At 39.7% G+C, this 288358-nt stretch overlaps 8 protein-coding genes across 19 annotated transcripts in view; 4 read left to right on the top strand and 4 right to left on the bottom strand.

Moving 5' to 3' along the window:
* pparg (peroxisome proliferator-activated receptor gamma) overlaps positions 1-25419 on the top strand; it is a 31473-nt gene extending 6054 nt beyond the window's left edge. Inside the window, exons 2-9 of the mRNA XM_061727404.1 lie at positions 9128-9421; positions 10258-10424; positions 12834-12972; positions 18422-18621; positions 20676-20790; positions 21837-22036; positions 22253-22496; positions 24187-25419. Of these exons, the coding sequence (XP_061583388.1) occupies positions 9128-9421; positions 10258-10424; positions 12834-12972; positions 18422-18621; positions 20676-20790; positions 21837-22036; positions 22253-22496; positions 24187-24434 (1607 nt within the window). The 3' untranslated portion in view covers positions 24435-25419. The remainder of the gene's footprint in view (positions 1-9127; positions 9422-10257; positions 10425-12833; positions 12973-18421; positions 18622-20675; positions 20791-21836; positions 22037-22252; positions 22497-24186) is intronic.
* A 24863-nt stretch (positions 25420-50282) lies between these two features.
* Positions 50283-61140, top strand: terf2ip (telomeric repeat binding factor 2, interacting protein). Of its 2 annotated transcripts, XM_061727400.1 has the most exons (9): positions 50283-50379; positions 51666-51903; positions 52776-52924; positions 55967-56202; positions 58575-58670; positions 58810-59419; positions 59504-59604; positions 60070-60510; positions 60635-61140. In XM_061727400.1, the coding sequence occupies exons 2-9, from the start codon at positions 51677-51679 to the stop codon at positions 60851-60853; spliced, it is 2079 nt and encodes a 692-aa protein (XP_061583384.1). In that variant the 5' UTR covers positions 50283-50379; positions 51666-51676; the 3' UTR covers positions 60854-61140. The 2 variants fall into 2 exon arrangements, with proteins under 2 accessions (XP_061583384.1, XP_061583385.1); XM_061727401.1 differs by lacking the exons at positions 50283-50379; positions 51666-51903 and adding an exon at positions 55563-55636 and having other exon boundaries at positions 52891-52924.
* Positions 61141-61968: 828 nt separating this feature from the next.
* On the bottom strand, positions 61969-91914 carry iffo2b (intermediate filament family orphan 2b). 3 transcript variants are annotated; one of them, XM_061727397.1, is made up of 8 exons: positions 90961-91914; positions 72924-72984; positions 70579-70674; positions 68046-68216; positions 67018-67166; positions 66332-66557; positions 66132-66230; positions 61969-65162 (listed from the first exon to the last, which is right to left on the bottom strand). In XM_061727397.1, exons 1-8 carry the CDS (start codon positions 91401-91403, stop codon positions 64929-64931), a joined length of 1479 nt encoding a protein of 492 aa, XP_061583381.1. In that variant the 5' UTR covers positions 91404-91914; the 3' UTR covers positions 61969-64928. The 3 variants fall into 3 exon arrangements, with proteins under 3 accessions (XP_061583381.1, XP_061583382.1, XP_061583383.1); XM_061727398.1 differs by having other exon boundaries at positions 66356-66557; XM_061727399.1 differs by having other exon boundaries at positions 66332-66527.
* A 4018-nt stretch (positions 91915-95932) lies between these two features.
* mrto4 (MRT4 homolog, ribosome maturation factor) lies at positions 95933-101590 on the top strand. The gene is made up of 8 exons (XM_061727396.1): positions 95933-96018; positions 96234-96292; positions 96389-96492; positions 98651-98732; positions 98820-98887; positions 98979-99130; positions 100129-100205; positions 100292-101590. The coding sequence occupies exons 1-8, from the start codon at positions 95991-95993 to the stop codon at positions 100439-100441; spliced, it is 720 nt and encodes a 239-aa protein (XP_061583380.1). The 5' UTR covers positions 95933-95990; the 3' UTR covers positions 100442-101590.
* akr7a3 (aldo-keto reductase family 7, member A3 (aflatoxin aldehyde reductase)) lies at positions 100746-107290 on the bottom strand. The gene is made up of 7 exons (XM_061727395.1): positions 106924-107290; positions 104470-104657; positions 104219-104323; positions 103574-103670; positions 102040-102139; positions 101813-101942; positions 100746-101158 (listed from the first exon to the last, which is right to left on the bottom strand). Exons 1-7 carry the CDS (start codon positions 107204-107206, stop codon positions 100997-100999), a joined length of 1065 nt encoding a protein of 354 aa, XP_061583379.1. The 5' UTR covers positions 107207-107290; the 3' UTR covers positions 100746-100996.
* A 2541-nt stretch (positions 107291-109831) lies between these two features.
* Positions 109832-172482, top strand: megf6b (multiple EGF-like-domains 6b). Of its 4 annotated transcripts, none has more exons than XM_061727391.1 (38): positions 109832-110177; positions 111183-111317; positions 112203-112312; positions 121105-121209; positions 137231-137353; positions 145292-145414; positions 150392-150517; positions 151220-151342; positions 152113-152235; positions 152352-152489; positions 154449-154571; positions 154722-154844; positions 157146-157316; positions 157714-157845; positions 157928-158056; positions 158164-158292; positions 159281-159415; positions 160895-161029; positions 161105-161230; positions 161321-161452; positions 161641-161769; positions 161895-162026; positions 162841-162969; positions 163047-163175; positions 163400-163528; positions 163617-163745; positions 164812-164940; positions 165074-165202; positions 165387-165515; positions 166794-166925; positions 167010-167138; positions 167225-167353; positions 168014-168142; positions 168271-168399; positions 169426-169554; positions 169668-169796; positions 171100-171228; positions 171570-172482. In XM_061727391.1, the coding sequence occupies exons 1-38, from the start codon at positions 110080-110082 to the stop codon at positions 171632-171634; spliced, it is 4803 nt and encodes a 1600-aa protein (XP_061583375.1). In that variant the 5' UTR covers positions 109832-110079; the 3' UTR covers positions 171635-172482. The 4 variants fall into 4 exon arrangements, with proteins under 4 accessions (XP_061583375.1, XP_061583374.1, XP_061583376.1 ...); XM_061727390.1 differs by having other exon boundaries at positions 163599-163745; XM_061727392.1 differs by lacking the exon at positions 109832-110177 and adding an exon at positions 110686-110757 and having other exon boundaries at positions 163599-163745.
* Positions 172483-173135: 653 nt separating this feature from the next.
* kcnab2a (potassium voltage-gated channel subfamily A regulatory beta subunit 2a) lies at positions 173136-276598 on the bottom strand. Of its 6 annotated transcripts, none has more exons than XM_061727388.1 (16): positions 276540-276598; positions 225111-225268; positions 223252-223293; positions 189544-189587; positions 189243-189280; positions 188942-189021; positions 183075-183119; positions 182522-182566; positions 182199-182242; positions 181865-181951; positions 180354-180439; positions 180061-180181; positions 179618-179712; positions 178492-178612; positions 176840-176928; positions 173136-175739 (listed from the first exon to the last, which is right to left on the bottom strand). In XM_061727388.1, the coding sequence occupies exons 2-16, from the start codon at positions 225185-225187 to the stop codon at positions 175650-175652; spliced, it is 1104 nt and encodes a 367-aa protein (XP_061583372.1). In that variant the 5' UTR covers positions 225188-225268; positions 276540-276598; the 3' UTR covers positions 173136-175649. The 6 variants fall into 6 exon arrangements, with proteins under 6 accessions (XP_061583372.1, XP_061583371.1, XP_061583373.1 ...); XM_061727387.1 differs by lacking the exon at positions 276540-276598 and adding an exon at positions 261876-262168; XM_061727389.1 differs by lacking the exons at positions 223252-223293; positions 276540-276598 and adding an exon at positions 261876-262168.
* A 1006-nt stretch (positions 276599-277604) lies between these two features.
* On the bottom strand, positions 277605-283787 carry park7 (parkinson protein 7). The gene is made up of 6 exons (XM_061728557.1): positions 283607-283787; positions 282504-282605; positions 281549-281608; positions 280244-280313; positions 278407-278493; positions 277605-278080 (listed from the first exon to the last, which is right to left on the bottom strand). The coding sequence occupies exons 1-6, from the start codon at positions 283694-283696 to the stop codon at positions 277920-277922; spliced, it is 570 nt and encodes a 189-aa protein (XP_061584541.1). The 5' UTR covers positions 283697-283787; the 3' UTR covers positions 277605-277919.
* Between the last annotated feature and the right edge of the window lie 4571 nt (positions 283788-288358).

The following is a 288358-nucleotide window of genomic DNA, read 5'->3' as shown; positions in this document are numbered from 1 at the left end:
TCAAATAGCCGGCAAAATAGTTTTATAAGTGTGTAGAGAAAAAAATCTTTCCTTACTTCATTGCAGTGAAAAGTTAAGTTTATGTGTAATGCACTTGTCATTTTCATTATTTTATTTCAAAAAGACTGATACTTTACAATGTTAAAATGACTTCATGGTTGTCGTGATTTCTATTCGTAGACTTGGACAGGTTAGGTGTTACTCTGTTTCCACTCCTTTGTAAGTTGACTGAAAGTTCCATCCCTGTCTGATATTCTCATACCATTCTCAGAAAATGTGCCTTTTCCTAAATGTTGAACTCTTGACCGTCTTCCTTTTGCTTTAACTTTTCATGATAATTCACATCTACTCCCGCTCGACAGCCAGACCCTTCCCAGGCTTGTGCTAGTCCATCTTTGCTGGCCCACCAAACAGCATGATGCAACACCTTTGGCTGAACGTGCAATCAGCTCGTACAGAGCCGCTGTACTGGGTTTGAGTCTAAAAGCAAAGCAGGATTGCTGTGTCCTGGGTGGAAAAAGCCATGTGCAAAAATATGTATTAATTTGTATTTTTATGATAGCTGTTAAATGTTTACTTACAGACCCCAACATAGCATGTATGTAGTATTGAATTTACACATACAGGGAGATTTCATGGGGATTTGCCTTTGCTTGGCTGTTAAATTTCCCTTTTGAAGATGTTTGCTCTTGAGTCAGCAACGTTACAACAGGTTTGTTGCTATAAGGGGTGGGCAACGGACTGCAAACCAGTTAATGCACACACTTCAGAGTGATAAGCATTAAATTGATACTCCAGAAGGTTTGTTGCACAAAACAAATCTGGAAAGGCCTTCACAGAAAGCATTCGGAGAAGAGCAGCCGCTTTCAGAGGATATTTAGCAAGTGTTTGGATGAGGTATCGGTCTTGTCATCATTCAGTCAGATGTTGTTTGGTCTAAACTTTTTTGTTTTGGCCCCAGCTCGGAGCCTTGCAAGATGGATTTTTTTGCGATCGTGATTTTGCCAGTCTTGAACAAATCAAATTGACTCAGAAGGTAAAACTGTACAGACGGATATCACAAATTCCTTATGTCCATATGTAAAGAGCCATAAATATATATGAAAAGTGGAATTTTGTGTTTTGATTCACTTTGATCTGGTGTAGAACGTTTCTTGGCATTGAACACTGATCCTCTCTGCCTGAGGTTGGTTTCTTATGCTGCACATGTTTAAAACCAAAGCCATGGATAAGACATGTAAGACAAAAAACCTGTAAAATGAAAAAGCAACTGCATGATGGTTTGATGAGTCACTCGTGAGACTTCTCAAACACAGTTTCAGCTTGTATTTGTGTGCCTTAACACCCACACTACAGTATTCTTCTCAAATTGAGGAACGCAGTGGTAAATCTTTCACCGTGTCAGAGCTGTTGCTTTTGTATTATTGTAGCTGTAATAAAACTCAAGAAGACATCTTTGTAAAAATATGACCATATATAAATCTAACACTTTCAGTCACCTTTCTTTGCTTTAATCTTTCAAAGACCTGACGATTCTCCGCCCGAGGAAACATTCAGCACTGAATTCTCAGCAGTTGGTGTTGTGTTACTTGAAAGACTGATTGTTGTGCGAGTGCACGTTTGGTTTGTGAGGGAAGTATGCAAGCCTCTTGTCAAACTAGCTGTCAAAGCTTAAACCTTTCTTACCAAGTCAACATCAGTTTGAGTGAATGTTTGATGGGCCCAGATAAGCGGTGACTCTGTCTCTATAGTGCTTTTGGAGTGTCTCGTTCTCTTGATGATACTTTTTTCTTATGGAGAACCCTTTTCGACAGTGTAACTGTTTTTATAGTTACTTACAACCTATGTTGTACATCACCTCGTTGCCATATTTATTATTTAGAAATGCAGATGGAGACGGATTTAAAATTACCAGGGTGAGCCGATGATTTTGACTGTTTTAACAAAAGATGTAGATTTATATTATAGCAATACCAAGAGGATATGTTCAATGATCTGCAATGTTACAACCATAAACAGTGTCAAGTTTTAATTTTATAATTCTATGATACACAATGATTAGCGTCACTTCAAATATGTCAGAGATAAAAGGCAAGTTTTGTCAATTTATGTCATAGAAGTGAGATTTTTCTTTCCTTATTTTAGTTGGCTCTTGGAAATAAAAGCAAAGTCTACCTCATTTATGAAGTACCAGCAAAAGTCGTCTCACTAAACAAGTCCAATTTAAGTCATTATAATAAATTATAACCCATCCATCTGTGTTGTATGTCACGGTGGCGTGTGGGAGAGGGAACCTATCACAGTCACAGAGAGACAAATCCATGTACACTCACACTCTCTCTTGCAGAAAATGTAATATTATTAATTATCAATGCATGTCTTTGGATGATGGGGGAACCCAACATACCCAGCAAATACAAGTCCACACACACTGAAAGGGCTTCAGCTGAGATTCAAACCAGAAACCTTTTTGCTTTGAGATGGCAATACTAACCACCCAAAATCCAGCTCAGTGCAGTGGGATCATTTACAGTGAATTGAATAGTACTTAGTTCAGTATATGTCTGTGGAGATTCATTTATCCAGGTAGAAAGTTCTTCTAAAAAGGATTTTATTTTTAAAAAACACTGGACTTAAAACATACTTAAAAACACAAGACGTTTCGGTGATGAAGGTGTTTAGATGAACACCGAAACGTCTTGTGTTTTTAAGTATGTTTTAAGTCCAGTGTTTTTTAAAAATAAAATCCTTTTTAGAAAAATTAGTTCAGTATACTAGTATTTATAAAATTCCAGTCGATATAAAGTTGTCTAGGAAAGGAAGCCAATGAAGGACGCTGAATTTGACTTCATGTTCGACATTGAAACATCAGCACGTAAGTCCTTGACTAATTGTGGTTTGAACTGAAAAAAGATCAGCGTGACATTTATGTTGAAATCTGCTTAGACTAAATCAGAACAATATGGGGCAATCTGAGTGTCTGTTTACAAAATTGAACAGCTGGGAAGCTGATATTCATAAACAACTTTTATGGTTTAGTAAATTTGATTTGAACAAGTTGCGGTGTTAGCGTTAGAAACGGCATGAGGAGAAGTGAGTGTGTCACCAGTGTCACATCAACTGTGAGCGGCTGAAAGGGGGAGAGAAGTGCAACCAAAAAGGCATGATGAGGGTGCCTGTCAAAGTGAAGCAACAGGAAATCATCTGCATCTGATGTCTACCACCTCACACACATGCGCACACACTCATCAGTTAAACACACACACACAGACAGAAGAAGGAGTCTTTACAAGAATATACAATGAACACGTGAACACACACAAGTATATACGGTATGGTAATGCTGTTATGTGCACATACCAAGAAATGAGAATGAAAAACGTCTTTACGCACACACACACGCACACGCACGCACACGCATGCACACAAAAACACATGATGGTTCGCTGTCTGAACTTCTGCTGAGCCCAGACTCTGTCACAGAGAGAAAATGTGTTTGTAGTTCCCTTTCAATTGGTCATCACTTCCTGAGGAAAAGCATGACCACACACACATAAACTCTCTCTCACACACACACACACACACACACACACATATCAGCCCCCTATCTAGATACTACCACTGTCTCTTAAACGCTTGCCAGCGAACTAAAACGATTGAACACTCGCTGAATTCAAACAGGAGAGAGGGTGAGTGAGCGATCCAGTACCTTGTGTGTGTGTGTGTGTGTTTCTGTCAGTCAGTTTGTCTTGCTGCTTCAAAATGATAAACAACTTTGAGCTCCATAGACCTAACTCCATATTCCTAAGGTGTTTTCTGTCTTTCTCAGCTCATGTTCTTGTGTTTTGTAATCTTAATCCCCATCCCTGGTTTAAAAAGTGAGAGAGTTGGGCCTATTTTGCTGTGGCTGTTAACCACCATCCACATGACCCACAGCATTGATTTAAATTTACGTCAGCTTTCTTTGAAAATTGAAGGGAGAGACCTGTTTTGGGTTTTTTTGTTTGGTTTTTGTTCTTTGATTCAGGCGAGGTGAGGCAAAACATCATAGTTTCCACCAATGGTTTGTCAAGTCTAGTAGATATGACCTCGAGGTGATCTGATGTAATAAAAGGAACATTTGCAGACACAGACACACAAATAGAGATGCAAAAAAAAAGAAATCTGATTGAAATCAGAGAAAAGTTGTCTGGGTGCATTTTTACTCAGAAGTGCGCCAAACAAAGATTGTGGTTTAAACCCTCCAGCTATGCCAAGCTTTGAAGATTTCTCGTGAGTGAATTCAGTACCAGCCCAACAAGTGGGTTTCACGAAGCAGAGTCTCGTTTCAGTCAAGAGGGCAGTCCAAACCTCCACTTGACACTTTGACTGGCTCCGTTTTCCACAAGTCTCACGCTTGATCATTCAGACGCTGCGGGGGAAGACCCTTTCAGGTAAATGTATCTCCTCTGGCTTCACATCAGCACGAAAATGGTAAAATCTGCCACTTTCCTGAAGATTGAATGAAGATATTGTCTTACTTCACGACATAAGTTATTCTTGTTACTCAAATAAACCACAGCAAATTTAAAAGGTGTGATGTTTCCACTTTTTTTTTTTTTTTTGTGAGCAGAACGAACATGGCAAAAAAATCAAGAACACCTATCTTTTCAAAGAAGTTGTGGGGACTGTGAGGCAGACGTGCAGGCGGGCATATCTTTGTTTTAGTCACTCACGGTGAACCACATGCTGTTTTACATGAAGAGGTCAGGAAGTCACAGAGCGCCGTCGATGCCTGACTTTCTCTCTTTCTCTCCTCGTCACACACAAACACATCTACAAAAGAACTGTTAAAAATGATGTACTGGGTAATTAGAAAAAAATAAAAAACCATGCCCCCAATGAGAGGGGAAATACTCTGCAATGTGTCACCTTGTCTTTTTAACCAACTTTTAGACTACTACACTGAGCTACTATACGCTTATAAGCGAGGCACGTATTCACATTTACTCATTTCCTGCTTGTTTTAATAGCCATGACATGACATTTTTAGATGTTTTCAAACCATATTAAAAAATACATGTTGAATATATTATACTCAAATTGTAAAATTGTCGTTAAGAAGCCAAATTAATTAAAAAAAAGGTTTAAATGAATATATCAAAATACAGATATCTAAGCAATAGTGGCCTTGAGTGATAGATTGTCCTGCTTGATAGTAATGTTTCAGTCCTCACCCTAAAACAAGGTGCATATTTGTTATTCAAACAAAGAAGATAAGAGTGTTAAGGCCTTGAATGCAGCAGGGCAGGTTCTCCCTTTGTTTGCCACATAACTAAATGTACCAAACTGCCTTCTGTGTTGATTTTTTGTGTGTTCTTAACTCCTCTTTAATCACCCATCATGCATTTTCTTTTTTTCCCCCTGTTAAATGACTTGGTGCATACAGTAGGTGTTGGCCTCTTAAAACGTCAGAAAACATAGATTGTTTATTACTGCAGAAGTCTTGCTGGTGAGCATTTGCAGTTATTGTTTTAAATAAACAAAAGATTGATGTATACAAAGTAAAATAAAGCTCATTCAGCCACTTTTTGTACAATGATCAAATCTTTTTCATTTTCTTCAGTTTCCTTTGGACAGAGCTGTAGCTGTTGTGAAGAAATATGGATGTCAAAAACATTACATTTGTTTTGCAACTCTGTCCCTAAAGGAAAGATTTCACATCTCCCACTTTGAACTTTTGGTTTTACCTCCTTTTCTACAGCTGTTTCATTCAGGCTATGGGAACAGCCCTTCGGTTGCGTTTACTTACAAATACAAGGGTTGTGTCTCTTGCTTTAATTATTTTATTATTTTTTTTGTTACTTGTGGCACGCACGTGCAGCTTCACAGCAACAAACAGACACGTACGCCGACACGCACGCACACCTGAGTGTCAGTCTTACTTGAGCAGGTAGAGCAGTTTCCAGATGTTCCTGCCAGTTTGCTTGTGGTGCTAGTGCTTCATAATTGTCTCCTGGTGAGGCAATCAATAAAGGAAAGAACTCCTACAACCTGCACTCTGCTGTTAACTAGAAGTCAAGTTGTGACATGTGGAAATCTGAGAACTGACTGGAGACACCGGCATAACGGCCACACACACGCTGACGTGCACACACCTTAAAAGATAAACCGCATGTCACTTATTAATCATATGTCACCTTTTATAATTCATGACAACTTGTTTTCCCACATAACACTTGTAGATACTGATTGAATAGATTTTCTCCCAGTTTTTTTTTCCATGAACAAGATCAGAAGAAAAGTCTCAGCCCCAACTTGTTTTCACCCTCAGTTACGACATGATTTGCGCACCTTGGCTCAACTGCCAGCCTTCCCTTTTTTTTTTCTTCGCCTACTTCTTTCAATGTGGTGTTGAGTACAGGGCACATTTATTTAAATGGCAAGATTTTTGTTAAATTTTTTTCTTAAAGTCTCCAGGGTTTAGCGCAAGAGGTCAAGGGACAAGCAGCCTTTTACACCTCTTGCTTTATCTCAGTTACCCATCTCCTCTGGAGAGCTCTCTCTTTCCCACTACATCTTTTTCTCTGTGTGACGATGATGCCAAGCAGAGTAGAAGTTACTTCAACAGCTGCCTATTTTAGCTTTGGACCAGTTGGAAACTTGCCAGAAGTATATTTGACCAAAAAAAAAATAGGTAACCAGGTCCCCACAGTTATTAATAGTCATAAAATTCCACGGCAGTGGAAGTCACGTGTACATACACTCGGTGCGGAACAATGCCACTGTCAATGCTAATTTTAAGTGGACACTGCTGATTTTTTTCACTGCCACATTCCAAACATGTAAAAAGGAAACGATATGTAGTTGGAAGAAGAGGATGTTTGTTCCACAGGGATGTTGTGCCAAGCAATTTGGAGCCATTTCAATTCATATGCACACCTGGTCCAACTGTGCCATCTGAGCAGAACAGGGTTACTTTTGTCCTGTTGCATAATTCGTTGGATTTTTTTTCTTTAAAAAAAAGTTTATAAATCAGGAACTGGCGCTTAATTAGTAATGGTCTATTTTGAGATTCAATGTTGGTTATAAAGGTTACTTGTCAGGTCAGGGGTTGCAGTTCACATTGGATTATTTATAAATATCAGTTATCTTCTTTTTATAGTTCACTTAGTTAAGATAAAGGTTAGATTTAAAAAAAAAAGAAGTTGACAAAATTAAAAAGTGTATAAAACAATCGACAAAGCATTATTTCACGTGACCCATTGGTCTTTGGAGACCAGTTTTAAAGCAGCTTTTTCTTCGTTCTGAGTTGGGAGGCCAACTGGAACATGCCCACCATATGTCAATCAAAGTAAGCTTTGGCTACCAGCTCCTTCAGTGGATCCCCCCCTAATATCCCGTTTCATCTGTTGACTCAATGGCAAAATAAAAAAATACTGCCTGGTGTTAGTACAAACTGCTGATTGCGTTGCAGAATGTGGTAGCTAATGATTACAGATGAGGAAGTGATGGTCACTTGCCATTGGCTGAGCCCACTGTCAACCAGTAATCTTAGAAGTCAACGGAGATGGACATGCTTTTGGAGACACCTTCTATAGTGACCAGTCGATAAACCGTAACAAATCTTGGTTCCGCATGGACCTCAACTCGGAAGTGAGATGGTTGGCGCTTCGTACTGATATTGTAGGGAGGTATAATAATAATAATGAGCAACATGGGTGTATGAAGAAAAATGGGCTTCAAAACCACTCTTCAGAAAACTATGGGTGACATGATTTAATGCTTCTTCCACTGCTGTACAGTCTATGGTCATAACGATCAAATTCCACATGATCTACAAAGTTCTTAACAATCAATTATCGATAGTCTATGAATAATGCCCACCCTCTGTAGGAATACTAGAAAGCTTCATGAAGAGATATTTAAAAACACATTATCTAACTGATTTTATCTTTGAAAATCGAATTGCGAAATAAAAACTAGCTAGATAGAATGTTAATCAATTACCAGGAACATTTAATTAACTGCTCAGCGTATGTGTTTGGGAAGTTCCGGATGCCAATATCGAAATTTTTTAAGCAAAATTGTTTTAAACTGCTTTATCTTGCTCCAATCGAAATACGGTTGCCGAAATATTCTATTAATCTTTGCTTTCCATCACAACCTTGTGCAAACTTACCCTGTGCTTTCTATCTGGTGTAGTTTCATGTGGACGGTAGTAACCTGTGATGTGTAGACTTTGATCTACTGAGCTGACTTTTTCTCCTCCAATGTCTACCCTTTTTGGAGTGAATGAAGACCCTTCATTCAGTTGTTCCTACCAAAACATAATAAGTAATTACTTACAGAGAACTTTAAAAGCAGAATCTATTTTCAGTACTTTTATTTTTACTTTTACTTTCAATAAAATGTATTCTCGGATACATAAAAACGTGAGAAAAACACCAAAGTCAAACAAGAACTGATGCCGTCATTGTAGTCACATTGTGATAAACCTTGATTATCTGCGCCAGAGCTTAAATAGAAAAATGTTCTTAAGCATTCAATGGTAAATTTTTGTTTTTTTGCACTGAAGAATTGCAGAATTTTTTTCCAGCCAAATGCTAGTCCTGCAGGACATCCTTGGCCTGGTTTCTGTGTCCTTTGGTTGGGCAATCACACAGTTAGCCACCCAAACAGCATTAGAGGAAGACAGTGTTTTGAGCTGAAGAGATGTTCCTTAGTGCCAGAGTTCGTCTTGTCCTCCCTGTGACACAATCTGCCTCCCTGTTTGCTTGATAACAGACAGGAATGAGGCAGGAGGGCCGCGGGTTCTCCTCGTGGTGTTTGTATGATAATGTTTGTGTATGCCCTAATGTTTTGAACTCCTCTGAACTCACATGTAATGATTAACACTCGATGGAATGGTGCATGGTGGACTGCAAATGTATTTGCATTGTCGTAACACAACCTCTCTAACTTCCTCTGTCTTTAAACTCTTTTCATCTTATTCCCCCTCTTCTCTCCATCCGTCTCTTCAGCTTTTTCACTTGCCATGGTTTTTGCACTTCTGTTTTCTTTAATCAAGGCCAAGTAAGGTCAGCACCTGATATAATATCATATTGCATCAGCTAATGCTTCAGTGCTTCTTCTCTCTGTTTTGTAGGCATGGTGGACACCCAGCAGCTCTTAGCTTGGCCTGTGGGCTTCAGTCTGAACACAGTGGACCTGCCAGAGTTCGATGACAGCCCCCACTGTCTCGACATGAAACATATATCCACGTCCGACTTTGGCTCCATTTCCTCCTCCTCCATCCCTTCCTCGCTGTCTCCCCCATTTGTGTCCTCCATCTCATCCGTTGGTGTGAGCTACGACCTTAGTCCACCGCAGAGTGAGGAACATCTGACCAACATGGACTACACCAACATGCACAGCTATAGATCAGAGCCAGACACACACAGTAAGTACAGTCTGTTTATCAAACGTAAAACATGTTATCTTGTTTTTTCAATTATAGCTTAGTTCAGTTCCTCAGATATGACTAGATTAATTTTAAAATGTTTTACATTTGCCAGAGTGAGGAGTTGTTCTGATGCCAATAACTGTGTGGGAAATACTCGCCTACGCTGCTAAAAATCTAAGTCTATGCAATGTCTTATTCCATGTCATTTATTAATAAAAAGACGCTTCAAAAATGATAGAAAGTCCTCAAAGAAAGCCAGGGACACAGAGCAACGATATATCTCAAAGTGTAGAAACTGTACACCACCTATTGGTCATTGACAATGTTTGATTTCCCCATGAATGTCTGGAGCCATGGTACTAGTTCCCAGGTCGGAAATCCCCCCAAAATTACTCTCTCTGAACAAATGAGTCTAACTGCGATGGCCAAAATGCAAAAGCTCCTGTCTTCCAAATGATCAAAGGAATGGAGGGTAAATCTTCTAATCTCCCCTTTGCAACACGTTAATACCTAGTGTATCTCCTTAACACATCTTATAGTAATCTTGTCCAAAAACAGTGAAAAATTGTTTGAGAAAACAGATTATTTTTTTCTCTCAGAGCATTTTTTGGATAGGAGGTTTTGCGTTTCAGCCATCCATAATATTCCGTGTTATTTAACATACTTACGGCTGCACTCAGTATTATCCCGTCCCCAAAGCTTGTGTATATGTTGGCTCAGAAAATCTCCACTTTGAGAGACTGCATTTTATCAAGAGTATCAACCCTTCATGTGAAGGGTTTAGTTTTTCTTGCTTTGTGCCTTGATTTTCTTGCTGTTTTGTGATCTTTCAGATAGCATCAAATTGGAGCCACAATCACCTCCACAGTTCTCTGACAGCCCCGTGTTCTCCAAGCTGCCAGATGAAACGTCATCATCAGCGTTAAACATTGAGTGCCGCGTGTGTGGAGACAAAGCCTCAGGGTTCCACTATGGCGTCCATGCCTGTGAGGGCTGTAAGGTAGGCCTCAAAGACCACACCATATACATACATTTGAAAGAGAAGGTGTGTCCAAACTTGTGGTCTGTACTGTATGTATTTATATATATACACATGTACATACACATACACACAGTCTTAGTGAGTATTGGTGATTATGTTACAAAGAAACACAACTCTAGTAATTTATTTAGGGTTAGGGTGAGCTGTGCTTTGAAAATTAATGTGTATAAATGTATTAATTGATTATTTCTCTTAGAGAGTTATGCCCAGTGTTTAAAAAAAAAAGAAAAGAAAATGTCAACCCACCCCGGAGTGTTAGGAAACAGCAACAGATGAGAATTGCTGAGTTTTGTTTCTCTGCCACCCTTCCTTTTTCTGTCAGTTTTGGTAAAAAAGGTTGGTGGAATAAATGTATGAGCAATGCTTGGAGACAAGTGTGTTTGTGCATGTGTGTGTGTGTAAGACAGAGAGGGAGTATGGGTGTGTTTCTTTTATTGATGTCTATCACTCTAACCACAAGCCCCATGAATTTTCCACCCTGTGTCATGGCTCTGAACATAAGTGTGTGGCATTGCAGATATTCAACATGCACCGTAAACTCTGTCAGTATGTCTGTCTGTGCTGTCTGCATGGTGTATAAATAACTAATAGAGTGTGTGGGGGAAGTTTCAGACACCTTTTCATTTTCTTTGAAATATCGAGACGTTATAGGAAGATAAAGCCTAAATTGTGATATTGTGTTCCAAACACAAATGAGAGGGAATTTCATTTTCAGCATTACTGCTGTCTGTCATCTTCTGGTTTGGTTGCAAGAAGTTTTACAGGTATATGTATATATACTTTGACAACTTACGGTCCTACGTCATCGCTCTGACCCCATAGCTATAGTACTCTTTAAGAGTCTTAGCACCCCCAGTCTTATTACATCTATTTTTACTTTCCACTTGTTCATACTGTATCTTCCTGTATTTCAGGAAAATACAGAAACCTGGCTCTTTTAAACCTCAACAAAACATAATCCTATTTATTGTCACTACAGTCTCCTAAAAAATAAAAAAAATAAAACACACACACTTTACCTTGGGTTGAGATAGATATGAGTTTTTCTGTGACAAATGCAGAATATTAATAAATGGTCAATAATTGGTTAACCCCTGAACTGGCCAACTGATTAATAAGTCTATCTCAAAGCTTGTCTTGTTTAGTTGACTAATTTGATACATGTTGTGGCTTTAGATTGTGATTGTGCTGTTGCACTGCATTAAATTCAGAGACCTTTTTTTATTTTTTTTTTTTAATTTTCGCAACATTCTGGAGAAGAAGCACGTAACAACCACCCGCTACAGCCTCAACCACAACCACAAAGTTGGAATAGCACCTTTTTTTCATACTGTTAAGACTGTTGTGGTACAAGAGGTTTATGTTTTTCTCTCCCCTGAGTCATACTGTAGTTTATGGGCCTAAATGAAGGAAGGTAAGGTACAGTGTTATTGTTCTCTTCGGGTCTCAGGGGAGAGTCACCAGGAGAGGGGGGTCAGCCAAGCAGGCAATCCCTTAATTGTTTAAAGCATTCTTTATTTAGGAGGAGTCTTGACTCCTTTTAACTTCCTCCTTCTTTAAATAACCTGTGATTTAAAAAAAAAAAAAAAAGGGGAACATCTGTGAATGTTAGCGGAGACCAAATACACAAGATTTCACATGACATAGCAGAGCCTCAGAGTTTGTTTGTACGTGAAATTGTCCTTATAAAAACCATTAGCTTTTTTTCTAATTTCATTGCCTATTCTTCCCTTTTCAATTAATACATCTATTAGTTTCCATTATCTGTCCCGAAAGATACTGCAGTCATCAAATGTGTGTAACTAGGTGTGTGTATTAGGGGTTTGACCATAGCTGCAATGTTATTAGCTGAGATAAGTAAAGGTGTTATGGGCTCTTTGGTCCTAAGGTTAAGCATATAAAGGCACAAATACCTAAAACCCAATCTCCTTTTAGATACACTTTTGAAGGCGGCTTTGAAGGCATGATTTACTCAGTCTCTGATTGATAATTAATACACAATTTCAATGACACGTGATTCTTGTGGTTTGAGGGGAAAAAAACTGTATTTGTAGCTGCCAATTATGGCCCTGTAATGCTTCATTTATGCTCTGTTTATGCTATGTTTATGCTCCAACTTCGGTCTCAGTGTAATCCAGACAGGGTTCTTCGTATTTACAGGCACATACAGCACTTGCAGTCTCATTTACCCATTAGTCCTACACAAATGTTTCTTTCAAAAGGGAAAACTGGTGGTAACGGTCTCTAAAAACATTACTAGAATTACCAGAAGGAAGCCACAATGAAAAAGTATATAAATGATAATCATTAGAGTCAAACATTTGGAATGATAATATGTGTAGTAACCTTCTTTTTTTCTTCTTGTAGGGTTTCTTCAGGCGCACAATCAGGTTAAAACTGGTGTACGATCACTGCAATCTTCACTGTCGCATTCACAAGAAATCCCGCAACAAATGCCAATACTGTCGCTTCCAGAAGTGCCTGAATGTTGGCATGTCACACAACGGTAAGGTGGCGATGCTGTCGTACACAAATGTAATAGCAAGTAATGTGCAATTAGCATATTTTTGTGAATCAAAACACTAGCATGTGGAAGTAAAGGAGTTAAAATAGTTCTACAAGAGTCGAGGCTTCTTTGCACACAGGTTTTAATTTTCACACCTTTTCTGCAACCTTCCATGAAACCTTCCATTCAAGCTCATAAAGAAAAAAAAAGGTTGTCAAGGTACAAATATTCTACTTTGAAGCTGTGGTTGAATAAACATGTCTTCACAGTACAATTTATCTGCTTCTGATGGCTTCTGAGAACCAGACACACACTACTGACCACACTCGTCCAAATTTAGTCTTTGAGGTGTTGTGGCAGTGTATGTAGCAATCTGCCCCACTGCCTTATGTGCAAGCTTCTTCTTCTATGGTCTTTGATCTTTTTTTACAGCTTTTGAGGTACGTTTCCTTTCTCATCACTAGTTCAGTGTACAACAACCTTTAGGCATGATTTAATGGCGAGATTGTGGTTCATGACTAACTTTAACCCCCCCAAAACACCTCATTTGTCCCTGCATTTGTACTTAACCCTAATGTGGAAAACGTAGCAGGCTTCCTTGGTAGACCATGGTCACTCTCTGTACATGTTTGGTCTAACAAGTATACCTCTGTGCTACTTCAGCTGCCAGAGCAAGCCACTGATTTGAATGAATAGATTATCAGTTCTACCGACCAGACAAACCCTCATGTGGCATCATCCATAAGTTGCAGAAAAGTGGTTTTGAAGTCCAATGGTGTGGGATGTGTTTGTTGCCATTTTGGTACAAGTAGACTCTGGCCAACTCCAGTTAATCCAAAAGTGGGCAAATAGGCAGAAAAAAGAGTTGGTGGGACATGTTCACGTTCCCTCAGTTATCATAATCCAGCTGTTTTAACCTTTGGTACTGATTGATATTCTGATCGAAACCTGTCCATCTGATTACATCGGAAATGAGGACAGCAGGAGCTGAAAGAACACCACAGGCTGGACGGGCTCTGGCTGCAGCCAGCAACATGCTCCGGCCAATATTCAGCGTGAGCCACCTTCACCCCTGAACCCTTCCAGTGTGGAGCCAGTAGCAGCGGTCTGTTACTACAAGTAACAGCATTAAAAGCCATATTATCTTTAAAATAAGAAGGACTATGTCATTTTAGGTATGAATTCACTATTTAGAAGTCAAGTTTACCAAAAGTGCTAAATTCCTGTTGTGACACTGCAGACAGCTGTCACTGAAAAGAAAAACTAATGATACATGCATTTGTGGTTTTAATATGTCATTTCTAGTGATGAGGAACAGAGAAATTCAGCCCACATACAGTGGTTAAGCATGTGAAGCTCGGCTGTGGAGAGCAAAATAATTTTTTGTAAGAGCAATTAGCATTATTTGTGCTGTACATTTGTACATTTTAACAACAGGGGTCAATGAAAATTGAGCCATCTTGAGCTGGTTCTGGACCTCTAGAGGTAATTCGGGGAACTGCAGCTCTGCATTAGTTTTAAAAACAAAAGAACTGGGGAAATAATTGCTGGTACAGGTTACAGCCCCCCCAAACAGGGTCAATCAGTGGTAGAGAAGCTATGATTAGAGTATTTGGAAAGTATACATATAGCAGTGTTAATATCAAACATTACTTTGCTTTTGAATGTACATACATGTATATTGTATAGATTTTGTATTTGGGTTGGACTCACTTTAGTTTTTAATGAAGTTATTTGAACATCTCAATCAATTCTGTCAAAGATGTCACTTTTCTTTTGTAACCTTTACAGTACATGCACATTTTAACTGTAGATTGATGTACAATCCAAGATCCCACAAAAAACTTGAATGCTGACCTGCAGTCATAAACATTTGAAGTGGATCAAAACATTTCATCAAAGTTGTCCTAAACAGCTATTGTTCCAAATTCTGGTATAACGTGTTAGTGTGTTTTTGATCCACTTCAAATGTTGACTACTATACAAGAGACTATAATATACCGACACTATCAGATAGGCACACTAGGCAGACTCTGCCAAAAGGAAAGAAAGTGGAAATAGTGTCTCCTTCACAGTAAAGTCTTTCCCCTCGCCTACAACTGTTTAGCTATTGAATGGGTTGTTTTTTGTGAGCCATTGTTGGTCACTGGAGCCTGACTCACTCCACCTCCTCAGGTGTGTTCCAGCATTCAGCCTGTGACTATATGAGCGCACACGTTGCGCTCGATTGTCATCTGACTGACTCTCCTGTTAGTTTTGTCACACCTGTTTGGGTGGAAAAACACCAGTTGACCCTGGGTGCTCTCTGATTTGTCTCAGCAGCTCCTAGTTCCATTAGCAAATGGTCAAGCAAATTATCTTAGCAAATAATTGTCTTCCACCTTGAAAAATGCATCATAATTGTCACTGACAAAGCACATTATGTCACATGTCTTATCCAAAGCATAAATCGTCACCATGAGTCAGCACTTGTTAGACTGCCAAAGTAATAACTGATACAGGTAATTATAACAGAGATTAGTTCGAGGTGAGTGTAGGCTTTGATCACGCTAGGTTTTGATCGCGGATGCAAGAGTTTTTTAGAACATGCAGGAACATAAGAAAAGTTGTAAATTATGCATTTCATCTGATATCCTTCATCTCCTATGATTGCCATTGCATTCACCATAAAGAGGGGAGTGCTTGAACGTCATTATGCTTCCTTTTCTTAATTAATCTGATTTTCCAGAGAGCGAAATGAAGCCAACTATAGCTGGAAATCAAACTTGCAGAAGTTTGGAGAATTTAGTGATGATTTTTTTATTTTTTTTTCTGTTATTAGAAACTCAAATAAGACCCCTTTTCATTCCTTTGGCATCTTATGGGTAGATTTAAGTTGTACTGGCTGTCAGAAATGGCAGTTTCTAAAGTATATTTTGTAGATACTCCTTCATCGTTATTTATATTGGCAGAATTTCCCTAAAGTTTTCACACTTCTTCTATGTGGCTTTAGTGATAGTCAGAGTTTGTGGATCAGCTCATTGTTGATCTGATTGAATTACGTTAAGTTATTTTGCATGTATTGCAGGATATATATTTCTAATTGTTGACAAAAACAGCAGATCTCAAATTTTTTCTAGTTGGAGATTCAAGTATAAAATCAATACTCATTTTCAGTGTTGGCATCGGTTACAAATGGTCTGTTTTTCTTCTAATGTTATTTATTTAGCCGTCTCACCGCCTGTCTCCATATTCCGTGATATATTTTTGGTGGTACTTGTTGAGGTTGTAGTTGATGATGTAAAAAAGGTGACTTGTGTGGGTTTTTATTTATCAATGATTGATGTCTCAGAGCACGTAGAGCTTAACTGATTTCTCCAGTTTGCCGTGTCATGGCTACAGGCTCATTGCCCAAGTGGGAGGGTAACTTTTTTTCTTTTTTTGTATTAATTTGCTTAAGGTGTGCATTCATGCCGTTACACAACACACTGTGTAAAAGAAGTTTTAAGATTCCAATGGAAGTGAGGTATAATTATGGACTTCCACCCTCGTAAAATAGCCTGACGATGTCAAAGTTCAACAGAAAATCAAATTCTATTCTCATCAATCAAAAGATGATCTAAAGTCCAATTTAAACTTAAACAAGTAAAAAAATAACCTTTGAATTGGAAATTACTTGAACGTTGTATTATGTCTATTTTTTATCAATGGTGATAGTCTTGTTGAACTTTATTTTTGTAGTTAAAGTCAGAAGGCAAAGAGGATGTGATGCAAAACTAAAATGCAAAGTAAGTTTCATGACTCTAATAATGAAAATGATTTAAAAATACATTTTTTTATATAAAGTAAATTTAGAAGAAGAAGAAGTTAAACAATGTGTACTTGTAGTTATATTAAACTAAAGTCAAATTATAAAGCAGAATTTCAATACATCAATACATTAGGCTGATCCCACATGGATCGCAAATGAGCTTGTCAATATATGTAAATAAATAAAAACTTTCTCTCTTTCTCACTCTCACTCACACATACACACGTGCACTTTCATTAGAAATGGAAATCAATCCTTCCTCCTTTGTTTGGTTTCTGCAGTTGTAAAAGCTTACTGTGATGTCACCTGCAGAAACTGAACAGAAGAGGAGAAAAAACAGTAGACAATGTAGAGATTACCAGTGAGCTGGGAAAACATTATTTTTCTTCATCAATGTGAATAAAATGTTAAAATACCTCATGAGTCACACCTTGTTAAAGCAAAAAAAAAAAAAAAAGGAACGGGATCATTTGTCACGTGTGTTGTGTTGTTGACAGCGGATTTCTTATTGAACAGCTTTGACTGTTTGACAAATGATCTGTTTGTAGAAATGATCCAGGTATTGACTTCATGCCTCTACTCACATGTATCAGAGCACAACCCCCTCACCGTGGGATGTCTTAGACTTCTCTGAGCAACATGGAACTAGTGGTTCTATTAATGTGATAGCATCATGCTTGTCAACTGAATACTGACTGTTTTTGAGTAACAGCTAATAGAAGCATATGGACCACATTGACATTTCAGTGACATTTGGTTTGTTGGCTTTAGATAGTAGGTTATTTTGTAGACATTAGCTGTTCCATCAGATTCATTGATCACTGTGTAAATATGGATGTGATTTTTTGTTTTTTAATTGAACAATCAAGTAGTCAAGTGGTAAATTTAAAATTGTAATGGAAATTGTCTCATCTCTTTGGTCTGGCTTTTATGTAGCATCACATTTTATAGTTTTAGTTTTATTCCGTTTAAAAAATTTTAAAGGTATCTGTTTTATTTATTTATCTATCTCTTATAATGTTTTTATTATTTTTATTGTTGTGGACTGATTTTTTTTTTTTAGCCTTAATCCTTGAACTTTTATCTTTTTATAAATTTTATATATTTTATATTGTATGTCAGAGTGCATTGGTCTCCCAGTTTTTTTTTTTTTTTTTTTTGGTCTCCCAGTTTTTATTTGTTTATTATGCTTATTTTTCAATCAAAATGTCAAAGCACCTTGTATTTCATGTACCTGGACGAAAGGTGCTATATAAATAAAATTTGATTGATTGATTGATTGTTTAGAGATTCAGATTGAACAGTAAGTAATATTGTGTATATATCAATTTTAGGCTTGGTTTTACAAATGTTCTGCATAACAACTTGGTACAAATGTTTTCCGTCTGAATACAGGGGGAGGATCAGTGTGTGGGGGCCGATGTATTTGTCATGTTCTGTTGCAATCTCATGCTAAATGGTGTGTATCTGTCTCTACCACTCTCAAGAGAAAAATAGTTGTAGGTTACTGTTAAGTACAATTTTAATTGTTGGTTTTTGGTTTTGTTTCATTTTGTTTCATTATGTCTTAAGATTTCGTGGGGCAGTAAGCTTTATTTGTTGTGAAAATGTCAGGAATGCCTGCAGTGCTTTAATGTACATATCTGTTTCCTTTCCCAGCCATTCGTTTTGGCCGAATGCCTCAGGCGGAGAAGGAGAAACTGCTGGCTGAGTTCTCATCTGACATGGAGCACATGCACCCGGAGGCTGCAGATCTGAGAGCTCTGGCTCGGCATCTGTATGAGGCCTATCTGAAATACTTCCCCCTCACCAAGGCCAAGGCCAGGGCCATCCTCTCCGGGAAGTCCGGAGACAACGTGGTAGGAAGCACTGCCTGACTTCTACTTTTCTGTTCGTTTTCTGTCTTCTTTTTTTGTGTATAGATTAAGGGATTGGGCTTGGGTGGTCAATGGATGGGGAGGGTGTTATTGTACATGTAACACATTTTAGACTGAGACTATTTGACTTTGGCCACCTCCACATTTATCTATATTTAGTCCACTTTCTGACTGCACTGATCTGGGCAGCTGACCAGTTGCACTTCCCTGTCAGTTTTCTCTTCTCTATTATTGAGATGTGTGATAAGATTTCACTTATTCTTTTTCATGATTTCCATTCTGGGAAATATCACAAGCGTATATGAGATACAGAAGTTTCTTGACTTTGCCAATTGAAAAATAAAGATATTCTTCAAACATTATGTCAAATGTTTTGATTATGTTCATCATAAGAGATTAAAGTTGGATGAAGTAAAAAAAAACAACAATTTGGTGTATAAGATCACATTTTTCTAAAATTAAGGCTTTTCAGATTATTATTGCTGAGGTGGATTGACTAATTTCTTTGTATTATGGATGTTAGTTTCTCCAACTACAATAATTTGCTATGGAAACCGGATGAGACAGGCTCTTTGAAATGTTTTATCATTTTTGGAAACTTAAGGTGTAATTTGAGGTGTAATCTATTTCTGTGTATCTCTGTAAAGAATGACTCAGAAGTAGCAAATAAAAGAAAACTGAGATTTGTTTTTTGATGCCTTTATCCTCATCTACAGTATGTGGCTTCTCATAGACACATTTATGGCAGAAATGGATCCTGACACTCATTTTTATATTTTATTCTGTGTAGAATTGTGTAAAGATTATAAGAATTGTTGTGTTTGCATGAACCATTTATTTCCAAAGATACAATGACTTGCCCCCCTCAACATTTTACTGCATTGTAGTCACTTTCACCAGCTCCTTTCACCGGCTAATTAGCATGTCCATGAAGTAAAGTCATGGAGTCGCTTTAGTTATAACCCAAGCATAGCTTTTCAGTGGCAATTATTACTTACAAAATGAATCAAAACTGTCTGAAACTGCTATGGAAGCAACATTTGAGATTTTTTTCTTTTGGTTAAGTCTGCTGAAGTCAAGGTTGTTCTGCATCTTGTCGCTCTGTTTGTTATGACTGTTCACAACAGTGATAGGAGCCAAATGACACTGAATCATCTCGTTGTTTTAGGCACTCCCAGGTTATTTACTAAACCACAGCAAACCTCCTAAAACAGATTGGGAGTCAATGATTTTAGTCTTTTGTAGAATATTTACATTTTTTAGCATGCAAGACCTAGATACGAGTTGATGTTTAATCAGTGTTGAACTCCACAGAGGAAGAGAAAGTTATCCACTAAATTCGTCTGTAGACGGGGCTGGGGGATGTTATTTTACTGTTTAAATGATTAAAATGATAGATTTTGATTTTCACTTTACTCCTTACAGAAAAACAAGTCCAAGTTGTCTCGTCATAAGCAGACAACATGTGGACAAATATCACAGCACTGCAAAGTTTTTCTACTAAATTGATTAATGTGCTGCAGTACAACTCCTGTAAAAATGACAAAAGCATTTATAAAGACATTTCCTACACAAACTTTAGGATCTCACACAGTTTCACTGTAAACATACACGTTTCATTCATACATGCACAAAATAATTGTTTGAATCCTTCTATAGAATTTCTTGCCATAATTCCCTGTTGGACTTAACCCAATTAATTTACCTGTAAAGAGACAGAAGATTTAGGTGCATGAATAGTAAACTTTTTCTTTCAAGCCAGTGCATGTCTTTGCTTTGTTTTACTCCGTTAAGCTTCATTTGCGTAGAAGTAGTGTTCTGTTCTGCCCGGGCCTGCAGAAAAGGCATTCTTATTTTTCCCATCATACATATGTGTGACGTTAGCTCCTTCAAGCCTGATGAATGAGCCATGACCAGAAGTATTGGCAGTATACGTGATTACATGTAAATCTGCTTTTCTCTTCTTTTCTATTCTTCTTCTGTCTCTTCATTTTCTGCATTAACTGTTGTACTCTCAATATCTTGTCCACCTGCAGCCTTTTGTCATCCACGACATGAAATCTCTAATGGAAGGAGAGCAGTTTATCAACTGCAGGCAGATACCCCTCCCGGAGCAGCAGCAGACCTCCGCCCTTACAGCTGGACAAGGAGGTTAGCAATGAAAAATCACTCTATTATGGCTCTCGTTAACGCCGTATTATGAATACTTCATGTTGTAATGTGTCTAGGTCTGTGACATTCTTGCTGCTTCTTTCATGCATTTTTATTTACCAAAAGCTAAGATGAAAACAAAATAAAATGTTTCATATCTGTAGACATGATTTGTGAGTTCCTAGTTTTCTTGCGTATCAGAAGTACCAAGAAATGCTTTGTTTTTACAGATAGCAAGCAAAATGTATTTTTAACAGTTTAATATAATTTATTGTATGTTTTTTATTTTGTTTTGTTTTATGTCATGGATGTTTATGTCACAGAACAAACGGGCTCCAAATGTTTGGCTGTTCTTTGCACTGAGAGTACCTACAAGGCGCCAGATGCAGAAACAATAAATAACTGCAGCTGTGTGTAGCAGTTGTGTGTAAGGATTTCTGCGCTAGCACATCAGTAAACTTGAAAGAAAAAAAACATGTATTAAGAGATTGTTTTAGTTTGGGTTTTTTTGTTAGCACAAGGTAGTCGTTGGCTCATGATGCATTAGGTTTCCTTGGCCTGGTAATCTTGAGGGTTCACAGTTGCCATGATACTCTCTTTGTTTGAGGTCATGTTATTTGGTCTCTTCCAGGGGCTGTATACTCTGAATTTGTAGGGCTGAGTGCCGCTTTTTTTTTTGTTGTTGTTTCTCAGCAGTTTATTTTCTGTTTGTGATTCCAGAATTCCCAAACAAAACAGATTTCCTTTTCCCCTTGTTTGCCAAACTGTGTGTCTGGATTTTAAATTCAGTAAAATTGTTCTTCTTTGCTGTTGCTTTTTTTGTAATGTCTATCTAGCTGTGGTGCAAAAGGTGAATTATTTATGCAAATTATTAATAGGTGGCCTGTCTGCATACATGTATGGCTTAGGATGTTAGTTTAACCTAGACCAGTTTATGTGTAGCCGTGAAAGGTTTGGAGGTCGTGCCCCTGGTGCGGTATTTCTTGTGACTGTTCAACTAAACTTCACCATCAAAGTGCCAAGTTTTTAATCCACCTCTTTGACAGTTTCAGGGATCACAGCAGCCCACTCAGGGTCAGATTATGGTGTTCTGGGAATGACGAGCATCAGTGGACAGGGACCATTTGACGCAGCAGAGCTGCGTTTCTTCCAGAGCTGTCAGTCACGCTCAGCAGAAGGAGTGAGAGAGGTGACGGAGTTTGCCAAGAGTATCCCGGGATTCGTCGATCTGGATCTCAATGATCAAGTGAGATGTCAGCAGTTCATTCTTTCTGTGTCACTTTGAACTTGTACAAATGAACAGTCACTCCTATACGTGTGGATGATTTTATGCTAGCTGAAACAAATTTAATGATTATGAATCAGCGCTTCTACAGACCAGTTTTCATTCTAGGTTCTATGTTTTGATACTGATACACGACCTCTTCAGGTTCTTTCCATTTACCATGTAATCTTTTTCCAGGTAACTCTACTGAAGTATGGAGTGATTGAGGTCTTGATCATCATGATGTCCCCGCTGATGAACAAAGATGGCACACTGATATCTTATGGACAAATTTTTATGACAAGGGAATTCCTCAAGAGCCTCAGGAAACCTTTCTGTCAAATGATGGAACCAAAGTTTGACTTCTCTGTCAAGTTTAACACATTGGAGCTGGATGATAGCGACATGGCGCTGTTTCTGGCTGTTATCATCCTCAGTGGGGGTGAGAGCTCTTTTTCATTAGTGTGTTGTGATCACGTGAGGCACGTTTGAGTTCAGATCCACACGTGGCAGCTTAAGGGCAGTAAGCCCCGAGCTGGCTTGCATTTCCACTGCTATACCTACAGCAGCTACATCACCATGCTTGACCTCTACTGACAATATAATAAAGGAGAGGGCAACAATGAAGAACATTCGGCACTTGGCGTGTGACCGTGTATTACCAGATTTCAATCTTTAGTTGGGAAATAGTTTTCCAAAAAGAGGGACAGTATGGATAGGATGGTATCCTTCCAAACTTTTGACAGTGGAAATGGAAAAAAACTTCCTCTACATCGATCTGAACGACTCTACGGGTCAAAATAGGACATAGATCAGTCTGTTAGTTTCAGAAAATGCACTGATCATTAATGCACAACATCTTTTTTTCCAACAGTTTAGATGATTCATACAATTGAAGTTTAAGCTTGCTGGATCTTTTTTTTTTAAGGATTCTTTTGAACCAAACCTCAGAAGTAATGTCTGATTTTCATTAGTCAGTGTTCAGTAAATTATTTGTCAATTTCAAATAATTATGTATAGAATAATAGTTATGTCAGTGACAATGTGGCTAATACTTCCTTTAATGGTACCAACACGTTTGTCCATGTGTGCAGAATTATTGGTAACTGCTATTTCATCCCTGTCAGCATCTCATAGAGATAATTAATAGAATCTGTCACAGATTTCCCCCAATCTGTAAAGTCTTAAAAGTTCATCAAATTTATAACATTTTAAATAACATAATTGTGGGCATTCAGATTTTTAAAGGCATTTCGTAATCTCTACAGTGAATCAAGTAATTCAAGCAATTCCAGTTTTGGGTCCTTTGTCCTTCCTGTCATCTTTCTCTGCCCAGCTTTCTCTGTACTTCCTATGAAGGCCATTAGAGCTACCGCATATATATCTGTACAGACATAAGGTGGCTTTAGTTTACAATCTAAGTTATCAACTCTGCATTATAGGTGCTATCTATGAACAACCTTGACCCATTTATCAGTTTTCTGAGAGACTTGGGCTGTCACGTTAGCACTGACAGTCATTGAACCTGTTGCACATAAGAGTAATAAGCAGTTACAGCATCATGCGTTAGTAACAGATTGTAATGTGTCCTTGACCAAAATTTGGCTCATTGCAACAGGAAGGCAGGCAGAGTGCAGCTTAACTGTTCTTTATGCATGTTTCTGCACTACCAAAGAAACCAAGTGGGAAGTGTGAAAGTTTTTGTGGTCTAATTGCTTCATTGTGAAAAATTGTGTTAAATTCAGACTTTTATGCTTCAGCATTAACAAACCCTATGACCTATCTCAACAAAAGCCAATGAGATGCGTTTGTTTTGGTTATTAGAATCTGAATGCTTGATAAAAACCTGACTTTGAACATTATGAGGATTAAAACTCAACATTTACATCAATCATTAACTGAAATGACTGTGATTAAAGCTTGAAATGAAGATAAGCAGTGTCTTGTAAGAGGCAATAATACAGCTCAGTCAGGCTAGTGAGTGAGAGTTAAATTGAAGGATTTTCTGTCGGTTCTTCAAATTAAGATCCTTTTACGTCCTTTACTGTGACTTTTCTTTTTAATACAACTCACAAATGTTCGGATTGGGAGGCATCACTGATGCTTTCTCTCTGTCTTTGTGACCCGTCCAGACCGACCTGGCCTGCTGAACGTCAAACCCATCGAGCAGCTTCAGGAGACGGTGCTTCATTCGCTGGAGCTGCAGCTGAAGCTAAACCACCCGGACTCTCTGCAGCTGTTCGCCAAGCTGCTCCAGAAGATGACGGACTTGCGTCAGATAGTGACAGATCACGTCCACCTCATGCAGCTTCTGAAGAAGACCGAGGCGGACATGTGCTTACACCCGTTGCTGCAGGAGATCATGAAGGACTTGTATTAGAATTCAGGACAGGACATGTGAAGAAAGATTTTTTTTAAAAGCCATAACGTTAACAACATACAAGAGGAATGATTGTGTGCTTAAAAATAAATAAAAATAAAAAATATCCAAGCAGACTCACCATATGACCCATCTGATTTTGAGACAGAGATGGAGAAGAACAGGAAAACAGAAATCAACAAATACAGAATGTGATATGTCTTGTCTGGGAAGTCTGCATGCCATTAACTTAACACAATCATTCAACCACCAATGAACGCAAACATTTTTTGAATGCAAAACAACCATCCATTGCACCGATTAAGATTGTCGACAACAAAGTGAAAGAGAGAGGACTTCCGTATCGCCAAGCTCAGTGTAAAATCATGAAAGTTTCAATGCAACCAGCTTTACTTGCCTTAATGAGAAATTTGTTTTATACTATGTCTCATACATTATAATACGTGTTGTTCATCTGCATTTTATCAGCATGTATGTTACAACCATCAGAAGCAGCAGCAGCGTGTACGTGCATTAATACCTCTGCAAACGCACACAAATGCATGAATGGTCACACGCTAAACTATGCACAACTGTTTTTTGTGAAGGTGCTATCTCATGTTAGTCATCTATATCCAGAAACAGAAATCAGATTAGTGCCTTGAACATATTTTAGTACCGCACACCTAGAAGAAACTGTGACAAAAGATACATGACAATGATAATGTTAGCGCTCCGCTGACAAAAGAAACCGTATTTGCCATATTGTGCCTGTGTTTTCAAAGCTTTATGAACATATAAACTGTACGATATATGGTTACTTTTTTAGTTTTCGTTTGTATGAAATTACCACATAGAATTTGCTTATGAGCCTTATTTTATCGCAAACGTTTCTAATTGGTTGAGTTTTAATTTTGACTGTGAAATTATTTTTTATCTGACGGGGACTGTACAGACAAAAGTACTGGATCAATACCACTGTGGGGGAAAAGATGAAGAAATTAGCTGTAAATAAAATATTTTCTAACTTTTTACTTGATGTCTGTTTTTTTCATTGAATGCTCTCAACATGTTAAATGCAGTGCTAAAAACCATTTTGAAGTTATGTCTCCATTGAATTTCAGTCACTCAGACTCCTGGAAATCTAGTTTTACAGTCATGACATCAGCGGTCCTCTGTGTCTCTTAGCACACACTCTCACACACACCCTGCTAGAGGTGATTGCAACATCTGAACTCTGCTGAACTTCGCCGGAAGACCAGAGTCTGTGGATACGAATTTGATCAGCAGGCAGGGAAGTAGATCTTTTTTTTTCTTCTTTTTTTTTTGGTGTTGAGGTGGGGGGCTGTGTTTATTAGATGTACTACCCTTTTTTTCTTCTTGGTGAGGGGATGACCTTCTGTAACAAGGTCAGACTTGCATTCAGACTCGGGGCATTAAACTTGAACCCGCAGCTTTCTCAATGGTCTTGTTCTCTTTACATGCCATTTTCCTATATTTACAGTCAATGCTTCCTTTTATGTAAAAAAAAAAGTAAAAATCCGCCAGATGGATCAATTTCTACAAATGCCATCATGCCACATTGCCGACAGTTCAATAATATATTAGATCTAATGGTGTATTTTGACCTCAAGGTGCAACGGATGGATGATGCAACCATCCATAATATATATTAATGAAACATTGGTGTTTCACAAGTATTGGATTCACACATCCAATACTTTTCATATACATTTGAGGAAGCTCAATCTTCATTTTGTGGCATCATGTGGTAATAAAAAAAAACGAAATAGCCATCACTTTTCCACATCCTGCCTTTTACATCATACAGATTAAATGTTGCACCACATGGACATTAATAGACCCAAAGTTTTTGTTATGCTCGATGACTGCTGAGGAAAAAGAAAAAAAATTAATTTGTTCAACATTCTGGGAATTACATCTCTGTCACATTACATGTAATCATTTTTCCCTCTGGTAATGGAATAAAAAAATCTGCTCTGAACTGTCACTCAAAACAATATTGCTGAACGTGTTGGGAAAATGAAACGTCACAATGATTTTCCATTGCTTCACAACAATGTGGCGCAATACTGTAGGTGTGAACACTGGGACGATGAAACAAGTACATTTTCACAACTGGTCTAGTCACACCAAGCATGACTATTAATTGCCTTAAATTCTAGGGTTTTCGATATAGTTTCTCTATTCTTAGGTATTGGTTGCTTATAGAATATAAAATGTGTTTTTCTAGCTCAGAGACATCATTGATCCTGATGAGCAGTGATCACATGTGGCTGACCACCCAGGACCACCCCAAGTTACTCCACTAGCACTCTCTGAATCAATGGCTCTGCTCCTCTGTGTTTCAGTCAGTTCGGGATTTTGCAGACTTCATTTTGTGGTCTTTATATAAGCTTGAGTCACAAAAAGAGTATGATAAGGCCCTGGGTATTTCAACTCATTTGGCTCCAGTTCTGTTTTCTGTTGCAAGTCAGAGAAGAGTTTAAATGAGGGGAATAAGGCTTCCATCTATCAGACACTTTCCTAGGCGAATGAGCACATTTGTGTCATGTTTAAAGGTTATAGTATAAATTATCCAAATGCTTTGGTCCCGACTGTCCCTTTTACTCATGTTATAAATAATGGGAACACAGGTCCATTCTGGAGCAGTTTGAGCGGGCCATAAGATGGGAAAGCCCAGCACAAGTGCTGAGAGAAGAGCCCTCAGGACGTGAGAAACCAGCAGAGTGAAGGAGAAGTTTGGCTGCTAAAAATAAGTTTTTGAATCGGCAGATGATTGTGGGGCTTTTCTGGCTCGGGGTCGGGTGGTCGTCCTGCCTGCTTGATGTCGATGGTGATTAAACATGGGTTTTTTTGTGCCGAGTCAGCATATCCTCACTTTGTTGGAGCTGGTCTCCACTGACCGAACGCTGCCAAGATTCCTGAGCTAATCTGCCAAATAATTTTCAGGGTATATTTCTGCCGTTGTCTGTCCACACAGTTCCAAGTCCAAAGATAGCTTCTGTGATTTATACAAGGAAGCTTTGTTTTTGTTCGAGCTCCTTAAAAAGCAGCAGCCTTGTTTTTTTCCCCTTTTGTTTTAGTATTAGAGAGGAATTCTACTCCCACCAGTGTGTGATACCTGATATGTGTGTGTGTCCTTGTACGAGCCTCATTTCTGAGCAACTACATATGCCTTTTTTTGTGCATTAATACGGCTTTCAACACTATGTTTTGTTCCATCTCCTATTTGCATAGAAAACACTTCAGGAATTCATGTTAACATGCTAAAGTCATTTAGTACATCTCTTGAAATGTACTTTAGGTCAATGTTCAAACATAATCTTTTTCTAAGATCTGATTTGTTAGTAGAATGGAATATTGGTATAAATTAAGCTACTTATGAAACGTGCTTTCTTTTATAAAGATACATGATGTTATGCCTCTTTGTTTTTTTGTATTGTTTAATCAGCCTTGTGCATCGCCTTGCAACATTTGTCAAGATAATTCATACTTATCAGAAAATGTTCATTGTATTGTTTGAGCAAAATATAAATAAATAACAAATATAAATATCAAAATTTCAATTGGCCGGAAATTGTAGAGGTCATAAATAAAGATCTCTGTTCAAGATACATATGAAATATATGAAATTCCTCTGTCCATTATTGTCATTGATTATCAGTAAAAAGAAAAAAACTTTGACCTGGGAATTTATATTATTATAGTGTAGTCCTGAGTAGAAAGTAAATCATTGAATACATACATACTTAAAAATCATTTGAAAAACTGCTGGAAGTGTATACGTTTGGAAAAGAGAGAGAGATAAGAGAGTCAAATTCTTCAGAGACTGCCATAAATGCACTGGGTTGTTGTATTTCTAACTTAGCTGAGTTGACGACATCACACACAGTGTTGGTGGTAACACACTCTAGGTGAGGTTTCGGGTGGACAACTAGGACAGAAACACACAGCACAACAGGCGGGAGCCATTGACGCTCACTCACACTAACATGCATAGTGCGAAACTTACTACGCCCTTTTCTGAAGCTATGCTTTTCTTTTCTTTCTGTTTTTTTGTTTCATCTGACCATAGTGTGTCATAGAGAGAGAAAGTGTGTGTGTCATTTTAACATTTCGAAATGTTGAATCTAATTTTAAAAGCTTTGCTATCCACTGAATTTCAAAAGAGTGATGTCAACTGTTGCCACAGTGAGTTTTCTGGAAGAGGCATTTCTTCCATCAAAAGTGGGCGAATGGTCAGCTTTTCATGCCTCGATGTGGCTGTCGGCCAGTCAAATTGCAGCTACACAGCTTGTTTTAAGCAGTGAAATTATGTTCGGGGAATGATTGTTTCAAAGCACACGGCTAACTCGAGGAGTGAACGGAAAGAAATGTGATTGGTTGTTCATCAGTATGACAAAGCCACCTCAGAAACACCCACAGTTGAGCGTTGCTTTAGCACTCCTGTGTGTAGGGGGTGTCACAATTTACTGGCCTGGGGGATTCAGATGTTTCTTAACACAACTTCAAGAGAAAATAGAAAAAAACAATCATCATAGAGAAGCAACTGCCACTGCACACCAATCAGAAAAAGGTTATTTTTCTGATTGGTCTGTGGGGAGTGGTCTCCCCACAGACCATGCAATGCCCAGGGGGAACAAAGAAAAGAAAAAAATCAAATTAAAACCCAAGATCAACATCTCATCTAAAAGAAGCAATCGGCTCTGTAAATACATCCCTTGAGACGTCACTGAGCATGTCAAATGGTCAAGACAAGGGGTACCAGAAGGAAGCTTCATCTTTGTTAAATAAATAGTCGTGAAGGAAAAGAAAGGATGTTCTTGTGTTGTCTAAGGTTGTAGTTTTCCAATGTTAAGATCCAGTACAATCGTATGCTTTTTATTTGTTTCATCACACACAAAAAGGACCAAATGATGAGCTAATTATTCATTACTTTTGCAGATGACTATTCATCACAATATTAAGCTTCTTAATCAGCCTACAGCCTGCCTTCCAGTTGCATTGTGTCCTAGATGTCATCCAACATCACAACATCTATTAAATCATATTTACTAAGCAGAGGCTTAGTAAACCTCAGTAAGAGGTGATGCAAGTTCAAAATCAGCAGCAATAAGCAAAACAGCACATCAGAAAATTACAGGATCTCTCCTCAGGCTTTCCTCCATGCAGCAAGTTGTCTGTTAAATTCTTCTTCAGATCCTTAATTCTCTTCTAAAACCTGTTTTTACTTTTGCACACCATTGTTTGCAAGTTTCTGTCTTGCTCTCTTCTGTTGTCACGCAAAAATGTTGTCACGCAATTTTAGGCAAGTTTGTAATTACCATGACTCAGCATTCCACACAGACACGTTTTCTGAATATCAAAACATGAATTAATCATCATTACAATGTATTTCATCATCTCAATGTATGTGTTTATTAATGAATGATGTCTGGATATACTAGATTGTTATATTTATATGGATCTGTAAGTGTAGTATATTATTGCATTATCTCATCTGTCTCACTAAACACAGAGAAAAATGCTAGAAGGCAATTTATTCTTGGTCAAATGCATGAATATCACATTAACTCAATATTGTTTGGGGTTTTTTTTAGGTCTTTTGTTTTCTTTTGCAATTTTACCAATCATCTTTTCATCTGCTTTCATGAAATCCAGCAGATGCACCAGGGATACCATCTATGTGATGTATGATGGGTTTTTTTTTTTTTTCAAGAGATGCACTCGTTCACCTTGAAGTTCAGAACCATTTATTGATGTGTCATTCTCAATATATCTGATCTGTGTCTGATATGCGTTCAGATACAGCAGCTGTAACACTGAAACAAAACAAAAGCTGTCTTAGTTTTAGGACAGGGGGGGAAGAAAACTTAGCCTGGCAGTAAAAACGTTCTTTTCTTTTGGTGTAAATTCAATAGGAGCGTGTTAGTTAGTAACCTTACACCTGCACATGTGAAAGTGGCATTAATTCTCTGTGCGAACTGTCAGTGTTCATAGAAGGACAGTCGTCCGTACAAAAAAAAACTAGACTGAGGCTTTAGACGATTTTTTACTAGAGTTGCAATGTGACACCAAGGAGTCAAATAGTTTCCCATAAGGCTCAGCAACTGGTAGTAACCTTATTGTATTCGGTTTGATGTGTCTATGTCTGAATATCTTCCTTCCGTTCTTCCAAGGGAAATCAATTTCAGTTTTTTTCCCCGGCATATCAACTCCTTTATATTTGAAAAATACAGAGAAACCTTGAATTTGATCCCAACAAAACACTTCAAAACAGCTGTGAGAGAGACACGCTTATCTCTGGGTCATATCATCATTCCTTGTAATTACACTCTTAAGGCCTTTGATAACTGAAGATAATAATGTTTGCTGGTTAACAGGAAAAACGTCTGTCTCTTTTAGATTTGGGCTGCTCGATACACAATGTATTGTCTAATTCACTCGTCATAATCTGCCATACATTTTCATTGGTCGACACATCTGGATTGCAATCAGGTCAGTCGAGCAGACACTCACTTTGTATGTAAAGCAGCGCTGTTGTAAAGTTCTGCAGAGTGAAGTCTGGCATAAGGAAATCCCAGGAAATAAAGTTGCACTGATAGTGGCATACTGTATGTTTATCTGGAAAAATTCAAATGCACTCCTATATGTTAATGGCACCTTCATACATATGCAAATCATCAATACCATGATTAGGGTTGCCACCTTTCAGAAATAGAAATAAGGGACGCCCTGATTTCAGCAGCGCAGGAGCTAAAAGAAAAAAGCCCCCAAACTTCTAAACTGAATAAAAATGTGTTTGTTTTTATATAAAATTTTTATATAAAAAAACAAAATGCTTTGATTTCAAGTTTAAAGTGCTTTAATAGCATTGAACTTGCATGACTGTACAGACAGACAACCATACTAGCAACTGAAATATCCTCCTATGCTCTGTATGTCCACATCAGCCCAAACGTATAATATAGCCTACAGGTGAAGAATATGGTGTAAAAGTTAATTTATTTCAATAATTCAACTAGAATATGGTGTAAAAGTTAATTTATTTCAATAATTCAACTAGAATATGGTGTAAAAGTTAACTTATTTCAATAATTCAACTAGACTATGGTGTAAAAGTTAATTTATTTCAATAATTCAACTAGAATATGGTGTAAAAGTTAATTTATTTCAATAATTCAACTAGAATATGGTGTAAAGGTTAATTTATTTCAATAATTCAACTAGAATATGGTGTAAAAGTTAACTTATTTCAATAATTCAACTAGACTATGGTGTAAAAGTTAATTTATTTCAATAATTCAACTAGAATATGGTGTAAAAGTTAATTTATTTCAATAATTCAACTAGAATATGGTGTAAAGGTTAATTTATTTCAATAATTCAACTAGAATATGGTGTAAAAGTTAATGAAAATACGGTACAAATCGCGTCCCGTATTAGTTCAATACGGGACGCAACATTTTTTTCTCAAATAAAGGACAATTCCGTATTTTACGGGACGGGTGGCAAGACATTTATATCATCACGAACCTTGCTTTTCTGTTAATAATGGTCTTCCTCATCTTTGGGACAAAGAGCCGGACATCTGTGTTTCCCAAAAGTAAGATGAAACATTGACTCATCATACCAAAGGGCATGTGTCCACTGTCTTTCTCTTTGTCTTAGAGGAGTTTGTGTGGAGAATTTTGGACTGTTTATGCAAAGAGGTGGCACATGGCGGTCTCCTTGTTCGATACATTGTGGTTTCAAGTTGCATTTCTGCATGCAGCAGTAGATTGTTTTCAATGAGAGTAGTTTTTCAAGGTATTCAAGGGTATCATGTGACTTCCCTGATCACAGAGCCACAATGATTTTCCATGCAGCGCTGCCTGAAGGTGTGAAGGTCAAGGACATCAAACATTGATTTCTGGCCTTGGGCTTTATCCACTGACATTTAACCCAATAAATCCCAATAAAACACGCCGGAGATGTTGAACGACTTCTTCTTCAGAAGGAAACATATATCTTTTTAACTGTCACAGCCTGTGGCGCTGGCCTTATACCCGATCCTGATCCCCGTGCCTGTCACCAATGAATCTGCTGATTTGTAGAATCTTCTAGAAGATGGTTGATTGTTGTGGCTGCATGTGTGGCTTCTGCTCAGCTGCAGGAGGAGATGTGAGGCAGTGGTGAGACAGTTTGGCACAGCTGCAACTTGTTAGTAATCAGCCTCTCTGTATTTATCTTCAGCAGTGTGCTGAGCCCTGGATCGCTCCATGCCTTGAGCAACAATAAGAAAAAAAGGATGGTACTGTCAAAATTTAGCAAACTCTTGAGGAAACTAGAATAAAATATGATTATAAGCAACCCTGTATGTGAGTCAGCTGTGCAGGGCTGGGAAGGGAAACTAGATATTGCTGCATATGTGTGTTCTGTAAACTTTTCTAGTGTTTTCTTTTTTAATCTAACTTTTTCTTTATTTTTTTAGCACATTGCTAGCATAAATTATTGATCTGTATACGTTTTCTAACTACGATGAAGATGGTCATTAAAGACACTGAAAATCATGTCATTTGTACTACTGCCTGTTAAGTAAAGGTTTAGCCAAACTATAACTTTTTATATGTCTTTAAAGAATTTCTTCTGAGAGCCTGCATAATATTTAGCATATACAAACAACATGGCTGCTCGTTTACTATTAAAAAGGGAACAAAACTACATCTATGCCTGGGATTATATTGATAAACACACTGCAATCACAAAGACCTTACAATGATTGTACCACAACGATATTGTCTGGACTCAAAGGGACACAGCTTTATTTTGTCGTCTTTATAATTGTGTCTGGCCATTAGGTCATTTGTGAAACTCTAAAATATTTTTTTTATTTCTTCATTGTGGAGAATTGTGTATAACTTGTTGAGGGACAAAAATTAAATGAATACATTTTGAGGTGGAAATAAATTTTAACCTCTTGTTTAGTGTCGTAAATTTGCCACAAACTACTTCTGGTCTCAATCCAGTCGAGGTGGCGTCCGCTCTACAGAAAAAATACAATTAAGACATATATATATATATATATATATACAGTATATATATATATATACAGTATATATATTATTCGTGAATAATATTTAGACAGTGAAAGGGAAATTTGTCAGTACTTAACAATATTTGATGCGGTTATAATTTTATCCCCATGCAGCTATAACATTAGTTTTGCCTTCAGTTTTGTGCTTAATTTTTTGTGTTGATATTGTCAGTTACTGCAATATTCACTGTTCCCATAATTTCCTGCCCGCTTTGTAAGGGATTTTAGAAGTGTTCATATGTGTGGATCATGTATTATTAAGCTAAAAGGCTTCTTTTTTTTCATCTTGAATCCTTGTACATTTTTGTTCCTGACAGAAAACGTCCAGATCCCAACTGAAATACCTGGTAAACAAATTCACCTCTGCTCTGTTCAGCAGTGAGGGCTGCTTATTTTTCCTACGTATGTGTGTCACAATGGAAGTTAAAATGTAAATAAACTGTGGTTACATAAATGGTCTCTATTGCTTTTGTTAAATAGTTGTAACATGAAAAAATTTTTATAAAACATTCATTTTTGATATTTTCTTTCAAGAAGTACAAAACTGAATGACATAGAATATACATCTAAGCACTACTACAATTTGAAAATACTCAACAACCTCCAATAAAGGTGATCTGCTGAAGAAGGTGCTATTTTGTCTAGATGTGGACTCTAAGCCTTCACTCCAGTTTACCAGATGTGCCTAGAGGAGGGGAAACAACGAAGGGCATGAGGAAGTGCAAGAGTGGTGCAAAACTGAGCGAGCAGATGCTAAAAGTAAAGCCTAACCAGCTTCCTTCCTGGTCATACTGCTTTACAACAATCACTTGCTAAGAGTTGCAGCCATTGTTGTGTTTACTGCTTTTATTCACTGAGTGGTCGGGTTTAGTTATTATAGAAAGGGAAATGATGCATTCCATTTACCTTGGAAGCTAGAACTGGGAATTTTGTGACAAACACATTGATGATGATCCAGGGGGAAACCCGATGAAAAAACGGATGCTTGTTCCAAGGGCTTATTGATTATGGAGAAAAATTATAAGCATTATTCTCAATATTGAAATCACACTTGTTTGAGATTATTATCCACACAACTTTTGAAGCATGATGCATTTACTGTATTTAACAAAACTATTGAACAGTACACTTACATTTTTAACTCAATAAAATTTCAGGATAAGAAAAAACTAAAACACTGGTAGAGCTGCTCAAATAATTCCTCAAAACTCTTTTTCTCCATCTTTTCTTTTGTTTGTTTTTCTGTTTTTCTGCCAGCAACACCAGTGAGACCTTGATATTACTTAAATAAATAACGTTATGCTACACACAAGAAGGAGGAAGGAATCAATCATCTCCGGACCAACGGAGTCTGAGACAAACAAACACAGGACAGAATATGGAGCAAAAAAGAAAATCTCAATCACACTGATTTTGCAATAGATGGGAGCAGTGGCGTAACATCATGGTGATAGGCCCCGGTGCAAATGTCTTTTTTGTGCCCCAACCCCTGCCCTAAAAGCACACACACACACACATGCATAGCCACTCTAGAAAACTGCTATTATCGCCATGATAGCTAACGCTGTGAGTGACCACGGCCACACCCACCCACCTTGGCACCCCTGGTTGTCAGGTCAATGCTGTTTCATTTATGGAGGTAGCTGGCAAGCTATCCTTCAGCGTGGAGCCGGCTTTTTCCTCGGAGGCCATAAAAAACGTATCTAATTATGTCATTTTTGCTTTAGCGTCATCCTTGCTCTTTTTTTCTATTCTCTTTTGTGCGTCACTTTTTTGTTTGGGCCTGCTAAACATGATGCTATGCTATTTTAGTCATCTATTTTCTTTTGTTTAATTATTTTTTTTGCTAAAAACTCACGTCAAATCATTGCGTCATCATGCACTTAACATGACTGACAGGTAGCCTATTAAGGCAATTGGACTATTCCATTCACAAAAACTTTTTCTTTTTCTCCCTCCTTCATGGGCCCCCTGACGGCTTCTGGGCCCCGGTGCAGCTGCACCGGTTGCACCGCCAATATTTCTGCCTGTGGATGGGAGCCAATTGAAAGGCTATTAAAATTTGATTAATTGCACAGCCATTCTTGAAAATGGTGAAATTCTCCAAACATCGGACAATGCTAGTCATTGTTAGCAATACTACTTCATATTAACACTATACACAATATTTAGCACGTACAAACAACATGGCTGCACGTTTACAATTAAAAAAGGGACATATGTCTATGCCTGGCATTATATTGATAAAATAAGATGGAGCTGTTGTGAAAAATTGCCTGAGTTCACTTTCATGGTCCATGATGGATTCTGGATTTTTTTTTTTTTTAAATCCTCTCAGACTGAATATTTTGATCAATAGTAGCTCAAGGATCAGTCTGTATAAAAGCATTAATAAACATAATGTCCGGTTGCATCATAGTATTGCAACAGCTTAGAAATTAATTTGTCATTTGTCATGCTATGTTTCCATTCACCAGCATCACCTTTGTCAGGTACATACTTTCCGTGTAAGCACTCTCTAGTGACTCATTCCTGAGTTGTCTGAGTGAAAGGACTGATAATAGGCTCTCATTACTTTTTACTTTTGTTTAAGTAAACAATGTTCTCCCTGTCTACGTATCTGTAGTCACTGTCAGACACTTTGTGATGAAAGTGACGGATTAAAATTACACAGAGGCTGGGTGCCTTCAGGGTGTTTTTTTTTGGCATCGACAAGGCAAAACAACACTGACACGAGAGCCACAATCTGTCTTCTGGAGATTCTCCACGGCTTACTGTTTCAACAAAGGCCAAAGTGATTCATTAAGGGAGATTTCTTTAAGAAGAATTTATGCCTAAAGAAAATAGGCTTTCATCTGGTGGGAGGTTTATTCTGTCAACTAAAGCTGTATACAGATAATTATATAAGTAAATGCTCTCACCTGGAGAGTCAAGCATGGCAGATTTATAAAGAAAAAAAAAAAAAAAAAAAATTACTTGGTTGGCAATCTTGCTGTTCAGTAAAATGGTGCAACGTCTCCCTCTGTTGACTGATTCCCCAAGCCTCCCAACTATCAGATTTTTATCAGCTTCATCAATCCAATATTTTTGAGCTGTGTTGGCCTTGAAGCACATCCTCTACAAAGATGCTGTTTCGAGGGGAAATAAACATTCTCTAGTATCAGTGTAGCAGATCATTGTTATAACAGTATGGGGAATGGGCTAATTATTTCAGGGCAGAACTTCAGGTCGAGCATGGTCTAAAATCAGCTTGAAGGAGCAAATATCTTCACATCTATGTAATTATTAGAGATTCTAAACACCCATTAATTTGGAGGAGCTGTGGCACCTCAGTGGCTGTTGTATTGTTTCAGCTGGTTGAGCTAAACAGGGAGAGGAACAGCAGAGGCCAATAACAATAATGTGGCTGTCAGGACTGTGAGGGAGGCGAGGTCGGTGAGGTGATACAGTAAACAGACCAACCCAACTCCAACATTTGGCCTGCTGGTTTCACTTAATGAAGAGTTAGTAAAGTTAAAGTTTATATTGTATTTTAGCAAAGTCCATTATTAGCCTGATGGAACACTGGTAAGAAATGTTGGGTCGGTTTTTATGACTTGACAGGATCAGCGTTTGACAGCATCAAAATGAGACAACGCTGCAAGTTATTTTGCCATTTCCCATATTGACCTTACCATTTGGAATTTATCTGCCTCATGATGTCTTTTTTCAGTTGTCACAAGTCTCTACTTCTCTCTGTCAGTTCACTTCCACTTTCTTGTCTGTCACCCAAACCGCTGACACCTCGTCTCTGACTTCAGTAACAGCTGAGTGAATACCATTATTAAAAGGGTTAAAATGCGTACAAGACTTTGATCTCTGTGTATCGATAGACATGTCTACTCATTAAATTTTAAACCCAACTAATCAGTAAATAGATGTACCCTCTTTCTTTATCTTTGTCAATATTTCACAAAGTTACATGAATCAGGATCTGTGGTAAAAGACAGAGAAATGCACACGATATTGTTAAACTTGATGTCAAGTTTTCCATGACACTGCGGAAAAAAAAAGCGTATGCATGTCATCAGACTTGTTACAGTTTTAGTTTTTTACCGAGCATTACTCATATCCTCACAACAAGAGCACTGGCGAGAGTTAATCACATGAGACTCCATGAAAAGAGAACGTTGTTTGTATTTTGGACATCAGGTTCAGTTTTACGCAACAGCTATGTGTTTATAATGAGGTGATGAAAATAGTGTAGCAAATAGTGTAGAAAATAATGTAGCAGTAATCCATCTCACTTTTCAGCACATGCCTCAGGGGTACACTGAGCCGATCAGAAGTGACATCCCCCGCTGAAACCAACTGAGTTTATGGGTTTTATTCCAGGGGTATAATTTCTTTCAGATCAAGCAGCTCTCAGTTCAATTGGTTTATTCATCACCTATTTGGTAAACATATTCACCAAAACTCTGATTGTATGGATTTGTTTTATTTTGTTTTACTTACTCCCACTCAGACAGAAAGAAAAAGTAATCTTTTTTCTGATAGTATAATGAACTTTAACAGTTTTCTTTATTTGTCACTTTTCAGGCCACTTCTTCAATTAATCGGAAAAAGGACCGTCATTCTCTGTCATAAAGGTAATAGTCTTTTTAAGTATCTTCAATATGTAAAAGAAATGATATCATAATATAAGTTTGTGTCAAAAAAAAAAAAAAAAATAAATAAATAAAATATATATATATATATATATATATATATATATATATATATATATATATATATATATATATATATATATATATATATATATAGTAGATAACAAGTACGAAAAACAATACAAAAAAACAAAACAAATAAAAACTGAAGATAATATGATGAAATACAATGAAAAAAAGAAAATTAATTTTCCTAAATGAAAAAAACGAAAATGAAAAAAACAAAGACATTTCATTGAGATGTCAGGGAATTTTGTCCGTTTGTTTTGAATAAACATAATAACGAGTCTCCTTTAAAACACCTCACACTTGGACAATGTAAAAGCAGTCACAGTTGTGACCTAGACTCATATCTGTTTAATACATACATTACTAGAAAGTTGGTGCTATAAACTTTTCATTTTCACAATGTATATTTTTTCCCCCATAATCTATACCCACTTATTCATATTCAGGGTTAATGGGGATCTGCTGGAGTTTATCCAAGCTTGTTTCAGTCAAAATGCAAGAGTACCGTACACCCTGGACTGAGGTAACAGTGCCATCAAGCCATCATGCTGCCCACATTTTTCATCCCATTTGTAAATCCATCCAGCCATTATCTATACCTGCTTTATCCTTTGCAGGGTCACGGGGGTCTGCTGGAGCCCATCCCAGCTCATTCCAGGTGAGAGGCAGGGGAACAACCTGGACAGGTCTCCAGTCTGTCGCAGGGCCATATATACATACAAACAACCAGACACACTCACACCTACAGGCAATTAGAATAATCAATTAACCTACTACGCATGTTTTTGGACTGTGGGAGGAAGCACGGGGAGAACATGCAAACTCCACACAGAAAGACCCTGCTGGGCCAGGGAGTCGAACCAGGGACCTTCTTACTGTGAGGCAACAGTGCTAACCACCAAGCCACCGTGCTGCCCCTCCATTTGTAAATATATGGGCTATATTAAAAATGAAATATGCAATGTGAAAAACCGGGGACTGTGTGGCTAACAACAATGGATGTGTCATATTAATGTGTGTACTAAGCAGCCCCAGGCGGCACAGGGTCTGGGCAGTTTCAACGTGCTGACATCAGCGGCTGATTTTTTGTTTTTGTTTTTATTTTGTGTTTCGTTGAAACTTTTTAACGTTTGCGAGAGCAGCATTTGCAGCACCTCCAGCTATGAACCTCCTCCTCTGTGTCATCGCTGGTAGCCTGCTAAGCGGCTAACGTCAGTGTGTAGCGTGAAACCGAACCGTTGGTCCGGTTCGGCCCAGAGGGTTGCGGTTCTGCAGGGCTGGACGACTAAGCTGGACCGGTGGGACCAGTTCTGTCCATGCTGGAAGCCGCTTTCTCTGCTTTAGAGATCCAGGATGGTAAACTTAGTTTCTGATTCACCACTTTAAAGAGATGTTCCGCAGTTTTTTTACTCTATTAAAACACAGACCAAAGTCCAGTTAAAATAAAAACACAATATTAAACTGGCCTGTACGAGTGATACAGAGGATCACGGTGTTTAAGTGTGTGTGTGTGATGGGGGCGGTTCCCACGGGAGTAGGCGTGCGTGCAAGCGTAAAGGTGCGCTCTCACCAGGTGGTCGAGATGAGATGAGAGAGAGTCAAGGTTGGCAGCCGTAATTTTTGTTGACCGCTTTTGTCATTTTTATTCACTCATTCATCACCCTTTTGTTATCAGTTAAATTCACTGGTTTCTGTTCATATACCACTTTTTTGCGCTGTGATAGCCTGATGTTTTTTAAACAATAAATGCACCAAAAGACATTATGGATCTCAGCGTCATGTGTCACCATGACTTATAGCGTGTCATACAAATATGAATAAGGATCCAACCTCACACTCTCTGGCGGCTAAGGAAAATGTTGGTAGCCGCAACATTTTGTCAACAAAAAAGGCGTTTAATGAAAATCATCAAGCCGCACCAGAAAGAACTAAGTCACCACGCACCGACTAGCCCGAGAACGAAGGAACCACATAAGTGTCACACCACGCCATCCACTCACCTGGGAACAGGTAGGACTGAACCTGTAAATGTTTGTTGATTAAGGAATCCGCCTCGATTGGAATGCATTGTGCCAAATGAAGACGATGTATTGGATGTTGCTGGCTGGATTGGCGAATTGAGGGTGGTGCAGATTTCTCCGTGCTTTATTGGATTCTGATGTCGGGACTTTGTGGCATAAATAAGTGGCGGCTGATGCTGTCTGAAGGCCTATTGCTTGTTGAAATGTTTGGATCAATTTGCTCTGTCAATGAGTCAAATGCAATGTGGATGGACTTTGAATGTGTTGATCTTTAATGAAATGTGATTGTTTTGCTTCGTACAAAATACAATCTAAAGGAAATGAGTCAAATAAACGCTGTTGTTGAATGTTCAAACATGGAAAAGCAAAAAAGGCAAGTCAAAGTGACGGCCAAAGCTCTGGAAAATAAAATTGAACGATTGCAACATGAGCGCAAAAGTGTCTTTAATAAAGTCAAAGCACTTATTCCGCAAATAAAAACGCACATGAAATCAAAGGGATACATTAATGAAATTCCCTCACCACTGTACAACTTGAATGCACTGTGTAAAACGGCCACTGACTTACACAATGAATTAATGCCACTGCTTCCTGATGATGAAGAGAAAAACCAAAACGAGTGGTTTTCTAGCATTATGGATTACAGTGATGCGTTCAAGGAACAAGTGGAAAAATGGATAAATGAAAATCCGCATAAATCACCACTTCAGACAAATACCTCTGAGCAACCACCAAAGGAAATGAACCATGTGGAACAAGTAACTGATGGAAAGGGAAAAGATTTGTCTGTTGCTCATCCTCCAGTACCTGTTCCCACTAAAGATCCTCAGGATGAACTAAAGCCCTGTGACAGTGTCTCAAACACAACCAACATATCATGCTCACATTATTCCTCATCCTTAGCCTCACGTTGTTCTGATCGTTTAAAAACAGAAGCGAACCTTGCACCTTTGGTAGCAAAACAAAAGACATTAAAGGAAAAGCATGCATTGGATGAAGAGGAGTTAAAATTACGTAAAAGAAGAGAACAGCTTTTACTGGAAAATAAAATCGCTGAGGAAATGGCAAAACTAAGTGTTATGAAATCAAAAGGCAGCGTTGGCAGTAAATCAAGGTCAAAGATTTCAGATGGGATGAACTCATATTGTGAAAAGAAGTGTTCAAAACAACAACTTGATGCCAACGCCACAGAATTTGTTCCATCAATGCCAGTTAAACCAAAATCCAAAGCAATTGAAACCACACAGACAGCTGTGAAGCCAAAGATCACCCATTCACCTGATAAAGGACATCTCCCAGGTCCATCTTACAGGCTCCAACGTTATTTAATAGCTCCTGGAGATCCAGTGACCAATGTTACACAAACTGACTCATCACAAAATGACAGTGTGCGAGACATAATGAGAAAACAAAACGAAAATACAACAACAATGCCTCTCAGCACTCCCAAAAAGGGAAATTCCCATTTTCGATGGCAATCCACTAAAATATCATTCTTTTATTAAAGATTTTGAAAATGGAGTTGAGCAAAACACCCACAACAACTGTGACAGACTCTACTTCCTTGAACAGTACACCAAAGGGCATGCAAAGGAGCTGGTGAGGAGCTGCCAGCACATTGAGTTGGACAGAGGATATCTGAGGGCCAAGGTTCTATTAAAAGAGCATTATGGTAATGAGCAGAAGGTGGCAGCAGCATACATGGAGAGAGCTTTGGTATGGCCCACTATCAAAACGGAGGATGTGAAGGCCCTGCAGGAGTACAGCCTCTTTCTGCGTGGATGCTGCAATGCCATGGAGGATGTGCAGTATTTAAATGATCTGGACACACCCACAAACATGGTGGAAATCATCAAAAAACTGCCATACAAACTCCGTGACCGCTGGAGGTGTCACGCATGTGACCTACAGGAAATGTACAATAGGAGAGCACGGTTTGTGGACATTGTCAACTTTGTCGAAAAACAAGTGAAAATCTTGACAGACCCTGTGTTTGGAAACATCCAGGACACTGTTGTATCAACCAAACAAATCAAACACAAACCTCATCCTCACTCCAGCGTCAGGGGAACCAGCTTCGCTACCACAGTAAATCATGTGGAGAAAACAGCTCAATCTGTAAATAAAGCCATGGACACAAAACCTTCAGCCAAAAAGATCTGTCCCTGCTGCACTGGAGGACACACATTGGATGTGTGTGCGCGGTTGGAAAAAATGGCACACAAAGACAAAATTGACTTCCTGAAGGAGAATGGTGCATGTTTTCGCTGCCTGTGCATAGGGCACATCAGCAAGAATTGCCAAAAGAAGATTTCCTGCTCAAAGTGTGGCCAAAGACACCCGACTGTGCTCCATAAGGATAGTGTGGCAACTGAAGAACCGGCTGAGAGAAGCGTCCAGGTTAAAGTGGACGGTACTTTGGTTTCCAGTGGGCTTACAGGGGCTGGTGAGATGGACTGCGAGCTTCCTATTGTGCCGATCCAAGTGAAAGCGAAGAAGGGCAATAAAATCATTTTCACGTATGCCTTTTTGGACCAGGGAAGCACTGACGTTTTCTGCACTGAGAGTCTGAAGCAGAAGCTTAATTTGTCTGGAAAGAGAGCCAACATTCTTCTCAGGACCATGGGGCAGGAGAAGGTGGTCAGTAGTTACATCGTGCCAGAGTTGGAGGTAGCAGCACTTGAAGATGACTGTTTCATCGAGTTGCCAAAAGCGTACACTCAGTTGTCAATGCCGGTACACAAAGCAAACATACCCACAAATAAGGATCTGACAAGGTGTCCATATTTAAAACACATCTCCTTACCACAGATTGAGGCTGGAATTGAGTTGCTGATAGGAACAAATGTCCCACGAGCCATGGAACCGCTTGAAGTCATCCGCAGTGAGCATAATGGACCTTACGCTATAAGGACGGCACTGGGCTGGACGATAAATGGACCGCTAACAGGAAATAGTGGAGAGGCCAATTATTGTGAGCAGACAGTGAACGTGAATCGTGTGTCCATTGAAAAATTTGGATGAACTGTGGCAACAGCAATTTAAGATGGATTTTCCAGAATCTGCTGTTGAGGAACAAGTGGGTCCGTCCGGAGAAGACCTGAGGTTCATGGACATGGTCACAAAGTCAGCTAAACACATCAATGGTCATTACCAAGTCGCCCTGCCTTTGAAAAGGTCAACTGTCAGCATGCCAAATAACAGGAAAGTAGTGGAGCAGCGTCAAAGCCATCTAAAAAAGGAGGCTCCAGAGGGATCCAATGTTTTACAAGGAGTACATCACCTTTATTAATGATCTGCTGGACAAAGGCTACGCTGAAAGAGTTCCTGATGCAGAGCTGGAAAGAAGTGATGGCAGGGTCTGGTACATACCGCACCATGGGGTTTACCACCCAACAAAGAAGAAACTCAGAGTTGTGTTTGATTGTGGTGCCAGTTACAAAGGACAATCTCTGAATGAAGAGTTGTTACAAGGGCCCGATCTAACCAGCTCACTAATTGGGGTTGTGACCAGGTTCAGGAGGGAACCTGTGGTCATCATGGCTGATATAGAAGCTATGTTTCATCAAATGCATGTGCCCCCAGATGATGCTGACCTGCTGCGATTCCTCTGGTGGCCACAAGGAGACTTTACCCAGGAACTACATGAATATAAGATGAAGGTACATCTTTTCGGAGCTACATCTTCCCCTAGCTGCGCCAATTTTGCCCTCCGTAAATGTGCAGAGGACTTTGGTCATGAGCATAAGAAGGAGACAGGGGACAAGCTGCAGCACTGCTTTTATGTGGATGATTGTTTGGTGGCTGTGGCAACAGAAGAGGAAGCACTGACCCTCTGTCATGAGCTCATGTCTCTGTGCGCTAAAGGGGGATTCTGTTTGACTAAATGGTACAGTAACAGAACTGAAGTGCTCAATGCCATTCCAGAGTCCCGCAGAGCTAAAAGTGTGAAGCAATTGAACCTGGACCAGGAGCTTGTGCCCATGGAAAGAGTGCTGGGTGTAGAGTGGTGTATCAAGTCGGACACCTTCAAGTTCAAAATTCTATGGCAGGATACACCCTTCAACCGCAGGGGCATCCTCTCTACTGTGAGTTCTATTGACCCTCTTGGCATGTTAAGTCCCCTTGTTTCGACGGCAAAAAGATTCTTGAGGGATTTGTGCAGAAGAGGAATCGGCTCAGATGCTGCCCACCGCCTCATCACGGCTGCGGCTGCTCCGGCTGTTGTCGTCCATCACTTTAATCCTACTTTTTCCAGCCAACAACGCCAAGACGGACCTGAAGAGCGCCTGTACCACCTGCCAGCAAATCACCGACAACTTCCAAAAGGGCTTTGACAGGACAGCAAAGCAGAACTTAGGAGGAGGCAGCATGAGGACGTTTCTGACCTCTATAAGGATTTTGTGTTTTCCAGACTTAGCTGGACTCTGCCTTATCGGTCATGGAGATGACCAGAAGAAGGAATACTTTTGGACTTGCACAATTTTTTTGGACATTTTTTGCATTTGATGAAATTGATATGATGATGTATTATGTCTCTTATTGTATGTGGAAATGTGAATTATTATGTGGGACCTAATAATAGGGGCTGGTGTGTAAGAGACATACAGAGGATCACGGTGTTTAAGTGTGTGTGTATGTGATGGGGGCGGTTCCCACGGGAGTAGGCATGTGTGCGTGCGTAAAGGTGCGCTCTCACCAGGTGGTCGAGATGATATGAGAGAGAGTCAGGGTTGGCAGCCGTAATTTTTGTTGACCGCTTTTGTCATTTTTATTCACTCATTCATCACCCTTTTGTTATCAGTTAAATCCACTGGTTTCTGTTCCTACCATATACCACTTTTTTGTGCTGTGATAGCCTGATGTTTTTTAAACAATAAATGCATCAAAAGGCATTATGGATCTCAGCGTCATGTGTCACCATGACTTATAGCGCGTCATACGAATATGAATAAGGATCCAACTTCAGGCGGCTAAGGAAAATGTTGGTAGCCGCAACACTGGCCTTAGACTAAAATGACGGCATCTGATGAGTAAAAGCCTCATTGTGTTTGTGAGATACATTTCTTCTTTAGTTGTCAAAGCGGAAGCAGACTTCGTGGTTGTGTGAAACTGCCGGACTAACCCCACATTAAACATCAGCAGATTATATCTGACACCGAGTCAGAATCACCTGCTCAGGTGGGTTCTGGCATCACTCACGCAGTAGTAGTGCTGTATGTGAGGGTCCCGTGGGAGGAACCTGTCTTTACCTGTTGCAGGTAACAGAGAATGGTGGACAGTAAATTATGATCAGAATAGTTATCAGATGATGAAGAAGGAATCAATCACGAGATAGATTGATTGACAGAAATGCTTTTACCCTTTAATTGAACATTTGGAGCTGCAGGACAGATTTTCAGGTCAGAAACACATGTGAAACGGATCTGTCCAAGTGATTTAGTAGATATTCTTTATTCAATGTTGATTAAAACGATTACTGTTTATTTTTTTCATATAAAATAACACTGGTATTGAATCAGTACTCAGTATTTGGCAAAACCCAAAGTCCAGGTGTCAGAACCTGAAAGGAAAAACTGCAGAACAAGTGAATTTGAAATGATTTCTTTGTTCATTTATTGAAGCAACAACAACAAACAGCAGACAGAATGTGACATAGTCTTATATTACTGAAACACATGAATGAATGTGGTGGAGAATCAGTTTCAGTGCTTGATGCTGCATTTTTATCAAATATTTTAATTGGGGGGGCAATTTACATTTTCCAGTTAACCTAAATAGGTTAACGGAGAAAACCCAATATTTGGCGATCACGGAGTCAGCTGCACATATAGAGACATTGCTGCCCAGAAAGGAAGAAGAAAGGTTTAAAGAGGAGAGGAAGAGCTGTTGTTCTGCGGGTTTTTGGTTATTCTACACTCTTTTCTTCTCCGTCGTTCTTCTTCTGCAGTTCAGAGCCGGATTAACGCAAAGGCAAACTAGGCATGTGCCTACCGATTGACAGGGGGGGGCCCAGACAGAGGGACAATTTTTTTTTTTTTTTTTTTTGTCTGCACACATATTAATGGTTGATAACATGCCGGTAAAAACCTAAGGCATATATATATGTACATTATATTTAGTATACATACATATATATATACGCATACATACGCACAGGGCCGCCGCAAGGGATGTGCGAACCGTGCAACCACACGGGGCCTCGCGCCCCACGGGGCCTGGTGCTATGGGGCGTTTTTTTTTTTTCCCTAATTTTTTTTTTTTTTCGTTTTTTTTTCCTTTTTTCCCTTATAAATATCAACAGTCACGTTCCATTACAGACCTAAATGTGTACTAGTCTGTGCATATCAATAAATATATGTGCAATGATGCGCGTGTCTGTTGTTCAATACAACTGCGTCAGACCAAGCGCATTGACACAAGGTGCTCTGATCCTGATGGGTGGAGTTGGAACAAACTGTCACACAATGTCGAGAGAACGAGACAGATTCAGGAAATTTCCATCAGGGGATGAAAAAAGAAAAAAACGAAAGAAAATGGAAGAGTTTAATGCCTCTCTGAAAGGCTCGTTTGATAAATTTGTTACAAAAATCACCGATCCGCCCGGGTCTCAAGCAGCCGTGGGGCCCCTCGTCGAGGCAAGCCCAGATGATGATGAGGCAGGGGAAGGTATCCAGTATTTTGCTAATTGGAGAGTTAAAATTCTGCATATAGACACCCGATCCCAAAAATTTCGCGCGCGCTCGCTATGCTACGCTCACGAGGGAGGAGCCCCCCTGGCCATTTCACACAGGGCCTCGCAAATCTCCCAAACGGCTCTGCATACGCATACACATACATACTTATACACATACAGACATACATACTACAGCACACTTTGTCTTACTGCAAATTTTATTGGTCTTTGTAGATTTGACTTCTTATTTAACTATTCAATTTAATCAACACATTTAATTAAGATTTTCTGCAAAATGCTCACAATCGATAAGATAAGGATAATTTAATAGCATTTAATAGAGCGTTGTAATAATGTATAAATAATAAAAATCTAAAAATAGTCTGATAGACTGTTTAATATACAACACATGACTTATTTTGGACTACAAAGTACCAACTTGACTATGACTATGCTATGTAAAATGTGAATTAAGTTTTATTAGTAACTTTGGTAAGTTTAAGATTTCAATTCATAAATAACATCGATGGAGGGGGGCCCAAAAATCACAGCCTAGTGTAGTCCATTTATTTAATCCGGCTCTGAGTTCAACCATCTCTTTTCAAGTTGGATCCTCGAATCTCCCATTTTCATTTTCTGCTCTTCTGCGTTTGAGAACTCCAGCTGCAACTTTTTCTTGGTTTTTTGGATCTTTTTCTTGGCGTCTTGCATGATTACCTTGGACTGACCCATGATAGTTTTCTTTACTTTCAAGGTTCTCTTTTCATCTTCTAGTTGTTTCCTGTTTGCCTCCAAGTTCTCCTGCTGCCGTTGCAGTTTCCTCCTCTCTTTCAGGACTCTTTTCCAGTGTATGTCCGGTTGCATCGTGGATCCATCCATTTCCATGGTTCCCCTAACCTCTTCCAGGTGTCTCTTGTTGTCCCCTAACTTTGTGAACTCCTGCTGCAGTTTCATCTTCTGCATCTCAAGTTATTTGTGTTCTCGCTCCATTTTTCTTTTGATGTTCCGGGTTTGTGTTTTTTCCCGTTTCAGGTTTTTCCAACCCTCTTCCAGTTGTTTCTGATTGTCCTGCAACATGTTGACCTCCCACTGCAGTTTCCTGCTCTCCATCTGTAGTTCTTGACTGTTTTCTTCCATCCTCTTCTTGATTTTCTCCATCTCAGTTCTCTCCACATCCAGGTTTCTCTGTTTTGATTCCAGGAGTTTTACTCTCTAAGTATTTCTATTTCTTTCTGATGTTCTTGCTTTTTCTCCAACAGTTCGTTTTTCTCCATTTTCAGTTTTTCTTTCTGCTCCACCAAGTCAATCTTCTCCTTCTCACTTTCTCGTTTGACTTCTTCAATTTCTCTTTTAGTCTCTTCCAGGATCTTATTCATCTGATCTGCTAGGTGTTCCTTCTCTTTCTGGAGCTCTCTGTTCTTGTCTTCAACTTTTCTCTGCTCGTCTTTCAACTCTCTCTCTTTCTGCTCCAACATTTCCTTCAGGTTGTGCAGCTTGGTCGTCACCTCCTGCAGCGATGACCACGTCAGCCCCTGTGACGGCTTCTTCTCCAACGTCCCCCTCTCCAGGTCCATCTCTCCCTGAATGCCGTTTTGTCCTTTTCCGTACTTCAGCAGCATGAGTTCGTCCCACAGTAGGTTCAGTTTGGGTATATCTGGAATCTCTGAGGGCGTGCGTTGGTTGGCCAACTGGAGCCTCCGAACTTCTGCCTGAAGCTCTGAAACTTGACTTCTCAGACTGCTGTTGTTTTGGTTCAGTAAAGCATTCTGTCTTTTACAGTTGTCCAGATCTTTTTTGAGTTGCTTGAAATCATCCAGGATGAGTCCCATACTCTGTGTTAGATTTCTGGAGGTCATTACCGATAAACGTCGTACTGTTAGATTACTCTTCTGATTTGATTGAATTAGGCGACAGAGCCTTCTCCATCGCTGACCCCCCTCTGGAACTCTCTCCCCACTCACATCTGCAAATCCACAGACTTACCCACCTTCCAATCGCATCTCAAAACTCACCTCTTCAGAACAGCTTTTAATGTGTGATTTGTTTTTTATCCTTTATCTTATCTTTTATCTCTTATCTTTTTATCCTGTAGTTTTTAATTTTTAATTTTTGTTGATCTCAATGTTTTATCTTTGTGTCTGTGAAGCGTGTTTGAGATTTTTTAAAAGCGCTTTATAAATAAAATTGATTTGTCCTTCAGGTGAATTATATAAAAAAAAAAAAAAACTCAAAAGTATCAAACTATAATAACCTGAATCAAATCAAACGGTCACTGAGACACCTAGGGAGTGAATTTACGCAGGATACAACAAAGTCCATTGTCCAGGCAAAAAATAAAGTTTCTTGATGTTTATTTCCATTGGCAAATGATCAAACAAAGAACAATGACCCTCTGCCGCCTCTCTTGACCTGGTAAAAAACCATCTGCCCTCCCAGGTGCCTGCCTCACCTGTGTCTGCCAATCCCTATACTCACCTGGTGCGCTCCAGCTACTCAGTATCTTCAAAATAAACGCATGGTTAAGTACCAAAATAAACTTAATCAATACTAAATATCATAAACAAACTAAAGGTGTGCTCCCAAAACTAAACCACAAAAACTAACTAAATAATAAACGATTAAATAATGCAAAAGTGACAAATAGCTCAACAACCTCCAAGGACATAAGTTTCAAGGCGGATGAAATGAGAGTAACTCGTGATGAGAAAAGGGGTGAAGGTGTGTTCAGCATCAGACACAGTGCACTGTTTCAAGTTGAACCACAGCAGGGCTGAGAAAATATATGGTACGGGCTGCTGCCACAGAAGATAAGCAAATTGTGCTTTGCTGAAATCACAAACCTGCTGCCATGTTCTTTAAGATCTTTAAGCAGTGCTAAAAGAAGTTGTCTGGAGTTTTCACAGTACTTATGCAGTACAGTACTTATATAAAATAATATATTAAATAATGGTCCTTAGAATCTTTATCTTTAAACTTCATGTGTTTATTTACATTGTTTAGTAAAATACATTTCAGTGGGGACTACTACAAAGTATCTTATATAGAAATATAAGTCATTTTTTTCATGAGTAGATACAAGCAAACAGTAGAGGTGGTATTGCAAAAGAAATGCTACAAGAAAAAGTCAGAGAGGCAGGACGTGAGTGGAATTTGAGGGGGATACTGGGAACAGAGGGAAGGGGGGTTGAAATCACGAGAAAGGCACTAGTTCATTTCTTAAAAGACACTAGGCTGATAAATAGAATTTAAAAAACAGGCTAAATGAAATGATGTTACACACTCTTGTACAGTAGGTGGGGGTATGCTGTTTGCGATCCGCCAAATAAAACAGAGAAGAAGAAGAAGAAGGTGCAACTGGAAGAAAATAGCCGAAGAAGAAAATGACCCGGAAATAGGTTTTTTTTTTTTTTGGTTTTTAGCAGTCGGCGCGGGAAACGAGTTAGTGGTTTACAGGGTAATTTTACCGACAAAGTGTTAACCTAATAAATGCATTCGTGTGTTTTCAACTAAACCCTTACAGGCCGTCGACTCTCTGCAGCTTATGTCAATCAGACGTCACTGTCACTGTGGAAACTTGTCTCATGCTGCTCACGTTAAGGCTGATTTATGGTTCCGCGTTACACCAACGCAGAGGTGTGCGCGTCGTCGCAGTCCCTACGGCGTAGGTTCTGCGTCGATGTAACGCGGAACCATAAATCAGGCTTAATCCTTCAAAAGAAGACGGACAACTCCGCTTTCTGTTTATCCTCTCTAACGGAGCTTAAAACGACTTAAAATGTACTTTTGTGTTTATATGATATGAATGAGATCAGTTTGATTTCTCTTTGAGAGGCAGAAAACGCTAAGGTTCCCTTGACTGAAATACAGAAACACACCGTGCAGATGGTTTTTAAACCATCCTCTACTTCAGAATCAGAATCAGGTTTATTAGCCAAGACAGGGAATTTGACTGGTTATTTTCGCTCACTGTACAGTAAATAGACAAATGACAGTTTTTATTAACTTATACAGTATACAACTTTTTTTTTAAGTGAAAGGTGCAGCAGTATGAGGTAGACAAGGCAAGTTTATTTATATAGCACAATTCAACAAAAGGTAATTCAAAGTGCTTTACATCAACATTCAAAGCAGCAAGACACAATTAAACAGTAAATGACAAATACAATGATAAGAACAGAGGTAAAATAATAAAAAGCACAAGTTGTTAAAAAGTAAGGGCAGTAGAGTACAGCAGGTATTTAATTTAGGAGTACTCTTCAGTAAACAGTAATGTTTTTAGTCCTGATTTAAAGGATCTACAGTTGGAGCAGACCTCAGGTCTACAGGAAGTTTGTTCCACCGGTGAGGAGCAGAATAACTGAACGCTGCCTCACCTTGCTTGGTTCTGGTTCTTGGGAACCACAACAAACCAGATCCAGATGAACCTCAGGGGTCTGGGAGCTTCATAGGAACTAACAGATCAAGCATGTATTTTGGTCCAAGACCATTCAGGTCTTTGTAGACCAGCAGTAAGATTTTAAACTCTATCCTTTGACTCACTGGAAGCCAGTGTAGTGATTTCATGTGTAATATGGTCCAGTTTCCTGGTGTTTGTAAGGACTCTGTCAGGTAGACATGGTTATTGAAACGTGCATTGTTACAGCATAAGATTGTGGTTATTATTATTATTGCACAGTCATTGATTACTCTGAGACTCTGAGACTTTGCTTGTTAATGTAGGTGCTGAATATCTTCCAACAGGTATCACGGCCATGGCACCCACACAGCAACATGCGACCAAGTCCATCTCCCGAGTCCTCTTTCTGACTGTGGATGGTGAGCCCATGTGTTTTTTCCTGCGACCAGGTCCCGTCAAACGCCAGCTCCACCCGGTCATCACAGCTGGAGGAGGCCTGCTGTGCAGCGTTCAGCAGCCAGGGGCCATCCTGCTGATTGATCCGGAGGAACGAGGCTCTGTTCCTACATCTGCAGCTCACTGGTAGGTGCTGGACTTGAAGGCTTTTGGCCAGTGTCAACATTAAAATGAGTATTGCTTTATATTTATATATATATATATATATATATATATATATATATATATATATATATATATATATATATATATATAGTTTTAAATGTTGTGCTTTTAATGGAGCAGATTTAAATACTTTTTGAAAGGGATTTTTTGTCTTTTTCAATTTTTTGGAATAAACATTTTGAAAGTGGAAATGACATCAGCACAGTTGAGCAGTTGGATGATCTGAACTTCTTTGCTTAGCTATTTTTATCACATGCACCTTTATGTTTTTAATATATAGAATAGAATAGAGCTTTATTGGCCAAGTATGAACATGCCAGACAGGGAATTTTTTTTTTGCTCACTGAACCCAGATTTAAATAGTTACAAACAGTAATAGACAAATGGCTCTTATTAACATATATACAATTTAAAAGTGAAAGGTGCAGCAGTATGAGGTAGTCATGGTTATTGAAAGGTGCATTGTTACAGTATATGATTGTGGTTATTATTATTATTGCACAGTGATTGATTACTTTGAGACTCTATGAGTGATGAGAGTTCATCAGAGCAACAGCTTGGGGGAAGAAACTGTCTCTTAGTCTGGAGGTTTTAGCGTACAGTGCTCTGTAGCGCCGTCCAGAGGGGAGGAGTTCAAACAGACTGTGTCCTGGGTGTGAGGAGTCTGCAGAGATGCTGCAGGAACAGAAAAGCAAGTGTGTTTAATCTTATCTCAGTCCACGTGTGTTCCTCTCATTTCAGTGAACTTTGGGATACAGTATCTGTTCATAGGGGAGTCTTTTTTATTTTTATGGCCTCGTGCAGGTTGTCACTATTTATGTTGTATTTTTCAGGTATGTATCCACCCAATATATTCATGACTGCATTGAGAAGGAAGAACAGCTGAATTTAGAGGACTACAGGTTAAATCCCGAAGAGGTCCAGAAACATTCAACATCACCACCGAAGAGAGGCAAAGAAGGCTCCGCTCTGTTCTCGGGAGGTATGATGTTAACAACGCCTAACTTTGCACTTTTATGGGTCAAAGACGTATAAGGCCTCATTTGGGGCGACCGTAATTTATCTCAAAAGTAATAGATTTCCATAACAAAATTTATATTTTAATAAGTATCAGTAATTAAATTAACTGTTCAAGAAAGATAGACACATGTTTCCTTTCATTTTTTGAAAACCATTTTTAAATACATTCTATCCATAATGGGAGTGTCACCCTCTTACTTACTCTAAAATTCATAAAACTGATTTAAAATGTGTACAAGGTGTATCCACTTATGCATGCTATACCAATAATTTATATTTGAACCAAAACTGATAGACATTCAATTTTGAATTTGATACAGAATTGCCATTTGTTGGTTACCCCACATGACAGGTGGTCACCCCACATGATGCTTTCAAGTTTAATCAAATATAACAGGCTAACAGTTAGCTATATGATCTAAGCTAGCTACTTCTCACCACATATCACTAACAAATTTACCTTCAAAATATAGATTTGCAAATAAAACAAATTATTTACAGTTTTAGGGTGGTCACCCCACATGATATCAAAATGTGACGTATACACGGCAGCAGTTAGAAAGAGGATTTATTTGTAAAGGAGAGAGAGACTACTGACCTGCAGGTTGTCTCTCTGGGACATGGATGTATTATATAACTGGATACCGGATCGAAAATGGCCGCCCATTCATTTCAATGGAGTTTGCTCACCCAGCGCATCCGCCGAAAAAATTTCTGACTTCCTGGTTTACTTCCTGGTACACGGGCCCATAGAGCATGCGCAGTTGAGTCACCTCCCATGATGCTCTGGGGCCTCCCATCATGCCCCGGGGCAATGTGAACGAGCGCTGCGCGCTCTGGACAAGCGCTGCGCGCTCATGAGTCCTTCAGACCGGTAATGATAGATGTACACAATGGAATTAGGGATTTATAGGGCAAATCAACCGATGCTGTTCTCAAAGTCATGGTTATAGACTATACATGGTTCATTTGTGTGTTTTTTTTAATTAAAGATAAAACGAGTCATTTTTATTTAAGATGAGACACCCCAGGTTAATAGGCTAAAATAGGGTAAAAATGTAAATAGCAGGTATCACCATGAAACTTCCCAAGTTTATTACTTACATTAAGACAAATATTTTTTGTATTACAAGTTTTGTCAAGTATTATGTTTAAATATGTCAAATATTATGTTTAAATGTGGTTAATTTGTGGAGTTTAATTTTTTTGAGTAAGGATAAAACGAGTCATCTTTATAAAAACAAACAAACAAAAAAACACATGGGATTCCCCACAATAACACAAGCTGTCATATGCTATTTATCTATATACCTTTGGGTAAATCTTTTTGTCTATTAATGATCGTGCAGTCCGAATGTTAGGCGTAATTAACTTAGCATTTTCTCTGATTCTTTTACAGCTTCTGGGCTCACATTAAGTGTTATTCCTGCCTGATATCTTATTTTCACAAACCATACACCGTTGGCTAAAACGGAAATGTTTAAGTACAAGAATGACAAACCATTATTATTCTTGCTATTAAACATTTCCGTCTGTGATCCCCCTGGTCAGGGCGTTTAGACCGAGTGTGACCTGAGCGTCCCACCTGAGCTCTGTGCCATAGCGCGCAGCTCCAGCTCAATGAATGACAGAGGGTCTCCTGCTCAGCTGCTGCTCAACACTGATCAGAGCAGCTCCCCCTCGTTTACTGAGGTTTTATTATAAACCCAATGTCTTTTGTCATGGAAAAGAAAATGAAGAGACCACAAAAACACACCTTTGAGCCGTGTTTTCCACTTTTCTGAGTGATTATTCCGCTGAACGGCTTAGTTTCAGCCATGCTCGTTCCCGAGACACACACGACCGCGCTTTGCGAGTGCACGGACAAAGCCGTGACGTCACGCCCAGAAAGAGACTTTTCTTTGACTTTTCTGGCCGTTATAAAACATTTTTGACGGATATAAAGTCCATGACTTAAAAATATAGAATACAAAGATTAGTAATTGCCGGTGATTACAGCTGGAGGTGTCCTGTGAACAGTTTTAGAGGCTTCTCTTTTACTATTGCGGTCTATGGGAAAAAAGCTTTCTGGGCCCCATGGGATTTTTTGTTGCAGTACCGCGGCTGGCCACTGGAAAAAATCGGCGTGCCTGCTGAGCGCGAGACTGGGGGCCTGCTCTGGGACCCTCATGGAGTAACTGGCTGATGCAACATCCTCTTTGAGATGATTGTCAATATAAAAGTCCCTCAATTGTATTTTTTTCATGGTCACCCCAGATGATAATTCAGACAATGAACATATTCGGACAAGATTAGTTTGTGTATTATGATTGAAATGTGTGTACAAATGTTCCATAACTTTGTCAATAAATCTAAAACAAGTTTGAAAGTATGCCCAATAGGGCAAGCATTATTTTTAAATTGTTTTAATGTGATTTAAAACCAGTTGTCCAAACAGAAGTCAAGGCCGGACGGTCACCCCACATGATGTTTTCACACTTCAGATGGCAGAAAATGACCAATAACCAACATGTTTAAATAAAATAAGAGTGGGCACATGTAGAAGGAACGTATTAGACATACATGTTATATTTTTTATTCATTTTTATGTTTATTATTAGGTAAAAAGTTCCATCGGACAGAAAAAGTAAGCGTCACGTCTTTGACCCTTATACTACCACCGTTGCTATGTACGGTATGTGTTGCAACTAGTTCCTGTATGTTACATACTGCATCATTTTCAGTATTTCCTGATTGATAGGAAAGGGCAATCTCTGATCTGCAACCAAATGCTGAATAATGTATTAAACGTTTTGATGAAGATTTTGAAGTGTATAAAATTTGAAGGATTATTCTTGTATTTTTGTCTACTGCGATGGCATAGAGTAAAGCATTAGCCAAGGCTATCTTGATTGGTTCAAAGAATCACAATGTTTTCATCTGAATTGATTAAATGTGTTTGAAACAGGTCAGTATTTTAGTTTACTAATGTATTCACATTTAGTCTGTCTTTCATTGTAATTAGGAAGGAATGCCTACACCTCTGAAGATGATGCTGCAATTTTGAATTATGTCAGCACACGGAGGGCAGAGACGGGAGGGAACCAACTTTGGCAGGAAATGGAGAAACAACATGTGACCAGTCACACCTGGCAGTCAATGAAATTCAGATACAAAAAACAACTCGCCAAGAAACAGCAAGGGGTGTTGGAAGTGAAAACAACAGGAAAAGACAACGTGGCAGCAAAGGAAAAGACTGGGGTAATTGTTGTTATCATATTATTAACAATAATATTACATTATTATTATTTTATATTACTTTTATTTTTTTATCAGAAAACTCATCAAAGTTAAAGATCTCTTACACAAGCATGTTGACAAAGAAAGCAGCAGCAACAAAGTTCGAACACAACCATACTTGTAGATATCCATCCATCCATCAACTTACGTTACGTTGTAGGGGCAGCAGCTGAAACGGAGAGTTCCAGACCTCCCTCTCCACAGCCACCTCCCCCAGCTCGCACTGACAAATAACAAGGTGTTTTTGCACCAGCTGAGACACATAATCTCTCCAATGTGCCCTGCTTTAGACTCCTCCTAGTTGGACATGCCCAAATCACCTCCTGAGGGATGTATTCCCTAAGGAAGAATCCAGCCACCCAAATCTCATCTCCGCCGTTTGTACCTGGAAACCTATTCTTTTAGTTACTACTCTGAGTCTGTGATTAGAGGTGAGGGTAGGAACAACTGATGAACAAAAAAACTTGCCTTTTTGCTCAGCTTCCTCTTGCCGTACCAATGCACCTGTCAATGTCCTGTTCCATTGTTCCCTTTCTCGTAAACCAGACCCTGATATACTTGAGCTCCTTGAATGGAGGCAGCACCTCACTCACAACCCGGAGAGGATATTCCACCCTTTTCCAAGTGATGGTGTCGGATGTGGAGGATCCGATCCTGATACCCACGCTTCAGACTTAGCTGTGAACTGTTCCTGTGAGAACGGAAGAACACAGCTTGATGAAGCCAAGATGACTTCATCATCTGCAGAAATTAAAGATGGAGTCATTTGTTGACTCAGCTGGAGTGCTCCTTTAGATCTTGCGTAATTGTTGACACGGTTCCACCTGGAACGAATCTGACTTACTACTGATAATGCAGACCAAACTTTTGCTCCGATTGTATCGGGACTGAATATCCTGTAGCAACGGATCCAGTACCTCATACTCTTGGAGCATCCTCCAAAAAGTACCGGAACTTGCACAGAATTCCAACAAAAGAACACCACTCAGGTTCAGGTCGGCAATGCTATTCCTCTCAATCACACCACTCCAGGTAATATTGCCATTAAACACATGAGCATTGAAGTCCCCAGGTAGGACAGTGGAGACCCCTTCAGGAGCATTTTCCAGCACACTTTCCAGAGACTCCATGAAGGCTGGATTTTCTAAACTGCTGTTTGGTGCACAAGCTCAAACAGCTAGAACCTGCTCCCCAAACCTAAGACACAGGGACTTTACTCCCTGGTTCACTGGGGAAAACTCTAATATATAGGCTCCAAGTCGGGGGGCTATGAATAAACCGACTCCAGCCCAGCACCTCTCACCTTGGGCAACTCCAGGGTGGAACAGCGTCCAGCCGCTATCTGAAGAAGATTGGTTTTGGAGCCCATGCTGTGCCTTGGGGTGAGCCTGACTATATCGAGCTGCTACATCTCAACCTCACACACAAGTTCAGGCTCCTTCCCCTACGGACAGGTGACACTCCACGTCCCAAGAACAAGTTTTTGAAGCCAAGTACCAGCATGCCAAGGTTGTTGCCCATAACACACACAATACGCCTGGCCCACATGGCTCCTCGTACAAGTCTTGAGCTCAAAGGATGGAGATATTTACCCAATAGTTAAACAAACTAAGTAGGACTAGAAATACAAAACTAACATCACGGGTTATCAGCATCAGTTGTGCTGAAAACCTGCATCCTAAAAATGTTCCTTGAACTTAATATTACTTTGGATTTGTTTAGTAAGATCATCTTAAATTAACTGTTTTGTTCAAAACTGTTTAAAAACACACACATGCACACATACACAAATAAAACAGGAATTAACTGCTTTTAAACAAAAGTAAAGGATCATGACATATATTTGTTTGTATTGTATGTTGAGGCTCAATTCAAGTATGAGAGGTCAGTGTAAGTGTACGTCCAGTTTACTTTGTCCACATCTAATTTCTGTGTCAGAATTTTGAAGCTTGACTAAGAATATGTCAGTCCATTACCTGTTTTATCTAGTGGGGCCAAATTTTAGAATCAACTCAGCAAACAAGCATGTCCTCGTTACATAAATCTTGTTACATTTTAAGTACAATATATCACATGTGGATTGCTTGATTGTGTTTGTTGCTTTTCCAGGTGTTATACAGTTTCGGAAAATAACACATACTGTATAACACCTTACAGCTGTTGTGGAGGGGACTGTTACCACTAGGTGGTGCAAATGGAAACAAAATATACTCTAGCTACTGAAAGTATATGAATATACTGCAAGACATCTTACCATGTACTTGATGCAGATGTGCAAATTCAGCTCTGGAGCATCTCCACACTTCTAACAGTTTCTTATATTTTGCTTTTAGGTGGAAGGAAAACAGTTAATTGAAGTTCAAAAAGCTTCTGGCAAAGCAGATGTTGCTCCTCCTCATACACATCCAGAGGAATCAGACTCAACACAGGTACTGTATGGCAGTATCCATAACTCTGAGTTCGTATTCTGTATGTTTGGTATTACAGGTTATGATCTGAAGATGTTATGTTTGTTTGGGATTTCATAATTAAAGAAAACTTCACAGAACTGGTTCGCTGTTCTCACAGATCGATGTCCAGTCCATACCAACTGATGTACCACTTGAAGATGTAGACTGTGAAACATCCATCTCTCTTGAAGAGGAAGCTCAACATATCAATGGGCAGACAGATGGACAGCAAGGTGGAAGAACACATTTAAAAACTGTTGAATCTGAAACGCCTCACATAGAGCTACAGATGGATATTGAGCCCAGTTCAGCTGAGAGCAGCGAAGCAGAAAGACCTCAAATAACCATCTCTCCACAAAAACAAGGTTTCCCAGAGAACTACCCTCCAGCTGAGCCTGAGTCCTCCCCCAAAACTACAACTTCTTCAAAAAAACTAAAAGACAAGCAGACGGCGTCCCCTGTGCTGGCAAAACCATCCCGTCCGATAACACGCAGTCAGTTTGACCTTGAGGCTTATGGAAAAAAACTCAGATCCCACCCAGGCGGCGCCAATCAACCCACATCATCTACCCGGTCGTCAAAAAAAACCAAATCAGCAGTGAAATCTGCTCTTGTGAAAGACGCCTTGGCAGACCAGCCACCTTCCAAGAGAATCAGAGCAACAAGTATGGCAGAGAGCCAACCGGAGACGAGCGGACACAATGGCAGCTCTAACACGGAACGAGACGGTTGGTCACACATTTTTCTTCTGCTAGACCTCAAATAAATACTCAGTCATGCTTGATTATAGATGTTCTCTTCTGCTTTTCAAGATGAATGCCATTCAGTGGTCCAGGAAGCAGCAAAGAAAAAAGAAAAGAGACAACTGGGAATTCTTGAAATGGCAACCAAAGAGTTTGAAGATGAATCGGAGGTAGGAGTTTTTGAAATGTTTCATCACGATCGGTCGCTTCTTATAATATAAATGTGCCACACTGAACAGCTACAGTAGTTTTTTTTTTTTTTTGTTATATGAGAACTTTGTATTGTGCAAAAAAGTAAAGTACATGTTTGAAAGTATTTATATTTTACTATACTCTTGTCGTCAAAAGCCAGTGTCGCCCCCTCTAGCAGATATAACTTCTTTTAGTTGCTTTTTATAATTGTTCACCAATCTCTGGCATCAGCTCTATGAGATACTTGTCCATGCATTGATGGTAACTCCTTGTGCTGCATTAGGTTTTATGATATTCGCTGCCAGTTTCAATTTCTACTGGCCTTATTGGCTTCATATTTGTTTTACTGTTTAAATAACCATTTATTGGCTAAATCACTAATACTAGGGCAGTAAAGAAGCGCATTAAGATGAAAATTAACTCTCCATACTTTTCTGCCGTAGTGTAATGAAAGGGAATCTCAAGAGCTCCATAATCAAGCGAAGACAGCAGCTACATCTGCAGAGCTCCTCCCGTCGACTTCAGACGCCCCTGCGGATCCTGCCCCCGCAGAGCTCAACCCTGAAAGAGGACCCGGCTTTAATGAGGCCGTGCAGGAGACTCGGGCCTCGAGCGAGCCCTGCGTGCCAGACGCCGGCCTCCCTGACGCCGGGGCGGCTGGGCCAGCTGCGCCCGAGGCAGGCGCTGCAGTCTCTCAGGCTCACCTGTTCATATTCGACAGTGAATCCCAGGAAGATGACTTCAAGTCTGTTTACGGTGATGGTTTAGCAGCCCCCTCCGACCCACAACCCACACAGAAGAAGGACACGGCACTTTCTCTGACTCAGGTGCAGTTAGAGGAGGACCAGCAGCGGCTCAAGGAGCTCATGAACCAGACACACCAGGTCTGTGACTGCAATTTTGTCTTCACTGTGGAACTTTTCTAGCAGCATGCTGATGTTTATTACAGTCTACATTTGTTTATTTACGATCTAAACAATAATGGTTAATTTACTGTTCTTCTTTCAGGACGTGATTAGTGTAACCAAAGCGTTGTTGAAGACCAGTGGAGACTTCTCTGCCGCCCTGAACCTCCTTTTGAATCCCTCTGTTTCTGCACCACTTTGGAATCGCCATGACGACGGTCTTTTGCTCTCAGCTGATCCAGCAGTCCGCAAGCAGTTGCAGGAGAAATACGGTGAGGAGAATCTGGCCAAGAGAATAGTCTTCCTTGAGGTGGAGGGATGAAAATGAAAGAGGGCACAGGCAGAAGGAGGGAGCCTGGATGTGAGCACGCCTCTTCTACTCCACACCAACTTGGCGCGACAAACAAACTGCTGTTGCTCCATCACAACTCTCTTCCATGAAAGCTAAATATCCAAATGCTTCGTTCTTTATTGTTGCTCTTATTGAATAATTTTGATCAGAATTAAGCTTATTGTGGTTTCAAAATGATTGGATCCTTTTTCAGTTTTGTTTTGGGGAACAAATCTTTTATGAGTTTTTAAAATATGAAATTTTATGTATTTTTTATAGTATGTTGTGTTTTTTCTTCAATAAATTGTTTAATAAATATCTTAATACAATCTATGAATGTGTTTTTACTTATTAAAAGACAATTCAGTCATGTGACAACATCCATGTTATGTGAGTTTTTAGATTATAATTATATTTGAATTTCTTTTTTTAAATGGCTTAATTGTTGTCATTAAGCCTTAAAGACAATTTAAGGATATGGATATACCTTTGGAAAAAAAATTGGATTTAAAATGGTTTTAAAAAGATTAGTTAGAGGTTAAGATATTGCGACATAGCTACAAATACTTGTTCACATGTTCAGTAGCCAAAGTAACCCAGGACAACTCCAGAGACTTGGGAAGAATCTGTGGCAATCTGCTGCTTTTTAAGTCAGCTGAGGAGAAAACGCCGGAGTTGAAGGGGGATGTCACACCAGGCTTTTTTTGATGTCGACATACAGTTATGAGTGCGAGCAAAATGCACATCTTTTATCACTCTGTGTCTATTGGATCACCGATGATGATAAGTGTGTTAGCTTCTCTTGAGGTCAGCGCTTTTAATGCTCCTCTCAGGCAGCTGTTTCAGACCTCTGGAGCATCCAAATTAAATTGATCTTTATTATCCATCACTCAATTTTCTACCTTAATGTATTAATTTCTTTATTTTTTTGGGGGGGGTGTGAACCATTAACCAACATCCAACCCCCCTCCCCTCCTGAAAAACAATATCACACCACAATAAAAGACTGCACATTGTTTCCCATCAACACATGACTGACAAGCCATTCTTTAGATCAGAGGAGGTTGTATAAAAAGGGAAGATATATTTTTAAATAAAGAGTCCAATTTTATTTTGGAAAAAAAATCCACTTTATTTCATTTCACCCCAATATCAATTGAGTACATTCATAAAGTTGAAACTAATTCTGTCCTACACCCACATGGATACATTTTATGAATAGCTTAAACCAAAAATAATAAAACTTACAAACCTAACGACAAGAGAAAGAATTTAAATAAAGGCAGATAAATCAGCCACTCGAAGTGAACAGGAACCTGCGAGGCAGTTTAAATGCCAAAACCAGTTTCTGATGTGACTCAGCAGCTTTTAACTAAATATTGCTGCAGCTTTTGCCTCCCTGTAAAGTTTCTGAAATGAAGAGTGACGGTGATGTTGACAGCAGACGTGGAAAACAGTTTAACTCAACCATATGATACCAATGTGTTACAGATAAAAAAGAAAGAAGAGAAAAGCTTGTATAAAACCATTTTTTTTGTATGAAACATTCACATCCAACAGGACTTGGTTTACATACGTGTATATCGCAGACTGTTAAGTGGTCAGAGTGAGAACTATTTTCTTTTTTAAAGTAAAGCAAAACACACCAAGGTCAGCAGGCCACAGCGCACCATGTATCCCTGGGTTTTTAACAGCGACGTGTTTTTGCTCAGCTTTCACGTGTTAAGTGTTTAGAGGATGCCTCCAGTCGAGCTACATTCCACAAACTGAGCTGCTGCAGCATTTTCAACAGACATCGATGAAACCTGCTTCGTGACGTGGGAGACTACAGATGATACACTTGAAGAGTTAATTATGGATACTGGGAAGGTATGCATTCCTATAAATGAAGAAAAGAAGTTGCACAGAGACTGCACAGATGTCTCCAGAGTTAGTAGGTTTCATAGCTGGAATTACACCTGTGTCCCATCGCTGTGCACATTTGCTTTGGTCGGCTGGTTAGTGTGATGGTCGGAGAGGTGTGAGCGACAGCAGACCCCCTGCTCCGGGATGATGCAGCCATAAAGTCGTTAAATAACATGTGATGTCACCGCCGCAGAGTTCAGTACCCATAAAAGTATGGCTCTTTGATACCTATCTGGCTGGTTTTATATCAACTCAAAGATAAAAAGTTAAACATGAATTCCTGCTGCTCCTCACTCTTGTCTGATAATTATAATTGGTTCTATTGAAGCAGGCGATCAGTAAATGGACAGAAAAAAATGTAGCCCCTCCCGCTGGATTAATACAAGCCGACAGTTTTTGGTTAACACCGAGTGGTTGAAAACTGGGAAGAAGGAAAAAAACACTTTCTGCCTCAAGTGCAAATATGTAGTGATTAGGTTAGACACAGTTTTGATTAAAAACGTAGCGCACAGTCTGTATTGTAGCTTTTTAGTTGAAAATATAGTGCCATAAAAAGAACTGTTATCTTTTCATCCTCCCACCTGCATGCTTTAACAGAAGGCCTTTATTTTAATGCTCTGCTCTCTGACAGAAGCAGCACTTAGTCTTTGATCCAGCAAACTGTACATACAGTTATAATACAAAGAGGTGATAAAAAGATCACTCACACTCCCTTTCCCCTGCCTCAATAGGTTCTTGGACTGTCGCAAAATATAAACACAAGGCCTCTGGGGTATATACGATCACATGCTTACAGCCCTCTATGTACAGTCTGACATCTTTAACCCAGTTTGGAAGAAAATAAAAATGGAGAGGTGCCTGTCCTAAAAACACAGTCCCCCTGCAGGACAGCAGAAAATGGTCTACAATCATAAATATAACAATCTATACTGAGACTATGCATCACAAAAAAAGTTTTACTCAAAGTAAAATGTACAAAAATGATTATATAATGATTAATGATTAAAGAGAAGCTTTTTAAAATGTGTCCTTTGGTTTTGCTTAAATGGTTGAAGGGAGTTGTTTGGCTTTGAGTTAAATTTGTCATTCATTTGATTAAGGTTCTTCTTTAAGTACAACTCCTCAACGTGGTCCATTTCAAACGATTTGAGCTGATGTGCACAAATAAACTGCAAAGCATGAGAGATTTCCTCACTGATATTACAGCTGAATCAGGACAAACACTTAGATTATTGCCATAAATTAACAGAATTGAGTGGGCCACTGTTCCACTTCATGTTCAATTAAAAAGAGAAAAAACATCTCCTGACAAAGATTATCATAAGACTATGAAATGAACATTTAAAAAAAAAAAAAACACCTGCTTTGCTTGAAAGGCTGATGACTTTAGGAGAAACTCGCGAGGGTGATGGCCAGTCCAAACAAAAAGGCCATCTAAATTGCATAGAATGTCAGTAGTGCACCGATACATGAAGACGCTGTGCTCCTTTCCTCGGTCAGCTTTGGCAAACCTGCAGGTTTCCCTCAGTTACTACCAAAATTCCAACACTATTTGTTTCCTCTTCTTTCTCATGTCTCTTTTCTCACTTTAAACCCATCTGGACTGCAAATACCACACCTGGACTCAAATAACAAAAACAAGACCGTATTCTAATTGAGGAGGAAACAACTTGTCGCAATTTAATATAAATACAATAATATTCAAATGATGGATGTGTTTTTTTTATTTTATTTAGAAGAGTACAATATGTACTGTATCTGATTCCTTTATAAAAAGGTCCTTAACAGGGGTAAAAAATACCTCTCAGCCAGTTTAAAATATATATATATATTTTTCCCCTCACAAAAATGATGCGAAGGCCTGAACAAGGATTCAGCGAGGCAGCAGTGAGGAAGAGAGCACAGCTTGGTTTCTGTATTCACCCTTTTCTGTTTTTGAAGCAAATACACCCGACACCAACTTCCAAACAACAGAAATAATATAAAAGCACCAATTCTGGGCTTTGCACCAAAACTTTACTTGCTCAAACAGGCCCAGATGTAGGTTGTTCCACCTACAGTGAGATGGGGCTCTATACACATTTCAACCCCTGTGATTGTACGGGGTGGGGGGGGTCGGGGTAGAGGGGAAGACATGGGACAGAGCCCGGCTGTACGGCCATCAACTAACGGGGACTTCAGCGTCTGTATCCTTGTCGGAGATCTCGTCCTGGATCTCGTCTGTGTTCCCTGAGTCACTGCTGGCCACAGAGCTGAAAGAAGGAGAGTTCCTGCCACCTTTTATCATCCGCCGACAGGTCTCCATCTGCACGTCAAGGCCTCTCTTCATGCTGCACATCTCCATGTACTCGTGCAGATGACGGTTCATGTCGCTCTTTGCCGTTGCCAGTTCCATCTGAGGGAGGAACAAGTATTAGACCGAGTGAGGATAGTAGGAACCAGAGAAAGAGTCTTCAGCTCAGTTACTAGGAACAGATGACTTTCAGCATGTTCCCCACTAGGGGTGGGCAAAAATATCGATATGGCAATATATCGCGATACTTTTCCAGCCGATTCAATATCGATATTCAAAATTTGAATATCGATTTTTTTTTTTTTTTTTTTTTTTTTTTTTATCCCCGATCTTTTTCCCATTCTATCACCCAGTGCTCCCACCTAAGTGACAGTCCTGGGCATTGCCACTCTCTACCAACCCTGGGAGGGCCCTGCACTGAGCTCAGGTTTTATTTCACGTTTTATTTCATTTTATAATTTTATTTTTTATATAACACAATTGCCTGTCCTTAAAAAATGAAAAATAATGGGTTTAGGTTTATTTATTTATGGATTTATATCTATACTGACTGATCACTGTGCCTGTCCTTGGTTTTAGTACCCATCTTTCTTGTGTTTATTATCATTTGCCACATAATTAAAGCAACCTCATACTAAATTTAATGTTAATTTCATATGATGTAAATAATATGAAAAACATATACAAATATGTTGTAACTTTAGCTTGTATAGTTATAATAAAACATTGTTTTGACTCAGTTTGTCCCATGAATTGTCACTATAATCTGATGAACGTGCAACTCGGATTTTAAGATCCATCACTATCATCTGATGTACATATATACAACTTGGATTTTAAGATGTGTAATGCATTTTTAAATTTTTCGGTGACCTATGTAGAATATAATAATCGGGATATCGCATAATCGGGATATCGCAATGTGTATCGTATCGTGGCTCAAGTATCGTGATGCGTATCGTATCGTGAGGTCCTTCCAAATACCCACCCCTATTCCCCACAAACTTCTAATCTGGACCCAACAAGCAGATTTTCTTCTCTCACTCTAAAATCACACAAAAACCAGTCTACCTCTATCTGGCCGATGGTCTCCTGGTACTCCTGCTCTCTGTTCTTAAATAGTGACTCTGTTTCATCAATGAGGCTGCCAAGACTTCCATCCTGGGAATCCTTAGAGAGCACAAACAGAAGCCTCATTCATCATGCATGAGAAAATGTATTGCACAGCATCCATGGCGATGATCTAGTAAGGAAAAAAAAAACTATCAAACCGTGTTCGTGCAGGCAGAACTCACTGGATCCGGTGCTGCGCTGCTGCCGTCACGGGGGGACACGGCTGTGCAGTTGGTCGCGGCAATGTTGGATGGAACATTGTAGTTTGCGAAGTCCTCCCACAGCAGGAGAGTCTCCTCGTTTTCCTCCCACGTCAGACTGTCACAGTCATCGTCGATTTCGAATGTCTCGCGCCTGGCAACAAAGGAGTTATCTGAGGAATGTCTGCATGGGATGGTGACAGAGAATGGAAGAGGCGAGAGAAAAGTAGGGAGGAAAGCAAGGACAGGTGTCTCAGCCACCAGATTCAGCAAAGGTTTCAAGGAAAGAGAAAGATGCAATTATAAAAGTTGACTTTAGTAGGCAAGAGGAGCATTATGAAAAAGAAGTGCAGCAAAGGATGCAGGGTCAGCGACTCTTTTTTTAATTGCAAAGATTATAGAATAGTAAAGGGGCAAGTAAAAGGAAAACTAACGTCCACATGTCAACAAAGTGAGATTTATTAAAGGATGCTGCCTGTTAGTTGCATTATTTCATATAAACAGCTGAGAGAGTTAAAAAAAACCACACACAAAAACATTAAGAAAATACTGTAATGGTATGCAAAGTGCATTCTGCGTCATTCATAGCACAAAGAACCTCATTCTGGTGGATGTGCATTATTAGAGCGCGAGGTGTCACTTACAGCTGACTGAGCATGCGTTTCATCTCATCCGTGATGTTGAGTGATCCTGGAGGCTCGTCCTCCGAAGTGCTCGGGTCGGCATCCATCTCCGAGTTCTCCTCATCAGACACAGCTTTGCGCTCTTTTTTCCTGCAGCACGCCATGGCGCCCTGCGACATATGCACAGACATAATCACACGTTCTGCTCTGGAAGTTTTGGATTCAGTAGTTTACTAAATATATTCCTAAAACTATATAGAAGGAAATTGCTATCAACTGTTCAACCTTTTCTGAATTACTATGACCTGGATGAATAAAGTAAACCAGCATTTTGCCAAATAGGTATTAAAAAGTGCAGAAGAACATAGATTTTTTCCCCTCAGTTAACCATCAGAGGTGAAGTATTTTTTCAAATGTTAAATTACAAACATTTGGTTACATAAGTAATGTCATCAAGTATAAATGATTCAATAAATGTCCTAAACAGCATTTTAAAAATCAAATCAAAGGAGACGTGTATTTGCGCATGGCTGTGCATGTGTCCTTCTGTGACTTAAGTAGCCGGCTAAATTGATCTACAAATCAATATTTATATGCTTTCAAATCATGTAAAATGGCATTTCATTAAAGCCCGAAACGTATAACTGTGACACATGACATAAGAGGGCTTCATTCACGGAGGATTTGCTCTATCTGGGTTCCAGCCAGCAATGAAGGTGCAATATGAAAACCCTGTGAGTGGCAGAGAGGCCGCATCAGCGTCTGATGTTTCTCTGAGTCAGTATCTAAGCTTGTGTGTGTGACATGTAAGATTAAGTGCTTTTAAGTGTCTTGCATCTCTGTCTTTAAGTTTGGGAGCATATCAGCAAGTATATACTGTAAGTAGACTGTCGGGTGACTGAAGTATCAGTTTCCCCACAGTGAGCATCTGGTAGCTCTGATTTCATTTGGCCTGAATGTTTCCTCTACAAAAATTCATATTTTTGCTGTCAGCGTTTCTGGGTAAAAGAGCCAAACGGCACACGGAGCTGGCGTTGACGGACACTTGCCTTTTCTGGGAGCGACCTTGCGGGGCTGACGTTGAACATTTTGGACATGTCCTCCGAGTTGCGTTGCTGAGCAACGTCACACAGCTTGGCCGTGATGTCGATCCGTCTGCAGATGTCCATGTCCACCCGCCTGGCTTTCTCCTGGATCTTGCAGTCCAGGTCGGACATTTGCTGCAGAGGGATGGAGAGCTTTTAGGTGACATCTATGACAATTTCCTGTTTTCCTACTGGACATTTAATTAGGAATTTTACCTCCACCACACGATACTGTATCATTATGTTCAAATCTGACCCTTGCTGACATACTGAGCACGATTCAGCTACTTAAAACTACACCTGAATGAAAAAAACTAGCCTGTTGCTTCACATATATAACAGAAAAGCTGGAGAATTTGGACTTAATCTTGAAACGGTCTCTTAATTAATTTGAAGCTTTTTTTTTCTGGTAAATTTAGTATTAGCTCATTTAAGCTTTAAGCTTTTTACTGATACTGTGTGTACAGTACCTGTCCATGTGCAGCTCTAAATTCCTCCTTATTTCGTCCACATAACTATGCAAAAGCATTAAGTCCTGATAACGCTGGTTGGAGCTGATAGGAAGGATGCAAATATGCGACTGATACAGTGGACGTTGTTCCACTCCTTTTCCCGTGCAATGATATGAGACTCACCACATCCAAAGACAAAGCCACAGTTGAAAAACAGCACAAATGCAGACTATAAAATCTATAATAAGCTATTAAATAATCTATGACATCCTCTAAATCCTCTATGTTACTTACCGACCTCTGGAATCACACATCAGGGATGAAGTAAAGCACAGAAAATAACATGAAAAATTGACCATGAACAAATGTAAACATGAATATAAACAGAATTTGGTAACAGCAGGTTCCAAAGGCAGAGCCCGTCTGTATTTATTCTTGAACAATATGTACTGTACTGTAATATGTACAGTATGTTCAGACTGTATATCACACCGGAGCGCACCTGCCAGGCAACAATGCAGGCTTGCACAGACAGGAAGGGCTGCTATTCAAATTAGCTGCTATTCAAGCTATTTTCAATGAATGCCTGTCTTTGAAGGACTTATGACATTACACATGTTCGTTGACCCAGATAAGAAACAGAGGAAAGGCCTGTGGTAGTGTTTGGGCCACAGTAACTGGCAGTCTTTGCCGTGATAATGCTTAGGAAAACAGTTCCAGATATATTGTTTACATAAATGCAGGGAGCGCAGCACCTTCTGTACGTGGGTCAAAGACGTGACGCTTACTTTTTCTGTCCGATGGAACTTTTTACCTAATAATAAACATAAAAATGAATAAAAAATATAACATGTATGTCTAATACGTTCCTTCTACATGTGCCCACTCTTATTTTATTTAAACATGTTGGTTATTGGTCATTTTCTGCCATCTGAAGTGTGAAAACATCATGTGGGGTGACCGTCCGGCCTTGACTTCTGTTTGGACAACTGGTTTTAAATCACATTAAAACAATTTAAAAATAATGCTTGCCCTATTGGGCATACTTTCAAACTTGTTTTAGATTTATTGACAAAGTTATGGAACATTTGTACACACATTTCAATCATAATACACAAACTAATCTTGTCCGAATATGTTCATTGTCTGAATTATCATCTGGGGTGACCATGAAAAAAATACAATTGAGGGACTTTTATATTGACAATCATCTCAAAGAGGATGTTGCATCAGCCAGTTACTCCATGAGGGTCCCAGAGAGACAACCTGCAGGTCAGTAGTCTCTCTCTCCTTTACAAATAAATCCTCTTTCTAACTGCTGCAGTGTATACGTCACATTTTGATATCATGTGGGGTGACCACCCTAAAACTGTAAATAATTCGTTTTATTTGCAAATCTATATTTTGAAGGTAAATTTGTTAGTGATATGTGGTGAGAAGTAGCTAGCTTAGATCATATAGCTAACTGTTAGCCTGTTATATTTGATTAAACTTGAAAGCATCATGTGGGGTGACCACCTGTCATGTGGGGTAACCAACAAATGGCAATTCTGTATCAAATTCAAAATTGAATGTCTATCAGTTTTGGTTCAAATATGAATTATTGGTATAGCATGCATAAGTGGATACACCTTGTACACATTTTAAATCAGTTTTATGAATTTTAGTAAGTAAGTAAGTAAGAGGGTGACCCTGCCATTATGGATAGAATGTATTTAAAAATGGTTTTTAATGATTTTTTCTGGTTGGTAGAGGATGGCAATGCCCAGGACTGTCACTTAGGTAGAAGCACGGGGTGGTAAAAATTGGAGAAAAAAAAACAGGATAAAAAAAATGAGGAAGGAAAAAAAAAAAAAAATGTTTTTTAAAAAATGAAAGGAAACATGTGTCTATCTTTCTTGAAAAGTTAATTTAATTACTGATACTTATTAAAATATACATTTTGTTATGGAAATCTATTAATTTTGAGATAAATTACGGTCGCCCCAAATGAGGCCTTATACGTCTTTGACCCACGTATCACCATAGAGATGACAAATACTTACGTCACCCATCAGGCTCTTGAAGACCACGAGTTCAGCCTTCAGTCTGTCCACCTTCTCGTTGAGCTCATCCTGAACCGCTGATGATTTACGGGCACCCTGAGCAGACGTCGCAGGAAGGTAATTGAAACGAGACACAGAATTAAATTGAATTAGATGGAAAACATTTAACCCTCACATACTGTTAGACTTTTATGCCTTTGCGGCAGGGTTCGGCTCAACTTTGACCCAGACAAAAGTTTCACTAATATGGACAACTTGGACAAAATTTTGAACTCATTTAGAATGTCTAAGTGGCGTATCCAAAAATAATAAATGTATGAATAATCCTACATAAATGTTTTAGAAAGTCGGAAGACTGTGGTTTTTAAGGCTCTACATCACTTGTTTTGGAAGAAAACCTGTGTCTATTACCACACACTATTATGTCCTGCTTTTCAAAACACCATAAAAACATAAAAGCCATAATAATTTGAATTTATTTTACTGCATTTAATTGATTTAATAGATCTTAAGGTCATCTAAACAGACACGGGTCAAATTTGACCCGAAACAGCCTCGGTGTGAAAACATTTGTAGCACCTGAATGAAAGTGTAACATTTTGAAATGATTTTTTTTTGAGGGAGTACTTTGCCTTTTTTTTTTTTTTGAAAAGGCCTTGAAATTTAAGCCTAAAAGAATCTTGTTTAAGGTATTTTACTCCTGTTAAATGTGTAAACAGGACAAATCTGACCCTAACAGTATGTTAGAGTAAAGCAAAATAATATATTCTTACGAAAGTTAATTTGTAAAATAGTTCCTTTAAAAAGCTTTATAACAAACACGCATGCATAGGTATGTGATAAACATTTCATATCCAAGTTACAGCCAGATAAGGCGTGTCTACGCAAATGAAGCTTTTACTGATAAAAATGATGTAATAACATTAAAAGTTGTTTACTGTTAAGATTAACACCCCAAAGGCCACTGGTTAATATCACTTAAATATCCAAATTATATGCTTAACTAGATATGCCACAAAGTACAGGAAACAGTCCAGCATGTTTTAAATTTACATTTATTGACTTTCTTTTTTCAGAGTTGGATAAGAAAACTGATACCATCCTCCTGTTTTTACTGTAAATGCTGAGCCACATGCTTAGCTTTGCACGATGACCAGCAAAAATGTAATACTTGACTATTTTAATATTTAGTATTAGAATGTAATACTTTAACTCACTTATACCTGAAGCGAGTTGAATCTTGTTCCACACATAGGACCAAAGCATAAAAAAAAGTATTTGAATTTTTGCAATAACTCCCACCTGCAAACATTGCATTTTTGCAGGTATTTATGTGCTGAACTACTTTATTTCCCCAGGTAGACTAAAAGAGATGTGAGAGTAGTAGTATAAACTTTCCTGTCAAATTCTCTGTGACGACAGTAGTAACATTATTACAGTAACTCCCTAAAACTCCCCAAGCATTCATTTCAGTCCCAACTTTAGGCAACATTCTGGTCATTTCTCTATTTCAGAACCTCATAGTCTCTGAGGCCTTTTCTCGGGAGCTTGAAAAACCCGTCACGGCCATCATTTTCAAGCCAAACAGATGTCTAACTAAACACAGACTCAACAGTTCAGAGGTAAGTTGTTCCACAGGCTAAAATGAAGACTAATGCTGCTTAATGATTGGTCACAACCAGTGCCAGGTTACGCTCCTGTATAAACTCAGCAGATGCCACCAATTGTCCGGCTTTTCTGTTGAATTTACTATCTCTGCATAGGTTTCCGTCTCTTGCAAAGCGACATCTGCCTGTGCTCTGGAGGGTTAAAACCCTCACGGGGAGGTGGGGGCGAGGTCCACATATCTATCTGCTGACCCAGAATCCAAGACAAACACGCATGCTGTCACCGATCGATTTGTGCAAAAGCAGAAAAAAAGGGTAAGATCCCAACTAGATGAGCTACTAGCACCAGCTGGGATTTCATCTTCATGTTGTGGTTGTGGTACGGCCCTGAGGTGTGACACCTGAAATTGATTTTCCCTCTCCATCTATTTCCTTTTGCCTGCTCTGAGCAGAGATAATGGTACACTGCCGGTGATATTCCAGGTTCATATCTATATCTAGGCCAGCAGACTCCTCTTGATGGGTTTGTAATGTTGTTTTTTCTGACTGGACACATGCTTCTGGCTTTTACTCTCCTGATGCCACATTCAGCAGAATTTTGAAATCGCACGCAACCAATCTTCCCCCTTTTTTATGTTTTCACTTAGTGAACAACCTCTGGCAAGATTTCTGACATTTAAAAAATCTATGCATGTGTAGGTTGGCAAGACATGTCATGTCACGTTTATGTTTCCCCACCTGCTGCAGAGATTCCACCGCAGACTCCAGCTGCTGCCGCTTGGACAGCTCCTCCTCCCATCTGCAACACAGGACACAGACGTAGGTCAGTTACTGTCGGGTCCAGTTCTTCCCAGGGGCCCAGCGTGCGGGGTATTGGTACTTCTGTGTGATACTACTCCCATCTTGAATTACAAAGCGTCCATGCCAGGGTGGGACCACACCCACTCCCCTATATTTTATCTCTTTTGTTTCCTCCTCCTTTGTCATCTTTACAAACCCATTGTTGGAAGAGAAAAAAAAAGCTATACGTAGGAATGGAGCCACAGCCTTTTACAAACACAACAACGATCCCTCGTAAATAGTCTTTGAACTTTTAGGTGAAAGCAGGGTGGCGTTTGTCTGCCGAAGCCTGCATTCCTTCATCCTGGCATGCTTCAATGCTTCTGACGTTTTGGGCTTTCAGGAGACGTTTGCTTTTACCGTACTTTACAACAGTTTAAAACAATTGAAAATATTTGACAGAGAAAAAAATCATGTGACTGAACCTGTACTAAAAATGTATTTACCTTTGTGTGAAAATTCTGATTTGCTGCAACAAAGCTTTATTCATTCATGAAATAAAATACTTTCTGGCACACTTTAAAATGCTACTTCAGTCTTTGACCTTGAGTTACAAAACAATTTGCTTTCCTTCAAGTTTAGAGTGATAAATTCAGGGCGTGACCTGTAATCCTTGGCAAGAACACATTATGTCACAATGATGCCGTAAATTGATCATACATTTCCACCTCCATATCTTATGATAAACAACCTCACTGTATAAAGGTGTGACATCTCTTTCTCTATCTCCAACAAAAGTAAGATATAAATGGTTATATTTGGTGGTGCCGATGAGCTGAGGGACTGTGCTGAATCTCTTGACTCCTTGAGTTATTTACTCATCAATTTACTGTATGTGTTGTAAAAAACTGTTTTCTAATGAAGACGGATGGCCAGACTGATTAATGATGTAATAACAGTCAAACTTTGTCATAATTTGTAGCATTTGATGAGCAGCTTTAACATCCATCATCCATCCATTTATCATCCATCCATCCATCCATCCATCCATCCATCCATCCATCCATCCATCCATTTATCATCCATCCATCCATCCATCCATCCAGCATTACACATATACTTTCATCACTGCTGGTTTACCAACTGTACAACTGTACACACCACATAACTTGCAAAAAACAACCAACATGTCACACCCTCTCTCATTTAAACATAATAAGCCAGATATTTAAGGTGCATACTAAAGATTTCACAGAGATTAGTCACTATTCTCACCGCTACAACCAGATTCTTTGGTGAATGAAAGGTCAACAATGCTCCTGACTAATCGAGTCATGAGACGACACGATTCACATGAAACAAGACCGAAGACTTGTGTTGATATCAAAAAAGCAAGAAAAAAAAAAGATGTGGAAGATTTTATCTGATTTAAACCTTACACCCAACAGCTGATATGAGGGGAGTGTACCCCGACTCAAGCAGCACTCTGCATGATTTTCTTACAAGTCTGGAAATTGATCTGCAACCTTAAAATCACGTGTAAGTTTAAGTTGAGGTCAGCATTAGTTGATTGCTTCTTTTTATGTTTTTTTTTCACCATTTGTGCAAATCAGGAATCACAAATGTTTTTAAAGTTCATTCAAAAGTGGATATGCTGATAACACTTAAATGTTATCAGTAGGGTAATAGCTAGGAATGGGCCATATTTTACCGTTCACGATATACCGTCAAAAAAATTCCTCACGATAAGAATTTGTCATCTCGCGGTAAAAATGATAAATTCCCATTTTTGTGTAAAGCTGATTTATGGTTCTGCGTTAAATCCACGCACAACGTACGTGAAGGAAGGAAGGAAGGAAGGAAGGAAGGAAGGAAGGAAGGAAGGAAGGAAGGAAGGAAGGAAGGAAGGAAGGAAGGAAGGAAGAAAACAAGGAAAGAAGGAAGAAAACAAGGAAAGAAGGAAGGAAGGGAGAAAACAAGGAAAGAAGGAAGGAAGGGAGAAAATGAGGAAGGGAAGAAGGAAGGAGAGAGCAGGAGGAAAGAAGGAAGGAAGGGAAAAAAGAAAGAAGGAAGGAAAGGGGAGAAGGAAGGGAGAAAACAAGGAAAGGAGGAAGGAAGGGAAAAAGGAAGGAAGGAAGGAAATGAGCCTGAAAGAAAGAAAGAAAGAAAGAAAGAAAGAAAGAAAGAAAGAAAGAAAGAAAGAAAGAAAGAAAGAAAGAAAGAAAGAAAGAAAGAAAGAAAGAAAGAAAGAAAGAAAGAAAGAAAGAAAGAAAGAAAGAAAGAAAGAAAGAAAGATAAATTCCTGTTGATGAGGTTTTTGTGTAACAAACATGGCGGATCTGAGAGCGAGATATATTTATAGTTAAAAAGATGGAGTTGAATTGGTATTTTTTTTATCGTCATTTTTATCATTATTGGGATAAATGCCAGAAATTATCGTGATACATTTTTTAGTCCATACCGCCCATCCCTAGTAATAGCATTCCTTCACTGAACATGAATGCCCATATAGAATCTTATAACAGTCGGTCCAAGCTGCTTGCATCAAATATCCCTCCAATTCAACATCACAGTTTTGCTAAAACAAATTATGAGACCCTCTGATTGGCTGCAAGCTACGATTAGCGATACAGTTCGTATTCCTCTATCTCTCTTTCCCGCTTGTCACATGACCCTCCTGCAGCTATAAATATAAACAAAATCATGAGCGAATTGAACCGTCTTGCAGTACGTATCGCGCATACAACTCAAGAGGGCTCAGCATTTTGCACCAGCAATGCTCCGATGACACACCCTTCCCTGTGAGATATGAGATGACCTCCATGCTGAGTCACAGACGCTTCTTAAAAGACAGTTTGAGGGCCAGAATGAAGAGGAGACTCATTCAGAAGTATGAAGTAATGGGCCAGTGGCAGACACTCATGTGACAAGGAGCCACTGTGGACCACATGGAGGATAAAAGCAGATGAGGGTGGGGGTTCCTATTTGTGTGAGAGAGAGTTAGAGAAGACGGGCTGAGGCGGGGTAGGTAGCACATGCCAGACCATACGCTGATATGTGAAGACCACTGGTTATTAGGCTTTATGATGAAGAAACACCAGCAAAAGCAGCGGTTGAAACATGTGTTACTAAACATTTGCTTCCCCCAACAGAACAGAGCCTCACTTCTATTCAGGACCCACAGAATGAACGCTGTCTAATTAGGGAGAAGTATTCCTCGGCAGTGCTTGCCAGCTCAGTCTGAGACTGAAGCCTTTCTCTAAAAATGCTGGCGGTGGGTCTTTACTGTGTCCACAACGCTCGGCCCGTCTGCCGCAGGACTCTGGGTGAGGTCATTGGAGTTCGCGAATGCGCCACATCCTCTGCAGACGCACGCTCGTCAAAGCATCTGCATCCCTTAGTGTTGTCACTTCCTGAAACTCTACCTTAGTCCATTCGTTCAGTCTGCGGGTAACTGGACAACACTATTAATTGTACCCATGGGAGGTGGGGGGGGGGGGGGGGGGGGGGGCAGGAGATAAGCCTTGATACAGTAACAATATATCATCTATCAAATGAGTATGGAGTCATTTAAGCTCCATACTCCCACATTTATCAGGAGCAGTTTAAAGAATCAGCAGTCCATAAAGGTCCAAAGACTATGAAATATTTGCAAGCATCCAGATAAGAATTGTTTATTCAAATAAAGCTCATAAAGCTCTTCGCTTTAGCCCTGGGGCTTGTATTCCTGTACCTTTGGCGTGAATGAGTCAAAGCGAACACACCGGGAGTCTCCTTACAAGGTCAAAGACGGCAGGAGAGTTGGAGCCTGTGTCACCTCATTTGTTTACTGTCAAGGAAGGCTCTCTCAAATAAACCTCAAAACTGTGATGTTACAGGTCTGTCACTTCAGGATATATGCAAATTAAATGGTTAGTCCACAACATAATGATTCAAATGCATCTTATATGTATGAGAGTCGCTGCACTGCATGTTCCATCTAATCCCAGCCCATTACTGAAATGTAAGGTAATATGTTACTGCATGTTAGTTGGAAACAGAACAGAAAGTTGTTCCCATCAGACAGACAACTTCTCAGACATTTTTTTTTTGTGTTTAACAATAGCATTCCTGCAGTACTTGCCAACGAACACTCCCTGCCCTTTCCAGTGTGTATGGGAGTCACGTTTGCACGCGAAGTGCCTCGCTGCCTCGCTGCCTCGCTGCCTCGCTGCTCTCCCATCACGGCACCTGAGACTACAGAGCACTCCTAATGTAACATCATGCATGCGACCAAATCATGATGCACTAATATTCTCAAGCTTGATTCTTATTGATTCTAGTGTTCTCTGTGATGCCTTCAAGTCACTGATAATGATTTATTATCCATCTAAATTCGATGACAGAGAAGACAGGATCTGCAACCCAGAACAAGACGAAGCAGGATAAAATAATTAAACGATTAATGGTGATATTATGCCAATGATAACAAGTTTCACTTTTTCTTTGCTAAAACCACAATATTTTTTTTGGCACAGAAAAAGATAATGATTTAACATTTATCAAGCGTTGTTGTGCATAATAATCTTAAGTAACATGCTGTAAATAAAAACACCAACGGGAGCATGAGGACACTTTGAGGCGTGGTTGCATTTAATACCAGAAAGCCTCTGTGGCTCATCCCTAATGACATTTAGAGCCAGACAACACCCTGTTTAAACTAAAGCATGCTGGAAAGTGTTGGTTTGTGGAGGTTCTCAATGGTAAGGCATGAGATTATAAGATCAAACACAGGTCCTCCCTGCTTTACCTAAAGCTTTTTATTTAAATCCACTTCATGATTTCAAAACATGCCAGTGCTACTTTGTCCTGATTTATCTCAAATGTAATGTTTAAAGTTGCAAATCATGACATGTATCTCCTTAAAATCAGGTTCTGAAAAGGAATATCTTAGACTAAACACTATGAAGAGCTACAATGAATCCTTCAGAGAGCAGAACAGGAAGCAACGGATGATAATAGGAGAGGGAATCAACACACACGGCTACAAACAAGACAAACACCAGCCCATTTGCTCGTACGCAGCGAAGCCACCAACAGCTTTGATAAATCACATGTCAGGGTCCAGAGCACACAGGATGTTTCCAACAGAGCTCTGTTGATGTGTCTGAAACGTCTTCTCCACAACGGCAGCGTTAGTCATCCTTATAACACTGAAAATATGAGCCATTTTTACTCTTATTCAAAGGAAGACATTGCTGGAAACACTCATCTGCAGCACCGAGATGTGAAATAGTGAGCAAGGCCTTTTTTACCTGAGTAGAGCTATAGTAGGTCATCGATTGAATGTCAGGACGCTCTGTAATCTATATCCTCCCCAGACTCCACAGTGAGACATGTGGAACGCTAATGAAGCAGTCGTATGAAATGGATCACACTGGTTTGTGAAAGTGGTTCATGACCCCCCCGTCTGGCTGCACCGTCTCTGCTGAGGAGACAGCAGCCCAAAGTCACATCCATTTCATCTCCCCGCTCAGATTCATTTTATCTTCCTCCTCTATAACCTCGATAAATATCCATAATGAGACACTCCAAGACACGGACGCACGTGTTGGTCCAGCTTTCCTCAAAGAAAGCAGTATTTTATATGCATGCACATGAAATTCTGACTATCGTGTCATGCACATGTCATCTCTAAGAAGTTTGTTATTCTTACGCCTGAGGGCTGTTATTTCATAAGAAAACAAACAAACAAGCAAAAATAAAAACCAACACGGAAACGTGAGCTTAACTGGTGAGAAAATTTGATTCATTCAATTTTAGTAAGCAACTGTTTTAATTCATATTTCATGAGAAAAAATAAACTTCTCAAACCAAATTATTTCAATGAATATTACAGTAAGTTCAATATATGCAACGAGACAGTATGTGAGGTATAAATATGAATAATAGCAAAAGGCAAGATCATATGAAAATAAACAAACTAGCGCATGGTAATACACCAGCCAATGAATTTTTTAATAATATTGTATTTGTTACTTTTGCTTTTTGAACATATATTGAACATATATTGAACATGCAGATATGAATGAAATGTTTTGGCCTGAGAGGGTAATTTTTCTTATGAAACATGATCAAAACAATGTTTTTTTCTCATGTTTTTAATGTTTAAACAAGTCTGTTTGTAATTAGATCATACCGCACTGCTCGTTTTATCTTTGACCGGCATTTCACTCAGGGAGGATATCCAAAAAACTTTTATCAAAATCTGGGCGGTCCCACGGAAAAACATTCCTCACATTTTCTTCTGTTAATGAATATTTCTCTCAGATTCATGTTCTGCGTGTTTTTTAACTTCTATATTTTTTACTCTTGATCATCTTATTTTTCATTTAAGATATTTCCTTTAAATATTATCAAGGTGGTCTGGGATTATATGAGGAGAAAGAAAACAGTGAAGGAGCCAAAATCCACGTAAGAACTGCAGCCAGTTCTGGGAAATGCCTGAAACAGCGTTCCTGCCAAGTTTGTTGAGTCTCAGCGGACGATCAAAAACCATTCAGAGCTTTATTTGCAAAAACAAAGGTCGTTTCCTGGATATGTGGAAAATGAACATGCCAGTAGTCTTTAACTGTAGAAAGGTGTACATAAATCTAACATCTGAAGTCTTTTATTGCACTTTCTCTTTCTTTTGTTTTCATTTATTTACTTTTGTAAACACAAGTAGGCTAATCAGCAATGATTGGATTATTTACTCCTGTCACTTTGTGCATAAAGGGAGTTGCTAGATTTGTCTTAATGAAAAAACTCTCAAGTGAATTAGTACGTTGACTCTATACAATGACTAACAGTGCAAAAATGTTATTCGATAAGAACTTGGCAGTATTCTGTCATCTGGCTCTTGTTTGCATGGCTGCATTTATAGATGAAGTGTTTTATCAAAAACTTCTGGGATGCAAATGTTGAACCGGTAAAGCCATGTTTGTTTTGAATATCTGCATTACATGTATAAATGCAAAGGTGAGATGTTTTCTGTCGAAGACCAGATATCTGCGTCATCGTTAAAGTTGATATAACTGGAACTCTATTTGTGTCTGAGGATCTTAATGATTCTTCAGGAGCCTAAAACTTCACATAATCTGCGTATAAACTCTATAAATCCATGCGCAGTGGAGGGATTTTTCATGGACTTCCACATTCGAGGAGCTTTTGAGAATCAGGTTCAGACAGAACAACAACATGGACAAACGGCAAGACTGAGAAAATAACCTGGTTGTTAATTATGTTGCTGATGTTCTTTAGGGACAAGACAGTAACGGCAGTTATGTGACACTGATCTAAGGATTTGGTACAACATCAACAGATCCTCCCTTCATACTAGTGGCCCAGCAGAGCTGGTGTCACAACATGTTTAATCCCCCGTCCTGTCCGGGCCTCACAACACTGTCATTTTCTGTCCCGATAACAAAGGTGTGTGAGTGTGACTTGTTTTCACCGTGCGCATGATTGCTTAACTCTCCAAAGACTGTGCTTAGCCCCGCTCCTCTGGCCTGATGGCAGATTAGCTGCAAACCCTGGAGGTATGTGACGAACACATAAGTATTTCTGCGTAACTACCTGTAGTTTTCATCTAATAGGTTTGACCTAAATCTCCCCTGAAAGAAGAGATAATTGCTTTTGTAACTTAATGTCAGCGATTCTTCAAGCTGTACAGACTTGCAAAGGTGTTGCCACAGTGAAAACAGCCAGAGGTATGAATAGTTTTTTTTTTTTTATGGTTATGATAACTGGAAGTTATACACCTTAGTGAGAAGAACGGCCAGAGATGTAAAGATTCGTATTCATGTTCCCAGAGAGCCGCTGGAGTCTGTCTCTGCTCTCTTTGGCCGAAGGGAAGGACTACATCCTGGAGAGGTCATATGTGATATAAATCATTGACTGCATCTTTGTTTTCTCTCTCTGAATTGCAAAAAAATAACAAATTACAATCTATCAGTGCATTACATCTTTACACTGTGCAGGAGTGTCGGCGACAGAGCGTTTTTCCCTGCAGTCTTCACATTGGACACCTCAAACTCACTCCACACCTCATCCAACAAATAACACTTCTGTACTGAAAAAGCAGAATATTCATTTTAGACTTGTCAAATCACTTTACGCAGGGGATCTAACAGTCATGGATTTTGTGCTTGACAAATGACATGGGTTTGTGTGGTTCCTTGGAAGCACAAAAGAATGAGAACACCAACAATAACTTGCAAGCCTGGGCCATATTTGGGTGGAGCTGCACTGGGAGTCAACACCCCATTTAAAAGAAAAGAAAAAAAATGATGAAAATGCTCACTTTTGGGACAAATCCTCCGTGGTCAGGGTGGGTACAGACATCAAGTTTAACAAAATAACTTTTGTAGCTCTGTACACACACCTGTTTCCCGATGATTCAATTGAGGGTGCACCACTGATCCTTCTGAGATCACCGGGAGTCAAACCCAGTCCATGATACGTTTCCATAAAGTTGTTTAGAAAGTTAAGAATGGGCATTGTTTATACCACAAAGCACTGGACTAATCCAAGACCCGGCCAAGATGTTCACTGTGGGCTCAGAGTTTTTATATTTATAACTGAAAAAGCCCTGGGGTTAGCATGAAAGTGAATCGAAACCAGGTTTTAGTTACACGTGTTAATAGCTGGAAAATCAACCAACAACATAAGGAACTCTTAATAATGAAAACGGTATTATTTTTCACATGTAGCAAACTGCAATGCATACATTCTCAAATCTGAAAAGAAAGGATTGGCTCAGACTTTGGAGAAGAGAGAAGAAATGTTTCATTTGTTGAGTGGTTGTTACAATGCCTACTTCAAACCATCAGACTCTTCAAACCATTTCCCAAAAGTCAATGGAGATGGGCTGCTCTAAAAAATATCTCCGCTGTGACAAGTAAAATGACTAATAAAGCAAAAGCAGCTAATGATCAGTTGATAATTTCATTTAGAAATGGCAGTCACAAGCATGTGGGAGGTTTCCATGGAAAGGTCATCAGGAGAAGATCTTTCCTGATTCCTCATGACCAAATTTCACCTCAGAATCTTGCAAGAGGACATCTGTACAAGCCGAGTGAGCTTTCAAAACAAGTCATGAAGTTATAATAGGAGATGTATTCAGAGGAAAAATGAAACAGAATTTCATGCAAATAATCTTATGCATGAAGATGGAGGTATGATATGGTTTGAGCTACAGTCGGTCTGGAAAATGATTCACTGGTCACTGGATGGATGGATTCATTTACTAGTAAAATCTGTAAGCAAATGTGACAATTTCTGTACAGAAATTAAAAAAACAGCAGTATAATTATCCAAAATATACACCAGAGTCAACAACAAACTACAATGTCCTCAAGATCTCAGCATCATCCAAAACCATCAGATTTACCTGAAAACAAACAGTTGTGTGAGACAACTATATATATACAGTATGGGCAAAAGTCCCCCAACAAAACTTTACTCAAACTCTTGGCTCACAAATGTTCAACACAGATGCCTTTCAGTACTTTTTAACAACCATGCATGCTTGTACTCACTGCTGTGGACTATACAAAATCTAAAGATGGACATATTTATGAAAAAATAAATAAATACATACACCTTTTAATGTGTTTTAGGATGTACATTTGGATCTCATAAATGGCCCATTAAAAGACGCCAAAAGGGCCACTCGGATTTACAGAAAACAGTGACATCACAGACCCTGATCACAGCCAACCTCCCCTTTTTTTAATAACACCATGCTGTACTCCAGAGGTAAGAGCCTGACATTTTTGATGTCCCTTCTGTTCTTTACTAATTACTAGGGGTGCAAAATGTCGAAAAAAAATCGATAATAAAAATAGTCACCAACAAATTTAATTTTCGACAAAAAGAAAACATTTCAACAGATTGAAGCATTATTCTCCTTCCTCTCTCTGCTGAAGTTGCATATGCCAATAGCATTAAGTTGATGTTTTTAAAAAGAGGCTCAAGACCCATCTCTTTAATCAGGCTTTTAACTGACTCATTTAATTCTTTTAAATTTTTTATGCTCACCCTTATTTTTATTGGATCTTACTACTCTGTTTTATATTTAGTTTATCCTTTTTTTTATCATAATTTATTTTCATTGTTTTATCTTAATGTTTTATCTAAATATTTTAGTCGTTATTTATGGTCTATTTTATACATTTTACTGTCTTATTCCTTTAGTTTTTAATATCTTGCTTTCTAGACATACTTTTGGGATTTTATGTTATGTTATACTTTTTAAACTCTATTAGTGTATTTTATCCTGCTTTTTTTGTAGCTTTTAGCTCCAGTGTTTCCTCATGGGGAGCCTCCATGCTGGGAGTGACTCTGGCCTGCAGGGGGTCGTCCTGGGGGTGGTTCTGGCCTGGATGGTTGTGGAGCTCTGCACCACGGCTTCACCGCTGTGGTGTGGACTCCTCTATCCGTCCGGGCCGGGATGGTCTCTGTGGGCCCCCCCCCTTGTAGCTGCAGGCTATGAGACCTCCTGGCGTGGACGGCTCCCTGTTACCGTTTCCTCACCTGGATCCTCTGTGCCTAGCCATGTCTGCAGCGTGTGTCTGTGTGTCTGTCTGTGTGTGTGCGGGGAGGGGGGGAGGGGGAGGGGGGGGGGGCATTAATACATTTTATGTTTATGTTTTATGGAAAGCACTTTGTGTTAAATTTTTTGTATGAAAGGTGCTTTACAAATAAAGTTTGATTTGATTTGAAGCCACTATTCTATTGTAACCATGTGTGTTCTTCAACAGAGTGAGACATCCTCTTCCCCTCTTATCTCTGCTAAAAGTTGCACATCTGCAAATGAGTACAGCACCAGGTAAACAATATGGGGCCTGCCGATAGAACAACACAGCGACTGGAAGCAAAGTTCCCCAAAAATGTATTTTTGAATGAAGCGTTAATCTTTTTTATCTTTTATTTTTAATTAGCACACCATTTAAACAATATAAATAAGAGCCATTTAATAATTATGAGATTCATAATCCAATTAGTCGACTAATCATTTCAATAGTTGATGACTAATCATCTGTCAGAATAGTCGTTAGTTGCAGCCCTACTAATAAAAGTTACTAATAATTGTTTTAAGTAGTTGTATACAGCAGTTGACTAAAGATATAAAGTAAATTGCTCCATCCGTGCTTTTTCTTATGCTGATCATGCCCTAGGAACTCTGACATCTTGTTGGTTTTTGCATTGATGTCCAGCACCCACCTGAAAGTCAGAAATTTTAAGTTCCCATTCATCATTGATTTGTTTTGGTTCTTCGGGGACAAGGCTGACATGTTACTGTTATTGCTGGCTGCTTGCACAATGGAGAAATGACACCATGATTCAGACAAAACCATATGGCTGTTACATTGCTTCAGGGTTTCTACTTGTATTTATGGTTCAATGAATGACTTGCCACAAAAACCTAATAAAAAAAAGAGTGATGAGTACCGGCTGTCCACCACTAACCTGCAGACAATGGAGATGGAAGTATTTTAGAATAAAATTGGCAGTTTGTTGTGTGAGCTGTCAGGTAAGTCACTCTTTGTTTTCTTACACTATTAAGTACTTCAAGGGTTATTATTTGTAAATTGCTTCCAAAATGTATGTCTGCATGGTTGTGCAAAAAGGGGTGGAGAATCTGACTCACTCCATCCATTAAAACAAGCTTAACCGAGCTATAAAGACATTGCCGAAAAAATGAGCTGATAAACTGTGTCTCTGTGGCACTTTGACCAAAGCATATTCCAGACATTTAATTAAGACTTCAGGATATTGCACCAACGTGAGAAAATAGTCTATAATAATATGTCTCCTGCAGCAAATACTTCTAATGGCTGTAAAAGCCTTAATAAAAAATGCTGCCACACACAGCTGAAGCATTTTATTTCTCACTACTTTAACATTACCAACGAGCTCAGAGGAAAAACACGTCTGGTCGGCTATATTTTAAGGTTGAGCATGTTGGAGCACCGAGTCAGATTTAACACCGCTGTCAAGACCCTCAAAACACCATATTCCTGTCTACCACACACGGAATATTATATACAACTGAAGGACGTGCATGTGATTTTATGTGTTTGATTAGTGAGGAGCCTGGCACGCTGGCACCTCCTCTGGGATGACAAACAAAAACAGAGGTTATCGGGTCTAGATGCTGCGTCAGGTTGCACGAGGCTGCAGGAACATTTAAAAACAAGCACATTTAAACCGACATTTGTTAATTCCTAAAATGTCTGGATGATTACGGATTTTGCAACAACCCCCCATCGTCCTGTAAAACCACCAATCCAGTCAGCGCTCTCTGTTCCGTAGGACAGGTGCATTCCAGCACTTTTAAATATGGCTATGCGCCATTGCTCTCAGCTGTATCAATACCCATGAATAATCAAGCACAGGTGCACAGCACAGCACTAGCTCCAGACTCATGGACTGAGTGAACTAAACCAGAGGACCACATTTCCTTTTCTTTTTAATTTCCAACACAGTTGACATATTTGTCAAGATTTTCTTGTCTAAACTGTGGTTTGAATCCCGTTAAAACTATCCTCCCGCCCTGGACTCCTCAATGAGTCCCATGAGAGGCTCGTAACTGATCATGTCATGGTATAGCTAACGATCCTTTCCGTTTTCCCTACTAACTGTGGCTCTCCAGGCCAAAATAATGTTTCTTTTCAATTGTCCAACAAACACTAAATGAGGAATTCTTGGGGATGTGATTGCAGTTTGGTCCTCTGTGTGCCCAGCTGACAACCCTCATTTTTACAACTTGCAGTCAGATCTTTATCTCAAGCCACAAACATGAAGGTGAATATGAGCCGTAAGCAGATCAGCCAGAACAACGTTATCTTCTCAGACAGTCGGAAGGGAAAATAAGATTTGTGTTGACAGAAATCTGCTTCTTGTCTGTCTTCTTCATCTTGGGTCCTCTCAGAGATCCTCAGATTAATTCTGTCCCTTTTAATGCGCACATCAGATTTGTTTATTGTTCTTTTTAATAAAAAGAAAAACATCTCAAAAATATAATGTTGCATAATAGAATGTCAAAATTGGTTCCTTGTGAGGCCTATCACTCAGACAAAACCAGCTATCAGTAAATTTGAGTTTTAAATAGGTCCAATGTGGGAAATGCAGATTTCTACAGAAGGTGAAGGTGATGATACCTCCCAAATGTGTGAATACTTCAACTGGACAGTGATGCTGGATTATAAACTCACAGATAGCAGTTGGACTTGAAAAACAAAAGCGTGTTGTAAACTCAACAGAACACACACAGGAAGTCAGAAACAGTATGGACTAATCTGAAGCTCATTGTCTCAGTGAACTGAGCTCTGTCTTTTTTCTGCCTCCCTGTGTCTCAGCAGCAGGAAGTCTTCCACTTAAAGAGCCCTTGCTGCAGAACTGCCGCTGTGTGCCGGTGGCTGCAGCCGGTGCAGGTCTGGATGGATGCTGGACCCTCTGTGCGAGGTCACACCTCACCAGAAAATCCTTCTCCTGAATAAAGAGCTTGGATAATAAGCAGAGGAAGTCAGCAGCAAAGACACCCAGAGAGAAAGGCTGAGGTGGAGCCCGCTGCTCTCCATGATGATATCTTATATTTGAAACTGTAGCCTTAAGCTTTGGAGTTGCAGTTTAACTTCAGTTGGTGATTACTTCTTGTTCTTTACTGAGGCAAGCTTGAATCCTGCCCTCAAGAGAAAAGCTGAACTTTTCTTCACCAGAATCAAAGCTACAGAAAAAGTGTCCTCAGCAAAATCTCCTGGCATTGATCCACACACTCACACGCTAAATTCAGCTACATGTGAATAATTCATGCGGAAAGAAGAGGAGTCTCAGAGACTGATCGAGTTCACTATACGTCCTGGATCAAGTGCAGTGTGATCCAGCAGGACAGGTGTTTGGCCTCCACTCAGCGTTGGAACAGACATCTAATTAAGAATGGCCAAAGCAATCAACAAGAAAGTCCGGTTCAAATCCCAACTGGAAGCCAGTGTGTCTCCATAAACACTATGGTGACTTGTCTCTGAACTACGGCACTTTCATACATTCAAAAGTTGTTACAACACTCTTCAGAGCTATTCTCTCAAAACAATTTCTGTATTCCACATCTTTCTTGAGCATATATTCATGTAAACCACATTGAGGCAGATTAAATTCTCTATTGTAGCTTTATCTTGCATCCCCTTTATAATGAACTAGGCTGCACTTATCTGTATTTACACCAGTGTCTGAAACTGCATTAGCATATTATTGCACGCATATTTACCATGTTTAAGTCCCTATTTGCCTACAGATCCAGCAAACATGTATGCAATATCGCTGCATAAAAATATCATGCAAATTCAAAACAAATGTACAGTTTGCCTTCGTGGTCACAGACTGATGGACCTGCTATCTCTTCTTAGTCAGCCTGCAAATTTGCTCATCAATGTCAGCCACTGTTTTCATGCTCTCTTAAGCAGCACAACATTCTAGTAGCAATAACTGACCTGGTGACAGACATGTCAGAATGAGCAGTAGAAGTCTGGCCTATGGCCAGACGTCTGCTAATGTGAGAGGTGGGTAACCCCACAGTCCAGACACTGTGGCAATAAATGGACACGTACATAAGCGTTCTGATTTATTTATGAAGTCTGTGTCTGGAAAGTATTCCAGTCCATACACATGTTTAAAAGACATAAAGAACCACTGTGCGTGCATGCAGAACCAGCAATGCTTCTGCAAACGAGAGTGAAGGCCAGTTCTGTATTTGACCATTTTTATGTAAGTGATCCCAATCCGCATTTAACTTTAATGAGTTCTGTTTAGGCTTTCGCCTCAGAGGAGGGATGAAAGCAAAGGAATAATAACATTCTAATTAAGATTTATTAATTTTTCTAATTAAAACCCACAAAAGAACTGAAAAGCCTTTTCAGATTTATAAATACATGCTGTAACTTTAGAAGAACAAAACAATTCTATTATATTATTAGGAAATATGATTCAGATCGATTAAGAGTTTCTGGAGCGATGACCTTTGAACAGCTGATTCCTGCTCAGGGTTAAAGAGCTAAAATTAAAACTACCCAGCTCACATGAAAGGTATTTGTACTATTTAGTAACAGCGTAATTCCAGCCATGGCTTTTCTAAGTGAATGGTCTTCATGATGAAACAGCAGGTAAGAACATAATAGCGCTGACGACTAAACCAGATTTAAAGATTCAGACTGAAATATTTTACTTTTAATGCTCTTTAAGTCGAAATAAAGTTCAAGATGTTACAAAACTTTCTTCGCATTGAACATTTGTGGATACTCCCTTTTTTTATTGTTTGCTTTTACAACCCTGACAATACATTTAAAAAAAAAAAAGCAGTCTCTAAACACACGTATTTACAGCTCCATTAGTACCCAAGGCTTAAATTACACTGCCTTTCCTCAGATTTAGGGGGGAAAAAAATGGGAAAGGCGATCATAAAAAAAGAGAAAAAACAAATAACTCGGTACTTCATGATGCAAACTGGTCAGAGCAGACCATCCATCTCCTTGTGTGTGTCCACACTTGTAATACTTTAATATATCAACGTGGGTTGTGCGGAAGCACTGACGGAGGGACCCTCGGGGAGCGAAGACGCCTTACAAAGCAGTCTGTATGTGACACAGAGAGGAGCGGAGGGGTGGGAGGCCTGAAGAAGGGCGGAGGGAAGGAATGGCTGTTCACAAAGAGAGCAGAGCAGAAAGGCACAGCGAGACGGGAGGGTGAGGGATTGAATACTGAAACGTGACTGTAGTAAAGAGGATTTAGACTGAACGAAACCGGCTGGGCAGTGAACTCGGTGTTGCAATTACTGAGCCCAAACCAAGAGGCCGCTGGAAGAGATGATTACTGCTCAAAACAAAGAGCAGATACATTTTTCTTTTTTCTTACTTTTCTAGATGTTAAAAATATGTTAAAAACCCTTTTTTTTAATGAAAGCACCTTGACAAACCAGCAGCCTCTATTTAGTGGCTGTTTACAATTTATGGGTGAAGGTTTAAGCATTCAGTAGCTGATTTACTACCTAAACCCTGATCACACAAAATGTGCTTTTCCAATAACCTATCAAGGAAAAAGCCCCCACTGAGGAGATCCAGATTTTTGGATTCCAGCTGCAATTTGGCTGCTATCCCAGGCGCTGCTGTTCATCTTCTCAAGCAGGATTGCACAAAAAAGGATATGCTGGTTTTACAGTGATGACTGGACAGGATATTCGGTTTCCCAGAGGAGTGGGAAGCTCACACGCATTCTGTGTGACTGAGTCAGTGTGTGCTCGCAGGGAAATCAGTAGTTGTCATAGTCCAGACAGAGGCCTGTTAAAATACCACTCGGCTTTTGTCATGACTGCGGGCAGACGCCAGCGGTGGCTAGGCACATCTTTTTTCTAGCAGTCATCCGCACCGGCCGGCCGGCTGCGTGTCCTCAAGGAAGGATGGTGAAAATGACTCTGTGGGGGTAACAACAATAGGTGGGGTCTGAACCATACAAAGGAATTTCCTCAAAGGCGTGAGAGAAAACTGCTGTGCAGTCCCCTCTGCTCTAACATCCTTCATGTAAAACAGGCTCAAGTGTAACTCTATCACTCTGATGCCCGCTATCTCCCCAACTGCACTGTCAGACCAGCACTGGCCAATAACATCCACACAGGATGTCATTTTTTCTTTCTTTTTTAATCCCTGATAAAGGAGAAGTCACATACAAAAACAAAACGGTTTATCCATCTCAGCGAATTATCAACTGTTCTCATCCTCGACTGATGGCATGATGTTTTCCCACAGACAGAGAAAGGCTATGACAAACCTAAGTGTAATTTAAGCCATCAGTTTAAAACAATAGCCCTGATATGAACCACCAGCAAAGCAAGTCTGTCACCAAGAGCTATACTGATTAATGACGCACATTTGAACAGCTTGGCTTTATAAACAGCTCAACACTTTGAACTTGAAGTAGTTCGGGGACTGCTAGTTGGACTGTAATTATAGCAAAATCACAAGACAGACCAAAAAAATAGTGTTTAGAGGGTGTGATTATATTCAGAGACACACTGTGCCACTCATGAGCTGGTTATGGTGCTGAAGAGTGTCACACATGGCCCACGGGTCATTCCAATTGAGGTCACATCTGCTGGACGGCCAATTCAGACAGATTACACAGGTCATATTAAGGCCAAACGAGGGCCACGAGAAAGGCACCGAGGCTCAGCTTGAGCAGTAGCCTATACTCACGGCCTTGTTATTATTAGTTCTAGTGTAGTCGCGATCGATCGGCCGCCCGATCGATCGGGCCCTATCACGGCATTTTCAAAACATCGGTATCGGTCAAAAAGGTATCGGGACATACCTAGTTATTAATGTTTTATTATTTATTAAATCGTTTTATATATCGTTGCATTTAACGTCAAGGTGACGAAGTAAGCGAACTAACATGGTTTACATGTTCGAATTGTGAAATGTTATATATGTTCATGTTGCATTAAGCTGCTGCTATTAATTTCATGCCATTCAGAATGTTGCACTAAGGTTAAGCCAAAAAGTATTTTAATTTTCTTGTGTTTGTGAGTTTGACTGGATGTCTTTCAACTACCTCTTTTGAAGTTAAATGTATTTATTTTTGTTATTGCATTATTCTGCACTTTTTGTTTTAGTTTACAATTTCATGTTTTTACATTTTTTGGCACCAGTGCTGATAAACTTTGTTGAAATATATGCCCATGTTGTTCTCCAAAGGACAATAAAAGAAACATTGGGATAATTTGAGTTTTAGTCCTCTTTTGTTTGTTTTTTTTTAAATTAATTGCCAAAATGTATCTGATCGGGAAAAAGTATCGGAAATGTATCGGGATCGGGATCGGGAAAAATCGGGATCGGCAGATACTCAAACTCAAGTGATCGGGATCGGGAGCTGAAAAAATCCTGATCGGGACAACCCTAATTAGTTCCACTGACTTCTTACTCACTTTCTCCTGTACTCGTCCCTCTCCCTCTTCACTTTGGCCAGCACGTTGTACAGAGCCCTCACTTCTGGGGTGATGGTGTCGATCTGCACCCCGACTCCGTCCGGGTGCGTCCAGGTGACGCCGGGCCCGCGGAGCGTCTCCAGCCGCTCCCCGTGCCGGCGGACGTGCGTGAAGCTCCAGATGGTGCCGGGCAGCCGGGACTCGGGTCCGTCCGTCTGCACGGCCACGTCCCGGGTGAAGGGCTGGTACTGCGGCCGCTGCAGGGCTTGCTGCAGCTGGCTCTCCAGCAGCTGGTTCCTCCGCTCCAGCTCGTGCACTTTGGCGAGGAAGCAGCGGAAGCGCAGGTTGAGCGTCTTCAGCACGTGGATGTTGGAGCCCAGGTCGTTGCGCAGGGCGCTGGTCACCGGCCCGGGCGGGGTGTCGGAATAAAACAGCGAACTCATGTTGACAGCAAAAGTAATGACAATAATAATAACAACGCAAAAAAAACCAAATGATAATCCAACTATGGCCCTAATACAGCAAATTGACCTCCTTCAAAATCCCCACTCCCGCAGGACGTTTCTCCTCACAATGCAGATGCTGAGAGGAGTGGTGATGAAGATGGGGGGGACCATCGCCGGCCCTGCTGGCTGTTTAGCAGCATAAGTATCACACAAAAACCCCCAAAAGTCCTTTGATAAGAGGCACAGAGGTCATCATCTCCTGGAGGAGCCGGAGGTTTGACGCAGACCGCAGTAGGCAGCGATTCCCGTCACCCTCATGTCTGTCTCTGCTTCGTGTGGGCTCATTCATGCAGCCGTGTGTGTGAGGAGCAGGATCGCAGAGCTCACGTCTTTATCATTCCCCAGCTTTACTGCGGCTCTCGCCGGGAGTCCATGTGTGGGCTGGCGGGGCAGGACGCGGCGCCGCAGAGCCCTGCCTCTCCCTGGATCATGTTGCAAAGTGCTAAACTCGGCACTATCATCCAGCAAACCCTCCCACAACCCCTCCCCCCGGCTTTGTCACGCTCACTGACGACACGCAATAAAATATCACAGATAGACTTCATGCAATGTTTTGCATATTACTGTTCTGGCTATTTACTTTACTTGGGTAACAGGATTTTGATGTGAATACCAAGGAGTCATGAACACACCTTCTCCACCGCCGCTCCTGCAGGGATCTACAATGACTATACTCAGTACTCAAGTTGTAAAAAACAATCAGGGGGGATGGTGGATTTTATCATATGGGGACAGATCATTTGTGCTGATTACAAATAATATAATATATTACAAATAATAGCACTGACAAAAACACCTGCAGAAATACTGCAGGAATTACATAGCAGCAGTTAAATGCAGCCTTCTGTAAGGTTTAAATATCCACTGGGCTTACATCAAATACATCAAAACACAACAATAAAAATTTCAATATACCTCTGTCCTTCACAGGATAAATAAGATGGATCACTGCAAAAACTCAAAATCTTAACGAGAATATTTGTCTTATTTCTAGTTAAAATGTCTCATTTTAGTAAAAACAATCTCATTACACTTAAAACAAGACTCATCACTGGAAAAAACAACAATTTTCACCTGTTTCAAGTAGATTTTTACTTAAAATAAGTAGAAAAATCTGCATGTGGAACAAGATGTTATTGCTTGTAATGAGAAGAAAAATCTTGTCCCATTGGCAGATTTTTTCAACTTATTTCAAGTGAAAAATTACTTGAAACAGGTGAAAATGGTCAAATAAGTTATTTTTCTGGTGTTATTTTTCTGGTGATGACTCTAAATGTTGAAATAGCAGTAAAACCACATTCATTGATGAAATGACATAAGGGATGGAAAGGAGGGATGGCAGTTTTACAGGGGGGATGATTTTGACCATTTTTATTTCAGGGGGGATGCCATCCCCCCTCATCCCCCCTCAACTCGAGTACTGACTATACTGATTTGATATATGGCACAAAACTGAAAAAGCAGAAGAATATTTTCAGTTAAAATCTATTATTAAACATTTTAATTTTAAAGGAATCAAGATGGGATCTAATACTGTCCTTGATAGTAAATTAAGAGCTGCTTCCACTGGACGAGGAACAGTTTCAGTCATTTATAAATTACTAAATTCATCTCTGCTTGACAGCACTACTTCCACAATGTCACAATGGGAACGGGACATTGGTTCATCTCTCACTGCAGATCAGTGGAATCTAATATTAAAGCAGTCAACATCCATTTGCAGTTGTGTGAGATATAAAATTATACAATTTAAAATTATACATAGAGCTTATATCACGCCACATAAGTTAAAAAAAATGGACCCAAATGTCTCTGAACTGTGCTGGCATGGCTGTGGTGAGCTGGGTACACATGCATCTACTATGGTTCTGCCCAGTGGTCCAACAATTCTGGTCTGAAGAAAGTGACATTTTAAAAGCTATTTTGAATATTCATATTCCTCAATGTCCTGTTGTATGTTTAGTGGGAGTGCAGTGGAAATTATACATGTAAAAATTATGCAACGTATCATTGCCCTAGCTTTTCTGTCTGTGAAGAGGACAATACTTATGAATTGGAAGATTCGCAAGCCAAACTGCTTTCATAAATATAATTGGCAGAAGGACTTTTTGGATTTATTGTTAATGGAAAAGGCAACCTCAATCCTTAAAGACAATGAAAATGGCCAATTTGCCCCATGGACTGTCATTAGAGAACACCAGAGAATAATAGAACAATAACATGACCTGTTGTGTTGGTCACAGGCTTTTTATTTTATTTTACTTATTTTTCTTTTAGAGCTGGACCTGAACTGACGCTAGAGGCACCATCATCTCTAAAGTTTATCTGTACCAACCCTTCCCCCCACCCCCTTGTCTTTTTTTGTCATTGTAATGTTTTTCTTTTTGTTATGTGAAATGTGGTGTTGTTAACCTCTTTTTTTTGTCTTCATTTTGAAAAATAAAAAGTATAAATAATAAAAAAAGAAAAAGCAGAAGAAAACAAAAGAGACAAGAAAAAAAGGAAAAATATCCCCAAGACAATAACCTTGAGAAGTATATTTTACACGTGTTTCTCTCATTGTGTTCACGATGTCATGTTTTAAACTCTAAAATTTAGAGTATTTGCAACGTAAACTTTCTTGTAAACATGCAAACACACACACACTAACAGACTGCATAATGCATTGATATGACGAAAGCAAATGCGCACGTTGTGATAAACATCTTATTTTCAATTTATTTTTCTATGTGACTCAAATTATTTCTCCTCTGTTGTATCAATATAATCTTATTTGATATTGTTTAGAATAGAGCTATAATTTTATTACATAAGCTCATCTCTGGCAACAGTGGCTATTTTATCTTTTTCTTTCTTTTTTGTTTCCGCTCTACATATTCTTCACCATTTATATTGGAATTGTATTACATTTATGTGCTCCACTTTTTTTGTATTCCTATTCATTATTCGTCCTCAGTAGGATCAATAAAATCTTATTTTATATTATTTTATCTCTTACCTGTGTGTACTGGTATCAAAACAGTGGATTACAGTTTAGTTCATAGTGCTCCCTTTATGTGAACGGGGAAATAAAAGTGAAAGCGTCGTGTTCTATTATGAGAAAGGTTTGGTTTGTCACTTCACTGATTTAAAACAGTCCTTATACTACATGTTTTAAAGTTATCTAATGTCCCCAATGGCTAAAACACAAAGCCACAAGATGTTTCTCAAGGCCAAAAGGATATAATTTCACTCATCAGAACAAAGATGTACAGGTTATCCAAAAATACACTTTGGCACACCTTGTATACTGTACTGTAGTATACACGCACGCACCACTTTATCACGCATACCAGGTGTACTTAATAAACCGGTACCTAAAGGATTAGAGTAGCTTGTGCTTATTCTGGTGCAATGGCATGTGCTTGTGTACAGTGTCTTGGCCCAGGTGTCTTCTAGCCGGTTAATCTGCTATAATCTCTTTATCTTCAAAATATGACAGCTCCACTGTCATGATATACCTGTACACATGCTACTACAGATGCTTAGTATGGTAATAATGAAAGGGGATTGCATTTTTTTTTTTTAGATAATAGGCCCTACCCTGGTTTCAAGCTATTATGCAAATTCTGCTGGGACATTTGTGCAAAATTATGATAGCAAGGCGCTCTAACATGTCACTGTTTATAACACAGAGACCTTATCTTTTGTGGACAGGCTGTTTAAAAAAGAAGCAGAAATTAGGAGCCAATTCTCCAGGAACCACTACATCTTTTAGTGACTTCTATGGCTTAAGTCTAAGGCAAATATATATATATATATATATATATATATATATATATATATATATATATATATATATATATATATATATATATATATATATATATTTTTTTTTTTTTTTATTTCACCTTTATTTAACCAGATAAAAGAAGACCCATTGAGGTCAAGACCTCTTTTCCAAGGGTGACCTGGCCAAGGAAGGCAGCAGCACACGTCCACACACAAATCACGGCACAGCAATCACGTAATAAACATTAAAATGAGAGTGCAAACTGTTTAGCAAATAAAGTGCAATAGTGGTGACTTCAATAATATGTAAAAAACAACAACTTCAGAAATAATTAAAAATTTAAGAACATATAGAATAGAATAGAAGACTTTATTGATCTCCCAGAGGAGAAATTCAGTCGTGCAGCAGCCAAAACACACACACACGCTCAACGGTTTATACAAAAAATGTAAAATAGAAATAACCAATAAATAGTTAAATAATAAAAAAGAGCAATATAAAAAGTAGAAAAAGAGTATGTACAAGAGAAAAAAAAATAGTAAATACCAAAAAAACGGATAATATTTACAATATATATATATATATATATATATATATATATATATATATATATATATATATATATATATATATATATATATATATGTGTAATCTATTTTTAATCAGGCGCAACATGGTCAACTTCAGCAGACAGAAACATTTGGGGTCCTTCAGCTTCACGTGTTCGTCCCATGCCGTCGTGAGAAGGAACCATGCCGAAGTCTAAGAGAGACAAGAAAAGTAAGAAACTACAGACGTAAACTGACGTGTTTATATTATATCACATACTTTTAGTATTTTCCAACTTTGTCCAACTAATATATGCCATCATTAGCTGCGATAAAAATTGTGTAAAGCGACCTGGCGTTAGCGTAGCTACATCAGCATGTCTGCACTCGCATCTGGTAAACTCGGAGATAATTAAACTTAACTTTTCACATTATTTCTACTTTTAGTTTCCTTGACGAAAACCGCCAAGAAGGGGTTGGAGTCTAAACAGAAGTTAATCGAGGAGGTGAGTGTCAAGGTGGATTTCTATCATTAGCTGTGCCTGTGGAAAAATACAATAATAATAATAAAAAAAAACAACAACTCACTTTTCCTTTTGCAGTTACGGAAATGCGTTGACACCTACAGAAACTTGTTCATATTCTCTGTGGCGAATATGAGGAACAACAAAGTGAAGGACATCCGGACAGCATGGAAACACAGCAGGTACTGTTACCTTTACATGGTGTTTCCAGGTCCCAGAACTGGTATTAGGAGATGTTAAGAAGACTTTCCTGAGGTAACTGGGGCAGATTTGTTGGTACCCTTTACCCATTAAAGCAAGTAAAAGCCCACAATGTTCACTGAAAAAAGTTGAAACTGAACATTGACTAAAGGAAATCAGACATTGGTTTTGAGTTGTGGTTTAACTGAATCAATTAAAAGAAGCCAATCTAATGACATACGATTGGAAAATAATTTGGGACCCTCATCTTATATTTTGTTGCCCAACCTTTTGAGGGAATTACTGCAATCAGTGATCACCGATTTCTGTTAATCAATGAGATTGCTGCACCTGTAGAAGGGTATTTGGGTTCATTCCTCATGATCGAACTGCTCCAGATGTCTCAGGTTTGAAGGGTTTCTTTTTAAGACTGCACGTTGCATCTGTTTTAATAGGATTTAGATCACAGTTCATAGGATGACACCTCAGAATTGTCCAGACTTTTGTTCTTAATTGTTCCTGGATGTTTTGGATGTGTGTTTTATGTCATCATACTGTTGGAGGATCCGTGACCTGTGACTGAGACCACGTTTTCTGACACTGGACAGCACAGAATGTCTGGATCGTCTTGAAATGTCCTTGTACCCTGGAAAAATTCAAGAAATCTGTGCGGCTTGCCTTTTGACAAATCCTAGTCTTCTTCCATTAAGTCCATTTTGTCTTAAACAGCGATGGATCGTGTGAACTTGACCTTTTGAGTTCACCCTGAATCTCTTTGGAAGTAATTATGGGTGCTTTGGTCACGAGTCGTCTCAAAGTCGTCATTATTGTCAGTTGCTCTGCATGTGGAGTAAAGGGAATCGAGAGAATTGAAAGTCTGTTACTCTCATAGCTTTGGTGCATAGATAAGTCTGTAAATGCTAAATAATCAGGGTTTAAAAGGAAAACAAAAAAAAAAAAAAATCCAATACAAAGAGGGTCATGTAAAAGTAAATGAATGATAAATAAAAAAAAACACAAAGGCACACATCTCCATCTCTTTTTCTCTTTTGGTCACATCCAGGGAGGTTGGTTCCCGTCCCATGAACCATAAACCTCTGAATGAACTTAGCAGCTGTAGCCACAGGAACAGTTACTTAATTGGAGATGATCTTTTAACTTTTACCTTTTAACATGTTTGTCTATAATTTTCTTGCTGATTTCCCCTGACAATGCTCTGATTCTCTTTTTCTGGTGTGTGTTGGTACCATGATACCAAACAGCAGAGGGATGACTTTTCACACTTTAACTCGGGGGTCACCAACCCTGGTCCTCGAGGGCCGGTGTTCTGCATGTTTTAGATGTTTCCCTCCTTTAACACACCTGATTCTAATTAATCATCGTCACTAGCTTGTCATCCAGGGCTGCACAATTCTGTTAATGACACAGTCACTTGTATCATGGTGCAATGAAGCAGGGAAACATCTAAAACCTGCAGGGACACCGGCCCTCGAGGACCAGGGTTGGTGACCCCTGCTTTAACTAGTCAGACTGATTGAAGCTGATTACAGGACGCCACTCTGGTCAAATGACTTTACTATTTTTGTCAGTTTCTAGTTATCTCAGTGACGGATACCAACAAATCTGTCCACATGTGTATTTCACAAGGCTCAAATGGATTATCTGATATGACATAATTCATTTGAGACACACTGTTAAAGGTGGAATAGAGGGGATGGGAACGAAACAAAATTGGTGAAAAGAGGGGGAATAGGAATTATATATTTAAGATGGTAAATTGAGTCAAATTTGCTTTTACCGTATCGTTAAATGTCATCCTAAACTAAGACATACGAGCTAGTATGGTGTTGTTTCATCATAACGTGGTAGTAGTTTCTCAGTCGGTTATCATCCGCGTCATATTTTGTGGGATGAAAGAAGAGACACAAAAAAAATCACATGAAAGCCATGTTGGGAAGATTCAGAATAAAGTGACATTAAATGCTCTGAAGGTTTATTGCACTCTAATCACACTCGCCTACCAGTGAGATTGACATTTGTACATATGCTTCTCAAATGATCAAGTTCAGTAGGTGTGGGCGCTGGAATGGACCTCTGATTTCACTAAGGTTTGTTCTGGCAACCGTTCAACTGAATTACCGGTATGTCTCTTCTTCGCAGATTCTTCTTTGGCAAAAATAAAGTCATGATTGTTGCTTTGGGAAAAAGAGATACAGATGAATATAAGGACAATTTGCACAGGGTGAGCAATTATCAACATTAAACATACAATAATAACCTTTGCTGTCTACCACAGAGATCTTACATTTTTATGCTTTGGATGTTTCAGGTGTGCAAGTATCTGCGAGGAGAAGTTGGTGTACTTTTCACAAATAAAACAAAGGACGAAGTACAAGAGTAAGTAGGGTTTTTGCAAAATACTTCATGGTTGGAGGGACGTTTCATACATCATCCGTGAGCTGACTTAAATTTTGGGCTTTACCTGCAGATATTTCAGTCATTTCAAAGAGATGGACTACGCCCGGGCAGGCAACCAGGCCCAGATGGACATAACTCTGAACGAGGGGCCGCTTGAACAGTTCCCTCACTCCATGGAGCCTCAGTTGAGACAGTTGGGACTTCCCACTGCACTGAAGAAAGGTGAGGATACTGGACAGGCCTGCAACAATATTTGTTGTTGGATGTTTTGAGTGATTTTTGCTTGTAATGTTCGTACAGCCAGTACAAGTTTCCTCTCTGAGGTATGACGTGCACTCCACCTGCATCATTTATGGATCATCGACAAGTTCCAACTTGATTTTAGTCAAAATGAGCCATCCATCATTCTGGACAAATAGTGGTGCCCATGTGAAGGTGGTGGAGACTCCGCTGAACAAAGTAAAACCCTTAAAGGCAGCTGCTGCAGCTCTGATGTCTTTCGTGTTAGATAAGATTAGAGAAACACTAGTTTGTTTGCAATTTATTTGTTATTTTTTAAAGAAAAGTTGTCTCCAGTAAACTGGTACAACCTCATGTTTAAATAAGTTTCAGTGACAGAAGCTCCTGTAACCTCGTGAACGTTTGGGTTTTATTTAACAATCCGTGTCTTGATGTGAATCTGCAGAAAGTTACAAAAATCTTTGTGGTAGAGAGGTGGCCTGTAATATTCTCAGGAAGGTATGAATGGGCAAAATAAGGAGGTCAGGTGTAAAACAACCAAAAAACTGATTCAACCATACGAATTCAGTGCATTATCACTACAAGGATCATTGTCTTCTCAGTGAAATGAAATGTTTCAGTACTAAGACTCGACTGTGTTTATAATAAATGCTTAAAGCAGTGTTCTTTAACCTTGGTTCTCAGCAGCTTGTCCTGCATGTTTTAGATGTTTCCCTGTTTCAGCACACCATGATACAAATGACCGTGTCCTCGACGGACTGGTCCAGACCTTATTGACAAGCTGATGAGGACTATTCATTTGAATAATGTGTGTTGATGCTGGACGGGGTCTTGAGGACCAGGATTGAAAATCGCTGGCATAAACAATGAAGGCATAATATTTTTTCGAAGGATTAATTTATTTGATTATTCCAGTATATATTTAAGTCTCAATTTTCCTCTTTGATTATTGAACATGTGTTTTTGTCTTGGTATTGCAGGAGTGGTAACGCTGCTGAATGACCACAACGTCTGTAAAGAAGGAGAGGTTTTAACCCCTGAACAAGCTCGGATTCTGGTGAGGTTTTAAGTTGTTTGTTTTTATAAATATAGTTAAAATAAACAAACTGTAATAAACAGTTTTTTTTTTTTTTCCCCCTACAGAAACTTTTTGCCATCGAGATGGCAGAATTCAAAGTGCAGATCAAATGTATGTGGAACTCAGAAACAAGTGCTTTTGAGAACTTGGCTGATGTAGAGCCTGCTGCGGCTGAGGATGAAGATGACAACGACGATGATGATGATTTAGAATAACCTCCTCCAATGGACACGCCTATTTAACTTGTATGGCAGAGGGATAATTATGTGAAACCTTTCATCCTGATGGGCAGCACTGCCCCTACAGTCTCCAGCCTCACCTTTAATAGTATATTTAAATCTTCTAAAACACCAGTTTATGATCTGTACCTGGAAGTTTGTTTGGACTAAATGGTTTTTCAGTAAACATTGGAGACTAGAGTCAAAGGAAATAATCTTGTGTGTCTACATACTCAAGTTTCTGTTAAATGCAAGTCCCTCCCCAGTCAAACACCCCTGTTCTTGTATTAAACCAGCCATCTCATGTTAGAAAGGCATTTTATTGACTGGGATTATTACTTTGTGTTGAAATATTACGTTGTTATTTTTACATTTATACAATGAACTGCTTTAACATCTTCACACAGATCTCCAGCTCATCATTTTGAAAGTAAACATGATAACAGTCAAAAATCATGAAAAATTAAGGGAAAGTAAATTATGTTCTGTAGAATCTTAATGCAATGAACAAAGTGCAAGTTTTTGGATCACAGTGTCTTGAGAACAGCGTCCTCATCTGAAGTAGTTGGGGCACTCGTGGACAACAAGGTTCCAGGCGTCCTTGAAGGCGTCGACCACTCTCTGGTCCAGAGTTCCCTCCTCTGCAGCTGTCAGGTTTTGCTGAAGTTGCTCCATGTTTGACATGCCAATGATCACTCCATCCCCAAGATCACCCTGGGCACAGTAGTTGTAAAAAGTTGTGCAACCAAGATACAACTAGGTTCCTCAATACAAAAGGGAAAAAAAATATTAGTTTGCAAAGTTGATGGCTACTGATGAATCCTCAACTCTGCCTCAACAGTGTTTTGAGGGGGAGATTTAGTGACATCTAGTGGTGAAAATTCAGACTTAAAACAGCTGGATGTAACGCATCTGGCTCATCTTTCTTGCGGGAGAAAGACTGCAGAGGTCCATGAATATCTGAGTCTACAGATCCAGAGCTATCCCCCCCTCCCTATACTAAAGTTTCCAGTGAAACATGACTCATGGAAAATTATGAAGACTGCATGAACCATCTAAATTTAATTTCTTATGAAAATTGATAGCTTTGAAATATTGGGTTGACATGAATAAAAGTAACAAATAAAGCACCCTTGTAGGAAAATTACCGTAGTATAAAATGATTAAACAGTTTCCATTTTCATCCTTGAAGCAGCAGAGCTTACTAGAAATGACGTGGCATTTGTTCATAGTATTTTAAGAAGGTCGGCAGCAGTGTTTTGAAACTGTATAATTCCTTTGAGAATCTTAAGGAATAGGGCAAATTTTGCTTTACACAATACACAAACTTATATGGTCATCCCATATGAGAACCATACTGCTGGTTACCTTCAGTTGGGAGTGGTGGTACATCCAGCGCATCGCAGCAGAGGTCAGGGACGGTTTCTCTGAGCCATACGCTGTCTCCAAGGCCTTGAGAACCAGATCTATGGCATCAAAATGACTCTTCTTCCAGTATCTTAAACAGAACATGGTGAGAATTGCAGTTATGTTCTGTGTTTTAACAGCAATGGCAAAAAAGAAAACGTTACAAGAGCAAGCTGCAGGTGTCTCACCTGTCCCTGTATGCTGCAGCCCAGTTGTTACCAAAGAATCGTCCCGCAGGCTTAGAAGCATCTTTGTCTTCGTAGTGGTACTTTCCTGTCAGAAGGCCACCTGGCAAAGGAGGAGAGTACATATTTGGATGAAAAACATTTACTGTCAATATTAAGAAAATCCTTGCAAATGTTACTTATGCTTAAAAGTTTGACCATGTCCAAATTTCTTCAACAAGATAGAAAAGGTTATCCAAGCTATCCTGAGAGGGCATGGATGCATTTCTGAAAGTTTTTTCTAAATCTGTAAGCAGATTTGAGCAAACATCACCTTCTTACTGAAAGCTTACTCCAGATGCACGGAAGGTGCATAAAACTTGGATTGGATCAGAAGAACATATGTTAATGAATCATCAGTTGATTGCAATCTAACAGCACGTTCCCGCTGCTCATAAACTAGTATTCATCCCTGCTGGGGGACCACTTCATACAAGAAGGGTAGAGGTGCATCCTCAATCTACATGTCCACCTTTTGACATGAGACATGTTAAAAGGGAGAGAAAGAAACAAAAACATCCAGATGCATCACTTTGAACACATATTTTAGAGGTGAAGGTTAGGAATAAGATCTATAACATGTTGATATCCTTTAATGTTCTTACAAACTTTATACTTTTGATGTAGTTCCAACGAATCAATCTGCAGACCAATTAAAAACAAAAAACCCAACACATTATGCTTTTTTTCTTATTATTTGATACATTGAAAGCAATTCCTTTTTCAGATGACACGTGACTTCATCTGCTGCTTCTGAACCCAGGCAGCATTTTAAACATAATCAGAGGTGTAGGAATGAAAAATGTCCATCAATTAATATAAATGCCTTATGTTATTAATTAATTCTTATGTTTAAAAAGTTATCTGCATGTTTTGAAAATAAGGGACCATGTAACATATCACCATTAAGCTTGATAATGACAGGCAATATTTATATGTCTGGAGTAGATTTTGTTTCCATCGACAAAAAGCTTGGAACAACAAACATCTTTATGAATGTTGAGCAACGAGTCAATTATACTCTGAACAGGTTAGCAACAAATGTATTCTGCTTGCATCTCATGAGAGGAAGCCTACGCATCCTGCAGTTACATGGTTTCATTTGAAAGTCATAATCTGATAGGTCCTTTAATGTCTGAATTTACGCTTCCAACTGCAGGTTTTGATGGCCAATTAGGATTTATTACCCATTACTGACTTTTTTTTTAAATGAATTGCTCACATCAACTTTAAAATGTGACCCATATCTGATGGAGAAAAATAAAGTGTAAATGTGGCCAGTAAGTCAGTCAGTTCTAAAACCAGAAGACACAGAGGACATGCTCCAAATTTAGATAAAAATTAGCCAAAAGATTAAGATTTCACTTGTGGTCTGCAACATTAAATATGCTGCCTTACTCTTTCGCAGTAAGTTACTAATTCATTACAATTATTGAGTATATAATTTTCAATAAATTATTAAAAACAGTCAGTACAGAATACAACACGGGCCGAGTACCTGCCAGAGGATTGTACGCGTAGAACCTAATCCCATAGTTTCTCAGGCATGGCAGCAGCTCAGTTTCCACCTGTCTTGTAGTGGCATTGTACATCCCCTGTGACAAGTTGGGACAGTCAAGTTTCAAACCAAAAACACACCAAATACAACTGAAAGCAGATTTAAGAAAAATGAAAGCAGTTCTGGGGGTCATTCTGTTAAATTCTGAGCAACAAACACTTCATTCCCTGCATCGTGGGTAATCATTATTGGGCCAACTGTCATATTTTCTGTACCGGTTAAAGGTTTACATTTTAATACTTTTTTTTATGTGTAACTATAAAAAACTATTCTTCTGCCCTCCTCTGAGTCTTGTGTGTGGGAAAGAAACATTTTAGAATCCACATGTGGCACCTCTATGCACAAATGCTTTGTAATTCATTAGTAAAATCTAAATTATTTAACAACACATAAACCATGTATCACTGAAAACACGACACGTCTAAGTCTCAGAAAGATTTAGCAGATATTGTACATGTTGGCTATTTGACAGAAGATAAATTATTAGAGACAACCTTATAAACATTTGAAACTTAGAGCAAGCAGTTGGCTACTAGAAAATCTTTACATCAAATAATATATAATAAATATAATAAAAGTCAATACCTGATACACTGTGGGAACAATCCAGTTGTTGTGTCTGCAAATACTAACAATTTCCGCCACTTCCCATGATGCATAGTTCGACAGCCCAAACTCCTTGAATTTTCCCTGTGGGTGATATTATAGAATAAATCCTACTGGAATGGACTGTTGTGACAAGCAGAAAATACAGTATCTGAACTTGAAACGATGTGCTGCATCAGTTCTATTATTTATACACTAGAAAAGGCAGACATGGCTCCAGGCCAGCTCACCTCTTTGTGGAGTTCATTGCAAGCCCTCAAAGTATCCTGGATGGGGTTTTGGTGATCTGGGGCGTGGAGGTAGAAGAGGTGCACGCTGTCGGTCTGCAGCCTCTGCAGGGACGTTTCCAGCTGGGAGCGCACGCTGTCCGGCTTCAGCGTCTTTCCATCCCAGGGATTGGCCTTGGTAGCTATTGTTACTGAGAATACCGGTACATTTAAGTTGTCATTTGTAGTTAGTAATATCTGGATATGAACAATATTCTTGTTTAGCAGTTTGCTGAAAAACACCTAAGATCAAAGACAATGTGGAGAAAGATAGAAGTATTTAATGACTTGAAGACAAATTGAGCTTGAATTGACATACCATCTCTAATGATGACCCCCCCCCCCCCCCCCCTTTGCAGAGAAACTCAACAAAAACATGTATCTTTTATTATTTGTTTGAACTTATATTTAAACAGACACTATCCCGAATTATGGCACGCAAATACCAACATGAGACACACGTTTTTATTTTGCATTTATAGATGTTATATATTTTATATAAATGTTTATATCCAAAGCTGTTCACATACAGCTTTTTTCCCCCAATAGCTTTCAGATCACATGACCTAAAGACTCCAACTCTATCCCGAATTGTGGCGCTCAAATACCAACATGAGACACACCTCTTTATTTTTGCATTTACAGTATATACTTTATGTATTTTACACTAATTTTAAGGCTCTTTTTATGCTCTTGAGTGCGGGGGGAGGGGGGGCAGATCCACCCCTGCAAAGGAGTGAAGTGTGCAGAATGAGTGACTCGTTTCAAGAAGATGCAGAGATGTTGGATGCATGTTGCACTCAGCATGTTGGATTTATTTTTACTTTTTTTTTTTTTTTTTTTAAATTGCATTCCGAATTTTCCTGGATGTAAGGTTTATATACACATGAACAAATCAAGAAAATAAAGTCTATAGACTACTGACCAGAAATCTTACTACTGTCACAGAATATGAATAAAAAATATTCAAAAAATAAAGACAATATATCATCAATGTCAACAATATGTCATCTTGTCACGAGTTGTCTCCTTACACTTTATTATAGTTTAATGTATCCTTATCTCTCATATTGTAATATAGTTTGGGCAAATACTTTTCCTACAATTCTCCACAAAATTCTGGTCCTACAGAAACGTTTTGTTAGGATTGCAACTCGATCAGAGTCACATGCTTCATCTACTCCTTTATTTCAGAAACTCCAGATTCTTACTATTTATGATATCAATATTTTTCAGACATGCGTTTTTATTTATAAGATAAATTCAAGTGAAGGGAATATTCCTGGACAGTTCAAGACTTACTTTAAATCAAATTCACAGGTTCATTCTTATTCAACTCGACAATCCTCAGATCTTCATCTTCCTAAATTTCTCACTTGCAGACGTCAATTTTCAATGAGATTTAGGGGCACTAAATTGTGGAATGATTTTTCCCACCTGGCAAAGAGCTCTTCCTCTTTGAAATGTTATAAAAGACGTTTGAAGGACCACTTGACTGCTGTTTTCCCAATGTATTGTTGTACATGTATCCATGTTTTTTTTTGTGTTTCACTCAGTGACATGATCATTTCTACCATTAGTCTTATTTGCTCAGGAGTCAATACAAATTGTAAAAACAATATCCCATGCACACTCAAACACTTATTTTCTTTTGTCTTTATTCTTTATTATTATCTATATATTGCATTATTAGTTTGCCATCACTTTTGTGTAGAGATACTTTTTGTTTTTGTATGTTAATCTTGTGTTCTTTATAACATGTGAAATTTTAATAACTTCGGTGGAGGCTTCAAATAAGCCCATTGGGTTTTTTTTGCCTCTTCCTGCACCGTATACAGGACTGTCTCATAAAATTTGAATATTGTGATAAAGTCCTTTATTTTCTGTAATGCAAAAATGTCATACATTCTGGATTCATTACAAATCAACTGAAATACTGCAAGCCTTTTATTATTTTAATATTGCTGATCATGGCTTACAGCTTAAGAAAACTCAAATATCCTATTTCAAAAAAATTTGAATATTCTGGGAATCTTAATCTTAAACTGTAAACCATAATCAGCTATATTAAAATAATAAAAGGCTTGCAATATTTCAGTTGATTTGTAATGAATCCAGAATGTATGACATTTTTGTTTTTTTTTAATTGCATTACAGAAAATAAAGAACTTTATCACAATATTCTAATTTTCTGAGACAGTCCTGTATAGTATTTATCTTTGATATTTTCTTGTATACCTTTAAAACTGTGCAAAACAATAAAATAAACTAAACTATAGCCTATACTGATCAAATCTGCTTGTTGAACTCCTTTAATAGTGAAAATGTGTTACTTAACGAGCTTAATATGAACAAAACACGTTGTTACAATTCAAAGCGGGTGCTGTAGTTTTACCCAGCAATAAGCAGAGACAGTACCTGTTTTGGGCAGGGCCATGCCGCCTATGATGGTCTCGGACTGTCCGTCCATGTACATGAAGGCTGTGTCCAGGTGAGCGTGTCCTCTCTCCCGGAACGCGCTCACCAGGGCTCGGCTCTGCTCGCCGTCAGCTCGCCCTCCAAACGCCATGGTTCCCAACAAAGTCTCCGGTCGTTTAGACATGTTTCTACAAACCACAAACGCCGGCAAGTGTAAGAATACGTCTTTAGATTTGCAAGCCTGTAGGAGTCTGCAGAGGCCGCCTGTTTTTATCGGCAACATGATATAATACGGCAGTGAGTTTACGACAGGTTCAAAGGTCGCGTTGTAAAAAAGGGAGCGTGGTAAAATGACTTTACTGGATTATATGGATTGAAAAATCAGCAATTCCACTACTTTGCAGGGTTGTTTCTAAAAGAGCGCAAAGTCCATTTTCTGTGACCACTTCCCGTGGTCTTATTTGTTTTCCGAAGTCAATGATTTGGGAAGGCTGTTGTAGTTTCCGCGTTTGACCACAAGGTGGCAGCAAATTGCCGTTTTACAAAAGTAGCTACGCATAATCTCTCCCTTGTCGGCTCTCACGCGGGTCCAGGTGATACATATTTGACCCTCACCCTAATACACAAAGACACAATCTGTTAGTAAGTTCGACAAAAATGAAAATCAGCAACCGTAACATATGCACTAGGCAAGATTAGTAGTAATACTTGGGTTCAGATTACAGATATGCAAATACAACACTGCAAAAACCTTTATTTAACCACTTCATGTCTTCTACTTAAAAAGATACATTCTGCAGTGCAATTTGTATTAAAATACTTATTCACTACGTAAATAGCTTATCAAAAATCTAATCTTTGCACAAAAGAAAATTAGTTTCAAATTTATTCAGTACACTTATCAGCATTAATCATCATAAAACATATCCCCACTGAGACAGAATGAACCATTTCTGTCTGAAATAACATGATGTAATCACAGATTCACTGACAAAGCTGCTCGCATTGCAAATGTGTGGATGATTTTTTCCACATGCCTCTGAAACAATTTACTAAATTTACTATTTCAAAGTTCCAGTTAATCAGATGACTACTTAATCAGAATCAGAATCGGCTTTATTAGCAGCTAAGTTTGAACATTGCCCAACAAGGAATTTGACTCTGGTTATTTCTGTCACTGTACCCAGATTTAAAAATAGCAAACATTAGTGGACCATCAGATAGTAACATATCAATTGAAATAAGACAAGTATAAAAAGGTGTCTCATGATTTATTGGTTGATATCCATATTTTCATCATATTGAGTTTTGCAGTTTGATTTCAAATTAAGGAAAAATAAGACAACTAAATTCTAAACACAAATAGCACTACTTTGAAAAGTATATATAAGGAGTTCCTGTGTTGGAATTTTTTCATTTTATTAATCTTTTTATTTCCATTTCAGTGAAGTTTGGGGCAAACAAATGACTCACTTGTGTATTTGATCTTAATAGTCTGATTAACAGGTTGGATCATGTTATTGTAAGTGAGATGATGACCTCCTGTCAAGTTCAGATGACTATCCATGTTTAGAAGACCCAGAAATATATTCAACACAAAAAGATCCACCTGATTGCCATTAAACTAATTACAGTAAACTAATTTAGGTTGCTGCACTGCACTGAAAGAACAATTCAAGTTTTCTGCCCCCAGTTTGGCACATGTCTGAGGTGAGCTCTGATATGTCTGGGGGCTAATTAAAACATCATGCAGCATTCCTGACAGCCTCTAAAGCTGCAGGGACACCGCTGACCCGGGACTTTTTCGGGTCATGGACACGCATGAAGGTAATGAAGGCTTTGTTTGGAGAGGAGCAGTGGTCAGTTCTGGCTCCTGACCCTTTGACCGCCCCATTAGCTGTTTGACCACTAGGGTGCTTCACACTGCCCCTGCCCTTAATATCATCTATCGCCAAAACGGGTGATAGCTACTGAAGAATGCTGGGTTTCCACATTGCTGCGTGCAACTGCTCCCCTGCTGCAAAAACTCAAAATCTTACCAGGAATATTAGTCTTATTTCTAGTTAAAATGTCTCATTTATAGTCAAAAAATCTCATTACACTTAAAACATTTCATTTCATTTCATTTATTTATTTATTCAAACAGGTTAAAACAAAAACAAAATAATCAGAATGCATAAAATGTATATACCGAAAAAAAACAACAAACAAAGAAAACCATAAGCAAAACAAAGCAAATTAAAGAGACAAATCTATATGTAAATAAATATTTCCTGTTTGAAAGGGTGTAGGATGAAGTTTCAAAAACCTTTTCTAGTCCTACCCCTTCTAATGTTCTGTTTTTACCGTTTCTTCATTTCAAAACATTTCATTACCAGAAAAATAACTTATTGTTTGACAATTTCCACCTGTTTCAAGTAAATTTTCACTTGAAATAAGTAGAAAAATCTGCCAGTGGGACAAAATTTATCTAGCAAAAAAATCTTGTTCCACTGGCAGATTTTTCTACTTTATTTTAAGTGAAAATCTACTTGAAACAGGTGAAAATTGTTGTTTTTTCCAGTGATGGGTCTTGTTTTAAGTGTAATGAGACTTTTTTGACTAAAAATTAGACATTTTAACTAGAAATAAGACTGAGTGTGAGTTTTTGCAGTAACCCAAAGCATTACGCACTGATCAAAATCACATGTTAGTCTGATATAGAAGAAGAAAAAAAAATCCACGCTTGCCGACTGCATGGACTTTTCAAGGCGCTGCTGGGGGTTTGAATAAATGAGTCTCTTTGCAGCAACACACCCCCCTCGCCCTTTTCTCCCCCCCGAAGCTCTGCCACCGTTACCAACTCAGTGAACGGAGCCAAAAAAGCGCGCACAGTTTTTACGCGTCACTCCAAACTCTCCAGTGACGAATCACAGGTGAGCTGCGGTTCTCCGTCTGTGGGAATCTCCGGCTGTGAGAGGAAACAGAGACACGCCAGAGATGGCTGTGTTCTGCTCATTTCCACGCCGAGGATCTTTCATGCGCAAAGTCGGGCGTTCGGATTTGTTTTGGTTTTGTTTTCCTTTCCAAGTGATAATTTTATCTCTGACTACTCTGGAGTAAAGATCTATACTCATGAATGAATTTGTGAGTGGTTCCTATATTTGAAGCCAGTCTATGAAGAGGAAAATGGATAGCATTCTTTGTTCTTTTTTCCTAATATTTATGAAGGAGGCGCTCAGTTACAGCACCGCCAACAATCTCCAGCCTCGGATGTAAGTAAACTTTTATTCAGTTTGTGCTTGTTTCATAACCGGAATGTAGTTCCACAGATGTATTTGGAGATGCTGCTCACTGGATGTTTCCTGGGATTTTTAGGGTTCACCTGTTCACCTGAAAAGTTTGTATCCAAACTCCCTCAGAAACAGAAAAGAAAAGGTGGGATAGCCCACTCCTCAAATATGTGTTTGCTGCTGTGCCCTCTCATCAAACACCCTTTCATGCTTTGTGTGCACAATCTCTGTAATTTACATGATTATGAGGCCACAGTTATTGGCTTAACTTTGATGATCTGCACGCGATTCCCAACTATGACAGAAGCTGTTTGTCTTTTTAAGCCCCGAGAGTAAAGAGTGAAGTTATACCAGGTATTTTATAGCTTACAATACGAGTTTAAGAAAAGAAGCTTGAATTATGCAAGAAGAGCTCCCCCAATAATAAGCTCTTTCATAATTGCTCAGGCTGTAGGTGATAGTGATTACTGTTGTTTATGAGATGAGCAGCTGGATGTTGTCTTCGGATTCCTGCTGATCTCCACATGCTGAGGCTTTTTTTCCTTGGAGATTTTCCCAAAAAGTAATTGTTTCAGAGATCATGTTTCACTTTTTTTGACTCGGCTTCTGTGTGCAGCTCAGGAAATGTTGTGCAGACAGGTCTGATGGTTAACCACATCGTAATTTAGCCTGAGGGGGGGGGGGGGGGGGCTTTACGCCTCCACCACCCTCTAAATACATTCATTTCGAGTATGCACCCAGATACAGATCTTGTATTTTTCGCATACCACTCTGCCTTCTGAAAGATGATTTATAGACCGGGTGCAGGTAATGCCCTCACAGGCCATATATTGTCCACGATGCCTGCCACAAGCTTTGGGTCATCTATCTTTGCCACCACATTTCTTGGAAGCCTCATAAATCGTCCCGCCGCCTCCCGTACATCTGTAAAAACAAGACAGAACATTTTGACATGTTAAGTATTTTCACTTCTGTTTTTCGTTCCAGGCCTAACGTGTGCACGGAGAGGGAGGTGACACTGGTTGCCCAGAGGCAGCCATGTGTGCAGGCCTTCACACGCATGGTTAAAGTGTGGAAGCAAGCCTGTGCGGGGCAATCGTGGTGCATGGGATATGAGAGGAAGTAAGTAACGCACCTCATGTGAAATCTGTCTGCTCGTACGTTTCTACTCTCAAAACATCTGACTCTCATGCAAATGCTCCCAACCTCACCTGCAGGGGAGGCAACAATTTACTGACTGAACTCAGACAAGAGCAAAGTATTAATTGATGGCTTTTCAGTACTCTCAGTGACTCATGCAGCAAAAATCATTTACCCCAAATCCACCTCCAAACAGGATAGCACTCAGCTCCTCTGATCTCCTTCTTCCTCTTTATGGACCTAATCCTTAATTTGTAACCTTTTAACCTGTAGTTAAGTGCACGGTGTAGCCACCTCCTTTAGATTGGATGGCCAGCTATTTAACACTCGGACATCTCTGTGTTCAACATTCCTTTGAAGGAGACTCTGAATGCGTCCTTGTGGGGGGCGTTACAGGAGTTCCTCACCGTGATCAAGCTCCGTCTTTCTTGACCGTGTTGCAAAGTCAAAGCCTGCTTTGATGGCAGCCAAGGCTGCAATTACTCGCTTTTAACTGAATGTACTTTTCTACACTGTGTAATGACGGCTGAGCAATGAGAGGGGTCCTAAAGTACAGGACAGGCTTTGCGCTCTGAAATAGAGACTGACAAGGTCACTGTTTTAACACAGTCTGGGAAATTTACTTAACCCTCTTATGACATCTTCTTCAAAGACTCTGTTTGAGTAACGTGCCACACGACACAGTAAAGACAACTATTATGAATAGTAAATCAGATACTCTTTGATATGCTTATTTTCGAACATCACTGTTTAACATCATGGCAAAAATCCCCTTGTCATCTTGTAAGTTGTTATCATGTATCATGTCTCACTGCTGCCAGCAAGTTTGGTAAAAAAACTTTGGTTGGATGTGTATGTTGTTAACAGGACGGCGTACTACACAGCATACAGACAAGTGTACAGACAAGATCATATGACTGTGTTCAAGTGTTGCCCTGGATGGTCTCAACTAAACGGAGAGGCAGGCTGTCTATATCGTAAGTATTTACAGTTACATTTTCTACCCTTTTTACCAAAATAAAATATGTTTCTAAATTGATTTATTTAACTACAACGGAGTATTAGGGCCAAACTAAGACAAAAAAAATTGGAAATTACGAGAATAAATTCATAATATAATGAGAATAAAGTCGTAAAATTACGAGAATAAAGTCGTAATGTTGTGAGAATAAAGTCGTAATAGAATAAAGTCGTAACATTATGTGAATAAAGTCGTAATATTACGAGAATAAAGTCGTAAAATTCCGAGAATAAAGTCGTAAAATTCCAAGAATAAAGTCGTAATATTACGAGAATAAAGTCGTAAAATTCCGAGAATAAAGTCGTAAAATTCCGAGAATAAAGTTGTGACATTACGAGAATAAAGTCGTAATGAATAAAGTGGTAATTTATGAGAATAAAGTCATAATATTATGAAAATAAAGTGGTAATTTATGAGAACTCTAACAGGAAGAGCAGTCTTCTCCCTGTGTTAAAATGAAGAATATTGAGCATCTTGTGAAGTTATATTTATATATTTATAATATATTACAACTATTCTCGTAATATTACGACTTTATTCTCGTAATATTATGACTTTATTCTCATAATTTTACGACTTTATTCTCATTACATTATGACTTTATTCTCGTAATTTCCTTTTTTTGTTTTTTTGTTTGGCCCTAATACTCCGTCGTAATTTAACTGCCCCCTTCTTGTGTGGAATAAAGCATCTGCAGGCAGGTGCAACTATAAAAAAAAAAGCAACATATCGGGAGCAGTAGGATGGGAGGATGAGTGTAAAACACCACGTCCACACTGGCAGACACCTTTGAATGAAAATGTTTCAGGAAAAGGTCTAAAAAGGTCAAGAGTCACTTTACCTAGCCAGACTCCTGAGCAGATGGTATCAGTTACATCCATAGTTCTCGTGTTGTTGCAACACTCCAACCAGCTACAGATGTGGATGCTGGGAAAACAAGTCTTAGCTTTTCACAGAGTTTAAGTGTTGACATTTAAATGGTTGCATGCATTTATATTGCACGTTTCTAGTCTTGTAGTGTATGTAGGCTATGAGCCACTTACACCCACTCACTCACACCTTCTTCAGCTTCTAAGTGCATAAAGTTTTTGTTTAGTCTATGCGGTGCTTTCATCTCTTTTCTACACACACTCACACGCTAATGAAATGCAATGGGGGCAGTTTGGGGTTATATGTCTAACACGTGTTCTGCCACGGACCTCTGAAATGTTAGACGGCTGGGCTATCTACTGAGTCACAGCCACTTTGATCTAAAAACGAGATTTGTCTTGTAGTGTTCTTTTTTTCTTTTTTTTTTTACTTTCATCCCCTGATTTCTCCCCATTTTATCACCCAGTGCTCCTACCTAAGTGTCAATCCTGGGCATTGCTCACCCTCTGCCAACACCGGGAGGGCCCTGCCCTCCTCCTTAACCTGAGGAGTGAGCAGGCCGCTTCTTTTCACCCAACACGGCAGGGATTCCCTGGCCGTTTGAGCGCGTGGAAGGATCACGTTATTCCGGCCAGATCCTCCCCACCCCATCTGGCGCCCCGGCTGGCCAGAGGGGGCATGTATAGCCCAGGACTGTTGCATGTTTTTGTGAGGGTAGCTCACATTAGCTACCCAAGGGAACACGGAGAGAACATGCAAACTCCACACAGAAAGGCCCTTTCTCCAACCCCACCCATGGTGTGGGCGCTGAGGAGATGAGGAAGTTCTACACTTCAATTCAATTCAATTTTAACTATATAGCATCTATTACAATACAAGTTGTCTCTAGTCACTTTCCAAAGACCCAGAGTATGACCCCTGAGCAATTATCTATTATCATTTATCACTTGCCTGGAAACAGTTAGGAAAAAGACAATAGTTAAATTGGAATCTTAATTCTTTACCGGCCCCGGAGGGCTTCTGTGATTTTTAAAAACACAGGGTTTCCGCGGGGTTTTAAAAAGTATTAAAAAGTGATAAATGAAAATTGCCAAATTTAAGGCCATTAAAAGTGTTAAATTCACTGTCAGAGGTATTATTTTTTTTTTAAATTGGTATTATTTTTTACCTTTTACATTTTAAGCAGTCTATTTTATTGTCATTCACAAAGTGAAATAAATGTGAAACATCTGGTCAACATCAATGAGTCTATAAATCTGTTCTGTATAGTGTTCTATAGTTCAAAATCTGTATTAATGTTAAAAGGTCCGTGATTAACACTTAATGTTGTGACAGTTTTTAAAAAAAATCTGAAGGTAGTGAAAAAGGTATTAAATTGGTATTAAATTTAACATAAGGATTGCTGTATGAACCCTGAAACAGTTTGTCTGGCGGTCGTCTACCAGCCCTTATGAATTTGTCGTATCATTTAAATCTATTCCCACTTCTATGTAGCTTGGCCATTTTGTCATTTATTGGTGTCACATGATAGCACAGGTCAGATGCTTATACAATAGATGTGCGGGGACCCCAGCCCTGAGCCCTCAGCCCTGAGCCCCAAGAGTGCCAGCACATGTTGGAGAGACCACCTGCTGATCTGCACAGGAAGAACAAGGAAATACGAAAATGAATCTTTCCACTGGGTCCATTTGTGGTTAAGTAGTTCTGATGGTGGCATTGAAACTGCCGGCAGCTCATCTCCTTATGGATGGATTTAGCTTCACACTGCTGAGGCTAAGAAGGCTCCTTTGATGGGATTTTACAGCCAGTGATCCAGATCGCAAAGCCTGCATACCATTGGCAAAGGCTTCCTGTGAAGAGTTTGTCCCCTGGTTGGTACACTCACAAGAAAGTCTGAACATTTCTTTCCTGCCCCCTGTAACTGGCTCACGTGCTAAAGGGCAAACCTTCACATTCTCACGGCGAACGAATCGCTCTTCGAGATTGCCCTCTAATGGGAAGTAGATGGGATGGAGACTGGGAGGAAATCCCCCGAATGTTTATGTCATCGTGTGTCTTTTTTATTCCTTTTTTCGACTTCTTTAAAGAGCCCTTTGTGTCCAAGAGGGTCAGAGTATGAAATAATAGTTAGAAAACAACAACATTGCACCATCTACACTCCAAAAAGTTTGGTTTCTTTTCAAGCATTCAAAATGAAATCCTCTCAGAGATGCATTTTTTAAGCAGTGCCCATCACACGCACTCAGGTTATTATGTTTCGCATGACAATTACCGCTCTTCTCAACGACAGGCACAGCTTTTATGTCTGTAACCAAAGATGCGGCAGCACTTTGAGATGGGACAAACTAATCACCCCTTTCTCTGAGCTATTGAACCTGGATAAAAGGAAGCTCACGCCACAATCCTCCCACTCCTGCCTACTTTGCTGTGTGCTATCTGCTCCGTACTTCAGTCAGCACAATACAATCTGTGTGGTTGTTTTCAGCAGCACCTCTAACCACAAAAGGGGAAAATCTGCTTTGTAAAAATGTGTCGTTTTAGCAAATCCTCTGAAAACCCGCCAATAATTCCCGCAGATGGCAATACTTTGAGTTGAGATAGTGATTTAGTGTTTTTGTGTCTTTTTTATGTTCCTTGTTGTCCCTCATTCCTCTGTGTGTGTTCCGTGTAAGGTCATTGTAGTAATAGTTTACTGGTAAACCCCCTATTGTTATCACAGTGTTGTAATTCTATCAGAACAAATCTCATTTTTAAGGAAGGATATTCCACAGCACCAGCAAAAGGTCTGGATAATTTAAATTTCATTGAATTAATGAAACACACAAACACACTTGCTAGACCATTCTGTTTCAGGTGACCATCATTAAATTACGAAGGTTTATGTATTCTCTCTTCCCACAACAGGAGTTCAGAGATCTTGAGCAAAATATCTGAGATTTAGAGTTTCTGTTTTCCAAGGTCCATCATTTAAGCCAAAACACGCACATCCATACCAAACAAGGCGTCAGGTTCTGAGGCCAAAACGTGGATCAAGCATGACCAGAAGCGCGAAAAGGTTCTCACACTGCAGGGTTCCACTCATGGCTTTGCTTATCGCACCAAAGTAATATTTTATGCCAAATAACCCTTTATCTGACCACAGAGTTAGTTCTTTTTTTTTTTAGCATTATTGGGAAAAGAATATGTAAACTGCATGACTAAAACCTTTTTTAAATTACTTTTTGTCATACACTGGGTTTCCTTTTCTGCATAAACTCTGCTCAAGATCTTAGACCTCGTCTATATAAAAAATCTTAACCAAAAATGACACAGGTTGCATTATTGAAAACAAAAATGTTCTTTGTCTATTAAAAAAAACAAACCTTTCTTGACTCTATTCTTATCTCTTTCTACTACAAGTGAAGGGCTCTTGACTTTCTGATGGCCATTTCCTCCACTAAGGCTTTTTGAGGAGCACTCAGTCAGTGATGTAAACGCTTTACTTGGCAAGCAGCCGGGATCTGGGTAAGGATGACCACGGTTAGCTGGGAGTGGAAACGAGCAGTTCTGCTGACTGAATGCAACAATAAGCTTTGTGACGGGGGGCTGAGACGCAGGGACAATAGCTACTCCAGTTTGTCGTCCTCGTTAACTGCTGAATAGGAACTGGCCTCCTTTTGTGATGGGACTGGCGAAGGTACCTACATGTGAAATAGGTCCAGTATCCAGAGAAGAGAAAATGGTCCCCTTTTATCCATGGGTGGTCTTGTAAATGTACCATGAAACTGAGCAACTACCAGACATTGGAGATGTCAGTGGACGTAGCTCTTGGAATTGACAAGAGTAAAGAGAATCAAGATATTTAATGGTGTATTATTCAAGAAACAATGTGATTTACATTGTTTGGTACATCAAAAAAAGATGCATGTGGCTACCCCGGCACTCTGTGCAGCACAATAGTGAGGCTGCCGTCAGAGACGAATCTCCTACAATCTTGAACTTTCTTCGAATCCAGCTGGAACAATTTGTCAGACTGGCATTTAATTGAATTAGATTTAATCTAGTATCCGTCTGGTGAGCCAATATCAAGTCCTGTGACGAAGCGCAGACATGAACCTGAAACATCATGAGACTTTGCTTGCTAGTTGCAGATATTGGAAAATGTGTGGACGTCAGTCAAGCTGGGAGCCCCGAGGTCATCACAGGTTAGAAAAAAGTAGCTGCTGCGTTTTCGTTTAGAGAATATCAATGATCGAGGACATGTGTGTATTTGGATCTGCAATATTGAAGAACAGGTGGAAAGTAATAAACATCAAATAAATGGATCATGACCCATACATCATACATAATACGCAGGGAAATCTCTAATTGTTTGGTCAGGCATACTAAATCTTTTTTTTTATCACATTGACCCAGTGTCTTGTGCAAATGGTATTTAGAGTCTTTCAGTGAAACACGCCGTTTTCACAAAACCCCTTTGAAATGACACATTCCTCTGCAGAGCAAAACATGATTTGTTGCCTCAAAATACAGTGCTCGGTTCTGCACATACCAATTACGGCACCAAACTGAGCCCCGAGTGACGGCCTTTGAGGTGCCCTAAATGTGGGCTCCCAGTGGGTCACACTCCGGGGCTTAAACGGATCCAAAGAGCCTAAACAAACACTGGGGTGCCTCTGTGTCGATGCGGTAGCTCCCCCCTCCTTTCAGAAGCTGTAAGGGTGACACCGGCTCCCCTGTTCATCCAGGTTCTCCCTGCAAGTTGCTGACCCCTGCTCGGTCTGCCTCTTCTTTCTTTGGAAGTGCTTAATCCTCTCAGGGAAGGTGTCTTTGTAACAGAGTGGAGGCATTCACAGCAACATATGAGACTGGGTTTTATGCCACGCTGCATGCCACATTAGGGATTTATTTCAGAGAAGATTAAGCAGCGTAAGGGGCTCGGGAAGGGGGCGGCCCCAAAATGCCCTGGTTAGCTGCGATCTCTGAGGGAGGGGGATTGCCCATTTCCCTTGTCACCGCTTAGTCACGCTACCCTGAAGTGACTCTGAGAGACACCTGACCTTTTATTATGTTCATTTCCAAAGCTTTTTGGGTATGTCTCATTAATGTGGATCTCTCACAGCTGGTGTTAACATCCCTGTCCGCAAACATTTGGATCTCCCCCTGCCTGCTCTTTTGGCAGCTGTTGCTTTCAACAAGTCGGACCTCTTTCAGAATATCTAATCATTAGAAGTAGGGATGGACATGTAATTGTTGTCACGTCTTCTGAAGACACACAATGACGCTGAAAGTAACAGTGGTGCGCCTTTATGTCGGAGCGGGATGTTGGCAGTTTCACAGATGTGACAGAACGTTGACTTATTTGATATCAAGCTCAACATTTCTGATGTATTTAAGAGATACAGTAGGGGACGAGGGCAGATATGAGACATTTATCTGGCTGTGGTATGCAGTATAGAGCGTGTGTAAGCGTGAGTGTCTGCTCTGGGTTGTTTAACTGGTAAACAGGTGTTTGAGGCTGGGGCCAGATGACAGGCGGATGTTAAGACTAGACTAGGTCTCCACAGAGCTGTCTGAATTAGCTGAGAAGACATGCATGAAATTACCCTGGCTGCATCTGAAAGTATTGGAGAACTGTTCTCTTCACATCTCAGATGTGTGATTTTTTTTTTTTTTTTTAATTATTCTTTTAATCCCATGATAAAGCCGACATGGCACAGCTGTATACCCATAATTCATCCTCTTTTACACACTCTCATGCATCCTATTAAAATGATCAGTAATACTTTTTTAAATTGTTCACCTGATTCTGACATATTTAAATGTAATCAGAGATTACACTAATACTCATGTTTATTATAAGTGAAATAGTCATCTACTTTTAAAATTTATTTATCCAATAAAGTCTATGAAAAAAGTCTTCATTTCACAAAATCCAAAGCGATGTCCGAGGTGAATTTTTCTTAGTAAGCATTTTTTTTAAAAGATCAATGACCAAAGCAACTACTATTAATTTCGAGCCTCATTTAAAGACAAAATATTTTCTTTAATGCTATGACAAAAAGTTAAATCTGTAATTTTCTATAGGTGAAAGATTTGATCCATATCATCTTTCATTGACAACATTTGCACCTCTAATGATAATAGCTCGAGTGGTCTTTTTCACCATTGGGTGTAAAACCCAATGTCTGTTCTTCCCAAAACCATCCTGAGACCTGGATTCAGCTGACCAAAGCAGACAACTGTTATCTGAGATTAACCCACGTCCAAACAGCTCTGCAATGTGTCTTACCAGAGGAGATATAGTATATACAACTTCTTCTTTGTGTAATACCGTTTTGGGGTTCATCTCTGAACAGTTTTCTAATTGACACCAGCGCTGATCTCTCCTACATTACTGGTTCACATCCACATCCAACTTTATTAATGGGATTTAGGTGAAAAGATGCAGAAATTCCTCACCTTACGTCAAAGAAAGGCCAACTAGACTTTACCGAGGATGTCCTCCCACCACATCTTGCAGCATCCTGATTAAGTCATGACCATGCTTGATATTAAGTGTATCATTCTAATTCTTGCAAAACATTTCGGATGATCCATTACATGGGCAACAACATTTGAGGATGTGCGGGAGTGTCAATGGACGTCAATGGTAGATCTTTCAGGTCCTGTTGGTTGTAAAGTGGGGTCTTTGGAGACTGCGTTTGCTTCCCACAGATGCCATCAGGTTGTCTTGCTATTGGAGCACTTTCTGAGCAGTATTTGCTGTATCTGCTGTCTGGTCTGTGAAATTGTTTTGATGTATGGAAAGTGTCAAAGCAACATCAATGTAAATGCCAGGGTACAGACTGTCCAGGAAGAACATTGCATTCTAGGAAAAGGAGCAGTGTCACTTTACCTGTAAGTAGTTTTAGATACTATATATATATATATATATATATATATATATATATATATATATATATATATATATATTGGTAAATGGTGATGAACAGCCATCTGGAGAAGGATTACTCTCTCTTGTGGTCCACATGTTGCAGTAACAGCCGCAAGAGAAGACCAATCCTTTGGACTTGAGAACAATAACCACCATAGTCTGCTGAAGAAGGCGCAAACAACAGGCTTGTCTTTAACAGCTGTGCCTTACATTACAGGAATAGTAGCCTCAAAACAATCAGATATCAGTATAGGCAGGGGATTCACTCATAAATCTGATTACTACTGAGTGTTGTGCAGTTAATGGAGAGTGATGATGTGATGCAGCTCCGAGCTGGATTCCCAATTTTCTAGGATACCTCGTTGCTCTTATTGTTTACATGTCCCAGACTCCTTGACTTATGGGGATTAATAGTTTCATGTTCATTCCTTCCAAGAGATGGATGAGCTGCGCCTATCTTGGGACCCTGCATCTCAAACAAGCACATCTGTAGAATCACAGCTTGTGGCAACGAACCAAAGTTCGGTTAATCAATCAATATTTTTCTCATTGTTTTCTGACCTTGTGTGGGAAAGAGGGGGATTTATTTCTTTTTTTAATGTTATAAAACCACCCATAAAAAGACTCATAAAAGCTGATGTTGCTTTCTATAAGGTCCCGGTTCTGATTTTCTAAAAAACTTAGTTGAGAAACATCTCTTACTTTGCCAAAAGCCTACTTTTATTCCCCAAGCCAAGAGGTGGATTCCTCTTACATTGGTAAGTGTGAATGGAGGAGACTCTAAATTCCTGTTCAGACAGGAGTTAACAGGTTGATAGTAGGTCTTTGATAGAGAGAGGTCAGTGTTTGAAATTGCAGATGTTGAAATCCTATGAAAACAGCCAGGTGTCCCTGTTTCATTCACTCACTTGTGCTGTCTCTCTCCTTCTTACCATCTTGTCTGTCCACATGTGTGCGTGCAGCTGTGTGTAGCTACGGGGTGTGTTTCAACGGGGGCCAGTGTCGGGAAGGATCCACCCAGCTTTGTGACTGTCCTGTGGGGTTCACCGGGCCCAGCTGCCAGTATGGTGAGTAGACATATTAGAGTGTTTCATATTCTTTACTTCCCTTCGTATGCTCTAGTTTTTTTTTGATCGATTACAGTCTACATTGTTCTTGATGTGAAACAATTTGATCCGAGGCTAAACACAGAAAACTGTCTTCTTATCATTCCACTCAAGTCTGTTTTCTATAACTAGGGATGTATTTTTAAAATTTGAATTGATGAAAGCTGGAAACTGATCAGCAGCTATGGTTAAAAGCACCTTTGGCTTCTGCTTGAGCCTAAAGTTCGGATCCATTGCAGTCATTGAACTCCAAGTGACAATAAGAATCTCCTCACATCCGCATTAGCGTACACACCAGAAGCCCAAATATTTTGCCAGCAACCCCATTGTTGAACTTGAGCTGTCGAAACACAACAATTGAAGACTGTTGTTTTTCAGATAACACGACCAGACAGGAAATTCCTTTTGGTGTCAACAGTTTAGCAGATTTATCCAAATCAGCTTCAAACTAGGCGTGGACATCAGGTTACCTTTTAATTTCAATACATTATTAGTTGGGTTTTTGTCCAAACTTCTCAAGTGCAACATGTAGTGTCTTGCATTCTTAATGTTGGATGTAACTGCACACACTTAGTGAACATTTTCATCAATAATACTCATACAAGCCATCACAGCCCTCTGAACATCCTTTGTATTTGTACTTTTGGTCAGATTCTAAATGAAATATCTCCTATTATGCTTAAACTGTTTTATAATGAGTTTAAAAGGTGTTCCATCTAGCTGCCATTTAAAGATGTTCATGTTTGATTAAGCAATAAATAAAAGTTCTGAAAGAGCCGTCACGCTTGGAGCCTCAAGAATGCTCAAGAATGTACTTTCTTCGTTCATGCGTTTTAATTGCATATTCAGATTAGTCCTGTAAATTCAGTGCTGCTACGTTCAGGGTGCTCAAAGCAACACAACAAAAATATGAATCAGTCAAACTTTATTTGTTCATCACTTTTCATACAACTTGAGTAACAAAACGTGCGACAATATTAAGTTGACAGAAATTAAAACAAAAGCACTGAAACAATTAGATCATAACTTAGGAACTGTAAAAGCTTAATTAAAAGCTAAATTAAAGAGATTGGTGTCATGCCCACTCCTCCCACTCTACCACGGTCAACATCGCCAGCCTTCTGCTCACCGGTCCTAACACTACAACTCCCAGCATTCCTCAGTTCTCGTCATCATGGACTGCACCTACAGTATGTCCTCATCACCTTCATCCGTTTTCCCTGGTCTCATGCTTGTTTATATCCTGCACAATCCCCAACTCTTCGTGTAGTAGTTTTTGGCCCACATGTCTTATATTCATCAATCTACACCGTCTTACCTGTGTCTCTGTGTGCGTTTTTACGCTTTGTGACTTAAATATTACTTTAGTTACCCTGCGCTTACAGTACGTCCGCCTGCAACTTTAAAACCCTGATATTTGGTCTCGAGTTGACTTTTAAAATTGTCTAGATGGTTTAGACTGCAGCACCTAACAGAGTTGGAAATTAATGTTAAAGTAAAACTACACCATAGTGATGCTGGAAAGGGATCTTAATAAAGATCAAAACCTTTATAATATGGACCATTCCAACATTGAAATAGCTGGACACCCACATTCAAATCCACAAGTCACTGCACATCCATCCATCCATCCATCCATCCATCCATCCATCCATCCATCCATCCATCCATCCATCCATCCATCCATCCATCCATCCATCCATCCATCCATCCATCCATCCATCCATCCATCCTGTTCTGGGTTGCATCGCTTCTGAAGCATATTCTAGCTCTGATAACTTGAGAGGTGGGAACAGTAGTTCTTGGAGCCACCACTTGCCTTTCCGCACACTAAGTCCATTAAGGCCTCAGTTTACTGTTCTGCAATGTGAAAAAGAGTCCTCACACTTTGATCCTGGCTGTTGTATTGCTGTGCGATAGGAACTGAATAGGCTGCTGACAATGATGGCTGTAGCTTAACCGTTAAATATCATCTGTTAAATAAGATACCAAAGTAGAGACTCTTGAAGACATATTTACAGGCAGAATCCAAACTGGCTCACTTGGGAAAGAGCAGTGGCACCACTGTAATAAATCAGAGTGCATCGAGTGACAGTTTGGATATGCTTCAGTCGTTATGCAGAGCGTTGTGGTGGTGAAGCACACGCAATTTTTATTGTGCTGAATAACCACAGCAGATGTATAGTTGTGGGCAGGCTGCTGACACATGGACGTTGTACTGGAATTACTGCTGTGGTCTGCAGGCTTTATCCAACTGTCAGTCCACACTTGTTCTCTGCTGTTATCTAATGTCAAACAGGAAGTCACTGTGAAGGGATCTAGCTAAGCACAAGTGTCTGCAGCCTCACTTCCTCATAGATTCACCCGTCGTGTAATCACTGCAGACAGCTCTCAGCAGCATTCCTCTGCAATCGCATGTGTTGATATCCCCTCAGAGCTGTTTTTATGTGGTCTGTCCTTGTTTGTGTATATGCAGAAGGAGTGTATTTATGTTGTTCAGAGGGGCCAATTAGTCCCCTGCTCATAATAGATGTCTGAAGCCTCATCTGCTATGCTTTTCACCAGCACTGTCCCATCAGGATATATAAGACAATAATTACTGTTTGTGTTTTTGAGCCTTAACTCAGTAATAAAGTAAGAACTGTTGCTCAGAGGCTTTTTTTTATTTCCTTTCATAGACATTGTCATTGTATTTTTGAAAATAATCATCTCCACTGTATTTTTCTAGTGTTGGTTTTTGATTATTATTTACAATAACATAAAATAAATAGAATATATTGTGTGTAATTCTAGCTGGTACTGTAGTCATCAAATCTTTGATTCACATAGTCTTGAATAATCAGTCTACTTGAGCTACATTAAACACTTTAATATAACTAGATTTGGAAACTGAAATGAATTGAATTACTTTTGGTTTCTGCCAAAATGTAATCAAAGACAAGATTAACACTATAACGCTGGCTGTATCATATTTGATACGTGAATGTCTGAGACTTCTCTACCACCCCCATAATCAAAACAAAACAAAACATTTTTTATACAATAAATGTAATAATAATAAATAAATAGAAAACAGTAGATAAAAAAAGTACATAAAATGACCCAATATATTCATGATGATACAACAATTGTATTTAGATACGGTTATAGAAAAATTGGGAGTGTTTTTAATTTCAATATATAATTGACACTTCAAATAATAAAAACATTGCATTTTCTATTAATTTATATGTCATATGTCCATTAAAGAGTTAAAAGATATTTTATCACGAAAGGGCTTTCTGAACTTGAGTTCTTTAATTCTTCATCAGTTACGTGGATTTAAAAATCAGAGTTAACCATCCCATCATGTCACATGATAACGACTTTGTTAAAACTAGTTTGTGACAAAACGACTACTGATGAGTTTTGCATACATAATTATTCCTGCAAAGGATTCCTAAATTAAACATTTTATATATAATTGTGTACATTTCTGTTGAACCCAACACAAGAGTGTTAAAGGTAAACTAAAGAGCTTTTTCGTCGTCTTCCTCAAATTTGGATGATCGCTACTCTTAAATTAAAGCTGATAGTCTTCAATTTCCTATTCAGTGACTCTATGTCACCCATTAAATAGAAGTCCGACTTGTAATTTCAACTTCTTTTTTTTTCTGATATCCTACAATTAGAACCGTATTTATACTTTGATTTGCGTATCATGTTTTGTCTGTTTTCATGCTGTAGTCCCTTTTAACATTCTTCCCGATATCCAAAGGGATTCAGCCCTTTTGTATTTAGCCTGTCATCAGTAGACAAGTGCTTTCCTCTGAGATCAGCACTTTGCAAGGCTTTCAGAGCCCTGGCAGGACAGATGTCTTCATACCAGCTGATGTCTGGCCTCAGAAGCAGACAGATGGACGGGTAAGACAAATGGAGCGCCTGGCTGACGCTCTTTGTTAGACAAAACTTTAACCCCGTAGTAGTCCATAAATATCTTTTTATCTCTTATTTTGCGAAAGGTAAAACGCAACTTACATTACCTTGTAACTTATTTTATTGTTACTTGGATTATAATTAAATCCTTAAAAAAGGAGAAAAAATGCTGTGCATGTTTTTTTTCCCGCTTTATTAAACGTTTTTCTTCGCTGTGCTGGTTGAAAGAGCTCTTTCTTTGTTACAGAAATTTCATCTCTTTTTTTTCCCCTTTAATTTCCAAACCATAAGCTCATATTTTGGCTCAGTTTGTGGTTCATTTAATGCCAGGAGGACCGGCTTGTTCTGGACATCACTCAAGACAGTTCCTGTACTCACGGCTGTCATTATTGTCATTATTCCGGCTCCCAGGCGGGCTTTCTCAGCTATGCTGAGATTTTGGTTCCTGCAAATTGTATTCTGTTCTGTGTTACTTTTCCTCATCTCTCCAGAGTACATTTTAGTAAAATAACATTTATTCAACATTTATATCCTAATAGATGAGGCTTCAGCTCCATGTGTGATCCTTAGCACAAATAAATGGATACGGATGATGAATGCATGAATGTTCTTTACGCATTTCTGTTGATATCCGAGCCTTTTCCCTCTCGAGAATCCACAAAATTAAGACAAAGATGAGTTTATTTGTAGTAACCTGGATGATTTCAGATGTTACTCTGCTCAAAAGTTATTTTACTCCAAAATTACTGAGGGTCCAGTAAGGGTCTTCAGGCATACAGTCCAGCAACCTGTGGGTAATATTCTGATTGATTCATGCCATTTGTTGTCATCTTGTTCTCTGTTTACACTGGTGTAAACTAAATTTGTTGTGCTTAAGTGAACGAGGTGGTGGCTTTCCTTAGCATTTATCCTCAGTACCACCGCTGACAGGACAATAACACTCACTCACTCATCATCACTCATCTTCTTCCGCTTGTCCGTTCCCGGGTCGCGGGGGCAGCAGCCTCAGCAGGGATGCCCAGACTTCCTTCACCCCAGACACCTCCTCCAGCTCCTCCGGGAGGAGTCCGAGGCGTTCCCAGGCCAGTCGAGAGACATAGTCTCTCCAGCGTGTCCTGGGTCTTCCCTAGGGTCTCCTCCTGGTGGGACATGCCTGGAACACCCCCCTAGGGAGGCGTCTGGGAGGCATCCGGTACAGATGCCCAAGCCACCTCAGCTGACTCCTCTCAATGAGTTATTGTGAGGAGCCGCTGCTCCTTCACAATAACACTTCACTTATTAAAATACTATGTTTTGTTTGTAAAACATAGCATTGGTCAATGTTACTTTGACACCTTGCGTCTCGCACCGATCACCAGACATCCCTCTTATATGATTTATCTACAATATGACCCTCCCCCAAAAAATCTGAATAAACCATAAAAACAGATTTAAAAGGTTTTCTATATAACAATATTCTATGATGTCCACCAATACAATACAGCGGGTTTATTGAAAAAACAGATGCTGGCGACGTAAACTGCTTGACTGATTGAATGCTATCTCTGTTTACAGATAGATGTTTCAATTCAAAATAGGACCAGAAATACCTGCAGTGTTGTTGCACTTTTAATCCAATAGCAATATCTGCTTTGGCACATGGTAAGACGTGACACCAGTTATTATGTTATTATTCCTACAACCATGTGCCTAAGGAAGCACATTAGTGTCAGAGCATCAGCCTTTGTTGTTTTCCTCTGCGTTGAATAGTTTCAAGGGGGCAGGATGTTAAAGGTCAAGCTTCCTATTTTAGCTCTGGATGCACCTCCGTAGCTGGAGTCGCTGCTAACGGTAGGAATGCACCGTGTCTGAGAGCGCGGGAGCGACACACACGTGGTATCTGTCATGTTTTGAAGAAGGTTTATATGGGTCATCTTGTAAAAGAAAAAGATCCTTTTACCTTATGGCGAAACCATTTTACACATGCTGCTTTGTGTATTTGTTCTGTTTATGTTCAGGCCAAATGAAGAATGTAACGAGAGATCTGCTTTTGGTATGCTGGCCTTCGGATCCTTCACATTGTAAAAATAAATCCCAAAACTTTTAGTGCAACTGGATGAGGTTTAGATTGGATTAAGGGAAATGTTTGCACAACCTCCAAACTGAGCTATGCATTTAACCAAAGAAAACGAATGTGTGCTCTCTCAGTCGCTCTATTTAAAAAATCCTACCGTCCTGTTGTTTGATTTGTGTAAAAATTGAGGTTTTGGGGTGCTGTGAGTTTTTAAATGCACTTGAGAGGAAAGAAAAGATCGAAGCGTGTCTGAAATTTTGCAAGAAGGATGTAAGATTCACAGTAGCTTCGATAGTTTCAGGTGGCTTAACAAATAGAATGAGAAGGTTGCTGAGACTGGTGCAAAAATCTGCCACTTTCATCATTGGAAAGATTCTCGGAATATTACACCTTATTTTTATTTCCCATTTCCTCAACTGACTTTGCGTCAGAAGTGGGAGTGGTTAGTTGAGTTGAAAGACTTTAACAGGGGTGCATAGCTTCCACGATTGTCTGTCATTTCAGTCAATAGAGGCATGAAGGGCTGTAAAGGTATGAGATTCTGATCCAGTTAAAATGCCCAGCAGGTTTATCACTTGTGACTGATGTGTACATCCCTCACCTCAGGACTTTATGGCTATCTGTTTTATAAGCTCATGACTTAGCCATAAAAAAGCTTAATGGCAGATAATAGCATAGTAAAAGCAAAAAAATCACAAGCAGTCAAGAGTCATTTTCCATTTTTCCATTCACTCCTGTGATGGGTTTAACAGGCTACAAATATGTCTGTGACCAGTCTGTTTTCTTACTTTACACAAAAATGTCAATGAACGATGTGTTATGCAGTGAAATAATCACGTTGTTCATAACTTTTACATCCCATTGAGAATCATTGTTGCTTTTTGTCATTTGAAGGTTTCATTTTTTTTATCTTGGACTATTGTTAACAGCCAGCACAGCGAGACTCCCAGAGAAGCTGGAATAGGGAAGACTGGTGATGCAGGAGCTGCAGAGAGCAGCAGAAAGTGCTTGCTGAAGTTTTCTCACGCATTTCTCCGCCTTTGTTCTCAACTCTTTTGTCTCAGTCTCTTTATTTCTTTAAACCCTTCTCATTTCCCACTTTCCAGCTTTGATGCCCTGGTAAACTAAACAAAAGAGATTAGTCAAACAGGGAAAAATCATCCTTCCTGCATCAGGCAGCATTTAATGATTATTTTCAGAATCACTTCATACACAGATAATTCCTGAAAGTATGACCCCAACCATTTGCTGTAAAGAATGTCTTTTTTAATTTATTTCTTATGTTAAGCCAACATTTTCAAAGCAAATTAAGCTGAAGTTACTAAGATATAAAACAGATAAAGGTAAGAAAGTTTCACATTTGAGAATATAGAATCAAGAAATCTTTTTCATTTCTTTTCTTAAGAAATACTCAAACAAACTTTATGTGTGTGTGTGTTTAGTTTTGTTAGAAAAAAACCTTTTTGTATTTTTCAATGCACTTATTTCTTATCTTAATAATATTTTTTGGTCTCTAGTGGCATTTATTGAAATGTAAGGAGACAAGAAAGGTGAGCAAAGAGAGTAGGGAAGAGTCACGGCAAAGGGTCAGAGGCCGGTACTGGAACCTGGACCACCGGCAGGACTCAAGCCTCTGTATGTGGGCCGCCGGCTTATCGTCCTGAGCTAAACAGCACCCCGATGCACTTGTTTCTGAATATGGTCAACACAGTCCTCTAACTGGTAATGAATAAATAGATGCATTAATGTGCTGTCAAAGCCGGCAGCAGTTGTGATAAACAGGGGTTGTGCACTACATAAATCAACTTTCCAAACACTTTTTTGGGAACATAATACACACAATAAACCAAATTAATACATGCTGTTTGTAATTAATAACAAATGTCAGCATATGGACATTTGTAACAATTGTTTTTCTCTCTTTTAGACAAAGTCTGAGATCTGTTTAGGTCTCCGTGAGATATTTAGGGTGAACCATGAGAGAAAGAGCAGCAGCAGTGATTGTGAGGTCAGGAAAAGGGTTTTTAATTAGAGGGAGTGTGTTGTACTTGGGGGGTGGGGTATGTCCTTGCCCATCTACCTGCCCCATGAATCCGGCACAGCACCCTAATCTCCCGTAATTGTGCTGAGATTGGACTCCCACCCCGTCTCATTAGGCTCTTTACAGCATTCCTGATGAAAGGTCACAGTGGGGTAAAGGCCATCACGTTTGGGGAATCAGAAGTGACAGGAATTTGCAAAGTACAGTTGGAAGAACAACCAGCTGGACGGTCCGTCCCTCTGCCAGCGTTGCCATGGTTCCCCTGGTATGTGCTACATGTTAGTAAAACTTTGATATCTTTGTGTGATTTTGGCTTCTTATCAGCCTGTTCTGTATTCAGCCATGTCAAACACTTTGCAGTTTCCCCTGTTGTGGATTTTTTTCCACATACAAGTGCTTAGCTTGGAACAACCTACCAAACAGTGGACTCTTTCAGTGTGTAGAGTGATTTACTGAAATCCTTTCTATACAGTCATATTTGACATATTTGTAAGGTAAATGTCACAGATTTTATAAAGTTATTGTACTGATAGGTATGCTCTGAAATAGGGCTGTGCGATTAATCGATTTTAAATCTAAATCGGATTTATTAATCAAGACGATGTTAAAAAAAAGGAAAATCCGAAAATCGATTTTCCTTTTTTGCAGCTGGCTGCATTACAGACAGAGCTCGTCTAGTCATCTTTGTTTGGTCAAGAAAATTGTAAATGTTGTCACTTTACTAAACTCAAGGAGGATTTACAGTATCTTTCAATTGCACTTCATTCCCAATAGGGAAATTTGTTTGCTATTTTTCTTTAAAAATAAAGATAAAATATTTGAAACAATTTATTCCATTGTATTTTGTAGTTTTACCAAAAAAATCGAAATCGAAAATCGGGTTTTCAGAGAAAAAAAATCGGGATTTTATTTTTGTCCAAAATCGCCCAGCCCTACTCTGAAAAATAGCAAAAGCACTGCTGGTTGATACAGTGGGGTTTTACATTTCAGCTGGTATCCAAGGTCTGGTAAACTAACCATTTGTTCCATTATATTGTTCTAAATTGATGGTTCCAACATTGGGAGGATCCTGTGAGCTTTTAGAGCTGTCACCCAGCGAGAACCAAAGTGGGTTTCAATAACCTGGACCCGCGTTCTGTTACAAGTCTGTGACAAACCGATCGTAAGAGAAGAGGGTCTCTTTTAAGTGCCATGACATACAACTAGCAAATTATCAACATGAAAAGTCAGAATTTTCCATCTTTTAGTCATAAAATTCTGACATTTTGCACCTGTTGGGTTTTGGTCACCGTAGCTCATTCCTAAAAGCTGGTCTCCTACATCATGATGGCATTGGTATGAGACATTTAGAGGACATTGGATTTAGACTATTTACCAGAACTCAAAATCGACAACATCTCTGTGATGCTGTAAACAGTCTTTCAGTGACGTAGTCCTGAATTTTGATTACCTGATGTGACATTTGTGGAGCTTCAGTCGTGTTGTTACTCTGCACCCACTTTTTAAAAAATACTAAAGATGACAAACACCAAAGAAAACATAACCTGTATCGTGCTTTTCTCAAGCTGTCATGAAAATACAAGCTATTGCCTCTTAGCTATGCATACCGAGTTTAACACATTTTCCTGTTCCTTTTAACTTTGAACCAACATGGAAGGGTTTAATCTTACATCTTGGTATGTAAAGCCACGATGTTTGGAAAGTTTTTTTTCCTTTTGAAAGTCCGTCCCCTTCTGCCCCTTAGGTAAATGCTTTTGACTTTCTCTCTATCCAGGTCTCTCACATTCTTGCGTAGCATATCTCACAAATGTAGCTGAGAGGGAGACAGGCTGGAATTAAACAAGTCATTTTTGGATTCCTGAAGGCCTCCATGTGGCATCTCAGACGTTCAAAAACTCTTGGGTCAAAGCTGAAAAAGGCAGGTCCCGACAGAAGGCGTGCTGATAAAGCACATGTTAGGGTCAGGGGGCCAAATGCCCCAAGTCTACAAAGTTTTTTTTGTTTAGTTTTTTTCTTGCTCCTGTTCATCTGTGTAGATCATAAAATGTCAACCTGGAGATGAGTAAGTCCATGCAGTGGATTCACTTCTTTCAATCTCTTTAATCTGTAAAACTTTTAAACTGGTTGTAAATTTGAGCGGCAGAAGTCAGGGGCATTCGATGATTCACCAGTTTTTGAAGAGTCACATGTAGATGTTGTCGTGACCAGCTCACAACATTCACATTTGACGTAACTTTCATTAATTCTACTTGAGCTGAAGTAGTTGTGATAGTTGTGAAGCAACTGAGATAAAACGGGATATCCCTTAGGTCGTGAGCATACTCTACCTGAGCACAAATGTATGGTTGTGAAAGCCACCAACTTGCCTTGCTGTGCTGTGAAATTTAAGTTCAACAAAAGAATGTGAGGAGTTTAGGACCCAGTAGACTTCTGCATTCCCCAAGCAAACTTTAAAAGGAGCTTTATTATGACTTCGAGTTTGCATGTGGTTAAATATTCACAAATAATGTAGCTGACGGCTCAGTGATCAGTAAGCTGCGTATAGACCTCTGTGTTCTCTGATTTATACTTTATACTCCAGAGTCAGATGACATCCATGCATCGCTGTGTTCGTGTAAAGAAAATGAAACAATTTATTGGAAATAAATACAGATAATGTGAGAAAAGAATGAAAACAGTTGTCCTGTCTTAAAGCTTTCTGAACGAAAACTGCACCTGGTATGTGTAATATGTCCAGAAAGAGGTTGGAGACGCAGCGTGATGTGATTGTTTAGTTAGCTTCAACTGTCTTGTCATAAAGGCAAATTAATATGATTATAGTGTTGGTACAAGCATGAATAACAGTTAATTCTTGACAGGCTTACGAATAACAACATGACAGTTTAAGAAGGTTGTGGGAGTATTCTTTGTTAACTTTAGTAGAAAAGTTTCTCTCTGTGACACAAACACCAGAGGCCTGGATGTCATTAGTCATTAAAGGCAATTCTTTAAAGTATTCTTCTTCTTGGAAAGCTGCGTCACTTCAAGTCATATTGTCACTTAACAACTTAGCTGCCATGCTGTCCACAATTACAGGCCTTGAGGAAGAAACTCTTGCACAAAAGTGGCAGTAAGAATGCATCAAATAGGACTGAGGGCAGAAATTATAGGATGCGGCAAGAATAGCTCTTTGCTATGAGTCAGTGTGGTAAACCAGAGCAGGCACTTTGACATGTGCGGCCTGTTCTGAGGGTGAATTATTATAGTGTGGCAGCTGTGTTTTTAATGACACAATGAAAAGAAAGGAGCAGAATCGCACGCCGTCAACTCCATGAACATTCAGCCGCACATCTGGGATGTTGTTGAAGTAGCAGCAGACTGACAGTAGAGGGCAATGTTTGGTGTGAGCAGACGCTTTTCTGCAGGAAAGCTAAGGAAGAAACAGATTCATGGATTTCCTGTACCTGTTTTATGCTCTTCAGGTTCACAGTCGGTAGTGGAACTTATTCCAGATTTCAGATTCATTGAAGGAGAGGCCACATAAATGCAGACAGAGTATTTTTTGATAAAATAATTAGCTGTCCGGTTGTTTTGCTTTGTAATTATATATATCTTTTACTTTTTTACCTTTTTACCCCCTTCCCCGCATGCGTGTGTGTGTGTATATGTTAAGTGTACTGCTGCTAACACGTGAGTTTCTTATCTTATCTTATCTCTTGTAGTTTCAAGATCTGACCCACCAGTTTCTGTCTCTACTGTCCTTTAACCCGCAGAAAACATTTGCCTGACACCAATAATTTAATGCAAATTTAATTCACAGCCATTTTTTTTGCACATTTATTTAGATCTAAAGCAAATTACTAAACATCATCATGTTAAGTGTTTATGAATTTTTACTTGAATACCGAGCCAGATTCTTTCTTTATGCACTGATTTTTCTCTTGAATGTCAGAAAGCATGGCAGCATCGGTCAGGCAGAAACTGTAGCACCTAAACAGCAAAGACCATTACTTGATCTGAAGAAGGGACACATTTTGGAGATGTTTTGGAGTTTTCTTACAAGCTTCACTGAGCATATTTCACCGTTTCATTTGTTTTACTTGGGCCTCTCTAGAAGAAGAAAGATTATGTTCTTGTAGATGGGTAAACCAATCTCAAGAGGCATTTTAAGATTACTAAAGTACTGGTTATACTGGGGTTCAGTGTGGCGGGTGACTTTTCTGTGAAAAGGTGTGAATTGTCAATCCTGGTTCGTATGATTTGTTTTTTTCCCCCTGTTCCTTAACATGTTGTAGATTGAGTTTCACCAGTGGCCACATGTGTCGGTCAGGACCAACAGAATCCTCTTTTGACCTCCCTCTGAATGAAACATCTGACTCAAATACGTCTCATGACACCCACAGACAATTCCCATCTTTATAGCACATAGTAAATGAAAGCAGCTGTGAAAACTGCGGGGAATGCAAGCGGGAATGGACATCAGAAAAGCACATAACCATGCCAGCATGCCTCTGGATCAGGGCACGAAAAAGGAGACAGGTTAGAGCTCTGCACAATATCCCTGCTCATGAGCATCGGTGAATGCTGCAGCTTTCTGCCCCATGACCCCCCCTGAGATAATATGAGACTTCTGGCGGTTTTCTTTGGCCCAGAAACCCCCTTCATGGCCTGCTGAAGCCCTGGCCTCATCCTCCTGGGAGCAGTGTTGGTCGTCCTTATCAGGACAAGTCACAAAACAAAGAAGAGGAATGTAAAACCAAAGCTCTGCTCTAGCTGAAGTTGCAGAAACAATCTAAAGTTTTTGTGAAGCTTTTTGTTATTTTTCATTCTTTATAGACTACTTGGGAATGGATTATCCCCTACAATGGCATTCACATTTTAACCCAATAAACAGATGTTTATTTTAGATTTCCCCCAGAAGATGACACGGCAGCATGATTTGGCCTCAGAAAGACAACAACATAAAATAATTGCATAAGATGAAACCCTTAAGGTTTATTTTGTTTTTCTTTCTGAGTCAGAAGAAATGTTGTGTTGGCTTTTTCAGTGGAGGTGATCCACCTCTGCTGCGTGACACAACACACAGGCTACAGCCTCCAGATGTGGCTTACATGAAGCAGCACTTCTTTGATGACAAACTAAATTGTGCCTCTTCTGAGTTATTTCATTTGCCCGAAACAAATTAACAAGTCTCACTCGATGGTATTTTATGTTTTTCATTAAATAAACAAGAAATTGCTGGACATTTCGTGTCCCATCCAGCCTGACGGAAAGTAACAAAATCCTAAAATTCATCTCGGAGCACATTATACAATATGGTCTTGACCTCACTGGAGATAAACGAATAATTCCCCATTTGACGTGTGATACATTGTTTTTTAATGTATTTTGTTTATGGTGGGACAGACCTGGAGCGGCTGTTCTTCCACCGTTTCCATACTCCATACTACACTCGTTTAATTTATTGTTTTGTATAAAGCCTGAAATGTTGGACCATTTTTTTTCACGAGTACATTAGGAACACACAAAGACTAAAAGATTTAAAGTTGCTGCATTGGACAGCTCAGATGTTCCCAATAAACAGATGACTTAGCGTATGATGTCTTTTGTTTACGATCATGCCTCATAAAACCGATTTCTGGGTAATGTCGGTGATGTGGAAGACAGTGACCTGTAGTTCATTCGGGCCACCTATAAAATATATCTGAGCATCTGCCACCGGTATTATCTGACTCCTCAGGCATGAGTTCAGCCTAGCGCATTGGCCTTTGACTCTGACGAAGGGTATAAACTAAACTGCAGACAGACCGCGGCGCTCCAGGCTTCTGACCTCTTTCTAGAGAACGTGCCCTCCAAACAACCCTTAATTCTCAGGTCAAGGAGAAAAAAACCTTATTGATTTAATACTGGCGGGATGGGGCGCTCGCCTCTTCTTTAAAGTATGTTTAAAGTCTCGTTTCACACCTTTAAAATGCGCCTGGTCACACAGCTAGGAGTTCAGCGAGGCGATAGATTGATGGATGCGTCAGAGTGATAAGGGAAAACAACAGAAAATCTCACTCGTCCTCCAATACCACACTCAATTTAAAGGTCATTTAGTTTACGTCTTAGAGAAAAACTGATTTTAAGGATGTTTCTTTTGGAAAAAAAAACTATTCCTATTAATATTTATGTGTGTGGCAATAAAACAAACATAATTGAAGTTAGCTGTAAAAGTTTCAGACTAAAGTTTGCTCAATTCAAACTAAAAAGTATGTCAGAGTAATAGAAGAAGTTTGAAGTGTGCAAACATCCTGAAAGTAGACATTTTCATGCACAGCCTGTGCACGTTCCTAAACAAATCTTGATGACACTGTCATCGCAGTGTGCACATCTAGTTTTCCACTGTTGCTCCCTGCAGCGGTTCAACATTCCTGCTCGCTTATTGGGCAGAAAGATGTCGAGAACGATGAGCATGACGCCGACCCTGGGCAGACCTGGAGCAGAGCGCCATAGACATCCTCACGCTTGTGCGAACTCCCCGGAGACGCCCCCGGTCTACCCACGGGGTCCCCTGAGGACTCTGGGTCACATCCGTGACCATGACTTTTCTGTTCCAGTATGCTTGTTTTTCTGTGTATTTTCTTCACATATGTCATTCTAGCGATCTTTCTCTCACAAGTGAAATGAACTGTGCTAATCGGCGGGCACGCTCCCTCACGCCGGGACCAGACTCATTAAATCAAACTCCCGTTAGAAAAGCGCTGAAATGGAGATTAGTGAGCATCCAAATTAGACCAGTCATCACATCCTCCCCCCACCAGGACTGGTGTAATAGATAATATATAGTACAATAACGTGTGTTAATGATGTTAAAGTTGACAACTCTTGAAGTTCTGTATGTTATTTAGAATTAAGCACGGTTTTCAAACACTCTACAATAGAAAGCGTTCAGTCTTCTTAGCGTAAACATTTCCAGATGTTGTAAGCTGAGAGTCCAATAACTTAATTGGTTGGTAAAACACTGGCAACCTAACATTTGCTGGAGGGGAGAAAGTGATCGGAAGGAGCATTTCATTTGGCATTTGTACTTTTATTCTGTGCAGTGACTCCTCTTTTATGAGGAGAGAGTTTGCAGACTGATTAATGCCAAGTGAATGTTTCTCCTTGATTTACTTCATTAGTTTGAGTTTTTTAGTCCAAGATTCCCTCTGCTGGCATACCAAACAAAACAGTCCAATGTCATTAAACATAAACTATGTTGTGAGCATAATCTGTCCTGGCAGAGTCCCATTCAGCAAAATGAAATTTCAATGCACAGAATGTGTCTTTGTTCTCAGAAATCGGGGCAAAACTCAATGATCTGTTGCACATTGTTCCTTTCTTTCTCAATTTTGATATCCCCATTATTTTTGCAGAATCTCTGCAGCTCCTATTATAGTAGTATTTGGACCGTCTGCAGCCGTGTCTGACCCTGGTCATTATGTGTACCATTATGTGAACCGGAGGGAGAGATTTTATCTGGATTGGTTGATGACAAGTTTGGAAGCATGTTGAGCTGAGGGAAAGGAAATGGAAAGTAGCAGCTTTGTGTGGAAGTGTCGAGGATATTCTGCGAGATTGACAAAAACAAGTCCAGGTTGGACTGAGTGCTGCACATTTTTCTTTCGTTCTATTCATCACTGAATCTTTTTTTTTTTTTTTTTACTGTTTTGGCGGCATTCTGCGTTTTTTTCCTTTCCCATTTTCCTTAAAGTTAAAGGAAACAAATTTACGGTGGAAACATGGACCACAGTTTCCTGCAGTAATTTGTTTCTGATAAAAACAAATGCACACACATGAAGAGAAATACACATTGTCTTTTAATCTCTACTGTTCAGAAAAGCCTAGTGCTCGTTCAACCGGACCACATTTTCAGCAAGCCTTTTTATACGTGTAGTTCTAGTTGCTTTGTTTTCCTCAAATGTATGATGTCATAACATCTATAGGATGAACTGCTTTGTTTATGCCAACAGATGTGAATGAATGTGAGGAAACCAATGGAGGCTGCGAGGCTCTCTGCTGCAACACCATCGGAAGTTTCTACTGCAGGTGTCCTCCTGGACAGAAACTGAAGGAAGATGGGAAAACATGTCAAGGTTTGTTAGATTTATCTTTTTTGTATGTGTTGCTTTTCTGTACATACTCAGCATGCTTAAGTCTCAAGCAGCTCCTAAGAACAGTTGTATGATGTCGGTTGTGGGAGACTGGTAAAGTATTATGATATTTTTTAGTTTTCTACATGGTTCGGATTAGGATTTAAAGACATGGCTTTAACTTGACAGTGGGGGTCATGTGAAATATGCGTCTAGGTTGAATTATGGAAAATGGATGATTGTGGTTGACAGAAATTTAGGATACTTTGATATTTTACTTCATTTAGTGTGTGCAGAGTTCAGATGTTAATGATCTGAACATTACCAATGATCCAGCTGGATACATCTGAACATGAAAAGTGAAATAAAAGCACATTACTTTTATTTGCTGTCAATGCTGAGGTTCCTTTGAGCAACGCCTTTTACTACATGGTGTTTTGATGAAGCTCCAGATAAAACCATGGCTGTTTGTGACTGTGTGACTGCAGTCATTTCTATAAAATAAAGCTGAGCTCTCTCACACTTAACTGAGTGAATAAAGGCTCAAACACATCACGCCAGATATGATAAGAAGAATAACAAAATTAGATCCCAGCAACAAAAAACATATTTCAGTCATCTAAAACAGTCAAAAAAGAAAAGAAAAAAGATTAAATCTAATTTTTAGCTTCAAGAAACCAACCTTACGTGTATTATTAGATGGTAAGGAGTGTAAACGTTCATTAAACACCGGAAACAGTTTGAACGGAATATGTGTTTGCAGCAATATAACAGCTAATGTTGTCACTTGAGAGAATCAGCCTACCTCAGTATGACTTGCTGTTTTATTTTACTGTTTTTTATTCAAAAACATCCTTCTGCATAAGTGATAGTGTGGATCGGGTCCCACAGACAAACCAGAGGAGTTTTAACTTTGCGAGTGTACAGAAAGTGCAGAAAAGGCACTGGCCTCTGATTGTAACACTTGCTTATCTTCTCCCTAATATTTAAGTACTTGTAGAAACGAAATGCCAACAAACAGTGCTTTTTATACGCTTTCAAAGTTAAAATGATCTTTTTTTAGCTGGAAGGACCCTAGCCACACTATCAGGTAGGTGAATTAGATTGTCGAGTCCTGTCAGAGGCTTAAAACAGCTATTTATTCTGAGCTAGGCTAATTGTCTCAAGTGATTACGAATGACCATTTTTCTGCAAACGTACGTCCTGATCGAACTCAAAACTGTTTTGATTCATGTTTTTTTGGTCTTTTTATGAAAGTCTATACACCTTGCTGTCTAAAAATAGACCTAGGGTTCTTTTACCTTAATCTTCCTTTAATTGTATGTTTTCGTCTGTCACTTTACTGTGACAGACATGAGTAGTATCCAGAATAATGAATTAAAACAAAAACTTGTTCACTGTTCCATGAGGTAAAGCTACAGATTTCTGTTGAGTCATGTAATAATATACTGCTGCTGGCAATTATTTAAGTGCTGCACAAACTAACTCTGCAGCCTGAAAGGTAATTAGTTGCAGATCCATTCACAACGGCACGCCTGCCTTCCAGGTGTGCCGATCTCGGCCCACAGCAGATGGAGCATGAACTAGTATCCTCACAGCCAACTTCAGACATTCCCAGTCAACCTTTAAATGTTCAACTAGGAGCGAAGTTTCCAGCCTGAGTAACTTTTCCATTCATGACTTCAACATTAATAATACATGCATCAAAACATTTTCTCATGATGAATAACCAATATATTTTGAGGTACAACGTCATCTTGAATATTCAGTATGGTTACTTTAATACCTTAAATAAAGCCTTTTAGACCTTGTCTAGGGTTTACAAAACCCTGACTTTAATATAATTGACATCCTGAGCTTCACTCACACAAAAATGCAGATACTTTGAGTTGAATGAAACTTGGAGTCAAAAACTTGTGCACTGAGATGATCTCGGCCTCAGTTGTTTTCATGACTCGAGGAAAAAGAGCAGTGATGAGTCCACTTTAAACCCCTGCTCACCAAAAATAACCGTCTTGCCTGATTTTTCCCCAGAAATGTTTTTTTTTCCTCCATTATAGTTTGATGCCTCTGATTGGGGAGCCTCTGCAAGCGTTTGCTTTAATCAGAGAAGTGATTCCTGCTTGCAGCAGTCACATCCAGAGGATGGTATAGCTGTCTACTAGAGGAACACAGAGAGTTTTCCTCCAGGTCACGATGATTATTACTGATGTGAGTGTTGTCACAGCTGGCTTTAATAACTATCTGCCCTCTTGTTACTGGTGTATTTGTTGGAGGAAAACGGCTACCCATATGCATTTATGTCCTAATTGTTTGTACCTGGCAGGAGTATTAACGCTGGTTAAAAAAGATGTTACAGCTACACCAGTGTTGTAGATGTTTTAGTGTGAGATGCAAGTCTGTTGCTGCATCTGCTGAAGGAGGTCTGTTTTCTACAGCAGAGACGACGTCCATCCAACTAGTTCTAAGGATGATATACGCGTTGGCTTGTTTGCATGTTCTCTGCGTGCTTGCGCGTGTTGTCTCCAGGTACTCCAGTTTCCTCTCACAGTCCAGGAACGTGAATGTCAGGAGAATTGGTGATTCTGGAATGACCCATAGGAGTGAGTGTGAGTGTGTGTGGTCGTTTGTCCAAATTGGTGACCTGTCCAGGGTGTACCTCTTCATTTTGCTTGAAGAGAGCTGGGAAAGGCTCCGGCAGAACCACGTGATCTTAAATAGGTGTATCGAGGATAGTGTCCGACCGATCAGCCTTTTTTTTCGATTATTTCGATCACCGATTAGGGGGAAATCAAAAAGACCGATAGCCGATATCAGCCGATACGATTACCGGTATTACCCTTTTTTACCTTTTTGGGAGAAAACAAATTTCAATACAAGAATTCATTTAAATGAATGGTGAGCAATTTATTGCTTTAACTAGGAAGGACAGCAATATTCACTTCGCACGGCTCACACATCAAAAGTGCAAATTATGGAACATCAAACAAAACAAGCAGCATTTCAGTCAGGCACAATACTCCCAATTCCCAGACCCAAACCACAGCAAGTGCCTACTTGGAGGTAGTAACAGTAAGCTAACTAGTACACATGACAAACAACCAAACAGTACAGGTTGTGAAAATGGCTACACAGGTTGTTTTTTTTAAGTGCAAATATTTACTTAAGTTTACTTAAGTTTGAGCATGTTGAACATTCTTAATACAAAAATGCAGTATACTGTATATTGTTCCACTTTGATCATTTAAGAACTATACAGCAGATTTTAAAAATATTTTCAAAAATGTAAATATAAGATATGCACTTTATGCAGCCGATTTTCTTTAAAAAAAAAAAAAAATCGAAATTATTTATTTTCGATTTTTTTTTGGGGGGGCCGATACCGATTATTAATAAAATTATGAATATCGAATTCGATAATCGGCCACGGCCGATTATCGGTCGCCCACTAATCGAGGATGGACGGATGGTTGACACACAGCCACATTATTACACTGAGGTCACAGAGGGTGGTTAAAATCTGGTAATGATGATGATGATTATAAAATCTGGTAGGGGCGTACAATTCCAGATTTTGTTCAAAAATAGCAAGAAAAAGTTTAATTTATTCCTCAGTGCAGAAGTAGAGCTCCCAGTCAAAATCCCTGTTCAGTCATTTGTTTATTTTCCAGGCCTCTGAATGACAGCCATCAAAGCCGAAGAGGCCAACAGTAACAGCTGTCACGCTGGGGGCGGTGCAGCAGCGAAAACGTGCTGCTGTCATGTCAAACACACTTAAGATTCCGGGCCATCACAAGCATGGAGCTCTGCCAGTACCTGGCACATGTCACAATAACACGTAACCAAAATCAACAGATATTAGCTGCTCTTGTTACCCCCCGAGAACAAGGCTGTTACTGTAAATATTGTCTTTCAAAGAAAATCCCATTTTCAGCTCCCCGCTTTGACTCTCTGGTATTTTATTTGACTTGTTTCTTCTCACATCCACCGAGGTTTACATCTCAGTTACGGCTCCTCATTACTTGATGAGGTGCTTTTCCTTTCATACCTGATGAGCATCATCATTCAGATGAGTCTAACACAGTTTTGTGTTGGCACATGTTGTCCTAAAATCTATTAGATTCTGCAGGTATAACCTCCCACAGTGGTGGCAAAGCCGCTCTATTAAGAAGACAAATCCTAAATTCATGATCATTTGATCTCAAAGAGGTCCCCGTGGGACATTTATGTCCTGGCCGTTTCTCTTCAGGTTGGGAAAGGGATGCTCAACACGGTCATGCTTTTTTTTTTTCTGTTTTATGAGTTCTATTAAAGTGCTGCCACGGTCCTTCTGCTGCGTTTGTGTGTGTTGGCATCAGATGTGAGAGTACAGTGCTCAGCTCTCAAATGGATGATTTCAATGCAAGGCTCATTCCTTTCTCAGATGTTTGGATTAAAAATAGTGAATTTGACTTCTGGCACTTATCAAATTTGGCATTCCTTTAGTGGCTGTTTTTAAAAGTCATGTCAATATCAAAAGAAAAGTAAGCGTTTCCTTTAGTGTGTCCGCGCTCTTTGTTCTGTTGCACCTGAGTTATGCGCCCGCGTAAATCTCAATCAGATGATACTCTTTGAAGAAACAGTAAAATGCAGTGCCATGGTAATGCAATGTCATCAATCACTAAAAGAAAGAAATAAGTCACTGCTGGTTGGCGAAAAGAAGAATTGTTTGTAGTGCATATAACACTCAATGTATCTTTAGTGTAAAAGAGAGTTGAGGCTGGGAGGGAAAGGGTGGTGCGAGGGCATCCAAGAGAGAGAGAAAGGGAGAGGGAGGGAGAGAGAGAGAGAGAGAAAAAGAGAGGAGGATCTATAATGTGATGGACATTTAGCTCTGGTGGATGGGAGGGTGAAACAGAAAAGGAGATGGAAAGAGGGAGGCATAGCAAGTGAGAAGTAGTTAACAAGTTATTCCTGACCAGGAGCGTCTTCTGGGGAAATGTTTATACATATTAATAGGTCATTTACAGTAAAATGAAGTTGTGATTTTGATTTTTTTTTTTTTTGGTGACAAGTTATACTCCAGCCATGACTCTGGCATCAGGATGGTGGATTTTCTGTCTGGTGGTTGTTGAAGCGATCGCATGTCTGGCTGCAAATTACCCTTACAGTTACAGGAGGATTTGTTATAGGCCTCATTGTTACCATGGATACCACGGCTACAATCTTGGCTACCTGGCCACAGGTAAGTGATGAGTTTCACAGTTGAAATGCGGATGAAGTGCATGTAACAGTAGGGTCATTCATCATTATTAGCTGCTGAGTCATATTACTTTACCTTGTGTTGCCTCTTAGTTTCCTCAAGGTTGTCTCTAATCGGAGCAGGGGATGCACACAAAAAGATGGACGCGTAATTCATAAGAGATGCTTTGTAACGCTAACACAAAAAAGCCATGTACGCTCATGACTAATGATAGTGGTATTCTCATGAATAAATATTTTTCTCGTCTACAGTGGCTAAAGTCTGCAGGGATCAGTTCACATTATGAACCACATTTTGAAATTTATTACTACCATATTGCTGATATTCCCTCTGGTCCAAATGTTATATCGGGATATGGGCCAAGACTTTTCAGACTTTTTTTTTTCACTTTTTGTGCTGTGCAGAAGATCAGCCATGGTAAACTAAAATGAAAGAGTTCCCCGTGAAGATGACTCTGAGCTGCGGGCAGAGAATTAATGCACTCATTGCAAAAGCCAGTGGCTGCAGATGCTTTGGCTCAGGCTTGGCAGGGATCATATTTTGGATGTGGAAGCCAGGCTGGAGGGGCTACGGTGTCTTGTGAGCTGCAGTCGACCGAGTCCACGGCACCCATCGCATTACTTGAAAAAAAAGAAGAAAAGACGCCAAACCAAAAGACAGCATGTTGCATTGATGGAAGAATGAATGGATGGCTCCTGACGGTGTTCCTGGACGAACTGAGGCTGAAGTTTGGCAGTGGAGACAACAAGAGTAGGAAAGTTTAGAAGCTTGTTCCTGTTTCAAACATTGGAAATGCTGTGGGAAATTACTGGAAGAAAATGGGTTTGGCCAAGTGTTTTACAGGAACCATTAAAGAGTAAATTTAGCCCGTTTATGCTCACCTCCTGCATTTTTTCCTGCTCAGTCTATTCCCGTCTTTTGTTTTTTTGTGTAGAATCAGTGTTTTATGTACCACATTAACTGTGAAGATTTTAATATTTACAGCCTTACTTTTTCCTCCATCTTGTGCTGTAACATCAAGGTGACAGATTTTGGGCTTTGTAAGTACCTGATTTACGTATAATTCACAGGTCACATGCTGTAGCAACAAGATGTTTAATGTGTGCTGCGAGGCTCAGCTGCAGAGCCTCCTGTTCCCGCGCTGCCTCCAACCCACTTAATGTGACACAAGCCTGTCGGACGCCAGGTTTTCTCTCCATGTTACAACGACTCTCGGATTCATGCCTCTCCACAAGCCGCAAGAAGTATTTCCACAGCTGCAATAATCAATATTCTTCCACAGTGAAACATGTAAAACTGTGTTGCAGTGCAATGTTGAAAGCCAGCTGCACTGATGAACCCAGGCTTTTCTAACACGTACTTTCTAGTGGCTCAATGTTTTTATGTTGTTGACTGTAAAGTTTGAGGAAAAGTAGTTAAAAGAAATCAAAAAGAGAATGAATATTAAACCTACACTTCTCGCTATATACAAAAAAATGTCAAAATTTGCTTAAGCACATATTTTCTGATGTCCATTTCATTCATCTGTGCTCCAGATCTTCTTTAAAGAGCTTTAAAAATGTATTTATATGAAACATATTCCTCCCTCGAGGAAAACGAGACTGCCTATTGTGTTTAGCTTGATGAATGTTGCATTTATTTATACAGTTAGTTTTTTTAACGAACGGTTTAACGTCATGTTTACACCACAGCGCCTCGAGATGAAGAATCTGCGGTCTGTAGTTAAACATTTGTGGTGGTCTCCAGGATTGGTGCAAAACAAAATAAAATAAACGATTCAATTGAAATGATTTCTCTTTAGTGGCGATATTATTCACTTGGTTTTTTGGCTTTCACCTGACCTTTTTAGCAGGAAACTCAACAAACTCTTGAAATAGTTTCCTGCTAAAACTGAAAGACAGATTATAGTATTTAATTATGTTTTATAGACATCAGCAGCCAAAGAAACGTTCACACTCACCTTTTTAAAGCCTCGCACCACTATAGTAGTCAGCAGTATTTCTATTAACTCAGCTGTGATCATTTCAGTCATGTTGAAGCGAATAGATGACTTGTCACCCGTGTGATGGTCCTAATTATCTTAATGACATTATGCAGCCTGTCAGCAGGAGTCCACACAGAGACAAGCATTATAACTGAGCTCATATCTCACAGGGGTCCTCAGAGGAACTCTCAAAACAACTGATTCATCTTTGAGCAAGTAGCATCTAGGAACGTAGTTTGTTTCACTAGAAATCTGGTCACACAGAGAAGGTATCGCGTTTCGCTCACCATGACTCTCAGATGAAGAATCCGCTCCTTTATTTGTTTACAGTCGACACACTTGGATGAGAGGAATGTGAGAGGGTGTATGTATGTATGGCATCCTCCTGCTTCCAGTTTCCATATGTTTGCTTACCCAAGGGACGTCGAGGAGGGGTGCAGGAATTTAAATTTGGTTTAAATGCTCAGTAGTTGTTAGCACATGGGGGATATGTTTGTGTGAGTTGTGGTGTACTTGTAAAGTGCTTTTTCCTCTTCTCATCCATCATCTCCTCTCTGCCAGGGGTACATCTGTAGCCGGAAGCGTCCCTTATACAATTACTCCTGCAGCCTGGCACATCAACTGTGACTCATCTTTTTAATCTCAAAATATGAGGATTCAGTCGGATTCTCAAATTTCCCTTCTCTTTGCTTTCTTTTGGCCTCTTTATCTCCAGATATCGATGAATGCCAGGTCCATAATGGAGGCTGCCAGCACCGATGCGTGAACACTAGGGGCTCCTACTACTGTGAATGCCACCCCGGCTCTCGCCTTCACGTGGACGGCCGCACCTGCCTCTGTGAGTAAAGCGGCTGCATTTAAGCGTGATATGAAAGATGTTCAAAATGTTAAAAATCAACAGCTACGCGTAATCCGACTTCACTTTTCCAGCTCAGTTTTGAAGGAGCTCCAATCCAGGAGTGGTTCCAAAATCTTACATATACATAAACATCAGTTTCCTTTTTTGGTTACTATTGAATTGAAGTTCAGCCCTTCACTGAGACATACGAAACCAATCCAGAAGGTTTTTCCAACTGCTTCGATTGTGACAAAAAAAAACAAAAAAAAACTGAAGTATGTTCATGACTTTGTCCTTTCTGTGGGTTAATAATGCTAAGATGCTTTTTAAGTTTTGCTCCTGTGAGCAAAAAAAAAAAAAAAAAACAACCTCTTACTGGCACCTCTTTTTTGGCTTTCCTGCAACTGTTTGTTATCTTCTTTAATGGTTTCTTCTTTTTTTCAGGATTAATTGTCAAGGCTACGAAGTCCAGAGACGATAGTAATGTCTTCAAATCTCCTTAAAGAGTAAAGCAGGACATTCTAGTGCTACTTTTGCCTAAAATGTGTAATGTAGTGAGCTTATTTTTAATGATAATTGTCTGTCTGCCAGTTGTCCCAGTTCTCTATCATTGTATGTCAGACCTGTGGTTCCTGTCACAATGACTTCGTTTACATGCAATCAAAATTCGGGTTATTGCTAATATTCCGGTTACTGAAACATTCGGAATATTCCGTTTACATGGTAATTAATCATTCGGGATATCTCGTTCAAACCAGGGACGCGTGGAGAACGTGATGACGCATTTACCGTCATTTCTGCTTCTTCTTCCTGTATCCAAATTCAAAACAAATGCTGCTTCGCGCAACTTTTCGCTAACCTTCTTGTAAATCTCGCTATCCCGGTACTTTCTACCGTCTACAAATGCAGAAATGTTCATATCCTTCATTACATTTATGAAGTGATTAGTCTCCTCCTCACTCCAAAAGTGCGGCGTAGTCTTGCGTTTCTCCGTGTTTATAAGAACTTCCTGGACTCAAAAGACCAGGGGCCTTATGTACTAAGAGTGCGGCGCACAAAAAACGTGCGTACGCCACTTTCTACGCTCACGGTCGGATGTACAAAGAATGACGTGAACGTAGAAAGTTGCGGTCCGTCACTCACACATTGAAGGCTGTTGTACGCACTTTTCTGAGGTTCTGCCCGTTGGCGACACTCACTGGTGATGCAGTGAAGTGCAGAATATGAGGAAACGTAACGTCAACAATAAATTCACGACCACGTGAAGGACACGACAGTTCCGACATCACCAGATAATTTACACAAGAGTGGAGCTGCAACAATCTCACAATCAACCACATGATCTGAACAAACAACTAAAGGAGCCCTGCAAATCCCGATGGAGCTTTGGTTCCGTTAGAGGAACCTGCTGATGCAGGATCAGGAGCGAGTCCTCAGGCACCACACCGACTGCTGGTCCAGGATCCAATGAATGAATAAAGTTTTTATTGAATGTTTAGGCAACTTTCAGAGTCTGATATGGAGTCGGCTGCAAGTGCTGCAGGACTCCTGACACTGTTTCCCCGGTGATGGACCGGGATCTAGACCGGTCTCTCCTCCTGCTGCAACACTCCGAGTTTAAGCAATCTTGCTCTTTATTTCTCACGTTTGCACCTCGATAATCCCGTTTGCACAAGTTGTCTTTATTTCTGCAGCAGAGGAATCAGATCGTAATGCTTCATGTTTTAAATATAAATTGTATATTGTTCACATTGTTATACTTATGAGAGAGGTGATCGCGGACATCCACAATGTGTAAGACTCAATAAACGTGTGGCTACATTGGTCTTAATCCGTCAGTATATAATACGCGTGACAATAAAGCAGAACGAGGAGCCGTTTTTCATCCACCAACTTAAGTTCTGGTGTCGGTTCTTAAAATACAAACAAGAAAAGCAGGGTGCATTGATGCACTGACGCTCCTCATAAACATTCAAACCACTGCGGTCACGCCATCTCCGCTTCGGAGCGGCGCAGTCGCGCTATCTGCGCTTGGACATACATTGCCGGTCTACATCGCGTTGTACGGTAAAGCGTGTGGACGGCTTCAAAACGGTTATTATTATTATTTTCACTTTTTGTAGTTTTGCTAAAGTCTAACAAAATGATAAAAAAAAGCAAAGCCAATCGCCCATTCAGAATCCCATTCATTTCTATATAGGCAGATTTTAAATATTCATTAAAAAAACAAATCAAATTGTTTTCAGGAAACTGCACCATATTCTTGTTCATCATGTACTCAGTCCTCAGGTACCTCTGACATCATTTTCAAGTTCTTTCACTGCAGCATTTTCTAATAAAGTACCTGAGGACTGAGTACATGATGAACAAGAATACGTTGCAGTTTGCTGAAAACAATTTGATTTGTTTTTTAATGAATATTTAAAATCTGCCTATATAGAAATGAATGGGATTCTGAATGGGCGATTGGTTTTGCTTTTTTTATCATTTTGTTAGACTTTAGTAAAACTACAAAAAGTAATGACATGTATCTATTTCAAGACATGAAAATAATTTTGAAGCCGTCCACACGTTTTACCGTACAACGCGATGTAGACGGGCAATTGATTTCCAAGCGCAGATAGCGCGACTGCGCCTTTCCGAAGCGGAGATGGCGTGACCGCAGTCACAAACTCGTACGATCATTATAAAACCAAAACTCTTCACGGAACGCAACGCAAAGCAAAGAACAGCATTACCCATATGCAGCTGACTTCGGAAGAAATGCCCCCAAATAAATGTATTCCAGCTCAGAGCCGATGTTTTTTTTAATATGTTTTGTCTGTTTTTGCACATTTCTTGTTAGGATGAGCGGGTTTTAATGGATAATTATCTTCATTATCATATTCAAACTATTTGAGGGAAGAGACAGGGCGGAGTGTTGTGCTCCCGCATGTGCGCTCAAATCCACGCTGATTGGGATGTACAGAGAAACCTGCGTGGATTTGGGCGAACACACAGTTTTGTACATCGGAATTTTTGCGTTGGTGTTAATTCTCGTACGGTTTCACGTTGAAATCCACGCACTCTTAGTACATGAGGCCCCAGGATTCCTTGCGAACAGAGCATGCGCAGAAAACAAATTCATGTTCCGTTTGATCGGGATATTCCGTTTGGCGTTTACATGACCCAATATTCGGGTTTTAAAAGGAGTAACCCAGGGGTCATATTTGGGTTTTTTAAAAACCCGAATATGAGCAAATTCGGGTTATTCAAAGGGGTTATTGGTGTTTACATGGCCGTGCAAAACCGGGTTATTGCCAATATTCTGGTTTTAAAAGGGTTATTGAGTGCATGTAAACGCAGTCTATGATCAACGCATAAACAATATTACCTTTAGATAAGTTTCCACCTCGTTAGCTACCAAAAAATACATTCACAGTGCTCAGACACTCGTCAGAAAGGAGATCAGTTTTTTTTGTTTTTTTTAAACTTGTATTCAAAATCAACCCGCACTAATGTCCTTGTTGCCTTTAATGGCTGGTTTTAATAAAATACATGAAGATATGTAGAGTTGCATCTAACTGTTTCAGCTTGAGTAATATTCTTTGCAGGGCTGCCATTTTTTTAATTATTGTATAATTTATCATTTTGTGTCATCACAAAACATCTGTCACAGTGGATATAGAAGTGGTTTTATTTGATACGTCTTGCATCAACTGTGTACCAGTATCAAGCCTATTAATTACAAAGAAATGGTTTAAAGTTTGTTGACAGGTAGTCAAGCTCTCAGGGAGTTAACTTTGAATTCGATGAAATAGCTCATCAAGATTCTTAATTTGAGTAGAGTTGAATAATAATAATAATGGTAGATGGACTTGATCAGGTAACTGACACTGATGAAATCAGAGTAAAGCACCTCAAAAAATGTGCTCAGCACCTATGTATTTGTTCCCAACACCGTTAACTTTGGGATTTTCAGAAATGGCTTTATGAAGAAAAAGCGTGTGAAAGACTCGCCTCAAGCTTTTCTAGTCAGGAATGTAAACAGACTGTCCTGTCTGACGTTTCGAGGGTCATTTAATCATCGTGTTTTTCTTGGCTTATAAAGCAAATGAATATTTATTGTCTTATAGTGTAGCTGCTTTAGCAGGGACCGGTCCGTCTCCGTGAGGCTGTTGTTACATGAACAAATGAGTGATTGCCCCAGTAGTCACAGCGAACACGGGGTTTGACTTTAGGCCAAGCTGATGTTTGATGCTGCATATCTGAGTGCTGGAGTCTTCATGCAAAGGAATAAGAGGAGTTTTATTTATTTATTTATTTATTTTTGTACTATGTGGCAAACAGCTTGATTACATAAATGACGATACATACCAACCAGCACAGAATCAGATGTCCTTAAATCAATTCAAGCTTAACTTTGCACGCCTTCTCCAGCTCTTGTGGAGTGGAGCTGCATCCCACAAGGTTAGCGTGTCGCTGCATAATATTTGAGCTGGAGAGCCCTCTGTGGTTTGTCATGCTCTTCAGATGCATGGATCTTGAATCAGGCCTTTGACAAACATCATCTATCAGACCACTACCTGTTACTTTCTCCGGAGAGATCCAGATCCTTCTGTTGGTTCAAAAAATGCATGCTGGGAAAAGCGCTGAGCTCACACTACACTCAGCCTCATGAGCGTTCAAGTGTGCATCTGTCATTCAAGTCTAGGTGTGATTTTTGGCCTTTTTGGTTGTGATGGATCTCTTATTATGACTCAGAGCATAGCAACGGTGTGAGGCATTCACTGACTGTCTGCAGGAATGTCGGTGTATCGGTTTTGGTCCCTCTTTCGATGATTCCCATAGATGTGGCGTTTATGTCTCTCAAAGAGACACTGCAGTCAAACTTTGAACTGATTTGTTTTCTGCAGGATGCCAGCCTTTCTCTGACCAGCCTCGCATGTCAGTACCTATGCCTTTTTTGTCACCATTTTTTTTTTTATGCACTTTCAGCTGTCCATACATGTGCCATCAGCAACGGAGGATGCGAGCACTCCTGCGTGCAGCAATCTGCTGTTCATTTTCGCTGCCGCTGCAGGCCAAATTACTCGTTGGCAGAGGACGGGAAGCATTGCAAACGTGAGTGCCCACGTTTCTAAACTTTAACTACGGATCCGACAAAAAGGATGAAGGACAATTAAATGTCTCACTGAGGAAGGGTGCCAAAAAAACCTGAATACTTGGAAGATTATGAAGCTAGGGTTCGAGCGATTTGATCATAACATTAAAAACACATTGTCTGCATCTGCTGCCAGTTGCTATTATCTTACAAGATGTCTGAGCTCGAATATGATTTCCTGCCATTCATTAGATAAAATATCAAGTTGGAATGAATCACAATGATTTTCACAGCTTTTTTCTTTTTTTTTAATATAGTGTTTTGATATCCTTTCTTGTTTAAATGTCTCCAGTCTCTGAGGCTGTGCAGTAAAATACGGTTCTCCAGAGGTGGGAAATTACACATATGAATTTTAAATGACTGTCTTTCAGTGCTTTTACTTTGTAATTGTTGGCTTTGAACAGCTTCCTCTAATTTTTGAGGAGCCAAAGGTTCTAATCATGGATGCCAGACAGGCTCACATAAGTTAAGCGCACCCTTAACTGTCCAGAGAGAGAGAGACAGAGAGCTATAACAATAAGGCAGAGGTGAAGGGTGGATTTAAAGCTCCTCACATGCTGTGCAGTTACACGTAGAACAGTTCACTGTTGTCCCTCCAGCATTCTTTGCTGACTGACTCCATGTGGAAGCGTGTTAATGGACGTGTGTTTTGCGTGTTTCAGTGCAGGATCCCTGTGCAGATGGGAACGGAGGCTGTATGCATGATTGCCGGGTAGACGGTGGCAAGGCCCACTGTGACTGCAAGGTTGGCTACATACTAGCTGAAGATGGAAAAACCTGTGAAGGTAACCATGATATTAGTGAGACACGCACCACTTAACCACAACATTATGAGCACCTGCCTATTATGTCATTTTGCCATTAGTGGAGCTCTGACGGGTCAGGGAGCGGACAAACAACATCTGCAGCTGCCCTGTAGCGTGTGGCACAGAGATACTAACAATAAATCTTTCAGGCCTCGGTATGATCTTTTTGGATTCAGCTCCTAAACCAAAGAAGGCCTTTGAATGCTTGTTGCATGTTCTTTCCTGAGCTTTTCAAAAACTAGATGGGGGGCATTTGTCAACATAACCTTCATAGAAATTCAATGTTTTTCTCTGACAAGATGGGCAGTGTTACTGATTTAACCATGTCAGGGGGTTTACTGTTACAGCTAATCAGATGATGCAGCAAAACGTGCGTGTTAAGAAAAATTTAGGAGAAACATAAAACAGAAAATGTTGGTGTCAGCAGCAAACAGAGACCTTTTGATGTAGACGAAAGCTTGCTGTAATTTTTTTCTGTTTTTAAAAGTAAAAGTATAAAACAATAAAGAAGTATGGCTTTAAACACTTTTTTTTTTTTTAAAAAAAGGTAATATATTTGTAAAAGAAAAGAACATCCACAATCTTAAAGCCAGTGTGTGGTTTGGATAAGCTGTCTCTGAGAGAAACATGAGTGGTTTTTAGGAGCAGAGCGGGACTTCAGATGTGAAAAGCACATAAATGTCACTGAACTTGAGCAGACCAGATGCATTTCTCTTTCCACAGTTAAGTTTAATATGTTTTTTCCTCAGATTTTGATGAGTGTGAGACGGAAGAAGCCAACTGCGCTCACGGCTGCCACAACACGCCGGGCTCTTATGCTTGTGTTTGCAACACTGCCTACGAGCTGGGATCTGATGGAAAACAGTGCTACAGTCAGTTTTAATCGCCACCTCATTATTAATATTTTAGTAAGATATTGTACTTAGCTGATATAACGTTGAGTTGATTGCTTATGCTGACATACACTCTGATCTCGTCATAACTGAAGGAATTGAAATGGAGATCGTGAACAGCTGTGAGAACAACAACGGTGGATGTTCCCATCACTGCCAGCATTCAACCGCTGGGCCCATTTGCAGCTGTAACCATGGTTACAGACTAGAGGACGACCTAAAAACTTGTGCTGGTAAGAGCAGTTCAAAGTGACATGAAAAAAACACTTGAGAAATGTAAATACCGGTACATTCTCAGTACTACAGTAGATCAATTGACTTTCCTGGATTTAATTTCAATCAGGCTCAAAGTTGTAAAATATTTTAGTGACTTTACACAAGAGTTTATAAATGCCTTCACTGCTTTTACTGCTGGGAACCAAATCAGCATGCTCTCTGGATGAAAGAAAAAAAGAAAAAAAAACTAAAAACAGTGAGCGTTTGAAGATGAGATGGCCCATTTAGGAATAATTTCCTGTGTGTTTCATGTTGTGTTTAACTCCCGCTTGTCTCCCGTGGAGACGAGTAGCAGATCCTGTATCTGTTAATTACAGTGAGATAAGTGAACAAGAGCACAAACGATTCCACTTCATAGTGTGTGAAGGATACTGGACCAATCAACACCAGCCAAGCCAAAAATGAGCCTGCATGGAATTATCTATATTAATATCGTTATCTTGAGATCAAGAGCTGATTATTTCGTTGGCTTGGGATCGGAAATCTTGTTTTCTTGTGATAATGGGTTCATTAATTTTGTTATTTAAAGAAATAAACCCTTTGCCTTCCCAAGACATGATAAATTAACCTCCTATTTTTAGAAAATAATGTTTTTTTGATCACCTAATAATTATGGAGAGCTCTGAAATGAGCATTTGGCCACGAGAGAACACTAAATTAACACATTATATGTTGTTGGGTTTAATGTAGTGTGTTATGTGAACACTTTAACTTACTATACCATTTTTTGCAAAAGAAATAGATTTTGATCAACTCAAATGTCTCTTCCTCAGCCAGCTTCTACTTAAATAAAATGTAACAACAGATGAAACAGATGCTGAAGCTTCATGTCAACCCATTTATTATTAGTCAAGATGCCATCTGTGCACACATGAAGGCATCATGATGGCGTATGATGGATGTAACCAAGGCTTTATAACTCTAAGAGAATGCACTTTTGTTTTTATCAAAATAAAAATACAAATAACTTATAATCACTTTCACTTTCCTATAATCAATTTAAAAAATACCTTATTAATCCCAGAGGGAAAATTAATGAATAGATTAATGCACACATTGAGTTCATACTTGTGAATTCATTCTCATTAATGATATCTTGAGATAAATAATTAAAGTGTGGCCAAAATTGTGTTTTTTATCCAGACAAATCAACAGAAATTCCCAGTGAAAAGACATGTCTGTTTTTAACCAGCTTTTTAAATCTTTTTCTTTTTCTAAGCAATATTGCATAGGTGAACAAATTATCAATAAATGATTTAATTGGGCCTATTTGCTCCGCTAATATATACAAAGAAGCAAACTTGTGTACGTTCCCCCAACTGTGCTACACTATGTCCACACAGGCCATTTGCTCCAGTGTTTTCCAGTCCTGTCCTCAGGTGTTACTGCAGGTTTCAGAGGTTTCACTGCCAACACACCTGGTTCAAATGAATGTGTCAGTAATGAACGTACGCAGACCTTAATGACAAGATGATGAGGTAATCCATTTATTTGGGCAGGGAAGCACCTGAGACATGCAGAGCAGTGGGACCTGAGGGATCTGATTCTTGATTCTTGTAGAAATACTAACATCATTCACTACAGAACATCATGCTCTAGTACATAAATATATAAAATATACGTTTTTTTTCCCCCATCCCCCCCCCCCCCATATTTTTTCCAATTGTGCTTATAAATATCTCTTAGGGACTTTTAAACCTCACGATCAAATCCTTTTTTAGTCGTGATAATGTCTGATGTTTACTTACTTAGAAACTGATTGACCATGAGATATGAGCCAACATTCGCAGGAGAAGGAGCAGACGTTCAATGCTTTCATTGTAACATAACCTTTATTGGCTGTTAAATCAGCACAGTTTATGCTATCTCATAAAAGGTTTCTTTCAGTTTTTTATCCTGCTTGTTTTGTTTGGCAGACGTTGACGAGTGTGGAGAGCAGAGCTCCTGTTGTGAGCAGGACTGCACCAACTACCCCGGGGGTTATGAATGCTACTGCACAGCAGGATATCGGCTCAACGCAGACGGATGTGGCTGCGATGGTATGTCGAACTCCTAATCAAATTAGGGATGACACTCTGGAAATAGTTGGACACGCTGAGCTCTCCACATGGCTAAATGTGATAATGACTCCTCAACTTCACCTGTTAATGTCACCAAAGCTTAGGACTCTTTGTGTCTGTTTTGTTCAGATGTAGACGAGTGTCTGGCTGCTAATGGTGGTTGTGAGCACACGTGCCAAAACACTGCTGGCTCCTTCCAGTGTTTCTGCCGCCGCGGTTTCCGGCTAGATGAGGACCGGCTGTCCTGCATCCGTGAGTCTCTGCAGTCACGTTAAAGGATTATAAAAGAAGCCTCGTAAACTGTTGGGGTCATCCACCTTATCAAACCACTTAAACATTTTTGGGGAGGGCGCATGAACTAAACAATGTCAGGGTTTAATGTACAGAGATGTTGTTGAAGCACGAGGGTGATGTTTGTCGGTCTGTTCTGTTCTACCCTCCATCATGAATAGGGCTGGGTATCGATTCAAATGTCAAGAATCGATTCGATTCCGATTCTTAATATTCAGAATCGATTATCATGATTCGATTCGATCTGATTCGATATTGATTTGGCTTAGTGTTATTTAAAATGTTTTTTGAGCTGTTGCCTGAATTATATGACTGTAAGATGACTAGTGAAATGATAATTTCACAATAATTATTGTGAAATAACTAAGAAATAAATAACTCAAACAGGCCTTTCAATATCCATTTAAAGTGCAAAAAAGAAAGAAATTGCAACAGTTCATGCAGTAAACAAATCATTTTAGCTTATCTAATTTATTCTGTCACCACGCACACATATTGCCATGAAGCACCTGGCATTTTTCAGAAGTGTCATGACAAACTGTGTGTCCGACTACTGGGATTAAAGTTCACCTGGCGAAAATGATGAAAAAAAAAAAAAAAATCGATCTTTAGACTTAAGAATCGATTTTTAGGAATTAATATGAGAATCGATTTAGAATCGGAAAATCGATTTTTTTCAACACAGGCCTAATCATGAATGAAGATAACTCCTCTACCTGAGGCTGCAATCCGTTCCCAACCACAGGGAGGAGAATCAAATCTTTTCCAGCTGAGGACAATATCCTCAGACATGGAGGTCGTTTCACACTCGGCTGCAAAGTGCTTCAGTCACTGTTGGACACGGTTCTGACTTAAATCAGCTGACCTTCCCCAGGTCCACAGCAACCTAAAAACTAGCTGGAGCAAACTCCCATGAAGACCTCTAGCATCTGGTCTGCTGTTCCAGTGACCCGGATCCGCAGTTAAACCATGAACCAGACTCTTCTCTCCAGCATCTTTCTCAGGAAGGCTCAGACGCACGTAACTGGGATCTGCTCGTCCTTTCTAAAAAGGGAAACTAGCATCCGTGTCTCCCACTCTAGAAACATTAACCCCCAACCCGCATACTGTGTTTCACATGTACGTCAACTAGGAATGGGCGATATTTTACCGTTCACGATAAACCGTCAAATAAATTCCTCACGATAAGAATTTGTCATCTGCGGTAAAAACGATAAATTCCCGTTGATGATGTTTTTGTGTAAAGCTGATTTATGGTTCTGCGTGAAATCCAAGCACAACGTACGTAGGAAGGAAGGAAGGAAGGAAGGAAGGAAGGAAGGAAGGAAGGAAGGAAGGAAGGAAGGAAGGAAGGAAGGAAGGAAGGAAGGAAGGAAGGAAGGAAGGAAGGAAGGAAGGAAGGAAGGAAGGAAAGGGGAGAAGGAAGGGAGAAAACAAGGAAAGGAGGAAGGAAGGGAGAAAAAAGGAAGGAAGGAAGGAAGGAAGGAAGGAAGGAAGGAAGGAAGGAAGGAAGGAAGGAAGGAAGGAAGGAAGGAAGGAAGGAAGGAAGGAAGGAAGGAAGGAAGGAAGGAAGGAAGGAAGGAAGGAAGGAAGGAAGGAAGGAAGGAAGGAAGGGAGAAAACAAGGAAAGGTGGAAGGAAGTGAGAAAACAAGGAAAGGAGGAAGGAAGGGAGAAAAGAGGAAGGGAAGAAGGAAGGAGAGAGCAGGAGGAAAGAAGGAAGGGAACAAAGAAAGAAAGAAAGAAAGAAAGAAAGAAAGAAAGAAAGAAAGAAAGAAAGAAAGAAAGAAAGAAAGAAAGAAAGAAAGAAAGAGACAGAAAGAAAGAAAGAAAGATAAATTCCCGTTGATGACGTTTTTGTGTAACAAACATGGCGGATCTGAGAGCGAGATAGATTTATAGTTAAAAAGGTGGAGTTGAATTGGTTTTTTTTTATCGTCATTTTTATCGTTATCGGGATAAATGCCAGAAATTACCGTGATACATTTTTTAGTCCATACCGCCCATCCCTAACGTCAACCAAGAGAGCCCAGCAACATCCACTACCTTAAGGAAGTGGGGGTGGACCTCTCGCACCCCCGAGGTCCTACCACCTTTAACTTCTTGAACTAAACCTCTGATGGTGTAAAACTTGTGCTCCCGTTCCAGAAAGCATCAGTTGGGTCGAGAAGAACCTTAAATTATTATGTTATTTTTTATATCATCGTTGTGCTTTTTCACTTGTCACGAGGTTAAACATTTTGGGTGATTTTCTGTTTGCGCAGCACTTGAAGGTGCAGTTGAGGCGCTCTCCAGCGGGGGCGCCGTCGAGCTGCCTCTCATTCGCCCCCAGATCACGCTGCTGCAGGACTACGGCCAACCTCTGGAGCGCTATGACGACTATGAAGATGATGAGGGGGAGCTGAGGGCTGAGAGCAACCTGGCGGAGAGATTCGGTTAGTTTCCCCCGACTGGCCAGTAATGGCTCATTATCATTAACAGGAAACCTGTATCTGATTACCCCGGGCCCTGTGAGGCAGCAGCCTGACAGACTCTCTTAGTGCAGGCAGGAGCAGACCACACACTGAAGGTTAACTACTTTGCTGCCTGCTTCCAGACTGTTCATACATACCAATAAACCCACAGAGCTTCACTGGCAGGAGTGCTGAGGCTCGGAGAGCCAGACAGCTGGTTGGTATCTGCAGTAGGGAGTCAGTTCTCTGCTTCGCGTTGCCTAAACTTGACAGAAGCACATGGGGAAACATAAACTATCATCTCTGACAGGTGACAAGTGGACTAAAGAAAATGAATGAGTGCATCAAAGAGCCATGTTAATTACTCCTTTACTTTCAGTGTGCTTAGTCGACACTTTTGGCAGCGACTGCAGCCTCACTTGTGACGACTGCACCAACGGGGGGAAATGCAACGTGTGGAAAAGCGGCTGCGACTGCCCCGATGGATGGATGGGCATCATCTGCAACCAGAGTGAGGAACTGCCATTTCTGTTCCTTGTCAAAGTTACTCGCACTAGCTGTGATTTACTTTTCAATCTCCATCTCTTCATCAGCATGTCCTGAAGGTCATTTTGGTAAAAACTGCTCATTTAACTGCAAGTGTAAAAACGGAGCCACCTGTGATCCCGTAAGTGGAAGCTGCCGCTGCCCTCCAGGAGTGAGCGGAGACTTGTGCCAGGATGGTGAGATGCCTCCTTCACCCTGACCACACCTGGCTTCGGCCTGTAGCTTCCATCGAGGAGAGCTATCATGCAGTTACTGTTGATTTCTTGTTTTGTTTTGTGAACAGGCTGTCCAAAAGGCTTCTATGGGAAGCAGTGCAATAAAAAATGCAACTGTGCCAACAATGGGCGCTGCCACCGGACCTATGGAGCGTGTCTCTGTGATCCTGGACTGTATGGACGCTTCTGTCACCTCCGTGAGTCCCACCGCTAACAAACCTCCACTCTCTTCTCTCTGCTCTTTCACCTCTTAATTCTCAGCTCAGGAACCACAAATTACAAGAACAGTTATGTAAGAATTAGGGCTGGGGATCGATTCAAATGTCAAGAATCGATTCGATTGCGATTCTTAAGATTCAGCATCGATTATCAAGATTTGATTTGATTCGATTCGATTCCGATATTGATTTGGGTTAGTGTTATTAAAACAGTTTTTTGAGTTGTTGCATGAATTATATGACTGTAGTTATGTAAAATATTACTACTAGTATTATATTGAGATTCAACAGCAAGTATTGGCAGCTAATGATGCTGTAAGGACCAATCAGCTCCCAGAATGCTGATAGAACTGCTTTCAGAAACATCGTGGGTCAGAATTACCAAACAGATCCAGGGAGGAAACAGACAGATGAAATCGGTTTAATTGTTCCCACATTCCGTTTTTATTTGTTCCATTTTCGGTCTATTTTGGTTTTTAATTTTTGAGAATTTGGTTTTTATAATTTTTTTGCAAATGTAACCCCAAGACAGTGTATAAAGTAATGAAATATAGACAATTTATGCAATTATAACTGAACACTTTAATGTTTTCATACTTTTAAACATATTTAAAGGCAAAAACATGGCAGCAGTTATTCTTGTGTCCAACAAAACATTACTTTTTTGGGGATAAACAAAAAAATAACCAAAAGTTGTAATGTAATGATGAAAAAAAAAATACATGAATAAATAAAAGAAAATCCCCCCCCCCCCCCAAAAAAAAAAAAAAATAAAAAAAAATCGATCTTTAGACATATGAATCGATTTTTAGGAATTTAATATGAGAATCGATTTATAATGGGGAAATCGATTTTTTCAACACAGGCCTAGTAAGAATAATAGTAGTCGTAAAACCAGCTTGTGAAAACTTTCCCCTTATATCCAATGTGAAAGTTTCCGTCTCAATCTGTCCGCTCTCATGTCCAGCGTGTCCTCGGTGGACGTTCGGAGCCGGCTGCTCCCAGGAGTGTCGGTGTGACCAGAAAACCTCTCAGGAATGTAACCGTCGCCATGGCACCTGCGTCTGTAAACCTGGTTACCACGGCAGCACCTGCAAGGAAGGTGAGACGGCAGTCAGGATGAGAAGATTGTGTTCATGCTACGAGATACTATTTATTTCTTAAGTTCAACTGTCAAGGCCTGTATGGAAACTAGAAACAAGTAAAACTTCCTAATAGTTTCCCACATCCACGTCCGTGAAGTAACTGGGGCTCTGTAGACACTTACGTCGTTTTTCTTCCTCAAAGTCTCCCCTAAAACAAGTATCTGTGTCGTTCTTTTAGTTCTGGTCCTCTTTGATTTATTTTTTGTTTAATCTGAGGATCAGTAAGCACAATTACAGACTCGTGCTGGTCACGTGGTCGGTCCATGCAGATACTGGACACAGGCGCCTTTAACACAAACATTTCTTGCACCTGCACACAGGTTGACCGAGGAAAGAAGAGAATAGAAAGCCGTCATTGTTCAAAAAGGAAGTTTCTTGATTTTGAACGTTCACAATATCGATTAGATATTTTTTTTTTTTTAATACTCTTTTTATTGGTTTTTCAATTTTATGTCTACAAACATTAGAACAGAACAAAATGACACACAACAAAACATAAAAATAAAATTAAAATAAAAGAAAATAATACAAAAAACACACCCCAAACCAACAGAAATCGCTGCGTAGTATGTATGCATAAAATGAATAAGAAAAATAGGTAAAATTAAGAGACAGGTAAATGAAGAGCACATACATGGGATAAGTGAAAGAAAGAATAGGCAGTCCTCATCCTTCAGGCGCAGAAGCTGAGTTAAGGCTTCTGTAAGAAGGAGTGCAATGGTTCCCAGATCCTCCAAAACTTGTCCGATTTGTGATGAAGGTCATGGGTCAACTTCTCAAGAGGAATAAGAGCAGAAATCTGTGTCATCCACATGTCGACTGTAGGGACCTGGCGAGTGGGCCGCCGCAACAAGATATATTTTTTAGCCAGGAACAAAAGAATTATCAACAGAGATGTGGTGTCCGTGTCCAAAAAATTGTCTGGAGCAACATGGTTAAGTAAAAAGAAAGAAGCAGTCAGCAAGAGCTGTTTACCAATGACCAACTGGATTACAGAGTGAACCCCCTTCCAGAAAACCTGGATGTGGTCACATGACCAAAACAAATGGATAAATGTACCTTTGTGTGTCTTACATTTATAACAGAGGTTGGAAGTGTCAGGGAACATTTTCTGGATCGATTAGATATTGTTGAAGGGAATGTAGCTGAACAGTTCTCATAACTGCAACCATAGCGACCACTGAACTGCCCTACCGATAGCATCGACTACGATGCAGCACATAGTTGAATACTTCATCAGCATTGTGTGGGGATCTTTCAGGACAGGTCGGGTTTTAATACACATTCACTTACCTACTTGCACTTTTTCGGCAAGTTGCAGCCCAGTTTGCATATTTATAGAATGAGTGTACAGGATAGGACAGGAAGTACTCCTGCCTTTACTGTTGTCTAATGAATGAAATTTTCAAATTTTCAGTCCTCTGTTGTGTTTCTAGAATGCAAACCAGGTACTTATGGATCCGGCTGTGAGAGGAAGTGTGTGTGTCCACCGGGAGTGTCCTGTGATCATGTGACAGGACGCTGCCAACGGAAATGCCCGCCTGGTCATCACGGCGAGAAGTGCGATCAAGGTAAATGACGATATAGATGGGGAGATATATATGTATATATATTATTTTGATACAAATTGGTCTTATGTGTGTCAGAGTGTCCAGAGGGAAGGTTTGGAACAGGCTGCATCCAGACTTGTAACTGCACCGGTGCTCCATGTGACAAAGCGACCGGGCAGTGCCAATGTCCAGCTGGGACGGTCGGACAGCACTGTGAGAAATGTGAGTGCAGACAGACTTATTGTACAAGCTAAGCACACAGTTAAACGTCATGAAAATGATCAGAAATCATCAGAATCAATCCTTCTGCAGCGTGTCCAGAAGGTTTTTGGGGTGCCGGATGCTCAGAAACCTGCCCAGCCTGTGAGAACGGCGGTGCGTGTGATAAACACAACGGGACATGTAACTGCCCTCCAGGATTCATGGGAAGACTCTGTCAAAACTGTGAGTAGAAACAGAGGGCATTTTATCCAAGGTATCCATAGCAACATGCATGAACATCTTCCCAGACTGGGAGGATGCACTGAGGAATATTCAGCTGCTCCAGTTTGGATGTGAAACACTGCGGCGTGCTGGAAGCTGAGATGCAGTGAAGCTGGCCATGGTGGATTATTATCTTTTTCCTCGTGCAGCGTGCCCGAGTGGACGTTTCGGTCAGAGATGCCAGATGAAATGCATTTGTGAGAACAATGCTCGCTGTGACCCAGTGAGTGGGCGGTGCAGCTGCGCTCCCGGCTGGACTGGACATAACTGCAGGAAAGGTAAAAAGTAGCTATTGATCAGTGCAGATATAAGCATGTGCCGTCAGAGCTGATCTGTGAAAGACAACAGAGCATTCAGAGATCCCGCCTTCACGCTGTTGACTGTCACACACTTTGCGTTGCAGCTTGTGATGCGGGACACTGGGGTGCCGACTGTGCAGAAACCTGCGACTGCAGAAACGGAGACAGCAGCTGTGACGCTGTGACGGGCCAGTGCAACTGTGAAGCTGGTTTCACCGGAGCCCACTGTCACCAGAGTATGTCGTCTCGTGTCAGTGATAGTCAACATCTACACAGATCATGGAATTCAGTCAAGACAGACAAAACAGGAAAAACTCAACCTATTCTAGGCATTTGAGGCAAAATTACAGATCACCTCTCACTGTCCAAACAAAGAACTCGTAGATGTCATTGTGTATTTACTTACTCATTTTACAGATGCTGAGAATTTCACAGGTTCAGACACTTGACTGAGATAATTGAAAGAGGACATAAATGAGCATCCGGTGTCGAGTTTGCCGGCTATTGTGCCACAGTAAAATAAAAGATGTCTAGTGCAGAGTATGTTCATATCAGTCAAACACCCAGAACGTCAGTAGTTACCTGTGCGTGGACTTGGAGGTGAAGTTTTTATTCATTCTTTAAACACTTGCAGTTATGACAATGGTGAATACCCACTGGATTAAAAGTGTGAAAATAACAGTGAAACAGTGCTCTTGGCAATAGTTGATCCAACGTTGGGTATCAGGTATTATCAAACCTGTGACTTCATCACAAATATGCACACAGACTAGTATATTAAAGGATCCAGATTTTGCTGAAGTGAAAAAGAGACTGACTAATAAAACAAAACCAATGATGCTGTTTATAAATGAAAATAACCATTTATTTTTTTAGTTTGTAATGAAAATGAAAATTTTGTTGTTCTAAACGCTTCCACCAAATGGCGCCAAAGCCAAGCGTTCAAACTATATTATGCTTAGTCTTTGTTGCAAGAGGTTTATTTTGATTGCAAAGTATATTTTTACTGTTTAATCTCTCTCTCTCTCTCTCTCTCTCTCATTCCCTCAGAGTGTCTATCGGGCAAATTTGGTCCCGGTTGTCGCCATCACTGTGAGTGTGAAAACAGCGCGTGGTGTGACCACGTGAGCGGAGCTTGTACCTGCCAGGTGGGATGGACGGGCACCTTCTGTGAAAAGTGTAAGAGATGCTTTTTGATCCCGATAACTAAGTCACGTGCAGCGAGAAGCTGGTGGTGACACATGTGTGTGTTCCAGCGTGTCCCCAGGGCTTCTATGGTCTGGACTGCCAGGAGAAGTGTTTGTGTCTGAATGGCGGGAGCTGTGACCACGTCGGTGGTGTTTGTTCCTGTCCTGCCGGCTGGATCGGCCCCTCCTGCAACCTGAGTGAGTGAAAGCGTGAGCGGCTGGAAGCTCAGATTTCTGTCAGGAGATTCTTGCAGCAGCTTTTACTCTGAGAGATATATAAGTCCCCAGGTCTCACATGAGAAAGCCCCATCGCGGTGTTGCTCATGCTGAAGCCTGTATTACCTTCCAAACACTGGAATTTCCACTTTTGATCTGCAGAGTTCATCAAGAGGTAACACTATTGTTTTTCTGTCTCCTGGCAGCATGCCCAACTGGTTTCTATGGGGAAGGATGTAACCAGACCTGCAGCTGCCACAACGGCGGCGTCTGCCACCCGGCCAGCGGGCGGTGTGCGTGCACGCCGGGGTGGATCGGACCCGACTGCACAGAGGGTGAGTTTACCCAACGCAGATAAGTGCTCCATCTGTGCTACAGGCAACAATGGGTCATGAACCGGTTCAGGCTATGTCTTTCTCCCAGAATGCCCTGCTGGGTTTTATGGATCAGACTGCCGACAGCGCTGCTTGTGCCAGAACGGAGCCACATGTAACAAGACTGATGGAAAATGTGCGTGTGCCAGCGGATGGACAGGCACAGCCTGTGAGCTGGGTAAGCCTCCCAGTCTTTGAATGCTCTCACTTCACCGCAGTAAAGTGGTTTCAGGAAAAAAAGAGGAAGATTTATTACAAATAAAGGTCTATTTTTGTACTCAGCCATCAATTATAATAACATTCTGCTCAGGCAATTAATGGCTGAAATGTGGAAAACGCTGACATTGCAAGTCTGACGAGGTTTAACCAGTTCATGTAAACCATTTGTGTTTGGTGAAATTAATAAATGAACGATCTTTCACTGCTCAGGAAAACGGTTGAGCATGTCCAACGACAACACGCTTCAAGAACTCAGTAAAGTGAAGTTAACGGAGCTGAAACTCTGTCCCACTTCACCTGCTCTGTGTTTGAGCTTTATGGACAACAGTTTGAACCAAAACCACTAAATAAGACTCAGGTTGTTTCAATCAACAGAAATGATGACTTTTTCTGTATTTTTAGTAAAAAAAAAACAAAACAACCAAAAACCAAACAAGAAAAACACCATCCAAGGAAGAAGGAAGAAAAAATCAACCAGTCATCAGATCTAAATCTAGATGTAATTTAAGTGTAATTTAAGATTATTTAGTGATGCTGAATTCTCCTGAATGGAAAATCGTCCTTTCAACCCACAAAGACCTCCGATTTAGTGAAGCTGGTGAATGATAGTTGTTATTCTGGAGAGAAGAGCAGTAAAATAACATCACCTGAACCCTGACGTAAACATTTACAGCAGGAATCTGCGGTTTCTTTTTACTGCACTCAGGAAATTCATCAGTTTAATTTGCTGTCTGAGCTCATTTGCTTCCACCTTAAGTCTGATTATTCGCTGGCTTTTGCTCTGCAATAGTCGTGGTTGCATGCTTTCCTCCCTTTATCCCTGCCATAGCCTTTCCCGACAGAGCTGCACGACACCCACCCCTCCCCTCATCATCAACCCCCCCATATTCTTGTTGCAGGAAAATGTTTGCCCTCCAAACTCTGCAGCCAGTTTCTTGTATGAAATATTACTTGTTGGGTAAAATGCATGTTGCACCCGTCACTCCTCACCTTTATATTCTTGTTATGCTTGTCGTGTCATGCAGAGTGTGCAGCGGGACAGTTCGGGGCAGACTGCCAGCAGCAGTGTGACTGTGAGAACGGCTGTCACTGTGACAGACAGACGGGACGCTGCAGCTGCAGCGCCGGCTGGGTGGGAGATCGCTGTGAGAGAGGTGAGCCAGTGAGTCTGCCACCGAAGCATTGACCTCACGTGAACTGCTGCTCTGTGGGAGACTGAGCTGCCGCGATGGTGAGTCCATGGTTTTTATTAATCATAACCATCCGTCCGCATCTTCCTGTGAGCAGCGTGTGAAGCAGGCCTGTTTGGTGTCGGCTGCAAGGAGCGATGCCAGTGCGCGCGCGCGGCTTCATGCCGTCATGTGACTGGAGAGTGTCAGTGCCTGCCAGGGTGGAGAGGGAAACTCTGTGACAAAGGTACAAACCTGCTGGTGCAGAGGACGAATGCTTCTTTATGAGTCACAGCAAAAGATGCTGATATTAAACTGTAGGAAATGCTTTTTTTCTGTGTAACCAATTCACTTTAAAGGGACTTTGTTGTCTGGCAGCTCATTGTTTGCTTCAAAAAGTAAATAGGTGATATTGTTGTGCGTCCCTGCAGCGTGTTTGCCGGGTTCCTACGGAGAGAGCTGCATGCAGCGCTGCAGCTGTGCACCAGGCACATCCTGCCATCACATCTCTGGAGAGTGTGGCTGCCCTGCTGGATTCACTGGCAACGGCTGTGAGCAGAGTGAGTCCCGCTGAGTCTCCCAAACCTCCACTTAACCCTCCTATTGTCCTCATTTTCTGAATACACCCCGTGTCCTCCGGGTCAAAATGACCGGTCTTCAGTAAACCCCCATTATAAGCACCTTAATGGAATTTTAAACACCCCATTTCATCATGCTTGAAGAAACAAATTGTCATTCATCACAAAATTCTTGGATGCTTAAAGGGGACCTATTATGAAAAACAGGTTTTCTCTTGCTTTAACATATATAAAGTGGTCTCCCCTCAGCCTGCCAACTCAGAGAAGGAAGAAAGCAACCAAATTCTGCAGTGTCTGTACAGCCGCCCGGATGAGCCATCCAGTGTGATGTGGCTTCTACGAGCCGTTCAGATTCTGCTCCCGTCGTTACGTAACGATGGGAGCGATGCGTGAAACCACGCCCACAACTAACTCTGGCCGGAACAACAACTAACTCCGCCGGCTGGAGCTTCCGCCATTTTTTGGTAGCGGTGTATCGTGATGGCATCTGTTCGAGCTAGACATCCAAATTGCTCTGTTGTTGGTTTTTACAACCAACACAAGCGATGCTTTGTGCCCTCCCCTGCTACGCATCATTCAGGCAGCCAATCAGCACAGTGCCTCATTATCATAGCCCCGCCCACTCAGAATCCCACATAGATAATGAGGTTAGAGAATGGGAAGATAAAGACATGGTTTAGAGGCTGAATTTCTAATTTATTTAGCAAAAAAAAAATCAAAAGCTTGTTTTTAAGACATTCAAGGCCTGTTTAAAATAGGTATTAGATGCCATAATAGGTCCCCTTTAAGTTTTCCCTATTCATTTGTATTTCTATAGGTAAAGAAAAAAAATTGCAAAAAGGAGTTTTGAATGCATTTTTATTCATCTCAATGACTCAGTTTCTTTTTTCTCTCCAGTGAACAATTTTAGATCATGTACGATATAAAAATATGAAATATAACATATGCCATTCAACTAATTAGCACATATAGGGCAGTATGCAAGTGCACAGCCCCCTGCAGATATATTTATTACACCTGCAGCACACAGTATAGTCCTTCTTTTGAGGGCAGAACTGACATCTCTTCCTCTTACTCGCCCTAGCTGGGGAAGTTACATTTCAAGTAAAAAAAATATTGTTTAAAGGATTTTGGGTAGTTTTTTAACACAGTGGCGGCTCATTGTGACCCGAGGACAACAGTAGGGTTAAAAACAAGCTGATCCGAGCATCAGTGAACGGTGTGTGAGGAAGTGAGTCTACAGCTGAGCCTCTCTGTCAGTTTGTCTCCCAGGAACATTTGGGGACAACTGTAACCGGGTCTGCCAGTGCTCAGAGACGAATCAGCTCTGCCACCCGGTGTCTGGATCGTGTTACTGCGCTCCGGGTTTCCACGGCCCCAGCTGTGACCAGAGTACGCACCTCACACCCAGGTCACACGTCAGCCCTGCAGTGGGGAAGGAGGTTTGAGCAGCTAACGGTGTGGCTCTCTTTTCAGTCTGTGGAGAAGGTCGTTACGGTCCCAGCTGCCAGCGAGAGTGTCGCTGTGAAAACGGAGGGAAGTGCCGTCCTGCAACAGGAGCTTGTGAATGTCCAGCGGGATTTATAGGTCCCCGCTGCAACGTCTGTGAGTCCAACTCTGATAAAGACACAAAATGAAGAGCTGAGCGTTAAGATGCAACTTGAACGTGATTTCTGTTTCTGCTGAGACAGCATGTCCGGCTGGGCGCTACGGCGTCGACTGCATCCAGGTGGCGCTGTGCAGGGACGGAGCCCCAAGTGACCCGGTCAGCGGTCGGTGTGTGTGCGGCCCTGGAAGGAGAGGAGAGGACTGTGGACAAGGTGAGCCCTGATGGCCAGCGAGATGCTTCTGTAGCGTCATGAGAGTCACCTCAGCTGTTTCTAAACCCTCTAGTCCTGAACGTTAACAGCTGTGAGAGTTAGTTGTTGACAGAGGAATGGAGGCTTTTCTTATCTCTCCGTTTTCAAGTGGGATTCGTATAGTTGCATATTAGGACCAGGAAAGGTGATGCAAATAAAACTTGTGGTGAGGGTCACTTAGAGTTCAAGAGTTTATAAACCTGAACATTTTATAAAACAGTTTATATACTTCAGAAATGTGAAAATTCTGGCTTTATGAACAGAATTTAAATACGCTGATATTTTTACTTCAGAAATGTGCAGGTTTTTGATTAAATTTCAAGATGGTGCATGTCTGAGGTGTAAATGTTGCACTCACTGACCTGATTTAGCAACATTCACACAAGTATGCACTATTTCTTTTAGTTTCCTCTTGCAGATTTGCATTTTTTTTCAGAACTTGCCCGATAATGTATGTCTGTCATCAAATGGCCTGAATACACCCCTGTCACTTTGGAATCAGAGACATCAGGGATTAAAAAAATACATTTGTTTTTTTTTTTCTTGATATTTTCATCATGAATCTTCACTTCTGCTGCTGTTTTCTCCTGTTTTAATTGGAGTGTGTGTTTCCTGCCTCAGGCTGCCCTTCGGGCTGGTTTGGGCCGGATTGCGGCCGCCGCTGTAACTGCAGCAACGGAGGAGCGTGCGACTCAGAAACCGGCAACTGCACCTGCGGTCTCGGGTGGACTGGTCCACACTGCAACGCAGGTTACGACTTTTAATAATCGCATATGCTCAGCATCACCTACGACACATGCTGCAGTTTTTGCTCCAGCACACAGTGTGAAGCCACAAGGCTGATATCTTTGTCTCCTGTCTTGCTCGTCTCGTTCCAGCGTGTCCTCCGGGTCAATTTGGTGCCAACTGTCAGCTGAAATGCAAATGTCAAAATAATGGCACTTGTGACAGAGTGACGGGGACATGTGAGTGCGGTCCGGGCTTCTATGGACATCTTTGTGAACATGGTAAGGAACTGGACAGACAACTGCATCAAAAAGAGAGACAGTGGAGTCTAAAAGGATAAATCTGCTTTTCTTTTTGACATCTGCAAAGATTAAAAAAAAAGATTTTTGTCCTGCAGACATCTTGTGGGTGTGTGTGTGTGTGTGTGTGTGTGTGTGTGTGTGTGTGTGTGTGTGTAAAAAAAGCTCTCTGCCATACAGCGTTCCCTGCAACAACCCTCCACTGTTGTATGAAGTCATGAATCACGCAGTTTCACTGGCTGACGTGGTCTTTGATTCTGATGAACGAGGACACATCAGAAACATCCTGCAGCTCTTAGTACTTTCCTTGTGTTGCATTTTTTTTAAATATTTTTTTATATTAAGCTACAATGCAACAGTTCTGCAAGACACTGCACATGCAGTAAAACAGACCAAAAAACACCCTGCACGCAATGCAATTTATTTCTATTTTTAATTGAAGAAAAATAATTGGTAGTGAACAAATCCAGTTTATTTCATTTAAACTCAGGCGGCCACATTCATTGAAAAATTTTTATAGCTTGGATTTAAAAAAAAGTCTTGGTAAACTGAGTACTTGTTAATTATAACAGCAGCATTAAAGGTTTAAATGGCAGTTTGTGTTTGAATTTTGCAGGGGCCATATTTTTTTCTCATGTAAGGGAGGCACAAAAATAGTCATTTGATTTATGTTTTTGATTATTCAGTCTTACAGTCTTTAATATCAAATGAACTCGACGGGACTCCAGCTTTTGAAATGGAAATGTGCAAGTCTTTTTGCATCATGATCACCTGTGGTGTGAGCTGCAGGGTTGGTTACTTGTAAGATAAGACTTCCGACACCTTGAAAAAATGCATTAAAAGATACTCTAGATAAAAGTACTCTGTGAAATTGGAAAGTTGAGACTGAAGAGCGTTTGGTGTCAGGCTCCACACTCTCAGCTTCCTTTAAGAGGTGTCAGAGGCATGTAGCTGTTTATTTCTCATCAGTGTGTTGAAAGTCTTATGGTGAACTCTGGTCTCCGCCAGCCTGCCCCCCTGGTCTCCACGGCCTGCTGTGTCAGCTGCAATGCGACTGCATGAACGGCGCATCCTGTCATCCCACATCAGGCCAGTGCAGCTGTCCTCCAGGATATGATGGCGCACGCTGTCACAGAGGTCAGTCAAACGCAGTTACCCTCTCAACGTAACGATGAAATAATAGGATAAGTGGCTTTTTTTTTCTTTCTTTCTTTATACATTTGTTTCACTTTGAAATGGTTTCTCCTCAGTGTGTGAACTGGGGCGTTACGGTGAAGGCTGTACCAACGTGTGCGACTGTGAAGATGATGCTCCGTGTGATCCTGCCACGGGAAAATGCCTCTGCCCTTCTGGGAAGACGGGACCCAGATGTGACATCGGTAATAGTCCATCCTTTTTTCCTGACTTGAGAGCACACGCACGGTCCAACCAAAAGTAAACAAGCACATTATGCGTTTATGACTGCTTTCCTTTCAGAGTAGATTATTTTGGCTCTAACAGGATAATTTCAATGAAAAACACCAGGAAAAACTCATAGATGTAAAAGAACTGAGTTACTGAGAGGTTTTACACCAGTTGTTCTCAACTGTTCCACCATCCCTCCTGAACAAAAATCCACCACCCAAATCCAGGAATGCACACTTATTTAATAAAAGAAGTGGTGCAGTTTTAAACTCAGATTAAACCGAATTTTTCTGTTAGGTTCTAAAATATGTAAATATTCTCTTGAAAATAATAGAGGAGGAAAATAAAAGAACTGAGCAGACTGCCGAAGAAAGGGTGCACATGGTAATATAGGATTATAGGATAACTCCAAAAGTGATTTATTTATTGCTAACTATTAACTATTGCTGCCAAAGGTGTGTTGACAAGTACTTCACAGAGGTTGTGTACTGTAAGAATTAAAAGGTGGCAACATCATGTTCTGCATAATTCACTGAGTATAATACAAACACTGTGCTAGTAAAACTATTCAGTCACTTATTGAGCTCGTAAAACTGACCAAACAATCAAAACAGTTCTGCAACAGTTGCTATTTATAGATTAAATTTGTGATTTCCTGCAAAATTCATGAAATAAAAAAGTGCAACAGGTGACACGTAGCTCCAAAAAGAAGAAAATATGTACAGCAGCTTTACCGTTATCTGAGGCAAAGACCCGAATCCACACTGAAACCAGTTGGGAATCAGTGTTTTTTTCACTGAACAGCTATACTTAAAACTATTTTATTTTTTCTGTAATTGTTGAATTACTTGGCAAATAAACATTTTCCTTTTTAATGATCAGAAATGAGTTGCGGGGTCAGTCGGCATAGCCTGTCCTCCCAGAGCTGACTGGAGCTGAAAATGTGAAGGACAGTCTGATGATGAAGCCAAGTTTCATCTGCTGAGGTTTATTTTTGTTCAGCCTCGTCTTTGCCAGCTGGAAGAACAGCAGCAAACAAGATCGTAGACAGCTGGGATCAGATGTTATCTGAAAATCACAGACTGAACACAAAAACAAGCCTTTTCCTTTTTTTTTTTTGATCTTGTGAAAAGAAAACCAGTTTATGATCTCAACAAAACAAGTTTTAAAATAAAGCACAGCTGTTCTCAGCTTCTGTATAATAATTATTTTCCTGTTAAGTTAAATGATGAATAAGTGGAGTGTGTAATGAACTGCGCTTGTGTGTTTTTGTGTCAGACTGCAGAGGTGACCGTTACGGGCCTGACTGCACAGAGACCTGCGAGTGTGAGAACGGGGCGCAGTGCGACCGCCGCAGCGGCCGCTGCCGCTGCCTGCACAGCTGGATCGGTCTCTCCTGTCAGGAAGGTGCAGTACTGTCTCTCTCACACACACACACACACACACACACACACACACACACACACACACACACACACACACACACACACACACACACACACACACACACACACACACACACACACACACACACACACACACACACACAGGGCAGGTGTCACGGCTCCCTCCCTGGAGTCCTACCAGAGGTGGCACTCTTGCTGACCTGGTGAAACCAAAGGAAACAACTCGTATAAGTGCTGACAGTGCTCAGTGAGCATCTGCGCAGGACTGCAGAACTGCAGACGCTGCGCCTCATGTTGCCACAGATTGTATTGTGATTGAATGTGAACGTTGCGTCTCCTCAGGTGGGCCTCCACGTGACGCCTACGGGAGCAGCAGAGGCTTCTCTCAAGCTGACAGCTCATTATAGCAGCTTTGTTACTGCTGGAAAACAGGAACTGCAACTAAGGGGCACGTTTTGACGGAAGCGAGCGGACGCTTCCAGCAGCGGGACTCGTGGAAACGGACTATCTCGTGAGAACTGCACTTTCAAACGAGCATCCGTGCTGCATTATGTGCCAAAGGTGTCGGCTGAACGGCGGGTTGGTGAACCCACGGAAGACCGACATCTCCTCATCCAGAGCAGCTTCATCGTTGGTGCTTTTACCGCACTCTTAGTTACCGTTTTACCTTTGCAGGTACTCTGGAAAATAATCTCTATTTAAAGCAGCTGGCTTCCATAAAGCCAAATTATTCTCGTTTCAGGTAACTTTGTAATATGAAGTAAAACATCACGGGGCTTTACTGTACAAATGATGATCCTCAGATATTTTATGCTGAACCACACTGAATTACCTAAAAAAAAAGATGCGTCTTCTGCAAAGGTCAAGCACCTAAATGTTTGTATGAATGGATTTTGTGTATAAATTGCTTCATATTTACATATCACAGGATTGTTTACATTTTGAAGCTTGGTTTTCACAGACAGACCACACGCAACAAATAAAGAGACATATCCGGGATTGGTTTACCATTCTTATCTTTATCATTATTTCATTTTCATTGAAGATGGAATCTGTACATCTCGTCTAAGTTTCAGATTCAAGCACAGTGCAGATAGCAACGCCTGCAGACGAAAATTCAAATGAAAGAAAAGGCAGAGGTGATCACAACCAGAAATATGTACAAAGGTCAGAGTATGTACAGGCTCTCACTACGGCGTCTTCAGAGTGGATTCGGTGCGTTGCTGCCCGCGAGCGTCCCTTGTGATGCATACACAAACCAAAGAGAAGTCATTTCTTTTTCTCAGCCTCGGGGTTGATACAATACTGACAAGAAAATGCAGCATAATGGGAAAAAAAAACAGTTTTTTAAAACTCTCTCTACAGCATTAAAAAATAAAAAATATATTCTCTGTATCACCATAGCTCCATCCACCTGTGGTTCTGGCTTATGTCATCTTAATGTCAACAGCAAACACCATGAAGCAAGGACTTCTTTAAAGCATTAATTTATCCTACACACACACAGGCCTTCAACATGAAGTTATTCCTACAAAATGCCGTCTGCTTGACACCACAAGATCTTTGTTGAACAGGTCAACACGCTGAGAAATGACACTGATGGCTCCTTTACATGCACAGCGTTGCATTTCAAAAGGAAAGAATGGACACTTCAAGAAATCCGTTTATCACTTTTCTTGCTGTGTCTGCAGAATTAGATCAGCACATAGACCAGAATCAGCCAAAGCAGACTATTTCCAATGTTCTGTGAGGAGAAAACTACATTTTTATGTATCTAAAAAGGACTGCTCGCAGCGTGAGGAGTCACAAGTTCAGGTCTCAAGCCCGGATCGGCGTCGTGTTAGGAAGAGTGACTGCTGAGAGTAAACGCAGCACACCCCGGCTCCCTTCAACCATTATAGTTCCTGTATGAGGAGCCTGAGGCCTGAAGTGCAGCAGCTGGATTCTGTTGGAAATTTGCATCTACTCCAGTGGACACCAAACTTTAAAGAGGAGTGAAAATCCAAATGTTGTTACACAACGTTTGCCAGCATAAACACACCCGAAACAAAACTTCCTTCAAACTGTGAATCGTTATTTTCCCTGTTTTTGTGTGGATGAAAACAAACGAGTCCTTCAGTATTCACTGAGGAACGGGTGCGTCTGGCTGCAGACGGGTTCTGGTCTTTGTGCTGAGCTGCGCCTCGGCTCGTCTTGAGCAGGCAGATATCGCAGAGGTCGCAATTTAATTTTCAGCAAGAAATAAAAGAAGCACTTTTTCTCCAAAATGTTACGCTGTCCATTTTAAGTCTCAGACTTTTTCTCCGCTCCCTACAAATGAAAATATCAAGACACAAGAACTCAGACAAATGAAGTTGGCTTGTTTTTTTTCCTCACCTTCATCCGCTTTTGCCATTTACTCAAAACATACAAGACACAATGTATTCATTTTAAACAGGGATCAACTAATACAACAGGCTTAAGCATGGGATTAGTTTAGTTGTCCCCCCAAACACACACACACGTGTACACATAAGGTCATGAGCAGAGACCTTAAACCACTTTGCTGCTATTAAAAATAACCTACGAGTAATATCGAAGCAGAATGTAAACCTCACAAATCTCACTTCAGATGAGAAGCTCCTACAGCTCATTTGCACTAATACTTGTTTCTGCTAAGAATCAAGGTTTTTATCATCTGTAAAGATTCCTTATCTACACGTTTGTAAGCTGAGAAGCGTCACCTTGCTTGTCCCGTAGGTACCGGAGGCTGAGTGAAGAAGGTCCATGCTCTGACGATGTATCGCATGCTATCCACTTGTGCTTTAATCACAGTAAGAGAGCACCCAAAGGACAAAGAATGATGCGGGCGCCGTCCTAACCTCTGCAGTAATACTAATGTGTCAGGCTGTCTGCTGCCAAACGCAAACCTTATCGCTCCTATGCATTCTGTATATGAAAGACGTATTTGTTAACTGGTATAAGAGCTTGGTCAGGTAAAGATATATATGGAGTAAAGTCATCATCATAAATAGATAAGCTGGACAGCACATGCTTCAAGATTACTTTAATAATCTTGCAGAAATTGAAGTGAGTGAAAAGCTGGAGTGTGTTGGCTAAGAGAGATGAGAAAAAAGAGGAAGATCTTTGGCTCAAGCCACCTTAAAAAGTCACTGGTCCTCCCCAGTATCCACGCGAGACTCAAGACGACTAAATATGACCTCCTTAAACCACCGGCTGCGTTCCCTGAGCTGTCCAACCTGCTCGTCTACACCAACGCCCGAAACACAGTTTGATGTAACTGTAAATAAGGCAAAAATTCTTGAACAAAACCTGATCAAGGAGAGGTTTCCGTGAGATGTGATCGATATCCCCCCCACCCACCCCCCGTTGCCGCCGAATCCCAGCCCGAAGAGCCAAAGGCAGCTGTTTGGGAAACACAGTGAAGCAGGGCGCTACGACAGCGGCGGCGGCGCCTGCTGTTGGGGATGATATTGACAGCTCATCTCTTCAGTGGCAGACGAGTCGCCCGGGCAACCCTAAGCTCCTCGGCTCTGTCACGGCAGATGATTGACCTTCTCCGGCAGACGGCAGTCGTTCTCGTTGAGCTCTCGACCACAGTGGGACGGCGGGAGAGTGGGAGCATTAGGCTGGACAAACGCACTGCCAGTGAAGACGCAGAGGGAGGACGAGGAGAGGGAATCGAAGAGGCGATGTGATTTTATAGTGCAATGGTTGTGAGACAGGACTGTGTTCATAGCCATCCTCTCCCTCCCTTAACTGCCCTCCCAACCCTTTACTGACAGTACTAAAGTGCTGATTCTTGAGGCCCACCAGGGCGTCGCTAGTTTCCACAACACAAACTTTCTGAGTAACCTCGACGGACTTTTACAGTACACAAGTGTTTGTAAACAGAACGTCTCTGGAACAAATGCATGGCTATGGTACATGTGCAACGATAGCATCGTTTATTCAGACATGAACTTCGTCTTAGTTGCATTCCATTTTAGAAAAAAGAGCAAATAAAAAAAGAAAAGAGAAAGGAAACCTGGCTGCCAAGCAAGCATGTGCTTTTTTTTTTTGTTGTTTTTGTTTTTAAAAGAAACTTTTCTAATTTTTCTCTATGATTTTAAAATATTTTTAGCTGGATTTAATGTATAACTGATTAACGTATGAGCGCGTATTCTTTTCCGCTTCTGCCTTTCTTTGTTAATCCCATCTTGTCCTGTGTAGGTCTTACTTATTTTTTCTCTCAATCTCCCCCCTTCTTCTTATCTTATCCCTGTAACTAAATGAGGTGCCCTGCGTGGCCGTGGTGTGGCCAGACTCATGCGCCAGGGTCTCACTCAGTAAAAGCTCAAGCAAACAGAGGATCAGGCAAAGGTGTGGGGCACTGCGGCAGCAGGCCGGGTGCAGCCCTGCGGCGCGGCGCTGTGCCGCACGCTAAGAGCGGTAGTCCTTTTTACTGTACGGCTTGTTCCCCAAGATGCTGTCCACCTCGTGTGTGATGGATGACGACAGCTTTGGAAGAACCTGTGGACACACAAGATGAAGACAATGTTTGCATTCAGTTACTGCTTTAATAGTCATTTTTGATGAAAAATAATTTAAAAACTAGTTTCAGTCCCGCATCACAGCCTGTAGGTGGAGCTCATGAGTAAAACCTAGTTTCGCTTCTGGTGTTTCCAAACTTAATTTGCTAACCTTTTTTAAACTAATCTACGTTTTTCTTTTAATCAGTGCTTGGTTCTTTTTGTGTTATTTTTTGTTATTATTCTTGTGAATTTGCTTTAGTTCTTCTTAAAGTGGTCAAAGACAGAATGGATAAATAAATAATCCAATTTGACTAGTGGTTCCTCAAACTTCACTGTAAATTCATTTTTCAGGTAAATAAAAATAAACGACAATGTTCTGATACCATTTCACGAAAATCGATTTAATATTATGTTTGATTGCTGTAACTACACTGCAGTGTTTTTAACCTGATAAACAGGGAATTCATTTTTTATGATATTAAATAGTTGAATCTGTGTCCATGCATCACACTTTTAAAAGTCTTTGGATTTCCTGACAGGAGAGGAGGAAATGTGGTCCATTTTCAGTGCAAAAAACAAACAAGCTGCAAAGCCCCTTGGGAAATGTGAGCGTAACATTTATAAACCAAAATATCAGATTTACTGAGGCAAAGGAGACTTAAAAGTGTGCACACACATACTGACAGAAGTGTACACAAAGCCTCAGAAGGGAGGAGAGCAGGCTGCTCTTTACTGCGGGCCACACATAATGTGAGGAGAGGGCGTAAACTCCACCAGTCTGAGAACCCCATTAAAGTGCACGTCTTATCAGCGGAGAAGGAAGTGGCCCTGAACTCGTCTCCAATCCCCCTGGCAACTGATACTCTGCTGACCTTATTAACATGGTACAGTAAAGCAGCCGAGCGTGCCGCAGAAAACTGCAGAGCTGCACTCGAGAGCGCAGGCTGCTGTTACGCACCGGAAGGCATGAACGCCCGCCTGATTAGACGGGCCCGCTCACATTTTCTCATTTGCTCAACCGAAGGAAAAAAAAAAAAGAAGAAGAAAAAGAAAAAGAAAACCCAAGCAGAATTAAACACATTTATTCTGCGGCCTCACCTGAATTGCTCCTATGTTCTCCATGAGCTGGTCGGTGTTGGACGCCCCTAAAAGGACAGAGCTCACCCCCTCGTTCCGTAGGCACCACGCTGCAGGAGACCAGTGAACAACAATGACACCACAACAACCACACGCATCATCCAAGATGTGCACACAAAAACAGGCTGAAAACAATGACAGTCAGATTTGCTCCAGGTACGACAAACCCTTCATGACTAAATCCTCTAAACTAAGAATCTACGAACGGTTTATAAGAATTAACGTGCAAGCAGCAGTAATTTAGCATTAAGACCGTAAAGAGAAATATAGGTGAATAATCTCTTCATTTCTGTTGTAAATCCGGCTGTAAAAAGTCAACTCGTAGCTCTGAGTATCTTGCAGATTATTTTAATTATGTGCAACTCGCTGCACAATTGCCGTGTAGGTAATGAGACGCCGGGGGGGCTGCCGCGTCTCACCATAACTGAATAAATGTAACAGTAAAACAACACCGACAAACTCTTGATGTGGATCAGTCTCGATAAGCTCCTCATCAGCTCGTCGCTCCCTGTTTGAAATCAAAGTAATGAAGCGGCAGAATAAAGTAGAAGAGAAAACACAAATACATCTCGTGCATTTGCCTTATTACTAAGTTCAAAAATTCTTTAAAGAAGTTGAGGTCATGTAAGAAACCTTGCTTTTTATTACCACTCGGAACAAATAGCAACACAAATGCTTGGCGTGTACAACTGCATGCTCTTGCAACTGAGGAAGATACACGTGTAAGTAGATTACGGCACAAAGAGAATCAAATGTTGCTGTAAGAATAGTGGGATTATGATTCGACACCAATCGTCTAACAAAATAAGGAAATGCAGAAGGTTTGCATTAGACCATCCTTCGCAACACTGAACCAAATCTATGAACTCGGCATCTCTGAACTCTGTTCCCTGGTTAATTTAGCGCCTGCTCCAGCGAAACCAGTCTCCGGCTCAGGAACCAGTCATTGTTATTCAATTCTTTAGATCCACCCTGATGTAGAGGACTTACAACAATACGAATAAATCTCTCGTGCTGCCTTCAGGAGCGCTGGAAGGATTTATGGAAATTGGAAGAGAGGAAGCTGTCCATTAATGAGCCGTGAAACCTAATCTATGACACTGCATCACTGTGAGGATGAAGAAGGCTTCTGTGATTTATTCTGATATCTGAGGACGCCCCCCAGAGTTACTCGCGGCATCCCTCATGTCTCGGCACATATCATTTCTGCTTCTTTCAAGTTTGCACAATTTCACTTTGCTCCTTGAAAGTGAATCAATATGTCACCCGCTGGATTTATTTCCAGGATGCTGACACTTTCAGCTGTTAAATCAACATAAACACTGACCCAAGTGTTGATACAGTATTTACAGCTGTGTCTTTACAAGAGTGAGTCAGATTCCTGCTAATAGGTGACACGGAATCCTTGTTCGTTTTATATACCTTGTAATTCCATAAATTCCCTCCTGATTTCCTGATTGTTCACGCTACAGCAGCTACAACACAGACACACACGCGACAGCACAGCAGTCAGACCAGACGGCTGCGAGAGCGCCACTGACCCCGGCCCGTCCGGGGCAGAGGGACGGACAGACAGACAGAAAGAGAGAGAGCGGCAGATTGTATCTGCGTACCGATGGCGAGTTGGGGCAGAGTGCAGCCCAGCCGCTCCGCGATTGCCTGCAGCTCTTTCAACTTCGCCTGCTGACGACGGCCCTCCTCGCTCAAGATCTTGTCCTTCAACCACTGGTAGCCCTGTTGAAAACACAGCACACCTGCTCAAAAACACGGCCCCGCTCACACCGCTGCTCTGCAGCTCCCGTGTCAGCCGGGCCCGTTTTTAAACACGTGACTTTGTCTCCTGCTGTCAACGTCTCGGCCAGAGGAGGGAAAAGCTCCGGCTACGCTGTTTCAAACACTGAATATTCAGATCATTATGTCAAAAGAAAGTAATTCATAGGCACATTTCTGCGTGAAAACAGACTAAAGGGTGCTATTTATAACACATTAGGGACCACTGTGAATATTCAGTTAGTTTAAGAGCCAAAATCACAAACATCCACAGGCAACACTGAGCCGAAACGGGAAGCAGGTACCACACAACACCAGCACAAGGAGCTAGGAGGAGGATCAACCAGTGCGGGTCTAAAACTGACACGCACTGACACACAATCCACAGAAACACAACATGCCACTTCACCAAAGGAACACAGACTACAAAAAGTCAGGTGAGGGCTTCCAGGTTGAGCTGTTCTGGACTAAACACGTACGGCCTGGATGCCAAACGCTGACGCTTATTTTCAACACTACAATATAGCACATGGTTAAATCCAGACAACTTCCTCTGGCCGTTAATGTGTAGTTAAAAACAGACCTTCTGTTTCCTCGTGCTGAGAGAAAAACAAGTCTCTCTCTTGGAGCGGCTTTACTTTCAGTTGACATTGGTATCCATAACGTCAAATTACAGCAGTTTGTCAGAGTTTGTGCAACGTGTTGCATGGTGTGTGCTCATGTGCGTGCACTAAAATGCATTAAGCAGACACCAGCTGACAAACGGCGTCGAACAGCCTTGTGAAGAGGTGCACGGCGTCAACACGGCACTGACAACACACAGGCACACAGCACGCGGTGCGCACAGTTAGAGGACCTGAAAGACACAAAGGCACAATGAAACAAACGGCAAACAACCAGTGCAGGGGGAACACCGGACAGGGAGAGAGCGGCACAGGGGATGGGAGTGGGAGAGCGGGGTTCGTCTACCTTCAGAGATGCCCGGGAGTAGGGAGGCACCCTGCCGTCGTATTTCCCTGAGATGATCCCGCAGGCCAGCGGAGACCACGTCATGGCCCCCACGCCTGGGAACACAAACATGTGATCGCCATCAAACAACGAACACGGCAGCCCACTCCCTCAGAGCTGGTGTCTTAGTTTGTCTTTGGAAGAGAAACAGATTCAACGATTCGCTGCGAGTCTTTATGTTGTCCAGACTTGAGGCAGGAAAACTCAGAATGGATGAAACTATTGAAGTGATACTGACCCCTTCATTACCCCCGATGTGCTAATAGGTGTGTGAAAAATGGATGTGTGCATGATAGAGGAATACAAAGCCCTGTATAAATCAGTAACACACTGACAAGCTCGCGGAGACCATTTACCATTTAAATGAGATCGATTCTTCATGTGGAGCCACAAATGCTGCTCACCTATCTTATGGAAGAGCTCCGGCAGCTGCACCTCCACTTTCTCCCTCTGGAACATGTGGTACTCAGCCTGCTCACAGATGGGGGGAATCTGGTTGAATTGTCGTGCAACCGAATACGCCTCCTAAAAGAAAACACAAAGCCGTCAGGCTCACGCAATGATATAGAAGAGGAGTGAAAAAAATTATAATTCACTCCGCTAAGGAAACAACTGAACATATATTTCTCAAAACTCTGCCGTGGCATTATCCAGTTTTATTATGGACGTTTGTCAAGACAGACACACTTTATCTCACCATTATTTCCATGGGGCTCCAGCGGGAGGTTCCCCAGTACATGGCCATGCCCTGATTTATGACATGAGTCATTGCTCGAACAGTCTCTGCAGATAAACATATACAAACATGCTATAAACGTCATGAGCAGCGGTGCAAGGCTGATGCGCTTTGTGCAGCACGCTACTGTATACCACAACAAATATTCTACTGTATGTGAATCTGCTTGTTCTTTCATCTTTTAAAAAGACATATCTGTTATCATTTCCAATCCAAATTGCTGATCCATTCAGGAGGAGGTGGAAAAGCTGATTATGTTAATCAGAAAGCTGAGTGTCCTGAGGAGGATGACATCTACTCTAAAAAAGGCCTGCTTCTATGACATTTGCGTTAAAATTCATAAGAATTTTTTTTTTTGTTTTGTTCTTTTGATCTGCAGCACACTACAATAAAAAAAAAGAGCCCAGGAAAATAAATAAGAGATGACAGCCATACGCACCCCAGTTAGAATCTTTAATCGTACACAAAGTGGATGACAGCTTATGTATTTCAAGCACCGGGGGTTAAAAATATGTCACAGGGGATTTTTCATCTTTCTTTTTCTTTAACCTCTTCATGTGCTAAGATGTGTATATACACATGTGTATATCTGATCTATGTGTGCCATCAAATGCAATCTTGCATCACCTGGTTGTAATTTCCGTCATGTCATTGCTTAGAAGAATGAGATTAGTTTTGTGCAACTGCAGAACTAAATATCAAACATGATAGATAACAACTGCACATCCCTGGCAGGAGCGCTGGAGTGTAATAACCTCAGTAATCCTGCATCCATCCAAAAACTTTACTGATGCTATCCTTCCAACAAATCATCCCCTTTTATTAAGGAGTGTGTGGTTGGGTTAAGAGGCGTTTCTCTGATGTGACAGTGCTGTAATTCACCTCTTCCTCACCCTATTTACTCCTGAAGCTACAGCCAAAATAAAATACACAAGACGACTGAAACACTGTAGATTTGAGGATACATCGCTAATGCTGACCGATACCAACTATGTACAGTTGTTAAAGGGCAGATAGGCATCGAATCGACTTTTCCATCAAAGCGCCACCGGCTGCTTCTGCCAAACTAGACACTAAACTATTATGAAAGTCCGAGCCAATGAAGCTTCAAATTGAAGGCGAGGAACGACCGCCGGTTCAACTCTAACCTGAAGAGGAACTGTGCGACTGCGACAGATGGATACTGTACAACCAGCTGAGCCCACACACACACTCAGGTTTAGCGCGCTGCCATTTAAAGGTCTCCAGTATCGGTAACTCTCATCATTCTGACTGCGGAGGTGGAAGCACCGGGACAGAATGCAGCATTTAAAAATAGACATTTCAGTCTCAAGAGGCCTGTGTATCTGAGTCTTATATTGCAGTAGTCATAGAGACAAAAAAAGAGTTTCTTGCTTTATGATAATTGCATGAAAACAGAACAAAAGAAGTAATGTACCAGAAGAAAGGTGAATAAACATAAGGACGTTTACCTTCCATAGGTGTGTTGGGGTCCGGTCTGTTTGCAAAAACCACATCCACGTATTCTAATTGCAGTCTTTCTAGGGAGGCTTTTAAACCTGAAAATAGACCTAAAAGTAAATGAACATGAACGATACTGAAGCGCATCATCTAAATCAGTGTAGTTTCCTCAGTTTAACTGGGTTATTGTCCCCAAAAGTTTCACTCTGCAGCTGCAGCAACCTCAAGAGAATCTGAACTAATAAGATGCAGCTTTCCTTCATTTGACCCAAAGCAACTAATTAGAAGTTATTTTTTGTTACAGCGTCATTATTTAATCCAATTAGATGTTACTCTGCGACTTACCTTCTATAATGTGTTTTCGGGATAGACCTCTTTCAGTTTCTGCTCTATAAAAACAAAAGAAAAGAAAAATACAGGTGTGGCATTACCAACAGCTCATGTAAAATAAAAAAAAAGAAGAAGTAATTGGGCTGCCTCCTTGACACTGACATAATGTAATCCTTTGTGAAATATGAGAGATGTTTTCAGTTTGTCTTAAAGTACCTGACAACAGATTAGTTTGGATGACACATGATCCCATTAGCTGCAGAGCCATCAGCATCAGACAAGTCTAGAGAAATTACACACTAGAATAGTTTTTCATTTGGCAGCTACACAAAACTTACTTTCCACCCCAGAAGATCTTTGTAGTTATCACCAGACTTGAACGTCTAAAAGTGGAGAATGACAGCAAATCTGTTAGAACACGGACCGAACAAACTCACTTAGTTCTGAGTATTACAAAAAAAAACCCAACAACAACAAAAAACTAAACCCATTAGAGCTGGTGATATCTGCAGCCTACACTCCACACAGAGCTTACGTAATAATACCCTCTAATGCAACTATAATGGCAGGCTCAGACTCATCCTTAAAGGCAATCTTGCATTTCTTTATTCTACCTATAATCGCAATCACCCACTCCTCACAGTTTGTAACTGCGCTGGTGAATGAGGGTAAATGCCAGTCCTGCACTGACAAAGCACGAGACATTCATCCATTATTCAGCATCTCTGAGGAGGGAGACTCCAGTGACTTTAACGCTGTGTTGGAGTCGTGCTGTTCCAGTTCATAACCCACACAAACTCCCAGTACATTTGAGGATCAAGATGACGCAGATTAAGCTGGCTGGAACGGAAATTAAAGAGCACCAAACCCAATGAAAGTAGGGGCCCATACCTCCATCCTTTCTTCTTTATGACGTTTCCAAGCACCACCTCTGCCCTGCGAAGCAAATGGAGAGAAGGCGATATTAAAGATTTCTAAGATGATACAGGCATTTGGGCATGACTATCTGAAGATTGAGTTTTCATTTGAAGGAAACAAGCTGGAACTGCACGCACACACTGTTTAATGCATAGGCGAGCTTTCATGGGAAAGAGCACCTGGTTAGGACCGGTGTGCATTAGCAGCCAGGGCAGAGTCAAGAGGGCCCGGGCCCAGCTGGCCCTCAAGTCATCACTATGTCGTTCATTAGCAGCCGAAGGCTAATGAACGACATTATGTTCAATGTGGGGCTCATTAGGATGGGGCAGAAGGCCGTCAGTCCCACGACTCTGATTCTTTCAATCTGAGAAATAATTGTCAACTTTTATTTTAGTACAGTTGTATGTAACAGGGTTTTGAATGCTGATGTGTTAACCCTTGTGCTGTCTTTGGGTCAAGGGAGGGTGAAGGGAGAAAAGATGGAAGGAAGGGAGGAAAGAAGGGAGAAAAGATGGAAGGAAGTAGGAAATGGAATAAGGAAGGGAGAAAAGATGGAAGGGAGAAAAGAAGGAAGGAAGGGAGGAAAGAAGGGAGAAAAGATGGAAGGAAGTAGGAAAGGGAATAAGGAAGGGAGAAAAGATGGAAGGGAGAAAAGAAGGGAGAAAAGATGGAAGGGAGAAAAGAAGGGAGAAAAGATGGATGGGAGGAAAGAAGGGAGAAAAGATGGAAGGAAGGGAGAAAGGAAAAAAGAAGGAAAGAAGGAAGGAAGTAGGAAAGGGAGTAAGGAAGGGAGAAAAGATGGAAGGGAGAAAAGACGGAAGGAAGGGAGGAAAGAAGGGAGAAAAGAAGGAAGGAAGGGAGGAAAGAAGGGAGAAAAGATGGAAGGAAGGGAGAAAGGAGAAAAGAAGGAAGGAAGTAGGAAAGGGAGTAAGGAAGGAAGAAAGGATGGAAGGAAGGGAGAAAGGGAAAGAAGGGAAGGAGGAAGGAATGGAGAAAAGGAAAGAAAGAAGGGAGGGAAGAAGGAAGGAATGGAGAAAATAAGGAAAGGAGGAAGGAAAAGCAAAGAAGGTAATAAAGGAACGAATGACGAAAGGGAGGTAGGAAGAAAAAGGAGTAAAGGAGGGTAAAAAAGGAGGAAAAGAGAAAAGGAAGAAAGAGCAGGAGGAAAGAAGGATAGAAAAATTGGGTCATTTTGATCCAAAGACAGCACAAGGGTTAATAATTATTATTATAATAATAAAAGACAACAACAAGTAAGCAGTTTTGTTTTCATTTGTTACAAACAGTAAGAGCTTGCGTGGTACTATAAACCTTTACATGAATAGATTCTTATCAATCACCTAGCAACTTCTTGATACTGTTCAAGCATTTTAAATTTGCACTTGGCATCAGAAGAACAGCCTTCAGCCACAAAAACAATAATACTTATGAATCAGCAAAACGAAAAACACAAGAGGCATATTTAAACAGACATCATTAACACCAGATGGAACTGCCTCATGACTGACGTGTGGATGACGTGAAAATTCTGATATTTTTCAAAAATGTATTGTGGCAGTAATCTATAATACTAAAGTACATTTCTTGACATCTTGCAACGTGTCTTTACACATCAACTACTGATGTCATGCAAACTACTGTCAACCCAAAGGGAGGAGAGTTCATGCCTTTTTCCCCCACAGAAGCAGGTTGGTACTTATATGTTTATGACAGAATAGGCAGGTTAGAGGCAGAGGCCATGATCTATCCACCTTTTGCGTCTATCTACGGTAGTTTGTGCAACATCTGCGGTCAATTTCTACAGCCTTGTAAAAAAATATCACCGACTGGAAAGACTTGCCTGCAGACTTGTTGAAAGATAGGGTGAAAAAGTTGATCAAACTTATGTGTTAGTACCAACATTTTATAGATACTTGAATATCAATATACAGTATGTATATAGCACAGTGTGTATGTATGTATATATATATATATATATATATATATATATATATATATATATATATATATATATATATATATATATATATATATATATACACACACACACACACACACACACACACACACACACACACACACACACACACACACACACACACACACACACACACACACACACACACACACACACACACACACACACACACACACACACACACACTCAAATGGACTATGTTATAAACTGACAGCTCCTTATTTCTTTCTCTGGGCTGCACTTATATAATAACCCTTGTTTGTTACTTATATAAATTCAGTGTAATATTTAAACCTCCAAACTACTGTGTTTTTCCCTGGTAGGCTCTACTAATCAAAATAAGAGCAGCAGGAGCACAGTGGTTGCCGGACAAATCCTGCAGCTGGACTCACATGTTTGTTTGTGGTTTTTTTAAACAACAAGCACTGAAGTTCTCCCTTGAGAACAATAACATACATGTTTATGCACTCCTAGTATCGCTGTATGTGCATCTCCCGAAAAACACCCACACAGGGCTTGAATGTTGCCCTTCTGAATGTTGAGTTATTTGAGTTCCCAAACACCAAGTCCAGGTTGCCGTGAGCAGGCTGCCTTTTCTTCCTCCACCTGTTAATTAGGTCTTTATGCTGCAGAGTTCATGCTATGACTTGCGGCAGAAGCCGAGATATAGTGGTACATTATTCACGCATTAATAAGACTGTATTACTTTGAGATTTCTTAGTAATTATGCTGCAGGTTTGTCATTGGTTTCACATCATGTCAAGCATTTTATTATACATTTAGAGCAAAATGTATAAAACCGAGAAAAATAACAAAACAACAAAAACCTTAGAATGAAACTGTCATGCCAATTTCTTGAATATGTTCAAATGCTCTGACACCATATGCTTTTGCTGATAACAGCTGCTACAGGACATGGGATTAGAAGGGCTTTATTTGAACATATTTATTTATATTTCTGAGCAATATAAAGGTGGTCTGTGCAATTGTGGGGATACACTATTTAAGCATGACAATCAATAGTGAAATATTCTTGTGCGTTGAAGGCTTTGTGGTTATTTTATAGAAACATAGAATCAACATTACAGCAGTTGACTACACAGCGTCTGACACTTCAACACATCCTTTGACTGATTAAAGTATTAAAAGGCATCAAAGTTTTTTCTTTTTCCGTTCTCATACTCAAACTGTGATTTATTAATCTCCTGCGTACGTGTGCAATATAAGCTCCTTGGTGTTGCTCTGCGGTGGAAGCTGTCAGGATTAACACCTGTTCAACACATGCAGAGCCGTGTGACATGCTGTCGCCCAAACACAGGCAGGGCATATCTGGTCTCTCCGTTAAACTGCCGCCTGTCTTATAGACACACGTTGATGAAAGACCTGGATGCTTTTATTCCCATGTCAATGCTAGGTCAGCGCTGTGCTTATTTTACTGGCCACAGCGTAAAAAACCCTACAAGAACAGTAAACATATGCATGGATGATCAGACAGCAGCTGCAAAAGTATTACTGAGGAAAAAAAAAATATGTGAACCTCTTGGAAATAATTGTTTTTTTGCATTAGTTCTCACATAAAATGTGATCTGATCCTCATCTGAGTCACAATAATAGATAAAAACACTGATTCAGAGGACAACGTGCAAGCAAATATAATTTCTTGTGTTTTCAATCAAAAACACATATTAAGCATTCCCAGTACTGGAAGTAAAGTAATTGATTTAATTGAAGTAATTTAAAACTTTAACAAAAGCCAGTGGGAGCCAGTAGTTTGCACAACTGTTGTCCAATTAATGGAAACCAGCTTGGAGGGAATGTGAACCACTCCTCGCCAGGAGGTCTCTGAAGACTTCAGTAAGAATAGTTGATCTGCATTAGCCTGGAAATGGATACAGTGTAATCTCAAAGACCCATCAGTCCAGTAAGGGGAAGAAGTTGGTTCCAAAGGAAAAACATTAAATCCTTTATGAGGTAAAGAAGAACCCACGACTTACAGCTATGGGCGTGAAGACATCACTGGAACTGACAATCATCTCCGTTCATGGGTCTACTTAGGACAAGTCATGACCCAGGGTGTCAACAAGTAGAAAACAAAACAAAAGCATTGCTCTACACCTTCAATTTAGGAAAATAAAATACCCAGCATTATCTTCGGCATCAACATCAAAACTTCATCTTAATTGTAAAAGTATGGTGGATTGAGAATCATGATTTGGACTCGCTTTGCTGAATCAAGAATTGAACCACTTATCATTTAAGGAGAACTGAATTCCCAAGTTTTCCTTGATATCCAACAGGATAAGGCCTGAGTAGCTGTCGGCCATCTGAGGCTTAGCAGAAGGTGGGGGTGATGCAGAAGAACAACGACCCCAGACATCTACACTGACAGAAGCTTTAGAAAAAGAAAACCTGTCTTTGGGAGTGGTCCGGAGCCCAGAGCTTAACCTCGTAGAGATGGAGGGGAGACACTGTTCTCATCACACACATCAGAGGAGTGAGTGGTCAAAAAAGCAGATCCAGAGATACAGAAAGTATTTGCTTGAAGTTACTGCAGCCGGAGGAGGTTCGACCAGCTGTCAACTCCATGGGTTCACTTACTATTTCCTCCTGCACAGTAAATGTTTAATGGGTGTATTCAATAAAGATGAGAGAAACTATCATTGTGTGTTATCATCTTTAGCACACTGCGCATCTCAATTAGTGTGATTTTGAAGATCAAACTGTTAATTCCAAGGGGTTCACATACTTTATTTACCACCACAGATGAAAACGAGGACAACCGCTGGGACCTACTTGTTATTTTCTCTTTGTTTTGTTCTGAAGCACTTTGATTCATCTTGCAAAACATAACGTCAAAGAATTTCCTTGGAAAGATTAAAAATAGGACTTGCAGTAATTCATCCGAGACACTGTTTGCAAAGGATAATCCCTCAGATTATTTCAAAGCATCTAAATTACTACGAAGCCAGATTAATACATGATGGAATTTAAACCAACCTATCATCCAGATGCAGGGCAAAACAGCACAGAAACGGTGGTAAAATATCACAAGTGGCTGTTATGTAAACTAAAACCATAAATTTAATTTGATCTAATTTCAGGTCTGTGTAGAAGAGAGATGATGTTATGTTTTAAGAGCTGCAGTGAAGTGAAGCCATTTCTCCTGTTGGGTGTAGTTCATTCTTCTACGAGGTTTTACTGAAAGGAAATTACTAAGAGTCAAATCAATAGTTAGAAAAAAAAGAATTATTAATATGGAAAATATGACTGAAGTATAACATTTATATTTGCTTAATATATCTGTAGATTTGATTTCCTGAATCTCTGACTTCATCACTGAGTCTGACCTTTCAGCGGACACTTAAGCCAGACCCATTTTAATTTCTGTACTGAATCTCTTCTCAGCACTTTCAACTTCTCTTAAATTTCTCCAACTTTTCTTCTAAATTTCCAGCACTTCGACTTCAAACTGGATGGACTAATTGAAGATGAGTAAAGTGCTTCTAAAATAGCTTACATTAAGCCGCAACATAAGTTATGGTTGATTTGATCGTAAGCGCTACTGACACGGCACGCCACTGACTAAGGAGACATTGAGTTCATATCTCAAAGCCCACATTTGGAAGTTTCGATTTAATTTTGAAAGATAAACGCAGGTACTTTCCCCACTCTCGTTGGGTTGGGTGGATGGGTGGAAGTTTGTAACTTCATGGCTGTTTATTTGGTCGTTTCAAACTGACACAATAAGCACATTTATTTACAATGAAGTGTGGACGAAATATCCAATTATCGGCAGTCTCTTGAGATGCTTGCAGAAAATGAAGATTACTGATAAGTGAGCTGGGGCACAGGATATACTCACTTCCCGGCAGCGTAGACCTCCGCTGTGTCAAACAGATTGATGCCATTTTCATAGGCCAGAGTCATCAGCTGCTCCGCCATCTGTTGAGAGAGCGGGGGGTAAGGAACAGGAGGGGAGGTGCAGGAGGCAGGGCACTTTCACAATATTTATCTAGCCTCACAAAACTAAAAAGTGAACTATGGTTGTCTGCTATAAGCTTTACTCTGGCTGCATGTTTTCAGCAAACCTCAGAAATGCCAAATCACATGGATGGATTCAATTCCTAAGCTTTGACTGATGAAATGACTCCATCTGCTCTCACCTCATCCGTGATCTGTCCACCGAATGTCACCCATGTCCCTGTAGAGGAGGCAGGGAGGAGGGGTCAGAACATATGTGCAAATACATATGTGCACACAGATAAGCAAGTGAACAGAGATAACATATGCTCTCCACATGTGAAGCAGATTCATCAGTTTTACACCTTTACCAGTCAGTGGAAACCCCTTTTTTTTTTTTACCCTCCAACAAATCTTCTCTGCCTTCAAAATAAAGGCCAGCAGGGTTATGGGTACCAATTTGTCATACAGTCTTGCAGGTCTAGCAAACTTGGTTGATCTTACCTAATCCAAGGCAGGACACCCGCAGGCCAGACTTCCCAAGGTTTCTGTCAAAAAGCAAATGAATGAAACATGAATGCAGCACTGATGTGACAGTGAGTTAAAGTGTTTTGTTGTTGTTTTTCTTTTGCACTGAGGGTGCAGATGCAACCAGCATACAAGCACTGTATGCCTTTTTATGATAAATACCAAGACAAACAAATGAATAAATAAACACATAAATACCCCTATCAGCATGCTGTAACATCACCTTCTCTTTTTTGTAACTGCAGTGGAGGCTTACAGTCATGGAAGCTGCCAAGACCATTGCTTTGTATGGATTTAGAGTGCGCTTGCATCTGCTGCAGCACTGCCACGTGTAGAGTGGATGGGTGAGGAAAAGACATAGCATATGAGTGTGTGTGTGTGTCTATGTGTGCACGGTTAAATGTCAGGGAAAATCAGAGACAGGAAGTGGGTCTTAAGCAAGCCCACCATGACATCTGCTGAAATTTCTCCCAGCACACCGGGATCCCTCTGCCTCCCTCTGACTAAAATCCCCTGCAGCGATGCGGAAGCCTGACGACTCACAACAACTTGTTTCTAAAGCCAGTCACAGCCCAGACCGACCCTTCGGCTTGCAATGGCATCTTTGGATACGTCTGATTTGCGTTTAGCTGATTTCCAAGACGCCTATGGTTTTTTATTAAAATGCAGTATCATCGCAGATTTGTTAAGCACTGAAATAACTAATCTGTCTGAAACTGCGCCAGAAGCGACTCAAAGTCTATCTTATCACATCTGCAAAAACCTTCTAAAAAAGGACACAATAAAGTATGCTACCCCTGGTCAACCTCCTTCATGAGATAATCTGGCTTTAAAAAGAAAACAAATGTGCCATCAGAGATGATGTAACATGTGCAGGAGTCAAAGTGAGCATGTGGGAGGATATCCAATATATTTTTATAAGATTGGCTGTATAGAACGGTTCGAACAAAAGGAGTAACTGTAAGCATGTGCAAGCATGCCGATGTGTATTGTATGAGTGTGCTTGGTAATACATGCTAGTGTGGGTGTTATGAAGCCACGTTTAGGTAGCTGCCACAGCTACTACCTAAACAATGTGACCCAAAAGCAGAGTACCGGTACACCATTTACCACAACAACACAGTCCTGTCTCACTCTACATTTGTGTAATTATGCAAGTTGACTGGAATCACTTTGTTTCTTTAACTAGCTGCATTAAAAAGATCCTTTTTGGTCAGCGAGGTCTGTAATTATGTTACAATAGAGCTGATTAATGGCCTCTTAATTGCACGAGTAGAAGAAAGAGTCCCTCAGGGTGCTGCTGCGCAGCTCTGCAGACATCACTGAAACTAAAAGCAGATCCCTCGCCAACACCGTCTATGTTGCTGCTTTGCTTTTAACTCGGACTTAACTTTGTCCAGTGTTCAAGCTAAATTTCTTTCATCCTACTTGGCGGGAGCTCTCTCAGATATGTCACAAACAGTGTTGGGTGTGTTTCCAGAGAACTGCTATGTACCAAAGCAGAATTTGATTTAAATATTGGACCAATTTTAATCTCTCAGTTTGCAAGCATTGGTGGAAAAAAAAGAAAAAGGAGAGAAGCGTTTACACCTGGATGTTGCTGGAGTTTCATCAGCATATGTTAGAGCTTGGAATAAAATGAAATCTCCTGCCAAAGCCCGCTTTACCCTTGAAAACTGTCACATGAAAAATAAAATATGTCGTCTTTCAGTTCTAAAGATTTAAATACTAGAAAAAAATGATATGATCCACCTTAAAATGAAGGGAATACCACTTCAGATCAACAACACATGACCTATTACACTTTTACATTTATTTAATTAACAAGTAAAACCAAAATCTCATTGTGGAAAGAGTGTGTGATGTTGTATTTATTAATTTTAAGCCCTGATACTGAGACGATTTTTAACTGAGAAGGTGTGCTAACTTTTTCATGACTATACAGTAGTAGAGCATTTAAGCACTTCTCCAAACCTAGAAATAACGATATCAAATGAGGATATCAGAATGCACATCTCTGCCCATGCTATTGTTCCTTTATATGGACGTGCCTTTGTCAGCACATTGTTCTCTTCAATATTTAACCACAGCGGCCTTGAATACCGCGTTGTGCATCGCTGCAACAACCCCTCCATCGGGTCAGGTTCCAGCTGAGCCTCAGCAGACATGAACCCTGACCGTAAAGTCATCCATGTCACACTGTCCTCAATAATGAAGGAAACAGATGCAGTCCAGGACAGTAACACCGCCGCTGCCGCAGGGACAAAGCCGGTGGAGATCCTGTTCAACGGTGCACAAAGTGACTACAGCACATGTCAGTTCTGTTGTCTTTAGAACACCAGACAAGCTTTCTTGAAGCTCTTTTAACAGCAGCTCTTTGACCCTAACAGCAGAAAGCCAAAAGGAAAGGCAAAGACTTTCATTATAGAATTTTTGTTATGAAGAATATTATAAATTATGACCTCTAATTGTCAATTACTGACTTTTATTCTCCAAGTTATTGATTACTAAAGCACTGACTGATTCCACAACATGATTAAAAAGCCCCACATACACTGATGGAGTGGTATTTTTACTGAACCAGCTGCAGTTTGCGTGTGACTATCTGTTATCTAAAATGAAAAATTGCCAATGAATCAAGTGCACTTCTTTTGGGCCAATCTTTAACCTGAAAATAACCTTTTCAAAATCAATCAATCAATACAATTTCAAACAATAATACACTTTAAAATGTTCACATTTACCAGTTTACGCTTTGTGACGACATTAAAGTCATGACTGCCCTTGCGTATTGAGCATGACAGAGCCTTCAGTCTTTCACAGCCATTTCTCAGAATTTCATTGATCCTTTCATCTGTAAAGCCTTCCTTTATTTGAAAAAACTATTAATCCATCGTCTGGTCATTATTCATTTTCATGGATTTTAGATTCTATAGGTGCAATACTGATTTTTATCAATATTCTATAAATAATACATAGCTCTACTTACAATTTATGCACCTGTGGTTTAATACTAATCTGTTAAAAGATCATCAAAAATGTTTCTTTCTAATATACATTTTATTCAAAAACCTTTTGACTTTTTAAGATATATTAAAATTTTTCTGTTATAAAAATCCCAATAACAAAATTGCAATAATTACTTCACTTCTGTCATAGCTTGTATAGGGGACTGTCTAAATATCTATAGCATCAAATATATTGTAAACGTGCGTCTGTAAACTGGCGTAGGCTGAGTGGGAGAGAGGCCACACAGTCAACTGTTAGCAGAGGACGAATGAGGAAACAAGGTCTCGGAGCTGGAGTGAGATAATGGCCACCTAGCATAACTATTAATAACTTCACCCGCGGCTGCGGCTTCAGAAAAACACAAATAGTGAACCCCGTTTGCATGTGGTTTCCTCCTGCATTCAGGTTTATGTAACACCTGCTTCAACTGGAGGCAGGGAAGGATGAGGAGACAGCAGAGAGCTCAGAGTATTGTCAACAGTGACCTGACGATAATGAAGATAACGAGAGAGAGCAGTGATGGGGATTAAAAGTCTGATTAAATGCCATTAAAGGAGCTGTGAATGAATCAAAGTTTCAGGAAAAAATATTTCATTATTTGCTCGTCTTTGCTTCAGCTGGAAGATAATGAGGAAAAATCACTTTAAGCTTCATTGTCCAGTTACCTCAGAGGTTTGACACTTAGCTGAGCCCTCTGAGCTCGCCGTTATGATCGTCCTACAGCTTTCCGCTCTGGGGGTTTCATTCATTCATTCCTGGCTGATGGCTCCTTTGTATTCTTTGTATCCTCTAAAGACTATTCTTTTTCATACAGAAGCCCAAGATGGATTTGTGCGGGTCAGCCTTGATTGGAGGTGAATCAATATGACAATTTTAACAAGCAATGTGGGGAAAAAAAAAAAGTGGGATAATTTCAAGTTTTTGAAAATATTCAAATCCCTTTTTGGTATAAAGAGCTATAAAACCTCTTCATATCTGTGTGCTGAGTATGAATCTACACAAAGAGTGCAGTATCCTAACTCTGCATGAAGCCTGGAGTCCACACAGCTATCTACAACACGTTAAATAATGCATTACAGCACGTTTCACGAACCCATTTGAAGTGTTAAAATGCCAAGTAGTTACCCCAACTGCTTCACCTAACTTACACAAATACTGTCACCGATCCTCTTTCTTTCCCCACACACTGCATTTAGCTGAAGGAGCCCAACAGTGTAGTCAAATCAATTACCGGCGTTTCCAGTCTCAGATCAATTCTCACTAACCTCTTTAGAGGGTATTAAGCCACTATTATCGTCCTGATTTACGGACTAAATGCAACACGCAGTTTACTTCAGCTGTCCGGAGGCTGAATATTTCACTGAAGTTAAGACTGTTGCTTAGATTGTTTTGAAGCTTTCAACTTTCATAATTATACAATGTCACGCACCGTGTTCTGCTTCCAGTGCCGTATGCAAACAGCAGCCTGGGAAGATGTCAAAAGCGATTTGATTTGCTGGATGGAAACAGCTTCATACGGCGAGAAGTCAGCCACTGGCATCAAAAGACTCCAAGACGGCCGTCAATGCAGTTCATTTTATTTCATTTTTCTTACTTGGGCATTAACAGATTGCAGAGTTAGATGTTTTTCCTGAGGCTGAATTTGTTTTTCGTCTAGCTCGGGCAATTTCAGAGGCACTTATTGGGGGATAAATCTGTCAGTGCCCACAGAGACGAAAAATATTTTAGTTATATGCTGCAGAGGAGCAAGCTGGGACTTACCAATTCTAAATGATGGTTTCTAGGCTGTATTTTTAACGACAAATTTCAACATGCTATTAAATCATGGCCACTCGTAGTTTATACACTGAAAATGTTAACATCACTAAAATGGAAAAACGATCATACAAACTGCTCTTTTTGCACAATTTTTCATTTTATCAGGGTGTGAAATATTTACTGGTTTACAATCAGATCCATACTTAGCGACACTTTGGATCACATCATATACAGAACTGTAAATGTCTCCTGATGTTACTATAAGAGTCTGACTGACGACAATAATGAAAGGACCTCCACTGATGTTTTGCTCAAGGAGAAGTCTTGAGGGAGGCGAGTGGTTAAAGGATGGAAAATGCTTATAAATGAAGGAGAATGGAGGAAGATAAGCTTTCCCGTGAAAAGTGGACTAGGAGCTGGGATACATAAAACATGGTGTTCTAAAACCTAAAGCGGTTATTGTTTGCACTTTTCCAAAACAGACTATAAGATGTTCATGGAGGCTTTCCAAAGCTTTCACAGATTATGTGACTTGTTATGCTACAACAGTTCACATTCTTGTTCTTACGTTGTGCCTTTGCAGAACTCGTGTTTGCTGTGAAAATTTTTAATCAGGATGAAAACTGCCAGAAAACAAGACAAGAAATCCCTCACCAGAGTGCCTTTTCTTGAGTAAACATGCTTCTCCAAGAGCAAGATGCTGAGGTCATTTTAGTTGCTAAAGTTCACCCTCCTCCTCTTGGAGCTTTTAACCTCTCTCTTCCGTCTCATGTGTTCAGGCCCTACCAGCTCTTCTTCTGTAGCACAAATAAACAAGGCACAACCATCACATTTAAATGCCAACCTAACCTAAAATAAGGCCTTGAAATGGTGAAATAAACTAATAAAAACAACTCATCTGCCTCTGATTAAAACTGACTCTTTATTTTGTGATCTTCACAAAAAGTGGCCCCCTGCGTTAATAATACAGGGACTAAAGGTGATGACATATCTGGGACTGGAAGAAGGAAAAACATCATCACAGACTGACAGGCTCGGATCAAACATGGCGGCGTGCAGGAATGCAACAGCATTTCAAGCTCCAAGTTTAGCCTCCTGACTTTTGCACTGAGCAATTCTACTCATACTTATCGGCAGAGGTGGACAGAGTACTCGACCCCAGTACTTGAGTAAGAGTACAAATACTACTGGTCAAAATTTACTCCGTTACAAGTAAAAGTAGCTCAGTCAAAATATTGCTCGAGTAAGAGTAGAAAAGTACTTGCTTTTAAAGGTACTTAAGTATCCAAAAGTAAATGCTTTTAAATTTACTTTAAGTAAAAGCAAGAGTAAGAGTAAATTTCTTATTTTCCACATCAGTAAATTACTATATTTTTTCTGAATTAATTTAAGGATCTTTTAACTATTGTTTCTGAGAATTAACTCTTTGAAACCAGCTGCACTGATGTGCTGCTTTTAGAACCACAATGTTATATAAAACCTGCAGAAACACCAAAAACAAATCAAATGAATGGGATCATAAGAGGACAGCAGATGATGCAGAGTTTATTAACAATCATGAACTGAAACCAAATGAACCTGCACCATCCAACTAAGTCTGGATCCCCCTCAAAGACCACTGTTTACAAAAAACTACATCTCTGCTTTCACGACAAACTAGGCTACTTTGGCGGTATGGTTTTGAGGAGGCTTGACGTATTTCCGCTTTACGTACATCCCAGTGGAGAGCGTGCACTGTGATAGGTCTCCTCCTTTGACAAAAACAGCAATAGGATCCAATAGGATTTTAGGGAAGAAGAAAACAGAGCAGACCTGAAAGTAACGAGTACTTTTCAGCCTTCCTAGAAATGTACTCGAGTAAAAGTAAAAATATTTCTCTTGGAAATGTATTCAAGTAAGAGTAATAAGTACCAAAGAAATCTAATACTCAAGTAAAGTACAAATCCTCTGGATATGTACTTAAGTACAGTACTCAAGTAAATTTACTCCGTTACTGTCCACCACTGCTTATCGGTGCTTATTTGCACATTTTGATCTTTTAATATTCCATAGATTACCTGAAGGTTGTTTGTGTTCCTAACTAAGACCTTCCTTTTGGAAAGGAAATAAACTTCTTAAACTCGAACTTGAAATATAAACCGTCATTTTGTTATGTGACGTTGCCCCGTGATGTCACACTTTAGTTGTTATGACTACAAAAATCAACTTGTCTGTAATTTACAGTAAATGTATTGAATAAAAATAAAAAAGCAGGCTACTACTGTAAAAATCCAACACATTTCCTATATTGCACTGAACTTATGTGAAAAAGATCTGCAACAATTATTTACTGTAGTGAATCAAATGTTCCACTGGTTGTTGTTTTTCCTTCATGATTTCCTGGTATTCTATAGACCAAACAATCAAATGAAAAAACAATTGCCTAGTAATCAGTAATAAAATTGAATCCAGCCCTAATCACAAACTGGTTTTTAAGAAGTTTGTCCATCAAAGAAGCTGAAGTAAGCAGCCCATTAAACATCCTGCTGATTAAAGTACCAACGCTGCATCACTTCTGAGCAAGCTGGTGCCATCTGCCTAATTAAAAAAATGTTGAGGTTAAATACTCATAATACACATGACTAAGCAGGATGCCGTGTATGCTGACGCTCTGGCCTCCTGTTACTGCACAGCCTCACTTCAATTTGTGCCCTTCAATCACTGCCTTACACATTACATAACATGCAGTGCAAAGTCTCTCATGCAGAAACTTATACTAGATACAAATTACGCAGTGAAACAAATCTGGTGATTCAGTGTTCATTCATCTAAAACATCTAAAACACATCTCAGTTTTAGCATAATAACAGTTAAGTCTCTCAGCTTTCTATAACATTTTGATGAGATTATGCACAATCAGCATGCAATAGATTTTGCACTAAATCTGCATCTGCGGATGGAAAACCTCAAGCAAACTCCCTGCACATGTTATGATATGAGGACGATTAATCTGACTATAGTGAAGCTTTTGAGTCAAACAAGAACTCTGCTCTTCCTGGGAGAGTGCAACAAAAATTAATAAATCTAATCCATTTGTAGAAAATGTATTGAAATATCATGCAGGGAGAAAAGAAACACACACACACGCAGGCTTTAATTAAACTTTATCAGTGAAGCGCAAAAAGAACAGCTGTCTTCTTTTACTCCTTCAACATAACACAAGAGCATCTCTCACATGTAGACAGACAGGCAACAATATTCCCCCCAAAACCCCTGCTCCAGCGCCAACACTGACAAAACCTTGCTGTATTCAGTGCAACACAAGCCTAAACCGATAAATTTAACCACTCCACTGTTTGGCAGCGTCTCCCAACATGCCCACGTCATACAGTTGGCAAATGTTTGGCTGTGTATGAAAGATGGTACCTAAGTGGCAGCAGCGGCCTGGAGTCTGTGCTGTGACTGAGTCCTACTATTTACTTGTGTGTGAGTAAAAGTATGCGCATTCTGTTTAACTACCGCACTCTTTATTATTCATATTTCAAGGGAGAGTGCAGGCAGTTGAAAGCTGGCTCCCTGGTGACGAGAGCCCTCAGAATGCAAAAAACATCCCAGCATGCACCCACACTCATGACACCCACTGTTTTTGTCACTCGAGCCATAGCCATGAATGGTCTTGCATTTGTCTTAGCAATGAGGAAAAAAAAAGAAAAGAAAGCAAAGTTTCACCATTTTTCTCTCAACACTTCCATTATGGAGATGACATTAAGGCTGTATCGTGCAAACTAGTCATGAAATGTTTAAAAGCTTCATTTGCAAATGTGGTAACTGGCTTCACATTTCTGACTGAAATTTGTGCTTTTTTTGTCGTTTATTATACAAGACAACACAATGGTGTGATTTAAAAGCCATTAGCTTACACAACACTACAGGTGGAGATCAGCTGTGACTGTGATTCAATGTCAACTTTCCACACAAAAGTGGCGTTCCGGAGATAAGAACACTCGGGCGAGTTACTCGTAGATCTATGACGTGGGAGGCCACGAGTCAGCCCTGATTACACGGCCTCTACAGTAAAATGGGAGCAGCACTGCAGAAGTGTTTTGTCGCAGATGTGATCCGAACTGAAGATACATACTTTTGCTTCACAAATGTTAAACAGCGTAACTGTTAACCACAGCTGAATCCTTACAGTTTTGTCTGTGCAAAGCACAAAAATGTCTTTTTTTTCTGCTGTCCAGCTGAAATGTGATGCTCATCTTCGTCAGCAGTACTTTGCAGATTTGCTAAACCGTAGCAAATAAAACTCTTGCGATCAGCAGGGTTGTGCCCGTCGAAGAGCTAATACTCAACTGAACACCGGGGGACTGCTGCCTCACCTGCACCGCTCTCCCAATCTCTCAGACATTATTCCAGTCCCTGGAAAAGACTACTTTACATAATCACAAGCCATTTCGTGTGCATCATTAATTCAGTTCTTACTGAAGGCATTTAATCATTCCCTGGAAGAGGTGTGGGCTCGCAGAAAAGCCTGATGATTTTAACCAGTCATATCAGTCAGACGCAGAGTCTCATTATAGGGCGACAAGCAACCCGATAAAGCTGCCGCAATCCCTCCACGGCATGAGCAGACCTTCGATCCCAACACAGCCTGTATCTTCTCTTATAGATGCAGAGAGTCTCCACTCAAGGCTGCCATTCAAGGGTACAGAGAAAAACTGCATGCAAATGATGGGGATCTGAATTTCACACGGCTGTTCTGCAGCGCGGATAATCTGGGAAAGTTTTGCTTGATGGATAAGGCAGCTTTAACCGTATTCATTTGGGGCAGTTACAAAACCACTAACCTCTTCAGCTGTCAAAATGGAAAAATTCCCCTCACTCTCTTTAGCAGAGGCACAAAAAGAATGCTCAAGGGTAAAAAGGGAAATGGACGGCCATTTTAAAGGGTTTGCAAGCCTCAAGTCCAAGAGGCATGTTTGAGAGATTCAGTGTGACATGAGCACAGATCACTCCAGCCCACTGTTCCTCCTCATGGGCATAGTGACTCCACCAGCATTAACCTTAGCAATTACTTCCTTTCTTTCACTCTTTCCTTCCTCCCCTTTCAGTCCCTTCTCTTCAAAACAAAACCGCAAACACTATGTAATGCCCTAAGTGCATGAATCCCTGAGCTTCACATGGCATGAAAGCATGAATTACCTTCGGTTTACATCAGATACAAGCCTAGTTCACGAAACACGCAACCCTTTATGTACTTTGTGCCACACTACAAGAGCAAAGAACACAAACAGCCGCTGGCCTGAAAGCTGAAAATGATTTTTTTTCTCATTCAATATCATTAGCCTCAATAATGACAGTGTGCCTACATGAAGAGGCTGGCGTCAGCAAATCAGATGCAAAGGATTGTGATGCGCCTTCAGACGTCCGGGATTAGCCCCCCCCCCCCTTTTTTTTTTGTGAAATCCAAAATGTACATCATCCTCCAGTTTAAGGTGTCCATCTTTAGATTTGCAAATTAAGAATCACTTGAAAAGACATACTTTTCATTTAAACAGTTTTAAACACCAATCTGAACTCAAGTACAGCAGAACAATCAAATCAAGGCATAGTAGAAATGCACAACATGACATTGTGACTTCTATAGTTCAGTCTTTTACCAAAAATAATTAAAGTGAAAAACATAGCTTCAGTGCGTTAATTTGTTAACTTTCACATGCTTACATTTCTGTTGCAGATTTAATACCAAAGCGGAAACAAATTTCTGTGCATCATAGCTAATGCCACTCCTGTCAAAATAACCAAAGTGATGATGATATTTACCCTCAAAGTAGAGAAACAGTTTTTAGTAAAGGGACAAGACACTTGGGTAGTATATCTCACTACTGATAATAAGGCTGGATGAATAGCCCGATATCAGTTTATATTTTTATAAATTATATCATATTTGCCCGCTGGGGCGAGAGTTGATGAAAACATAATATATTATTCATTTCGACAGCTATTTTTGTTCTTTTAACTAAAAAAAACATGAAACCTCTTTTGCCTTCAGTTAGATGTCGAGTCTCAGGTGGGTAAGTACTCATTAAATACGCTTTTATTTTTAAATAAAAGGACAAGAGGTAAATAGAGTTGATGAAAAGTGTTCATGCTGCACTTTTTTTCTGCAAATCAGAATGTATTGCTTAATTTAGCACTTATTCCTCACCCCTCATTGCTTTAAATGTGCTAAAGTAAAGATATCGTGCTTCATTTTCATTCTCTTGCTTATTCTCAGTACATGTGTAATAGCTGAACTGATTTGAACACTTTGCAGCACAAATTGAATCTATTTGCATTTTGATCCAAATGCCTTTATGTAATAAACATTTGCTTAAATGCTTGAAATGGGGTTTGATGGAACAAATTCATTCTTTGGTGTCCGTGTCCCTTGAGATTCCTGCACACAAACAAGCCCAGTGACCTTCAGTAATAAAGACACAAAAGCTTTTAAAAGTCACATCTGGATGGAAGAAGTGTAAATATTAACACTATTGACTGAAGGTTCAAATATATACTGTCCACACGAGCACTGGTTGCACCTGCACAGCATCTTTGATGCAATGCTTGTTTTCATTTGCACATCAGGGATGCACGAAAACGTGTCACGTGACCGTAATAAATTCAAAACATCTACAGTAAATGTCAACTGAAAAACAATGAGTAATCTAAACCCAGTGTAAGGTAAGTGAATTACAATAAAAATGAGATATTATTGTACAAAGAGGAACAATATGCAAAAATAATAGTTCCCCTTTAAGTCTGAACAAAATAGGCTTATTGAGCATGTTTATGCTACAACCAAACAGAACTCTAAAATCTACTTAGACAATATATCTATAAACAAATTCAGGTAGTTTTAAGCATCAAACGCTTTCTCTTTTCTGAACTGCTACAATGAGGAACCTGTGTTAACTGCAATCAACATGAAATGAGTACATTTGAAAGGGGACAAATGAGGACAAACAAGCATCTGCCTTGCTTAATTTTAATGCTCAATGTCCTACAAAGGTGTGGGGCCAAATTTTAATGCCACAAGTTCCCAAGTCAGACAACTCCTACCTATACTTCATGCCAGTCTTCATACTTTGCTCGCTGGAGGTCGGCACGCTCTGAACAGAAAGTTGCCCCAGGCTGCGAGCCACCATTGCAACGGCTCTGAACTTGCTGCGGGTGCCTGTGTTGGGGCTGTTGGCATTCTGCCGGTTAAGTCGGTCCTCCGTGGTGCGGCTCACCCCCCCACGATGATCCGTACAGACTAATGACACCTGCATCCTGGCTTTCTAGCTCACTGTCCCGATTTAAATTTCTTCTGGACAGGGAAAAACTCCCTGGTGTGGAGAGTCTGAAGATCCTCGCAAAAGCGTGAGAGAGTTCAGTCCAAAAGGAAGCCGTCGTTCAAAAATGACCCTCACGCCACCGAGTCACTGCCCAAGTGACTAACCGGCTCACAGTTTGGGAAGACAGGTTAAACCGTAGTGGAGGGACGATGCGGATGTATGCAAAGAGTGATGAATCACAAATCAGGTGAGAAGAAGAAGTCCAAACCGAGCTACTATATTATAAGCCCGTCTTCTTCATTTGGCATGAGAAAAATCTCTGCAATTATCGTCAGCTTGGGGGAATGAAAGCAATTCCAATTCAATACGATGGATGAAATTAAAATAAAAAACGGAGGGATTGCTTGAATCTCCCTCTAAGTTTTTTCCATATTCAGTCGGGTCTCCTCTTGTTTTATCTACCTCATCAGCAGCTGACAGGCAGATTCTCAGTCTCGCAATTTCCTCTTAAAAAAGTGAGCTCAGTGCCAGAGATAACACCTTTCGCCCCAGCTTTAAAAGTGGCAACAATCAGATCCACACACAGAAATAGAGAGAATAGAACCCAATTCGCGGCTCCAGCAGGTTTTCATCTCTCCCTCCCAGTCCGGCTTGACAGCTGCGCTGGCTGATGCATGTTGTACTGGGTACTACAGCACGTTAGTAAAAAGGTAACCTCAGAATCACTTCCCAGCTTTGGCCGTTGCCTGGATTAAACTTGCCTCTGTTTGCCTTGCGCTGAGCATAAAGCGGTGCAGAGCACAAAAGCGAGAGATGGGAGAAGAGAGGGGGAGAGGAGAGGGAGCGAATGCAGTGGGAGGGATATGAAGAGAAGCTAGGAGGAGGAAAATCCAGAAAGCCACAGCAGCGTGAGAGCAAGGCATTTAATTCGGGTGTTTACAGCACCCCCTCCTAAGAAAGGCTACTGCATTTTTGTGCCCATCTTTGTCCATCTGTTGCCCTGCAGTGTAGATGAAATTAGTTTATTCTGTCTAAAGAAAAAGGGAGCGAAGGAGTGCTCAGTGGTCAGGACTTTGTACTAGCCTACGGCCCCACAAAGGGGCTCTTACGTGGGTGTGCTCAACTGCCCGTGAAATTTTTGTTATGTAACTTTATCTTTGACAATATGAAGATAGATGCATCAGACATAATATACTGAATATGTATTTCTTGTGCGAATATTTTGTTTGATAAAAGATTATTAATAGAGTATAATAAAACTTCAGAAGCTGATTATTGTATAATCTGCTGTTTCTTCAACATTTTTTTTTCTTATTAGAATTTGATCTGGTTTTAAATAAATGATTCTGGGGTAAACATAATATACAGTCTGTACAATATATATGGTAATGATTGAAGGTTGAAAGCAAACACCACATAAGCTAGACTCAATGTGATACAGGTTAAAAATTGATAAGACAATAGATGAGGCACATAGTCCAAGTAATATAATACTGAGGCTTATCTGAGTGGACCAGCTAGCGTGCCCAGCTGATAATTAAAAAAGAGGGCATCAGTATCAGAATGTAGTAGTAAACCAGTCAAAAACACAACCTCCATCAAAGCAGTACTGCACAAGGGCTGCTGCTATCTGAAGGACCTATTCTCAGAATAACAACCTCCTGGACTTTAACAGAACCCTGATGGGCAGGGTGGTTTAATTGAACTGAAATCTGATTTTTATCTCGGAGTGTGTTGAAAGCCTAAACAAAAGGAGTTATATAAAAAGGATCTTCTGAAGTTTTTTTTTTTTTTTTTTAAGACCAAACAAGGGAGTAGATTAAAGTGTCGGCATACTGCTGAAATGTGTCATCATGCTGAAAGCAGGTTTTTGATATCTGTCTTCTGAGCAGGAGTACATCGAACATAAAGAAAGGATTAATGTGCATCTTTGCAGGGTTAAGTTACTTTCTTCTGAGCCAGGGGCTGGCGAACCCAATACAGCACTGTTTACTCCAAAGTCTTTGCTCAGTTTAACAGAGGAATTGAGCAGGTCTGACCTGATGTGTCTTTAGCACAGGGTACGGTCTAGGGCTGGGCGATATGGACCAAAAGTCATATCTCGATATTTTCTAGCTGAATGGCGATAATCGATATATTTCTCGATATTTTTTCTGTGCCTTAATTGGGGTTTCCCCCAAAGCATTATAGCATAGCATCTCTGTTAGCTTCATTTTTTTCTGAGGCAAACCCTTAAAAAAACAGTCAGTTTTAATACAAAGCCTCGTGCCAAATGTCACACAGGTACCTTTATTAACAGAGGTCTGCACAATATCAACATGTATAAAACAAATGAAATAAAAATAAACTGCCTGCATATATAGAATAAAAATGCTTCTTGAATAAAATAAAACAAATATCCCTTTCCTGCATAACAATTAAATTAAAATACACTGTGCAATTAATACAATGTAGACAGTAACAGGCAGACTTTTCCACTGAGGTTGACAGTTGTGCAAATCTCAAATAAAACATTCAAGTCAATTTGTCACAAAATAAGCTATATCAAAATCATTAAAAAAAAAAATGTAAAAAAAAAAAGATTTTTTTTTTTTTTAAATCGATATAAACGATATTGTCTCGTACCATATCGTGTTTGAAAATATATTGATATATATTAAAATCTCGATATATCGCCCAGCCCTAGTACGGTCCATGTGCTCTCCACCACTGCTATGGAAACGTGATGCCACAGTTCACGCTGCTTTGCTACAGGGGCCACAAGAGTCGTGACATGGAGGCAGGACTGAGTGGTGAAGAGAAGCCAGGGACAGGAGCTGAGGCCATCCAGCATCAGCCATGTGCTCTCAGGAAGCCCACACGGGACAACATCCAGCTTTAACGTCAACATCCATCTAATTATAACACTCTATATTCACTGTGACATTACTCAAAAATGTCAAACAAATTACAGAACTACACATGCATCAGTGGCTTGTAATTAATGATTACAACAGGAGCTATCAACCGCGACAACGATATGACAACAGAGGGAAAAACATAAGCCTAATCCAATAAATCCTGTCCATCACACTTCCTATGAGTTAATTAACAACAGGCACATCTGACATGTCAGGTTCACAGCAACCACATTCACCACATCTATGAAAAACTAAAACTGAATCAAAAGGCCAGATAAATAGAAGAAACAATCATTAAAGATAAAAAACAAAAAAGATCAGGGAAGCCTTTACTCTTTGGTGAGAAAAGGTCCTATAGAATCACTAATGTGATGTTCAAGAACATGCTGAAGGTAGGCATGGGGCGATATACGATATTATCGTATATTGCGATAAAAAACGGCCGCGATAACGTTATCGTGGGGTACTGTAATTATCGCCAAATTCTTTTTTTTTGTTTTTTTTTTTGGTCACACAAGGCTACCAGCCAGGTAGAAGCCAGTGTTATTTTTTTCATGTATTTTATTAATATTATTTATTATTATTATTTATTTAATATTTTTTCAGAGAGTAGTACAATCCGTGTGCATTTGACTACTGTGGCACTTTATTTTCACTCAATCTTATACTACATATACTTATACTCTTATACTACAGAGCAGTGCCTTTATTTTATTATTTTTCCAGAGAGCCGTACTAAGTAGCAGGCAGCCAGCCACTGTTAAAGTTTCAGAGAGTAATACAATCAGTGTGCATTTGGCTCTACTTTGTCACTTTATTTCTATTTGTCACTTATTTCTTTCGACTCTCAGGGAAGTATTTTCTTACAAAAAAAGAAAGTTCAAATAAGTACCGGTACCGGTACTATAGTTTACACTTTGTAATGCATAACATTTACAGTACACTATTTGTTCTCTACCTCAAGTGTCACTGTGTTGAGAATGATTTGAGAATAAATGTTCTGAAGGAACCAGTGGATCCACGGTTAGTGTTTTTCCTTGCATTTTAAGAATTTTATAAGCGACGCGCTAATATCGTGATATTTTTGTCCACTAATATCGTGATATGAAATTTTCATATCGTCCCATGCCTAGCTGAAGGGGTTATGTTACAGCAGATTGTGTTTAAAACCGCCTTTAAATGAGCAAGTGAATTGGAGTTTCTTTTCTCTGTACTGCTATCGAGTAAATATTGAACAGACCTCTAAGCGGCTTTGTGGTCATTCAGCAAAATGAGCCTGAGAACTGTTGGAATGAACTGGGATTTACTGTGTCACAAGATAAATCAGATGCTGAACTAGAACTTTGGTTAAACTGTTAATTTGCAAAATTGTGATTAAGGTGAACCAACTAGGAAAACAAAGATTGTCCAAAAGCCCCATGAGCAACTGTTCTCTAACAGGGTGGGGGGTGGGGTCGTATGGAATGTTTTAAATTGTGTTTTTTATTGTTATTTTATTCTGCATGTAAAGCACCATGTGTTGCATTTTATATTGTATGATTTGGTGCTATACAAATAAAGTTTAAAGTTTAATAATAAAACATCTATTTCTGTAATAATGGAGAAGCAAATAGCAAAAAAATACCTAAAAAACTAAATAAGTTACCATGTTAGACTCAGCAGCCGTGGGTGTTGGATAGTAGAGCTGAATAAATCTCCTCCCACTCCAGATTTTATCACAATGCTCTCCCATGTGTGTCAGGACCTTCGCTTCCTTTCTTTGATTAGGTCCCTGATTTGTTGTTCTCTAAAACCCTACAGAGCCTCTGAAATCCCCCTGACGCTCCATCTCTACGAATTAATGCAGAGGACTGATGGAGCCCTTTACTGTATTTAATGTGAGGGGGAGGAAGAGGAGAGAAAAAAACTGAAAGCTTGTAATAGAATTTGTTTTCTTGATCACGACTAACATGAACTAGAGCCTACAATGCAGAAGATAATGAAAGGAAATGGCATTGATGATGCATTTCTGACTTAAAAGATGAAGAAAGAAACTGGAAAGAGATTCCGCTCATTGTTCACAGCACTGTACATGCTCTGTTACTGATACAAGAAAAAGTTGTAGGACAAAAACACAAGACAATCAAAATCATCAGTTTTGTTCTGCTCTGCCATGAATCTCTGGCCAGAAAAAGTCTGGATAATACCATGCAGTAATGAGGACTCGAGAGCTTTGTCTGAAACAACTGGCCTCTGCCTAACTGCTACCCACCTACTGCAGCTAAGAAGAACAGTGGAAGAGAAAAGAAGACAACTGCTTTCATCAAAAACTTCATCAGAAACTTCTCTGACCACTGAAACACACTGTCACGAGTATCGACGCTTCACCTCAGCTCCCGTTAATTAGCTCTTAGAAAGAGGCACTTGCTCTCTGAGTAAGTTCAACAATTTGCAGAGTGTGAACCTGTATGATGTCAAACATAAATCATGTTTTATTCATAAGACATTGCGATGAGTCCATTTAAACCCTGCTCCAGAGTGATGGGAGCATCAGGGTAGGAAGAATGGTGGATGAAGTGATGCACCCATCACGCCCAGCACCTACTGCCCATGTCTGTGGGGTATAGTGGCCTGGACCTGTATACCATTTTTTTTCAATACATATATGTTCTTCTCTCACAGCATGGAGATGTTGTGAAAGAGCAGGTCAGGGAGCATCAGATGTTACTTTCAAACATGGATTACACCCCACCGATTCCATACAGGTCCATACCTCCAGAACTTCTTCAAGAATCTTTCGGATGTGCTGGAAAAGACTTTGGCCAGCAGTTTGAGTCATTGATTGGCAATTTAAGATCTGAATTCAACTCTGAACTAAGAAACCTACAGTGACAGTGTTTACTGAAGTGATGCCACATGTGTGGTGAAGGTGGTCTCACAAAATAGTAGTGCCTGACTTTAGTTTTTTCCAGTGGCGTCACCAGGGGGTGGCCAAGGGTGGCCACGGCCCCCCCTACAAATTTGCTGGCCTCCCCACTGGTCACCCCTACGGAAGAGTATTAGGGCCAGGCAGGAGAAAAATAAAAATAATATTTTAGAGGAAGAAGATTTTTTTTTCATTATGCACTTTGAGAAAAAAGTCGAAATGTCGAGAAAAAAGTCGAAATGTAGATATTAATGTTGAAGTAGAATTTCGAGAAAAAAGATTAAATGTATTTCAACTTTATTCTCGAAATTTCAACTTTACTCACAAAATTGTATTTCAACATTAATCTCAACATTTCGACTTTTTTCTCGATATTTCGACTTTTTTCTCGAAGTGCACAATAAAAAAAAATCTTCCCCTCTCAAATATTTTTTCTCTTGCATGGCCCTAATACTCTTCCGTAATAAACCCAAGTATATCAGTAGGCGTTTTTTTTAAGTATTTCTGAGCCCTTATACTACAACAGTATAATACAATCCTGTAATGACGGCTTTTAGTTTTGGTGTCCACCCCAAGAATTTAAGTGGCCCCATCTGGCCCCCCCTATGAAACATTTTTGGAGGCGCCCCTGGTTTTTTCCTGATCAGGTCATAAGTTTACACAAAACCCCTGTTTTCACATCTTTAAGAGTCTTTTTTTTTTTAAATCACAGTATATAACACCTACCATTTAATACTTTATTAACAACTGATTCTTTTTCCCCTTTTCCACATGAGACTGTTATTATTATTATATGTGGCAATCTTGATTCCATGGAAGGAGACCTCTTCTCAACATTTTAACATTTAACAGCTCTAAGTAAACAGGAATTATCTGTTTAAATCCCTAAAATTAAAACAATTCACAACAAGCTAAGGGGCAACCAAAATAAAATAAAACAATGAGCTTTGGCACAATTGCAGCACTTCCTTTACTTACTAAACCAGAGACGGACTACCAAAATAGACACTTGTGACCAGGCTGAGAGTCACATGGAGCCTCACACATATCCGCTGACAGGGACAATCTTGCTCAGTTTGACACAAACTGGCATCAGAAGATGTTGCTGGATGTTAGACCTCATCTGTCTTAGCTAATGACTTTCAGTATCTCTCTGTAGAGAGCATAGCACATATAAGGTTTCCCTTGCCAGAATATCAAGGAGGATAGGAGGATTCATATCAACCCCCAAATCCTTTAAGCTGGGTAAACAACAAAAACTATATTCAGAAATATAAATTCAAAGACAGCTTCATTGCTTATTCTCCCTCAAGTTGAACCATTTGCACCAAACAAGCTGCATCATAGTATCAGTAAGTTGTCAAATAGCATTTTAAAATGCAACTTACTGAGAGTTTCATAAGTGTTTGAGGATTTGAGCTATCAAGTGAAAGAAAGCTTCAGATGTGGCGGTGCTGGAGAGACAGAGGGGGGTATGTGCACATGTCTGAAAGGAAGTGCATGAGTGAATGAAGGGGATTAAGACAATTAATGGAAAGAGCTATGAGGTCAGACAGACGGACAGTGCTGATCGACAGATGTGCTAATGCTTTAACAGCAGCATAATGCAGCTGAAGGCTGAATCTAAAGATTTCCGAGTTTTATATGAGGATGTGGTTATTGCAAAAAATGTATATGAAAATATTACAGTTTATTGGGTTTTTGATTTAATGGACTTCAATCAAATCAACTCGCACACAAATATGAATGATTTCAAGTGTAACCAAGAGACACTGAAGATTTTAAATTAATAGAAATACGGACATTTACTAAATTAGGTCCAACTGTTCTGCGATTCTGGAAAATCCTCAGGAAAAAGATGAGTGAATGCAGACGCAGGCCTCATCTGTTAGCAGCGAGTGCTGCAATTCTTAACTCTCCAGTGAACATGACAGATTCCCGGCAGACAGTAGGGCTCAGGAGGAGTTGTCAGTGCTGCTGTCCCTGCTGACACATCCAGCAGAGCAAAAGAGCTGAGACGACCGAAGAACGAGGACAGGAAACCCCTCTACTTATGTAATAATGAAGATTTGGGGATTTAGATCAAAGTTGCTTCCAATGAAACAAATAATGTTGAAAAATGGTGACTTTAAAAGTGCATTTACGACGTGTATGCAACATTTAGAAAAGATGACAGAATTTATGTTTTTCTAATATAATTTGGGCAGTGCTGGATAAGTTGGTAGAGTGCTCTTCCTCTAATCAGATGATAGGATCCTCTGCTCATGTATTTATCAAAATGTTCTGGAGCAACTAGAAACAGTTCAAACATGTCCAATGCTTTTTCAAACATTTTAGATAAACATTTCATCCTACAACTGCTTCAACAAACCATCATCTGGACAAAGCACTGTGAGGACCGTGTTCTTCGATTTCTGCAGTGCATTTAACACCATCCAGCCTGCATTATTACATAAGAAAGTCCAGAAGACACAGCTGGATGCCTCCATAATCACCTGGATTACTGACTACCTGACAAACAGACCACAGTTCGTGAGACTGAGTGGTTGTGTGTCTGACCAGGTGGTCAGCATCAAAGGAGCTCCACAGGGATCTGTACTCCCACCATTCCTCTTTTACGCTGTACACCTCAGACCTCCAGTTCAAGTCGGACTCCTGTCATCTGCAGAAATACTGGATGAGCCTGCGGTTGTGGGGTGTATCGGTGATGGACAAAACGTTTTGTGGCATGCTGTGGGAAGAATTATCTAATCTGGAATCCGAACAAGACAAAGGAGATGATTGTGGATTTTAGGAGAGCCAGGATTAGGTCAAATAGTTTTTACCATCATGGTTTACCATCAAGTTGAAGAGGTAGAGTATCAATACCTTGGTGTTCACGTTGACAGCCGACTGGACTGGCAATGCCATGGGAGAGAGCAGAGTTTACTTCTTAAGGCTGAATTATGGTTCTGCGTCAAATCGACGCCGTGCCTATGCCATCACCGTGACGCCGTCGTGCAGTACCCCCCGCGACCGCTAGGTCGCAATCTTTTCCTGAATGGTTTATCCGACTTTTCCGGTCACAGTGAATGAAAGACATAAGGACAACTATTGTGAGAAAAAAAAAAAATCAATAAAAAAAAAAAAAAAAAATCACACATACACGAAGAAAAGAGCGCTAAAAGTTCACGACTGCTTCAAACCGGAAACCGGAAATGCGTTGCTACCAAGCGAACCAATCACAGCCCTCTCTATCTGCGTTTGGTCTGCGTCACCTCGACGCGTAGTTACAATTTTTGGGATGTGCACGTCAGCGACGGCGTCAGCGACGGCGTCAGCGACGCCGTAGGGTACGCGTCGACGCGTACCCTACGGCGTAGGCACGGCGTCGTTTTGACGCAGAACCATAACTCAGCCTTTAAGGAGGCTTAAGTCCTTCAGCGCTTGCATCAAGATGTTGTACATCTTCTATATGTTTGTTGTAAAGGGCCTAATTAATAAAGTTTTTTTCAAATTTGAATTTAAAGCTGCAGACTGTAGAGATAAAACAAAAAGCCCTATTAGAGTCTATGTGTGAAGCAGACATACGTAGTAAAATACTTAGTTGAACTTAGATAAGGTTAAAGGTGCTATGTAAGTATGGACCATTTAACCTTCAATTAGCATATGTTGTTGATTAAACATACATATAAGCAAATATACCAACCGCCACAAAACAGCAGTGATTCACCTTCAAACTATGATTTCAAAATCATGACATGATCAACGAGGTGTGCTTAAAGCGCACCGGGATAATCTGCACATCCACAGGGATAGAACTCACTAATATGAATACAGAAAAAGTGACTGGAAGAAACATAATAATGCATTGTGTTCAAAGGAGGATCCTCCGTGCTGCCTGCGTGCGTTTGTCATACAGTAGCTGAGGAAAATGTATACATAGACAATTCTTGCAAGTCAGAGATGCTGTCGGCTGCATAGTAAAAGGATGAGGGTAATTTATTGTGGCACCCTGGCATGCTGGGTCCAAAATATTAGGTTCAAACTTTATATGAATAGTATTTGCATTAAAACCTTACCACAGATTCTCCAGAGGTACAGAACTCTGAAGGTCAGGCAATATTGTTTTCACAGATCCCTCACCGTCTAAGCCTTTGATGGCAAACAGAGTGCAAAAAGACGGGATAAACTAAGCCTATTGAACATCTGTTTCCCATTTCATTCTCAGCTACTGATTGTATGAAACTGTCCTCAACCTGTAAAGCCCAGAAACAACATGAATGTTACTTAAAGGGGACCTATTATGAAAAACACGTTTTTTCTTGCTTTAACATATATAAAGTGGTCTCCCCTCAGCCTGCCAACTCAGAGATGGAGGAAAGCAACCAAATTCTGCAGTGTCTGTACAGCCGCCCGGATGAGCCATCCAGTCTGATGTGGCTTCTACGAGCTATTCAGATTCTGCTCCCTTTCGTTACGTAACCAAAATGCGATTTACATAGGTTGGCCTCCGATGCGTGAAACCACGCCCACAACTAACTCTGGCTGGAACAACGACAACTCCTCCGCTGGCCGGAGCTTCCTCCATTTTTTCATAGCGGCGTATCGCGTCATTCAGGCAGCCGTTCAGCACAGTGCCTCATTATCAAAGCCTCCCCAGCCACTCAGAATCCTGCATAGATAATGAGGTTAGAGAATGGGATGATAAAGACATGGCTCAGAGACTGAATTTCTAATTTATTTAGCAAAAACCATCAAAAGCTTGTTTTTAAGACATCCAAGGCCTGTTTAAAATAGGTATTAGATGCCATAAAAGGTCCCCTTTAAGGCCTGATCTGGACATCCCGACAGGAAAAAACGTGAAGTCTTGATTTGAGACATCCGTCCATTTTCTATACCCGCTTTATCCTTTGCAGGGTCACGGGGGTCTGCTGGAGCCTATCCCAGCTTATTCCAGGTGAGAGGCAGGGGAACCCTGGACAGGTCACCAGTCCATCGCAGGGCCACATATACAGACAGACAACCAGATACTCTCACACCTACGGACAATTTTGAATCATCAGTTAACCTAGCATGCATGTTTTTGGGCTGTGGGAGGACGCCGGAGTAGCCGGAGGGAGCCCTAGCAAGCACAGGGAGGACATGCAAACTCCACACAGAAAGACCCCCACCGGGCCCGGGAGTCGAACTAGGAACCTTCTTGCCATGAGGCAACAGTGCTAACCACCAAGCCACCGTGCTGCCCCGGTTTGAGACATGATACCTTTAAATATGAAAAACTGTATTCTGAGAGAAAAACTCAGGAGAAACGGAAAATATAAACGAAAGTTAAAACACTGCCAACAAAAGCCCGAACTGAAGTGTCTTATCATTGAGAAATCATTCAAGAGGTGCAAAACTCTCATTTAGCTGGTTTACACATTTATAAAAACAGGAAAAAGCCAGGAGTTGGTTATGTGTTATACCCGAAGGAAATGCTAGGGAAAGCCAGGAGTGAGTGTCCTGTCAAAACTGCAGCGAGAGCAAATATGGTTTAAAGGTTCGCCCAAAGCACAGGTAAGCCTATTTCATTTTCAATTAATCTCTTGGTTTCAGCACAACACCTGGGTCTAAACACGGTTTTGCTGCATTTCTGTGGAATCAGTCGAGCGTGAAAACGCCAAATTCCATCTGCATTAAATCTGCCCACGAAAGCATAGAAATGTATGAAAAGCTTCAGTGGGCTTTCTTCACCGTTACAGCCTTTGACTTGTGAATGAGAAATATTTCATCTATATGCTCCTTAACAGAGCAGTCCTGAATATTTAGGTCTAAATCCATCACGTCTTCAGCTGAAGGAAGTCCTATTCTATTTTAGAAATGTATTAAGAAAACTAAAACTGATGCAGCATATTATTTTGAACAACGTGAAGGCTGAGACGTTTGTAGCTGCTGAAACTTTAAACAAAAAGAGAAAGGAAAAGAAAGGAACTCTCAGTGTGGTATTTGCCGAATGTTTTCGAACAGAATTGAGATGGGGAAATTGACAATCTGAACGATTCTAAAAGGCTACGAAGCTCCTCTGGTGTTAGTCATAAATGTACACATAGACACTTTAAAGACATACTAGACAGCACAGTTATGACAGCATGAGCGATGTTCACACAGATGTACTGTAAAAACATTCAATATGCTTCCAAGCGCCAACATTCAGCAGTGCATGTTATGGTTCCAGTCGCAACACAGAAATGTTTAATTGTTAAAAGAGAGGGTTTAAAACTGCCAAACTTGAAAGGAGCCACTTCCGATGAGAAATGTCCTTCTTAAATTCAAACGTTGAACTGCAATCCAACGAACACTTCAAACAATTGTATAAACTACTTATGACTGTAGAGACGGTCAAGTGCAGCCCTCTCCAGTGAAGCTTGCAGTGCATTACGACTAATAACAAAAGCTTAGAAATTAGGAAAGCACCTTAGTCTTTGGTATAATCCGAGATCAAATAAATTTATGGTGAAAACGCAGAGCTTTGGGACATAATATCTGAAAAATATCACAAACTGAACCACATTTGTGTGATTTAGTTTTGCACTCAAAAGAATTTTCAAAACAGATGCACATCAAGCAAACCAAAATAGAGCAGGACTGTGTAATCCCCAGCATTTCCAGCTCTTGTGCTCATGCTCCAGCTCTGACTTGAACAGTTTGACACGCTGTCACACCAGACTAGCCACACTGAGCTCTGAGAGAAACTGAAGATGGCACCTCTGGAAACCAAATCTATATCACTCAAGATATCTAAACATCATCTCCTACGCTCAAAACCAAACTCAGACACATGTGTAGCACTGGTCCACAGGGCCTGATGTGTAAAAACAAAAAAAGCAATGGTTGAACAGGTTAAAGTACGGCCCACTCAGCTGTATCCAGCTGCAGCTGCGGATACGGGTTGGTTTCTAAATTTAGACTTAGTAGGGGATTGCCTGAAGAAAAACGTCACAGGAGCCCAGATTGAAACACATGCTGCAGCGCATCTGAGATTAAAGGAATAATGACAGTTTAGAGTGTCTCAGGGCGGATTTGTCTTTCATCGTGAAAAGGTTTGTTTCCACATGTTAAAAAGACAATAAGTGACAGAGTAAGAGACTGGTGCAGGCGATCAAAAAAAAGTAACAGACAAACATGCTCAGACGGAAAAAAACACAACTTTCAATGACGGTTCGACGCATAGCAGAAGCATCCATCTGTACTTCCATGTTATGACCGGCTGCCATTTTAAATAGTTTTAGTCTTCTTGTCAAGGTTTCAATAACAATTTATGCTCCTAAGAAACTGATGTATATTTGTTTGACAGAAAATCTCAAAGGTTAGATGCTCTCACTGCATTATGTCATGAAGTGCAGAGGGAGGGTGCATGAATCAGGTTCCTCAGCTTTAGTGGAGCTTCTGCACCACCCAGTGGACACGAATCCTCGACCAGAGCTGAAATCCTCACATGTTAAATATTAATTAAAAAAAACCTTTTCTTAAATTTATTTAACTTGCATCACGGTTGCGTTGTGTGGTTAAATAAGTGAATGTGCAGAAAAATAATATCTAACAAATGTAAAAATACAAACAAAAAATATATATATTTTGAGGTAATTTAGTGGGATTTATATGTTGACTTGAATTTATTTTCATGGCATTTCATCTCTGAGAAAATGTAATGGATATCATTTAAAAAAATTACAAATGAGCTGCAATTATTGCTTATAATACATTAAAAAAAAGAATGTCATTAGGGGGTATCATGGTTCTCCGGAGGGGAAGAGAAATAAATTACAAGCTCTAAAACTCTAAAACGTTTTGACTTACTGTTAAATGTTTTACAAAGCAAACAAACATGACAAATGTGATTTAACGTATTTAAACATCTAAAGACATTTGAGATGTTTCCCCAAGAAACATTTTGTTTTTCAGGAAAAAAAAGAGACAAAAACAATAAACAAAAAAAAAGAAAGGATATTGCTCATCTCTAACGCAGGTGAACTGTTATCTACATCTGCTATATCTATATCAGCTTCCATAACTTTTTGAACCAGTTATAGTTTTGAATAGGAATCTACACACTTTGATTCTTTTCTGCCCCCTAGTGGCCAAGGGTTGATCAACGCTCCAATATTAAAACTAAACATGGATCACTGGTTAGAGACTAAACCAAGTGTGTCAAATAAGTTCTACAACAAGGCAAGTTTATGTTTATTTTATTACAAAACCTGAAGCAAAGCTTTAAATCAAAGCCTTACAAGACAACCAGAGAAGGTTTACTTGAGATAAGGAATCATCCCAATGGATATTCTTTCCTCGTCCATTAGCGTTCAGTCACTCCAGAAATCCATACTCACTCAGGCTTCCTCTATTTAATCCAGGAGACGAGGCTTTCTGTCTCGCCCCTCTGAACTCAGCTGGCTGTTTACCCACTCACTGGCCCTTTCAGTGGGAGGACATGAACACTCGGAAAGTTTCCTGCTGTTCAAAGGGGCCCGCTGAGTGGTCGTATTTTGTTTCAAGAGGAATATAATGGAAACAAAATAACACTTTTCTTTGATTTAAACTGCCTTATATCTGTAACACTTGGGGTCAGCAGCCAATATTCAGTTCTGAGCACAAATAAAGGTATTTTTATCAGGTCTGATCTAACTTTGTCCAGTTTTGGTGATCAATATTAATATGATTATTTCCTGTTAGCCTCCTTCAAGCCAGGAGCATTTTCCCCCAAAAATACAATCTGTGTAGATATTTGGCAGAAATATTTGTGCGAGTATTGGGACACGGCAACAATCAGGACCTGCTTTTCTGAACACACACACGCACGCACACATGTATGCACACACCCCTGAAATAATGATGACTTTGAGTCAGAGGTCTACTGTACTTGCTGACCTAGTTGCAGCCCTAATTACAGAATTGAAAGCAATCACAGTAGAAGGGATCCTGGCCGGATTTCCTCTTTCAAATAAGCTGATACTTGCGTGAAAACCAAAACCACAAATGGTTGAATGCAATACCACAAAATGTGACTACATGAACATTACTGTAAAAGACCCTGTGACAAATAATGAAAATACTGCACAGTCTTTCAGTAATGCTGTTAATATTCTTGATGCACGTTCACAAAGCTTCACCGAAGCCTGTCACGGGCCGGTAACGGAGCTTTACACAGCAGGAAGGTGACTGCTAAGTAATGACTTACGATGCCACCGGCAGACATCGGTAACACTTGAGAAAAGCAGCCAGGCATACCGGCACTCCTGTCACTGGTCTGAGTGAAAAACAGGTCACTGGTCTGAGTGAAAAACAGCAGCTCGGCCTGTGTTTGATGAAAGTTATCCATGTCCCTGACGATGACAACATCAGCCCGGACAACAGATGCTGAGCCTGCCGCTCTGGCAGGGCAAATGGTGCTAACATTTCATATTGATATTGTTGATTGTCAGATTGTACGGACAAGAAATGCATATAAGAATACTGAATCTGCTTCTAATGACTCAATATACACAAACATCAAATTTCAAGTCTTGTATTCCATTTTCTGTCAATACAGTTTTGATACACATTGGGTATCAAGATAGTATTTATTGTGGGCAGTAGGTTGCAGCTGTAGTTTTAACTGTATAGACATTGAAGTTGTGTAACTTTTTTCAAAACGAGAGAGAAACTTAGATTATTATAAGAAAAATTGGAAAATAAGACACGATAAATTGGGTAGATAAGAAAACACTATGCAAAATAACTAAACTACAAAATGTGCAGGACTGGAAGCTACACTGGACTTTTGTTAATGAATTAAAATGAATAATTCTGTCTTAATGGGGAACAATTCTTTGTATCATTAACAAGAGAGGGAAACCAGTGTAAGTGATCAACGGTAGAAGGAAAAGGTGGTGTGAATTTAAGGGGCCAGATAACTCCTCATGGAGCACTCTGTCCTTCCTATGTAGTTGGGCAAATATGCCACCGACCTAGATGATTAAAATAAAACCTGGCCCTGCTACCTTTACATGAGTGGAGTCTGACCAGAGGATTGAACAATGCTGAGGGGGCACTAACCAAGAAGAAGCAGATGGATACTGTCTATATACTGTGAACTAACTACATTTTAGATGAATAAAAGTTTGAGTCCAACCGAAAACTATTACAAGAACCCATTCAGGCCATTTGCCAGACATGCTCAGGAGACCCTTAAAACTGTCCAGACCTAAGACCTCTCCAGCCAGGCTGATTTCAACTGCTGATTCTCAGTACCCACCCCGGTCCTGGTGCAGATAGTAAGCCAGTCCCTGTCCATCTTTGCCTGTTTCTCTTACCTGTACTTCATGCCTGTCTGAAAAGACACACACTCCTCCAGAGCCAAACCATTCATCTTGAGGAAGTCTTCCATGTTCTTAATCTGAGCGGCGATCCTCTGTTCCCGCAGTCTCTGCAGCTCAGCCTGGTCAGTGGCCCTAGCGGGAGGCTGATTCAGCCCCTGGTCCGAGTGGTAGCGGTTGATCCCACTCCGGATGCTCTCGCTGTATGACATAGACAACATCTTGCCACTGCCACTGCCACTGCTGCTGCTTTTCCGAACACCGTTTCCTGGTACTGGCGGTTTGGGGATCTGAGGATTTTCAGGAGGACAATAACTGGACCAGCGCCTATCAGGGGGCCCCCTGGGCCCGCCAGCGTACCCTCCCGCAAACATGCTCCCCCCCACCCTTCCTTCTCCTCCTCCTCGAGATGCTGGGTGAAACCGTGCAGTGCAAAATAAAGTAGTGACACGGATGAAGCAAAGAGCTGCCAGCGTACAGCCACCTCTTTAAATAGCACCTGCTCCCATGAAAAAAAAAATACTCTCCAGCTTGCAGCAGCACACAGGCATGCATCCTGTAATCAGAGTCGCATATAATAGCCCAGCGCCACCCTCCCCTTACAGGTACAGAATGGTAGGATTACACTGATGGGGAGCATCCAGGTGATTGCAGGTGATTAAGGAGCAGGACGGAAAAGGACAAATGGTATCTGTGAAGGAGAGACGGTCACGCATGCACGAAGCAACAGGAGGGAGACTTTCCTACTCTCACATCTCAAACAAATAGGGAGAGCCACAACTAACTTGCTGAGTGTAGAACTATAGTGTATCCCACACATATAGGTACAACAAGCTTTTTCTAGATGGAAAAAGTATAGGTTGCTACAATAAAAGTGTACAAAAAAAAAAATCGGCTTTGGATGCAAATCATTGCAATTAAGGCACTCTTTCAAAAGGAGTTTAAAGTGTCAAAAAATTTCAACAAGAGTTATCAAATTCCTCCATAATTTAGATAATCAGAAAGCATTTAATTGAAATCAATGGACAGAGGTCAGCACTGAGTCAGCTCCATCAGTACAAGAATGCAGCTTAAGGCCAAATGCACCAGTGACGACTGACCACAAAACCACTTTTTCAGCAAAAGGCAGCATGTCACGTTAACAGTGCAACTGTACATTTATGCATTATTAATACTAAACAAGACTGAAACTTACAAAACAACACTAATTAGAATATACTTTATACACATCTAAACTATACAAATTGAAACTGTTCATACTATAAATTGATCATTTCTGAAAATCAAAGATTAAAAAATTAAACATCATATTTGCCATCTCATCATAACTTGAGATCTACAATTTTAATGATAACTGAAATAAAACATATAACAATGTACATTTTACTGCTGGTTTCAAGTACAGTGTTAGCTTCAGACTGTATTGATCCTTTAAACGTCTATGGACAAAAACAACACTTTTATCTGCACTTTTGCTGCATCTCACTATGCTACAGTAATCCTGACACCAAACCGCCATTTAAAGCTTTGATTTTAACATCCAAACAGACATTGAATTTCACATTATGGACACAATAAAATAATAAAAATTAACTGCAAATAATATTGCTTCTATTGATTAGATATGTTGACACAGAGAAAAAGATTTAACCTATTTGTTGCTGCCATCATAGCAGGACAGTAGTCAATCTTCCAAAAATACAAATTTCATCCAAGTTTGTCTAGCATGCATATGCATGTCCATGCATAAGGGCTAACTAGAATTAATTTAGCACCTTTCCCCCAGGGATTAATAAGCAATCTCTGGATATGAGACTTCAGGCTAGGCTGCATGCAGACTACACACACACATACACACACACACACACACACACACACAAACAAACAGTCTCAAATTGGTCACAAGAGCAAATCTTTCCCCCAAACTCACCCGATTTCTCGGAGGTCCGCTCATGAGCAAGGTCGTGGAATGCCAGTTTGCTCTTATAAACACAGACTGCGGACAGTCGTGAAGCAGGTCCACCCAAACTGGGAGTGTCTTACTAGGAAACGCCTAAACCAATTAGTGAATGAGTGCCTCCCTCCCCTCACCACTTGCACCGTACTGTATCACCACAACCAACACCTCTCCTCCTCCCCTCCCGATGAGATCTCATGGAAGAAATCCATTTATGCCGTTTAGTGGCCCGCCTTGTTTCTGCTAACCGCAGCAAATATTATCAGCCCTGAATTATTCACAAAAGCTTTTGCACTAAAAGCTTGTGATTGTTGTTCCACAGGAAAGAATGCTAAGAGCCAGACAATGAGTGGATGAGTACTGTGTGCACATGAAGCACAAACGGGCATGTAAACACAGACTGTACATGTACACACAAGCAGAAAATGACTGAGCATGTCTAAGTAGTATCTAACCAAAGAACGATGAAAACAACAGCAGTTGGCGTGTCTGCATTTCGCCTTCTGGTCTTACAGTATGTTGAGGTTAATATTGTCATCAGATGGTGCCGCATCGTAATGAGTCTTACACACAAAAACAAAGCAAGCATGGCTGCTCTACGTTGGATTGTCATCGAAGTTCAAAATCAGCAGACGTCTTATTAAACAGTTGGATTTCTATGCAGATTATGAAACAAAAAGACCCAGACTAATTCATATCACTACATCTGTTGACATGAACTGGAATTCTAACCACACTGCAAATACAGCTCTGAATCTACCAGGAGAGGCATTCTGGCATGGTTAAAAGATGTACTGCCAGACCACTGATGCTATTTAACACAAGGATTTTAATTACTTTACAACAGCTATTATCAAGAAAATGACTGTGTCCAAGCTGCCGCCCGTCCAACTGATGCCTTGGTGATGACTGAGGTGGTTGACGTTAGTGTAAGTGTTAATATTTCATTCCTTTAGTCACTTTTTTTTTTACTTAAGAAATGTTAACTATATATTAAATCATATTCAAGAAAGCAATTAATTCATACTAGATTATTTGAATGTTTTTGCCTTTGCAATGTAATCTGATATCAATAGTAAAAGAGCAGCATTTTATTCATTTTAGAGATAAAACATTCTGCACACATCAGTATAAAGTTGTGCATACTGTTGTGTGATTTAAAAAGTATTTTAAGGTCTTCCCACCAAGAAAACACAGGTATTACTAGTGGCAGATGAAATCAGCTAAACAATCATTAAATTTGAGTTATGTGGCTCCAGTTCTTAGCTTCATAGGCCTGATGCAATACATTAGGGTACCACTCAGGCTTTTTATCATATATATATATATATATATATATATATAAGACCATACGTACATATGGTTCTCTGTTATAAATCACAATCATCCTACAATCTTGCACATGTCTAAAAGTGAATATTGACTTCCATGTGAGACCAGGATGTCGGCTCAACCGCCTTTACATTCAGGAAAGCTCTCAGTCCTGAAAATGGATGCAGACACGAGGTAGGGTTTTGCATATTAAAAACACACTTGGCATCACAACTTAATAGCTATGAAAATGAAAACGCCAACAAAGAAGTGCAATTTTGCCAATTGTGAAATTGAGACACTCATCAGTGGAGTAAAGAGATTGATATATTTCCTGTTTGACGGCCTCAGTCACAAAATAGAGAACAAAACAAAAACTGCTGAATGGTAAAAAGTAACGGAAGCAATCAACTCTCAAATGATTTGTGCAAGGTCTTTCAACCCCAGCGGAGCAGTTCAACTGCAGCTATTCATGGCACCACAGTTAGATAAGAATATCTTTAAAAAGTAAGCATAAGAAACAAAATCAGAAAAATGAAACCAATCATACTATTCCCCCCTCCCATTTCATCACATCAGGATCTAGCTGCTCTAAATAAATTGAAGAATGATCTGAACAACATTAGAGATGCACTGTTTCCACAACAAATTATCACTTTATAAATCTCACTTTGCACAAAGGAAAAGCTGTACGCGTGGTTTCTTTGTGTATTTAGAGCGAGATCTATAAAACATGCTAAAAACCTTCAAGCATTTTTTAAAAGAACATCACTTAGGTTATCAGTATGAGGGAAAAGCAGATCATCTATCCACAAGAGACACACACACACAGGTCAAAAGTCAACCTTCTTTATGTTCTGTAAAGCTCTCAGTATCCTCATTTAACGATAGCTACAGTATGACCAGAAATACTTTACACATAATCGTAAAAGCTAGTACATAAGTCTCTGGACTAGCCAAGTCATACAGTATTGACAAAATATTAGAGCCCATGCATGTTTTTGTACTGATTTGCAGTAATTCGGGTCATAATCCTCACTTCATTGGACTCCATAGACAAAGCTTGACTCATGAGATCATCACAAGGTCTCACAAGATGGCTGTATAAGGAAACAACCCATAAATAACACAATCTTAAATTTAAAAAAAAGGAATGTTGAACTAAAATGTTAATATCATATAGATCCATTAATACCAAAGCAGGGCGTGGATTTTAAGGCAGTGGAGAAAAAAAACAACAACTTCCAGGGTACATTCACATCAATGTAAAGGCTACTTACCACTAATAATTTTAGTTTGCATCTTGCAAGGTTGAGATAACTAAAATTATTCAAAATACCCTTCCCGGCATCATCACACTTAGCTATTTGAGAGATGGACAAAGATGGAACGCTTAATTGATCCCCCTTACATACACCAGGAAAACATCTAGTGGGACGGTTTGCACTTTTGAAGAACAGAAATGTGTAAGGCGCCAACATAAAAATCAGAGAGTGAGCTCATTACAGGCACATCCACATAGTCAGGGCTTTTTATTACTGGGTCAGCAGAATAAGGCCTGATATTAAGACCATAAAACATGATCCCTACTCTAAAACAGCCCAAAGACTCACCATGCTCAGGAGCATGTGGTCTAGTCCATCAGAGCATCTACTCAACTCCACAAAAGGATCAAAATGATCTCTCTGGTTTCAAAAACAATATATGACTTTAAAAAGCTGGAAAAAATATGAGGAAAGTGCTAAGATCGTCCAAAAAGTGTCTGAAAAGCAGTTCAGTAAAATATGAGAGCTGAAAACAGATATAGGAGTTGGACAGTATGGCAGTCTTAAGTCTCGACATTGGGGAAAAAAAAGAAAAAAGAGGAAAAAAAAAGAAAATCAAAAGTCTGACAATTATTGTTGACTCAAAGGTTTTGTGTGCAACCTTGCAATAAATCCAGCGTTACCCCTATCAGGTTTAAGCTGGATATGCTTTGGCAGCTAAATAGTAGATGATAAGTGTTATCTATGCTGCACAGAATGGATGCACAGCTTTAAATGACAGAACAGCAAATCTTTACAGCAAGGTTACAACGAGAGCAAGATAAAAAAAACACACACACACAAGCATGCACACACTTACAGATGTACACGCAAGTAATACTTGGACTAACACGTCCAAATAAAAATCAGATTCTTAAAATAAAAATGAAGCGGTTATGTGACTGTCAGATACAGAGACAGACGGGTACCTGTAGAACTGTAGCTGTCGTTTGGGGCTCCCATAACGAGCACTGAAGACATCAAGGGAAAGGAGGAAGAAAGAAAGCTCTGATTAATTGAGGCAGGAAAGAAAAAGGAGTTAGTGGCAAAAAGATAGACACAGAAACAAGGTAGTGGCAGACATTAGAGTTGACAAAGATATTTCATGAATACTTAGGAAGTTGTGTCAACTTTAAGTGGAATTAAAGCAAAAGAAAAACAAAAAGTTAAAGTAAGAAGTGACAGAAAACTATGTGGCAAACAGAGTAAATAATATAACACTTATTTCACCAAGCAGGCTGTTCAATAGGTTTGATGGATAATCCTTGGGGTCAAAATTCATATAATTCATATAATTAGGACAAATAGATATAACGAAAGAGACAATGTAAGACACAAACACCTGCATAACAATTACATCCACCCACAAATGTTTTTAATCCATATTTTGTCTGGTCAACTTGAATTAAATTTGTTAGTACCCTTCTGTTTAAGCATAATTTGCAAAAGAAAGTTGGGGATGTTGGTAAGCCTTTACCGTGTTTGTTGATTATCCTTCTCACAACACTTAATGCATTTCGGATTAAAAATACCAAATGACAAAACATGTGAGGTGTCATTTCCCCCCACCCCCCCTCTTTTACTCATCATTTCCCCTGCAGTCATCCTCTGTCAGGACTGCAGGTAGGCCGCTGATGTGCAGAGAATCTGCCTTTGCAGTGTTAAAAGAAAATAAAGATCTTGGCCATCCCTGGAAAAGATGTTGTCTTGAAAGCAGAATATCTTGCTAGAAATTCTTAGCACTGTTCTGCATTAACACTGCCAGCACAGAGGACAAAATGATCTTTGCCAAGAGTACCGATACAACCCGTACCATCACAGAGCCTGGCTTAAGGGCTCAACAGTCTGACTCGACATTTTTGTGTTTTGCTTAGAAAAACATGTCAGGTTTCTTTTTTTGTACATTTTCAAGTGGCATTTGTAAATATAAGTGTATTGTAATGCTTGATACATGTTTTATCATCCATTCCCCATGTAGTTATATCAGGAAACTGGATCTGCAGCAGATCAAAACTGTTTGTCAAGGGTCAAATTCACCAGAGCAGCGTAGATGTCAGCTGTAACAAAGCTGTAACAAAGGTTTTAAGCTTTAGAAAGAAAACACAGTAATTTTGACACAGCCTTAGGCCTGTGCCACTTTCTCCACACCTTTTGAATAATTTAAAGATATGACGCACTGCAGGGGAGGAAATATGCAAACCCCATACAAACATTCTTTAAAAGGAATTACAATTTCATGTATTTCTGTGATTTTCTCATGCTATGCCTTGCTTGATAAAGCATGTTTAGATGTATTTATGTAGGAAATTCTCTCTCTCACAAAAAAACACACCTTTTCTTTCTCATATCAGATAAGATTGTACAGACACTAAACAGCTGGGGGAAAAAAAGACTGAAAAAGCTAATGAGCTGGTAAAAGGCAGCTCAAATAAAATGACCATGCTAATATCTCCTCCCATCCTATATAGTAATTGTATTATTTAAGTATATGAAACACAAGGGTATCACATATCCATAATCAAGTCAGGGACCTAAGAAGTTGGGTTAAGAAAAAAGGTTTTCCTACCACAGTTCAAGTTCAGTTCATTGTAAATGACCAATCAGACTGACTGGTCTTTCAAAGAGGCAGCTTCTACTGTGCTCTGTGAGATGTTTCATGGAAACTTTAAGACGTCTATCATGAAGCCTTTAATGGCAATGTCATTCTGTGCAGGTATTTTATTTACTTACACACTCACACATATGTGTGTATACATTTTGTGTTTACTGTGAATGTCTACCATCGTACCTGTAGATCATGCCAGGGGAGCCGGTCTGTCTCTGGGAGAGGCGGGCGGGGGAGTCTGTGGTAGATTCAGGATACATGGAGGCAGCTGGGAGGGGCTGACGCCAGCTTGCCAAGGGTGGTGTTCGTTCACTAGGACCGTCGATCACTGATCAGGACCTCTGGAAAGGAATGAGTACACATGTAACATGCATTAAAATACATATTTAAATTGATTTTATACTTAAAAGGTAAATCATCATTTTCAAATGTCTTTACGAGGGGAAGATAATGAAGATGGCTCTGTTCACAACGCTAAAGCCATTCCATGTTCTAATAGCCAGTTGTTGTACAGATGGACAAATATGGTTTATGTTTGGTTTGGCTTGTTTAGGACATCCATTAACTCATTTAAAAAAGTATATATTAAAAAAGCCTATCAAATAGATTTTCTTTCATTTATTCAGTCAGTTACATGCTTCTGTCAGAAAAAAAAAATCAATAACTAGAAAATAAATGAATTAATAAATTAATCTTACAAGGCCCAAAACCCAAACCAAAGGGTTTTGCTTTTTTTCCACCAAAGACCCTGCTCTGTCACTGTTCTCCCATCATGTATCTAGACTACATTTGTATACCTCGTATGTGACAAGTAGTTGCCTGGCGCTTGGCACAAAATGTCTGTTCTTAAACACTTCTCCTTGGCCCTTAGTGGAAAACAACAAGAGGTTCAGGAGAAAGGGTCTAGGGATTCTTAAGAGCTTCAGAGAAGACAGCTACGCTGCTAAGAGACTGCGTCTGCACTCTGCTGCAGTGTGGCTCTGCATGGCAAAATTACAAATATAAAAAAGATGGATAACAAAATCCACCATGTACACTCCAATCTTATGTTGTTGCATGCAATAAACACAAATCTAGACCACCTAATAAAAACAGACATTTATTATCAAGGTTGAATACTTTTAGACTATAAAAATAAAGAAAATCCATATGTGGTCATATCAAGAATGGTTGCTGAGATTGTCCCTCTTGATTTACATAAATCACACTAACTTTGTATGAATATAATGTAGCATAGCTTTAGATATTAGAATTATGGGACACAATTATCTCATTTCCTTCCATAAAGGATGGTGTAGAGAACTGGAGCTCCTTTTATGGCGTAAGACTGCCACTTAGATCTGGTCATTTCACTGTTAGCCACCTAAAGAAGCAGAAATGACAACTGACCAAACACTGGGACTTTTGTTGGAGGCCATTACATCAGGCACCCAAAATAACCCTATTAACCTCTAAATGAGCTCTATATGGACTCTTTAAGGTTTTAAAGAGCCTGTAAATCGCTCTAAACAGTTAATACAAGCATCCCTATGATCATATACTGTAAACCACGTACATTCAAGAAGACCCACATGTAAAACTAAAATACAAACTTCTACTGTGTACTGCAACGTTTGATACACATACACATCAGACCCAGCTGCCGCTGACACCAACTTGCTCTGTCTTTGGAAGTTCATCTATAAACTGTACAGTGAAAATCATCAACATGAATAACACTACCAGTATAAGCTGTCTGCTCTTTTCTTATGGTTCTGCTACAAAGCCGCACCACTAGATGGAGTCATGCACTCACTCTGCTGGTAAGAGCTGAAGGATTGAACCATCAGATCAATCCAACCTTTGTAGATTTCCACAGCTGTAAGGTAAGATGTAATCAATGAATTGCTTACTATGATAACATGATAATTCCATCAAAATATAAATAGATTCTTACTCTAAAGTTGCTAAAACAACAAATAAAACCGTACCTGACCTCTGGGCTTACTTATTCAATCAAGACAGCCAAATACTGCACAGAGGCATGTTAACTACTGCAAACCAAAACTATTCTACTGATCAGAGCAACCTGATTACATAAATAATTCAAAAGTGTCTGCCAATTAGGAAGTCATTGCTGTAGCAAGATCTTGAGAAGAAAGCTGGACATGGGTTGGGTGGCTGGTAAGACATGCACATATGACATAAACACAATTTTAAGACTCTTTAGTAAAGCTTTTTTTTTTGCCCCCACTTCAGCTCCCAATAGGAAGGAGGCTGGCACCTTTGACGATTTAGCCCAATTTACAGCAGAGCATGAAATAAGGCAGCAGAGAGTGGCATCTATTTTAAAGCCACGAGCTGAGAACTTCATGCTGCCTTGTTTCACCAGTGGCTGCACTCACGTAACTCATGGCTCGTAAAAGACATCGTTATGATAACGTGAAGGTGACTTTCTCCTCTCATCAGCCAGGCAGTGAATGTGTCCCATGCTACCAAGGGCACACTTCACACTCCCTGCCCATTTACTTCAATCATGATACTATGGATAACAGGTCATTCCTGCTATCAGATGATGATGATGGCATGACCCTGATGGGCAAAAGGCATGGTAGTAAATTTGCTTCACAGCACAGCAAAGCCCTCGTGGATCATCTGTCAATGATGACGATCAGAGGACACTGTGGGCTGGGTGGGGGCTTTTAGAGAACATGTTCTTGTAAATCCTGAAATGATTTTATTTGGATTTATTTGTCATTTGGATTTCACTCCATCTTGACACTGAAAATGAAAGTAGATAATATGCAAGTATGCAAATACTGAAGATCATCAACATATGTCTTATGTACCGTCAAAACCCAAGGAGCGGGCTGATGTTTTTTAAAATGCCAAAGCAAGAATGTCATAGAAATGGGGAATATCAAAAACAGATTTGTCAGATACTTTTTGTGAGATTCCCTGGGATCTGACGTGAGGATGTTCACCTCACGTCAGATCCAAGTAATCTAAAAAACAACTCCATATTTCCTCATGGTCAGTAGACTCTTTCAATGACCACAGCAAGGCCTCATCGAGGTGTAATGGTAGAGAAGTAGTGATGCACCGAAATGAAAATTTGTGGCCGAAACCGAAAATAATAATAAACACTTGGCCGAATACCGAATAACATACCGAACGATGGTTCTTCGCAGTTTTTCATTTATTTTGCCAATTTTTTCACCAATGCATAAATCAAATAAATGTGCAGTTCAATACCTGCCAGTCACAATTTGTCTTACTGCACTTATTGTATTTTTTTTCATAATCCTTTTTCATTTTCTCCCGTTCAAATCCAATTAATCGGGTTGCGGTGGGGCGGGGCTTATCTCCGCAATTTGAAGCCTTGTATAATAATTGTAAAAAAAAAAAAAAAAAAAAAAAGTTGCTATTTCGCGGATTTCACTTATCACGGGTTCTTTTTGGAACGTAACCCCCGCGAAAAACGAGGGATTAATGTACAGCTTATTATGATTAATTATTATTATTATTATTATTATTATTATCATCACCTGCGCGCCATCTGTGCCAAGTCAGGAAAGCGGCCTTGATAGGTCCTCCCATATGCGAGAGGGTTCTCGCTCCTGGGGCTGGGGACTTCTGACAGATAACCATCTAACTGTTGAGCGGTTGTGCTTGTCGTCTGCCTGGCATCTGGGTTATTTTCTTGGAAGATCTCGTCAAATATATCAGACAGTGAGGGTTCGCGCACCGCATCGGTAGTAATCAGCCTGGATCATTTCTCGTGTCGTCTGCTTTTTCCCCACATCCAAGTAATGAGCAGACATGCTGAAGTGTTTGGTGCTTAACACTGCTCGCCCCTCACTCCACGCTGTTCGCTTTTTGATTGCGTCATCACAACATACTGTTATTAATTGTTCGGTTTTTTCCCCACTTATTCCACCGAACACCGAAAGTGTTTTTTTTGCTATTTTCGGCCGAACAATTTTGGTTACCGAACATTGGGTGCATTACTATAGAAAAGATTCAAAATTCAATATGCATGAATTATTCAGTATTTCTGTTAAATCTCTCATAGTATATAATAATCAGGACTTCAAAATTCTTCAATAAAGTCGATGACAAAGAATCAATAAAAAAAAAAAAAAAAAAACACGACTGTCTGTAAATTGTCAAATTCACGACTTGGCTTTCTTGTTTAAACAATAAGGTCTGGGGTTTATCGTCAGATTAAACGTAGAGGTTCAGACTCAGCTACATGCAAAATGAGTTCCACGTCAAAAACAGAAGAAATACAGCATCAAACTGGGAAGTGCCTCCTGGCATTATTGAGTTGATGACACAGCCAAGTTAGACTTGGAAAAGGCCAGAAGTGGCATGTTTTTATATGAAATGAACATCTACACAGAAGCTGCAAAACCCAGTGACTTCTTCACATAGCAACTAACAGCATGATTTGAACCAATCAGACACATTCTAATTTACACCTACTTATGTTACATTAAAGGCTGCATTCATGTCACTTTGAGCATTAACTTTCATTAAGTACCTCATATCACACTTCACTGTAAACGAGGCTGACCAAATCTACAGAGAAGTACTCTTGAAGTGAATGGTGTGCTGGAACGTGGCCTGCTCAAATACTGCAAAATTCCCTCCTTCAAGAAAAATAAATGATTCCTCTAGCCTCCTGCGTTAGGTTATTTTTAGATACTAAATGTTATAAAGTATTTTCCTTGTTCAGATACCTCCCTAAACACTCGCATGTACACCAGTTCTGACTGTAGCACACTGTAGAGCAATGCACCAATCTCACAGAGATGCCTGTAGAGAGCTGCAGTTGGAGAGGATGCTGCTGCTGACTGCAGCAATGCGGTACACGACAGACACATCCTGGCTCAAGTTAGAGAGTTCAGATTTACTGTGCTAATGGACAAAGGTGCATTTTGCTGACTAAAACTGCAGACCTAGCAAGAAATAAGAGAGAGAAAAAAGGAGGTTGGGACCAAAACAACTATGGATTTTGATTTAAAGATGCGAGAACAGAAAACAACTAGTGTGGCGTTGTATAAATCCATGTCTAATAAATATAGAACGAGGGTGACATTAAAAAAAAGAAGATACGAAAAAGTCCTTTCTTCCATCCTGAAACAGATTCATACTTTTCTTAAATGTTAAGCAAAAATACAGTATTTCTACCCAGTGTTTGTTTGTTTTGGAAGACAACAAAGAATAGAATAGAATAGAATAGAATAGAAGAGAATAGAAGAGAATAGAATAGAATAAAATAGAATAGAAAGCCTTCATTATCATTATACTGGTACAATGAGATTAGGCAGCAGCTCCGTAAAAGTGCACACATGCAAAGACTATGTAAACAAGTACATTCAAGGAATCCATTGATGCCTGCATGTACGTTAAACATTTTAATTTGAATGCTGAGTTTATTTTGTCTATTCACAGGGACCTTGTGGAAAGAATCAACACACCCACACCGGTGCATCCCATTGGATTTCTGATGCAGAGTTACTGTTCATCTCAACATGGCCTGTAGCATCAAGAGTTTTTGTATTTTTTCCAACCACATCTTTCAAATAGATTCAGTGCAATAAATCACACAGGCATCTTAACTGCTAATTGTATTCACATACATAAAAAGGAGCACAACATCTGGAATTCACTGCTTAATATCCAAGCCAGTTATGAACATTACTATATTGCAGATTAGCACAAAAACAGTGAAAGTGCAGATTTAACGTTGTCGCTTCAACACGTCACTGGAGAATTGTCCTTATGGTATCATTGGGCAGCACTTAGCCTCAACTGTTCTGTTAAACTTATGAATAATTTATTTTACTTTCATCAAGGCACATCTATACAAAAGAAAACAAGTAGTTTGTGTAAATAACTCTTAAATATCACATAAGCAGGCTCTTGCATTTGGATGAAGATGCTTCCTAGTTATGTTGAGCTAATGTATTGTTTTAAAATGTACTCCAAACATATAACCAGGGGAGGACTATGCAAGCATCCCAGTGGTCATGACAGACAACTCATAGCTTCTCTTGAGCTCATATACCTTACACACAAAATTAAAAAAAAAATATTAAATCAGAAAAGGTTGCTTTTCTAGCTTTCCATCCATAGATCCACCTACTTCCAGCCTGAGTGATTCCCTCTTGAGACAGAGCTTACGTGAGCAAGCCAGGCAGGCAGGCATTGCTGCCCTGGAAAGGATTGCACAGTGTTGAGTAGTAGGTTGTCAGCTGCAGAAAACACACACAGATCTAAGCAGATGGCTGCAGAAGAGGAAGATAGGCTAACAGATGGGAACTGTTGGGGATATCCTACATGGGAGTTCAGTCAGGCAGAGAGGCAGAAAAGCAATCCTGAACTCCTTCTCAAAAACGATTCAGACGGAATCTCCTCTTCATCTTCAGTGACATTCAAAGGATGAAAGTCAAACCCATGCAAAGATGGGAATCCAAGCAAAAGCATTGCTTTTACTCCCATCAGGCAGACTGTTTATGATTTTATAAATAGCCTCCTCTGTTAAGCTGTGGAGGGCCCTTGATTAGAGAAGGGATGCAGGTCACTGGCTGCCAACAGAGAAAAATCCATCAGCAATTTGCATAAATAGCCTATTTATACAGCAAACTTTTGATAAACACCCCCCCTTCCCCCCGGGTTAAAACATGTTAAAAGCGACAGTGAAAGCTCTGCCATCAGGAATGATTAAACTCTGTGATGACTCTGGCTATTGTACAGCCAGACATTTGCTACAATATATGGTCAACTTTAAGCCAGGCACTCTATAGGGTGCACTGACTGAGCTATCAGATTAGAGTTCAGCTGTTAATGTCGCATGTGGAGCTTTATATGCTGAAGTTATAATCCCTGATATTTCAGTCATATCAAATATCATTTTTGATACTATTTATGGTGTGTGCTAATTTTCAGTTTCCAATTTTCATTCACTTTCATTACATTTTATGGATGCCCCTCTAAATAGTTCAGTAGTTGCACTGTTCTTGAGTGTCCCCTCTGAGCAAATATAAGAAAAGAGTTATGTTTTCAGTAAGCCATAAAGTATCTCAAAGACGCCTAGTGCTGTATGTTTTCTTCTTCACTACTTCATCATATAATATGAGATGTTCCAGGTTGTGTGTGTCACTGATGTAATGAGGATGAATCAGCACACTGCATATTTTACCTCAACATTTTCTTCCTGCTCTTGTACTGATTTGTAGGTAATCCCTTGTATCAAAGAGTTGTACTACCACAGAAATTACTAAAAATGAACATAAACGTTGTTTATAGTTTGCTAATATGAAAAGTGGGCACAGGATTGCACAGGAATTTGGGCCTGTGAAGCTGAAATTAAACATTTGCTTGCTCTGCAGGGAGAAAGATGCCGTAGTAATCAAAGAGCTCACAGGAGTACAGTGAAGTAGAAATATTAAACCATCCTCGTCCTGTTCTGGGTCCATCTAAGCTGTTTCTGTGCGAACCAAAGTCGACAGAAGGTCATCAGAATTTGGCCTGCTGGAGACAACGTGACAGTGTGATTTAAGGTAGCAGTATCATCTCATGCCTAAATCCCCAACCCAACAACTCCATCCACACCTGCTTCACATTGCAGCACTTAAACTGCAAGTAGAAAACAAAACATAATCCGGTTCATTGGATCATTTGTCAGACTGATCTGTTTAACGTGCTCAGGCCAGTTGAAGCTGGAGCAGACCGTTACACACAAGGGTGGGTGTTATATCAACTATTTTTTTTATTTTTCTAAATCAATACTGGCACTTTTACAAATGTGATATAAAAACCATACAACATTTATAGTCGGTATAATCGGACTTTACTGCTTCTGTAAAGTAGTGCTGGTGTGCATTTCTCCTCACTCTCTGACTAGCCCCAATTACCTCTTTTCCCTCCGTATTGGTCAGCAAAAAGATGAGCTGTGGAAATATTTGCAACTTCTCGTTACTGCTGTTCAGGAATAATAGATCATTATATCAGGCAATGTTTTTAAAACATTTTATGAGTGCTGATTATCTGTAGTCTCATGGCACTATTTCAGTCCCCATTTCTGACTAAATGTGCTGTTGAAAGAAGAAACATAAAAAAAAATATGAATGGCTAAAGAATTTAAGAACAGTGATACAAGGAATTAAGATTAAGCAAACAGATGTTAAAGGATGACACTAATTAACTGCACATAAAGTGTGAATATTGTCTAGTATTATTATGTTATATAATACTACTATAAATATTATGCCCATATATTATTTGTAAATTCTTAATAATACACCATTTATTGTCATGTTGTCAGAAAATACCAAGAAACTATTTTTTGGCTCTCACAGAGAGCTCTGCTGTTGCTCTGCTCTCCCCCTTCTGCAGAAGTGCGTTAAAACCTTTCCAGCAGTCTCTGTTGTCTTTCCTCGTTACGAACTTATGTAATGTTGATTTAGACCTAACACACCCAATAGCCTAACATTTTGCTGCTCTAGCCAAAGTAGGCATCTGCAATATTTCTACTGAATACTGCATTGGTTTTGTCCAAGCAGAGTAGAGTTTTGAGTGTTTGTGTTACTGTAACTGCAGCATCTTAAAAGGACTTTTCGCTCTGTTAAAATACAGTGCTGAAATTTACTGGACAGATAACAAAATTACAATATATCAAGCTTTATATATCAGATTATGGATTTTTAACATTTATATCTTTTATACACATCCAAAAATATACAAACCCACCAGAAAATGAGACAAACATTTAACCACCAATAAATACTTGTTATTGTCCATCATAATATGTCTGAGAAAAAAAACCAACAAATACACTTTTAGTAATTCCCTAATAAAATAAATAATAAAATCAGGGTCTGCAACAAAAAGTGCAAGGAAAATTAAAACAATTTATTAATCCGTTCACTTACTGAGCTCATACCTACGGAAGTAGAGTAGAGTATTAGGGCCACTTAAAAAAAATAAAAAGAATTCTGAGAAAAAAGTCAGAATTCTAGGCCACTAAAAAAAAAAAATAATAATTCTGAGAAAAAAGTCAGAATTCTGACTTTTTTCTCAGAATTATTTTTATTTTTTTAAGTGGCCCTAATACTCTTCCGTACATACCTATTTGAGTCAAGTATGTGAACAAATGCATTGCATTCATGTGACTAGAATTTTTACTTTGGAGTTAGTTGTCACATGGCTGCCACTGGTGTTTTCCAACATAAAGTAATGTCAAATGGCTACATTTAGCCTATGTGACAAATAAAAATCCTCAAAATTGTACTTTCCTGACTCATTAAAAAATATACCAAACAAAAACACGAGCTAGTATGAACATCACTGCCTGACTAGCATTTACAAAGAAAGAAAAAAATAGATTTGGATGCAGATTCTAGGGGTGTAACAATATATTGTGCCACGAAATTTCGCGATACAAAAACGTCACGATACGTGTCGTGGAGGTGACAAACTGTAGCGCGATATTGGGTTATTAACATTAATATATTGTGTTTACTAGTAATGCGCATCCTATTGGTGCAGCGGGATCATGTGACGACCGCGCCTCGACCCGCGGACGAAAATCTTACTACGCTCAGAAGAAACTAGGACCGTTTTGCAGTCCCGATCATGGGACTCTTGCAAGGTTTTGAGCTCCGAACTTTTACTTATAAGGTGATCATGAATCAATCCTTTTTATGATGTAAAGATTTTGTAGTCCCCAAAGGTGGGAGCGGGATGAAACGATAACGGGGTTCACCTTACGGCCTCACGCTGGGAGCATGTGGCTGAAGCTCTTAGCTCTGTCATAAGCTAAATAACAGTCATGTTGCATTTTGAGTTTGAGACTTTTCATAGTTTATTTATTTACTTTTATTTATTTATTTAATTTTAGTTGTTAAATTTCTGGAAAAGAAAAAAGTCAAGTCATACATGAGAGAAACTATTCAGTTTGTGGCAAAATATTTTTACTTGTATGAAACTGAAGATGCATAATGCATAACTGAGATTTACTTTTAGTTCAGTTTGTGGAAAATGGTTGGCCTGGCTTGCTCTTTAAAACTTTAAAAACAGTTATAAAGCATTACAAACTGTAACAATAGGGCAAAAGCACAGCATTGTGCATTGTATTTTGTGTCTTTCAAATAAAAGACAATTTTTTTCCAGTCATATGTACTAGGGCTGCAACTTACGACTATTTTAATAGTCGACTAGTCACCGACTATTGAAACGATTAGTCGACTAATCGGATAATTAGTAATTTTTTCTTAAATTTAGTATGTCGCTTTAATTATGTGGCAAATGATAATAAACACGAGAAAGAGGGGTACTTCAATGAAAAATACAAGACTGTCTCAGAAAATTTGAATATTGTGATAAAGTCCTTTATTTTCTGTAATGCAAAAATGTCATACATTCTGGATTCATTACAAATCAACTGAAATATTGCAAGCCTTTTATTATTTTAATATTGCTGATCATGGCTTACAGCTTAAGAAAACTCAAATATCCTATCTCAAAAAATTAAAATATTCTGGGAATCTTAAGCTGTAAGCCATAATCAGCAATATTAAAATAATAAAAGGCTTGCAATATTTCAGTTGATTTGTAATGAATCCAGAATGTATGACATTTTTGTTGTTTTAATTGCATTACAGAAAATAAAGAAATAAAGAACACAATATTCTAATTTTCTGAGACAGTCCTGTAGATATTTTATTCAACTTTGCCGCTGTTCATACAAAAAGTTAATAAAATGTCCTATTTAAAACTGGTGTATTGTTGAAACCCGTCACCCAGACCCGACGTGCTTTCTCTTCAAATGCTTGTGCATTACCAACGTGCTCCCGTGATAAGCAAGGTCTGCTTTGCAAACCTCGCAACTCATCTTTTTATTTACCGTATCGAGGCTAAAAGGTTCCAAAACTTTAGAAGTTTTGTTACATGCAGCTGCTCTACAGGACGGGACGCCGTCATTATTGTTTACCCGCTACCGCTCGGCAGAGCGGTAGCGGGTATGCGGTATCGCGCATGCGGTATCACGCATGCGCGACTCTCGGCAGAGATTGTATTAAAGCGAGATGCTTCACTCCGTTGGAAAAACACGTCTGGCGACAATTGTCGACAATGGAATTCATTGTCGACAATTTTGATTATCGATTTTTGTCGACAACGTCGACGAATCGTTGCAGCCCTAATATGTACCTCATTCAAAGTTGTTAAAACAATACTGCTATAATATCGGATCGTTATCGTGACCTCAATATCGTGTATCGTACCGTATCGTGAGATTAGTGTATCGTTATCCCCTACCCCCTACCCCCCTAGCAGATTCAAACTTAGTGGCTAGTACCTACACCAAAATAAGTACAGTGGGGCAAAAAAAAGTAGTCAGCCACCAATTGTGCAAGTCCCCCCCACTTAAAAAGATGAGAGGCCTGTAATTTTCATCACAGGTACCTTTCAACTATGAGAGACAGAATGGGGGGAAAGAATCCAGGAAATCACATTGTAGGATTTTTACTGAATTAATTGGTAAATTCCTCTGTAAAATTGTATTTATTTACCGTATTTAGAAAGGGACAACGCACATCAATTAACATGAGCACTTGAGTCCATCATTTAAATGTGCCAGATTTAGCCATACAGGCTAATTTACATCTGCAGTCCCTGGCAGGTTGATGGCATATATAAAAAACATTGAAAGAGAACACACTAAAACACTAGCGCACAGAGTACAAACAATTAGTAAAACCATGACATAACTCAGAATAATGACAAACAACAGAAAAGGAAGAACAAGAGCACACAAACAGATTAGCTCACACAAAAGCACATAAGCACAAACAGGTAGTAAAAACAATAACCTGACCCCTATACCAGATTATGACAGCATGTTTGATTATCAAGTAACCACTGTTTTGTGTTTTTAGAGAAGGAATAAAGAGATGTGATGTTCCTTAGTTCTATGGGAATAGAACTATTTTAGCTGAAAATACTATTTTAGCTTTTTTATTTTAGCTGAAAATAAGTATTTGGTCACCTACAAACAAGCAAGGTTTCTGGCTTTCACAGACCTGTAACTTCTTCTTTAAGAGGCTCTCTGTCCTCAACTCGTTACCTGTATTAATGGCACCTGTTTTAACTGGTTATCAGTATAAAAGACACCTGTCCACAACCTGAAACAGTCACACTCCAAACTCCACTATGGCCAAGACCAAAGAGCTGTCAAAGCACGTGAGAAACAAAATTGTAGACCTGCACCAGGCTGTGAAAACTGAATCTGCAATAGGTAAGCAGCTTGGTGTGAAGAAATCAACTGTGGGAGCAATTATTAGAAAATGGAAGACATACAAGACCATGATAATCTCCCTCCATCTGGGGCTCCAGGCAAGATCTCACCCCGTGAGGTAAAAACGATCACGAGGACAGCGAGTATAAATCCCTCATGGTTCCCTCCACGCCAATCCCATCACAGGCCCAAAGGAGTGTATACCTCTGCAGTGCGTTACAGTACTGTGATGATCAGAGTACAGGGACGGCTAATTAAACTTGATGTGGGAGCCAACGCGATCACAGTCTGTCCAGGGTGGCAGAGGACAGAGCAGCTCTCCTGCTGACAAGGACGACCATGTGAATGTGAGAGGACGGACCATTCTGTTGCTTCTAATGTTAGCCTGCACGATATACATAAAAACAACTAAGTATATGAAAAATTTACTGAGGGTATACCGCCCACATTGCCATGTCATTTACTACGGCTTTATGTAACTGACTAAATGTAAGAATGAGTATAAATGCAGACATTTTAGCTGATGTTTTTTTTAATGCCATTTCAAAATGCAAGCACTGGATACCTTCCGTCTTGCATTTTCCTGCGATGCCAGATTTAGCATTCCCAAGGTGAAATGCCAGTCTGACGGATGCTTTTTCTAACTGACAAGGAAAACAGAGTGAGGATGGTCAAGAGTTTCAAATCAGATCTGGCGGCTCTTTGAACGCTTGCACTGGCCCCAGGAGAAGCGGCTGTTGGTGACCATGAAGCAAAACATATATTTAGGGAAGGAGGAGAAAAAGGGAAAAATCCTGTCTGGTAGGTCCAGCACTGCAAAACACCAGTACCACGGATTTCTCCAGAAGGTGCTTCTCTCCATATATATCATATGCAATTTAAACTATAAAAGGGAATTAAGATTTTAATTCTGAAAAGAATAACCTAAACATGAGTTTCAAATGCCTGTGTATTATAACATGCAAGCCAACTTTTAGATGATTAGTCTTTGGAACTGCTGCTTCAGCTCAGCCACACTTATTTATTTACCTCTAGCAATTTAGGACCTTGACTTATTATTAGACCATTCAGAGGTGGAATCTTCTAAGGGAACTCTGAATTTTTTTATTTGTTTTTATTATACTCCAATGGATTTATGGACATTTCTCAATATAAGAAACATCTTGATGCAAATGTGAACGATTCTGCATTAATGCCATGACAGAAGATAATCAAGCATTTGGAGCCTAAACAAAACTCATGATGGAAACTGTAACTAAGGTTTCTTTGCCCTCAGTGGAACAAAAGAACTGTAGTGGTCAATAGTATATTACATAAAACAAAAGTAAGAAAACACCAAGAATGAGAAGAAGTTATTCACAGTAATGAGTTGGGGTTTTTTTAAGTACACTTTTGGATCCTGAATCCTTAAAATACTACTTATAGCAACTAAAATGTTAAACATAGTCAAGGTAAGGTTAGTTCAGAGATTTCTATAGAAATATGCTACAGTATATGTATTTGTAGTAGTTTTTAAAACATATTAAGACTATGAACTACGCTGCAATGAATTATGCAGCTGGACCTTAAAACATATTTTCTTGGGTTCTCTGCTTTAATTTTTAGGATGGGTAGAGAACTAGGGCTCCATGATGCATTAGAGCAGATTCTCAAATCAAGCAAAAGTCGACAATACTCTAATACAAAAATACTGTAAATAAGACATCAGAAGCATTTAGCCTGAGAACAGCGAAAACTTGAGGTGAATCTCATCTCAAGTGTCCTGTCTCCATCATGGAAATGCGGTTTCCTTCATTCTCCCTTTAATGTTCATCTTGTTTTCTGTCTAACTTCCAATATCGATGCCCCATGTACAAAGAATGGTCGTAAAACAAAAGTTATGAACACGCTTTACTTTGCTGACCAGCGCTCCCAAATGCTGAGTGCTGACTGGCATTTGGGAACAGTGCGACAAACAGGATTTATAGACACTTTTTTTTTTTTTTTTTTTTTTTTTTTTTTTTAAAAGGATCCATAAATCCAAACTATTTTATGCAGCACATCGGACAGCATTCACCAACACTTGTATCTCTAATGATGTTTCCAATTTACTTTCATGCTGAGGCTGTTATTTATTTTTTTAATAATTATTATGATTATTCAGTTTTAAATCAAGCAGAGGTTAAAGTGTCTCATTTAGTTGTTCACTATTTTTCATTATCTTTTTACTCCGATAGCTGAGCACTGACGTGGTTTAATCGTGGTCACAATGCTTCGGTAGATCCCGCCGCGTCTTCTCAATGTTACCAGTTCTTGCGTCAAGCAAAGCACAGTTTTGATGGTAAAGGCCTAAAAGGGCAGAGGGCAGAGGGCCAACAAACACCCTCATCTTTCACCTGGTAGTTTTTCAAACTTTTACTGGGGACATCTGGGATAAATGAATGCACCCACAGAAACAATTAAAGAGCATATTGCAGGTTAGAATTTTTTCAAAAATGATACCTGACCTTATGTGAAAATGACTATGTGAGAAGTTAATGTAGGATTTAATATGTTTTACAAGACATAAGGGCACTTATTCAGAGGAAAAAGTGGCTGATTTTAGCCAAGCTCCTACAAACGCTTTTTTTTTGGAACACCGCGTCATATGACGCCACACCAGGGAGACGTCTCCACAGCTCTGCCCCATCTGACTGCCCAGACCCCGTACACACGTAGCCGGGTATCTGCTAAACCCAAGATATTTTCCTACGTTTGGACCTGTCATCCACATGAAAACGCAAATAAACGAATGTTTAAAAAAACTCCAGGCAAAGGGAAGATTTTTGAAAACTCCGTTTATGTAGATGCGTGTAGACCTGGTGTAGACAGAGACAACCGGAGTTTTGCGTTTTCGAACGTCACATTATGCTCCAAAACAACAACAAATCTGCTCTGAGTCTGACGTCTAACGTGCGACCCAGAACTACAGATGATCCACCATCTGTCCTCCAAGCTATTTATTAAATAAATGGTCTCTGCTCTGGACACCGTTACACCGTCGCAGAGCCTACGCCGTAGGGTACGCGGCGACGCGCAGCAGGGCTGCAGCTGGGCTGCGTCGATTAACGCAGCAGCTCCGCGGCGGACACCGGGGAGAACTCCAGCTCGTTACCCGAGGAGGAGGCGCCGCTCCCGGGGAAGCGGCGCAGCAGGGCTGCAGCTGGGCTGCAGCTGGGCTGCGTCGATTAACGTGGCAGCTCCGCGGCGGACAAGGGGAAACTCCAGCTCGTTACCCGAGGAGGAGGCGCGGATCCCGGGGAAGCTGCACCGCAGAGGCGGCCCGGAGGCTGGAAGACCAGATGATCTACAGGTTTGGAATGCGTAAAACGCATATCTTCGGTTCTGTGTGGAAGGTTTTTTTTTTTTTTAACAACGATGTAATGTGGATAAACGAAGGGGGGGAAGTATTCGGTTTTAAAAATACCCGGCTATTTCGGATGCTTTTAATCAGAAAAAAGAGAAGATAATAAGCCTGTTTTCTGTTTAGAAAGTACAAACGTAGACAGATTACAAGTACTCACCCATTTTTAAGGAGTTTCGGAGTTTCTTTCAGGAGCACGGGCGGGTGCTGCAGTGAATAAAGGCGGATTTATGGTTCCGCGTAAAATCGACGGCAAGCCTACGGTGTAGGGTACGCGGCACACGCAGCGTTCTGTGCGTCGCCGCGTAACCTAGGGGTGGGCGGTACACCGGTGTCATAGTCATCACCGGTGTAACACTGCGCCACGACATGGATTTTGCAATACCGTCAATACCGTAATAAATCAATTATAAAATAATAAGCCTAAATAAGGCATTAAAAACGTCGGTGATATGCAAGGTTTGCTGCCGTGTTGTGACAGCAAGAGGTGGAAACACAAGCAACCTGTTTCATCACTTAAAAAACACGCACGCCCGTGAATATGAAGAGGCAACCCGGGCCAAAGCGAGCGCAAGTGGGACCAGCAGCTGCTGGGACCGCTGCTCCGCTGCTCCGCTGGAGCTGCTGAGCAACACCAGCGGAGCAGCGGTCCCAAGAGTACACAGCTTTCACTGCAGGCATCGTTTATGCTGCTACACCTTACGACAAGAGTAGTAAGAAATGCAGGGCTTAAAGTATTCCGGCACTGTGCCGGATCTCCGGCGTACGGAGTTTTTTTTCTCGGCGTGCGAGTTTGACTGCTTAAAAAAAAAAAAAAAAAAAAGGTTTGAGAGAAAAAAAAAAGTCTTAGTCAACCGTATTCGTCTACCAATGGAATGAGAGGAAAGCAGCTCTGGCGCTCAACCAAACTAACACTAGCCAATCAGAAGCAGAGCTGGGCGGGTCTTTGACGGCAGCGGAGCGCAGAGCGCTGTTTCAACCTGCTGGAATACCAGTCACCGACTTCAAGATGGAGAAAAAAATAATGAATGTCGGTTTAAAAGAATCTTTTTGCCCAGAAGAAAAAAAGAGTGACAAAAAATACCCATAACCATGTTCTTCTCTCGAAAAAACACACCTGTACCGCAGGCTTTAGAAGAAAAAGACGCTGCAGCGCGTGTCGAGATGCAGCAGCTCAGAAGAGCAGTGAAATACGTGCGAGGCGGTGTTGAACTCCGCAATTTGAAGCTTTGTATAATAATTATTAAAAAAAAAGGGTTGCTACTATGTGAATAACACTTATCACGGGTTCTTTTTGGAACGTAACCCTCTCGAAAAACAAGGGATTACTGTATATGAATACTCATGGCATAAACCTGTCAAGTTTTGGATTTAAAATTAAGGGAAATTTTCCACCACCCGCTGTCCAACCAGCCCAACCGAGGTCCAGTATTACATTTTAAGACAGGTTTACAAAATATTTAAAATATAATATAATCAAAATAAATATAATATATATATAAAATATTATATATATAATAAAATATATATAATAAAAATATATATATAAAAATATTAACCTTATTCACATAAAGGGACAGGACAGGCTACTCCTCCCAAAACGTACCAAAAAATACCGTGATATTATACCGTCACCGTTCAAAAGATGAAAAATACCGTGATATTAATTTTAGGTCATATCGCCCACCCCTAGCGTAACCTACGCCGTAGGGTCTGCGTTGGTGCAACGCGGACCCATAAATCAGCCTTTTAAAAAGCGAGTTTCAGCTGTCAATCAAAAGAACGTGGGGGGACTAACGGGTAACGTAATTATAAGGCTGTGGCCTGTCATATTGGTGTGAATACACATTCACAACCAACATTAAGATCCATTATTTTTCCTATTGTTGAATTCACCGCGCTCCCCAATGCGACGTCACTTCCGGTTCAACTTTTTCAGATGCGGAGGTAAAATACTCTCACAAAAACAACTCCGGAGGTCACTGTAGTATATATTTATGCGTATTTCAATGAAAATTCAGTTCCTACATTATTTTCCTACACATTGATTCACAGGGGTCTCCAACCTGCAATATGCTCTTTAACATAGTCAGACAGACTTACACCCTCTGCCGTTAGTGTCCTCATAGTGCTGTTAATTCAAAAACATTATTGGCAGGACATCTCAACATAATCGCACAAGTTGTTTTCAAACAGCAAATGCAATCAGTGCAAAAAAGCCATCTACATAAAAACCCATCCCTGTTCCACCTTTAGAAATTCACAGTCTGAAGAGAAGCAGCCCGGCATTGCATCAGACTGTGGATGCACATGACATGATGGCTTTGCAAAATCATCTGAGTGACAGGAGCCCCCCTGGCTAAAGTAGCACGCTCCACCGTGTTGGTTCACCTTTCCGCACAGAGCTCACCTGCCTCTTTGTTTCACCCTTCTTACAACCTTCCAAGGCAGAACACCAACATGACAGAAAAGCCCCACTCTTCCACCTTGGGGGCTGTTCACTTAAAAAAAATAAAAACATGGTTGATTATTGGCTTCCAAAGGCCTACCTTGAAAGTGGTAGTTAGGGGCTACTGAAATAACCTAGTCCACATCTGGTAACCAGAATCTATAATTTATTGAGTGTGCATTAGTGTAATTACTAAATAGTAAATCCTTCTGGACTTGACTGCAAATAAAATGCATAACCGTTTCCTTTTCTTGTGTGTGTCAGTCTAACCAGGGATAAGCCACTGAAGGACTGAGGGAGGTGATGTTTCTGTGGTGTTATCTTGCACTAACATTTCAAACTGCCTGAAATGTGCTTTCACACTTTTCAAGTCTTGCTACTGCATGGTGTTAATGTGACTGAGGCTCACACAGGAAGGCAAGCTCATCTCCACCTGACCTGTGACAAAGTCTAACGTCTGTTTTAGACACACACATATACATACATATAGAGCTAAAAGAAACACAAGAATCATAATTTATGAATAGGTAATGTACAAAACTCTACCTCAATAGACTGTGGTTTAGATTTGATATTCAATTGCCATTTTAAATGCTTCCAGGGCCAGCCTGGTCATGCAAGTGATTCTAAAATACCTATCAAAACTGCATAACATGTGATTATCAAGAACTATAAGCAAACTGAGGAAAAACCCCAATATAAATTACATCCGATACACATCATTTTAACATCCACTGTCTTTGTGGTCTGTCAGGTCGCAAATTAGTGTTCTCTACTGCTCAGGGCAATAAGCCTTGTTTCATATTGATATTTTGAATGATACAGAGTGCAATCATTCATGAAAATGTGAAGGATTACTTAAGGACACAGCATTCTATTCATCATGGAGCATGTATGTACCACTTTTATTCTTGCCAATATATCAGTCCACTTGGGTTGAAACGGTTACAAAACTAACAATGAACCTGCAATACAAATGCCCACACTTGAACACTGAATGTTACGGATCTGGTTTCCACCTAAAAGGATAAGCAATGATTATGTTTCACTACTTCTATGTTTTATACCTATGGTCAAAGGTGATAATCGAGATCAACACAACGGTTGTGCCAGGATTTTTTAGGGCAGTACTACAAAAAAGCGAGTGGATTGGTTGTTTGGGACATCCTTCATGTCGAAAACCCCATTTAGGTATGTGCAAGAAAAACTGTTGGGACACACACGAAGCACAATTAAGACTATTCAAGTCCAGCTTGGCTCCATACTGTGTTACTGAAAGAGCAGCAAATGCCTGAAGACTTCTAAAACAAAGATACTCTGCCTGTCTCACATAATTCGTTATCCAAACATCCTTTAAATGCCATATGAGGGAAGCTTTAGCCTTTACTGTGGCAGATAGCCATAGTCTGCACCATTATGTTTTCCCTTAATCATAATGGCAAGTTGAGAAGCAGGAGAAAACCGCGGATAAAAATCATCCTGCATATCAGCACCAAGCTCCCAGGTTTCCATCCCTTTGATAACAAATTATGTTCAGATCTGCCACACTCATGGACGATTTAGCAAAGTCATGTTCCACACAAAACAACTACCTTAGGACAGCTGCTCATTTTTTTTACAAAACACCACTCCTTTAGTGTGGCTCAAAAGTGGGAACGTCCTTCACTTTAAAGTAACGTTTGTACTCCAGAGGAGACTGCAACTAACTGCTTAACACACTGCCTGAACTGGTAGATGTCTTCTTTTTCTTTGTATTATGGAAGCAAAGAATTGCTTTGGTGAGTTCCAACACAGCAGTTAACATGTAAAATACACTGAGCCTTTTGCTGAAAGTAGGACAAATGCAGTGATTTCATGCCTGTGCCCACACTGTGGTGGAAATAGGGTAAAGATGCAATACAGAAAAACGAGATAACATCTGACATAGTTGTCCATCTCCTTTTTCTGTGCAAACACAAACACACTCACAGTACACAGGTTTACTTGCTCACTTTCTTATATGCTGTTCGCTGGCCCACAGTGGATGTCACACATAACCCTATTTTGGGAGCATAATGTCTACATTATGTTGTTTTAAGTTGTTTTTATTTTTTAAAAAGGGGTTGAAAGGAACAAAATGACATTATGAATGCTGTAGAGTAGTGGGCGACCGATAATCGGCCGTGGCCGATTATCGAATTCGATATTCATAATTTTATTAATAATCGGTATCGCCCCCCCCAAAAAAAAAATCGAAAATAAATAATTTCGATTTTCTTTCTTTTTTTTTTTTTAAAGAAAAATTAAGAAATTTACTGAAATACTGCATTTTCTTTTTGTATTAAGAATGTTCAACATGCTCAAACTTAAGTAAACTTAAGTAAATATTTGCACTTAAAAAAACAACCTGTGTAGCCATTTTCACAACCTGTACTGTTTGGTTGTTTGTCATGTGTACTAGTTAGCTTACTGTTACTACCTCCAAGTAGGCACTTGCTGTGGTTTGGGTCTGGGAATTGGGAGTATTGTGCCTGACTGTTCTAAAATTGAGGCTGTTATTCCTCTTAATTTGTTATTTTTTATAGGCAGCTTTTTTATTTTATGTAAAGAGAAAATTCACTTAATGTTATTTTTAATAACTGAAATGCTGCTTGTTTTGTTTTATGTTCAATAATTTGCACTTTTGATGTGTGAGCCGTGCAAAGTGAATATTGCTGTCCTTCCTAGTTAAAGCAATAAATTGCTCACCATTCATTTAAATGAATTCTTGTATTGAAATTTGTTTTCTCCCAAAAAGGTAAAAAAGGGTAATAATCGTATCGGCTGATATCGGCTATCGGTCTTTGATTTCCCCCTAATCGGTGATCGAAATAATCGAAAAAAAGGCTGATCGGTCGGACACTACTGTAGAGGAAAACAAGGGACATCACCTGAATATCTGCCCACTCAAGTTTCAATAACCTATTCTTTCAGAACATTAAAGAAAACAACATTAAGGACTTTCAGATGGGATGTGGTATGTGTTGGCCACGAGGGCTATGGAGTGGAGCAGGATGTACATGTACACAAATTGCATTCATGCAGGGTGCCAGTTCCATGACGACCACAAAGATTTCCAGGAAGTGGTTAGAAGTTTCCCCCCCCCCTAAATTTCAGACATTAATGCACACTATATCTTTCTAATACATGTCAGTGAAAAGCTCTGGCTGTAGATGTTGATCAGAAGGAATATGTGAGCTGTGGACAAAAGGGTGGGAGTCTATTACAGGAGTTGGGAGAGGTTAAGCTCATCTATGAGCAACATCTGTACACTGAACGCTTTCAGGTGTATTTCAGGCTGAGATAGGAAGGGTTTAATAACCTGCTGGGGAGAGAAGCACAGCGGCTCATTAACCTGTCATTAACCTGTATTGTACAGCTAAGGAAAGTGGAACCAGGCTAAATCCTGGTTCTATACAACTAGCCATGTTCAACTTTCTTTCTTTTCTTTAAACTTTAACACCTGGTGCAAGAATGGCAAATGGGGTCTGCCTAGAAATGAATATGAGTTTTCAGAGCGCAGAGAGTAGCGCACTCCGCGTCCTGTCTGAAAGGCACCTATAAAGCATTTTATTGCTCAGCCAACTGATTTCTAACTGGTTGTTTTGAAGATGTAATAGTACATACCTGAAAAACATACTTTTACTCAAACATAGCGTAAACAAGTTTGCTTAAATAATAGCAAGGACAATTCTGACAATACAAATTATTGGCAGGGACATGTCCCTCCTGCCCATACCTAAATCTACACCCTTGGCAAAGGTCTCAGATGAGAAGGCTTCTGTCTATAAATGAAAAATCTCTTTTAACCTTTTGCATCAGTTTTTCAAGTGTTATGGAAAATTGATTTGTACCATTAAGCTAACTTTAGCTCCTATCAAGATGTGAAAACCTGGTTACAGCAAAATTGGCTAGAACCAGTTTTTTGTCACTGTAACTGCCCTACATCGACACATGACTCAAGAGTGAGTGAGAGACTATTTTAAGAGATTTAACTCATAATTGTCTTTAAGGATGTTGTTTCTGTGCTCCACCACTCGACACTCGTCAAGGTCTTCAAATTTGTTTCTGAAGCCAGGAATCTCATTTTTAAGACAGTGTGCTAGACACAAACAACATGTAAAAATAGAGTGTGATAAGAGATAATGAAGTGTGCCAAAAAAAAAAGAAAAAAAAACATCTTTGGGCAAGGTTCCCCTTATAAATCACAGCTCATCCGGAAATGTGCTGAAACAGCCTCATACCCTGCCTTCTGCACATCTACAGTACATTTAACTGCAATTGCTCAACACGAAAGTGCCTCAGTGGTTCTTTATGGTGAGTAATGACGAATAGGGACAGGAAAGCCAAGAAAAGGACTTCCTCCGGCACAGAAATACAGGTTCTTATGGGCCAAGAAATTCTCATGGTCCTCACAATTCTTCAATTCAAGTATCTTCAAACAGCACTGATGTTTCCATCATGCAGCAATATGCAAAAATGTTAGCAGCAATTTGACTGTCTCAGTAATTTTGGTATGAATGAAATTAACTAGTTATATAAATCAACAGCATTTTGATATCTTTTCAAAATAGGAGTTTTATTGGTTTACACTACACAATTATGTATTTAAAGTTTTGGCCAAAAATTCTCACTTTGACACAGTTTGGCATATTTTTTCTTTTACCTTCTTGCATGGCAAATTCTAATGTTTTTTCATGATATAACATTGATTATTTAATAATAGTCTCAAATCTCAAAGTTCCACCCATCCACATCGTTGCAGATCCATGTTCATGGAATCTCATAGCTAATACCAATTACATTTAGAGGTGACAGACTTCTTTATTAGGTTTTCAATAATGCTAAAAGAGGCGATATAAGCTCAAAGCCCAGAACCTGTGTTTGCATGCCCAATACCTTATTAATATCTGTGTCTATCTCCAGTGGACTGTCCCTCTGCCTCTCACGGTGCTCTCCATCTGTCTTTCCACCTGTTACAGGTACATCTGCCAAATCCCTTCCAAGTTACTACCAAATGCGAATGGTATATAGTATTTGCTTTATTACAATGAATTGTAAATGTATTTTGTTTAATAAATGATTATTTTAATTGTGTTACACAAATATTGCACTGACCTCTGCAACCATATAGCCCTCAGAATGGCAACAGTTTTAGAAGCCCTGTGTTAAGAGACACACTCTTGTCACACTCTTTTCCCTTTTTTGGATGTTAAAGAACCAAAGATTATATCAATGAACTGAATATGACACTACAATTTTATAACTTCTTACCAGGTCAGAGGTCAGATTGGCTGTCCCAGTCAAAAAATCCTTTCCAATAACTTCATTTTATCTTTGTTAACGTATCAACAGGATTTTTAGTGTTTTCAACCAAGTTATGAGCCATCATCCTCACTGGCCACATTTGATCGACATTTATAAATTACACGAAAATGCAGCTCCATTTTTCATCACAAACCACAATTTCAATTCACTGATGGATCAACTGGCTATGGAAGTAGCACACATACAGCAGGCATTGTTGTTGAATTTATGGATTTTAGATAGGCAGGACATCAAATACACAGGACAGTTACCATCCAGCGCCATTGAGCGTTCTCACACACACATCACAGCCCTGTCTCTACTGTTGTGGTGAAATTATAATAAGTTGGCACAGAACAATTTTCACATAGTAAGTGCAATATATGCAAATGTATTAAATATTTAACAACAACAAGCCTGTATCGAACATCTTAATTCATGTTTGCATGAAGAACGGGACAATACATGGGAAATGCATATTGGCATTATCAATGCCTCTGCCAACGTCTTCTTTTCAGTCAGTGCAGTTTTAGTACATGCACATCTAAATCAATCTATTGGCATCAATCTAGCTAAGGATTAAAGTGGACTTTCCGAGATATCCAAGTATACATGCGCAAGAAGACAATAGAATGATTGAGTGAGCTGTTTTCGACTTTGCGAAACTAGGTAGCGCCACACGCACTTTCGCGTTGGCATTCTTCCGGTACAATTAGTAAACAAGCGAGGGAGGACAACATGCAAAAAAAAACGCTAATGATGCAGCAGCTCTGTAAATTACATACATATTAAGTCTGATCATGTTGCAGGTAAGATGCACACAAAGTCTCATTCTTCTTCTTCTCTTACCGCGTTGTGATGCCGTGTTATTATTCCCGCTCCCACGGCCCGCGGCCCGTTACTTCCGGAAGGGGGAGTCCTGGGGCAGTCACTAGCTCGGCTGGGTATGGGTTGTGTATATATGCCAAAATAACTAGGATTAAGACCGCATTATCTGGCACTAAAAGCTCGATCTCAAGACCTTCGGTTTGACTACAACCTGACTAAGGTGTATACATGGCTTTTAAACTTAGATATCGGTAGGATTAAGGCAACAAATCGAATTTCTATTAGTGCATGTAAACGTACTAAGTGTTGTGAGAAGGAACCACAATTTGACGCATTAAAAGTTTTAATTCCCCAACTATTTTGAATGCTTTGCAGACTAGATTTATAGTAAAAAATGAACAAAGTCGACCAGTTTTTTTTTTTGGTTTTTTGTTAGGAGTTAATGTCAAAGTTAATGAAATAGTAATAATATAAAGATTAAATCTTAATCGACTTGGTTATAAGGATAGGGGCATTGCCTGTCCTTCATTTGTGTTTTCATGGTTTTTAGCTTGACCACAATTGTGTGGCTGGGACACACAATTGACTAAAACTAGTGATATTTTTCAACTGAAAGTTTAAAAACATAAAATGATCTGCAGTTTTTAAATATGCTCTGATGGGTCAGCTTTTGATCCATCCAACAGAGTTTGGGTGTAAATTCGTCACTAGAGTCTGTCGTCCAAAAAAATCTCACCCCCTGCTCCCATTGCAGGAGCATTGCTGCAACGCTTGACAGTGGATGTTTCTAACGTGCTTTCATCACACCGACAAACAACCAGTCAAAACTCTACCTGTTCAGTGCACAAGCAAGCCACATGTTGAACTTTGCTCAAGACCTCAAATTCAAATGCTTCCACTGTGATGCAATAGACCCAAAATTCAGATCTACAATTTCTGACATCACCCCATTCAGCAACACTGTCAAGAGCAACATTGTTGGCACTGGCAACGCTGCTGTGTCAACAATTTCTTTTTATATCCTTTCTTCGTTATATTTGAAGACTATCAGAATCCCACATTTTCCTCTGTCAGCATTTATAAAACAAACCAAATGTTTAATGAAGTTTTATTAAGGGGTGAAAAACCAATAAATGAAAACCCAAACCCTTTTTCATCCATTGAAAGTCAATAACAAGGAAAAAGTACTGTACCTTTCCCTAGTCTTGTGAAGCCACCCTCTGGCTGGTGTTAAAGTGCTAAATTAGCTTATTGACAGTTTTGTCTCATTTAGTGTTCGTTCTCTCTTCATTTCCCTTTCCAGCGTTCTATTTTCACCCTATCCTGCTCCTCAGACAATTATGTGTCAGGTCAAACTGCTTTCTAATCTCATTAGAGCACATACACACTGGGACTGACAAACCTCCAAAAGAGTGGTGGTATTTCGTGAATTCATTTTTAGCTTTAGTTTGAATTAATAGTGACACTTTCCTCATATGTGCCTCATCATACAACATTAGTCCCACAATCCTCATGATCTTTGACTTATGTGAGCATAAATAAAGTCGCACAGGCTCTTCCTATATCATTTACATTCATAAAATAAACCCATAGCTTTTTTTTTTTTTTTAGTAAACAGCTGGTATCACCCACATGTGCTCTTGAACCGGGAAACCCTGGAGCAGAAAATTGTGAATGCTTTCTACGCACAGAAGAATAAATGGACTGTGAAACCATCTCAGACATCTGGTCCGTGCGAACACTTCCCCTAATGTCCAAAATAATTCAGTGATATGGGCACTAACTTGTACACACACTGTGCTTAAACAAAGCTAGTTGGCCTAAGGTGGATTGTCTTATCCAAAAATAAACACACAGAACAATGTGGGAGAAATCAGTGATTCGGAAGGTAAGTAGGCAATAAAGGCTAAGAGTTTTATGAAAACAGCACCTAAATATCAGCAAAAAAAGGATTCAAGCTTAAAACAAATCAGATATGTGGAGAAAATGAAGACGCATACCCAATAGCTTTGCTACCACAAATAGCACGATGACTCGTAAGTCTCAACAACCATGGGAGTCAGCACAATGCCATTAATCACACCTGCTATGTTGTTGCCATAACTCACATGAACTATAAACACATAGTTGTGGTGTATCGTGATTAATGCGTTTCTGTCTACATCTACACTCATCAATCAAGTTTGATGCACACTGGTTACTTAAGTCCCTGTCAAACATGCCACCGTAATTCAAGGCAATCACACTCAACCGGGTTGGAAGAGCTGGGGTTAAAACAGGAAATCCTCAGGTTAAACATGCTGTGATTTTGTTTGGTATGGTCTAAAAAGTAAAATATGTTTGACTGTGAGACTGATGTGCGTAATGCAGGACCATCTAAAAAGAGACGGGATCATGACAATCTGACGGATCAAAACACATAGTAAACAACACGATTCACAGAAAACAGCTTTATCTATACATTTATACAAAATGATTCAGTTTGAGCCAATTAGGTACAATTTGAAACAATTCTTAAAATTTCTTCAACATAGATATTTGTTTTCTCAGTCAAAATGTAAGCATGCCGGTTCTACCAGTGGGGCTTTGGTAAAAGACCAGGGCCCTCATGTACAAAGAGTGCGTGGATTTCAACGTGAATCCGTGCGTGGAATTCTTGCGTATGCAAAAAAAAAATTCTGATGTACAAAACTGTGCGTACGCCCAAATCCACGCAGGTTCCTTTGAACATCACAATCAACGTGGATTTGAGCGCACATGCAGGAGCACAACAATCCGCCCTGTCTCCTCCCTCAAATACATATGTTTGAATATGATAATGAAGATAATTATCCATTAAAAACCGCTCATCTTAACAAGAAATTTGCAAAAAACAGGTAAAACAAATTAAAAAAAACATCGGCCGTGAGCTGGAGATAGTCCTGTCAAAAGTTTAGGCCTGGAAAAAATAATTTATTTGGAGGCCTTTCTTCCGATTTAAGCTGCATTGCATTATGGGCAATGCTCTTCTTTGCTTTGTGTTGCGTTCCATGAAGAGTTGTGGTTTTATTATGATCGTACGGGTTTGTGAATGTTTATGGGCAGCGTTAGTGCTTCATAACACTCTGCTTTTCTTGTTTGTATTTTAAGAACCGACACCAGAACTTAAGTTGGTGGATGAAAAAAGGCTCCTAGTTCCGCTTTATTGTCACGCGTATTATATACTGACAGATTAAGACCAATGTACATGTTTATTGAGTCCTACACATTGTGGATGTATGCGATCACCTCTGTCATAAGTATAACAATGTGAACAATATATAGATTTATATTTAAAACATGAAGCATCATGATCTGATTCCTCTGCTGCAGAAATAAAGACAACTTGTGCCAATGGGATTATCGAGGTGCAAACATGAGAAATAAAGAGCAAAGTCGCTGTAACTCGGAGTGTTGCATCCGCAGGAGGAGAGACCGGTCTGGGTCCCGGATTCCATCACCGGAGAAACACTTTCTGGAGTCCTGCAGCACCTGCAGCCGACTCGATATGAGACTCTGAAAGTCACCTAAACATTCAATAACAACTTAATTCATTCATTGCTGAGTCACATCATTGTCGCTGCAAAATGTATTTTAATTTTTTTCTGTCCAGAATGGCCAAATAATGGCTTTTATCTCGAGTAGTCGTCCCATACGGTCGTCATGGTGACAGAGATGTCCGACCTGTCAGAAGCTCCAGCTGAAAGCATCATGTTGGTCTGAACCGGAGCAGCTGGTCCAGTTCAGGGCAGAGATCCAGAAGGATCCTCTTGGTACCTAAACCATCACTATCTGCATCAGCAGGTTCCTCTAATGGAGCCAAAGCTGCCATCAGGATTTGCGGGTTCCATCGTTGAGATCCTGCCTTTAGTTGTATGTTCAGATCATGTAGTTGATTGTGAAATTGTTGCAGTTCCACTCGTGTGTAACTTATCTGGTGATGTGGGGACTGTCGTGTCCTTGACGTGTGCTCGTGAACTTATTGTTAAAGACCGCAACTTTCTACGTTCAAATCACTTTTCGAACATCCGACCGTGAGCGTAGAAAGCGACGTACGCATGTTTTTTGTGCGCCGCACGTTTTGTACATGGTGAGGCCCCAGATCATCTCAGTGGTTACTTCATGACAGAGGGAAAAAAAATCTGCACTTGATAGTTTGACCTTGCTGAATTGTGGCGAATGTGTGGTTGAAAAGAAGAACAATTTAAAAAAAAATTAATATCCATGAGCTTCTTTTTTGTGTTGTAGTTGTTCATTCTTAATGTAAGTCTATTAGCATGCAAGAAATCACTGTCTACGTGAAAAAAAATGCTGAAAGAAAGTGTCCAAAACTAACTACAACACATGACTCAAGACCTTTGAATTAGAACAGGGAATATTAGCTTTTAAAACAAGCCTTAAAAAAAAAACATGCCTAATATAAAATCTGCAGCAAATTCTTCAAATCAACTGTAGAATCAGACCATCAACTACTAGATTACGATATATTTCATTTGATCTGAGGGTTTGAACACCCATGATTGATCTTTGGCAGTAAAGGTCTAAATTGAAAAGATCTAACTTTCACTGCATGGTGATAATTGCTTTTGGTTAATATTTTCACCCATAGTGTAGATGCTTGTGGTTATTGTTTAACTAGCAGCAGGATGAAGATAGGTCCCGCTTCCTCAATTTTATATAAATGTATTTTGTGGGTTCAAAGGAGAAGCATGCCTCCTACAAAATCAGAAGATACTTATCAATTTTTATTAGATAAAACCCTCAGAATAAAATAACATTTTTTATCACATGGTATATCATATGATTGAAGTTATTTTTAGATCATTTTTCAGGGACTAAATTAATCACAAACAATAAAAAATACGATAGTAATTTTAATACATGGCATGTTAACTTTGCAGGGGTCAACCAAAACAATACTTTTGTTTTTTTTTTGTTTTATAGTTTGAGAACATTTTATTTTAGGGGAGGGATTGTGGACTAAAAATGACACATGTTCACTTGGAAAAAACGAACAAACTATGGATTGAAAAAGAAATAAGACGATGACGCAAAGACTAAACTTAACCTGGGCAGGACCTTCCTCCAAAGAGTGCTTAACACTGGATAAAAATTATGTTTGGCAAGTTACCAATGAAGAAATGAAGAAATCACCACTGCTTACGTTTCTCAAGTTTCAAGGAAATTTAAACACATAATACCCCTGAAAAGACACCTGCTACAGTCTTCACAACTGGCCAATAAAAGGGTTCATGGAACTAATTTCACACATCTTTACAATCTTTTTACAATCGCTTACAATTTTACAGAAGACACCTAATACATTTGTTTATAATTTGCAGTTTGTAATACATACGTTTTATGCTGTCTGAATATTACTTTAGACTGTATTTTTTTGCCATCTAACTTGAGAGTTTCTCTAAACTGAATGTGATGAAGTGATACCATTTGTTTTTGTTCGCCCACTCCTCTCTTTTTTCCAACTACCTTGGACCCAGGAGCTGGCACTGGACTGATGCTAGAATCCGTTAAATTGTATTGTAACTGATTTTCTGTAGGAGGACAAAGGACACAAGGATGCAGAACAGCTTTTACCTTTTTTTGCCTAAAAAATAAAAATAAAAATAAAAAAACAGAAATATTTCTAGTTTCCATGTTTATAGCTTGTCATAAATAACAGCTGCTGTTTGTGAATCTCTTTGCTATTCTGACCAGCCTTTCCAAATGTTGACAGGGATTATACATGCTGTTTTTTTAGCTTGCTCCATGAACCCCACTGGGTGCAAACCAAACCCAACCCAAATTAAAAATATATAAAAATGAAATGAAACCATGTTTATTCATAAAGATGCAAAAACGTTTCGCATTCGGTTTGAAATGGCCTGTACATTTAGAATTATTTTTAACATACTTTAACTGTTAAATTTATGATAATAAATTACTGAATTATTATGTCTTTTATGGCATCTTACAACACAAACTAATATTTAATGCATTATTCTTTGTTTTATTTCACTTTTTTTAACTAATTGTTTCCATTTCCATGACTAGTGGTGCAATGATTAGCTGACGTCGACAAAAATTCACAAAAAAGTCACCAACGAATTTAATTGTCGACTATTGTCTACAAAAAAAAACACACATTTCAACAGAGTGAGGCATCACCTTCCTTCCTATATCTGCTGAGAAGTGTATCATTATGCACAACAGTTCCACTGCTATTGTCACCCAAGCACCAAACATCTCACTTCTGGGTTGAGGCTCATGCGGAACTAAGTTTCGTTGCAATTCCTCATCTGACCGATAGGGGCTGGTTCCAAAAGCAAATCAATCCCCATCGACTCCCATGTTAAAATGTCAGACATTAGAGCAGAAACAAACATACTTACAGCCTGGTTAAAAAAACTATTTTGGTCTCAATCGTTTGATTTCACACTCATGACAACTCTGAGCGGGGTGAATTTTTTTGTACCAAGCCAGGAGAGTTTATATCAAGCAATACATTTATTTCTAATTTGATTGATTGGCAATCGGCTTAGCCAATCGCTAGCCGTTATTACTTCCTTATATGAAATCCTCATGCTACTGCCCTTCGCGAGTCCCCACCTGTTTGTATTAACTCAGCTTCGGCTAAACGCAACAGTCAGTTTTGATATTGTCGTCGAATCAATATGTAAAACAGTCTATCACACTGGAAACATCTCACTGCACACCTGCGTACTCTTGCCGGTTTGCTGAAGGACATGGCGCCGCATTGTACGAAGGAAAACAGGCTTGAAAACCAGTCTTCAGAAACCAATATGTCACGTGGCCAAATGCTTCGTTCATTATACAGGCTATGTTGTTAATGTTACCACACTAATTTTTCAACAGAGTGAGGCATCTTCCTCCCTTCTTATCTCTACTGAGAGTTGCACAGTGCTAAATTCAAAATATGGCAGCAGCCGATGCAATACCACGGCAACTGTTAGGAATCAAGTATCCATCTTTCTTGTCTTTTATTTACAATTAGCAAATCATTTAAACAACCTCATGCGGAATTTAAGCGCTGAGAGCTAAAAAAGAGCAATTTAGTAATTATGAGATTGATAATTTGATTAGTAAATAGGGGTGTAACGATACACTAATCTCACGATACGGTACGATACACGATTTTGAGGTCACGATAACGATACGATATTATAGCAGTATTTTTTTAACAACCTTGAATGAGGAACATATGACTGGAAAAAAATTTCTTTTATTTGAAAGACACAAAATACAAAACAATGCTGTGCATTTGCCCTATTGTTACAGTTTGTAATGCTTTTTAACTGTTTGAATTTTAAAGAGAAAGCCAGGCCAACCATTATCCACAAACTGAACTAAAAGTAAATGTCAGGTTTGCATTATGCATCTTACGTTAAAATATTTTGCCACAAACTGAATAGTTTCTCTCACGTATGATTTGACTTTTTTCTTTTCTTTAACAACTAAAATTAAATAAATAAATAAAAGTAAATAAATACATACAATTTTACATCATAAAAAAGATTGATTCATGCTCACCTTATAAGTGTAAGAGGAGATTTATTTTTGTTAAGGTTATTTTGGTAATCCAGGGTTCATTATTTTATAAATATATTCTTTATATTCTGATGTAAATCAGGGACTATAATTACACTATTCAGTTTATCTGTAGTGATTAGTCTGTTTTAGATTGGGCGGAGTGATACGCCACAGTACGGCACTAGGTGCTGTGTTGATGCTCTAAAATCCTACACTGTTGAGCGGGCATTAAGGTACACTCGAACTCAGCAGAAGTTGTCCCCGTGTTTATCCTACTCACGACCCGAAAAAGGTTTAATTTAATAACTCTACACCAGCCTTATATAAGTAAAAGTTCAGAGCTCAAAACCCTGCAAGAGTCCCGTGATCGGGACCGCAAAACGGAGTAAGTAACTGAGCGGAGTAAGATTTTGGTCCGCGGGTCGAGGCGCGATCGGCACGCGTGGTCGGATGCGCGTTAACTAGTCAACACAATAGATTAATATTAATAACCCAATATCGCGATACATTTTGTCACCTCCACGACACGTTTCGTGACGTTGTTGTATCGCGAAATTTCGTGGCACGATATATTGTTACACCCCTATTAATAAACTAATTGTTTCAATAGTTAATGACTAATAGTCATTAGTTGCAGTTCTATCCATTACCCAGCTATAACACAAACATTTTTCCAAGCTGAGATAAATATTTGGCCATGCATAGTTATGGGATGTGCCCTAAATATAGCTGCTTTCATAAATTGTCAGCAAAGACATTTATAACAACCACTGAGCTGGACAAGCTTTTTAAACAAAAGACTCATTCACCAACCTGAACTTTCATGCCTAACCTCCACAAACAAGACACAGCTTCCGGCTCATCTTTTCTCAGGTAAGCATCATATCCACAAGACAAAACACAACAATAATTACCAATTCTGTGTAATCAATCAATCAACTTTATTTAGGACATTTTTTGAAAACACAGGGGTAGCCAAAGTGCTGTACATGAAGACCAAAGTAGGTTACGAAAATAAGTTAAAAAGACATTAAAAAAACAGGTTAACAGCAGGTGCATTTTAAGGTGCCATACAAGATAAGCCAAGGAATAAAAGTGCGTTTTTAAAAGAGATTTAAACCAGGAAGAGAGGAGGCCTGTTTAACACTCAAGCGTAACTTGTTCAAAAGCTTGTGAGCAGCAGCGGCAAATGATCTGTCACCTCTAAGCTTCAGCCTTGTTTTAGGGACTGTCCGCAGCAACCGATCAGCTGATCTTAGGGATCGGGGTGGGCAGTAACGCTGAAGCATATCAGACAGATATGGTGAAGCAAGGTTGTTCAAGCATTTAAAAACAAATAAAAGCTTAAAATGAATTCTTTAGTCCACAGGGAGCCAGCGAAGGGACGCTAGTATGGGATTGATGTGCTTGCGCCTACGGGTCTGAGTTAACAGGCGAGCAGCAGAGCTCTGCACAAGCTGCAGACGGGCCAGAGGTCTGGCTGACTAAATACAGTGCATTGCAGAAGTCAAGTCCAAGTCAGGTCTTGGCAGATTTTAAAATGTTTAATTTTCATGTATTTATTCATTCAGCCGGGGTGATCTTTTTTAATGAACAAATGAAAGCAGCACAAAGTAAAAGTTTTACCTCAGAGGGTCCCTCTGCAGGCATGAAAATTAAGCCACATTTACACTGTACTAGATTTACTCTTGTTCGGTCAAGCTACTTAAATTTTCCATAGCAATGCAGACACACCTCTGCTATGATGTCCACTGTAGCTCTGTGAGAAAACTTAATTATCATTGATCTGTGACATTGTGCCATAAAGTAATACACAGTTGTCGCAATAGACATCCACGGTGCAAAGTTAATTTGTGCTGACAGTAGGGATGTGACAACATGAGAAGTAGACAACAGCTCGAAAAGAAATAATGGTTTACTTTTTATTTAAAATTAAACTGATATTTTAGCTTTTAAGCTTTCTGGCCTTCTTCCAGGAGTTTTTGTCCTTTCTGAAAGCAAACTCCAGACATTGCTGCAGCATTTCTGCCTTCTGCTTTGACTTAAAGTCTTTTCATCTGATGACTCCATAAATGCTTAATAAGGTTGCCTGTGTTACTTTTAGCAGCATTCGTGCCACCATTTAGACACTGCAGCCTTGCATGAGAATTCCGGCGTAAGATAATGCCATAACGCTACTGCCACCACATTTCCAACTCACATTTCCAGCTGCAGAGTCAAAGCAGGAAGTTGAAAGCCAGTATTACACAACTTGCTGTCTTTTAGAGCAATGAAGATGAATTGGGAGTCTTTTTGTAATAAGTGGTAAACTGCGGGTGCTTGGATGTAAATACTCGCAGATCCCGATATTTTCTTGCAGAATTGGTGATTATATCCAATTCTGCCATTGAAAACTGAACAACTCTACCGGAAACACACTCCGTCAAGTAAGACCCAAGCTAAAATGCAGTGTGTTTAACAACACTTGGCTGCCTACAGATGTGAGCAAGAATAACATGCCATATTTTAAAAAAATGCTCAATAATTGGCCTGATTAAAGCAACTTTTCTTTTCATATTAAAAACAAGTGTTCCCAGGAAGCTCCCATAACCTTGATAATCTTTTGACAGCTGCTTGTCATTTCATTGCACTGTATTAAACATCAACAATGATGAAGCTAACAGAGCAACCAGAGTGACTGACTAATGGCGCTTTTCCACTGGTACCTACTCAGCGTGACTCGACTCGCCACGCCCCCGTTTTGCGCTTTTACACTAGGGGTCGAGGTGGGTGGAGGCCTGCCGAGTTGATACTTTTTCTGTATCTATTCTGCCGAGGTTCTAAGCGTGCTGAGTCGGCCCTGTATCTGACGTCATCACACTACAGGCCACCGATTGGTGGAGGGGGCGGGGCCGTCAGATTTTTGAATCAGGAAGCGGGAATCAGCGCAAGAGCAGCTCGCAGCTTCATTTTATTCGTCCAGCAATGGCAGTGCAAAAGTCTATTTCGTGCTCCACCAGGAGCTCTGTCCCTTCATCACTGCTCACGGCTCCCAGCTGACTTTTCAGCAACCCCGAGACAAACAAACAAACAAAAAAGCGTTGCCGCTTGAAGCTTCACTCTCATTTTTTAACTTGATATTGAACACAAGTCACAGACCCAGCAGCACATATCATCTCCTCCATGTTCTACATCTTTAGTGTTGTTGTGTTCTTCTTTAAGATCACACAATCAAATACGTCACAGCAGCTTCGCTCCAATCCCGCCTAATTCTCATCTGGGTGTCTAAAAACAAACGAGGACAAGGCGAGTGAAGGCGAGACGAGTCGAGTCACGCTGAGTAGGTACTAGTATAAAAGCGCCATAAGAGACAATGTTGTAAAAATGAGAATTTACATGCCTACAGGAAGGCCCAGAGATTTAAAAGAAATAAAAAATACAAATGTTACAATGCGCCACTTACATCTGTTGGTTAATTAAGTAATCTACCTCTAATATCAATTAATGGTGCTGTTAGAAATGCTTTTGCTGTCTATTACAGATGCCGAGGCTCTGCCAAAAGTACTTTCAAAATTACCCAAAACTTTCTTTCTTTATAAAATACTTCCATCCATTTTTGGTGTGACTGCCAACAGAACCAAGACACTGCAGTATAAGAAGCAGCAGGTGACACAATAAACTGATATCAGCCAATATCACTGAATAAATATTTAAAGTTCGACTGTAATTAGATTCTTTATAGAGCCACTGTTCAAAGCCATTTCCGTTGAACTCAGCAAGTTGCCTTTCTGCAAAGCGCATATCAAATTAGCCCTTTGCTTTCATTTTGTTACAAGTCATCTTGCATTTATCTCTAGGGATTTTGTTTCAAGTATTATCAGAAGTACAATGCCTTTAGTTATATGAATGTCTTTTCAAAAAAAGAACAAACAGAAGAATTCTATAAAAAAATTAATCTTAGCAAAATATGTTGAAAACAGAAATTCTGCATAAGTAATAACAGTGAGCTCACTATGCGAATTTGCTACTCAAGGACACAATGACTGCAGACATTTCAGAAAAGTCCATGTTTTTCTGCAGTACAGATGTACCAGCCCTGTTAAAGGACACGAGCACAACGAGTCTGTCTTTTTTCTGCTTGTTACAGAGCATTCAACAGCTTACTGCACCAAACAGAACCCCTGCAGCATGCGTCTCTTGTGCTTTCTTCTTGGACCAGAGCCCATGGGCAGGCAAGCAAACACAGTGCATACAGAATTCACACACACACACACACACACACACACACACACACACACACACCTGTCCTGGACACACGTATAACTACAGAAAAAGGCATGCAGAGATACTAGCCCACAATAATCTGTCTCAACATGAAAACCCACCACCTACAAACACACAGTAACACATTTGGCCAGGCACAGATGACTGTCACAACCTCTCAGCAACGCACATCACAACACAGGGAGAACAGTTAATGCCTTGCTTCAGGGTGTTTCTCAGTATGGCAACTGCAACTGATGGAACTGCAGCAGCAGGGCAGGTAAGGTAAGGTGAAAAAGAACGAAACCTGCTATGCGAGTGCGTATGCTCATATTAGCGCAAGCCTGCATGGCTTCACCCCTTTACCCACATGTACTTAATAAATCTTAGGACATAGCCAAGTTTTGGACCAAAAGAAAAATCCAAAAAACTGAGTTTTCCCAACATATAATAAAAAAAAAAAGAGTAAAGGAAAGGAATGTAGCAGAGAGAGAAGAGAGAGCGAGACCTGAATACATGCCCCTATAATAAGGTATGCAAAGATGGTTTTCAATGCAGCAGCAGCAGCAGCACTATTAACCGCATTGACAGCTCTTAGACAGTCAGAGATCTGGAGAGGTAGGTAAGCTAAATTGCTAGCATAATGTACGATAGTGTTAAATATTGCGGCATGCAGACTATGTAGCACCTGCTGCCCTGTAGGAACAGACAAGTATGATCATCCCAACTCACACTAATGGAACAAAGTGTTAAGAGAACAGAGGGGGCAGTCAGAAACAGAGAAAGCTACCAAAGACATGTAGCAACAGACTAGTGATAATGCTCTTAAAAAAAAAAAAAAAACAAACAAACAAAAAAAAAAACACCCACCTCAGTCTGTAGCTGATCCCTGACGCAGTGAGCAGAAAGGGGGGGTAAATGCAGGATACAGTGAGGGGAATCCAAGAGACTGAGCAGCGAAACAGAGAGTGGAGAGGAGAGAGGGATGATACGTGAGTGAAGAATGTGAGATCCAGAGAGACAAAGATAATGAACGAGATGAGCACGTATGTCTGACATGAGATCATGAGACAGAACAAAGATGACAAGACGGAGTCAGTACGAAACAGGGATGGAGAGAGAAAAGAAGAGACGAAGAGACATCATAAATGTGCAAGCTTGAAGTCACTGAGCAGAGCAGATGCGATAAAGGAAATGCCCCTCCCTCTTTCTCCTCTCAGCCTCACAGACACACACACCTCCCTTTGCACTTTCAGCTTTTGAGTAAGCAGGCATTCAGAGAAGCAGAGTGCCCTATAAATGGTTAAGTGCTATGAAGAGTGGGCAGTGGGAAAGCAAACAAACGTGTTAATTTTAAATTCAATGACAGCATAATTTGGACCGTTTCCACTGAAACTGACTCAGGTAATTGACTGCAATGCTTGCGAACACTAAGAGATCAGGGAGGTTCAAGGTGTTTGCAATCTCTATGAAGAAAAAAGTAATGAAAATCTTACACCTTATTGTGTAAGATGGTACCATAAACATAAGTAGACTGAAGTACCACCCAAGTACTATCCTGCATGATGAAATTTGAGCCCTAACAATCAATTGTAGTTCTACAGCCCTTTTCATGGCTGTGCACTCTCAAATTCATAGAAGTGTTACAATTACTTCCCTACAAGGATCAATGATTTGTTATAATACACTTATGAACACCAAATCCAATTACTTTCTCAAATATTGGTTGAATTTCTAAAGGTAATCCTAATGGCTGCAGTTTCTGAGAAACTGACCACACCTTGCTGATTATATTTGCAAATAATGCTAGTGCAAATCGATGCGCTATAAAACCACTGCTCTCAAAAAGCTGATGGTGGTTCAACTTAATGTGACTGATGTTTAAACAACATTTAGGAAACCGATTAACTGATGTCTCCTAAAGAATAAATAAACATGAATGAAAGAGGTATTTGAAGTGTTGAGGTTACTACCAGCCTTTGTTGCTCTACCCCTTACAAAATTTTTATGATCACCAACGTGGAGCTTAAACCTTTTTTTTTTCCTTGACAGGTTGTTTCAGACATCTATGGAGCTAGAACAGTCTCATAATTGACAAATGCACAGGACAAGTTTTACAAAGGCACAGACCGATTTGCAAATACACACACCGTTTCACACGTGCACAGGACAAGTTTTACAAAGGCACAGACCGATTTGCAAATACACACACCGTTTCACACGTGCACAGGACAAGTTTTACAAATGCACAGACCGATTTGCAAATACACCACAGTGACTAGACGCGGAGGTCAGAAACAAGCAGCTGTTATCCTCACATTTATGATGTGACATCGCCATCACACAGAGACAAACGTGTCAAAACAGCGATGGCAGATCAACACATTCCCGGTGCAGAGTCATGCTCATGGGGAGATGCAGACATGATGATGCTGTTCGGGGTTTAGTCCACCGACTACGTCTGAGCTGGACACAGAGGTTCTTCGGTTATCAGTCGACTGATACCGACTTTACTCCAGATATTTCGGTAAATTAATCTCCTGACATGCGCGTGCTGCTCCACCTGGGCGCTGCAGCTCGTCCCCGTCAGGCAGAAGGATGACGGCCAGCTCTCTGCTGCGGTCCGTCTGGTTCTGAATCAGCGGGACAATCCCATGTAACACGTAGTCAAACCAAACGGAGCAAATACATAAATATCTCCGCTGTTTCGCATCATCAGTTGCTGCATCGGCAGGACTTGGAGTGCAGTCTCCTGACGGCTCTGGTTGAACGGCCCCACAAACCATCTCAGATCGCGCTGTTTTCTTTACCGAGATCACAAGAAAATCAGAATAGTGATCTCCTCTCCATCCTGTTTATTTATCTTTTATCTCCTGTTGCTGTTTATTTATCTTTACTCCACCAACTCGAAATATTAATCACTTTTCTAAGCGAACGCAGTTCAAACAGCAGGTGTATCCGCCCCTTTAATCTGATTGGTTGCAGATCATTCCGTGTTAAAAAAAACGTATTTGTGGGTGAGTCACGTCAGAGGAGTCTCAAAAGTCACACGCAAATCCAGCGCAGCTCACAGACAAAAAAACGTTTGTAAATCAGGTTATATTTGTGTGTGCATCAAAAATACATTTGTATATCTTGTCCTACGCACGTGTGAATTGTTCTGTGCATGTGTGAAACAGTGTGTGTATTTTCAAATCGGTATGTGCATTTGTAAAACTTCTCCTGTGCATTTGTCAATTATGAGACTGTTCTAGCTCCATAGACATCAAGTAGACGTCCTGTTATGTGTTTATCTAGCCTACTTGAGGATATATTTAGCTGTAAAAAGTATACTTGGATTTTAATTAGACTTTATTCATGATGTCTTTATATGCGCAACTTTAGAGAGACAAATGGATACAGTAGCTTTTTCACATGACCGTATATTTTGGTGTACAGTGTTTACTAGACATAAATCTTTACTGTCTGGCCAGACTGAACATGAACGCCTGGGCCAGCAAGCAATAAACAACTTCTATAACAGTGAGTGCATAACTAACAGAGTTGTATTGCTATGGCCAATGACTGACAGGTATTAATTTCGCTTATAGCCACACAACGGAATATTTTCCTTTGAAGAAAAATGTCATCATTTTTTGGATCATTTTCCCACCGCAACAATCTAAAAAAACTATACAAAGTCATTTTCTACTGCCATCCTGATTGTGACCTGCAACAACTGGGAATTGTTTTATGGCAGTATGTCACACATGAATAACAACAAGCTGGAACCAGCTCATAGAGCTAGAGTAGACATCATGGCAGAGCCGACTAATGGCACTTTTCCACTAGTACCTACTCAGCGTGACTCTACTCGCCACGCCCCCGTTTTGCACTTGTACACTACGGGTCGAGGCGTGCAGAGTAGATACTTTTTCTGTATCTATTCTGCCGAGGTTCTAAGCGTGCTGAGTTGGCCCTGGATCTGACGTCATCACAATACAAGCCACCGATTGGTCGGGGGGCGGGGCCGTCAGATGTTTGAATCAGGAAGTGGGAATCAGCGCGAGAGCGGCTCGCAGCGATTTTATTCAACAGGCGATGGTAGCGCAAACGTTACCACTCACAACTCACATCCAACCAGTGCAGTTACATTTCTGAAGGGGGGGGGTGCTTAGACTTCAGCGACGCTAACGGTGCTAGGAATCCAGCTGCAGTGGACACATGCTGTCAGTTTAATGTAAACGCATAAACCACCTCGTAATAACATTTTATGTAGGAATAAGTAACTTTAAAATTTGATTTACATCTAATTGAAGCCTGGTGGTCAAAAAGGTCACCGTATGTTGGCATTGTCACAAGAAAGTCATAAACATGGTAATACACAAAGTACATGAAAAATAATCATCCCACTTATGGGAGAAAAGCTGTAGAAACTTACAATTATGGAAGATGGCATTTTTCAACCTAATGGTAAGAAAAGCAAATAGCATGCCTCTTGATTGCACTTTTTGAGAAATCTATTGCTATTTTTGTGCCTTGAATTTTTTTAGTTTAAGGGTGCTTTCACACCTGTGGCCCGTTTGTTTTGTTCCGATTCAGGGGCTAAATCGATACAGTTGTTTCGTTTCTCGTTTGTGGGGTTTGTGTTCACAAGGCAAACGTCTGTAGCGGTTCAAAGCTGTTAACAAATGCCATGCGTGAACCAGGTGTTCTCTGATTGATCAAAAAATAACATGGAAGGAGTTTCCTCTTCAACAATATAAACAACACGCCCCTTTCACAGAGAGGGCGCAAAGCGCAGACCGCAGCCGCCAGCTTTTCCATTCATTTATATGCGACCTCTGCGGCGGGCGAGAGGCCGCCTGCCGCAGGGTTCGCGCTGCGCAAACTCTGCCCGAATTGAACATTTTTTTATTTCACCCTGCCGCGCTGTGACAACATCTCGACACGGAGAGAAGCTAGTGGAGGCTGCGTCGACTCTTCTCCTTGCACCGCGGTCGCACATACACAATGAATGGAGTTGTGTCGGTTGCTGTGTCGATTATGTTCTCACTCCAAGTAAAAAAAATGAACCGTTTCACGTCTCGAATGGAATCGGGTCGAGACCACCTCTCCCAGGTGATCTCGGCTTGCTTGTTTTGTATCGCATCCGAGCGCGATTGCTGTGTTCAGATATACCAAACGATCCGATCTTTAGGGGGAAACGCTCCCTGTTCCGGAACAACTGCTCCAAACGGGACAGGTGTGAAAGCACCCTAAGAGAAGATAAAATATTGTTGTGAAAGGACTCAAAATTCCTGATATGAGGCTGTACTATTAAAACGGCATTGCTTTTTTTATAGGATGATGCAAAACATCTTACATGTTGAATGTTCCTTTGTTGAATGTTGAATGTTCCTTTAAGTGCTTTTACTTATAATTGGGAAATCAAAAAAATCTAAATAATATTTGCCTTCCCTTTTCTTTTTTTTTTTAGACTTTATTGATCTGAAAACCATCCAAACTGCAGCTCATAAAACTGTGATGATGATCTAAACGGCAAGGTATGTGAACCCCAACAGCCCACAACCAAATATGCGGATGGCATCAGGCCTTATTCTTGAACTATCCTACAAAGTTCACTATCTCCTCGGCTAACTGCAAACAAACAAAAAAAGACTTTCTTCCAAAACTTCCAACCTATTGCTCCCTGGTGAATTGGTTGGCTCTGAGTGCACCGTTACAGCTGGCATGTATGCTCTGAAGCTTTGCCAGACAATTACATAAGGAAAGGGTGATGCTCCTGTGATCATGTCAGATGCTTGTATTTTTGCCCTCCTTCCAACAAGCTCGACCATTTAAGCATTCCTGTTAACACTTTTCCACCACTACAGACAGAATGGGCTTGAAAGCAAAAACTAATTTAAGAGAAACAAAACAACATCCATTTCCCTCACAAGGCCTGATCACGGTTTATTGGGAATATGGTAAGATGATCTGCCAGCCAATTACCAGGAAAGGTTGCAAATTCTTAAAATACACAGCAAAAAACAGCAAAAGTATCTCTGCCAATGAGGTATAAGAAAACAATTCTTGATTTGAATTCTTAAAACTAGCCAATTGTCTACTATTTTCTTGAAACAAGGTGCTTTTACATTCTTAGAAAATTAGTTTTCGCATTGAGGATACTTTGTAAGAATGTCCATATGACAATTTTTAGATAAAAGTTCTGGTACCTATAGAGCAGCTTTGCACCCAGCATAACTCTAAAATCCTTTAATTATGTCTGAAAAACAAAAATTGGAGGCTTGCTGATGGGCAGAGTTAATGGCTCTTGACCCACACGGCTGAAGTTGATGCTCAGACCATCAGATCCAGATTCCAACAAACTGCAAATAAAGATTACAGCTAGATGTTTGTTTGTTAACTGCTACTGATTTACATTATAGATTGTTATTTTTGCAGTTTTATTTAAGATTTAGAGTTCAGACACAAGAGGTTCGAGCATTGGAAGAGCATCATCTATCTGGATATTCAGCAACGTACCCCACCATGTTCATTAAACAGCCCTCCACAGCAAGCATCAAATTATTTTCCCTAAACTTGTTCCAAACACAATGTTACCTTGGAGTTTCCCAGCCATTTTACATTAAATATGCACTTCCCAAAGACAAATGAGTCACTGTGGTAGCTGGTAACCATATCCAGCGATAGCTGCAAATGTGTGTAATTGTTAGGTGGATATGCTGTGCTGTTTGTGTTCTCTTCCAAAAAAGAAGAGGACTGTTGTTCACTCCATTCATTATTAAAAACAATACATTTATTTTTGTTGTCAGTGGCAATTTTAAGATGTTTCAAACATGAATTTAAGATAAATTAAGGCTGTATTTTTAGATAACTAAATGTAAGAGCTTTTAAAGATCTGCAGGCCACAATGCCATTAGACTGCAGTCTATTTATCATTAATGGGGAGTAGGGGTGAAATAAGGGAAAGAAATTATTTAGACAAAACTCCATTCTTATGTTCCCAGATTCAGAATAATTTCACAAATGAGAAAAATCTATTTTATCAAGCATATATTTACCCACTTTAGCAATGTGTACTACTGTACTACTTTTTATTTTAATATTAATGTGCTTTTATTGTCTGAGTGGAAGTGTGGTTGTTTTTTATGTTTTGATGAGCTGCTGGACAGTTGAATTTCCCTTCAGGGATAAATAAAGTTCTATCTATCTATCTATCTATCTATCTATCTATCTATCTATCTATCTATCTACTTGCACACTTCTTCCAGCATCTGTACTAATGGAAAAGTAACAGTTTTCCAGGTAGGTGATGCTCAACAGTCTCTAAGAGTCAGTAATTTTACCAATATGAAACAAGGGGAGACTCAGCAGAAAATGCAGCCAGTCCCATCGTCAATGAAGGCAAGTATTTGGGTCCACATTAGATTTTACAACGTTCTAGGGAGGAAGGCGCTGCATAAGACTTATCATATGCAAGGTTTGTAAATAAATGAAAGTGAAATACCTTAAGATCACCACAGATGTAATGACTCATATCGCCCACCATTAAAAACTCAAGCTGATGATCATCAACACACTTTACTCAGTTCTTGCAATCCTGTCGGGCAACAAAATGTGTTCTCCCCTCTGTGCTTCACTGCAAAAAACCTTCAACCCTACAGCTTTGTTACCAACGTTGCTGGGAATCTTTGGATATTGTGTCATATATAAAAATTCCTAGCCCTAATGGAGAGAAGAGAATCAGGCTGTTAAATCAGATAATTCATCATCTGGTTGAATTATTATGAAATGGATTAAAATATTGTTACGTTTTATGAACTATTCCGAATGAAAATGAGGGATATTTATAAAAATGTTACTGATGAAAGTAGTAATGTGAGCAACTTGCAGAGTAGGCTATATAACAATTATATAAAGAAATCAATCTTTTAAAGATGTCTGTAAAAAAAATAAAAAATACAACAACATAAATATCATATAAACTATCATCATTTTACCACACATGTACAAGCAGCTAGTTATTATTTCATTTCCATACCAAGTTGAATGTGGTGTCCTTTGGGTATTTGTGAGAAGAAAACCATTAGGCTTTTATTACTACAGTCTCTGGATGATGGTCTCAGTGGGATAACACACGTAAAAACAAATAAATAAAATAAAAGACAGAGCGGGAGAGAGAGCAAGTGGTTGGCATTAAGTAAACAAAACTATAGACTTTAAGGATGTGGAGTCAGTTTATAATCCTTTACAACTTTCCACAATGGGACAAAAAGTGAAAAAAAAATGTTTTAAATGATACGATGGCAAACAGAAAAATAATAGTCTGTCAAATGAAGCACACACACTTAACATTATACGGTTACAAAATGACAGTGATGACAGTAGCTTGTTAAATTACATTTTAAGTGTTTAGTTTATGCAGTATAAACAGGTTCGGCAACATCAGCCTAAAATAATATCACAAACATTCCTGAAGCCTCAGAAACCCTCAACTAACATCAGTAACCTTGTTTGTTGTTTCTCCCTGACCTGCACATCTGCAACCTCAAGGAATCTAGCCAGCCGACTAATCAGCCAAGAATAAACGAGGCACTGTCAGCATGACTCATATGAAGCATACGAATTCTGCTTAGGTGGATCATTCTGGCACCAGTACTTGAGAGATCCAGCTTTTTTAAATAAACATGATTTTAAGACTGTCTTTTTAAATACAATAAAACAGGGCGTTCAGATATATTTGAGAGCTTGCATTTACTATTTAAATTGTAGCTATTTGTTATAATCATTTAAAGATGAAAAACCAAGCAGACATTTGTAAAGGCTCACACCTCTCGCATACGTCCTCTTATACAACATAGAAAAATTTTTATTGTTCAGCTCCTCACCAGGTAGACTTGCATTGTAAATTATTCAGATTAAAAGCTTGTGAGCGTGTTCCCACAGAGCTTTGAAACTTTTGTGTCTATCCAAACACTAATTACATCAGTGCAAGTCTAGACCACAATTCTCATTAACCTTTGCATTTGTAATGTTTCTAGATTGAAAGATCCGAGTGTCTGTGCAATTACCTTTTCATATGGTGTTCTGAATAGGAATTCACACAAGGCTGGCTGTCATGTAATTTTGTAGACGCCCATAGAAAAAGTTCCCCTGAAGATAGTATACTGTTATATTAAAGCCATAACTTTCAGTATCAAGGTTTTTGGATTGTGATCTGTGCCAATATGACAACATAACAAAATAAAAGGCTCGCTCTTTCAAAAGAAAATAACCTTTTAGTTTATAGTGACCCTGAAAAAACTGAAACTTTTCTTAAGTAACCACTGCTAAGGTAAAACATTGGATTAAAAACAAATTTTCATTTAAAATAAAGTTGCTCATTTTGGGTATATGTATATTTCAAGAAAAAAAAATTATCATTGTAGATTTTCCTCATAAACCTTATGGCAATGGTTTCTGAAAGGCAAACAAATGAGAACTCCAGTGATAGAAACAGTAACGTTCCATTATGGGGGGTGTCCCTGATCGCTACTAAAGGTCTCATCTTTCACAAAAGTTGGCAAAAAAAAAAAAACCCTTTTAAGTTACCCTGACATTTGGACTAAGATCAGAACATGTCAAAAGTGGGGCTGCATTTTAGCAAAATTGATGCCACTAGTGCGCAATGCAATATTTTCAAAGAGAGCATAATTGCTAAGGCTGGAAACACATTTGAATGTGCATGGGATCGATTTAAGAGCGGTAAATTGATGTTCTTGCATTTAAATCCAGTCTTTGAATGCAAGAAGACCGAACTTCATCCCTCTTCCTCCGAGCATTGCAACTCCGCCCAACGTTACCGAGCCAGAACGGCCTCTCTCAGAATCTCCGTCACCAAGCTCCGCTTCATCCAGTACAGAGGACGGTACAGTATCTGGGATTTCAGCTGGTTGGTCTACGTCAGTAGTCTTCAACCCTGGTCCTCAGGACCCCCTGTCCTGCATGTTTTAGATTTTTCCCTGCTTCAGCACACCCTGATACAAATGACTGTGTCACTAACAGACTTGTCCAGACCTTGATGACAAGCTGATGACCATCAGCTTGTCATTAACAATCAGGTGTGATGATGCAAGGCAACATGTGAAACATGTATGACAGGGGGTCCCGAGGACCTGGGTTGAAGACCACTGGTCTACGTTTAGCAGCATTCAGCCAACTTGTTATGTCGGTGTACTGAGGTTCACGTCGCTGCAACTTAAAAGGGGCACCGCGGTGACTTGAAATGTGAACAACGTAACGTTAACTGAAGATTATATCGTTGTGTAAATTCAGTGCATTGCTATCTAGCTGAATCAAAAGCTTATTTATTATTATTCAAAGACAAACAGCTGTTACTTTGTTAGATTGTGGTCAACTATTGGGATGGCTGGTTGATTGAGGGAGAGATACGACAGTACAGAGCTCTGCCATCTACCCTAACCTCTCTCAATCCAGTAATCTGGTGGTGGACTTTGAGGGACTTTTGCCAATGTTATCACACTTAGAAACCAGGTATCTGTGTGCCCAAGCATCATTTTCTGCTGGGGACGCCATCAGCCAGGAGCAGGCTTTTCTGTCAGCAGAGAAAGCAGACATGTTGATTTTCCTAAAAAAGAACTGCGAAGTGAGATCTGTGGGATTTAAAGCTGCTGAGTATGCAGCACTGCAGTGTGCACTGAACAATACTGATGTTACTTGTTTGCAAAAGGTCTTTTTCACCAAAATATATTTTGTACATTACAGTTTGCTAATGTTCATTTGCACTATACATTATTTATTTATGTTGGTTTGCAACTGTTTGTTTGCACTAAACTTATTAATTAGTTTGAAACTTCTTAGTAGTGATACACCAAATGTTCGGTAACCGAAATTGTTCGTCCGAAAATAGCAAAAAAACACTTTTGGTGGAATAAGTGGGGAAAAAACGAACAATTAATAACGGCATGACTAGATGACGCAAGCGAACAGCGTGGAGTGAGGGGCGTGCGGTGTTAATGCAGCAAACATGTCAGCATGTCAGCTCATTACTTGGATGTGGGGAAAAAGCAGAGGACACGAGAAATGATCCAGGCTGAGTTGGATTTGGGAAAGCCGCTTGGTGATGGAGATGGTCACGGGATGCACAGCGCAGGAGATCGGGGAGAGTGGGCAGGGAAAAGGGCCCGTACTACCGATGCGGTGAGCGAACCCTCACTGTCTGATGTTTGATAAGATGCTCCAAGAAAATAACACAGAACGGGAGAAAATGAAAAAAAAATACAATAAGTACAGTAAGACAAATTGTGACTGGCAGGTATTGCACTGCACATGTATTTGATTTATGCAAGGGTGAAAAAATTGTCAAAAAACTGCAAAGAACCATTGTTCGGTATGTTATTCGGTATTCGGCCAAGTGTTTATTATTATTTTCGGTTTGGGCCACAAATTTTCATTTCTGTGCATCACTACTTCTTAAGACTCAAATTACCAAAGCTGGAAAAAGAGTAAAGATAAGTATGGTCATGTGTTATTTTACTTTTTGTAATTAATTTCACAAAATTGGTATTGAAAAAGGACATTTTGGGAAGCAGTATCAAAGTGAAGGTACAGAAAATTCATTAACAAAAATAAATTTAAAAAAAAGTTACCCAGCTCTAGTTGCTGAAGACATGCAATCTATGCTAATACCTGATGAAACCCAAACTGCTTAAAAACTAATTTAATAGCTCTTTAAATGTATAAGCCCCCCCCCCACCAAATTTTTTTTTTTTTTTTTTTTAAATCAGGAAAGCACTTTCTGTCTTCATTGTCAATGCAAGTAAGGGATCTAATCAGGAGATGTTAAAGTGCAGCAGTCTAATTGCATCATTAGCTTAACCAATGACTCAGTCGCGGCAACTTTCAGCCTAACCCTTCCCTCCTCTGCCCCGTCCAGAAATAGGGAGTCGGGCCTCAAGCTCTTAACTATACAGCTGCTCAAGCAGAATAATTCTTAATGGTATGTGCAAAAGCACAGAATGGGAAGATTCCAGAAATACCCATGTCAAAAAACATATTACGCTTTTCACTTGGGCATCAAGCAGTGTTTTGTTCCTTTTGTGGCAAAGATTAGTTCTTTAATCAGACGCATAACATAATGATGGTGCCTCAACATTTTGGGCATAAACAGGTCTAAAACATTGAAAAACTAGCCTGAAGTTCTAAAACTGTCCCCAGAGCTAATGTCAGGTAGAGCCCTTGGGCTTCTGATATCATGGGGGGTTAAATGTTTAGTTATTTAACGGTGGGATGAGTTGTTCTCTAATTTGAGTGACCCCTGACTTCTGTGTTGTAGTCCAAACAATGACTTGTTTCCCAGCAAGTGAACATTCAGTCTATCAAAACAGAACTAAGGTAGTATTTCCTGCCTCTGCAAACTGAAAGAAACAAAGATCGAACCTCCGGTTCTTCCTGTTCAAAGCAGCAAAGTGCAGCTGTAAGCATGAAATCGACGTATCCCTCATCAATGAAGGCGTCCCTCTTGTGATTGCCAAGTCATGTCTGCAAAATGCTGCGGCAGGTATTCATTTTCTGACTATTTGAGATCACACCATTTCCAGTAACTGCACCACAGGGACATGAGATGTTTTTATTAGGATGCTGTTAGTGGGTCCTCTGCAAGGGCGTAGGTTTGCATAGGGACGGTAGGGACATAACACTACCAACTTTTCAGGAGGCTCAAATTGTCCCCACCAACTTTTAGGCAACCTTATTTGCATTATATAATGAGCTCAGATATATAGGTAATTTAGATTGTGTTTCCAAATGTTGTAAGGAAAGAATTGACCCTACCATTATTAAGTGAACTATTTTCATTATGTTCAGACTTACATTTACCCCTTTTCACTTGCTGAATTTGCCGGTCCATTTTTTTCCTCAAACGCACGTTTGATTGGCTGATGACTTGAGTTTGGCTGTGCTTGTGGACAAAAGCAGTAGTGTTTAACATGAAGGAAGGTTCCATTTTTATTTATTTTATTTATTTACTCACACACCAGCCAGAGCTCTGAGGTCGTCAAGTCAGTTGCTTTTAGACGTCCCGAAATCTAGGCTCAAAACTAGAGGTGACCGAGCTTTTGCGGTGGCCGGCCCTAAACTGTGGAATAGCTTGCCACTAAATGTTAGATCTGCCCAGACCCTAGTGGTTTTTAAGTCTTCTTTGAAAACGTATTTATTTTCTTTGGCTTTTAGTGTGTGACAAATTAGTTCCCCACATCTGTGTGAAGTGATTGTGCACTTTATGTGTCTGTTCTTTGTCGTCTATTCTCTATTATCTATTTTTTTCATTTCATCATTTTAGTATGTTAGTGATTTTATTGTTTTTACACTGTGTACTGTGTTTTTCTTTTGGTATTGTTTTATTTTCTTGTATGCTGTACAGCACTTTGGTCGACCTCGTCGTTTTTAAATGTGCTTTATAAATAAAATTGACAAAAATTGACATTGACATATTTTTGTTTTTTCAGTTATATTTAATTCATTTATTTAGACGGACAATGCTGAGTGGTCTTAAGACAAATGTTTAAATGTTTTTTGCATTCTGGATAGTTAAAAGATTATTAATAAGTACACTTAATACATTTATTGTTTATGTTAATATAAGTTATGTTCAAATATTGCAATTTAAATTGCTAATAAAATCCTGGAATATTCTGGAAGTTTTAAAAATGTTTCTTTAGTAGTTTTTGAAAACAAAGGTTTGAATCGAACCGTGTATCAGGTGAACAAATACACATGAAAGTTAGTATAAGTCAATACAGATTTATTTTGCATTGATCATTTATCCTACCAATTAGGTTCATGTTCGTGACAAATGTAGCCCTGACCCCCATTCACCTAATCTGTTTGGTCTTATTAATGTCCCGTCCCCAGCAAAAAGTGTACATGCAGGTTATGCTCAGTGGTGGACAGTAACGGAGTAAATTTACTTGAGTACTGTACTTAAGTACATATCCAGAGGATTGGTACTTTACTTGAGTATTAGATTTCTTTGGTACTTATTACTCTTACTTGAATACATTTCCAAGACAAATATTTTTACTTTTACTCGAGTAAATTTCTAGGAAGGCTGAAAAGTACTCGTTACTTTCAGGTCTGCTCTTTTTTCTTCTTCCCTAAAATCCTATTTTTTGACGGATATTGGGAGACAGGCACAGAGACAGACATTGGGAGACAGTTTGTTATGCTCTATATTGCTATATTGTACTGGTACATGTCCTTCCTGTAAAGTTAAGTGACTTCAACATTAAGTTATTGAAAGCAGAGATGTAGTTTTTTGTAAAGCAGTGGTCTCTGAGGGGGATCCAGACTTAGTTGGATGGTGCAGGTTCATTTGGTTTCAGTTCATGATTGTTAATAAACTCTGCATCATCTGCTGTCCTCTTATGATCCCATTCATTTGATTTGTTTTTGGTGTTTCTGCAGGTTTTATATAACATTGTGGTTCTAAAAGCAGCACATCAGTGCAGCTGGTTTCAAAGAGTTAATTCTCAGAAACAATAGTTAAAAGATCCTTAAATTAATTTAGAAAAAATATAGTAATTTACTGATGTGGAAAATAAGAAATGTAGCCTACTCTTACTCTTACTTTTACTTAAAGTAAATTTAAAAGCATTTACTTTTGGATACTTAAGTACCTTTAAAAGCAAGTACAGTAAATTTTGACCAGTAGTATTTGTACTCTTACTCAAGTACTGGGGTCGAGTACTCTGTCCACCTCTGGTTATGCTGTTATATCGTCCCTACCAATGTCGAGACCAAACCTACGCCCTTGGTCCTCTGTCTGATGGGTGACTTTAATCTGGCTTCTGCCGCACTGTATCACACAGCCAACGCATGCAGCACAGTCTTGACTGCGGTGGCTGCTGAGGATGGAGAGCTTCTTTCTGGAGCTGACGTCTCTATGTCAGGTCACATCTGCAAGGCGATCTCCCAGCGTTAACACGTGAATTTCTGCAGGTTTCACTCGCTTGCATATCTTGGAACTGCGAGAAAGCGGTTTACGTGACCACGGGGTTAATGTTACTGACATGACTGACGTTACTCTGCCAATCAATTTGACGCCCCGACGTCCATCCATTAAGGCTGATTTATGGTTCCGCGTTAGACCGACGCAGACCGTACGGTGCGCGTCGCCGCGTAACATACGGCGTAGGCTCTGCGTCGATTTAACGGAGACCATAATTCAGTCTTTATGCTGCAGATCTGCAGAGAACTTGAGCTTTTCACCCAATCAGCACACCTCGCAAGGGAATCACAGATAAGTACAATTAGTCCCAGCTGCAAAGCACCTACTCCTTTAACGAGGCAACATTAAGAGTGGGATTGCAGTAGTGCAATTAGTGCTTTTAGCAGCTAGTTAACGTCATAAACGTTATGTTAACATGAAAAGACAGCCTTAACTAATATCTCAGCGCATTAAACCCCTTTCAGAAGTACATAGCCGTTTGTGGAAGCCAAAAAAAAAGGTTTTACATTAATAAATAATAGAAGAACCCCTCCCGGCTTTACCTTTGGTGAAATCCCTGTCTTCCTCTTCGACTGTGAAGACCGTCTGACACAGCTACCACGCGCTGGACATAAGCCCCGCCCACACGTCGGGAACGAGCTGCTATTGGTCAGTTGGAACACGACTGCAGCCTAATCGAGGCTTCTCATAGGCCAGGCCACCTGCCAATCTATTTGTTTTCTGCTTCCCGCGTCCGGAATAGTGCCCCATAGTACATTACATTATTCAGCCTATATTTGGGTGTCAACAACCGCTGCGGGCATGCGAAAACAAATATGCCCTGCTGCAGGGGCGAAAATCCCGGGGGGACAGGGGGGACAAGTCCCCCCATTAGTAAAGCTGTCCCCCCCCTAGAATAATTTGAGACAGAATTAATAATTTTGGAACAATGCAGTAGTATTTAGTAGTGATGCACCAAAATGAAAATTTGTGGCCGAAACCGAAATCAAAAATAATAATAAACAGTAAAATCTCATTACACTTAAAACAAGAGTCATCACTGGAAAAAAAAACAACAATTTTCACCTGTTTCAAGTAAATTTTCACTTGAAATAATTAGAAAAATCTGCCAGTGGAACAAGATTTATCTTCTCATTACAAGCAAAAAAAAATCTTGTTCCACTGGCAGATTATACTTATTTCAAGTGAAAATCTACTTGAAACAGGTGAAAATTGTTGTTTTTTTTCCAGTGATGAGTCTTGTTTTAAGTGTAATGAGATTTTTTTTAACTAAAAATGAGACATTTTAACTAGAAATAAGACAAATATTCTTGTTAAGATTGTGGGTTTTTGCAGTGTATTATGTCAAATGTGCTGTATTATTGCCACCTTCCACCTAATACCATTGTTTTGTATTGCTCTAAGAAAGGTCTTCTGCCTGTTTGCGAGATAGAGATGGAAATGTCAAAATGCTGTATTAAAGGAAGGCTAAAACTTTTATTCCTTGTCCCCCCCTGGATTTATTCTCTAAAATGTTACTGTTTATTGTCCCCCCCCCCCCCCCCCAACTATGAAACGGGATATTCGCCCCTGCCCTGCTGTATTAATGTACCACAGAGTAAAGCGGATTTGCAGCAATAAAGCTTTAATAACTGGAGGCAAAATTTAAACTCTCAGAACAAAGAGTCAATAATCATACAGAAAGCACAATCATATCTATATTCTGTCTAACATTTGGAAAGCATGTTTAATAGTTATCCATATTGTATTTCAGTGTTAAAGTGAATGGCAACTAAGACAAAGGAAGACAACCTGTGAGAACAAGAGGATCCAAAGCATCTGCTGAGAATCATTTACTCTCAGTTTCAATTACATGAATGAATTGTGTTCAGTAATTCAACAACAGTAGAGCAGGGCGTTGCAGGATTTCAAGTAGGCTACAGTCAATCTTTCAGAACAAGGGGGGCCTTGACTTGAGCAGCAACCTCGGCCCCCATGAGTTCCTCTACGACTGTCAGGGCAAACTCAAAACTTGTTCCTGGCCCACGGCTGGTGATGTAATGTCCATCCTTCTGTACTCGAGCCTCTGAATATTTATAGTGGTCTAAAAAAAGACAAAGAGCAACACCATAAAGATAATGACAAGATAAGCGCTTCAAGCTATATGTTAGAAACCACACGTCAGTTATCAGAATACACTAAAAATATCCACACATATCTATAACCGTTTCCAGTGACCCAGTTCTAGTATGTTCTGTTAAATTCCAGCACTCATTTTATGACTGAGTGGTATGCTCTCCCATAGCAAAGGGACTTGACTCTATAAGCAAACACAGAGCTAGTACAGCGCCATCTGCTGCCCTTTATGAATTATTACAAGTCCTCCTATTCTGAACTACAACAGTACTTTAAAAACCAATGTTTCTTTACCTCCAGCCATCATTTTCTCCTTCATGCCAGGGTGCGTAGTGACTGTGCTGCCGTAGCCAATGCCATGTGCCAGAAGAGCAGTGGGACCTGCAAAAGGGCAAAGCGGTTTGAGGTTTGTTTTACAGCTAGCTGTTGTAAAGTGACACCGCAGAACTTGTCACTCCTGGTTTTCACAGTTTTACAGGAATCAAAGTGCTGCAAGTTCAAAAAAATCCATAGGGCTTAAATGAAAAAAAAAAAACATTTTCAATTTCTGATTTCATTTAAAAAGAAATAACAAGCAAGTGGAAAAGCATCTAATAACAGTGTCCAGAAGGTGCCCTCAACTCTACCATTGTTTCTAAGAATAACCTCATACAGTATACAGTTTCATTTTCTCTCCAAAGACTGCACCACAGTGAGAAAGGGAGGAAAAAAATAGGAGGGCGAGGACATTGACTACTGCTGCATTAACTTTGGTAATGTCTGAGCACTGCAGTGAGCTCATCCAAAAAAACTGTTAATAAATAGAAAGTTATTGATCATGCTGCTTTGGCTGCCTTCCCATGCGGTCTAAAGATTACACTTTCCCTTGGCAGAACAGCAGATTGCCAGTTAAAGCCAAGGTACTCCAGTTACGAGTCCCTACCCAGAGGACGCCATTCTGGAAGAAAGCGGGAGAGAGTCAAGACAGTTGAGAGAAAGGATATTTTTTTCTGTTGAGAAAATAATGTTCTCAGCAATCAGGTTCCCTACCAATTAACCTTTGTCATGATAACTTGCATTCTACGACAGAACAGCGAGTCTTGCAATGAGTCCTTCTGCTGACTGATTCATTAAAGTGTATATTCCTGTGAGGATTTTACTCCTTTCTAGGACACCTTTCAATCCACTTTCCTGCACCAGTCTCCTGTTTCCCTTCCAAATGTCCTCTCTCTGCTCATGGGAACTATCAAACAAAAAGTAAGTGCTTGTGTGACAGCAACTATGCATCCTTGTACACAAAATACACCCTCTTCACAATTCATCCGCTATTTTTGTCACAAATCTTCCCTGATCCAGTGTCACTGGAAGCCAGGCTGTTATGGTGCCTCCGTGCGTTTACAGATGGCGTATGCTTTGAATCATGGGCCATTTCAACTCCTCAATACTTTTTCATTTCTGTCATTCTGGTACGAGATGATATTAGTTTAATCTGAGAATTAAAGAATTCCATTTCATAGTGTACCAGCTTGTTTATTTTAAGGGTTATCAATGCTTTGCTCTTATGAGATCTTCTTGTATGATATGCAGCCAGTGTTTTCTTGAATTTATATTTAGTGATTTTTATGTAATCAAGCTTGCAATTTTTGTTCTCTGAATGCACTCCACAGTTGAGTTGCACATTCCTAATGATCCCGCTATCTCTCTGATCATTCTTTATTGTACTGAGAACTTTAGTTCATAACAGCAGCCTACAAACACAAATATCAAACTCAGAATCAACTATAAACTTGTCACCTGTTAAATTAATGAAAAAGCAACCAACAATAATAAAAAGAAGAGCCCACACGTGTCCATTTCTGTCAATTTATATTTCAGTTTCAACAAATAAAAGAACTACAATTTCTCCTTATACTACAGAGATGTGAATATCCTCAAACTAAAGCGGAGGCTCCGCTCTCTACGCCTACAGTACATTTGGACATGCTTTGGTAAACAAATTAAATGAAAAAATGTGTGCACATTTTTCTGGACCATGTTAGTTTAAAAAGAAGAAATATGATTGTCAAAATTAAAGATAAATCGTATTAAAGCATAAAAAAAGGATACATTAATAAGCTTTATAAATATGACTAATTTGTTTTCATTTTTGTACCTGCACAGATGGCTGCAATCAGGCCTTTTCTGCCATCTTGATCCGTTAACACCGCCTTCACAGCAGGAGACTGCAAGAGAGCGTGGACACCAGATGCAGTGAGTCATTTGCAGGCCATATGATTCCACTCTGTACACAGTACGTTTACTAGGCTATCATAATACAAAAAAACTGACAGTGTTTTAAACAGATCCACCACATACATCCCTTTGCAAAATAACACAGTTCAGTAAACCCTGAGGCATAATAAACAAATACAAATCATTATTTCAATTAAATATGGTCTCTACCTGCTGACTTTGGCAATGATTTTCATAAATAAATGAATAACAAAAACACTAGAATTAAATTCTCCAAGGGGGACTTATTAGAAAAAAATAAGGACCACATATTCCAGTATTAACACATTGAGTCATCCTTACTTTGCCTCCATTATTTACTTTCAATACATTATTAAAAAGCTGTAGACTGTCAGTTAAATGCTACAGCGATTACTGAAATCATTTTATGTAACATATATACTGTGTTTATAGTACTGATTCAAGTTCACTGACTCAGTCGATGTGCAACAACTACCATTTACACAAAACTGGACAGTACATCAAGTGATCTGTAAATAAGGGAGAGTTTTAATATAGATATAAGCCATGTTGCCATGACGATTCACATTACTCTAACAAGCGTGCTGTGGTGTGTAAAACATACTAGCAGTGGATGGGAGAAGTTCAGTTTTTACATGCTTGAGCTTGACAAGGAGGTGGTGCATGATACATGACTCCATGAAAAAAACTGATAAGGGAGGTTTATAAAGTGTTATTTATCCAACTGCACAATCATATAATCTATCGGCACTTCTCAGAAAAGCAGATCTTACATCAAAATAAGACCCAGGGGTACTTGCAAAAAGTTGCATAATCCAAAAATTGTAAAATATGAGGAGAAAAACTTTTTAAAAAGCCACCAAGTCAGCAGTGTTGCAATCATATATTCTGTGCTTTTACCTATTGTACCAATTATCTGAGACCAGACGCTCAAACTAAACAGATGTAAAGACGTGATGAGGTACGTGTAAGTGGCAATCATACTCAAGTATGACTGAGAATGAGATAATCTGAGCATGGGCCAGTGGGAGAGTCAGGACAATCCAACTTGGCTTCTTTGATTAGCATCTTTTACTGCATTACTAATAGGAAAGCTTTATTTTTATTCTATGTTACTGAGTTGCAACACTTCCTAAAGAACCAACTCTCTTCTTTGAAATGAGAACAAGAGAACAAACACAAGCATGTGTCAGTACTTTCTCACCTCTGCCAGATGCTTGGCCCCCGGCATTCCTCCTGGAAGAAGGACCACATCATAAGGGCCCTTGAAGACAAACCACAAAATATATGATACTGAAACATTTGATATTTCAGAATACTAGCAATCACCCACTTTATCAACTAAAATAGAACAATAAATACCATATATGGTAAGAAAAACTTAAAAGTTGAACAGTTTAGTTGTTGAAATCTGTCATCTGTGTAAAAGAAAGAAAAAAAAAAACATGCCCATTTCTTTTACTCAGGAAAAGAGAAATTATTTCTGTCTTTCTGCTTATTTCCATGGTAGTTACATGCACTCAGTTCATCTATACTCAATGCATGTGACCAGTGTTGGAGACAAGGTTGAAATTTGACCCCAGAAATTGATGTCTTGGGATTAGCACTAAACAAAAAGAGACTGGATTTTCCATGAAGTACAACAAGAGTTAATAGTGTTTCCTCACTGAAAACAATTAAGGGAGCAGAAGTAACCGAGGAGCAATGTCCTTTCACCTTTTCAGCTCGTACATATAGTTCAGATGGCTTGATGCCTCGTCACTCAGAGAAAACTCTAGGACAACCCTGGTGACCCCTGACTTGCAGTAAGCATATTTGTCTATAGACTATGTTGTGTGTAGTTATATAGGCCTAGCTGTCAACATTTGAAGTGGAACAAAACATACATGTTGCATGTAATGCAAGAATTTTGAACAATATCCATTATTGTCTCAGGAAAACTGATTTAATGTTTTGATCCACTTTAAATCTTGACTATTGAATTTTCCAGACCCTTATTACAACCTATAAAACCAGCTACTGAGCCTTTGCTCTATTGACTTGTAAAATGAATGCCTAGATGCAATGATACTGTTCTGACAACACATGCTATCCAAAAACCGATTATGAGGAGATTTCCTTTAATTTGTCTCTGCTTGTTCACAGATGCTGCATCCCACCTGTTTGCTGGCTTCCTCCAAACTGGCATCAGGGCAAATGGCAACGTTTCTGCTGCAATGGACAGGCTCTTTCCCCTTCAGACCTGCAACAGTCACTGCTATCTACAAAATGAAATAGAAAGAAGAAGAAAAAAGATTTTTTTTTTTTATAAATGTGTTTATTGTAAACACGACAATGATAAAAACAATAACAAGAGCAGCAAAGTGAGTAGAACATTACTGTATACAGTACAGGTGCTTGCTGATCAGGGAAAACAATTAAATAATAATAATAACGGTGAATAACAAGAAAAAAAGGAGCACAATATATCGGAGTCTCTTGAGAAAGGAAAAATAAAGAGAAACAAGGTGTGCTCCGTCTTTACATCGAATCCTACATTATTTTTTTCAATTTTTATAGTGAGCTTTCACCCACTCCCCCCAGCCCCCACCCTCACCCCTAAGTATGTTGAGCCACAAATAAAAAATTAATAAAAATGAAACCATAGGTTATAAAGGGGGAAAAGTGAATAAGTAAACTGGTTAAATAATAAAAAAATAAAAATAAAACCTCAGAACAACGAGAAAAAAAAGGGAAAAGAAAAACAGCGTCATATCGGCTTAAATAAGAAGGAGAAATTAGTATAGCAAGAAGAAAGATTTGAAATATAAATACTCCAACAGTTCGACCAAACATGGCATCCATTCTTTATGGTAAAAGGTTGAATGGAGCTTTTATTTTGAAAGGTAAGAAACATAATAGTGTGGACTGTAGAGGTAGAAATTAAAACGACGCTGGACTTTGACATTTGCCTCGGCCCCCGTCTGCACTCTAATGGTTTGGGAAGAGTTAGGACACCAAGCACCTTTTACTGATACAGCACCGACTATAATCAGGTCTGCTCCTTGGTTGATGGTTAGCATTGTGTTTAATTTCACTACAACGACAATACGTCATATTTCCTTACACAATTCAATTCCTAACTGCTATTAACATATCGCAAAAAGCCTGTCTAAACCGTGACGTTTAAGATAAAGAGTGTCAGTGGCTAATGTTCAGCATAGCTGCACAGTGCTAGCACAGCCTCATGTTGATGTGAATGCTGCAGATCATCAGTACAAACCCCGGCTCTGCGCATGACGTCCACCGGAATAACAGTTTCCATCTCCTCTGCGCCTTCAGCGAGAATCACTAACGCCCTCTTTCCTGCCATGCTTCTCTTGCAGTTCTCCTTCTGCAGGTGCAAGTTGCAAATGCGTTGCAACTTCAGTGCGCAACTTCCAGCAGGAACGCCTTGCGCCGAGTTCGTAGGGGGTTGCCAGGTTGCGCTCCTTTATCCCCCTTTATGGATACTGGTGTTGTGCCAAATGCCTGCCAGAATCTGATTTCTTCTGATTTCTGGCCTTGGGAGTGCGCACAGCAGCCCGTTGAACGATAGTGCTAAAACGTCAGATTTTCAGATTATGAAGCTCAAGAATGAAATCAAGTCATATTTAGGTAGAAACAACTTATCATTAACTGTATTTGCCATTCAATCGTTTTTTGGCAGGTGAAAATGCCTATTTTGTGTTATAATGGTCCTTTAAAAGAGTTAAAAGCAATCATGTGAGCTCTAGTGTTTATATTATGAAGCTCAAGAATGAGATCAAATCATATTTAGGTTGAAACAACCTTTCATTAATTGTATTTGGCCTTCAATCAATTTTTGGCAGGTAAAAAGACCCATTTTCAGGGGAGAAATCAGATTCTGGCAGGCAATCACTTTTTGGCACGACACCGGATTTTTTGAACGTTCCTCCACACGTTTTATCAAAATGATTACATTTTCCAATAGACTTACTAGATCCACCCTATTGTTCCAATCCCCAAGTATTCTCCCTATTTTTGCTGTAAATGTTTTTCAGATTTGTCTTTTTGTCTATCAATCCATTCACAAGCTACTTCCAACCTGTCACTTCAATAGTAGTCTGCAAACAATCTCCATCCCACCCTTTTCAGGTCTACCTTTTCCCAATTTTCAATAAGGTTCAGAGGTCCTCTTTACTGGAACCCCTTACCACACCGTATTAGAAAATGCTCGAGTACAAATAATTTCAAAAAACAAATCACAACATTTTTGCTAGCCCAAGTTAGCAAAGCTTAACCGGGTCATTCTTCCAAACCGGTGCAATTTAGACATTGACATTCTCAAATTTTTTACCCAAATGAATTAATATTCTGAATACTTCACAACTTTAAGAACATATTAAAGTTGTAGAAAATCATATTTTCCCACCTCAGGTTGCAAATCGTAATCATTTTTGGTCATTATTGTGGGATGTGGGCACTATTTGGCCTCAACTCCGTTATGGACACTATGGAATTGGTCTGAACTCTATTAAAACATATTATTGTAATTAAAACATAATTTTTCTATGAATCAGATGTCCCTCACTCTAATTCAATAATTGAGAACATAAAAAATGCTGACAATATCACACATTTGCTATTCCTCCACCTGAAATAGAATTTTTTTTAACCAAGGGCCTCCTGGACTTTGAGTTAAAGTTGTTTTAACTTCAGAATGTGAGTCAAAAAATTATATTTGTATGATCTTCTAAACATTTCAGACAACCTCCAACCATCAATAGATGATGTTTTCATAAACAATGATAAATAATTGATAAAAAATGTATACGTGTGACAGAGTTGAGCCTTGTGTGACGGAGTTGAAAATCGTAACGGAGTTGAGGAAACAAACAAAGCTTACCATACCAATCTTTTTTAAACTGTCAAATCTACCCTCAGATTTTCTATAGAGTCTGTCCAGAAAAAGTAAGTCTCTAGGCCATTCCAGCCAGAAGTTATGATGGTTTAAACACATATGCTCAACTCCGTCACATTCAAACATGTAACGGAGTTGAGTGTGACGGAGTTGGATTTTTTCCTCAAGATGACTGCTGCTCCCCACATGGTGAGTAACAAAGGAGCACATGGCAGGCATGAAATTAAGGTATAATATGTATACTTACAATGACAGATATAAATTTGAAAAACAATACCTCTCTATCTTTTTTTCATGTAACTGAGTTGAGTTGTTATGATTGACGACCACAGTATCACAGTATAGATCACTGAAATAAGTTATGAAAGAGCACACTTAAATTTTGTCTGAAGTCTGTTGTCTGAAGACTTGTATGATGCAACTTCCTGTTTGTGATTTTATATGGACTGGTCCAATTTTCGGGGAAGGGGAGGGGGGTAATGATTTGTGGGACGGAGTTGAGCGAATACTAGGGGACGGGACTAAGTACTGTGATTTTACTGAAAAATCATAAATATATTTTGAACAAAAATATTGCAAACAAAAAAGCACAGACAGATGCACATTTTGATGTGGTCATTTATGTTCTTTATCTCCATTATATTGTCCATATCACAAGTACACTTTCATGGAAGGCTATTGGGGACATGAAAAAATAGGTGGTGTCAGCTGGAAAAAAGACACGTCATTTCTGATAGAAACTTAGTATTTATATATGTTTTATACTGTATTAAAGGGGCAGCTTTGTGCATAAGGAGAGATGCTAAACATAGATTTTGGTGAAAGATTGGATAAAATACACTTATAAACATCAGTGGGACAGGAAATGCACCGGTTTGGAAGAATGACCCAACCATTCATTTCCAGTACTTCTCTGCACACCCTCGTTAGATTCCTGTTTTTGTTTTCTAGTAATTTAGCTTATTTTCCTTAGTTGTCCTCTGTATTACATATTTCTGTGTTTGTTTCATTATAGGAGAACCACTCAACAAGCCCTTATGGGTTTTTTTGGTTCCTCCTGCACATTTTCTGTTATATTGTATTTCTTTTTTTATTTCCTTTTTTTTCTACATACTGTTTGTCTGTACTTTTAAAACGGTTGTATATTTTTATGTGCAAATAAACTAAACTAAAGTAAAACTAAACACAACACCCCAGGCCGGATTATACTGAACCGGGCGAGCGCCCAGGGGCACCAGCCAATGAGGGGCACCAAATCAAATGACTAACTGGACCTTATATGTCATATTTTGTTATTTTCTCTATATATTAGCTGGGAGAGGACAGGTCATGTAAATCTATGGTCTTTATAACCATAGTAATTTTCGATTTTTTTACAGTAAAATGTGGGAGGAGGGGGGCACTTCAAGTGTGGTCACCCTCGGGAACCACACTGACTGCGTTTACATGCACTCAATAACCCTTTTAAAACCCGAATATTAGCAATAACCCGAATTTTGACTGCATGTAAACGTAGTCACTGAGTTAATCCGGGTCTGACAACACCTACTGTATGTAAGTAGAAAGTCCTTAGTCACTTCAATGAAATAGTTCAATTCTGAAACAATGACGCGTTGGCATGTTTTGAGTCATCCCTCTGCTCTCCGACTTTTAGTTTGATGGTTAAAGAATACTGCATGTTTGCACGTTCGTTTATATAACATGTTTAATTTTGACTGTATTATGAGTGGGGTTTTTTTTGTAATTTTAAAGACATTTAACTTTTTATTAAATAAATGAAGTCTGAGGCAATTTTGTAATCTAAGTGTATAAAGTTTATTATAGTTTTTACATGCAAAATGCAGGTAGCATCTCTGCAGACCCCTCACACCCAGGACACAGTCTGTTTGAACTCCTCCCCTCTGGACGGCGCTACAGAGCTCTGTACGCCAAAACCTCCAGACACAGAGACAGTTTCTTCCCCCAAGCTGTTGCTCTGATGAACTCTCATTACTCATAGAGTCTCAGAGTAATCAATCACTGTGCAATAATAATAATAATAATAATAATAATAATAATAATAATAATAATAATAATAATAATAATAATAATAATAATAATAATAATAATAATAATAACCACAATCATATGCTGTAACAATGCACCCTTCAATAACCATGTCTACCTCATACTGCTGCACCTTTCACTTTAAAAAAAAATTGTATATATGTTAATAAGAGCTGTCATTTGTCCATTTACTGTACAGTGAGCGAAAACAACTGAGTTAAATTCCCTGTCTTGTTTGACCTGACTTGGCCAAATAAACATGATTCTGATTCTGATTCTGATGCAAGTACTGTTTTACAGTCAACTGCTGTCTTTCTCATTGCTGATAATAGTGTAACTGTCTTATGAAGACACGACAAGACTCCACACAATATACAATAATAATTTGGCAACACAGCAAAACGTTTTTTGCTTCAGATCCCAGCCAGGACCCTGTGTGTGGACTTTACATGTTCTCCCAGTGGCTGTTACTTTTTTTCTTGCTCTCTCCATTTGTTTGTGGCTAACCCTGACCCTAAATAGTATGGAGCAAGTACAGTATATGAATGAGTGAAAAACGCAAGCTAATGCCATGGCTCATTCATATGTTTTTATGTATATACTGAAAGATCCTCGTGTTGGTTTGTCTGGTGTACCATAAGAAAACCAGGGAACAAAATCAAAGTTAATACAAGCTTTTATTATATCATGCACAATGTTTTCCAGCTGGAGATACACTTTTCTCAAACCACATAGGTAGGAGAGAAGTGCACACTGTCGTCATCAATCCAGTTATATTTATACTGAAAACGTTATAGCAGCCGATGTTGAACCGTATCTGTTGAACCTTATCTGGGAGGCCACCTGCAGTGAAAGAAACTTAAACATGTCACACTTTCAGCCATATATTTTCTGTTGTCTATCTCTAATCCGACATGCCAACCCAGCAAAGATCTACGACAACCAAAACCCAGAGAAAAACATACTTTTAACAATTTCATAAAATCCTAACAATACACACAAACATAATGCCAGATATCTATCTATCTATCTATCTATCTATCTATCTATCTATCTATCTATCTA

The sequence above is a fragment of the Cololabis saira genome, chromosome 8, assembly GCF_033807715.1.
Source record: "Cololabis saira isolate AMF1-May2022 chromosome 8, fColSai1.1, whole genome shotgun sequence".
Classification (NCBI taxonomy): Eukaryota; Metazoa; Chordata; class Actinopteri; order Beloniformes; family Belonidae; genus Cololabis; species Cololabis saira.
Note: the sequence above shows the minus strand (reverse complement) of the source record. Positions and strands in the feature narration are given on the sequence as shown.

Coding starts and splice junctions, on each gene's coding strand:
- terf2ip (XM_061727400.1), top strand. CDS start 51,677: ATGGCACCCACACAGCAACATGCGACCAAGTCCATCTCCCGAGTCCTC. Junction 52,925..55,966: donor CTCCGCTCTGTTCTCGGGAG/GTATGATGTTAA, acceptor CATTGTAATTAG/GAAGGAATGCCTACACCTCT. Junction 56,203..58,574: donor CAGCAAAGGAAAAGACTGGG/GTAATTGTTGTT, acceptor TTTTGCTTTTAG/GTGGAAGGAAAACAGTTAAT.
- iffo2b (XM_061727397.1), bottom strand. CDS start 91,403: ATGAGTTCGCTGTTTTATTCCGACACCCCGCCCGGGCCGGTGACCAGC. Junction 72,985..90,960: donor AGGGACGAGTACAGGAGAAA/GTGAGTAAGAAG, acceptor CCTGTGTTGCAG/ATGGGAGGAGGAGCTGTCCA. Junction 66,231..66,331: donor GTTCTGCCTGCACGAACACG/GTTTGATAGTTT, acceptor GTGCTCTCTAAG/GATTCCCAGGATGGAAGTCT.
- mrto4 (XM_061727396.1), top strand. CDS start 95,991: ATGCCGAAGTCTAAGAGAGACAAGAAAA. Junction 96,493..98,650: donor ACAGCATGGAAACACAGCAG/GTACTGTTACCT, acceptor TCTTCTTCGCAG/ATTCTTCTTTGGCAAAAATA. Junction 100,206..100,291: donor CTGAACAAGCTCGGATTCTG/GTGAGGTTTTAA, acceptor TTCCCCCTACAG/AAACTTTTTGCCATCGAGAT.
- akr7a3 (XM_061727395.1), bottom strand. CDS start 107,206: ATGTTGCCGATAAAAACAGGCGGCCTCTGCAGACTCCTACAGGCTTGC. Junction 103,671..104,218: donor TTGTTCCCACAGTGTATCAG/GTATTGACTTTT, acceptor AACTTGTCACAG/GGGATGTACAATGCCACTAC. Junction 101,159..101,812: donor ACCACCACTCCCAACTGAAG/GTAACCAGCAGT, acceptor TACTGTGCCCAG/GGTGATCTTGGGGATGGAGT.
- megf6b (XM_061727390.1), top strand. CDS start 110,080: ATGAAGAGGAAAATGGATAGCATTCTTTGTTCTTTTTTCCTAATATTT. Junction 112,313..121,104: donor AGAGGCAGGCTGTCTATATC/GTAAGTATTTAC, acceptor GTGTGCGTGCAG/CTGTGTGTAGCTACGGGGTG. Junction 161,030..161,104: donor CGGCGAGAAGTGCGATCAAG/GTAAATGACGAT, acceptor TATGTGTGTCAG/AGTGTCCAGAGGGAAGGTTT.
- kcnab2a (XM_061727384.1), bottom strand. CDS start 218,124: ATGTTTGCGGGAGGGTACGCTGGCGGGCCCAGGGGGCCCCCTGATAGG. Junction 176,929..178,491: donor TCTGCCCCAACTCGCCATCG/GTACGCAGATAC, acceptor GGTCTCCTGCAG/CGTGGTGCCTACGGAACGAG. Junction 175,740..176,839: donor AGAACATAGGAGCAATTCAG/GTGAGGCCGCAG, acceptor GTGTGTCCACAG/GTTCTTCCAAAGCTGTCGTC.
- park7 (XM_061728557.1), bottom strand. CDS start 283,696: ATGGCAGGAAAGAGGGCGTTAGTGATTCTCGCTGAAGGCGCAGAGGAG. Junction 280,314..281,548: donor GGGCCAAGCATCTGGCAGAG/GTGAGAAAGTAC, acceptor GCTCTCTTGCAG/TCTCCTGCTGTGAAGGCGGT. Junction 278,081..278,406: donor GGAGAAAATGATGGCTGGAG/GTAAAGAAACAT, acceptor GTCTTTTTTTAG/ACCACTATAAATATTCAGAG.